The sequence below is a fragment of the Engystomops pustulosus genome, chromosome 3 (genome assembly GCF_040894005.1).
Source record: "Engystomops pustulosus chromosome 3, aEngPut4.maternal, whole genome shotgun sequence".
NCBI lineage: Eukaryota > Metazoa > Chordata > Amphibia > Anura > Leptodactylidae > Engystomops > Engystomops pustulosus.
In genome coordinates, this window is record NC_092413.1 from 228,760,119 (window position 1) to 229,048,476 (window position 288,358).

The 288,358-nt window shown below is 46.3% G+C and overlaps 4 protein-coding genes and 1 long non-coding RNA gene across 7 annotated transcripts; 1 reads left to right on the top strand and 4 right to left on the bottom strand.

Moving 5' to 3' along the window:
- Positions 1-14,325: 14,325 nt before the first annotated feature.
- Positions 14,326-54,646, bottom strand: LOC140122766 (fucolectin-like). 2 transcript variants are annotated; one of them, XM_072143962.1, is made up of 5 exons: positions 54,506-54,646; positions 38,395-38,453; positions 36,037-36,096; positions 22,957-23,260; positions 14,326-14,573 (listed from the first exon to the last, which is right to left on the bottom strand). In XM_072143962.1, exons 2-5 carry the CDS (start codon positions 38,450-38,452, stop codon positions 14,402-14,404), a joined length of 594 nt encoding a protein of 197 aa, XP_072000063.1. In that variant the 5' UTR covers position 38,453; positions 54,506-54,646; the 3' UTR covers positions 14,326-14,401. The 2 variants fall into 2 exon arrangements, with proteins under 2 accessions (XP_072000063.1, XP_072000064.1); XM_072143963.1 differs by lacking the exon at positions 36,037-36,096 and having other exon boundaries at positions 14,328-14,573.
- A 25,174-nt stretch (positions 54,647-79,820) lies between these two features.
- LOC140122762 (fucolectin-like) lies at positions 79,821-227,589 on the bottom strand. Of its 2 annotated transcripts, none has more exons than XM_072143958.1 (4): positions 227,456-227,539; positions 88,538-88,596; positions 86,196-86,499; positions 79,821-80,073 (listed from the first exon to the last, which is right to left on the bottom strand). In XM_072143958.1, the coding sequence occupies exons 2-4, from the start codon at positions 88,593-88,595 to the stop codon at positions 79,902-79,904; spliced, it is 534 nt and encodes a 177-aa protein (XP_072000059.1). In that variant the 5' UTR covers position 88,596; positions 227,456-227,539; the 3' UTR covers positions 79,821-79,901. The 2 variants fall into 2 exon arrangements, with proteins under 2 accessions (XP_072000059.1, XP_072000058.1); XM_072143957.1 differs by lacking the exons at positions 79,821-80,073; positions 86,196-86,499; positions 88,538-88,596 and adding exons at positions 222,415-224,679; positions 225,497-225,779; positions 225,974-226,036 and having other exon boundaries at positions 227,456-227,589.
- Positions 161,796-218,456, top strand: LOC140122759 (NACHT, LRR and PYD domains-containing protein 3-like). The gene is made up of 11 exons (XM_072143953.1): positions 161,796-161,848; positions 163,527-163,690; positions 165,860-166,034; positions 170,728-170,793; positions 185,008-186,703; positions 192,014-192,184; positions 201,039-201,067; positions 211,247-211,388; positions 212,392-212,562; positions 214,458-214,628; positions 218,228-218,456. The coding sequence occupies exons 1-11, from the start codon at positions 161,824-161,826 to the stop codon at positions 218,313-218,315; spliced, it is 2,898 nt and encodes a 965-aa protein (XP_072000054.1). The 5' UTR covers positions 161,796-161,823; the 3' UTR covers positions 218,316-218,456.
- Positions 165,769-166,733, bottom strand: LOC140122786 (uncharacterized). The gene is made up of 3 exons (XR_011854377.1): positions 166,558-166,733; positions 166,140-166,238; positions 165,769-166,021 (listed from the first exon to the last, which is right to left on the bottom strand). It is a non-coding gene; the product is annotated as an uncharacterized lncRNA (long non-coding RNA).
- Positions 227,590-257,830: 30,241 nt separating the features above from the next.
- Positions 257,831-282,794, bottom strand: LOC140122774 (fucolectin-like). Its single transcript, XM_072143973.1, has 4 exons — positions 282,699-282,794; positions 278,921-278,979; positions 259,750-260,053; positions 257,831-258,072 (listed from the first exon to the last, which is right to left on the bottom strand). The coding sequence occupies exons 2-4, from the start codon at positions 278,976-278,978 to the stop codon at positions 257,901-257,903; spliced, it is 534 nt and encodes a 177-aa protein (XP_072000074.1). The 5' UTR covers position 278,979; positions 282,699-282,794; the 3' UTR covers positions 257,831-257,900.
- Between the last annotated feature and the right edge of the window lie 5,564 nt (positions 282,795-288,358).

A 288,358-nucleotide genomic window follows, 5' to 3' on the forward strand; every position in this document is an offset into this window, starting at 1 on the left:
CGTATTTTTACGATTTGCGACGTTTTTCCCTGAATTGCCCCGGGTTTTTGTCGCACTCGATCGGATTGTGGCGCATCAGCGCCGGCATGCACGCGATGGAAATCGGGGGTGTGGCCGTCGTAAAACCAGACAGATTGGAAAAAAAACGCCATATTTTTTTTAAAATGTGTCGCTTGACACACACTTACCTGCACCCAGGATAGGATGGTGAACTCCAGTGAACTCCGACGGACTTCGGCATCGGGCGCACTACCTTAGTGATTCGCCGGAAGACCCGAATCAGCGTCTGAGAACGCGCCGCTGGATCGCGAATGGACCGGGTAAGTAAATCTGCCCCATTATCTTAGTAATATGTAATAAAGTATGCGATGGAAAGGAACGCAGTGTACTGCAATCAGCACATGACAAGGGGAGTGAATAAGCAGAGTTGTTGTGTAGGTCACACAGAGTTTAGATGGGAGGGGGATTGTTTATGTTAGAGCAGGTGAGTACGTGCAGGTAGGTGGGACATAAGGTTTAAGAATAATAACCTTAATAAAGTACTCACCATTTGGCTGGAGAACGCTGACCAGAAAGTTTTTTCCCACCCGCCCGCCCTAATTGTAAGGTTGCTTGAGTTGATGTTTACATATAAAAAAAAAAAAAAAAAGAAAGAATTTTGTTGTATTTATGATGAATATGTTTTATTTGTCGCAGCGGCAGGGGAGGAGGGGGCTCTCGAAGGCGTTTTAAAGTAGAGAACTTGGAATTAGGATTCCAGTTCTTGGGAATGTAAGTTTACAGTTAAGCTTGGATAAGCACCCAGCAGGTTGGATATATTCCTGCGGGCAAGGACCCCAGGATGGGTTTTAGGTCTTCAACAAGGGGTGCCCGCAGATTTGGTGATCGACGACCGCGGGCAAGTTGAGACCTGGGGAACAATGTTCAGGGAAAGCGCCTTCGAGGACCCCTCCAATTTTTTCCTTTCCTGTAAAATAAATAAAGTTGGCCGCTGTGGCCTTTTTCTTCCACCTATGATGGAGTACTGGTGTTTATTCAATGGGGTGGAAATGGGGAATTTTAATTGGATATTATTACCGCAGCGGCAGTTTCACTGTCCCTAAGTCATGTACTGCATGATGATGTTTATCCTGTAGCAAAGTTTTCTCTGAATGTTTTCCATTCCTGCTGAAGACCCTTGGTTCGCTGATAGCGGTGTCTAGATTATATACTGGCCAAATTCTGTGCGAAAAGTTAGTCATATTACCAGACAGTAAAAAAGGGAGAGATGTTATGGTCAGCCCTACAAAGGGTTAAGTGAAAAATGTTGACATCCTACATGATGTAATGACCACTGGAAGTTGGGGCTTATTTTCACATACACTGTGTACGTGATGACTATTTTGGAGTAAAGGGGCTTATTCTCATGTACGCTGTGTATATTGTTACGTCCGGTGACTTTGTGCTTTTGAGTCTTTTTGCAGCAGATGCTGGTGGGAGTAGTCTTAGATATACGACCTACAGCGCCTGTGTCCTGATCTGCCCTTGTGATGACCATTTTTATGACATTGCTAAAGTCCAGCAGCTTCCAGCTTGATGACCACAGCAGAGACCACTGACCAGTCCTGTCCATGTGCATCTGATATGAGCCCAAGAAGCAGCGAGTAAGACACATTATCAGCCGCTGTTCAGATTACCACATGAACGACCACCAATCAGAAATGGACTAAAACTAAGCCTTTCTTCATCCTGTTGGTAACTTTTAAGAGCCTGACCTAGATGTAACCCAGTGAAAACAGGGGTATCATCATCTCTACATCCCTGCCTCACAAACACAGCTGAACTGTGCACATACACATGTGTATCACACTACTACACAGCAACTATAGAGTTAACTAACCAGAGCTGCTGTAGGACTGTAGGGATTAACAAACCCAAACCTTAAATTTGGTACTTGACCCTGTACCTTGATAAACCATCCAACCGTTTGGTACTTGACCTTGTATCTTGATCAACCATCCAACCGTTTGATACTTGACCTTGCACCTTGATCAACCATCCAACCGTTTGGTACTTGACCTTGTACCTTGATCAACCATCCAACCGTTTGGTACTTGACCCTGTACCTTGATCAACCATCCAACCGTCTGGTACTTGACCTTGTACCTTGATCAACCATCCAACCGTCTGGTACTTGACCTTGTACTTTGATAAACCTTCCATCCGTTTGGTACTTGACCTTGTACTTTGAGAAATCATCCAACCGTCTGGTACTTGACCGTGTACCTAGACTAACCACCGAACCGTCTGGTACCTGACCGTGTACCTAGACTAACCACCCAACCGTCTGGTACTTGACCGTGTACCTAGACTAACCACCCAACTGTCTGGTACTTGACCGTGTACCTAGACTAACCACCCAACCGCCTGGTACTTGACCGTGTACCTAGACTAACCACCCAACCGTCTGGTACTTGACCGTGTACCTAGACTAACCACCCAACTGTCTGGTACTTGACCGTGTACCTAGACTAACCACCCAACCGTCTGGTACTTGACCGTGTACCTAGACTAACCACCCAACCATCTGGTACTTGACCGTGTACCTAGACTAACCACCCATAAACAGACCGGGAAACTAAATGTTTGGGTAATGTGGGAAGGCCACAGCGTTTATTAACAACTAAGATAAATTATTAAATAACGTTATAAATTAAAACATTTCCCAACTTGCTAGGCCCGCTTGGCATCTTCAAAATCTTGAGAACCAACTTCGCCCGAAATGGCGGCTGCGGCCCTGCAGCCGGCATGTGGGCATCTTCCAGCGCCTTAGGGCCTGTGTAACTTCCGCCTTCGCTGTGACAACTGTAGGAAAACAGAAGGAAACAGCCAAAACTGAGGAAAGAAAAGCTGAAAAGAAATAACTCTGAGGGCAGGGTGGGAGGGTGACTTCTCGCCTCTTCGGTCCAGGGGGCAGAAGGAAAGAGGCCCCCCCACGTGCTCTCGGACTTTATAAAACCACCGGGCGGGTCCTTACCCGCCCCCAAACACCGCCTCCTGTGACCTCACACGGGAGGGGTAAAGGGACAAGCCCCACCAGCCTACCAGAAGGCTTGAAACCACCCCCTACAGTCCTCAGCCCCTTCGCTATTTGCTTTGGGGCTTGTTATGACATCACACAATATTGTTACATTTGCAGAGACCAGTGCAGAGCAGGTCCAGTGTCTGGGTGGTGGTAGTGCAGAGCAGGTCCAGTGTCTGGGTGGTGGTAGTGCAGAGTAGGTCCTGTGTCTGGGTTGTTGTAGTGCAGAGCAGGTCCTGTGTCTGGGTTGTAGTGCAGAGCAGGTCCTGTGTCTGGGTTGTGGTAGTGCAGAGTAGGTCCTGTGTCTGGGTTGTAGTGCAGAGCAGGTCCTGTGTCTGGGTTGTAGTGCAGAGCAGGTCCTGTGCCTGGGTTGTAGTGCAGAGCAGGTCCTGTGTCTGGGTTGTAGTGCAGAGCAGGTCCAGTGTCTGGGTGGTAGTGCAGAGCAGGTCCTGTGTCTGGGTTGTAGTGCAGAGCAGGTCCTGTGTCTGGGTTGTAGTGCAGAGCAGGTCCTGTGTCTGGGTTGTAGTGCAGAGCAGGTCCTGTGTCTGGGTTGTAGTGCAGAGCAGGCCCAGTGTCTGGGTTGTAGTGCAGAGCAGGTCCTGTGTCTGGGTGGTTGTAGTGCAGAGCAGGTCCTGTGCCTGGGTTGTAGTGCAGAGCAGGTCCTGTGTCTGGGTTGTAGTACAGAGCAGGTCCAGTGTCTGGGTAGTAGTGCAGAGCAGGTCCTGTGCCTGGGTTGTAGTGCAGAGCAGGTCCAGTGTCTGGGTTGTAGTGCAGAGCAGGTCCAGTGTCTGGGTTGTAGTGCAGAGCAGGTCCTGTGTCTGGGTGGTTGTAGTGCAGAGCAGGTCCTGTGTCTGGGTGGTTGTAGTGCAGAGCAGGTCCTGTGTCTGGGTGGTTGTAGTGCAGAGCAGGTCCTGTGTCTGGGTGGTTGTAGTGCAGAGCAGGTCCTGTGTCTGGGTGGTTGTAGTGCAGAGCAGGTCCTGTGTCTGGGTTGTTGTAGTGCAGAGCAGGTCCTGTGTCTGGGTGGTTGTAGTGCAGAGCAGGTCCTGTGCCTGGGTTGTAGTGCAGAGCAGGTCCTGTGTCTGGGTTGTAGTACAGAGCAGGCCCAGTGTCTGGGTAGTAGTGCAGAGCAGGTCCAGTGTCTGGGTGGTGGTAGTGCAGAGTAGGTCCTGTGTCTGGGTTGTTGTAGTGCAGAGCAGGTCCTGTGTCTGGGTTGTAGTGCAGAGCAGGTCCTGTGTCTGGGTTGTGGTAGTGCAGAGTAGGTCCTGTGTCTGGGTTGTAGTGCAGAGCAGGTCCTGTGTCTGGGTTGTAGTGCAGAGCAGGTCCTGTGCCTGGGTTGTAGTGCAGAGCAGGTCCTGTGTCTGGGTTGTAGTGCAGAGCAGGTCCAGTGTCTGGGTGGTAGTGCAGAGCAGGTCCTGTGTCTGGGTTGTAGTGCAGAGCAGGTCCTGTGTCTGGGTTGTAGTGCAGAGCAGGTCCTGTGTCTGGGTTGTAGTGCAGAGCAGGCCCAGTGTCTGGGTTGTAGTGCAGAGCAGGTCCTGTGTCTGGGTGGTTGTAGTGCAGAGCAGGTCCTGTGCCTGGGTTGTAGTGCAGAGCAGGTCCTGTGTCTGGGTTGTAGTACAGAGCAGGTCCAGTGTCTGGGTAGTAGTGCAGAGCAGGTCCTGTGCCTGGGTTGTAGTGCAGAGCAGGTCCAGTGTCTGGGTTGTAGTGCAGAGCAGGTCCTGTGTCTGGGTGGTTGTAGTGCAGAGCAGGTCCTGTGTCTGGGTGGTTGTAGTGCAGAGCAGGTCCTGTGTCTGGGTGGTTGTAGTGCAGAGCAGGTCCTGTGTCTGGGTGGTTGTAGTGCAGAGCAGGTCCTGTGTCTGGGTGGTTGTAGTGCAGAGCAGGTCCTGTGTCTGGGTTGTTGTAGTGCAGAGCAGGTCCTGTGTCTGGGTGGTTGTAGTGCAGAGCAGGTCCTGTGTCTGGGTTGTGGTAGTGCAGAGCAGGTCCTGTGTCTGGGTTGTAGTGCAGAACAGGTCCTGTGTCTGGGTTGTGGTAGTGCAGAGCAGGTCCTCTGTCTGGGTTGTTGTTGAGCAGAGCAGGTCCAGTGTCTGAGTTGTGGTAGTGCAGAGCAGGTCCAGTGTCTGGGTTGTGGTAGTGCAGAGCAGGTCCTGTGTCTGGGTTGTGGTAGTGCAGAGCAGGTCCTGTGTCTGGGTTGTTGTAGTGCAGAGCAGGTCCTGTGTCTGGGTTGTTGTAGTGCAGAGCAGGTCCTGTGTCTGGGTTGTTGTAGTGCAGAGCAGGTCCTGTGTCTGAGTTGTTGTAGTGCAGAGCAGGTCCTGTGTCTGGGTTGTGGTAGTGCAGAGCAGGTCCAGTGTCTGGGTTGTTGTAGTGCAGAGCAGGTCCTGTGTCTGGGTTGTTGTAGTGCAGAGCAGGTCCTGTGTCTGGGTTGTTATAGTGCAGAGCAGGTCCTGTGTCTGGGTTGTTGTAGTGCAGAGCAGGTCCTGTGTCTGGGTTGTTGTAGTGCAGAGCAGGTCCTGTGTCTGGGTGGTTGAAGTGCAGAGCAGGTCCTGTGTCTGGGTTGTTGTAGTAAACACCAGGTCCTGTGTCTGGGTTGTAGTGCAGAGCAGGTCCTGTGTCTGGGTGGTTGTAGTGCAGAGCAGGTCCTGTGTCTGAGTTGTGGTAGTGCAGAGCAGGTCCTGTGTCTGGGTTGTTGTAGTGCAGAGCAGGTCCTGTGTCTGGGTGGTTGTAGTGCAGAGCAGGTCCTGTGTCTGGGTTGTGGTAGTGCAGAGCAGGTCCTGTGTCTGGGTTGTAGTGCAGAACAGGTCCTGTGTCTGGGTTGTGGTAGTGCAGAGCAGGTCCTCTGTCTGGGTTGTTGTTGAGCAGAGCAGGTCCAGTGTCTGAGTTGTGGTAGTGCAGAGCAGGTCCAGTGTCTGGGTTGTGGTAGTGCAGAGCAGGTCCTGTGTCTGGGTTGTGGTAGTGCAGAGCAGGTCCTGTGTCTGGGTTGTTGTAGTGCAGAGCAGGTCCTGTGTCTGGGTTGTTGTAGTGCAGAGCAGGTCCTGTGTCTGGGTTGTTGTAGTGCAGAGCAGGTCCTGTGTCTGGGTTGTTGTTGTTGTAGTGCAGAGCAGGTCCTGTGTCTGGGTTGTTGTAGTGCAGAGCAGGTCCTGTGTCTGGGTGGTTGAAGTGCAGAGCAGGTCCTGTGTCTGGGTTGTTGTAGTAAACACCAGGTCCTGTGTCTGGGTTGTAGTGCAGAGCAGGTCCTGTGTCTGGGTGGTTGTAGTGCAGAGCAGGTCCTGTGTCTGAGTTGTGGTAGTGCAGAGCAGGTCCTGTGTCTGGGTTGTTGTAGTGCAGAGCAGGTCCTGTGTCTGGGTTGTTGTAGTGAAGAGCAGGTCCTGTGTCTGGGTGGTTGTAGTGCAGAGCAGGTCCAGTGTCTGGGTGGTTGTAATGCAGAGCAGGTCCTGTGTCTGGGTGGTTGTAGTGCAGAGCAGGTCCAGTGTCTGGGTGGTAGTGCAGAGCAGGTCCTGTGTCTGGGTTGTAGTGCAGAGCAGGTCCAGTGTCTGGGTTGTAGTGCAGAGCAGGTCCTGTGTCTGGGTTGTTGTAGTGCAGAGCAGGTCCTGTGTTTGGGTTGTAGTGCAGAGTAGGTCCTGTGTCTGGGTTGTAGTGCAGAGTAGGTCCTGTGTCTGGGTTGTAGTGCAGAGTAGGTCCTGTGTCTGGGTTGTAGTGCAGAGTAGGTCCTGTGTCTGGGTTGTAGTGAAGAGAAGGTCCTGTGTCTGGGTTGTAGTGCAGAGCAGGTCCTGTGTCTGGGTTGTTGTAGTGCAGAGCAGGTGCTGTGTCTGGGTTGTAGTGCAGAGCAGGTCCAGTGTCTGGGTTGTAGTGCAGAGCAGGTCCTGTGTCTGGGTTGTAGTGCAGAGCAGGTCCTGTGTCTGGGTTGTAGTGCAGAGTAGGTCCTGTATCTGGGTTGTAGTGCAGAGCAGGTCCTGTGTCTGGGTTGTAGTGCAGAGCAGGTCCTGTGTTTGGGTTGTAGTGCAGAGTAGGTCCTGTGTCTGGGTTGTAGTGCAGAGTAGGTCCTGTGTCTGGGTTGTAGTGCAGAGCAGGTCCTGTGTTTGGGTTGTAGTGCAGAGTAGGTCCTGTGTCTGGGTTGTAGTGCAGAGTAGGTCCTGTGTCTGGGTTGTAGTGCAGAGTAGGTCCTGTGTCTGGGTTGTAGTGCAGAGCAGGTCCTGTGTCTGGGTTGTAGTGCAGAGTAGGTCCTGTGTCTGGGTTGTAGTGCAGAGCAGGTCCTGTGTCTGGGTTGTAGTGCAGAGTAGGTCCTGTGTCTGGGTTGTAGTGCAGAGCAGGTCCTGTGTCTGGGTTGTAGTGCAGAGTAGGTCCTGTATCTGGGTTGTGGTAGTGCAGAGCAGGTCCTGTGTCTGAGTTGTTGTAGTGCAGAGTAGGTCCTGTGTCTGGGTTGTAGTGCAGAGCAGGTCCTGTGTCTGGGTTGTAGTGCAGAGTAGGTCCTGTGTCTGGGTTGTAGTGCAGAGCAGGTCCTGTGTCTGGGTTGTAGTGCAGAGTAGGTCCTGTATCTGGGTTGTGGTAGTGCAGAGCAGGTCCTGTGTCTGAGTTGTTGTAGTGCAGAGCAGGTCCTGTGTCTGGGTTGTAGTGCAGAGCAGGTCCTGTGTCTGGGTTGTAGTGCAGAGCAGGTCCTGTGTCTGGGTTGTAGTGCAGAGCAGGTCCTGTGTCTGGGTTGTAGTGCAGAGCAGGTCCTGTGTCTGGGTTGTAGTGCAGAGCAGGTCCTGTGTCTGGGTTGTAGTGCAGAGCAGGTCCTGTGTCTGGGTTGTAGTGCAAGAACCTGTAGCAGCAGAAACACCTCAGCAAAGCTGGGAAGAGATTGCACATTAGTTGCACATTACAAAAAGCTGGAAGCACAAGATATTTCTGTACAGGACAGAGAGAGAATATATGTAACTGCAGAAGCTACAGAGGATCCAGAGACATGTGCAGAGGGAGGACACTGGAGCACAGACACCTCAGCCTCATACATCAGGTACTGAAGTCACTGCCCCTAGAACTTGTCTTGGATATTATTACTGTGGTTGGTGACTGAAGTGCTCAGACTGCTGAGAATAAACTGTTCAAAGAGACTGTGGAACATGTGCTTATCTATCTGGTCCTAATATCCCCTGAACTACACACCCTCAGAATCCTAAAAGAACTCACCCCCGTCGTGGTCTGGCGTGTGTGGCTGTTACATTGGTGGCCCGTACGCGGATTTTGAGTGGATTTGGGATGCCCCAGAGTCTCTTAAAGATACAGTACACCGCTAGTGAATCTCAGAACTGTGTATAAAGAGTCTTGCTGTCTAACAATAGCCATGGATATACAGCAACAGTTAGAGGCCATAAGTGGGTCTCTCCTGCCATTAACCCATGCAAAATTGGTGTCAGTATGTAAACAAGCCAAGGTGCCAGAGGACAGAATTAATCAAGCCCGCACCCGCAGACATCTTATCACAGCCATTAATAGGACCCTAGCTGAAGTTGAGGAGAGTGAAGAATCAGAGACTGTGATTGTGTTCTTGCAGAGGACTAGCCCAATTTATTGCAAGCCTGGGAACCAGTAACTCAGATGATTGTTTGGTGCCTGAAGAGAACCTGTCATCCCCACAAAAGGTGCTGCAAGGATTAAAAGATCAGGTTCAAGCCCTACAACAGACTGGGGCAGATTCAGCTACTACACTGGAAGGGGTATTTAGCACTTGCCCATCTCCAAGTAAGTCTAAGCCAGTAAAGAGAACCAGTCCTACTCCTGAGATCACCATCAGGAAAGAGTTTAAAATAAATGGCAAGATTGGGGAGCGAGAGGAAAGAGAAAGACTGTCCTATTCTAATCTCATCCATCAGATAGATTTGGGAGTCCAGAAAGGATACCGTGATGAAGAAATTATTGAGGCAGTAGTGAAAGCCATCAGTCCAGGACTGCACCTCAGAAATATGCTGGAAATGAAAAATAATCTGACTTTACCCCAACTCAGAATTATCTTAAAGGGACATTACAAAGAAGAAAGCACATCTGACCTTTACCATAAACTGATCAATATCTCTCAAGACATCAGAGAATCCCCTCAAAACTTCTTGTTCAGAGCTATTGTGCTTAAAGAGAGGCTTTTGTTTGCATCCAAAGAAGATGAAGCAGAAGAAAGATTTAATCCAGAAGAAGTTTCTCAGATCTGTTTGGACAGGTTTATTCAGTGAAAACATCAAGTTCCAGTTGAAGCGGTATCTGGAAGTGCCCCACATAGCAGATGAGGAATTAATTGAGAAACTGAATGATGCTGTCAGCCTTGAATCAGAAAGAGAACAAAAGTTAGAGAAGCACTCTGCAAGCAAAATCACCAAGGTGACTCCTCCTAAAACAGAAATGGTGGGTGTGCCACAAGGAGAAGTCAGAGAAACTGATCTTGTGCCTAACCAAGCCCCAATCACCTCCAAAACACTACTTAAAGCGACAGTAACACCAACTGATTGGGAGTAGTTAGTGATCTTCGAGCAGAATTGGCTTAAGTGAAAAGAGCCTTAAGAGCAGAACCAGAACAGAGATTCAGGAGAACACGTCGAGTCTTTCAACACAGACCACCCCCCGGTGGACAGACCACCTCCAGCTTGTGAAGATTGCATAAACTCCAATCAAGCTAGAGCATGTTGCCATTGCCTTAAATGTGGTGAAGAAGGACATTTTTCTAAAGACTGCAGAGTACCTTGTTTCAAGCAGTTAAAAGGCAAAGGGTTGCTGGTGAGAGACAACCAGTAACCTCAACCCCAAAGAGGTCCCAAACTAATCACACAAACCATGCTATGTCTTTTGCAAAAATAGTTTTTATTAGCATTTTTCCATACAAACATAATTTGTACAAACATTAAACATTAGATAGGTTGGGACTTGAGGAAACCAAAAGTCAGTGCCTTCTCATATCCATGAGTCGTTTCTATTTTTGTCATTAACTGCGTTATTGGTGGACAAAAAAGCAGATTTCCAATGGCTGGCTACCACTATTCTAGCTAGGGTCAAGATCTAACAGATCAATGCCCTCTGTAACGGTGGGAAAGTATGTAGGCCCACTCCAAGTAGTGTCAAGGCAGTTTTATTGTATATTCGTCCCGTCAATTGCTCTAGAATATCATATACCGCTTTCCAATATGGCTGTATGGTGGGGCAGTCCCGTAGAGTGTGCAATAGAGTGCCTATTCCACCACAACCTCTCCAATATAGTGGGGGTGTGTTAGGGTAAATTTTGTGCTATGTCTTTTGAAGCTACTCAGAATAGAGAGAGGTTGCTCCACAAGCGTCTAACTGTCTTCAACAACTCCAAGGAAGGAGAAACTACTCAGTCACCAGTATTGATAGTGACACTTCTTCAGGCTATGCTGCATCCGAAGAAAGCATGTCCGAAGATCAGCCTAAACTAATTGACCTGGTTGGAGAAAAATGCATGATCCAGTGCACACTAGATGGATTTCCTTTTAAAGCTTGGTGGGACACAGGAGCTCAAGTCAGTATCCTGAATGAAGAGTGGAGGCGACAAAACCTACCTCACACCAGACTCAGGTCAGTACAAGAACTGGTAGGGTCTGGCCAATTTAGTGGAAGAGCTGCAAATCAGACTGTAATACCTTTCTTAGGATGGGTTCAAGTTACCTTTCAATTGTGTGCCAAGCAGAACAATTCTTGTGAACTGTCAGTACCTTCTGCGAGACACAGAAGAACCTATTATTGGTTACAATGTGATTGCTGAAGTGGTTCACCAAACCAAGAGTCACACTCCTCTACTGGACTCAGTATCTACATTCTTTGCATTACCTAACAAGGCAGCAGAGAGAGAGTGGTGCAAGATCTCAAGAAGGCCAAAACAACCATGTCAGTCCGAGGGATAAGGATAGGCCTACGCTCAACTACCATTCCTGCTCATACAGCGGTGGGAGTGAAGTATGGTGTCAGAGTGGGACCAAGACCAAAGCCACAGAAGATGCTGTTTGTTCCTCAAGATCCTGCTCAGCTGCCTGAAGGAGTCATCACAAGTGAGACTGTGGTAAGTGTTCCTTATAGTGGTTTTGCCAAAGTGACTGTGCTAGTTATGAATTCCACCAAGCATGAAGTGAAATTGGATCCTAGAACTTCATTGGGACATCGTGAAACTATCAAGACTGTTTACCCAGCCAATGTGAGACGGATCTATTCACCACCTGAGAGTGCATCATCATCTCCTAGAGTGAACACCTGTCAACAAGAGAAACAGACACCTTCCTCGAGAGAACATTGGGATCCACCGCTTTCCCTAGAGAATTTGGGAGCAGAAGAACAACAGATGGTGAGACGGATGTTGAGAGAAGAATGTCATGCCTTTGCTAAAGAAGACTTTGATGTTGGTTGTATTCCTTCACTGAAAATGAGGATCAACCTTTAAGATAATACTCCAGTGACTAAGGGGTATACAGGAGTACCAAAACCCCTACACAAAGAAGTTAAAGAATACCTACAAGACCTTGTCAACAGAGGATGAGTCCAGAAGTCAAAATCATCTTATTCCTCTCCCATTGTGTGTGTTAGGAAGAAGGATGGAACTCTTAGACTTTGCTGTGACTACAGAGAGTTAAATTCAAAGACTATACCAGATAGTCATCCTCTACCCAGAATACAAGATAGGCTAGACAGCTTGTCCGGGAGCACTTGGTTCTCTGTCCTAGACCAAGGCAAGGCCTATCATCAAGGTTTTATTGAAGAAGCCAGTAGACCATTGACCGCCTTCATTACTCCTTGGGGTCTCTATGAGTGGATCCGCATTCCCTTTGGGCTCAGCAATGCACTCGAGTTTCAAAGAAGTATGGAAGGATTGAGAGATGATATCTGTCAGCCCTATTTGGATGATAACCTCGTCCACAGTAAGACCTTCGCTGATCATGTAGAACACATAAGAACTGTTCTACAACGTTATCAACAACATGGAATAAAGTTGACACCCAAAAAATGTGAACTCTTCAAGAGAAAGGTCAGATATCTTGGAGAGATTGTATCCGTAGAAGGTTATACAATAAATCCAAAAGAAATTGCTAATTGAAAGACAAACCTCCATCTACAGTAGGAGAACTAAGAAAGGTTCTAGGTTTCCTTTCTTACTACCGAACTTACATTCAGAACTTTTCCAAGATTGCATCTCTTTCATATGCTCTGTTGTCAGGAAACTCCACCTCTAGTGCTGTGACACCAGAGGACAAAAAGAATAAACAAAGCAGACCTAAAAGCAAAGGAAGAGTATCTGCTTCTGCCCAACAACAGGACTTCTCATCACCAATAATTGCTAGAGGAACTAGTTGACTGTTTGATCCAACCACCAGTTATGGGATACCCTGACTTTAACATTTCATTCATTCTCCATTATGATGCTTCTCAAGTAGGACTTGGAGCCGTCCTGTACCAAAGACAAGATGGAAAACTAAGAGTTATTGGTTATGGATCAAGAACCTTAACACCGGCTGAGAAACTACCATTTACATTCTGGGAAGTTAGAATTCCTAGCTATGAAGTGGGCCATCTGTGAAAGATTCAGAGACTACTTATACTACAGTCCAAAATTTGTGGTCTACACAGACAATAATCCTTTGACTTATGTCCTAACCACAGCAAAACTAAATGCAACTGGTCAAAGATGGGTCGCGGAACTAGCAGACTTTAATTTCAGTATTAAATATCATCCAGGCAAGTCTAACACAGATGCAGACCTCTTGTCAAGAATGCTACTTGAACCAGATGACTACATGCAACAATGTTCATAAGAAGTGGGAATGGAAGACATTGTGAGTACTGTTCAAGCCATTCAAATCCAACAAGAGGAATACATGCCCACCTGGTGCCCTCTTGCCGTGGAAATAACTGTAAAGGATCAGGAATTGGACTCTACTGTTTCTATTCGCCAGTTGTTCAAAGAGATAAGAGAAAGGCTCTGGAAGAAGACAGATTTATTGGAAGAGTACTTCACTATCTAAGTCAAGATAGACTTCCAAGCAAAAGAGAGAGAGAAGCTGAGTCACCTGCTATCAATACTTTATTGAAGGGGTGGCCTAAGCTCTATTTGACTTCAGATGAGATTCTACATCGAAAGAGAGGACCCAATTCACAACTTGTGTTACCAAGAGTCTACCACCATACAGTGTTTAGATAACTCCATGGAGACATGGGTCATTTAGGAGTTGAAAGAACAACTAACCTAATTCGAGAAAGATTCTTTTGGCCTTATATGCAGAAAGACATTGAAAGATATGTGACCAAGGATTGTGGTTGTTTAAAAGACAAACGCCCTCATAAACCTATCAGAGCACCCATGGGAAACATCACAACAACCTACCCGTTTGAGATGGTGTCCATTGACTTCTTACATCTAGAACAATGTAAAGGAGGTTATGAATACATCCTTGTTGTCATGGATCATTTCACTAAGTTCGCACAGGCTTATGCAACTACTAATAAGTCTGGGAGAACTGCTGCCGAGAAAATCTTCAATGACTTTGCCCTCAAGTTTGGCTTTCCAACCAAGCTCCACCATGATCAAGGTAGAGAGTTTGAAAATCAGCTCTTTCATCACCTTGGAAGATACTGTAGAATTCAGAAATCACATACCACCCCATATCATCCAGAAGGAAATGGCCAAGTGGAAAGATTCAACAGAACTCTACTATCCATGTTGAGAACTCTTACCTTTAGAAGAGAAATCCCCCCCTCCCCATTATTGGGAAACCAAATACTAGTTGCCCCCTGAAGGGGTCAGTGAAGGTCTTTATGGTTGTGTTTAGGACTCTATAGTCCTTTGCTATTCTCTCTCTAGATGTAAATGCTCCCTGCAATAAAATGATTGTGTAATTCCTTTATTTAGCAGGAAAATATTATATTTAGCCATTCAGCAAGTTTCAGGCCTGGTAAAGGCTCGGACATTGATTAGTTTGAAGCCGGAAGAAGCGTAGAGGAGTGAAGCGGCCATGGCTCCCACACATGTGAGGTGTTGTCCTTCCTCCACCATGTCTATTGCATGTGTGTGAGTATCGTCTAATAAACTGAAGGAAGAAAATACTAAGGAGTAAGAACAATTCTCTTTGTCTACTATTGCAAGTTTTATTGATTCCAATAATGACAACAATAGAAGCCTCATTTCTCCTATCAGTGAGTTACACATTCTCCCCTGGGGCTTTTGTCTAGACTCTAAGTCTCCTACATGTCCTCTGGTCCTCACCACAGAAAGGAATTGTCCTGCTCAACCTTAGATCTGACGAAAAATTTCACACCAATCGTTGTATCAGTGGACGCCTTTATTTCATGATATCTTGTAGTTACAAGAATAGTGATCATCCATCGTTACTATTCTGCGCAGGGGATATCTTGCGTAAGGTTTTCTCCAAAGATCTGAACCTCACACAGGTGAAGATATTCAGTTTTTCCAGTTAACACGATATTGACGTATCTCCCGACCATATTGTTACACTGACACGTCCGAGTCTCTCCATCTGCGATAGAAGTCACCACCGCACACCTGTGGGAAGAAAGGGGACAGGTAAGTGTCCTCCCTACATTTATATAGGAACAGTAAAGAATGGGCTGAGCCTGGCTCATAGGAACCCTTCTAAAAATCTATGGTCGATACCTTACCATGGGGTGGACCTTACCATAACATTAGACTTTGAAGTCAGCAGAAGACTGGGAGCTGGACAAGTGAAGTATTAGTTAGGAGATATCAGGAGGAGTAAGCAGGAGGGGTCAGGAGGAGTTAGTTGGTTTTGATAGGTGTAGGAGCACGTGTTTAACTGGGGGATGGACATTGAGACAGTGAAGTCCTATAAACTGGAGTGGGAGAAAACATAAATGCACTTCCCAGGAGGGGTCAGAGCAGGCTACACCTGCTGAGGAGGTGAGGACATTCGGAGTGCGGGGGGCACTTCTTAAGACCATCCTCAAGTCTGTAGTGGCATCAGCCATCTTCTTTGGTGTAGTCTGCTGGGGAAGCAGCATCTCATCTAGGGAGAGGAGCAGACTGGACAAACTGATTAGGAAAGCCGGCTCTGTCCTGGGGGGTCCTCTGGACACAGTGCAGGTGGTGGCTGAGAGGAGGACACTGTATAAGGTGCCATATATTATGGAAAATAGCTGGGGAGCACCTTCAGTGACCGACTGCTTCACCCCAAGTGTGAGAGGGAGCGATATCGGAGGTCATTCCTCCCCTCTGCAATCAGGCTGATCAACAACAGAATTAACCTGCGCCCCCCACCTGCCTAACCATTCCCTGCAGGTCCCATCCACAGATTGAGTATCAAATTGGTTGTTTTCTTATTCTGTCTTATCTTTTTGTTCATTTATCCCTAATATTATTGTGGCATTGTTTGTCCTGTCCTCTCTGTACACTCTCTGCTATTGTAATGCTGTGAAAGGGTCTGTAGTATGTGTCCCTGGTAGATGGATGGGGCGCCCTTGATGGTGATACAGCCGTAGCAGGGACCAGACGGAGGCAACGTTGTGCATAAGAGTAACTTACAGTTCTTTATTCTACCAACGGTGACAACACGCCAAACGATTCTGTACAAATTTAGTACTGGAGTGATCTTGGAGAGGAACCTCAGGAGTTGGGTCACCAGCCTGGATACAGGGGCAGGCTGGGATGTAGCTGTGTCCAATGCTGGAAGCTGCAGCTTTAATCCTGACTATATCCAGTATCAGCCCTGAAGGTGGACTGACACTCTGTAGCTCTGTAGTGAGAGCTGGAGCATTTATCTAACAATTCACCCAAACAGAGAAACTTACATGTGAGGGGATCTAATAGAGCTGTAACCTGGAAAGTGCCAGCCTGCACCCAGGTCTATAGATGGTGGTGAGGCTGTCAGGGGGTAAGCAGAGATTGCATGGGGCTCAATTGAAAACACATTCTGGATTTATGCCAGATTTAACAATGAAACTGCTTAGTGCCTCAGTTTTATGATTATTAATTTTATATCCAGAGAAGTAACTATACATGTCCAGAAACTTTGGGAGGGCTGTTACAAGGTTGGTGGGTGTAAGCAGGACATCTGCGAACAACAAGATCTTAAATAGTTTGTCCCAAACCTGTATTACCGTGACATCTGTGGAGGATCGTACATATGCTACCAAAGCCATAGAGAAAGTGGGTAACCCTGCCGAGTACCGTTGCGGATAGGGAATTAGGTGGAATTAGCGTGGGGGAGGTTTATTGCCGCACTAGAAGTTCAGGAGAGATTTAGGGCAATAACTTGTACAATCCTGTGGATCCTTTCCTGGTTCAGGATCACCGTTATAAAGGAGCGTAACATAGCCTCAGGTATTGGAGAACCCAACATAAAGGCATTGAACAGCCTAGTCATATACGGAGTCAGGGCCTGGGGATTTCCCATTTGGGAGTTCTTTGGGGATTTCTCTTATGTCCTGATTCAGTGCGGCCAGTGAATTCGATGACAATTTAGGAAGATTATATCCGAAGAGGTATTGCTCTAAGGCTACTGTTCCGCCTGGGAATTCGAGGGATGGCAGGCAAGGAGGTTGTAAAGGTCATGGTAGTATTTCTCAAATATTTGCGCCATCTTCTCAGTTATGGCTAAGAGCGTATGGGTTCTGTTTCCATACTCGTAGAAACGTTGGCGGGTCTATTTCCCGTAGTTGGGCATTGAGGGCAAGGAACTTTTGTAAGAGACGGGTAGGCCACCAATTTGCTTTCTAAAGCTTTCAGCTCTCAAGCACTTTGTTGCCTCACTGTTCTCACAGCCCTTTTTTATACGCAGCTTGAGAGATAGCTTGACCACAGGAGACCACCTTATGTGCTTCCCACAGATTAGTGATTGGATTGGATTTGTGAACCAATTTATTCATCATCCCCGATGCTTCTTTTATTGCTGTGTGCAGACTCTCTGTGCACTCTGAATGAGAAACAGGATGTTGTGTGGATATGCAAAGTGCAGCATGTGAATAACAAGGAAAGGCTGAGGCTCTCACAGGAGGCGAAGACACCGGTAAATGTACATTCAGAGACGTGTCTAAAGGAACAGATTTATTGAAAAGTGGCCAACCCCTTTAAGTTCAGCCTGTGATTCTCCTCAGCCCATGGTCAACATTCCCTCTGAGCTTCCTGATACTACCGAGAGCGATTGGACTGTGGCACCTGAAGTTTCTAATTCCCCAGTATCTTCTCTCTCCTGGAGACCCATGAATCCTCAAATTCCTGAATTTGTGCCTAAATTTGTATCTGCGGATGATCCATGTTCTAGCTCTCCAACACCAACAGCACCATCACTCCCTATGACAGACAATCCTAGTTTAGGGCAAGGACATACTAGTTTACCTCAGAGAGAGGTACGGAGAGGAGAGAGAATTAGACACCCACTACCTATTCTGACATACGATAGTCCGGGGACCCCAGTTTGACTACTATGTGGGTGGGTGCAGTGTCCACTTTGGTCAATATGTTAACCATTTTCGTTCCTGTTGGCCTGTATACGTTATAACCTGTTGTGTTTCTGTAAATAATAAAAATACTGTATTGTTAATTCTTATTGGTAATGTTGATGCTATACCATGATTTTATGTTTTCTTTCACATGACTTTCGTCGGACTGTTCATGGTTTTTCGGGATTCGCTTCGCTGGGACAGAGATTTAGCAGGGGATTGTGTCGCACGAGATCGGATTTTGGCGCAGTGGCGCCGGCTTTCATGCGAAAGAAGTCAGGGATTGTGCCGCCGGACGATTCGACTGATTCCGACTGAGCGTGGGATTTAAGATTAAAATTGGATCGCAACCAATGCACTTACATGTACCGGGGAAAAAGAAGGTGAACTCTGGCGGACCTGAGCGGGGAAGCGACACATGCAGGATATCGGGTATCAGGATATTAGTGACTCCCCGCACAGCACATTATACACGGACAATGCACTTACATGCACCAGGAAGAAGAAGGTGAACTCTGGGGACCTGAGTGGGGAAGCGACACATGCAGGATATCGGGCGCAGGATATTAGTGACTCCCCGCACAACGCATTATACACGGACAATGCACTTACATGCACCAGGAAGTAGAAGGTGAACTCCAGGGACCTGAGCGGGGAAGCGACACATGCAGGATATCGGGTGCAGGATCTTAGTGACTCCCTGCACAGCGCATTACACACGGACAATGCACTTACATGCACCAGGAAGAAGGTGAACTCCAGGGACCTGAGTGGGGAAGCAACACATGCAGGATATCGGGCGCAGGATCTTAGTGACTCCCTGCACAGCGCATTACACACGGACAATGCACTTACATGCACCAGGAAGAAGGTGAACTCCAGGGACCTGAGTGGGGAAGCGACACATGCAGGATATCGGGCGCAGGATATTAGTGACTCCCCGCACAACGCATTATACACGGACAATGCACTTTCGAGAACTCTGAGGGACCGGGTAAATGAATGTGCCCCACTGTCTGCAAAGGCAAAAACTGCACCATATTGAGGAAACGATGGAAGGGGCCATGTACTGCAAGATTTTGGCCAACAAAATCCTGAGTAAGAGCATAGATGATGGGTCGGGTCTGGGTCTTCCAACATAACAATGGCACACAGGTCAAGGAAACTAAAGAGCGGCTCCGTAAGACGCATTTCTAGTGGAGTGGCCTTAACATTATCCAGACTAGAACCTAATCCAAAGTCATGGAGGAAGCTAAAAATCGATGTTGCCAAACCACAGAGCCAAGACCTGAAATATTTTGGGGAGATCTGTGTGGAGGAGGGGGCCAGAGTTCCTGTTGGAGTGGAAAGTACAAGGACTACTTTCTGGACCTAATATTAAGTTTTGTTTTTGTTTCAAATACTTAGTTCAAACAATAAAAAAAGAATTATTTAAAATTCATACAATGAGATTTTCTTGATTTATTTTTCGGTTCTGTCTCTCACAGTTGTAGTGCACCTGCGGTAAGAACTATTGAGTGGGAACAACTTCCTAATTGATAAGTCTGTCAAATTTATATTTGTACAGTCAGTAAACGCAGATAATAGAGATATACACTCACCGGCCACTTTATTAGGTACACCATGCTAGTAACGGGTTGGACCCCCTTTTGCCTTCAGAACTGCCTCAATTCTTCATGGCATAGATTCACCAAGGTGCTGGAAGCATTCCTCAGAGATTTTGGTCCATTTTGATATGATGGCATCACACAGTTGCCGCAGATTTGTCGGCTGTACATCCATGATGCGAATCTCCCGTTCCACCACATCCCAAAGATGCTCTATTGGATTGAGATCTGGTGACTGTGGAGGCCATTTGTGTCCAGTGACCTCATTGTCATGTTCAAGAAACCAGTCTGAGATGATTCCAGCTTTATGACATGGCGCATTATCCTGCTGAAAGTAGCCATCAGATGTTACAGGGTACATTGTGCTCATAAAGGGATGGACATGGTCAGCAACAATACTCAGGTAGGCTGTGGCGTTGTACCAAGGGGCCCAAAGAGTGCCAAGAAAATATTCCCCACACCATGACACCACCACCACCAGCCTGAGCCGCTGATACAAGGCAGGATGGATCCATGCTTTCATGTTGTTGACGCCAAATTCTGACCCTACCATCCGAATGTCGCAGCCGAAATCGTGACTCATCAGACCAGGCAACGTTTTTCCAATCTTCTACTGTCCAATTTCGATGAGCTTGTGCAAATTGTAGCCTCAGTTTCCTGTTCTTAGCTGAAAGGAGTGGCATCCGGTGTGGTCTTCTGCTGCTGTAGCCCATCTGCCTCAAAGTTTGACGTACTGTGCGTTCAGAGATGCTCTTCTGCCTACCTTGGTTGTAATGGGTGGCGATTGGAGTCACTGTTGCCTTTCTATCAGCTCGAACCAGTCTGCCCATTCTCCTCTGACCTCTGGCATCAACAAGGCATTTCCGCCCACAGAACTGCCGCTCACTGGATGTTTTTCCTTTTTCGGACCATTCTCTGTAAACCCTAGAGATGGTTGTGCGTGAAAATCCCAGTAGATCAGCAGTTTCTGAAATACTCAGACCAGCCCTTCTGCCACCAACAACCATGCCACGTTCACGTTACATGCCTAAATGCACTGAGTTGCCGCCATGTGATTGGCTGATTAGAAATTAAGTGTTAACGAGCAGTTGGACAGGTGTACCTAATAAAGTGGCCGGTGAGTGTATATAGGAGAAATAAGTAGCATACTGTCAGAAGGTGCACTTTCAAGTTGAGGAAAAATTCAGGTCATTGGGTGCAAGTGCGAATAGTGTAAAGATCATTACAGTAGTACAAAAAAACCCAAAAGGTAGTGTCATGCACTAGGGGTAGTGGACCCACTGCACCACCGCAGACGATGACGTAAGGCAACATCTGGGAGTGGAGTTTAAGTGGTGTCCGGTTTTCACCAGAGCCTGCCGCAAAGCAGGTTGGACTTGTTTGTGGTGGCAGCCAAGGCGAAGTACAGAATCGTAAGGCAAGCTTAAGGTCTGGGACAGGCAGGAGGTTGAGACAGGCAGCACAGGATCAGAGTCGGGGACGTAGTGCTAGGTCAGGGCAGACAGGAAGGGATCAAAAACCGGGGTCACAACAAGAAATCGCAGAGGAAACACAGGGCATCAGGGATAAGCTTTCCCAATGGCTATACGGCACAAAGATCCAGCGGGGTGTGAATGGAGAGGCTGGATTATAAGGGATTTTGGGAATGGCCAATCAATGGGGCGCTGGCCCTTTAAATCTTTGGGAGCCAGCGCGCAAAGGCCCTAGGAGAATGGGACATGCGCGCATGAGCGCCGGGACAGGTAAGTGAGATTGCAGCTGCACTAGCGCACGGAGAGGAGCACAGGGGAGCCCGCGACCCGAGACATGGGTCACGGGAGCACCTGTGACAGGTAACAGCAAAAGATCTGTAAAAAGATGTGTGTTTCGTTACGTAATGTATCTTGGGTCTGGTGCGTCCAGTGAGCAAAACTACGCTAAAACTAAGTGCCCACCCCTTCCACCAACCCCTTCATGCCCAAATTATCGATTATTTCACTGATGTTATGTCAGAAAACATTTAGAGGGGTATTTATCATTGGTTTTCCTGGGCTTTTTGGCATAAAATATATCAAAGTAGTCACATTGAGGTTTTTTGAGCTTTTCACTGCAAAAAAGTCTCACAGGGCTATATACACCTCTGGTGTAAACAGATGGAACATCCCTGCCAATGTGCATGGCAGAAGAGTTGCGAATAAGCCTTATTTTACTACCCAGGATATATAGAGGTAATTGAGCACGGTAGATTCTGCCTGGATAGGCAAGGGCTAAGAATGTTAATGTTATCATCCAATGATGTTCCACTATTGTAACTGGAGTGTGATTGGAGAAGGAGACCACGTGACTAGGGTGTAACTAAACCCTTAGTCAAGGGAGGAGTTAGCTCTTGGATCCAGCTTCTGACAGAGAAGCATCTCACCGAGCACATGCTCTGCTCACAGGCCTCCTAGGCCTCAGCTCCCACTATAGTGCTACAGAGGGTTAGCCAACCTTCAGGGCTAACACTGAACCGTCACAGGACAAAGCTGCAGCTTCCATCATTGGACACAGCTACATCCCAGCCTGCCCCTGAATCCAGGCTGGTGAGACAACTCCTGTGGTTCCTCTCCACAATCACTCCAGTACTGCACTTGTACAGAATCGTTTGGCGTGTTGTCACCGTTGGTTGAATAAAGAACTGTAAGTTACCTTTATGCACAACATTGCCTCCGTCTGGTCCCTGCTACAGCTGTATCACCACCAAGGACGCCCCATCCATATACCAGGTACACATACTACAGACTCTAAGGGCTGCCCCAGGGAGAACCAGTACCACAGCCTCTCCCTCATCATTCCTTGCACACACCACCTGCTCTAGACCTGCCAGGCTACAGGACAGCCCTCCGGTCCCCATACCAAACACCGTGATACTAGCGTGCCTAGGCCGGTATTCCGGGGCACCAGCTGTCTCCAGGCCCCAAGAAAAGTATAGGCCCCCGTGGGGGATGTTGCACATAGAACTTCTGCTAGTGCAACAACATTCAAAGCCAGAGGCATGACTTGAGACTTTTGAGAAAAGTTTCATAAAAAGTCTCATAGCTACGCCTGTCTCCTGCTGGTCTATGTGTAGAGATTTGTATGCATTTTGAGACTTTTGGGTAAATTTTTGAAATAAAAATCCTACACAGAAAATAGACCATAGGAACATTTTTTAAAGGACCAAAGCCATTTTAATGACTCTCATTGGCAGCGGAGCTCCAAAAATAGACATATAACTGTCCAAGGAGCTGCCTAATGATACATAACCCTCATAGAGCATATTCTCATCACATATACAAAAACATATATTTAGAGTATAGGTCAGGCCCCCTTACACTCGGGGTCCCGTAAAAGCTGTATGGCTCATACCACTGTACTTACACCACCGACAGCACTGTACTGAGCTACACTTTATTCAAGGACCACGGGAGCAGCATTGGTTTGTACCAAGTGATTCCAAAATAAGTTGATTCGAGTTTGGTGCTGGAAATTGGCGGATTCCTACCAAAACTACAAACTGACAAATAGATTCCTTCATCTCTAGTCAACATTCGGCAAAAGTAATATTCAGAAATTTGGTGTAAAATAAAGGGGATCTAAAGATTATTAAGTACAAAGTTTCACTTATTTCTTACCTCCAGCACAATGGATATTACTCAGTGGGGGACATTTATTATGCCTTGGATGCTGGGTTTTGGGCAAAAAAAGTGTGGAAAAAGCTAAAGGTCCTGGTACAAAGCCGTGAATTGAAACTTTTTGTTGATTTCTCAACCCACTTTCTCTGAAGGATGATGAGCCGACCTTAATAAATCCCCCCCCCCCCAATGTGCTCAGTGTAAATCTGTGTATTTTAGGGCTGAGACTCACCTTGGGTTATTGTTCCCATTGTTGGCCAATGAGTCTCCGATCCGGATTTCTGCGCCGTTAGTCCTGTTCCCGTAGTCTCCTCTATTAGTGATGCTTATGCTGACAATTCTGGAAGTCCTCAGCAGGTCCACCCTATACCAGGCCGGAGAATCCAGGCCAGTGTGGAAGCATGATCCATGAAAATAGACGGAGTCCGTGTTTCCATCTATTCCATTCATTGCCATTCCTAAAAAGCTCTGATGATTATCAGGATCCATCCAAATAGATGACATAGTAGCTCGACCTTCCAGTGCGAGATTATTGTCTGTCAATAAAACAAAAAGGAAAAGTGGTGACATCATCAGTTATACACAACGATGGATGCACAGACCGGAACATTATCAGGTTTGTCGTATGGATGACTGTATCTTAGCTATATTGTCAGGCTTCAAGGTTGTGGATCCTCTGGACCACTGCGGATGATGACACAAGCCACTACCTGGGACCGGAGTCTAAGTGGTACCCGGTTTTCACCAGAGCCCGCCGCAAATCAGGATGGTCTTGCTGCGGCTTGGTACCACCAGGTCATTCCACAGGCGTGACTTGTCCGCAGTGGCAGCCAAGGTCGAGTTACAGAAACGGCAGGCAATCTCGTAGTCGGGGACAGGCAGGCGGTCAGGATGGGCAGCACAGGATCGGAGTCAGAGACGTAGCAATAGGTCAAGGCACAGGATCACAGGAAGAGGAAGGATTAAATAGATTACCTGGAATGGCCAGCGCCAATTAATGGCGCACTGGCCCTTTAAATCTGCAGAAGCCGGAGGGTGCGCGCCCTAGGAGTCAGGGACACGCGTGCATGGCCAAAGATGGAGCAGCAGCGGAGCGCAGGAGCCGGGTCTGTGAGTCGCGCCTGCGACACGTTGGTGGGGGGGGGCACGGGTGAGCCCACGACCCGCGATATGGGTCGCGGGACCACCCATGACAGTACCCCCCCCCCCCCTTGGCCTCCCCCTCTTACTGGGCTGAAGGAATTTCTGCAAGAGGTTCTGGTCCAGGATATTGTCCTCGGGTTCCCAAGATCTCTCCTCCGGCCCGAACCCCTTCCAGTCAACCAAGAAGAACCGCTTACCCCTCACTGTCTTTATATCCAGGATTTCCTTAACCTCATAGATGTCAGAGGAGTCGGCCACAGGAGCAGGAGGGGAAAGTTGTCGGGAGAAGAGGTTCAAGATGACAGGCTTGAGAAGAGAGACATGGAAGGAGTTCGGGATGCGCATGGTGGGAGGAAGGCGCAGCTTGTAGGAGAGTGGATTGATGTGATTCAGCACCTCGAAGGGACCCAGGAAACGAGGACCAAGCTTGTAGCCTGGAATCTTAAGTCGGACATACTTGGAGGACAACCAGACTTTGTCACCAGGATTGAAGACAGGGGGAGAGCTGCGTCTTTTATCGGCCTGAGACTTGGTTCGAGCCGAAGCCTGTAGTAATGAAAGACGAGTCTGTTTCCAAATGGTCTTAAAGTCTCGTACCAATTCCTCAACAGCAGGGACTTCCAATGGCACGGGCATGGGTAGAGGAGGGCGGGGATGCAATCGATAATTAACAAAAAATGGGGCGGAACCCGCAGATGTAGAGTCCAAGGAGTTATAAGAGAACTCTGCCCATGGTAACAGAGTGGACTAATCGTCTTGACGGGCAGAAACAAAACGGCGTAGATAGCAGCCCAGGGTCTGATTAACTCTTTCCACTTGTCCATTAGACTGGGGGTGATAAGCGGAAGAGAAGTCCAATTTCACCAGAAGTCGGTTGCAGAGAGAACGCCAGAATTTAGAAACGAACGGAACCCCACGGTCCGAGACGATGTGCTGGGGAAGTCCATGGAGTCTGAAGATGTGATGGAAGAACTGGCTGGCAAGACGTGGAGCAGATGGTAAACCTGGCAGAGGGACAAAATGGGACATCTTCGAAAAACGGTCAGTCACCACCCAGATGACGGTATTGCCTGATGAAGGGGGTAGGTCTGTAATAAAGTCCATGGCAATATGAGTCCAAGGACAGCTGGGTATTGGCAACGGCAGGAGAAGACCAGCAGGCTTGAGATGTGACGGCTTATTCCGGGCACAGGAAGCACAGGACCCCACAAAGTCCCGAACATCCTTGGCCAGATCTGGCCACCAGTGGAACCGGGAAATGAGGGCGATAGAACGCTGCATATCAGGATGCCCAGCCACACGTGAGCAATGTACCCAAGACAGGATCCTCCTCCGTAGAGCAGGTTGTACGTATGTCTTACCAGGAGGTAGTTGACGAAGATTCACAGGCACAGCCAGTATCAGGAGGGATGACATACTGAGGAGCCGGTTCCTCCCCAATGACATCCGAGGCACGAGAAAGGGCGTCAGCCTTGATGTTCTTCTCGGCTGGGCGGAAATGAATAAGGAAATGGAACCGGGCAAAGAAGAGTGACCAGCGAGCTTGACGTGGATTGAGTCGCTGAGCAGTTTGGAGGTAGAGGAGGTTCTTGTGGTCCGTATAGATGCTGACCGGAAACCGAGCTCCCTCCAGGAGGTAATGCCACTCTTCTAAGGTGAGCTTAATTGCCAACAGTTCTCTGTCTCCTATAGAATAATTCCTCTACGCAGAGGAGAAAGTCTTGGATAAAAATCCACAGGTGACAGTCGACCTTTGGAACCCTTCTGCGTGAGCATTGCATCGGCCCCCACCGAGGATGTATCTACTTCCAGATAGAAAGGCCTCTCTGTGTCGGGATGTACCAGTACTGGGGCTGAGGCGAACTTGGACTTTAAGGTCATGAAGGCCTCCTCAGCTGACTAAGGCCAGAGTCGGGGGTTAGCACCCTTCTTGGGAGACACTGGAGACACCAGTGAGGAGAAGTGTGGGATGAACTGCCTGTAGTAATTTGCGGAGCTCAGAAACCTCTGTATAGCGCGTAGTCCTACTGCACGGGGCCACTGAAGAACCGCAGACAGCTTTACAGGATCCATCTGGAGGCCTCTGTCAGAGATGATATAACCAAGAAATGGAATACCCCGCTGATGGAATTGACACTTTTCAAGTTTGGTGTAGAGGCGATTGGCCTTTAAACGACTGAGGACTTGCCGTACGTGGACTTGGTGGGTCTCAAGGTCCGGAAAGAATACCAGGATATCGTCCAAATAGACCACAACACAGACATAAAGCAAGTCTCTAAAAATGTTGTTAACGAATTCCTGGAAGACGGCCGGTGCATTACAAAGTCCAAACGGCATTACCAGGTACTCAAAGTGTCCATCACGGGTATTAAAAGTAGTCTTCCACTCATCCCCCTGGCGAATGCGAATGAGATTGTAGGCCCTTGAAGGTCCAATTTGGAGAAGATCTTGGCTCCATGAAGACGGTCAAACAACTCCGTGATCAGCGGATAGCGGTTCTTAACTGTGACCTTGTTAAGACCGCGATAGTCTATGCAAGGACGGAGTGACCCGTCTTTCTTGGTCACGAAGAAAAAACCTGCACCAGAGAAGAGGACTTGCGTATGAATCCCTTCCGCAGGTTTTCCTTGATATAGTCAGACATGGCTGCAGTTTCAGGTACTGAGAGCGGGTACACACGACCCTGCGGCGGAGACGTACCTGGCAGCAGAGCCACAGGAAAGTCGTAGGGATGGTAAGGCGGTAACGTCTCGGCTTGCTTCTTTGAAAAGATGTCAGAAAAGTCCTGATAGCAAGCAGGCATAGCAATCAGGTCCCCACCGAAGGATCTCCCCCATCTTCCAGTCAAGAACGGGTACGTGGAGCTGCAACCATGGTAGACCCAACAGGATGGAGGACGTAGACCACGGAAGTACATAAAAAGACAAACGTTCCCTGTGCAGCACACCGACTTGTATGGACAGAGGCTTGGTGCAGTACTGGACTGGGTCAGAGAGGATTTGGCCAATGACAGACGAGATGACCATAGGCTTTTCAAGACGAACCACGGGGATGTAATGCTGGAAGACCAGGGCGGCATCCACAAAGTTCCCTGCAGAACCGGAGTCCAAGAAAGCTGAAACCTAGACCTGGGTGCGGGTACCAACACTGAGAAGAACGGGAATCATCAGATGTGGAGAAGCTTTGCTTACACCTAGGGACGCTTCTTCCAAGTAGCCTAGGTGCTGGCATTTCCCAGATGCTGGGGACGGATGGGACAAGCCCCAAGGAAGTGCTCAGGGCTGGCACAATACAGGCAAAGGTTACCATGACGTCTTCTAATACGTTCCTGAGAGGAGAGTCTGGCCCTGTCCACCTCCATAGGCTCCTCTGCAGAAGGTACTACTGGAGGCTGGAGCGGCCTGTGGAAAGTAGGTGCCAGGCGGGGAAGACGTTGTGGGCGGATTTGTGGGGTTGTTCTAGATGTAACTCTTCGGCACGCTCCCTAAATCGCACATCAATTCGGGTGGCCAAAGTGATGAGACCACTCAAGGTAGGCGGCAGGTCCCGAGCAGCCAGAGCGTCCTTAACGTGAGCAGAGAGTCCCTTTTTAAAAGCTGTGGACAGGGCCGCATCGTTCCAGGAGAGTTCCGAAGCCAGGGTACTGGATAGTGTATTCTCCCATGGAAGAGTTCCCCTAGCGTAGATTCAACAGTGCTGTCTCAGCTGAAGAGGCCCGTGCTGGTTCTTCAAAGACGGACCAGAACTCAGCCAGAAATGCCGTCAGATCAGCCGTGACAGGGTTGTCTCTGTCCCAAAGAGGGGTATCCCAGGCCAGGGCTTTCCCGGAGAGGAGGCTGATGTAGAATGCCACCTTGGATCGCTCCGTGATTAATTGAGACGACATGAATTCTATGTGCAGAGAGCACTGGGTTATAAAGCTCCTGCACATCTTAGGATTGCCATCATACTTGCCGGGCATAGACAACCGTAGCCTGGGTTCAACAGCGGGAAGGCTAGCCGGAGTAGCGGGAGCCACAGGAGCAGCCACAGGAACCTGTTGTTGTTGTTGGTTGGCTAGCAGCTGCTGCAGCATGGCAGTAACCTGTTCCAGTTGTTCGCGTTGGGCGGCAATCTCCCAGGATTGCTGGACCACAATGGAAGCCAGAGTCTGCCGGGTAGGAAGCGGAACCTCGGCGGGATCCATGGCCGGATCTTACTGTCAGGCTTCAAGGTTGTGGGTCCTCTGCACCACTGCGGACGATGACACAAGCCACTACCTGGGACCGGAGTCTAAGTGGTACCCAGTTTTCACCAGAGCCCACTGCAAAGCAGGATGGTCTTGCTGCGGCGTGGTACCACCAGGTCGTTCCACAGGCGTGACTTGTCCGCAGTGGCAGCCAAGGTCGAGGTACAGAAACGGCAGGCAATCTCGTAGTCGGGGACAGGCAGGCGGTCAGGACGGGCAGCACAGGATCGGAGTCGGAGACGTAGAAATAGGTCAAGGCAGGCGGCAAAGGAGAGAAGTCAAAGGCAGAACCAGGGTCACAACGGGAATACACAGAAACAGCACACGGCATAAACAAGCTTTCTCTAGAGCACTAAGCACAAAGATCCGGCAGGGATCACAGGAAGAGGCAGGATTAAATAGATTACCTGGAAAGGCCAGCGACTAGGAGTCGGGGACGCGCGCATGGCCGAAGATGATGGAGCAGCCGCGGCGGGGAGCGCAGAAGCCGGAGCAGGAGCCGGGGTCCGTGAGTCACGCCTGCGGCGCGCTGGCGGGGGGTGAGAGGCACGGGTGAGCCCGCGACCTGCGATATGGGTTGCGGGACCACCCTTGACATATATGAATGGGTATTATATATGAATTGATAATCGTGGCGATCCATTATTACCTTTGGAATTTTGGTATAATGCAACACCTGGGTGGGTAATGTGAAAAATTGATTACTTAGACTTTTGCTTACTTGTCTTCTGCAAAAATGTTTGGGTATGCATTTGAATACCGGAGACCATCCCCACATCTCTGTTGCTGTGGATTTTAGTTTATGTTTTTAATAGAGATGAGCGAACATACTCGTCCGAGCTTGATGCTCGTTCGAGCATTAGCGTACTCGAAACTGCTCGTTGCTCGGACGAATACTTCGCCCGCTCGAGAAAATGGCAGCTCCCGCCGTTTTGCTTTTTGGTGGCCAGAAACAGAGCCTATCACAAGCCAGGAGACTCTGCACTCCACCCAGCATGACGTGGTACCCTTACACGTAGATAGCAGTGGTTGGCTGGCCAGATCAGGTGACCCTGGGATAGACTAGCCGCTGCCCGCGCTGCTCGGATCATTCTGTGTCTGGATGCCGCTAGGGAGAGAGCTGCTGCTGGTCAGGGAAAGCATTAGGGTGTTCTATTAGCTTACTGTTAGGCAGGAGTGATTCTACAAGAACCCAACAGCCCTTCTTAGGGCTACAATAACGTTATACTTTTTTTCTTTTTTTATTTGCAGCTAGTACCATATTGTGAGGAATTTGCAGGGGGACTTGCTACCGTTGTGTTTAGCTCTTAGTGACACACATATCCACCTCAAACACCAAAGTGGGAAAATTTATTAGGGGTTTGATTTCAATTAGGCACAGTCTGCCATTTACTTTTTATTTTACGTTTATTTTTTTCATAACTCAGCGTCATCTCATCAGTGTGCTTTCATACTTGGCTAGAAAATAGCCATAGGAGAATCTAAACGGCTTACTTACGCCTACAATAGCGTTATATATATTTTATTTCTGGTTGATCTGCTGGTGGCTGTCCTTGCTGCAGTGCATCTACTAGCAAATTGTGAGGAATTTGTAGTGAGACTTGCGACCGCTGTGTTTAGCGCTTAGTGACGCACATATCCATCGCAAAGACCAAAGTGGGAAAATTTATTAGGGGTTTGATTTCAATTAGGCACAGTCTGCCAGTTTCTTTTTATTTTACGTTTATTTTTTTAATAACTCAGTGTCATCTCATCTGGCATAGCAGTGTGCTTTCATACTTGGCTAGAAAATAGCCATAGCAATAGGATAGCATCGTTTGGTTTTAAAAACTAAAAAACACAAAAAAAAAAAAAAAAAAAAAAAAAAAAAGTTTAAAAAAAATTAAAGTTATAACTTTCATTTTCAAAATGTTTAACCCGAGGGCTAGGGGTAGAGGACGAGGGCGGGGACGTGGGCGTCCAACTACTGCAGGGGTCATAGGCCGTGGTCCTGGGCGGGGTGAGACACCACCTGCTGATGAGGGAGCAGGGGAACGCCGCAGAGCTACACTCCCTAGGTTCATGTCTGAAGTTACTGGGACTCGTGGTAGAGCACTGTTGAGGCCAGAACAGTGCGAACAGGTGATGTCGTGGATTGCCGACAATGCTTCGAGCAATTTGTCCACCAGTCAGTCTTCCACGCAGTCCACCCATGTCACCGAAATCGGCACTCCTCCAGCTCCTGCACCTCAGACTCCTCCCCCCCAGTATGCCCCCTCCCAGGAAAATTTGGCATTTGAACCGGCATACTCTGAGGAACTGTTTTCTGGACCCTTCCCACAGTCACAAACCACTTGTCCGGTTGCTGCTGAGCAATTTTCCGATGCCCAGGTTTTCCACCAGTCGCAGTCTGTGGGTGATGATGACCTTCTTGACGTAGTGGAAGAAGTGTGTAAAGAGGTGTCCGACGATGAGGAGACACGGTTGTCAGACAGTGGTGAAGTTGTTGTCAGGGCAGGAAGTCCGAGGGGGGAGCAGACTGAGGGATCGGAGGATGATGAGGTGACAGACCCAAGCTGGGTTGAGAGGCCGGGTGAACACAGTGCTTCTGAGACGGAGGAGAGTCCTCGACCAGAACAGGTTGGAAGAGGCAGTGGTGGGGCCAGACGGAGAGGCAGGGCCAGAGCAGGTGCATCAGCGCCAAATGTGTCACGTAGTGAAGCTCCCGTGGCGAGGGCTCCCGCAGCGAGGGCTAGATTTTCAGAAGTCTAGAGGTTCTTTAAGGAAACACCGGATGACCGACGGACTGTGGTGTGCAACCTTTGCCAAACCAGGATCAGCAGGGGTTCCACCACTACTAGCTTAACTACCACCAGTATGCGCAGGCATATGAATGCTAAACACCCCACTCAGTGGCACCAAGCCCGTTCACCTCCGGCCGTGCACACCACTGCTCCTTCCCCTGTGTCAGCTGATAGTCAGCCCCCTGCCCAGGACCCTGGCACAAAAACCCCATCGTCGCCTCCACGATCCTCCACAGCATCCACCAGCGTTCAGCTCTCCATACCCCAGACGCTGGAGCAGAAACGTAAATATAGTGCAACCCACCCGCACGCCCAAGCCCTTAATGTCCACATCTCCAGATTGCTTAGCCTGGAGATGCTGCCCTATAGGCTAGTAGAGACCGAGGCCTTTCGCAACCTCATGGCGGCGGCCGCCCCTCGGTATTCGGTCCCCAGCCGCCACTACTTTTCCCGATGTGCCGTCCCAGCCCTGCACCAGCACGTGTCAGACAACATCATCCGTGCCCTGACCAACGCCGTTTCTGACAAGGTCCACCTGACCACGGACACGTGGACGAGTGCTGCCGGGCAGGGCCACTATATGTCGCTGACGGCACATTGGGTTAACTTGGTGGAGGCTGGGACCGATTCTGACCCTGCGGCTGGTCATATACTGCCGACGCCGAGGATTGCGGGGCCTACCTCGGTCCAGGTGTTTCAGGCCTACTATGCCTCCTCCTCCTCCCACCCCTCCTCCACCTCCTCCTCCGAACTACCATCCGTGGGCATGGCGCCATCAGTCGCTAGCTCTAGGCACAGCAGCAGTGCCGTCGCTAAGCGACAGCAGGCGGTGCTCAAACTGCTGAGCCTAGGCGATAAAAGGCACACCGCCCAAGAACTATTACAGGGCATCACGGCGCAGACTGATCTGTGGCTGGCACCGCTGAACCTGAAGCCAGGCATGGTTGTGTGTGACAACGGCCGTAACCTGGTGGCGGCTCTGCAACTCGGCAGACTGACACATGTGCCATGCCTGGCCCATGTGTTAAATCTGATAGTTCAGCGTTTCCTCAAGACATACCCCAATCTGTCTGATTTGCTCACGAAGGTGCGCCGCATCTGTGCGCATTTCAGGAAGTCCAGCACAGATGCTGCCACTCTCAGGGCAGCGCAGCGCCGCCTCCAACTGCCCGCTCACCGACTGTTGTGCGACGTGCCCACGAGGTGGAATTCAACATTAACCATGTTATCCAGAGTTTACCAGCAGCGCAGAGCGATTGTAGACTGCCAGATGTCAACTTCCACCAGAACTGGTAGTCATGTCAGTCAGCTTCCTCAAGTCTACAATGAGGAGTGGACGTGGATGTCTGATATCTGTCAGGTGCTGAGTAACTTTGAGGAGTCAACACAGATGGTCAGTGGCGATGCCGCCATCATCAGCCTCACCATCCCGCTGCTTGGCCTGTTGAAAAACTCTCTGATCAGCATGAAGTCGGAAGCTTTGCGCTCGTCACAAGAGACGGGGGAAGAAGATTCCCTTGTTGATAGCCAAAGCACCCTTAGGTCTGTTTCTCAGCGCATATCGGAGGAGGTGGAGGAGGATGAGGAGGAAGAGGAGGAGAATGTTGGCGAGACACAAGAGGGGACCATTGTTGAGTCCTTCACTGTTCAGTGTGTATGGGCAGAAGAAGAGGAGTTGGAGGAGTTGGAGAAGGAGGAAATGGACAGTCAGGCCAGTGAGGGGAGTGAATTCTTACGCGTTGGTACTCTGGCGCATATGGCAGATTTCATGCTAGGCTGCCTATCCCGTGACCCTCGCGTTCAAAGAATTTATTCCAGCACCGATTACTGGGTATTCACTCTCCTGGACCCACGGTACAAGCAAAATCTTTCCACTCTCATCCCTGGAGAGGAAAGGAGTGTGAGAATGCATGAATACCAGCAGGCCCTGGTGCACAAGCTGAAACACTATTTCCCTTCTGACAGCGCTAGCGGCAGAGTGCGTAGTTCTGCGGGACAAGTAGCGAGGGAGAGTAGGCGAACAGGAAGTTTGTCCAGCACTGGCAAGGGTACGCTTTACAAGGCTTTTGCCAGCTTTATGTCACCCCAGCAAGACACTGTCACCTGTCCCCAGTCTCGGCAGAGTAGGGCTGATCTTTACAGAAAGATGGTGAGGGAGTACGTAGCTGACCATACCATCGTCCTAAATGATCACACAGCTCCCTACAACTACTGGGTTTCAAAGCTGGACATGTGGCACGAACTGGCGCTGTACGCCTTGGAGGATCTTGCCTGCCCTGCCGCTAGCGTGTTGTCCGAGTGGGTTTTCAGTGCAGCTGGTGGCATCATCACCGATAAGCGTACACGCCTGTCGACTGACAGCGCTGACAGGCTGACGCTTATTAAGATGAATAAAGCCTGGATTTCTCATAATTTCCAATCTCCACCAGGTGAAGGAAGCTCAACCTGAATAATTTATCCACTCCTCCTCCTCCTCATTTTCCTCCTTCTCCTCCTCTTTGTACACTAAAGCAGAGGAAACTGGCTATTTTTTGACAGGGCCCACTGGCTCTAGCTATAGTACTTTATGCATTTAATTTTTCTGGAGGGCCACCTACCCGGTCCTCTGTTTTAAACAATTTTTGGGAGTGCCACATACAGGCACTCAATCTATTCAATTTTTCTGGAGGGCCACCTACCTGCTCCTCTGGTTTGAAAACTTTTTTGGACTGCCACATACAGGCACTCAATCTATTCCATTTTTCTGGAGGGCCACCTACCTGCTCCTCTGGTTTGAAAACTTTTTTGGACTGCCACACGTTGTCTCCATTGCTACCTCCAAAAGTCGTCCATATAGCTGCCTCCATACATCGTCCCCTTATCAAACGAGGTGTGTCAGGCAGAAATTTGGGTTGTTTTCATGGATTCCACATCAAAGTTGTTAACTTTGTCGCCACCCTGCTGTGTTATCCACAAAATATACTGGCAAACTTTTACCATTTAGGGATATTATTTCAGCGCTTCTTGCGCATCTGTTTACATTCCCCTCACCCGCCATATCCCAAACTTATAAGAACGCTACTACACTTAACTTGGTGCAGGCTGGGTCTGACCCTGGGACTGGTCATATACTGCCGACGCAGAGGATTGCGGGGCCTACCTCGGTCCAGGTCTCAAAGGCCTACTATGCCTCCTCCTCCTCCGAATTACCATCCGTGGCCATGGCGCCATCAGTCGGTAGTTTTAGGCACAGCAGCAGTGCCGTCGCTAAGCGACAGCAGGCGGTGCTCAAACTGCTGAGCCTAGGCGATAAAAGGCACACCGCCCAAGAGCTATTACAGGGCATTCCACATCAAACTTGTTAACTTTGTCGCCACCCTGCTGTGTAATCCACAAAATATACTGGCAAACTTTTATCATGTACCGATATTATTTGAGCGCTTCTTGCTCACCTCCTTTGGTTCCTCTCTGCCACCCATTGGTTTGAAGCCTGAGTCCATTTAGGGTATGTCGCCATGCCACTCTCTAGCCTGCCGCTGCTGCCGCTGCCTCTGCATGCCGTCCTCTATAGTGTCAGGGTCAATTATTGGATGTTTTACATGCTATCTAGCTTCATTCTGTCACTCTGTCATGGCCATGCTGTTGCCCATAATTTTGGCATCATGGTACGATTAAGCAGCCTCAGAGGCATCCATGCATGCTGCCCCTGCTGTTTCCTGTCCATTTCCGTGGTGTTTCCATCCTTTTCTGAGGTTTCGAGGTGTTTGGCCAAGCTTCCCTGTGCAGAGCCTTGCTCGAGTCTCCCATTGACTTCAATGGGGCTCGTTATTCGAGACGAGCACTCGAGCATCGGGAAAAGTTCGTCTCGAATAACGAGTACCCGAGCATTTTAGTGCTCGCTCATCTCTAGTTTTTAACTTGTTTTTTTCAATGGCCATATTTTGTGTTACAGTAATACAGTTTATACCATTGTCTTACTGATGCTAGTGTTACTGTGTGTGATTTACTGTTCACGAGTATTTTTGGTCCTACATATTTATATTGGTACTAATACCTATATATACTGCGGTCATGTGCTGTGAATACATATATACAGGGGGCATGTGCTGGGATTACCTATACACAGAGGTTATGTGCTGGGGTTACCTACATACTGGGGTCATGTGCTTGGAGCACTCATATACTAGGGTGATGTGTTAGACTACCTATATATTGGGAACACATTATGGACTACCTATATACTGGGGTCATGTGCTGGGACTACCTATAACGTGGGGGCATGGGTTGGGACTACCTATACTAAGGGGCATGTGGTGGGCCTACCTATATACTGGGGGCATGTGCTGGATTACCTATATATTGTGGGCATGTTCTGGACCAACTATATATTGGGGGCATGTGCTTTAGTACCTATATACTGTGACTACCTGCTGGGACTACCTATATAATGGATGCATGTGCTGGGGCTAACTATATACTTGGGTATTTGGTGGGACTACCTACATACAGGGGGAATTTGCTGGTACTACCTATATACTGGGTGCATGTGCTGGGTTTACCTACATACAGGGGGCATGTGCTGGGACTACCTATATACTGGGACATGTGCTGGGGTTACCTTTATCCTGTGGTCATATACTGGGACTGCCTACATACAGGGGGAATTTGCTGGGACAACCTATGTACTATGGTTAATTGCTTGACTACCTATATACTGGGGGCATCTGCTTGGACTACCTCTATACCGGGGGCAAGTGCTGGTACTACCTATATACTGGCGGCATGTGCTGGCTTTACCTATATACAGGGGGCTTGTGCTGGGACTACCTATATACAGGGCGAATTTGCTGGGACTACCTATATTCTAGGGTTATTTGCTGGACTACCTATATACAGGGGGCTTGTGCTGGGACTACCTATATACAGGGCGAATTTGCTGGGACTACCTATATTCTAGGGTTATTTGCTGGACTACCTATATACTGAGGGCATGTGCTGGGACTGAGGGGCAGGGGCTTTGGTAGGGTCGTAAAAGATTTGGGGCACAAGCCCCAGTGATACGTACCAAATTACATGTAGTTGCATCCCCTCCTTTACATACCTCCCCCTATGCGCTTGCACCTTACACTGTACTTAAAATCCACTGCAAAGCTACAGAAAACATAGTTGAAGTACCTACCTGATATATCCGGTAACAGCAATGTATATTCCACATATTCTCCAAGACTTTGCGGTGACCCTATGGAGATTAGCACACAGACCTCTTATGTTCTGAACTATTTCTATTGTCCCTAAATCTGTTTCCTCTAAACATCATTCTTCTACCCCTAATGAGATGGTGGAGGTCATGAGATGGTGGTGGTCATGAGATGGTGGTGGTCATGTGATGGTGGAGGTCATGTGATGGTGGTGGTCATGTGATGGTGGTGGTCATGTGATGGTGGAGGTCATGTGATGGTGGTGGTCATGTGATGGTTGTAGTCCTGTGATGGTGGTGGTCCTGTGATGGTGGAGGTCATGTGATGGTCTGGGGGTAAAGGGGGAGATTTGTACAAAGGTATTTGGAATTAGGAAGACTATCACTCCATTATACAGCGCCATACCCTGTGTACAGCGCTCGATTGGAGCCAATTTCATCCTACAATGAACCAAAGCCGACGAAAAAATAAAACAGTAACATGAACTATTTAGAGAAGAAGGAGCTGGCATCTATCTGTAATGGAGGGGCCCTGCCACCAGATCTCAGCCCCACTGAGTTGTTGTGGGAACAACTTGACTGTATGGTCCACTAAAAGTGTACCCATCAAGTCAATCCAACTTGTGGTAGGGGCCTCTGGAAGCTTTCTCCAGATTACCTCAGCATATTAAAGGACATCTACCACCAGGATGAAGGATTGTAAACCGAGCACTGACAAACTGGTGTGTCCCCTCTGGCAGGATCTGCTCTTTAAGCTTCTTATGACCTGTTTTTTACAATAAAAGGCTTGTAAAATGATCCATAGATGTTAATGGAGCCTGGAGCCCTTGAGGACTATTTGCATCATTTTTAAAGACTTTAAAAAAAAAAACAGGGAATAAGAAGCTGTAAGAAGAACAGATCCTGCCAGAGGGGGCACACAGCTAGCTGAGTGAAGTTGAGCCCCCAACCATGTTTACTTCTTACAATTGAATTGAGTGGACCATTGATTGACATATTATTGGTGCCTACTTCTTCCCCATAATTACGTGTTAACTGCCATTGTTCTGACAGGCTATTAAATTGTCAATGTATTTACGCATATAAGCTGTTTGTGTCCTTCTAAAAAAATGTAAAAAAAATTGAGTCCTTCTATGCAAAATTTTCATATGAATGTACTTCTTTTCATGAAGTGGGCGTGGCTTCCTGGTTGTGACATCAGCTAAGGGCAGAGCACTGAGGGCATTCACGTGAACGTGCACAAACAGCCCAGCCAATCAGAACACAGAATTCTCTTCTGCTTGTACAGATATCTAGTGCAGGGCAAGGAAGCTGACAGCGCAGATCACTGTACCCCTGCATCTTATGCAAATATGTTTTCAAATCATAGGAATGGGAAAACAATACCAGCTTTTGCTACCTTGGAAGGCAGCCCCCTTAACACCAAGCATGGCTGATGAAAAGCCTAAGAAGATGCTTCAGTGTCGATGTCAGTGGTCAGATCATCAGTAACACAATTCAATATAAAAAACTAAAAAAAAACTATCCCAAACAAATAGATAACAGACCAGATACCCTCATTACTCCTGAGCCCAGAATAGTTTCTGTTAGTTCTATGTAGCACAGTCTGCTGTGAGAGGAAAGAAAAGAGGAGTCTGTCTTAGTCTAGGAAGCAGAGGTGTCTCTGACAAGCTGCCTGACACCTTGGCCAGTCAGGAGACTAGGCCCAGAGCAGAGCTCCACATCCCTACAAGCCCATCCTGAAGCTACTTCATCAGGCTCTCTGCACGCCTTCCTCAGGATCTCAACTCCAACTAGCTACCCCCAACCAGGTGGTGTTTTGCTGCTATTAAGTCTGTTGACTGTTTCAATAAAGATCTTTATGTGATTCTTCCCCAAAGTTCCTCTGAGTGATCTCTAGATCCAACTGTACACCATCACAGGCTCCACAATCCTTCATCCCCAGGGATCCCTATATACACATACCGAGGTTGCCCAGGGAAAAACCTACTCTCCCTCCATTTTCTTGCACACACTACCTACTGGAGACGTACCAGGCCATGGAGGAGGCCTCCATTCCCGGATACCGAGCACCGTGAACATCACTGCCGACAAGGCCGCATTGCCGGCCACTCTGGTATTCAGGAACCCACCTTCCTTCAGCCACTGAAAAAGGACCAGCCCGGTGGGGGTTGTTGCACTTCTACTCCCATAATACTTACTCCTTACTTCTGGACGCTGCTACTATTGTAGTGGAGGGAGGACGTCATAGTAAGACACATGGAGATCTGCTGCCTCCAGGAGATTATATTATATATCATCTTCCTCTATAATAAGGTATAAGGAGAGAAGAGACTGAACCTGCAGACGCCTCATCAGACGCCGTCCACACCAAGACCACGAGGAGCAGAAGCTTCATCCTGCAAATGAGGAAACATCACATTTATATCAACTTCCCAGCGTATACCTGGGGCCATATATACAGTACAGGGTTATACTAGGGGCAAATATACATATCTCCCAACCACGACAGTCCTGGTTTTTCACCTCTGTCCCGCTGTCACAGGCAGCTGGGAGATAGTCCCGGATTTTCTCTCCAGGTCCCGCACTGGCTGGGTTAAATACATTTTTGCCTAGCCCGGGATTCAAAAACAGACAGTCTGCAGTCCATATGCCATAGAGACACAGATCCTCTATCCACTAAGCTATGAGCTCAGTGGTTGTCTATCTGAGGATTTTTGGTAACTAAGAGCTGTTATCTGCTACAGTTTTACTGTGACACAGACTTAATGCACTGATATATAGAGGGGGATCTTCTCAGAGATTATTATTGTAATGATAGAGACAATTATTATTAAATCTATAAAATTATCAAATTTTCTTATTTATAAAAATATTATAATATATATTTTTAAATAATTATATATTTATTTAATTATTAATAATAATAAAAATAATAACTGTCTCAATAAGTACAATAATAATTGATGAGAAGATCCCTCTCTATATACCAGTGCATTAAGTCTGTGTCACACTGTAACAGTAGCAGGTAACACTGTCCAGGTTCTGGGTTAAATTCCCAACCTGGGTAAAAGTTTTTTTATATTATTATTGAGAAGATGATTTTTATTATTAAAATACGGTAAAAATGTGGGGCGTGGCCAAGGAGTGCTTGGGGGGCCATATATACAGCACAGGGTAATACTAGGGGCACATATAGCAGGATATAGCAGTGTAATATATCTTCTGGGCACAGTATATACAGGGCACAGTGTATCTCTATATACTGGGGTCATATATACAGCACAGGGTAATACTAGGGGCACATATAGCAGGATATAGCAGTGTAATATATCTTCTGGGCACAGTATATACAGGCAGGGGTGAACCTAGCCTTTCTGCTGCCTGAGGCGAGCTATAAAAAGACGCCCCCCCCCCCCACTCCAAATATGTATTATATCAAGGAGTGTCAGGACCAGACCCAAATCATATTGGTTTAATTTGAAAATAAAGCAATGCAAAATACATAATAGCGTGCCACCATGTACTATATAATGCACACAGCGAGCTACCATAAAGAACAAAATACATACAACAATCTGCCATATAATTTAAAATCAATACATCATGCCACCATATATTATAAAATACATCCGGCGTCCTCCGTGTAATATATAATAGATACCATATAATACATACAGCGTGCCGCCATATACCATATAATACATACAGCGTGCCCCCATATACCATATAATACATACAGCGTGCCGCCATATACCATATAATACATACAGCGTGCCCCCATATACCATATAATACATACAGCGTGCCCCCATATACCATATAATACATACGGCGTGCTGCCATATACCAGATAATACATACAGTGTGCCCCCATATACCATATAATACATATAGCGTGCCCCCATATACCATATAATACATATAGCGTGCCCCCATATATCATATAATACATACAGCGTGCTGCCATATACCATATAATACATACAGCGTGCTGCCATATACCATATAATACATACAGCGTGCCCCCATATACCATATAATACATACAGCGTGCTGCCATATACCATATAATACATACAGCGTGCCGCCATATACCATATAATACATACAGCGTGCCCCCATATACCATATAATACATACAGCGTGCCGCCATATACCATATAATACATACAGCGTGCTGCCATATACCATATAATACATACAGCGTGCTGCCATATAATACATACAGCGTGCTGCCATATACCATATAATACATACAGCGTGCCCCTATATACCATATAATACATACAGCGTGCCGCCATATACCATATAATACATACAGCGTGCCCCCATATACCATATAATACATACAGCGTGCTGCCATATACCATATAATACATACAGCGTGCCGCCATATACCATATAATACATACAGCGTGCCCCCATATACCATATAATACATACAGCGTGCCGCCATATACCATATAATACATACAGCGTGCTGCCATATACCATATAATACATACAGCGTGCTGCCATATAATACATACAGCGTGCTGCCATATACCATATAATACATACAGCGTGCTGCCATATACCATATAATACATACAGCGTGCCCCCATATACCATATAATACATACAGCGTGCTGCCATATACCATATAATACATACAGTGTGCCTCCATATACCATATAATACATACAGCGTGCCTCCGTATACCATATAATACATACAGCCTGCCCCCATATACCATATAATACATACAGCCTGCCCCCATATACCATATAATACATACAGCCTGCCCCCATATACCATATAATACATACAGCGTGCTGCCATATACCATATAATACATACAGCGTGCCCCCATATACCATATAATACATACAGCGTGCTGCCATATACCATATAATACATACAGCGTGCTGCCATATACCATATAATACATACAGCGGTATGCTGTATGTATTATATACTATATGGCGGTATGCTGTATGTATTATATACTATATGGCGGTATGCTGTATGTATTATATACTATATGGCGGTATGCTGTATGTATTATATGTATATTGTATGTATTGGCGTGCCGCCATGTTATATAAAATACACACATTGTGCCGCCATATACCATACAATACATACAGCGAGCCGCTATATATATATATATATTATATATATATATATATATATATATATGACACAGTATACACACACACACACTCATACAGCATGTACACATATATACAGCATATATACTCATATAGCATGCATATACACACACTCACCAAACACATACAGTATAAACACACTTATATACAGTCATACAGTATACAAACACACACTAACCGTGCAGTGTATGCATGTATACAGAGATGCATATAAATATACATGTGTGTATATATATGTGTATATACATGTATACACATGTAAATTTATATGCATCTTAGGATATAATAAATACATACTTACCAAGACGGCGGCCGCAGACGGGTGAAGCAGACGGCCGGGAGAGTCGGGCGGGCCGCGGAGGCATGAGGCGGACGGCCGGGAGATGCGGGCTGAGGAGGCTTGAAGCGGGCGCCTGGGAGAGGCGGGCGGGCCGCGGAGGCGGGTGGCGGGCCGCGGACGAATGAAGCGTGCGCCCGGGAGACACTGGCGGGCCGCGCAGGTGTGAAGAAGGCGGCCGGTCCGTGGAGGCGGGCGGCCAGGAGTGGCGGGCCCTGGATGGGTGAAGCGGGCGGCTGGGAGATGTGAGCAGGCCGCGGAGGTGTGAGGCGGGCGGCCGGAAGTGGCGGGAGAGGTGGGCGGGCCGCGGATGCATGAGGCGGGCGGGCGGTCGCGTCGCGGACAGGGGAGGCGGGCCACGGATGGGAGACGTCGGCCGGCCAGAGGCAGAGGGGGGCGGACCACGGACTGGAGAGGCGAGCCGGGGGTCCGGGAGAGGAGGGTCAGAAGGCGGCCGCAGACAGAAGGGGCCGAGCTGCGGTGAGTGACCTGCCTGATGCCGCCCTACCGTCCACCAGGAGGCGCCGCCTGAGGCGAGTTTCTCAACTCGCCTCATGGTAGGTGCGCCCCTGTATACAGGGCACAGTGTATCTCTATATACCGGGGTCATATATACAGCACAGGGTAATACTAGGGGCACATATAGCAGGGTATAGCAGTGTAATTTATCTTCTGGGCACAGTATATACAGGGCACAGCGTATCTCTATATACCGGGGCCATATATACAGCACAGGGTAATACTAGGGGCACATATAGCAGGATATAGCAGTGTAATATATCTTCTGGGCACAGTGTATCTCTATATACTGGGGTCATATATACAGCACAGGGTAATACTAGGGGCACATATAGCAGTGTAATATATCTTCTGGGCACAGTATATACAGGGCACAGTGCATAGCTCCCAACTGTCCCGATTTTGACGGGACTTTCCCGTTTTTCGTACCTCTGCCCCGCGTCACGGGCAGCTATGAGATTGTCACGGATTCTCCCCCCAGGTCCCGCTGCTGTGTCCGCATAGTAAATACTTTGAAAGTCTGAACTCACAGTACAGAATGGCTTCTACAGACATCGGGAGGGAATCCTTTTCAGAGAAGTGTCGGCTTAGCTGAGAGAGCAGGGACCACGTCATCAGCTTCAGATCAGTATCTGTCCATATATGGTCTCCAGGGCTTCCCCAGACACAAGCTCTTTATATAATTAAATTACATAAAGTTTTGGCCAGGCTGAGATTCGAACCTAGGACCTTGTGCACCATAGACAGGAGCTTAACTAACTGAGCTATAAGCCCAGGGATACAGAGCTGAGGATTTCTGGTAACTAAGACATGTTATCTGCCATTTACACTGTGACACAGACTAATGCACTGATATATAGAGAGGGATCTTCTCAGAGATTATTGTAATTATTGAGACTATTATTATTATTATTATTATTATAAATTTTATTATTTTTATTATTATGGAGATGATTATTAATAATGGTAAAAATAATAATAATCATCTCCATAATAATAATAATAATCATCTCCATAATAATAATAATAGTCTCAATAATTACAATAATCTGAGAAGATCCCTCCCTATATACCAAGGCAGTATATAGTCATAGTTCTTAGTTACCAAAATTCTCCACTTGTTAATCACTGAGGCTATAGCTCAGTGGGTTGAGGCGCTGTGTTATTATTGTACATGGACACTGCAGGTTCTGGGTTCAAATCCCAATGAGGATAATTTTTTTTTTTTTTTTTATTGAGATGATTTTTGTTATTATAATATGGCTAAAATTTGGGGCGTGGCCAGGGAGTGATTGGGGGTGTGGCTTAGGGGGATCGCTACGCGTGCCGCCATTTTATCCCTCTTTCCTTTTCACAAATGTTGGGAGGTATGCACAGTGTATCTCTATATACCGGGGCCATATATACAGCACAGGGTAATACTAGGGCACATATAGCAGGATATAGCAGTGTAATATATCTTCTGGGCACAGTATATACAGGGCACAGTGTATCTCTATATACCACGCCATATATACAGCACAGGGTAATACTAGGGCACATATAGCAGGATATAGCAGTGTAATATATCTTCTGGGCACAGTATATACAGGGCACAGTGTATCTCTATATACCGGGGCCATATATACAGCACAGGGTAATACTAGGGGCACATATAGCAGGATATAGCAGTGTAATATATCTTCTGGGCACAGTATATACAGGGCACAGCGTATCTCTATATACCGGGCCATATATACAGCACAGGGTAATACTAGGGCACATATAGCAGGATATAGCAGTGTAATATATCTTCTGGGCACAGTATATACAGGGCACAGCGTATCTCTATATACCGGGGGCCATATATACAGCACAGGGTAATACTAGGGGCACATATAGCAGGATATAGCAGTGTAATATATCTTCTGGGCACAGTATATACAGGGCACAGCGTATCTCTATATACCGGGGCCATATATACAGCACAGGGTGATACTAGGGGCACATATAGCAGGATATAGCAGTGTAATATATCTTCTGGGTACAGTATATACAGGGCACAGCGTATCTCTATATACCCGGGGCCATATATACAGCACAGGGTAATACTAGGGGCACATATAGCAGGATATAGCAGTGTAATATATCTTCTGGGCACAGTATATACAGGGCACAGCGTATCTCTATATACCGGGGGCCATATATACAGCACAGGGTAATACTAGGGCACATATAGGAGGATATAGCAGTGTAATATATCTTCTGGGCACAGTATATACAAGCCACAGCGTATCTCTATATACCCGGGGCCATATATACAGCACAGGGTAATACTAGGGGCACATATAGCAGGATATAGCAGTGTAATATATCTTCTGGGCACAGTATATACAAGCCACAGCGTATCTCTATATACCCGGGGCCATATATACAGCACAGGGTAATACTAGGGCACATATAGCAGGATATAGCAGTGTAATATATCTTCTGGGCACAGTATATACAGGGCACAGCGTATCTCTATATACCAGGGCCATATATACAGCACAGGGTAATACTAGGGGCACATATAGCAGGATATAGAAGTGTAATATATCTTCTGGGCACAGTATATACAGGGCACAGCGTATCTCTATATACCGGGGCCATATATACAGCACAGGGTAATACTAGGGCACATATAGCAGGATATAGCAGTGTAATATATCTTCTGGGCACAGTATATACAGGGCACAGCGTATCTCTATATACTGGGGCCATATATACAGCACGGGGTAATACTAGGGGCACATATAGCAGGATATAGCAGTGTAATATATCTTCTGGGCACAGTATATACAGGGCACAGTGTATCTCTATATACCGGGGGCATATATACAGCACAGGGTAATACTAGGGCACATATAGCAGGATATAGCAGTGTAATATATCTTCTGGGCACAGTATATACAGGGCACAGTGTATCTCTATATACCACGCCATATATACAGCACAGGGTAATACTAGGGCACATATAGCAGGATATAGCAGTGTAATATATCTTCTGGGCACAGTATATACAGGGCACAGTGTATCTCTATATACCGGGGCCATATATACAGCACAGGGTAATACTAGGGGCACATATAGCAGGATATAGCAGTGTAATATATCTTCTGGGCACAGTATATACAGGGCACAGCGTATCTCTATATACCGGGCCATATATACAGCACAGGGTAATACTAGGGCACATATAGCAGGATATAGCAGTGTAATATATCTTCTGGGCACAGTATATACAGGGCACAGCGTATCTCTATATACCGGGGGCCATATATACAGCACAGGGTAATACTAGGGGCACATATAGCAGGATATAGCAGTGTAATATATCTTCTGGGCACAGTATATACAGGGCACAGCGTATCTCTATATACCGGGGCCATATATACAGCACAGGGTGATACTAGGGGCACATATAGCAGGATATAGCAGTGTAATATATCTTCTGGGTACAGTATATACAGGGCACAGCGTATCTCTATATACCCGGGGCCATATATACAGCACAGGGTAATACTAGGGGCACATATAGCAGGATATAGCAGTGTAATATATCTTCTGGGCACAGTATATACAGGGCACAGCGTATCTCTATATACCGGGGGCCATATATACAGCACAGGGTAATACTAGGGCACATATAGGAGGATATAGCAGTGTAATATATCTTCTGGGCACAGTATATACAAGCCACAGCGTATCTCTATATACCCGGGGCCATATATACAGCACAGGGTAATACTAGGGGCACATATAGCAGGATATAGCAGTGTAATATATCTTCTGGGCACAGTATATACAAGCCACAGCGTATCTCTATATACCCGGGGCCATATATACAGCACAGGGTAATACTAGGGCACATATAGCAGGATATAGCAGTGTAATATATCTTCTGGGCACAGTATATACAGGGCACAGCGTATCTCTATATACCAGGGCCATATATACAGCACAGGGTAATACTAGGGGCACATATAGCAGGATATAGAAGTGTAATATATCTTCTGGGCACAGTATATACAGGGCACAGCGTATCTCTATATACCGGGGCCATATATACAGCACAGGGTAATACTAGGGCACATATAGCAGGATATAGCAGTGTAATATATCTTCTGGGCACAGTATATACAGGGCACAGCGTATCTCTATATACTGGGGCCATATATACAGCACGGGGTAATACTAGGGGCACATATAGCAGGATATAGCAGTGTAATATATCTTCTGGGCACAGTATATACAGGGCACAGTGTATCTCTATATACCGGGGGCATATATACAGCACAGGGTAATACTAGGGGCACATATAGCAGGATATAGCAGTGTAATATATCTTCTGGGCACAGTATATACAGGGCACAGTGTATCTCTATATACCGGGGCCTTATATACAGCACAGGGTAATACTAGGGGCACATATAGCAGGATATAGCAGTGTAATATATCTTCTGGGCACAGTATATACAGGGCACAGCGTATCTCTATATACCGGGGCCATATATACAGCACAGGGTAATACTAGGGGCACATATAGCAGGATATAGCAGTGTAATATATCTTCTGGGCACAGTATATACAGGGCACAGCGTATCTCTATATACCGGGGCCATATATACAGCACAGGGTAATACTAGGGGCACATATAGCAGGATATAGCAGTGTAATATATCTTCTGGGCACAGTATATACAGGGCACAGTGTATCTCTATATACCCGGGGCATATATACAGCACAGGGTAATACTAGGGGCACATATAGCAGGATATAGCAGTGTAATATATCTTCTGGGCACAGTATATACAGGGCACAGTATATCTCTATATACCGGGGCATATATACAGCACAGGGTAATACTAGGGGCACATATAGCAGGATATAGCAGTGTAATATATCTTCTGGGCACAGTATATACAGGGCACAGCGTATCTCTATATACCGGGGCCATATATACAGCACAGGGTAATACTAGGGGCACATATAGCAGGATATAGCAGTGTAATATATCTTCTGGGCACAGTATATACAGGGCACAGCGTATCTCTATATACCGGGGCCATATATACAGCACAGGGTGATACTAGGGGCACATATAGCAGGATATAGCAGTGTAATATATCTTCTGGGCACAGTATATACAGGGCACAGCGTATCTCTATATACCGGGGCCATATATACAGCACAGGGTGATACTAGGGGCACATATAGCAGGATATAGCAGTGTAATATATCTTCTGGGTACAGTATATACAGGGCACAGCGTATCTCTATATACCCGGGGCCATATATACAGCACAGGGTAATACTAGGGGCACATATAGCAGGATATAGCAGTGTAATATATCTTCTGGGCACAGTATATACAGGGCACAGCGTATCTCTATATACCAGGGGCCATATATACAGCACAGGGTAATACTAGGGCACATATAGCAGGATATAGCAGTGTAATATATCTTCTGGGCACAGTATATACAAGCCACAGCGTATCTCTATATACCCGGGGCCATATATACAGCACAGGGTAATACTAGGGCACATATAGCAGGATATAGCAGTGTAATATATCTTCTGGGCACAGTATATACAAGCCACAGCGTATCTCTATATACCCGGGGCCATATATACAGCACAGGGTAATACTAGGGCACATATAGCAGGATATAGCAGTGTAATATATCTTCTGGGCACAGTATATACAGGGCACAGCGTATCTCTATATACCAGGGCCATATATACAGCACAGGGTAATACTAGGGGCACATATAGCAGGATATAGAAGTGTAATATATCTTCTGGGCACAGTATATACAGGGCACAGCGTATCTCTATATACCCCGAGCCATATATACAGCACAGGGTAATACTAGGGGCACATATAGCAGGATATAGCAGTGTAATATATCTTCTGGGCACAGTATATACAGGGCACAGTGTATCTCTATATACCGGGGCCATATATACATCACAGGGTAATACTAGGGGCACATATAGCAGGATATAGCAGTGTAATATATCTTCTGGGCACAGTATATACAGGGCACAGCGTATCTCTATATACCGGGGCCATAAATACAGCACAGGGTAATACTAGGGGCATATATAGCAGGATATAGCAGTGTAATATATCTTCTGGGCACAGTATATACAGGGCACAGCGTATCTCTATATACCGGGGCCATATATACTGCACAGGGCAATACTAGGGGCACATATAGCAGGATATAGCAGTGTAATATATCTTCTGGGCACAGTATATACAGGGCACAGCGTATCTCTATATACTGGGGCCATATATACAGCACAGGGTAATACTAGGGGCACATATAGCAGGATATAGCAATGTAATATATCTTCTGGGCACAGTATATACAGGGCACAGTGTATCTCTATATACCGGGCCATATATACAGCACAGGGTAATACTAGGGGCACATATAGCAGGATATAGCAGTGTAATATATCTTCTGGGCACAGTATATACTGGGCACAGCATATCTCTATATACCGGGGCCATATATACAGCACAGGGTAATACTAGGGCACATATAGCAGGATATAGCAGTGTAATATATCTTCTGGGCACAGTATATACAGGGCACAGCGTATCTCTATATACTGGGGCCATATATACAGCACAGGGCAATACTAGGGGCACATATAGCAGGATATAGCAGTGTAATATATCTTCTGGGCACAGTATATACAGGGCACAGTGTATCTCTATATACCGGGGCCATATATACATCACAGGGTAATACTAGGGGCACATATAGCAGGATATAGCAGTGTAATATATCTTCTGGGCACAGTATATACAGGGCACAGCGTATCTCTATATACCGGGGCCATATATACAGCACAGGGTAATACTAGGGGCACATATAGTAGGATATAGCAGTGTAATATATCTTCTGGGCACAGTATATACAGGGCACAGCGTATCTCTATATACCCCGAGCCATATATACAGCACAGGGTAATACTAGGGCACATATAGCAGGATATAGCAGTGTAATATATCTTCTGGGCACAGTATATACTCGGCACAGCGTATCTCTATATACCGGGGTCATATATACAGCACAGGGTGATACTAGGGGCACATATGGCAGGATATAGCAGTGTAATATATCTTCTGGGCACAGTATATACTGGGCACAGCATATCTCTATATACCGGGGTCATATATACAGCCCAGGGTAATACTAGGGCACATATAGCAGGATATAGCAGTGTAATGTATCTTCTGGGCACCGTATATACAGGGCACAGCGTATCTCTATATACCGGGGCCATATATACAGCACAGGGTAATACTAGGGGCACATATAGCAGGATATAGCAGTGTAATATATCTTCTGGGCACAGTATATACTGGGCACAGCGTATCTCTATATACCGGGGTCATATATACAGCACAGGGTGATACTAGGGGCACATATAGCAGGATATAGCAGTGTAATATATCTTCTGGGCACAGTATATACAGGGCACAGCGTATCTCTATATACCGGGGCCATATATGCAGCACAGGGTAATACTAGGGGCACATATAGCAGGATATAGCAGTGTAATATATCTTCTGGGCACAGTATATACAGGGCACAGCGTATCTCTATATACCGGGGCCATATATACAGCACAGGGTAATACTAGGGCACATATAGCAGGATATAGCAGTGTAATATATCTTCTAGGCACAGTATATACAGGGCACAGCGTATCTCTATATACCGGGGCCATATATACAGCACAGGGTAATACTAGGGCACATATAGCAGGATATAGCAGTGTAATATATCTTCTGGGCACAGTATATACAGGGCACAGCGTATCGCTATATACACAGGCCATATATACAGCACAGGGTAATACTAGGGGCACATATAGCAGGATATAGCAGTGTAATATATCTTCTGGGCACAGTATATACAGGGCACAGTGTATCTCTATATACCGGGGCCATATATACAGCACAGGGTAATACTAGGGGCACATATAGCAGGATATAGCAGTGTAATATATCTTCTGGGCACAGTATATACAGGGCACAGCGTATCGCTATATTCACAGGCCATATATACAGCACAGGGTAATACAAGGGGCACAGATTCTCTCCCTCTGAACTCTCCCCCCTTTGGTCACTCAGCACAACTTCTCCTCTGGTTTTCAAGGTTCTTCTCATCTCCTCCATGTTCCTTCTGCATTCCCTCCTTTGCTCCATCTGCTCTCTCCCCCCTCTGCTCCCTCTGCACTCTCCCCCCTCTGGTCCATCTGCACTCTCCCACCTCTCGTCCCTCTGCACTCTCCCCCCCTCTGGTCCCTCTGCACTCTCCCCCCCTCTGGTCCCTCTGCTCTCTTCCCCCTCTGGTCCCTCTGCTCTCTTCCCCCTCTGGTCCCTCTGCACTCTCCCCCCCTTTGGTTCTTTTGCACTCTTCTGCCTCTGGTTTCTGGGGTTCTTCTTACCTTCCTCCCTGCTCCCCTTGCTCTCTCCCCCCTCTGGTCCCTTCAAAACTCTCCCCTCTCTGGTCCCTGTACACTCTCCCCTTTCTGGTCCCTCTGCACTCTCCCCCCTATAGTCCATCTGCACTCTCCCCCCTCTGGTCCCTCTGCTCTCTCCCCATCTGCTCCCTTCGCTCTCTGCCCCCTCTGCTCTCTCCCCCCTCTGGTCTTTCTACTCTCTCCCCCCTCTGGTCCCTCTGCTCTCTCACCATCTGCTCCCTTCGCTTTCTGCCCCCTCTGCACTCTCCCCCCTCTGGTCCGTCTGCACTCTCCCCCCTCTGTTCCTTCTGCACTCCCCCCCATCTGGTCCTTCTGCACTCCCCCCCATCTGGTCCATCTGCACTCTCTCCCCCCTCTGGTCCCTCTGCACTCTCTCCCCCCTCTGGTCCGCCTGCACTCTCCCCCCTCTGGTCCGTCTGCACTCTCCCCCCTCTGGTCCCTCTGCTCTCTCCCCCCTCTGCTCCCTCTGCACTCTCCCCCCTCTGGTCTGTCTGCACTCTCCCCCCTCTGGTCTGTCTGCTCTCTCCCCACTCTGCTCTCTCCCCCCTCTGCTCCCTCTGCACTCTCCCCCCTCTGGTCCGTCTGCACTCTCCCCCCTCTGGTCCCTCTGCTCTCTCCCCCCTCTGCTCCCTCTGCACTCTCCCCCCTCTGGTCTGTCTGCACTCTCCCCCCTCTGGTCTGTCTGCTCTCTCCCCACTCTGCTCTCTCCCCCCTCTGCTCCCTCTGCACTCTCCCCCCTCTGGTCCGTCTGCACTCTCCCCCCTCTGGTCCCTCTGCTCTCTCCCCCCTCTGGTCTGTCTGCACTCTCCCCCCTCTGGTCCATCTGCACTCTCCCCCCTCTGGTCTGTCTGCTCTCTCCCCACTCTGGTCCCTATGCTCCCCCCCCCCTCTGCTCCCTCTGCACTCTCCCCCCTCTGGTCCCTCTGTACTCTCCCACCTCTGGTCTGTCTGCTCTCTTCCCACTCTGGTCCATCTGCATTCTCCCCCTCTGGTCCGCCTGCACTCTCCCCGCTCTGCTCCCTCTGCACTCTCCCACCTCTGGTCCCTCTGCACTCTCCCTCCTCTGGTCCCTCTGCTCTCTCCCCCCTCTGCTCCATCTGCACTCTCCCTCCTCTGGTGCCTCTGCACTCTCCCCCCTCTGGTCTCTCTGCACTCTCCCACCTTTTTGGTCCCTCTGCACTCTCTCCCCACTCAGGTCCCCCTGCTCTCTCCCCCTTCTGGTCCCTCTGCACCCTCTCCCCTTTTTGGTCCTTCTGCACTCTCCCCACTCTGGTCCCTCTGCTCTCTCCCCCCTCTGGTCCCTCTGCACTCTCCCACCTCTGGTCCCTCTGCACTCCCCCCCATCTGGTCCCTCTGCACTCTCTCCCCTCTGGTCCTTCTGCACTCTCCCCCTTCTGGTCCCTCTGCACTCTCCCCCCTCGGGTCCCACTGCACTCTCTCCCCTCTGGTCCCTCTGTACTCTCCCCCCTCTGGTCCCTCTGCACTCTCCCACCTCTGGTCCCTCTGCACTCCCACCCCCTTCGTCCCTCTGCACTCTCCCCCCTCTGGTCCGTCTGCTCTCTCCCCCCTCTGATCCCTCTACTCTCTCCCCCCTCTGGTCCCTCTGCACCCTCTCCCCTTTTTGGTCCCTCTGCACTCTCCCCCCTTCGATCCCTCTGTACTCTCCCCCCTCTGGTCCCTCTGCTCTCTCCCCCCTCTGGTCCCTTCGACACTTTCCCCCCTCTGGTCCCTCTACACTCTCCCCTCTCTGGTCCCTCTGCACTCTCCCCCCCTATGGTTCCTTTGCACTCTTCGGCCTCTGGTTTCTGGGGCTTTTCTTACCTTCCTCCCTGCTCCTCTTGCTCTCTTCCCCCTCCTGTCTCTTCGAAACTCTCCCCCCTCTGGTCCCTCTGCACTCTCCCCCCTATAGTCCATCTGCACTCTCCCCCCTCTGGTCCCTCTGCACTCTCTCCCCTCTGGTTCCCCTGCACTCTCCCACCCTCTGCACTCTCCCCCCTCTGGTCCCTCTGCACTCTCCCCCCTATAGTCCATCTGCACTCTCCCCCCTCTGGTTCCTCTGCACTCTCCCCCCTCTGGTTCCTCTGCACTCTCCCCCCTCTGGCCCCTCTACTCTCTCCCACATCTGGTCCCTCTGCACTGTCCCCCCTCTGGTCCGTCTGCTCTCTCCCTCCTCTTGTCCCTCTACTCTCTCCCCCCTCTGCTCCCTCTGCACTCTCTCCCCTCTGGTCCCTCTGCACTCTCCCACCCTCTGCACTCTCTCCCCCCTCTGGTCCCTCTGCACTCTCTCCCCCCTCTGGTCCCTCTGCACTCTCTCCCCTCTGGTCCCTCTGCACTCTCTCCCCCCTCTGGTCCCTCTGCACTCTCTCCCCTCTGGTCCCTCTGCAATCTCTCCCCCCTCTGGTCCCTCTGCACTCTCTCCCCCCTCTGGTTCCTCTGTACTCTCCCCCCTCTGGTCCCTCTGCACTCTCTCCCCTCTGGTCCCTCTGCGCTCTCCCACCCTCTGGTCACTCTGCACTCTCTCCCCCCTCTGGTCCCTCTGCTCTCTCCCCCCTCTGGTCCCTCTGCTCTCTCCCCCCTCTGGTCCCTCTGCTCCCTCCCCCCTCTGGTCCCTCTGCACTCTCCCCCTCTGGTCCCTCTGCTCTCTCCCCCCTCTGGTCCCTCTGCTCTCTCCCCCCTCTGGTCCCTCCCCCCTCTGGTCCCTCTGCACTCTCTCCCCTCTGGTCCCTCTGCTCTCTCCCCCCTCTGGTCCCTCTGCTCCCTCCCCCCTCTGGTCCCTCTGCTCCCGCCCCCCTCTGGTCCCTCTGCACTCTCTCTCCCCTCTGGTCCCTCTGCACTCTCCCCCCTCTGGTCCCTCTGCTCTCTCCCCCCTCTGGTCCCTCTGCACTCTCTCCCCCCTCTGCACTCTCCCCCCTCTGGTCCCTCTGCACTCTCCCCCCTCTGGTCCCTCTGCTCTCTCCCCCCTCTGGTCCTTCTGCTCTCTCCCCCCTCTGGTCCCTCTGCTCGCTCCCCCATCTGGTCCCTCTGCTCTCTCCTCCCTCTGGTCCTTCTGCTCTCTCCCCCCTCTGGTCCCTCTGCACTCTCCCCCCTCTGGTCCCTCTGCTCTCTCCCCCCTCTGGTCCCTCTGCTCTCTCCACCCTCTGGTCCCTCTGCTCTCTCTCCCCTCTGCACTCTCCCCCCTCAAGTCCCTCTACACTCCCCCCTCCGATCTCTCTGCTCTCTCCCCCCTCTGTACTTTCTCCCTCTAATCCCTCTGTATCCCCCCCCCCCTCTTGTGTCTGGGGCTCTTCTCCCTTCCTCCCTGTTTCCTCTGCGCTCTTCCCCTCTGGTCCCTCTCCCCCTATGGTCCCCCTGGTCCCCCTACTCTCTCCGCCCTCTTGTTTCCAGGGCTCTTCTCCCCTCCTCCCTGTTTCCTCTGTGCTCTTCCCCTCTGGTCCCTCTCCCCCTCTGGTCCCTCTGCATTCTTCCATCTATGGTCCCCCTGGTCCCCCTACTCTCTCCGCCCTCTTGTTTCCAGGGCTCTTCTCCCCTCCTCCCTGTTTCCTCTGCGCTCTTCCCCTCTGGTCCCTCTCCCCCTATGGTCCCTCTGGTCCCCCTGCTCTCTCCGCCCTCTGGTTTCTGTGGCTCTTCTTGTTTCCGGGGCTCTGTTTCTTCCTACCTCCTCCCTGCTCCCTCTGCACTATAAACTCTCTGGTGTCCACTGTTTGGGTTCTTCCCCCCCCCCCCCCCCCTTACCCTCTGCTCTGGTCTAAGGGTGAAAACTATAAATCAGCAGTAGATTTATTATTCATGGTAATAATGAGAGATGCACACATGACATATAGATCTCCCGGCTCTGCTACATCCCGGCATCATCCTATGGTACTATGCACGTCTTGTGATAGTTACTATATGAAGGAGATCTTACCTTGCTGTAGGAATATTCACCAGCCGTATCTCCACAGGTGATGGGAGCCTCTTATATAGTCCTGGGTGTCCTCACCCCATACATTCCGGGGCAGGGATTGTCATTGGGCCGCTCCAGTCTTATGTACATAGAGATGAATCATTGTGCAACGACAATTGTGCTGCAGCCTCACAATCCACAGCGAATACACAAATGTAAGGGAAGACGCGTGAGTGATGAGAGCTACAAGAAACCTGGAATCATTTATATCTATGAAATCTATGAGTATTGTGTCCCAATTTAAAACCCAATATTTTTTAAGATATTTTGAATGAAAAATTATTTGTGCTTGTTCAAACAGAAAATCCTCTAGATTCAACTATAGGTACATTCAGCAAGGAAATAACCCACATCAGATGGCACATAACTACATGAGCCCAAAGACCATGGGACCTCAAGTGCCTAAAACCAGGAAGATCTAGTGGAAGACGAAGGACTAAGGGATATGAGGTAAAGAATCTGGGTATATTAAAATAGAAAAACTCATTATGGAAATATTAGATTCAATTAAAGATTCAGGTATGTCATTCTCTGACATTAGAATCTATCACTACATTTCCCTCTTAACATATGTAGAACTTTCCCTAATAATACCCTACGGCCGTTTCGCCGCCATATTGCGGCTTCATCTGGGGGTTGTTAAAATTTGTTCATAATTATTATCTATTTTAATTATAATCAATAAAAGCTATATTTTACTGCCACTTTCTCCTACACTTCCCCCTTACCCTAAGATTAAAACATAAGAATGGCAGTTGTATCTTACCTTCCTTAATTAGACGGAGCCCAACCGGAGAAAAGAGGCGCAACCAGGTTAGGCGCTGGAGCAGTACAATGGTATTGCAATTGCACACCGGGCTACAGGCGCCCAGACTGAGAGTGTCAGTGGAAGTAACTCACGTGTTGTCGATGTGGACGTTGCATTAAAATTGCATCATATAAGGCTGCCCATGGACGAGTGGAGTGGCTCCAACAAAATAGCGTCCTTAGAGTGCATGCGCATAACGCCCAAATGGTCGGGAGCGAGCCGGAGCGGGGAGTGGACGATGACATCAGAGAAGCACCATTTCAAAAACCCCCTCCCCCCGAGTGCTTCGGAGGCATCCCGCCCGCGGGCGCTCACACGCGGGAGGAGTGTGGTCGTATCCCAGAGTACAACTCACCTCCAGCCTGAAGCCACCTATACCAGGCTGTAAGCAACCTCTGCCGAACACCATCCAACCAGCAACCTCGAAGCAGTTGATTGTTCCTGCTGTTGTGGCCGTTGCCGTGTTCAACACAACCCTTGTCTCCGTGTAACCCCTGCCTAAATCTGCATAACATCAGGGGCCCCATTTACCACCTGACCACAGATCCCTACACCAACATCTGGAAAGCCATAGGAAGGGATATTGAACACCTACCTGCAGATACCAGCCCGGCTGTGGACGAGGCCTGATCCTCCGCTACCCAGAGACCATGACCCAGACGTGTGCTAGGTCGCACTCAGCCAGACACTCAGGTACCAAAGGGAATTCATCTGTCCCCAAGGCCAAAACGTGTAGGCGCGGGGGGTGTTACATTTAGAAAATATGAGGGATGGAAGAGGAGACTTCTGGACCATGAGAATGTGCAACAGCCCCAAGGACTTAGGAGCTTCTTTGGCAAGGAACCAGCTACATTTTCCAACTTTATTTGTGGCTGAATTTCTCTGAGGACTTTTATGGGAAAATAGTCTAAAGCTGCAGGAACCTTTCATTACATTACGGAAAATTCCCTGTGTCACGTCATATAAGAATAGTGTGCACACGGCCAATAGAATCCTCCATGATACGAATAATAGGAGGACGCTTATCATATCACACGACCAAATGGTTAAAATATTGTTGATCTCCCACCGACCAAGAGAAGCGACAAGACAAATAACTGAAAGAAGCAGATAATGTGCAGCTCAGTAACTGTGTAACGGCACCGCTCATACATTCACCCTGCGCCGTATGCGTATAACTGCTGCGCCAAAGCCAAACAGAAACTTCTTACTGCCCTAAATATTACAATGTGCAACCACAGAGCAGATCATTTACTAATATCCCCAATATTAGGAGACGTGAGGGATTGGTATGAATATTAGGCAGGACAATAGGGGGTTACTGTATCCCTAGTACATACAGTGACTGCTATAACAGCCAGAACCGGGTCAGTATGACATGCCGGAGCACAGCTCAGGACCGGACTGCTATCTGGGAATCTATAAGAACAATAGGTAATAAATTTACAGATTTCCATTGGGGAAGACTTTGCTATGAATAGTGTTACAGATGTATCATCCATTGTTCTTACAGATGAGGAGATACAAGTCCTGGTGTTGGGCTCCATCTTTGCACCTTCATGTCGTACTGACCTGGCTCAGGTTGTATTAGATGGAAGTATATTAGTAGATGGATGTTCTCTCTCCTGTACTGGGGTCGGCCATTAGAGTCTTAATGCAGCGGAAATATCCGGATGAAAACTTGGGTTTGAGCTTTAGAGAAGAACGGGGCAGATTTATAGAACTACACAACTTAATTTATCCCGTAGGAAATCACTTTGTACAGAACATTCCAGGAAATATAAATCCCAATGGGAGAGGGAGAAGGGAAAACAACTTCCAGTAACAATGAGACATAAAGTGTCACCGCTGTTTGTTCCTGAACAGGTCACTTGTCTTTGGGATGAGGGAATTGTGAAAGCTTTCTGGGTGACATCTGGGGAGTAGGGACCACTGATGGAGCTCGGCTGCCGGTGTATTAGGGTGTGCAGTGGATGGCCTAACCAACTAATAAAAGGAGACTAGATCCGCTACATAAGTTGTATGGGAATTATACCACAAAGGAAATATCCCCTAAAGTCTAGGAGGTCACTTATGTGTAGACCTGTCATACACATACACATCACTTACAAAAGAGAGGGTTACTCCAAAGATGATAGATATTAAATTTAAATATTTATTTCTGGGAAGAATCCCTTGCCTCCGGCACAAGGTTTGTCTGCTCCCCGCAGAAGAAGCGACCAGCATGGGTCCCTGCCTGATGCTCTTCCTGGGGGTAAGCAGCACGGTCACATCCTTATGTCCCCTACTCTCTCGTTTGCCCCATCCCACGATCCTTCAGCTAAACTCCCACCATCCTCTCCCAGGCCCCAAACCCCCCAGAGGCACAATAAAAGTCTCTCTCATCTTCCCCACACCAAATCCACTTCCCCTGCCCTGTTCCCCAAGGTGCATCAACACATGTCACCAGGCTATGGTGCACCCTCTACCTTAGGAAGCAGCTCCCTTAATGCCTCTTTCCAGATCATGGATGCAGTGCCCCTTTCCCACACTCCCCACCCCAGGCATGAAAAGCGTGATATCAGGTCCGCTACTTATTATAGGCACCGTTGCAGCGGCCTTGACCCTTAGAGGTCACACCGGGGTTTCAAGGCTGATTCCGGATTTAAGTATTCCCCTGCATGGTGCGTCCATCATGTGCCACACGGAAGCCGCCACACCCCGCAATGCGCCACACTTTCACAGAAGCAGCTCCAGCCACGACGATTATTGACGCCATCAGGAACCTGTTTGTCAGAATTCAAAACAATCCAGAACATCTCTGAGCTATCCATCTCAGCACCATTACCCGCCACTCAGCAGACCATCCTGCACCAGTTCAATGAGAAGATCTCCGCCATGGCAGTCTCCTGCTTCCCAGCAGTCAGATCTGCCACGCCAGTCTCCTGCTTCTCAGCAGTCGGCTTCTACGGATCAGCCTGCAGCCCAGGAACAGCCTACACACCCAATTCTGGTAGTTCAACCTACAGCGGCTTATGGTGAGTTAAGTGGCCTTCCCTCGTGGTCGCCCATTACCTCTGTACCCCCTAACACTAACAACACTAAAATCAGTTATACCACAGTTAGAAACAAACCAACAGGGTATAGTGGAGAACATGCAAACCCAGGGCAGTAGTAACAAAGGGGCTGGTATTACATTTAGGGATTCAATGTTTTGCGCTGCCCCCCTAGGCACCTATGTTTCTAAAGAAGTCAGAAACAACATTACAAAAGAAGAGTATGTAGACATATGGTCCCCGCTTAATGTCGAGCATATCTCAATCGACAAAGAAAGGAGTGCTCCTTTGAGAAAGGATCGGAAACGAAGCTCAAGGTTTCAAAGACGCTTCACAACTGGCTGCAGGCTTTTGCGATGCTAGGCTCCTTCTAGAGATGAGCAAGCATACTCGTCCGAGCTTGATGCTCGTTCGGGCATTAGCATACTCACAACTGCTCGGTGCACGGATGCGCCCGATCGAGAAAATGGCGGCGTTTAGATTTTTGGCGGCCAGAAACAGAGCCAATCACAAGCCAGGAGACTCTGCACTACACCCAGCATCACGTGGTACACTTACATGTCGATAGCAGTGGTTGGCTGGCCTGATCAGGTGACCCTGGAATATACTAGCCCCTGCCGGCACTGCTCGGATCATTCTCTGTCTGGATGCCATTAGAGCTGCTGCTTGTGAGGGATAGCGTTAGGTTGTTCTATTAGATTACGGTTAGGCAAAAAAAACACACAAAAAATGTACAGTTTATATTTCTGTTTTGTCTATAAAATAGACTTTCATTTTCAAAATGTTGAGGACGAGGGCGTGGGCATCCAATTACTGCAGGGGTCAAAGGCCGTGGTCCTGGATGGGATAAGACACCACCTGCTGAACGCCGCAGAACTACACTCCCTAGCTTCATGTCTCAACTTACTGGGACTTGTGGTAGAGCACTGTTGAGGCCAGAACAGTGCAAACAGGTGATGTCGTGGATTGCGGACAATGCTTCAAGTGATTTGTCCACCAGTCAGTCTTCCACACAGTCCACCCATGTTACCCAAGTGTGCACTCCTCCAGCTCCTCCACCTCAACCTCCTTTCCCCCAGTCTGCCCCCTCAAAGGAAAATTTGGCATTTGAGTCGGCATACTCTGAGGAACTGTTTTCTGGACCCTTCCCAGAGTCACAAACCACTTGTCCGGTTGCTGCTGAACTCTTTCCCGATGCCCAGGTTTTTCAACGGTTGCAGTCTGTGGGTCACGATGACATTGTTGAAATAGTGGCAGAAGTCCAAAGAGGTTTGGACGATGAGGAGACACGGTTGTCAGACGGTGGTGAAGTTGTTGTCAGGGCAGGAAGTCTGGGGGGGAGCAGACTGAGGGATCGGAGGATGATGAGGTGACACACCCAAGCTGGGTCGATAGGCCGGGTGAAGACAATGATGGGGCAATGGTGGGGCCAGACGGAGAGGCAGGGCCAGAGCTCGTGCATCAGCGCCTAATGTTTCACGTAGTGAAGCTCCCGTGACGAGGGCTAGATTTTCGGAAGTATGGAGGTTCTTTAAAGAAACAGCAGATGACCGACGGACTGTGGTGTGCAACCTGTGCCACACCAGGATCAGCAGGGGTTCCACCACTACTAGCTTAACCATCACCAGTATGCACAGGCATATGAATGCTAAACACCCCACACCACCACTGCTCCTTCCCCTGGACCCCGGCACAAACACCTCCCGCTCGAAAACTACACCTTCGCCTCCACAATCCTCTATAGCGTCCACCAATGTCTCCATGCACAGCGTTCAGCTGTCTATACCCCAGACACTGGAGCGCAAGAGAAAATACAGTTCCACCCACCCGCTCAAGCCCTCAACGTCCACATCTCCATATTACCGAGCCTGGAGATGCTGCCCTATAGGCTGGTAGAGACCGAGGCCTCATGGCGGCGGACGCCCCTTGGTATTCGGTCCCCAGCCGCCACTACTTTTCCCGATGTGCCGTCCCAGCCCTGCACCAGCACATGTCAGACAACATAATCCGTGCCCTGACCAATGCCGTTTCTGACAAGGTCCACCTAACCACGGACAAGTGGACGAGTGCTGCCGGGCAGGGCCACTGTATATTGTTGACGGCACATAGGGTTAACTTGGTGGAGGCTGGACCAAGTCTCAACCTGGGGCCGCTCATATACTGCCGACGCCAATGATTGCGGGGCCTACCTCTGTCTCGGTCTCTCAGGCCTACCATGCCTCCTCCTCCTCCCACCCCTCCTCCTCCTCCGAATTACCATCCGTGGGCATAGCGCCATCAGGTGGTAGCTCTAGACGCAGCAGCAGTGCCGTCGCTAAGCCACAGCAGGCGGTGCTCAAACTGTTGAGCCAAGGGATAAAAGGCACACCGCCCAAGAGCTATTAAAGGGCATCACGACGCAGACCGATCTGTGGCTGGCACCGCTGAACCTGAAGCCAGGCATGGTTGTGTGTGACAATGGCCATAACCTTGTGGCGGCTCTGCAACTCGGCAGACTGACACATGTGCCATGCCTGGCCCATGTGTTAAATCTCATAGTTCATCAGTTCCTCAAGACATACCCCAATCTGTCTGATTTATTCATGAAGGTGCGCCGCATCTGTGCGCATTTCAGAAAGTCGAACACAGATGCTGCCACTCTCAGGGCAGCGCAGCACCGCCTCCAACTGCCGGCTCACCGACTGTTGTGCGACGTGCCCATGAGGTGGAATTCCATATTAACCATGTTATCCAGAGTTTACCAGCAGCGCAGAGCGATTGTAGACTGCCAGATGTCAACTTCCACCAGAACTGGTAGTCAGGTCAGTCAGCTTCCTCAAGTCTACAATGAGGAGTGGACGTGGATGTCTGATATCTGTCAGGTGCTGAGTAACTTTGAGGAGTCAACACAGATGGTCTGTGGCGATGCCGCCATCATCAGCCTCACCATCCCGCTGCTTGGCCTGTTGAAAAACTCTCTGGTCGGAAGGCATGAAGTCGGAAGCTTTGCGCTCGTCACAAGAGACGGGGGAAGAAGATTCCCTTGTTGATAGCCAGAGCACCCCCCGGTCTGTTTCTCAGCGCATATCGGAGGAGGTGGAGAAGGATGAGGAGGAAAAGGAGGAGAATGTCGGTGAGACAGAAGAGGGGACCATTGCTCAGTCCTTAACTGTTCAGCGTGTATGGGCAGAAGAAGAGGAGTTGGAGAAGGGGGAGGAAATGGAGAGTCAGGCCAGTGAGGGGAGTGATTATGGCAGATTTCATGCTAGGCTGCCTATCCCGTGACCCTTGCATTCAAAGAATTTTTCCCAGCACCGATTACTGGGTATTCACTCTCCTGGACCCACGGTACAAGCAAAATCTTTCCACTCTCATCCCTGTAGCGGAAAGGAGTGTGAGAATGCATGAATACCAGTCGGCCCTGGTGCACAAGCTGAAACAGTCTTTCCCATGTGACACCGCTAGCGGCAGAGATGGTACTTCTGCGGGACAGGTAGCGAGGGAGAGTAGGCGAGCAGGCAGCTTGTCCAGCACTGGCAGGGGTGTGCTTTACAAGGCCTTTGCCAGTTTTATGTCACCCCAGCAAGACACTGTCACCTGTCCCCAGTCTCGGCAGAGTAGGGCTGATCTTTACAGAAAGATGGTGAGGGAGTACGTAGCTGACCATACCATCGTCCTAAATGATCACATAGCTCCCTACAACTACTGGGTTTCAAAGCTGGACATGTGGCCTGAACTGGCGCTGTACGCCTTGGAGGTTCTTGCCTGCCCTGCCGCTAGCATGTTGTCAAAGCGGTTTTTCAGTGCAGCTGGTGGCATCATCACGATAAGCGTACACGCCTGTCGACTGACAGCGCTGACAGGCTGACGCTTATCAAGATAAATCAAGCCTGGATTCTCATGTATGCACTCCTCCTCCTCATTCTCTTCCTTCTCCTCCTTCTCCTCCTTTTTGTACACTAAAGCAGAGGCAACTGGCTACTTTTTGCCAGGGCCAACTGGCTCTAGCTATAGTACTCTATCGATTTAATTTTTCTGGAGGGCCACCTACCCGCTCCTCTGTTTCGAAAACTTTTCAGACTGCCACATACAGGCGCTATCCAAATTTAATTGTCTCCATAGCAGCCTCCACACGTCATCTTTATAGCAGCCTCCACACGTTGTCTTTATAGCAGCCTCCACACGTTGTCTTTATAGCAGCCTCCACACGTTGTCTTTATAGCTGCCTCCACACGTTGTCTCCATTGCTGCCTCCACACGTTGTCTCCATTGCTGCCTCCACACGTCGTCTCCTCAGCTGCCTCCAAAAGTCGTCCACATAGCTACCTCCATACATCGTACCGTTAGCAAACGAGCTGTGTCCGGCAAAATTTGGGGTTGTTTTAACGGCTTCCACATCAAACTTGTTAACTTTGTCGCCACCCTGCTGTGTTATCCACAAAATATACTGGCAAACTTTTATCATTGACCGATATTATCTCAGCGCTACTTGCGCATCTCTTTACGTTCCCCTCCCCCGCCATAACCATGCCAAATACTTATAAGAACAGCACTACATTTGTTCTAAAACAAAAGGTTTTTAGAAATGGTGCCTGCTTTGAAAATAATAAGGGGCTTGGACAGGCGAAAGCTCGTCTGGCAGCAGACCGCCAGCTCCATCCCATAGGTCCAACTAACATAATTTTAATTGCAGCAACCTTCAGCCTGCAACCTATAACCTTTTACCTCTAAAATCTATCTTTTCACTCCTCTTTTCTCACCTCCTTACGTTCACCTCGGGTGCCATAACCGTCTCCATTGCCTCCACACGTCGTCTACATAGCAGCCTCCACACGCCGTCTCCATAGCTGCCTCCACATGTCGTCTCCATAGCTGCCTCCAAAAATCGTCTCCATAGCTGCCTCCACATGCCTTACCAAATGACCTGTGACAGGCTCATTTTTCGGGTGTTTTACCAGATACGTTATGGAACGTGGTCACTCTGTTGCTGCCATGCTGTGTTATCTACTAAATATCCTGTCAACCTTTTTTTCACATAGGAAATCATTTCAGCAGCTCTTGCTCACATCCTTTGGTTCCTCTCTGCCCCCTTAACCAGGCCAAATACAGATACATACAGTGCTACACGTTATCCTCGCCAAAAGGAATTTTTAAATTGGTTTGAAGCCTGAGTCCATTTGGGGTATGTCGCCATGCCACTCTCTAGCCTGCCGCTGCTGCCGCTGCCTCTGCATGCCGTCCCCTATAGTGTCAGGGTCAATTATTGGATGTTTTAGATGCTATCTAGCCTCATTCGGTCACTCTGTCATGGCCATGCTGTTGCCCATAATTTTGGCATAATGGTACGATTATGCAGCCTCAGAGGCATCCATGCATGCTGCCCCTGCTGTTTCCTGTCCATTTCCGTGGTGTTTCCATCCTTTTCTGAGGTTCCCAGGTGTTTGGCCAAGCTTCCCTGTGCAGACCCTTGGTCCCCTTGAAAAATGCTCGAGTCTCCCATTGACCTCAATGGGGCTCGTTATTCGAGACGAGCACTCAAGCATCGGGAAAAGTTCGTCTCGAATAACGAGTACCCGAGCATTTTATTGCTTGCTCATCTTTAGCTCCTTCATCACCCAAAAGTCTCCAGCCTCTGCCCGGATCTATTTGTATACATGGACGCAATCTTAATCCCTTAAGGACACAGGGTTTTTTCGCTCATTTCTCGCTCTCCACCTTCAAAAATCCATAAAGTTTTTTACGTACACATTTTTAGGTGTACAGAGCTGAGTGAGGGCTTATTTTGTGTGTAACAAATTTTAATTTCCCGTAATGTTATTTATTTTAACATGCCGTGTACTGCGAAGCTGAAAAAAATTTCCAAATGTGGAAGAATTTTTAAAAAAACCCACATGCGTTACGTTCTTGTGGGCTCAGTTTTTATGACTTTGACTGTGCGCTCAAAATAACACCTCAGCTTTATTCTTTGGTTCGGTGCGATCGCGGTGATACCAAATTTATATAGGTTTTATTGTGTTTTAATACATTTTCAAAAATTTAACGAATGTGTACAAAAAAGAAAAAAAAAATTTTGCCATCTTCTGAAGCTAATAACTTTTTCATACTTTTTACTGTGCGACATTTTGATCATTTTTTATTCCATTTTTTATGTGATGTAAAAAGGTGTGAAAGTCGCATTTCGGACATTTGGGCGCCATTTCCCGCCTCGGAGGTCACCGCCGGCCGTAACGTTTTTTTATATTTTGATAGATCGGGCATTTTGGGACGCGGCGATACCTAATGTGTCTGTGATTTTTACTGTTTGTTATGTTTTATATCAGTTCTAGGGAAACTGATATAAAACATAACAAACAGTATATTTTATTAATTTTTTTTATTTTTTAAACTTTTTTTTTCTTTTTTTTTTTCACTAATTCTTAGACCATCTAGGGTACATTAACCCTAGGGCAGTCAAAAACTGACGTTTTTGGAAGAGGAACCTGGTTAACTATACTCCCTATGGCTTCTAATCCATGCCCAGTCACCATGGTTCGTAATTATGCCCACATACGGCCGGAGGGTGATCATTTTTTACTACACCATTCAGGTTCACCGCTTTCCCGCTATCAGTTTAGCGCAGTTCTTTTCCTAGGTTTAAACCGCAAAGAGTTTGGCACTCCCTCGTTTCGCATTGGTGCAGCGACCACGGCGCACTCTTGTGGTATGATAGAGGAAGCTATTAAATCCCTGGGCTTAACGAGGCTAGGGTGCACTGGTGTGGCGTCCGCGGCATGCAGTGGACTCAAGTGCTCCCCAAGGTAGTTAAGATCAGCAGGGGCTTCCAAGAGAACTTGGTCATCCTGGTACATGCAGGTGGCGACGCCCGGGCTCGCATTAAATTGGGTGAGCTACTTGCCCTCATGAAGGAGGACTGTCACGTATGCGCCTGCTGTCTCCTCTAACCGTGCTGGTAGGATCAGGAGACACTGAGTTTATCATCATTCTGCAGTGTGAACTAGGTCCTATGCTGTCTGACCTGATGTCTGCCACTCCCCTCACTGAGTCTGTCTTGCAAGAGTTAACACTGTGATCTGTAATTGCTGCTCCTTCCACCTGTGGCAGGGCTGAGTTCCCTATAAGGGTGAAGACACACATGGCGTTTTTGGGCCGTTTTTACTAAGTGCGTTTTCAGATCGTTAAAAACGCATGCGTTTTTGTCCGTTTTGCCGAAATTGTGCAATGGAAAATGGACAAAAACGCATGCGTTTTCAGAAACGCATGCATTTTTAAAAAACGGATGCGTTTTTTAGCGATCTGAAAACGCACTTAGTAAAAACGGCCCAAAAATGCCATGTGTGTCTTCACCCTAAGTCTCCAGTGTTGCTTTGACTCCTTGCTGGTCGCTGCTATCTTGCTGTGTGTCTAGCTCTCTTGTATTTCTGATTTCTGACTTCTGGTTTCTGAATTCTTGCCTGTTTATTGACTGTTCTATTTGGATTGTGATTTGGTTGTTGTTATTCTCTGCTGTTGCCGACTCGGATTGTTTACCTCGCCTTATTGTGTTTGTTTGTCTGTATTGTTACGTGTTCACACCTTTCCCAGGGAGGGAACGCCGCCCAGTTATTGGCCTCCGTTTAGGGGGGACCCAATAAGTAGGTAGGGACAGATTGGGGGTCTCAGTGTCAGGGCTCACTCTCCTTGTTTGTGTCCTGCCATTACATTTTGATCAGCCATAATATTATATCACTGGGCCAGTATTATGGAGGCCATTAGCAGCCAGATACATGGCTTAGTTCAGATGGTAGCAGGAACAGCGCCCCCCTGCTACCTCAGGTTTGTCAGTGTGTGAACCTAAAGTCAAGCTTCCTTATCTCTTTAGTGGTGATAGGAAACTTTATTTCTCCTTCAGGGAGAGTTGTTATTTGTATTTTCGTCTTAGGCCCCAGTCTTCAGGAAATGAAGTACAAAAGGTGGGCATTATCATTTCACTCCGGCGAGGTAGTCCCCAAGAGTGGGCATTTTCATTAGCCTCTGATGCACCTGAATTGACCTCTGTGGATCTTTTCTTTTCAGCCTGAGGCTGGTGCCACACGTGGCGCTTTTGTCTGCGTTTGCAAACGCAGACAAAGTCGCGCCCACCGGGGCGGGCCTCGGCCCGATCGCATCGGCGTTTCCATGGAAATGCCTGCGATCGGGAACGAGACGCCGGTGTTTCGCGTTAAATTAACACGAAACACCGGCGGCTCGTTCCCGATCGCAGGCGTTTCCATAGAAACGCCGATGCGATCGGGCCGAGGCCCTCCCCGGTGGGCGCGACTTTGTCTGCGTTTGCGTTCGCAAACGCAGACAAAAGCGCCACGTGTGGCGCCAGCCTTAGGCCGCGGTCACACGATCCGCTAGGCGTCCGTTCATACGCTAGCGCACAGGGGGCGGTCCTTGGCCCGACCGCACATGCGTTAACAGGGAAACGCGTGCGATTGATAAGCCGATCGCATGCGTTTCCCTGTTAACGCATGTCCGTTCGGGCCGAGGACCGCCCCCTGTGCGCTAGCGTCGCGTTATGAACGGACGCTTAGCGGATCGTGTGACCGCGGCCTTAGGGTGAAGACACACATGGCGTTTTTGGGACGTTTTTAGTTAGTGTGTTTTCACATCGTTAAAAACGCATGCGTTTTTGACCAGTTTGAATTAAGATAATTGCTCAAACCTGTCAAAAACGCATGCGTTTTTAACGATGTGAAAACGCACTACCTAAAAACGGCCCAAAAATGGCCTAAAAACGCCATGTGTGTCGTCACCCTTAGGATCTCTGTATGAAGAACCAGACAAATCCAGTTATGCTGAGGAACAGTTGACTGCTTTACGTCAGGGTAAACGTGCAGTTGAGGACTATTGTTCTGAATTCAGAAGGTGGGCCATTCCAACGGGTTGGGGTGATTGTGCCCTTAGGTACCAATTCAGATTAGGCCTGTCTGATGCCCTTAAAGATCTGCTAGTGGTACATCCCAATCCTAACACTCTAGAACAGGCAGTCAGAGTAGCTTTAGGGAACGTAAACGTGAGCGTGTGTCTGCTTTCCGTGTTCCTACTTCTCTGCCTTCTTTCTCCGTCAATCCTTCTAAAGAATCATGGGGAATGCAGAAGAACCCATGCAAGTGGGCACCTTTTCTCCCCGTGACCGCAAGGAACACCGTAAAAGGAATTCGCTCTGTTTCTACTGTGGGAACTCCGGTCACCTGATAAGGACGTGCCCTGTAAGACCAGTGCCGGAAAACTCCAGCGCCTAGGCGGCCTTCGGGAAGGTTAGGTGCACAGGTATTTCCCGAATCAGTCTCTAAAATTTTGTTACCTATAACCCTCTCGGTCAATGAGAGATCTGTTTCTGGCAAAGCCTTTTTGGATTCAGGGGCTGCAGCAAATTTTGTTAATTTGAATTTTGTTATGGCCCTCGGCGTTGATTTGATAAAACTGGATGTTCCATTCCAGGTTACTGGTGCTGATTCCTCTCCGTTAAAGGAAACCTACCACCACAAATCTACCTATAAAGGTAGATTGGGTGGTAGGTGAATCAATGGGACATGAGGATAGCCCTTTTAAGGGCTAATCCTCACGTCCCCGCACTGTTTTGTAAACTTTTATTACCCTAATATGTTAATTTACTTATGCGGCTACTGGGGCGTGGAGTAGCCGCATCTGAGGTTACACGAGGCGGCTACTCCACGCCCCGGTAGCCACTTTTCCCCTCCTACTCACCATGTTCGGCAGGCGCGGGCCTGCTGTTCTGCGCATGCGCAGACGGCAGGATCGGCGGACGAGGGCGCGCAGCTACGAGCAGCTGCGCGCCGAACATGGTGTCTAGAAATGTACTGTCTAGTCTTCGCCAGAATCAGTTGTTCGCTAAACTGTCTAAGTGTTTGTTTGGAGTCCAAAAAATATCCTTTCTGGGTTATATTATCACTCCTGAGTCTTTTTGTATGGATCCAGCCAAAGTCACGGCTATTGAAAATTGGGAACAGCCCACAAGCTTGAAATCCATACAACGATTTTTGGGTTTTGCTAATTACTATCGAAAATTTATTAAAATTTTTTCTGTTTTGGCCAAGCCGTTGACAGATCTCACTAGGAAATGTGCTGATGTAACCCATTGGACTCCAGATGCTGAGTTAGCATTCATGCAATTAAAAAAAAGTTTCATGAATGTTCCTGTTTTGATTCTGCCTGATTTGAATCAACCTTTTATTGTAGAGGTTGACGCATCTGAGTTTGGGGTTGGGGCTGTTTTGTCTCCGGGTCCTGAATCCCTTACTAATCTTGTCCTGTAGCATTTTTCTCAAGGAAGTTCTCCCCTACTGAGCGCAACTACGATGTTGGTAATCGTGAACTCCTGGCCATAAAGTGGGCGTTTGAGGAGTGGAGGCACTTCCTTGAGGGGGCTAGACATCAAATTACAGTTATAACAGACCACAAAAATTTGCTGTATCTAGATAGTGCTAAAAGGCTTAATCCTAGACAGGCTCGTTGGGCTTTGTTTTTCACTCGTTTTGACTTTATTATAACATATCGTCCGGGGTCTAAGAACACTAAGGCTGATGCTCTATCTCGTAGCTTCTCCAGTAATGCCCCTGAGACGGTTCCAGAAAAGATCCTGTCACCCGGTGTTGTCATTTCTGTCATTGACCAGGATTTAACCGCTGCCATTGCTAATGCCCAGGATTCTGCTCCTGATAATGTACCTGTAGGGAGACTTTTTGTCCCCCCTAACTTACGACTCTGCGTTCTGGAAGAGATACATTGCTCTGTCCTGGCCGGTCACCCAGGTATTGCTGGAACTAAGTATATGCTGTCCAGGTCCTACTGGTGACCGTCATGGTCCCGTGATGTCCAGGGTTTTGTGGCTGCTTGCGAGGTCTGTGATAGATCTAAAGTACCTCATCATTGTCTGGAAGGACTTCTACATCCTCTCCCTCTTCCTAGAAGACCCTGGACTTGCATATCTATGGATTTTATAAATGATTTGCCTGATTCCCAGGGGAAAACTGTTATCTGGGTGGTATGTGATAGGTTCTCTAACATGTGTCACTTGATTCCTTTGAAGAAGCTTCCCAGTGCCAAGATATTAGCCTCCCTGTTTATCAATCATATACTTTGTCTTCATGGGATTCCAGAGAATATTGTGTCTGATCGAGGTGTTCAGTTTGTATCCAAATTTTGGAGGGCGTTCTGTGGTCGTCTGGGTGTCTCTCTGTCCTTCTCTTCCGCCTTTTATCCGGAGACCAATGGCCAAACTGAGAGATTAAATCCGACTCTGGAGCAATTTCTAAGGTGTTATGTCTCTGACTCTCAGGAAAAATGGGGTTTGCCCTAAACAATAGGGTAAATTCCTCCACCACAGTTTCACCATTCTATTGTAATTATGGGTTTAATCCTAGGTACTCGTCATGTAGAGAGATTGAATCTGTTAATCCGTCCGCTGAAAGTACCTTCCAATGACTAAGCTTAGTCTGGGCTCGGGCTCTTTCGAACCTGGTTAAAGCCCAAGATTCCCAACAACGTCAGGCTAACAAAAAACGGTCACCTGGTCCCGAGTACGTTGTGGAAGAACGTGTGTGGTTGTCAACCAAAAACCTCCGTCTTAGAGTGCCATCATGGAAATTTGCTCCCCGCTATGTGGGTCCATACACTATTACCGAAGTGATAAATCCAGTGGCATTCAGACTTCAGTTACCCCGTACCCTCCGTATCCATAATGTCTTTCATAAATCTCTACTAAAGAAGTACGTCCTCCCTGTCCTGCCTAGGTCTGAGCCACCGGCTCCCATTGTCATTCAGGGAGAACTGGAGTTTGAAGTTGAGAAAATTCTTGACTCTCGCAGATTTCAGAACTCTATCCAGTATCTAGTACATTGGAAGGGGTTCGGCCCTGAGGATCGTACGTGGGTCGCTAGCAGAGATCTTCATGCCTCGCGCCTCCTCAGGCAATATCATCAGCGAAACCCCTCCAAACCTGGTGGTCCTAATGAAGGTCCAGTGGCCCCTCGTAAAAGGGGGGGTACTGTCACGTATGCGCCTCCTGTCTCCTCTAACCGTGCTGGTAGGATCAGGAGACACTGGGGGACATTTACTTAGAGTGTCGGTGTCTGCATTGGCTTTGTTACCGACCTGCTCTCGGAAAGAAGATACACATTTAATATTGTAGAGCTGTGCAGAGACATTTCTGTCCCCGAGCCCATTTTCTGTCCCCGAGCCCATTTTCTGTCCCTGGGACCAAAATCTGTCCCAAGCACCAGAAATGTGTCCAACAGTCCCTGCTAGACCAGTTTTCTTTTGGTCTACTTTCCGCCAGTTTACAGCGCCCAAAAATGGCTGTGACACATATTAATTCTGTCTGAGTTTCCACTCCGCCAAAGCCACGCCCCTTTTCGGAGAAGAGTCGGAGCAGACGGAAAAAGGCATTTTTTCTGTCCCCGACAGCTAATAAATAGGTCTGAGAGCAGAACATGTGGTGAGAGCCCCACAAAACTGGTGGAAACGCCATAGTAAATGTCCCCCACTGAGTTTATCATCATTCTGCAGTGTGAACTAGGTCCTATGCTGTATGACCTGATGTCTGCCACTCCCCTCACTGAGTCTGTCTTGCAAGAGTTAACACTGTGATCTGTAATTGCTGCTCCTTCCACCTGTGGCAGCGCTGAGTTCCCTATAAGTCTCCAGTGTTGCTTTGACTCCTTGCTGGTCAAACTGTTATCTTGCTGTATTTCTAGCTCTCTTGTATTTCTGATTTCTGACTTCTGGTTTCTGATCTCTTGCCTGTTTATTGACTATTCTATTAGGATTGCGATTTGGTTATTGATATTCCCGCTGTTGCCGACTCAGATTGTTTATATCGCCTTATTGTGTTTGTTTGTCTGTTTTGTTACGTGTTCACACCTTACCCAGGGAGGGAACGCCACCCAGTTATTGGCCTCTGTTTAGGGGGGCCCCAATAAGTAGGTAAGGACAGATTGGGGGTCTCAGTCTCAGGGCTCACTGTCCTTGTTTGTGTCCTGCCATTACAAGGACCTTGCCCTTTTCCCATCCTTTTTTAACTCCGTAATGATGGCGTGGTCGGAAATCATCCCACGTTGCCACTGGAAGGGTGCCCGTGTCCATAAAGCAATTGACAGGGCTAGAATGATCTTGAACATTAGGATCTCAAAGCATGTGGCAGATATGGGTGGTGTGTCTTTTTGCCACTTAGAAATGGAAAGGGACAACAGGCATCTGCTAAGTAGTACTAAATCACCAGGCAAACTCGTAGTCAGGGACGTAGCTGTAGGTCAGGACAGGCATCACGGGATCGGATTCAGGAAAAGAATCAAGGTCACAACTGGAAATCAGGATAATCGCAAAGGGCATGTAAGAAAGCTTTCACTCGGGCATAGAAGCACAAAGATCCGGCAGGGGTCACAGGAAGGGACTAGGACTTTATCAGGGAAGGTGGCAGGCCAGCACCAATTATCGGCGTGCTAGCCCTTTAAATCTTTGCGAGCTGGCGCACACACCCTAGGAGACAGGGACACGCACTGAACCGTGGGAGCCACGGAGACAACTACTGGAGCCAGGAGAGGTGAGTTCTCCTGCAGGCAGGCTCTGGGGGCCCCAGGAGGCACACGGGTGCACCTGTGAGCTGGGATATGGGTTGCAGGGATCCCCATGTCAGACCCCATCATGTTAGACTTTTTTCTCTCAGGCCTGCAGGAGTTGGCAAAAAAGGCAATCCCCTTGGGCAGTGGGGGCGGTCGCAGCCAGTGCTACTGTGCCTTGGTGGCTCCTTAAGGGGTGGAGGACATACATGCCCTAGGACGAGGTGAAGGCACCCACATGATGGCTGTCCTGCGGCGGACGCCATTTCGGGAGAAGACTTCTCTACAAAACAAGCCTGGCGGGCGTGTCACTTATGTTAAAAAGACTTTATTGCACTTTAACATTTAAAACATTCAGTTACAAAAAGTTATTTTTATTGTTAAATAAAATTGCTGTGGCCTTGACACATTCCCAACCAAAAACAAATCTCTTCTGATTAATGATCGTGTCTGTGTCTAATTCTTGGGTCAAGAGCCATACTATTTGGCTTAGATTACAAATCGCCACAGTCTCTTCGGCCCCAAATCTAATAGAGAAGGGGCCGAAGACTGTGGGGGATTTTGGGTGCCAGATTTGAAAGATGCCGACTGGCAATTGGCCCCCCTCCCTCCTGGATGGCCATCAAGGGGTGGGCTCGGCTATGTGAGGTGGTCTGCCCCCCGGTTAGAAAATTTTGAGGACACGTGGGGGGGGCTTCTTTCCTTCTACACTCAGGACCAAGAGGTGTGAAGTCTATCAGGTGTTAATATTTTTATTTCAGGTTATTCTGATATTCTTTTCGGTTTCTGTTTTCCTTCTGCTTTTTCCTAGATGTCACAGCAGCGGTGGAGGGGATACATGTCAGGGCGAGGTGACCTAGGGCTGCTTCTCACTGGAAAGTACAATTAGTCACACAGAAAACAAGCCCTCATGCATCTCTATACATGGAACAATTTAAAAAGTTTGGATTTTTGAAGGTGCAGTGCAAAAACGGAAACACGAAAATGGCCAAGTCGTTAAGGGCTTAACCCCTTAAGGACGCAGGGTTTTTCGGCTCATTTCTCGCTCTCCAACTTCAAAAATCCATAACTTTTTCATTTTTACGTGTACAGACCTGTGTGAGGGCTTATTTTGTGCGTAACAAATTTTACTTTCCCGTAATGTTATTTATTTTAACATGCCGTGTACTGCGAAGCTGAAAAAAAATTCCAAATGTGGAAAAATTGAAAAAGAAACGCACGTGCGTCACTTTCTTGTGGGCTCAGTTTTTACGACTTTCACTCTTGGCTCCAAATAACCCCTCTACTTTATTCTTTGGTTCGGTGCGATCGCGGTGATACCAGATTTATATAGGTTTTATTGTGTTTTAATACATTTTCAAAAATTAAACGAATGTGTACAAAAAAGAAAAAAAATTTTTGCCATCTTCTGCCGCTAATAACTTTTTCATACTTTGGCGCACGGAGATGTGTGAGGGGTAATTTTTTGCGAAATGAGCCGACGTTTTCATTGCTACCATTTTGAGGTCTGTGCGACATTTTGATCATTTTTTTATTTCATTTTTTTATGTTATGTAAAAAGGTGTAAAAGTCGCATTTCGGACATTTGGGCGCCATTTCCCGCCTCGGAGGTCACCGCCGCCCGTAACCGTTTTTATATTTTGATAGATCGGGCATTTTGGGACGCGGCGATACCTAATATGTTTGATTTTTACTGTTTATTATGTTTTATATCAGTTCTAGGGAAAGGGGGGTGATTTGAACTTTTAATATTTTATTAATTTTTTATTAATTTTATTTTATATATCAGGGCCCCTGTCCTACGTCAGTGGAGTAGAAGCCCTGAAATAATCTCAAACGCTGACTTATTACTTATATCTAGCACTTGTGATTATTTCCCCCAATCTGACCACCTTCACACCAGTGTAGCGTGAAGGGGGGGGGCACGGCCGGAGTATGATAAATATCCCCCAATGTCTTTATTATTGTGACTTGTTTTGATCCAGTACTGGGGTCTTCTTCAGGCCTATGTAACATGTAACGTTCTAATATAAACAAACTTCTATACATTCTAACAAGGGAGATGACATCAGTTTGATTGACATAAAATCGGATGTATGACACTCGTTTGACCCTATGATGCAGGAAAGATTTACCAATATTTTCGGTATTTAAAAAAATCTATTAAAAGATTTTTCTAAAAGATACTCGGGTATGTGACTAAGCCAAAGAAGGGAGGGACGGCAAAAGGAATTATTCTAAATGTAGATCAACTGGGATGAATTGTGATCTTGTATATCGAAAGGGAATGGATATAGAAGTGGAGCCTATGATATTCGGATGTAGGACGCTTATTAGTTTTATATCTTTTTTTTTTATACAGAATCCACTATCATTTAAAGGGAAGCTGTCGTCATGGACCTCATTTTCACTATAGACAGGTTGCAGAAGCCCATGAAACCTGCAGTGCATAAACGCCTCTCTGCCTTTCCTAAGCATTTGTATTACAATATAATTGTGTTATAAATTACCTTGCAGAGTAGTAGAAAAATAGTCGGCACTCACCGTTTTTTTTCTTTAAAATATACTTTTTCTTTTATTTCATATTGTTTAAAAATTGTTCAGTTTCACAGGGAGAGACATCTGACAGCAGGAAAAAATAGGGGTTAGAGGGACGAGTCGTTTCGCGCTGTCCTAGCGCTTCATCTTGCCTACTGCTGCATGGCGTTCCAAACAATTTAAGCTAGCCGCCAAGCAAAACCCCCTGACGTCACACAAGACACACCCACGACCTTTACCTGTTGCTATTGGTTAAAAACAAGGATAGGGGAGGGGTCAAGATTTGACCACCCCCTAGAAAAGGGCTAGATGCGGCGTCGGACCAGAAAGAGAACCACTCCGTTATTATCCTCCAATCATTGATTCGGTAGGCGGAGCTAAAACCTTTGACAGCGAAACGGACCTAAATGGAGACTGAATCTGATGCAAGATCACATATCTCTCCCACCGAAGGTGGGGGCGTGGTACGTTGACTTAGGGGAAGGACTTAGTGAAATGCAACATCCAATACATTTTAAGAAAGGGCAGAACTGGACCTACGGAAAAGTTGTAGTTTGGTCTAACCAAGTTATGTATTATTCTCTAGGCACATTTAAGACAGTTTAAAGGTATAGTTACACCAACATGATTATAATAAACAATTTTTCGATTTTTCATAGAAAGACTCCCATATCGTTTTTATCATTTAGGCCTAAGGCTCCAAGAGCCTCCGTTTTTATTATCCACCATGCCTCTCTTCTAAGAAGTTGTTTATGTCTGTCACCCCCGTGTACCAGGACGGGCACTGCTTCTAATCCTGCAAAAGACAAAATCTCGGGGTTACCATCATGTGTGGTCCTGACATGCTCTATTAAGCGTGGAGCACCTTTGCCATTGATAATAGAATTTTTGTGTTCCCTAAACCGCGTGAATAAATTTCTTATAGTTTTGCCTATATAGAAATGTCCACATGGGCAAAAAATGACATAGACAATAAAGCAGGATCTACACGTGATAAAGGAATTTACTCTGTGGTCTATACCTCCTATTCGTAGGGTTTTCCCTTGAATCATCTGGGAACAGTGGTTACAGTTGCCACATCTATAATTCCCTGGGGGGGTCATTTTTTTTAGCCAGTTTTTTTCATTATTCCTCTCTGGTAATCTGCTTCGTACTACGAAGTCTTTGATGGTTTTGCTTCTTCTGAAGGTCACCGTGGGGCCATTTTCAGCTATCTCTTTCAATTGTGGGTCTGATTTAATTATATGCCAATTTTTATGGATCGCATTTTTTATTTTATCAGCCATTGGGCTGAAATCGAAGGCGAAATTAAATTTTATTAAATGGTTCTCTCTTTTCTTTTTTTGAAATGGTGTGAGTTCAGGAAGTGATTTTTCTGCTCTTATTCTCGCTTTTTTCAGTAAATAAGGAGGATAGCCTCTTTTTAGGAGTCTGTTAGTCAACTCGTCTGCCTGTTTATGAAATAGTTCTGTATCACTGTTTATCCGTCGTAGGCGGAGGTACTGGCCATATGGTATAGCTCGTTTTACATGATGAGGGTGGTAACTGGTGTAATGCAAATATGTATTGGTGGCTGTAGATTTTCTAAACATGGTAGTGACCAGTTCATTATTTTTAACCAATATTTCCACATCTAAAAATTCTATTTTCTCCCCTCCAAAATTATATGTGAAGTACATGTTCATGACATTTCGATTTAGATACGACACGAAATCTTCAAATTCTTGTTTTGTGCCTGACCAAACAATGAAAATATCGTCTACATAACGATGGTAATACTGAATCATTTTTAGATATATATTTTCTGTCGTGTAGACATATTTATCCTCAAAAAAGGCTAGGAAAATGTTTGCATAAGTGCATGCCATGGGTGTCCCCATGGCCGTCCCGTCCAACTGCCTAAACCATTTCTCTTGGAACTTGAAGGTATTATTTGATAGGACGAATTGTGTAGCCTCGCTAATGAATGCAATTAGATTAGAATCTTTTCCTGCCTCGGTAAGTATTTTCTCAATGGCCTCAATTCCAATTTTTTGTGGGATTCTTGTGTAGAGGCTCTCTACATCAATGGAAGTTAAGTGAAAGTTGTTCTGCCAGACACAATTCTTAGATATTTTTAGGAAGTCGTTTGTGTCCTTTATATATGAGGGAATTTTAGTCAATAAGGGTCTCAGAAGCCAATCAATATATTTTGATAGGGGTTCAGTCACTGACCCTATCCCGGCGACTGAACAATTTTTAAACGATATGAAATAAAAGAAAAAGTATATTTTAAAGAAAAAAAACGGTGAGTGCCGACTATTTTTCTACTACTCTGATGTGTTTTAGATGAAAGACTGTCCTTTCTTTTGACTAAGTCAGAGCACCTTCCGTATCTTTTTCCTCCCCAGAAAAAATGAACTCTCATTATAAATACTATTGTTAAAACCCATATGTCAGAGGGTAATACAAGAGATTGAGGATACGAGCAGTGCCCCTATAATTTCTCTACCGCCTTCTAGCGATTTTTTGCATAAATTACCTTGCATCCTGACAGAATCCTCTGTGTAGTCCCAGGGGTTGGGCTTCGGTTTGGATGCATTTCAAAAAACAACAGGGGACTTGACTTGTCTGTGCTGCAGAGCTCTCAGCCCCCACCTTTTTGCTCCTGTACAGCTCCTCCCTCCTGCACCTTCACAGAGGTCACAGCCTGATGAGCTGACATCAGTGGGGGGAGGAGCTTTACAGGAGCACAAAGATGGAGGCAGCCTGCAGCACAGACAAGTCACATGCTGTTTTTTGAAATGCAGCTACACCAAAGCCTAACCCCTGGGGCTACACAGAGGATTCTGTCAGGGTGAAAATTAAGTTATAACACATAATTATATTGTAATGCAATTGCTTATAAAAGGCAGAGAGGCATTTTTGCACTGCGGGTGCGATGGGCTTCTACAACCTGTCTTTAGTGAAAATGAGGTCCCTGGTGACAGGTTCCCTTTAATCCGTCTGAATGCAAAATTTTTAAATTGATAAATCCAAAAGGATTCTATTCTATTCAGTACTTCATTTCTATTATGTGGCTTTTCAGGAAATTTTGAAATTTGTTCTATACTTTCACTTTTAAATGGTTAAACGTCTTTTTATGTTCCATCGTGGGGTGTCGTGACAAACTTTGTTTGAAAAAGTAATTTTTGGCTTTAAATCTATGTCCATGGAAACACATAGGGTCACAATTACTATGGGTCCGCAGACCTCATTCCCGCTGGGTTTCTTGACAATTTCCATTTTGCGCCGCATTTAACAGGGTTTTTTGTCGCACGCTATCGGATTGTGCCGCAGTCGCACCGACTTTCATTCGACAGAATTCAGGGGGCAGCCGACCCGGATGGATTTGGACAAACCGCGGGACTTAACATTAAAATTGTGTCGCATATAATGCACTTACATGCACCAAGAAGAAGAAGGTGAACTCCTGTGGACCTGATCGGGGAAGCGACACATGCAGGATTCAGGGTAGCTGTACTTTCTCCTCCGGGATCGCACCTCGGGGATCGCGTAGGGACAGGTAAGTAAATGTGCCCCATTGAGTAGTCCCCCCTTATGTATTACAGCCCACAGCTGTTTGTTACTAGGGAGACTAATGATAAATTACATGTAATTTTTTGGTTACATTATAAAGTTTCTCCAGAGCCAGAAATGTGAATACGTCTGTTTCATTATTGTTTGTTATTGTTTATTTAAACAGGAACATTTTTTATCATTACATCTAAATGTTCCCGACATTTCTACAACGATAGCCCCGCCCTTCTCCGCCGATCTGATTACAATATTTGTATCATTCTTCGGAATCCTAAGGGCTTTTTTTTTTTTTCATTTGTTTGTTTAATTGTTCCCAGAAGTTTGTTTTGAATTGATTGTTCTAAAATCTTGTACTATAAAAAGGATCCAAGTGGAGACCTATAACATGTACAGGGTTACATTTAGATTTCTTTGTCACTTCTTGATGTTTATATGGATCTGCCGTCATTTTTTATTGGTTAACTCTTTCCTTTCTTTCCTTTTCGTAAAAAAAGGTTTTTAATTTTCTGTAAAAATTAGTATAAAGAGAGTGAATGTGTCTGTTTCTTTTGAGAAGGACAGAAATTTAGTCTCTTTGAAAGAACGGATTTTTTTGTCTTCCAACAAAATTTTTGCTTTACTTGATTGTTTTCATTCTCATTTACCGCTTTTGTTTTCGGGTCTTTAGATTTTTTTCTAGAAACTTTTCTGGTTATCTATTTTTTTTTTTTATTTAGTTCTAATTCCTCCTCTTCATCCTCTGTTCTTTTTTTTTTTCTTGGTGTTGGGGTATGTAGACACATAAAAAACTTCATGAGTTGACTTTGTGATTTTTTCCTTCATATTGCTCATTTTTATTAGAACTGTTTGTGCTTGGATCTGCGACTTGTTGTAAGGGAGTTTGTGGACGGGTAGGTCCTATTTCTAAAAAAGACTTGTTGTGTGACATATTTATAGATAGAGCGGATGGGTTAGATTCTAGTAACATTGCATCAATATCAGAGCTGAACGATGGAAATCTCTGAGCTTTTTGTGTATCAATGAATGTGTCCTGTACAGTGCATAAGGTTTCATTAGATCAGTGAGATTTTCTGTGTTTTTGTGTCTTGGGACTGGCTGGCTATGTACTACTGGGGGCTGGCTGGCTATATATTACTGGGGCTGGCTGGCTGTATACTACTGTCGGCTAGCTGGCTATATACTACTGACAGCTGGCTGGCTGTATACTACATGGGGCTAGCTGGCTGTATACTACATGGGGCTGGCTGGCTGTATACTACATGGGGGCTGGCTGGCTGTATACTAATGGGGGAAGGCTGGCTGTATACTAATGGGGACAGGCTGGCTATGTACTACAGGGGCTGGCTATATACTACAGGGGGCTGGCTATATACTACAGGGGGCTGGCTATATACTACAGGGGGCTGGCTATATACTACTGGGGGCTGGCTATATACTACAGGGGGCTGGCTATATACTACTGGGGGCACCCTTGGCTTATACTCGCATCAGTAGGTTTTCCCAGTTTATGGTGGTAAAATTAGGGGTTTCGGCTTATACTTGGGTCGGCTTATTCTCAAGTGTTTACGGTACTTAGTTTTTTGCCAAATCACCACATTTGGAATTCTTTCCAACCTCCCAGCACAGAATATTAGATTCAAAACAGGTTAACTAAAATAATAAACTAAAATAATAAATAATAGCCAAGATTTGGTGGTTATTTATATTCCTCACCACAGAAAGGAATTGTCCTGCTCAACCTTAGATCTGAAGAAAAATTTCACACCAATTGTTGTATCAGTGGACGCCTTTATTTCATGATATCTTGTAGATACAAGTAAAGTGATCGTCCATCGTTACTATACTGTGCAAGAGAAAGGCCGCGGAAGGTTTTCTCCAAAGATCTGAACCTCACACAGGTGGAGATATTCAGTTTTTCCAGTTAACACGATATTGACGTATCTCCCGACCATATTGTTACACTGATACGTCTGAGTCCCTCCATCTGCGATAGAAGTCACCACCGCACACCTGTGGGAAGAAAGGGGACAGGTAAGTGTCCTCCCTACATTTATATAGGAATAGTAAAGAATGGGCTGAACCAATGGGCTGAACCTGACTCCTGGAACCCATTCTACAAATCCATGGAAGTTACCTTACCACGGGGTGGACCTTAGCACAAAGACGCATGTAGAACATAGACATTAGATGATTGGACACTAAAGGTCAGCAGATGGCTAAGAGTTGGACAGGTGAAATAGAAATAGAATAAACAGGAGTTAGGAGATGTGAGCAGTAGGTGCGAGTAGGAGGGGTCCGTAGTGTCTAAAGGTGTGGAAAAACTGAGGAGACACTGGGTTAGAGGTAAAGAAAGCACAAAGTATATTATATACCCAGGTGAATGGTTGGCCTGTTTAACACCTTAATGACATGTGACATTGCGATATATCAAGGTGCCATTAAGGATGGATGAAGAGAGGATCGTGGGCTGAGAACGCAGCATATACACCGGGTGTTTGCTGCACATTGCAACACCCACCACTAACATCTGCAGTCAGTTTTAAAACAATTGCAGGTGTTAACCATTTATATGCGATCATCTGCACCGGTATCTTGACTTGGATCCATTACCATGACAGCCTAAAGTCTCTGTGAGGCTACAGGGCCTTTCTATTAACCAGATCTGTGACAGTGTGCCAATAGCAGACAGTTATGGAGCATTAGAGAAATCATCATATACCACATCATATACCACAGTTGTAACCAAAGGGACTCTGAGCCCTGATACTGAACCCACCAAACAAGCCCCAACTACCTTTTTGTTACACCATAAACTATGGCCTGTAACTGGGCATTGTAACCTCCCTATGCGAAAGTGTGAATACGTAACAGGACAAACTACACAAACACAGAATAGTCAACAAGCCGGGTCACAACATAGATAGCAAAGCAGTACAAAAATCAGAATGTGAGTGGTCTGAACAGGAGTCAAATCAAAAATACAATCTCCAAAGATAAGGAACAGGTCAAGATAAACTTAAACTGAACTAAAAGTGAGCAGAACACGTATGGGAAAGCAGATCCCCTGCTCCAGACTGATTAGAGCAAAGCTCTGTCAATCACCAGCAGACTGCAGGGGGGCCAAACACCTGGAAACCTCAGAAAATGATAAAAACACCATGGAAATGGACAGGAAACAGCAGGGGCAGCATGCATGGATGCCTCTGAGGCTGCTTAATCGCACCATTATGCCAAAATTATGGGCAACAGTATGGCCATGACAGAGTGACCGAATGAGGCTAGATAGCATCTAAAATATCCAATAATTGACCCCGACACTATAGAAGATGGCATGCAGAGGCAGCGGCAGCAGCGGCAGGCTAGAGAGTGTCATGGCGACATACCCTAAATGGACTCATTGGGTGGCAGAGAGGAACCAAAGGAGTTGAGCAAGAAGCGCTGAAAGGATTTCCTATGTCAACAAAAGGTTGTCGGTATATTTAGTCGATAACACAGCATGGTGGCAACAAAGTGACCAAGTTCCATAACATATCTGGTGAAACACCCGAAAAATGAGCCTGACACAGCTCGTTTGATAAGGGGACGACATGTGGAGGCAGCCATGGAGACGACTTCCATGATTAAGAGTGACAGTATGGGGCATCCATATTGCGCTTCTATGATTGAAACTTCAGGTCTCCAGCATGGCGGCGACAGATGGGCCGAGTTCCACTATGTATCTGGTGAAACACCTGAAAATTCTACCTGACACAGCTCGTTTGATAAGGGGATGATGTGTTTTATATCTTCTCGCGCTCCAGCGTCTGGGGTATAGACAGTTGAAAGTTGCGCATGGAGACATTGGTGGACGCTGTGGAGGATCGTGGAGGCGAAATGGACAGGAAACAGCAGGGGCAATATGCATGGATGCCTCTGAGGCTGCCTAATCTGGCGAGCTTTCGTCTGTCCAAGCCCCTGTCTCTCGGCTCCTCCCCACCCAAAATGGGCCTGGGGGCCAGAAGCGTTTACTTTGAAAAAATATCATTTTCAAAGCAGGCGGGGGCTTCAAACAGCACTTCTAAGAACCTTTTGTATAAGATCAAGTGTAGTACTGTTCTTATAAGTAATTGGCTTGGTTATGGTGGGTGAAGGGAATGTAAACAGATGCGCAAGAAGCGCTGAAATAATATCGGTAAATGATAAAAGTTTGCCAGTATATTTTGTGGATAACACAGCAGGGTGGCGACAAAGTTAACAAGTTTGATGTGGAAGCCATGAAAACAACCCAAAATTCTGCCTGACACAGCTTGTTTGCTAAGGGGACGATGTATCGAGGCAGCTATATGGACGAATTTGGGAGGCAGCTATGGAGATGATGTGTGGAGGTAGCAATGGAGACAACGTGTGGAGGCAGCTATAAAGACGACGTGTGGAGGTTGCTATGGAGACAATTATATTTGGATAGTGCCTGTATGTGGCAGTCCAAAAAAGTTTTCAAACCAGAGAAGCAGGTAGGTGGTCCTCAAAAAAAATTAAATAGATTGAGTGCCTGTATGTGGCAGTCCAAAAATTTGTTTAAAACAGAGGACCAGGTAGGTGGCCCTCCAGAAAAATTAAATACATAGAGTACTATACCTATAGCCAGTTGGCCCTGACTACCAGTTCTGGTGGAAGTTGACATCTGGCAGTCTACAATCGCTCTGCGCTGCTGGTAAACTCTGGATAACATGGTTAATGTTGAATTCCACCTCGTGGGCATGTCACGCAACAGTCAGTGAGCGGGCAGTTGGAAGAGGCGCAGCGCTGCCCTGAGAGTGGCATCATCTGTGCTGGACTTCCTGAAATGCGCACAGATGCGGCGCACCTTCGTGAGCAAATCAGACAGATTGGGGTATGTCTTGAGGAACCGCTGAACTATGAGATTTAACACATGGGGCAGGCATAGCACATGTGTCAGTCTGCCGAGTTGCAGAGCCGCCACCAGGTTACGGCCGTTGTCACACACAACCATGCCTGGCTTCAGGTTCAGCGGTGCCAGCCACAGATCGGTCTGCGCCGTGATGCCCTGTAATAGCTCTTGGGTGGTGTGCCTTTTATTGCCTAGGCTCAGCAGTTTGAGCACCGCCTGCTGTCGCTTAGCAACGGCACTGTTGCTGTGCCTAGAGCTACCGACTGATGGCGCCATGCCCACGGATGGTAATTCGGAGGAGGAGGGGTGGGAGGAGGCATAGTAGGCCTGAGAGACCTGGACCGAGGTAGGCCCCGCAATCCTCGGCGTCGGCAGTATATGACCGGCCCCAGGATCAGACTCGGTCCCAGCCTCCACCAAGTTAACCCAATGTGCCGTCAGCTATATATAGTGGCCCTGCCCGGCAGCACTCGTCCATATGTCCGTGGTCAGGTGGACCTTGTCAGAAATGGCGTTGGTCAGGGCACGGATGATGTTGTCTGACACGTGCTGGTGCAGGGCTGGAACGGCACATCGGGAAAAGTAGTGGTGGCTGGGGACCGAATACCGAGGGGCGGCTGCCGCCATGAGGTTGCGAAAGTCCTCGGTCTCTACCAGCCTATAGGGCAGCATCTCCAGGCTAAGTAGTTTGGAGATGTGGACGTTGAGGGCTTGGGCGTGTGGGTGGGTTGCACTGTACTTCCTCTTGCGCTCCAGCATCTGGGGTATGGAGAGCTGAACGCTGCACATGGAGACATTGGTGGATGCTGTGGAGGATCGTGGAGACAAAGGTGTGGTTTTCGCACGGGAGGTGTTTGGGCCGGGGTCCTGGGCAGGGGGTTGACTAGCAGAGGCAGCAGGTGACACAGGGGAAGGAGCAGTGGTGTGCCCGGACGGAGGTGAATGGCCTTGGTTCCATTGAGTGGGGTGTTTAGCATTCATATGCCTGCGCATACTGGTGGTGGTTAAGCTGGTAGTGGTGGAACCCCTGCTGATCCTGGTGTGGCACAGGTTGCACACCACAGTCCGTCGGTCATCCGGTGTTTCTTTAAAGAACCTCCAGACTTCCGAAAATCTAGCCCTCGCCAGGGGAGCTTCACTAAGTGAAACATTTGGCGCTGATGCACCAGCTCTGGCCCTGCCTCTCCATCTGGCCCCACCACTGCCTCTTCCAACCTGTTCTCGTCGAGGACTCGCCTCCATCTCAGAAGCACTGTGTTCACCCGGCATATCAACCCAGCTTGGGTCTGTCACCTCATCATCCTCTGATCCCTCAGTCTGCTCCCCCCTCGGACTTCCTGCCATGACAACAACTTCACCACTGTCTGACAACCGTGTCTCCTCATGGTCCGACACCTCTTTACACACTTCTTCTACTACGTCAAGAAGGTCATCATCACCCACAGACTGCGACCGGTGGAAAGCCTGGGCATCGGAAAAGAGCTCAGCAGCAACCGGACAAGTGGTTTGTGACTCTGGGAAGGGACCAGAAAACAGTTCCTCAGAGTATGCCGGTTAAATTGCCAAATTTTCCTGGGAGGGGGCAGACTGGGGGGAAGGAGGCTGAGGTGGAGGAGCTGGAGGAGTGCTGATTTCGGTGACTGCGTGGAAGACTGACTGGTGGACAAATGGCTAGAAGAATTGTCCACAATCTACAACATCACCTGTTCGCACTGTTCTGGCCTCAACAGTGCTCTGCCACGGGCCCTAGTAACTTGAGACATGAACCTAGGGAGTGTAGCTCTGCGGCGTCCCCCTGCTCCCTCATCAGCAGGTGGTGTCTCAACCCACCCAGGACCACGGCCTCTGACCCCTGCAGTAATTGGACGCCCACGCCCTCGTCCTCTACCCCTAGCCCTCGGGTTCAACATTTTCAAAATTAAAGTGTAAACTGTAAAATTTTTTTGTGTTTTTTCTATGTTTTTTTGTGATTTTGTTTTTTTTTTAACAAAACGATGCTATCCTATTGCTATGGCTTGTTTCTAACCTACACTGACAGCACACAACAGGATTTTGTGCTGTGCCTGATGACTTTTAGTTTTGAAAAAAAAAAAAGAAAAGAAAAAGCAGACTCTGCCTAATTCAATCAAACCCCTAATAAATTGTCCCACTTAGGTGTTTGAGATGGATATGTGTGTCACTACTAATGCCAGCAAGGCCAGCCACAAGCAAATCAACCAAAATAAAATATATAATGCTATTGTAGCGCTAAGAAGGCCTGTTGGGTTCTCGTGTGGCTAGTTTCTAGCCTACACTGACAGCACACAACTGGAGTTTGTGCTGTGCCTGATGACTTTGAGTTATAAAAAAAAAGAAAAAGCAGACTGTGCCTAATTCAATCAAACCCCTAATAAATTGTCCCACTTAGGTGTTTGAGATGGATATGTGTGTCACTAAGAGCTAAATATAACGTTCGCAAGACTCCCTGCAAATTCGGCACAATATGGTACTAGCTGCACTACTAGTGCCAGCAAGCCCAGCCACAAGCAAACAAAAAAAAAAAATATATAACGCTATTGGTGCTGGCACTTCCGGGTTTCCTTAAAGGCCGGCTGTTCCCAGGATTCCCTGCCTGATCTTTGAGCTACCTAGCCTAAGAGCTTCCTGTGTGTTCCTGTACCTGTTCCCGTACTCTGCTGTATTCCTGTTATGACCTCTGACCTGACCACTGCATCTCTACCTGTGACTTTATACCTGTTCCTGACCTCATTCCTGGACTCCGTTTCTGTACCTCGACCTTGGCTGCCCCCGTGGGCTGGTCGCACCTGTGGAACGACTTGGTGGCACCCTGCCACAGCAAGACCATCCCGCTTTGTGGCGGGCTCTGGTGAACACCAGATGCCATTTAGATTCCAGTCCCAGGTGTCGGCTAGTACTACCTCCCCCAACTCTGATCCTGTGTCGCCTGTCCTGACCATCTGCCTGACCATGACTCCATCTCTGCCTTAAGATTCCGTACCTCGCTTTGGCCGCCACCGCATGAAAAGTCGTGCCTGTGGAGCAACCTGGTGTGATCCCACCGCAGCAAGTCCAACCCGCTTTGCAGCGGGCTCAGGTGAAAACCGGGTGCCACTTAGACTCCGCTCCCAGATGTCGGCTTACGTCATCACTCGCGGTGGTTCGGTGGGTCCACTACCCCTGACCATGACACTCAGTGTATCATCTGTTCCTGAGACTCTGATAAATCTGTGTATTTGGGTCTCACCTTGGGTTATTGTTCCCATTGTTGGCCAATGAGTCTCCGATCCGGATCTCTGCACCGTTAGTTCTGCTCCCAAAGTCTCCTCTATTAGTGATGGTTATGCTGCTAATTTTGGAAGTCCTCAGCAGGTCCACCCTATACCAGGCCGGAGAATCCAGGCCAGTGTGGAAACACGATCCATGATAATACACGGAGTCCGTGTTTCCATCTATTCCGTTTATTGCCATTCCCAAAAAGCTCTCTTTAATTAAAGTATCCATCCAAATAGATGACATAGTAGCTCGACCCTCCAGTGCGAGATTCCTGTCTGTCAATAGAAAATAAAACGTGGTGACATCATCAGTTATACACAGCGATGGCTGCACCGACCGGAAGCTACAACATCATCCATAGCTGTATACTGCAAGATATCACTACAGAGGCTGTACTGTGACATCACTGTGTGTATTATCCCTGTACTGTGACATCACTGTGTGTATTATCTCTATACTGTGACATCACTGTGTGTATTATCCCTGTACTGTGACATCACTGTGTGTATTATCCCTGTACTGTGACATCACTGTGTGTAGTATCCCTGTACTGTGACATCACTGTGTGTAGTATCCCTGTACTGTGACATCACTGTGTGTATTATCCCTGTACTGTGACATCACTGTGTGTATTATCCCTGTACTGTGACATCACTGTGTGTATTATCCCTGTACTGTGACATCACTGTGTGTAGTATCCCTGTACTGTGACATCACTGTGTGTATTATCCCTGTACTGTGACATCACTGTGTGTATTACCCCCTGTACTGTGACATCACTGTGTGTATTATCCCCTGTACTGTGACATCACTGTGTGTAGTATCCCTGTACTGTGACATCACTGTGTGTATTATCCCTGTACTGTGACATCACTGTGTGTATTATCCCCTGTACTGTGACATCACTGTGTGTATTACCCCTGTACTGTGACATCACTGTGTGTATTATCCCTGTACTGTGACATCACTGTGTGTAGTATCCCCTGTACTGTGACATCACTGTGTGTATTATCCCCTGTACTGTGACATCACTGTGTGTAGTATCCCTGTATTGTGACATCACTGTGTGTATTATCCCTGTACTGTGACATCACTGTGTGTATTATCCCCTGTACTGTGACATTACTGTGTGTATTATCCCCTGTACTGTGACATCACTGTGTGTATTATCCCCTGTACTGTGACATCACTGTGTGTATTATCCCCTGTACTGTGACATCACTGTGTGTATTACCCCTGTACTGTGACATCACTGTGTGTATTATCCCTGTACTGTGACATCACTGTGTGTAGTATCCCCTGTACTGTGACATCACTGTGTGTATTATCCCCTGTACTGTGACATCACTGTGTGTAGTATCCCTGTATTGTGACATCACTGTGTGTATTATCCCTGTACTGTGACATCACTGTGTGTATTATCCCCTGTACTGTGACATTACTGTGTGTATTATCCCCTGTACTGTGACATCACTGTGTGTATTATCCCCTGTACTGTGACATCACTGTGTGTATTATCCCTGTACTGTGACATCACTGTGTGTATTATCCCCGTACTGTGACATCACTGTGTGTATTATCCCTGTACTGTGACATCACTGTGTGTATTATCCCCTGTACTGTGACATCACTGTGTGTATTATCCCTGTACTGTGACATCACTGTGTGTATTATCCCTGTACTGTGACATCACTGTGTGTATTACCCCTGTACTGTGACATCGCTGTGTGTATTATCCTGTACTGTGACATCACTGCGTGTATTTTCCCTGTACTGTGACATCACTGCGTGTATTTTCCCTGTACTGTGACATCACTGCGTGTATTATCCCCTGTGCTGTGACATCACTGTGTGTATTATCCCTGTACTGTGACATCACTGTGTGTATTATCCCTGTACTGTGACATCACTGTGTGTATTATCCCTGTACTGTGACATCACTGTGTGTATTATCCCTGTACTGTGACATCACTGTGTGTATTATCCCTGTACTGTGACATCACTGTGTGTATTATCCCTGTACTGTGACAACACCGAGCACCTAAAGGGACTTCCAGTGCACCTTCACACCGGCCACCACATTTATATCTTCCAGTCCAACTTAATCTAACATATAATATTGTGCGCCAGAAAAAAACTGCTGCACTCAGTTTATTCACGTTTTTGCGACTGCAGGATCCACGCGCATGCGCTGGTCTCTATTTATCTGCACATAGTACATTTACTAACAGTCTACACTGATACACACACGGCTACTGACATTGTAGTGGTATATAATATATATATATGGTATAAGGAGAGACGTTACTGAACCTGCAGACGCCTCATCAGACGCCGTCCACACCAGGACCACGAGGAGCAGAAGCTTCATCCTGCAGATAAGGAAACATCACATTTATATCAACGTCACTATATAACAGCGTATATACAGGGCACAGCGTATCTCTATATACCGGGGCCATATATACAGCACAGGGTAATACTAGGGGCACATATAGCAGGATATTGCAGTGTAATATATCTTCTGAGCACAGTATATACAGGGCACAGCGTATCTCTATATACCGGGGCCATATATACAGCACAGGGTAATACTAGGGCACATATAGCAGGATATAGCAGTGTAATATATCTTCTGGGCACAGTATATACAGGGCACAGCGTATCTCTATATACCGGGGCCATATATACAGCACAGGGTAATACTAGGGGCACATATAGCAGGTTATAGCAGTGTAATATATCTTCTGGGCACAGTATATACAGGGCACAGCGTATCTCTATATACCGGGGCCATATATACTGCACAGGGTAATACAAGGGCACATATAGCAGGATATAGCAGTGTAATATATCTTCTGGGCACAGTATATACAGGGCACAGTGTATCTCTATATACCGGGGCCATATATACAGCACAGGGTAATACTAGGGGCACATATAGCAGGATATAGCAGTGTAATATATCTTCTGGGCACAGTATATACAGGGCACAGCGTATCTCTATATACCGGGGCCATATATACAGCACAGGGTAATACTAGGGGCACATATAGCAGGATATAGCAGTGTAATATATCTTCTGGGTACAGTATATACAGGGCACAGCGTATCTCTATATACCGGGGCCATATATACAGCACAGGGTAATACTAGGGCACATATAGCAGGATATAGCAGTGTAATATATCTTCTGGGCACAGTATATACAGGGCACAGTGTATCTCTATATACCGGGGCCATATATACAGCACAGGGTAATACTAGGGGCACATATAGCAGGATATAGCAGTGTAATATATCTTCTGGGCACAGTATATACAGGGCACAGCGTATCTCTATATACCGGGGCCATATATACAGCACAGGGTAATACTAGGGCACATATAGCAGGATATAGCAGTGTAATATATCTTCTGGGCACAGTATATACAGGGCACAGCGTATCTCTATATACCGGGGCCATATATACTGCACAGGGTAATACTAGGGCACATATAGCAGGATATAGCAGTGTAATATATCTTCTGGGCACAGTATATACAGGGCACAGCGTATCTCTATATACCGGGGCCATATATACAGCACAGGGTAATACTAGGGGCACATATAGCAGGATATAGCAGTGTAATATATCTTCTGGGCACAGTATATACAGGGCACAGCGTATCTCTATATACCGGGGCCATATATACAGCACAGGGTAATACTAGGGCACATATAGCAGGATATAGCAGTGTAATATATCTTCTGGGCACAGTATATACAGGGCACAGCGTATCTCTATATACCGGGGCCATATATACAGCACAGGGTAATACTAGGGGCACATATAGCAGGATATAGCAGTGTAATATATCTTCTGGGCACAGTATATACAGGGCACAGCATATCTATATACCCGGGGCCATATATACAGCACAGGGTAATACTAGGGCACATATAGCAGGATATAGCAGTGTAATGTATCTTCTGGGCACAGTATATACAGGGCACAGCGTATCTCTATATACCAGGGCCATATATACAGCACAGGGTAATACTAGGGCACATATAGCAGGATATAGCAGTGTAATGTATCTTCTGGGCACAGTATATACAGGACACAGCGTATCTCTATATACCGGGGCCATATATACAGCACAGGGTAATACTAGGGGCACATATAGCAGGATATAGCAGTGTAATATATCTTCTGGGCACAGTATATACAGGGCACAGCGTATCTCTATATACCGGGGCCATATATACAGCACAGGGTAATACTAGGGGCACATATAGCAGGATATAGCCCCAAAGCAAATAGCGAAGGGGCTGAGGACTGTAGGGGGTGGTTTCAAGCCTTCTGGTAGGCTGGTGGGGCTTGCCCCTTTACCCCTCCCGTGTGAGGTCACAGGAGGTGGTGTTTGGGGGCGGGTAAGGACCCGCCCGGTGGTTTTATAAAGTCCGAGAGCACGTGGGGGGGCCTCTTTCCTTCTGCCCCCTGGACCGAAGAGGCGAGAAGTCAGAGACCCCTCTGCAAATACCCAGCATGGCTTCCCTAGAAGAACAAGTAATCCAGCAAGCGGCCATGCAGGGTTCAGCCTGGCTGGATACCCTCCTGCAGCGCCTTGCTGCGGGGTCGGTTCAAGAAGCGGACGTCCCTGAAGAGGACACCCATCTCCTAGGACCGAATCCTCCTGCAGTGGCTTCCACCCTGGAGGGTACAGCCACCACCCCCTGCCCGGCGGCCTGCCACCCTGTCACCACCACCCACCCAGTGCTCCTCACCTCCTCCACGGGAGCAGCTGGCAGAAGATAGAGGAAGGCCCATCTGGAAGATCAGGCTTCTTGTCCGTTTGAGCCTGCACCAACCAGGTAGCGCGGCCCGGGCCAGAAAAAGATGGTGTCGCCCAGACCACGTGGGACCCATGCTGCAGCCTGTGCAGCGGATCGTCGGGGGACTGATCGGTAGGAGGTCTCAAAGGGTAAGTGTTGCCTCCTGCGCGCTCCCCCACCCGGCATCCAAGCGCTGCGCCCCACACCCCCCTGTGTTCACCCAGGAGGCCGCGTCCCCCTGCCTGTCACCGCCTCCATTCTCCACCCAGCCGGTGCCAGCGCTGCGGCCTGTGCCTCCCCAAGCAGGCCGCGATCCCCTGCCAGCCAGCCCTCTCCTCCCCCGATCACCCGCTCACCTCCGCTCCGGCGTGTCCCCCAGCGGGTGTCGGCTACCAGCGCGGCGGCCTGTGCCTCCCTGCGCTCATTTAGCAGGCCGCGATCCCCCGCCAGCCAGCCCGCACCTCCCCCCGATCACCGCTGCCCCCCCCCCCCCGCGCTCACCTCCGCGCTCCCCTCCGCACCGGCGTGTCCCCCAGCTGGTGCCCGCTTCCAGCCCTGCGGCCGTGCTTCCCAGCGCCAAGCAAGCAGGCCGCGATCCCCTGCCAGACAGCCCGCGCCCCCTCCCGCTCCCCCCCCCCCGCGTTCACCTCAACTCCGGCGTGGTTGTCAGCCGGGAGCAGCATCCAGCGCTGCGGCCCGGCCCACCCGGCAGCCAACAGGGGACACAAGGCCTTCCACTCCGCGGCGTTCTCCTCAAGGCTCCCCCTAATCACGCCGTGCGGTGCCTCCGCATCCCACCGGCAGCCCCAGGCTCTCCTCCTCTCTACGCCACCCCCTCCCCCAGCACTCTCCTCGGCGCGGCAGGCTTCAGGCCTATGCCGCTTTCAGCCCTGGGCCTTACTCTAGGCCTCAGGCCTATTCCCCCAAATGTCAGGCAGCCCTAAGTCCAACACTAGGCCTCTGGCCCACCCCCCATGCAGCCCCAGGCCCCATACAAGGCCTCAGGCCTGCACCTCACCCAGACCCCATACCAGGCCTGCTCCTCACCCAGCCCCTACACCAGGCCTCGGGCCTACTTCCCAGCCAGCCCCGGGCTCTCCCTGTCACCCCCCCACCCACCAACACAGCCGCCAGCAGCGCTATACCAGCCTGCGTCCCGGCCCTCTCCTCCCCCCTACCATGCCCCCCGGCCCAGCCAACACCACAGCCCTGGGTTCCTGCTCAGCTCCCTTTCCCTCCTCCCCTCCTATTGCCCTGAGTCCTCTCTGCATGCTCTTGATGCGGTAGAGACCTCTATGCCCACGGTGCACCACAGAGACAGGAGCCACAGATCCCCGCCCTACAAGCAGCAACATCACAGCAGAATGGAGGTCGCATCATCACGGAGGACACTACAGCAGCCCATCGTCACAGGGTTACAGTGGCCGCGAGGTGGCGCACTCACACGCCCGCATCCGTCACCGAGACTCCCCGCACCGCCTGACCAAGCGCTCCAGACGGACATCAGAACATCCAACAACTCGCCAGGAATCCGAAAACCGTTCCTCAGCTCATCTACAGCCACTGCAGTCCCAGAGGTCATCCCGTCATGGCAGCCAAGGCTCTCAAGCTCCACCTCGCAGTTCTGACATCAAGCAACCACCTCAACGCATCACTTCAGCTTCCGAACATCACCAACCATCTGAACAGGACGAAGCACAGTCTTCTCATCAGGACACGTCAGCTCCACCAGCGAAGACTTCATCCGGTGAGTTCAGTGGCCTCCCCTCGTGGTCAGCCATTACCTCATCACAGAAGAACACAGAGGTCATCACGTCCATTACCTCATCACACAAGAACACAGAGGTCATCACGTCCATTACCTCATCACACAAGAACACAGAGGTCATCACGTCCATTATCTCATCACACAAGAACACAGAGGTCATCACGTCCATTACCTCATCACACAAGAACACAGAGGTCATCACGTCCATTACCTCATCACACAAGAACACAGAGGTCATCACGCCTATTATCTCATCACACAAGAACAGAGGTCATCACATCCATTAGATCACTACTCACACAATTACAAGGCAGTCAGGATACACCTGTGGGCTAAGGGAATTTAGCTAACGCAGGACAGGGCAACCCATTTAAGGATCGCAGCCCTGGGACTGCCAGTGCCCGGGGCTGCGCGATCCTCCTTCCGGGAGCTGGGTCCGTGCCTTCTGGCAGGACCCGGCTGTAACACACTAAGCATGGTAACAGATTGAGCATTACACAGTGTAATACAGATGCGAAAACAAATGGAGATGCGAAAACAAATGAGATTTCCTTTATATTAGTTTTTCCAGTAAAATTGTAAATATAAATGAAGAACTATATAAATGAGGTATCAACGTAATCGTAGTGACCTATAGAATAAAGATAATATAGTATTGTTAGTCTACAAAAAAAAAAAAATATACACAAAGAAAGGAACCAAAATTGACAATTTTCTTTTCACCCATACATTTAAGAGTTAATAAAAGCCCATCAATAAGCTAATGACCCACTAAAATGAATGATTAAAGATATAAATAAATAAAAATAAAGATTGTATAACCAATAAAAATTGACAATGCATAATCTGCTGTGAATGGCGCAGCTTCCCTTCGATGCCCTGGCGTGTGCCCGTACAGCAGTCACCACCACATATGGGGGATTGTTATACGCGGGAGGGATTGGGGATCAAATTTTGTGGAGCGTTTTATATTTTTTCCACTGAGAATTTGTTCATTTTTTGAAAGACACATTAATTTAACCACAAATATGTACTTTCACAATTGTATCCGATTTTGTTTTAATCCCTGTAAAACAAATAAAGGGTTAACAAACTTCATAAAAGTTGTTTCACATACACTGAGGGGTGTAGTTTCTATAATGGGCTAATTTATGGGATTTTACTTTTATTTAGGCCGCTCAAAGTGATTTGAAACCTGAGCGGGTCCCTCAGGTTTTTGTGGTTTCTATGAAAATGTGAAAAATCGCACGTTCTAAGGCCCAGAACATCCTACTAAATTAAGAGGATGCATAATAACCACGGAGACATAAAGTAGATATTCTTTTAATGTTAGTTACTAAGTTTGTTTTGCGGTTATGACTATGTATGGAAAAAGTAAAACATTTTGAAGTTCGAAGATCGAGAATTTTTACAAATTTTCACCAAATATCTGATTTTCTCCTAAACAAATGCAAAGCATACCACCAAAATTTTGTAACTAACATGAAGTACAAGGGGTCACGAGAAAACTGTTTTAAAATCACTTGGATAGGTTAAAGCGTTCCAAAGTTATAACCACTTATAGTGACACAGGGCAGATTTGAAAAACTGGCCCGTGTCAGGAAGGGGAAAAGTGGCTTCGGCGTTAAGGGGTTAATGTCAGTGAAGGATAATCCTGGGCAGCACAAAAGGCACTTCTCCCCCCATCCACTGCATCAGGTTAGCCACCAGCCCACCGCAATGCTGGTTAAATGCGGCAGTTTAATTTCGTTCAATCCAGTATTAGCACTGGAGAAGGTCGGGAATGAGGTTTCCCCGGGTAGGACGGCCGGTCCCTTATAGAACCGCCAGGCTTAGTTCCCAATAGGAGCCCGGAAAGTTCAGATTAATCGACCACCTGTCTTTTCCCAAGGGTCCATCGGTCAATGTTGCTATATAGGAGGTTGTGGCGGTTACGTACGTCTCCTTTGATAGGGCGGGTGTGTTAGTGCGGAAAAAGATGGAAGTGTCCATATCTCTCCATAACTAGCTGCGAGCTTTTGCGGTTTCGGTCCCTGGTTTTGGTAAATGCAGTAACTTAAAGTCGGTAAAGGATAATCCTGGGTAGCACAAAAGGCACATCCCACCCCGGATAACTAGTCCCTTGAAGGAAGTCTTGTGGGTTTTGCAGGTATGTCTTCGAGCAGTTAATGGGTCAGGCATCCTATTCACAGCTGCTTTACAGAGAGCAAGGAAAGTCCTGATTATCACAATAATCCCTGGGAGGAGTGACGCATAGGCATGAGAATCTGCGGGGGATAACCGCCATCTCTTATTATGAGAATCTGCGGGGGATAACCGCAATCTCTTATTATGCGACGGGGTCCATCTCAATTCCATTGAGGTGAATATTTTCCCTCTCGGCCTGCGGGAGCAGGCTGAGAAGGCCATGGCCTTGGTCCGTGTGGGGGGTCGCAGCCGGTGGTAGGAGGGAGGAGGCTGCTCCGTGGCGGAAGTTACACAGGCCCTAAGGCGCAGGAAGATGCCCACATGCCGGCTGCAGGGCCGCAGCCGCCATTTCGGGCGAAGTTGGTTCTCAAGATTTTGAAGATGCCAAGCGGGCCTAGCAAGTTGGGAAATGTTTTAATTTATAACATTATTTAATAATTTATCTTAGTTGTTAATAAACGCTGTGGCCTTCCCACATTACCCAAACATTTAGTTTCCCGGTCTGTTGTTGGGTGGTTAGTCTAGGTACACGGTCAAGTACCAGACGGTTGGGTGGTTAGTCTAGGTACACGGTCAAGTACCAGACGGTTGGGTGGTTAGTCTAGGTACACGGTCAAGTACCAGACGGATGGAAGGTTTATCAAAGTACAAGGTCAAGTTCCAAACGGTTGGATGGTTTATTAAGGTACAGGGGCAAGTACCAAATTTAAGGTTTGGGTTTGTTAATCCCTGCAGTCATAGCAGTGTAATATATCTTCTGGGTACAGTATATACAGGGCACAGCGTATCTCTATATACCGGGGCCATATATACAGCACAGGGTAATACTAGGGCACATATAGCAGGATATAGCAGTGTAATATATCTTCTGGGCACAGTATATACAGGGCACAGCGTATCTCTATATACCGGGGCATATATACAGCACAGGGTAATACTAGGGCACATATAGCAGGATATAGCAGTGTAATATATCTTCTGGGCACAGTATATACAGGGCACAGTGTATCTCTATATACCGGGGCATATATACAGCACAGGGTAATACTAGGGGCACATATAGCAGGATATAGCAGTGTAATATATCTTCTGGGCACAGTATATACAGGGCACAGCGTATCTCTATATACCGGAGCATATATACAGCACAGGGTAATACTAGGGGCACATATAGCAGGATATAGCAGTGTAATATATCTTCTGGCACAGTATATACAGGGCACAGCGTATCTCTATATACTGGGGCCATATATACAGCACAGGGTAATACTAGGGGCACATATAGCAGGATATAGCAGTGTAATATATCTTCTGGGCACAGTATATACAGGGCACAGCGTATCTCTATATACCGGAGCATATATACAGCACAGGGTAATACTAGGGGCACATATAGCAGGATATAGCAGTGTAATATATCTTCTGGGCACAGTATATACAGGGCACAGCATATCTCTATATACCGGAGCCATATATACAGCACAGGGTAATACTAGGGGCACATATAGCAGGATATAGCAGTGTAATATATCTTCTGGCACAGTATATACAGGGCACAGTGTATCTCTATATACCCGGGGCCATATATACAGCACAGGGTAATACTAGGGCACATATAGCAGGATATAGCAGTGTAATATATCTTCTGGGCACAGTATATACAGGGCACAGTGTACCTCTATATACCGGGGCATATATACAGCACAGGGTAATACTAGGGGCACATATAGCAGGACATAGCAGTGTAATATATCTTCTGGGCACAGTATATACAGGGCACAGCGCATCTCTATATACCGGGGCCATATATAGAGCACAGGGTAATACTAGGGGCACATATAGCAGGATATAGCAGTGTAATATATCTTCTGGGCACAGTATATACAGGGCACAGCGTATCTCTATATACCGGGGCCATATATACAGCACAGGGTAATACTAGGGCACATATAGCAGGATATAGCAGTGTAATATATCTTCTGGGCACAGTATATACAGGGCACAGCGTATCTCTATATACCAGGGCCATATATACAGCACAGGGTAATACTAGGGGCACATATAGCAGGATATAGCAGTGTAATATATCTTCTGGGCACAGTATATACAGGGCACAGCGTATCTCTATATACCGGGGCCATATATACAGCACAGGGTAATACTAGGGCACATATAGCAGGATATAGCAGTGTAATATATCTTCTGGGCACAGTATATACAGGGCACAGCGTATCTCTATATACCGGGGCCCAGAGGTCGCACTAACATTTTTCCAGAAGGGTAATAATACTCCTCTCACCATTTTTGAGGAGTATTTTTAGCCGAGGAAGAGTATGGAATTTTCAGTTAATACAAATATATAACTCCAAGTTGTATAAATTGTTAATAGCCAGCCCCAAACCCCCTACCTCCCCACACTGAGCAGGCTGGGGCTGCCGCCTCTGAATTTATTTCATTTATTTTTGGGGGGTTGAGGGCATAACACTTTTTTTTACACGGTTTATTTTTTACTAGATAGTCCTTCCCAAAAACATAAGCCTTCTGACCAATGCACTTGCGTTCACTAACTAGCAACATGTGTTTGGCCGCGATAAAGTTGTTACTTAGTGAGCACAAGTGTTTTGGTTCAGGGAGGATTTTTTTCAATACAATGTGAAAACATTGGGGTCTTTGGGGTATTTATTTATTTTATCTCTTACTTGAAATGCCTGGATCATTGTACAAGCACTGTCATCTCCTGTGTCCCCTCCTCCTCATAGATTGTAAGCTCTTGTGACCATTGTACAAGCACTGCCATCTCCTGTGTCCCCTCCTCCTCATAGATTGTAAGCTCTTGTGACCATTGTACAAGCACTGCCATCTCCTGTGTCGTCCTCCTCATAGATTGTAAGCTCTTGTGACCATTGTACAAGTGCTGCCATCTCCTGTGTCCCCTCCTCCTCATAGATTGTAAGCTCTTGTGACCATTGTACAAGCACTGCCATCTCCTGTGTCCCCTCCTCCTCATAGATTGTAAGCTCTTGTGACCATTGTACAAGCACTGCCATCTCCTGTGTCGTCCTCCTCATAGATTGTAAGCTCTTGTGACCATTGTACAAGCACTGTCATCTCCTGTGTCCCCTCCTCCTCATAGATTGTAAGCTCTTGTGACCATTGTACAAGCACTGCCATCTCCTGTGTCCCCTCCTCCTCATAGATTGTAAGCTCTTGTGACCATTGTACAAGCACTGCCATCTCCTGTGTCGTCCTCCTCATAGATTTTAAGCTCTTGTGACCATTGTACAAGCACTTTCACCTCCTGCCGCTCCCCCCTCAGATTGTAAGCTCTTGTGACCATTGTACAAGCACTGCCATCTCCTGTGCCCCCCTCCTCATAGATTGTAAGCTCTTGTGACCATTGTACAAGCACTGCCATCTCCTGTGCCCACCCTCCTCATAGATTGTAAGCTCTTGTGACCATTGTACAAGCACTGCCATCTCCTGTGCCCACCCTCCTCATAGATTGTAAGCTCTTGTGAGCATTGTACAAGCACTGTCACCTCCTGTGCCCCCCTCCTCATAGATTGTAAGCTCTTGTGACCATTGTACAAGCACTGTCACCTCCTGTGTCCCACCCTCCTCATAGATTTTAAGCTCTTGTGACCATTGAACAAGCACTGCCATCTCCTGTGCCCACCCTCCTCATAGATTGTAAGCTCTTGTGACCATTGTACAAGCACTTTCACCTCCTGCCGCTCCCCCCTCAGATTGTAAGCTCTTGTGACCATTGTACAAGCACTGTCACCTCCTGTGTCCCCTCCTCGTTCTCATAGATTGTAAGCTCTTGTGACCATTGGACAAGCACTTTCACCTCCTGCCGCTCCCCCCTCAGATTGTAAGCTCTTGTGACCATTGTACAAGCACTGTCACCTCCTGTGTCCCCTCCTCCTCATAGATTGTAAGCTCTTGTGACCATTGTACAAGCCCTGTCATCTCCTGTGTCCCCTCCTCCTCATAGATTGTAAGCTCCTGTGACCATTGTACAAGTGCTGCCATCTCCTGTGTCCCCTCCTTCTCATAGATTGTAAGCTCTTGTGACCATTGTACAAGCACTGTCATCTCCTGTGCCCACCCTCATCATAGATTGTAAGCTCCTGTGACCATTGGACAAGCACTTTCACCTTCTGTGTCCCCTCCTCCTCAGATTGTAAGTTCTTGTGACCATTGTAAAAGCACTGTCATCTCCTGTTCCTCCTCATAGATTGTAAGCTCTTGTGACCATTGTAAAAGCACTGTCACCTCCTGTGTCCTCCTCCTCCTCATAGATTGTAAGCTCTTGTGACCATTGTAAAAGCACTGTCATCTCCTGTTCCTCCTCATAGATTGTAAGCTCTTGTGACCATTGGACACGCACTGTCACCTCCTGTGTCCCCTCCTCGTTCTCATAGATTGTAAGCTCTTGTGACCATTGGACAAGCACTTTCACCTCCTGCCCCCCACACCTCAGATTGGAAGCTCTTGTGACCATTGTAAGATGGCGTCCCATGCAGTCCACCCATGCATAGAATTTTCAATCATAACTATTTTGTACTTTATTGAATACATGTTATGTCAGGCTCAGGTAACCACTATTTATCAATTGAACTCCCTGGGAATAGGTCAGCCACACAAACCTGTGAGAACACCACAGCAGACACAGGACCCCCACCACAGCAGACACAGGACCCCCACAGCAGGCACAGGACCCCCACCACAGCAGACACAGGACCCCCACCACAGCAGACACAGGACCCCCACCACAGCAGACACAGGACCCCCACCACAGCTTCTCCACTCTCCTTCTTTCTCAGACTTTGCCAAGTCTGCTAGTGCGCATGTGCAGCTGTATATATTGGAACTAGAGAGACGGGTCAGGAGGGGAGGAGGAGCTGAGACCCCTGTAAAGGTCACATGTCCTGTCCTCCTGCTTGTGCTTGCCCCGCCCCTTTTTAGTGTAATGTGATTCCCCTGCTGCTCCCTATATGAGATATGACAGGGACACAGAGCAGCTTGGAGGAGACAGTGACTGCTCCGTGCTAAGGGGGGCGTGGCCTGAGCTCCTCTTCTGCCGGCAGAAGCAGAGACCTCGCTGCAGTGTAGTGGGTCCGTGTGCACGTGACTGCTCTGTGCGCTCTGCTGTCCGCTCTGCTCCTTACACACTAGCAGGCGGCAGCTGCACAAAGTTACTGCGGAGAGCCAGCGCTTTTACAAGAAAATCACCAAGCGTATTTATACGCTTGGTGTTTTTTTTGAAGAGTAAATCAGCCTCTGCATGCGTCATAGACGCTTGTAGAGGCGTTATTGCGATCTCTGCCGGGGCCATATATACAGCACAGGGTAATACTAGGGGCACATATAGCAGGATATAGCAGTGTAATATATCTTCTGGTCACAGTATATACAGGGCACAGCGTATCTCTATATACCGGGGCCATATATACAGCACAGGGTAATACTAGGGCACATATAGCAGGATATAGCAGTGTAATATATCTTCTGGGCACAGTATATACAGGGCACAGTGTATCTCTATATACCGGGGCCATATATACAGCACAGGGTAATACTAGGGGCATATATAGCAGGATATAGCAGTGTAATATATCTTCTGGGCACAGTATATACAGGGCACAGCGTATCTCTATATACCCGGGGCCATATATACAGCACAGGGTAATACTAGGGGCACATATAGCAGGATATAGCAGTGTAATATATCTTCTGGGCACAGTATATACAGGGCACAGTGTATCTCTATATACTGGGGCCATATATACAGCACAGGGTAATACTAGGGACACATATAGCAGGATATAGCAGTGTAATATATCTTCTGGGCACAATATATACAGGGCACAGCGTATCTCTATATACCCGGGGCCATATATACAGCACAGGGTAATACTAGGGCACATATAGCAGGATATAGCAGTGTAATATATCTTCTGGGCACAGTATATACAGGGCACAGTGTATCTCTATATACTGGGCCATATATACAGCACAGGGTAATACTAGGGGCACATATAGCAGGATATAGCACTGTAATATATCTTCTGGGCACAGTATATACAGGGCACAGCGTATCTCTATATACCCGCGGCCATATATACAGCACAGGGTAATACTAGGGCACATATAGCAGGATATAGCAGTGTAATATATCTTCTGGGCACAGTATATACAGGGCACAGCGTATCTCTATATACCGGGGCCATATATACAGCACAGGGTAATACTAGGGGCACATATAGCAGGATATAGCAGTGTAATATATCTTCTGGGTACAGTATATACAGGGCACAGTGTATCTCTATATACAGGGGCCATATATACAGCACAGGGTAATACTAGGGGCACATATAGCAGGATATAACAGTGTAATATATCTTCTGGGCACAGTATATACAGGGCACAGCGTATCTCTATATACCGGGGCCATATATACAGCACAGGGTAATACTAGGGGCACATATAGCAGGATATAGCAGTGTAATATATCTTCTGGGCACAGTATATACAGGGCACAGTGTATCTCTATATACCGGGGCATATATACAGCACAGGGTAATACTAGGGCACACATAGCAGGATATAGCAGTGTAATATATCTTCTGGGCACAGTATATACAGGGCACAGTGTATCTCTATATACCGGGGCCATATATACAGCACAGGGTAATACTAGGGCACATATAGCAGGATATAGCAGTGTATTATATCTTCTGGGCACAGTATATACAGGGCACAGCGTATCTCTATATACCGGGGCCATATATACAGCACAGGGTAATACTAGGGCACATATAGCAGGATATAGCAGTGTAATATATCTTCTGGGCACAGTATATACAGGGCACAGCGTATCTCTATATACCGGGGCCATATATACAGCACAGGGTAATACTAGGGCACATATAGCAGGATATAGCAGTGTAATATATCTTCTGGGCACAGTATATACAGGGCACAGTGTATCTCTATATACCGGGGCCATATATACAGCACAGGGTAATACTATGGGCACATATAGCAGGATATAGCAGTGTAATATATCTTCTGGGCACAGTATATACAGGGCACAGCGTATCTCTATATACCGGGGCCATATATACAGCACAGGGTAATACTAGGGGCACATATAGCAGGATATAGCAGTGTAATATATCTTCTGGGCACAGTATATACAGGGCACAGTGTATCTCTATATACCGGGGCCATATATACAGCACAGGGTAATACTAGGGCACATATAGCAGGATATAGCAGTGTAATATATCTTCTGGGCACAGTATATACAGGGCACAGTGTATCTCTATATACCGGGGCCATATATACAGCACAGGGTAATACTAGGGGCACATATAGCAGGATATAGCAGTGTAATATATCTTCTGGGCACAGTATATACAGGGCACAGCGTATCTCTATATACTGGGGTCATATATACAGCACAGGGTAATACTAGGGGCACATATAGCAGGATATAGCAGTGTAATATATCTTCTGGGCACAGTATATACAGGGCACAGTGTATCTCTATATACCGGGGCCATATATACAGCACAGGGTAATACTAAGGGCACATATAGCAGGATATAGCAGTGTAATATATCTTCTGGGCACAGTATATACAGGGCACAGCGTATCTCTATATACCGGGGCCATATATACAGCACAGGGTAATACTAGGGCACATATAGCAGGATATAGCAGTGTAATATATCTTCTGGGCACAGTATATACAGGGCACAGTGTATCTCTATATACTGGGGCCATATATACAGCACAGGGTAATACTAGGGGCACATATAGCAGGATATAGCAGTGTAATATATCTTCTGGGCACAGTATATACAGGACACAGCGTATCTCTATATACCGGGGGCATATATACAGCACAGGGTAATACTAGGGGCACATATAGCAGGATATAGCAGTGTAATATATCTTCTGGGCACAGTATATACAGGGCACAGTGTATCTCTATATACCGGGGCCATATATACAGCACAGGGTAATACTAAGGGCACATATAGCAGGATATAGCAGTGTAATATATCTTCTGGGCACAGTATATACAGGGCACAGAGTATATCTATATACCGGGGCCATATATACAGCACAGGGTAATACTAGGGGCACATATAGCAGTCATAGCAGTGTAATATATCTTCTGGGCACAGTATATACAGGGCACAGCGTATCTCTATATACCAGGGCCATATATACAGCACAGGGTAATACTAGGGGCACATATAGCAGGATATAGCAGTGTAATATATCTTCTGGGCACAGTATATACAGGGCACAGCGTATCTCTATATACCAGGGCCATATATACAGCACAGGGTAATACTAGGGCACATATAGCAGGATATAGCAGTGTAATATATCTTCTGGGCACAGTATATACAGGGCACAGTGTATCTCTATATACCGGGGCATATATACAGCACAGGGTAATACTAGGGGCACATATAGCAGGATATAGCAGTGTAATATATCTTCTGGGCACAGTATATACAGGGCACAGCGTATCTCTATATACCGGGGCCATATATACAGCACAGGGTAATACTAGGGCACATATAGCAGGATATAGCAGTGTAATATATCTTCTGGGCACAGTATATACAGGGCACAGCGTATCTCTATATACCGGGGCCATATATACAGCACAGGGTAATACTAGGGCACATATAGCAGGATATAGCAGTGTAATATATCTTCTGGGCACAGTATATACAGGACACAGCGTATCTCTATATACCGGGGCCATATATACAGCACAGGGTAATACTAGGGGCACATATAGCAGGATATAGCAGTGTAATATATCTTCTGGGCACAGTATATACAGGGCACAGCATATCTCTATATACCCGGGCCATATATACAGCACAGGGTAATACTAGGGGCACATATAGCAGGATATAGCAGTGTAATATATCTTCTGGGCACAGTATATACAGGGCACAGTGTATCTCTATATACCCGGGGCCATATATACAGCACAGGGTAATACTAGGGGCACATATAGCAGGATATAGCAGTGTAATATATCTTCTGGGCACAGTATATACAGGGCACAGTGTATCTCTATATACCGGGGCCATATATACAGCACAGGGTAATACTAGGGCACATATAGCAGGATATAGCAGTGTAATATATCTTCTGGGCACAGTATATACAGGGCACAGCGTATCTCTATATACCGGGGCCATATATACAGCACAGGGTAATACTAGGGGCACATATAGCAGGATATAGCAGTGTAATATATCTTCTGGGCACAGTATATACAGGGCACAGCGTATCTCTATATACCGGGGCCATATATACAGCACAGGGTAATACTAGGGCACATATAGCAGGATATAGCAGTGTGATATATGTTCTGGGCACAGTATATACAGGGCACAGCGTATCTCTATATACCGGGGCCATATATACAGCACAGGGTAATACTAGGGGCACATATAGCAGGATATAGCAGTGTAATATATCTTCTGGGCACAGTATATACAGGGCACAGTGTATCTCTATATACCGGGGCATATATACAGCACAGGGTAATACTAGGGCACATATAGCAGGATATAGCAGTGTAATATATCTTCTGGGCACAGTATATACAGGGCACAGCGTATCTCTATATACCGGGGCCATATATACAGCACAGGGTAATACTAGGGGCACATATAGCAGGATATAGCAGTGTAATATATCTTCTGGGCACAGTATATACAGGGCACAGCGTATCTCTATATACCGGGGCCATATATACAGCACAGGGTAATACTAGGGGCACATATAGCAGGATATAGCAGTGTAATATATCTTCTGGGCACAGTATATACAGGGCACAGTGTATCTCTATATACCGGGGCCATATATACAGCACAGGGTAATACTAGGGCACATATAGCAGGATATAGCAGTGTAATATATCTTCTGGGCACAGTATATACAGGGCACAGCGTATCTCTATATACCGGGGCCATATATACAGCACAGGGTAATACTAGGGGCACATATATCACGATATAGCAGTGTAATATATCTTCTGGGCACAGTATATACAGGGCACAGTGTATCTCTATATACCGGGGCCATATATACAGCACAGGGTAATACTAGGGGCACATATATCACGATATAGCAGTGTAATATATCTTCTGGGCACAGTATATACAGGGCACAGCGTATCTCTATATACCGGGGCCATATATACAGCACAGGGTAATACTAGGGGCACATATAGCAGGATATAGCAGTGTAATATATCTTCTGGGCACAGTATATACAGGGCACAGCGTATCTCTATATACCGGGGCCATATATACAGCACAGGGTAATACTAGGGGCACATATAGCAGGATATAGCAGTGTAATATATCTTCTGGGCACAGTATATACAGGGCACAGCGTATCTCTATATACCGGGGCCATATATACAGCACAGGGTAATACTAGGGCACATATAGCAGGATATAGCAGTGTAATTTATCTTCTGGGCACAGTATATACAGGGCACAGCGTATCTCTATATACCGGGGCCATATATACAGCACAGGGTAATACTAGGGGCACATATAGCAGGATATAGCAGTGTAATATATCTTCTGGGCACAGTATATACAGGACACAGTGTATCTCTATATACCAGGGCCATATATACAGCACAGGGTAATACTAGGGCACATATAGCAGGATATAGCAGTGTAATATATCTTCTGGGCACAGTATATACAGGGCACAGTGTATCTCTATATACCGGGGCCATATATACAGCACAGGGTAATACTAGGGGCACATATAGCAGGATATAGCAGTGTAATATATCTTCTGGGCACAGTATATACAGGGCACAGCGTATCTCTATATACCAGGCCATATATACAGCACAGGGTAATACTATGGGCACATATAGCAGGATATAGCAGTGTAATATATCTTCTGGGCACAGTATATACAGGGCACAGCGTATCTCTATATACCCGGGGCCATATATACAGCACAGGGTAATACTAGGGGCACATATAGCAGGATATAGCAGTGTAATATATCTTCTGGGCACAGTATATACAGGGCACAGCGTATCTCTATATACCGGGGCCATATATACAGCACAGGGTAATACTAGGGCACATATAGCAGGATATAGCAGTGTAATATATCTTCTGGGTACAGTATATACAGGGCACAGTGTATCTCTATATACCGGGCCATATATACAGCACAGGGTAATACTAGGGGCACATATAGCAGGATATAGCAGTGTAATATATCTTCTGGGCACAGTATATACAGGGCACAGCGTATCTCTATATACCGGGGCCATATATACAGCACAGGGTAATACTAGGGGCACATATAGCAGGATATAGCAGTGTAATATATCTTCTGGGCACAGTATATACAGGGCACAGTGTATCTCTATATACCGGGGCCATATATACAGCACAGGGTAATACTAGGGCACATATAGCAGGATATAGCAGTGTAATATATCTTCTGGGCACAGTATATACAGGGCACAGTGTATCTCTATATACCGGGGCCATATATACAGCACAGGGTAATACTAGGGGCACATATAGCAGGATATAGCAGTGTAATATATCTTCTGGGCACAGTATATACAGGGCACAGTGTATCTCTATATACTGGGGCCATATATACAGCACAGGGTAATACTAGGGGCACATATAGCAGGATATAGCAGTGTAATATATCTTCTGGGCACAGTATATACAGGGCACAGTGTATCTCTATATACCGGGGCCATATATACAGCACAGGGTAATACTAGGGGCACATATAGCAGGACATAGCAGTGTAATATATCTTCTGGGCACAGTATATACAGGGCACAGCGTATCTCTATATTCCGGGGCCATATATACAGCACAGGGTAATACTAGGGGCACATATAGCAGGATATAGCAGTGTAATATATCTTCTGGGCACAGTATATACAGGGCACAGCGTATCTCTATATACTGGGGCCATATATACAGCACAGGGTAATACTAGGGGCACATATAGCAGGATATAGCAGTGTAATATATCTTCTGGGCACAGTATATACAGGGCACAGCGTATCTCTATATACTGGGGCCATATATACAGCACAGGGTAATACTAGGGCACATATAGCAGGATATAGCAGTGTAATATATCTTCTGGGCACAGTATATACAGGGCACAGTGTATCTCTATATACCGGGGCCATATATACAGCACAGGGTAATACTAGGGGCACATATAGCAGGATATAGCAGTGTAATATATCTTCTGGGCACAGTATATACAGGGCACAGTGTATCTCTATATACCGGGGCCATATATACAGCACAGGGTAATACTAGGGGCACATATAGCAGGATATAGCAGTGTAATATATCTTCTGGGCACCGTATATACAGGGCACAGCGTATCTCTATATACTGGGGGCCATATATACAGCACAGGGTAATACTAGGGCACATATAGCAGGATATAGCAGTGTAATATATCTTCTGGGCACAGTATATAGCTATATATATGGAGCTCAGTATTACAGCACTATAGGTTACCTGTATACAGTATATATCTATGTGCACAGTACTGGGGTCACTATCAGTCTCTGGGGTGACATGTATATTCCTGTGTTGTTGTAGGTTCCCTGTACACAGTATTTATGCTGATACATCATGTATAGAATAATTATACATCATATTGTCCAGCGCTTTGCAGATCATGGGACGTATCTGCGGCTCCAGTACAGAATGATATCAGGTGGATCCTCTATTCTGCTCTGAATGGCAGAGGCTTCCATGATTGTAAAGCTATCAGGGTGGTCACAGCTATAAGTATATTAGGAATGTGCCCCTATAGAATCACTCTACACTCTCCCTCCTCAGGTCTAAGGGCTCTGGCTCTTCTCCTCTCCTCCCTTCTCCCTTTGCACTCTCCCTCTTCCGGTCTAAGGGCTCTTGCTCCTCTCCTCTCCTCCCTTCTCCCTCTGCACTCTCCCTCCTCCGGTCTAACGGCTCTTGCTCCTCTCCTCCCTTCTCACTCTGCACTCTCCCTCCTCCGGTCTTAAGGGCTCTTGCTCCTCTCCTCCCTTCTCCCTCTGCACTCTCCGTCCTCCGGTCTTAAGGGCTCTTGCTCCTCTCCTCTCCTCCCTTCTCACTCTGCACTCTACCTCCTCAGGTCTAAGGGCTCTGTCTCTCTTCTTCTCCTCCCTGCTCCCTCTGCACTCTCCCTCCTCCGGTCTAAGGGCTCTTGCTCCTCTCCTCCCTTCTCCCTCTGCACTCTCCGTCCTCCGGTCTTAAGGGCTCTTGCTCCTCTCCTCTCCTCCCTTCTCACTCTGCACTCTCCCTCCTCAGGTCTAAGGGCTCTGTCTCTCTTCTTCTCCTCCCTGCTCCCTCTGCACTCTCCCTCCTCCGGTCTAAGGGCTCTGGCTCTCTTCCCCTCCTCCCTGCTCCCTCTGCATTCTCCCTCCTCCGGTCTAAGGGCTCTTGCTCCTCTCCTCTCCTCCCTTCTCACTCTGCACTCTCCCTCCTCAGGTCTAAAGGGCTCTGTCTCTCTTCTTCTCCTCCCTGCTCCCTCTGCACTCTCCCTCCTCCGGTCTAAGGGCTCTGGCTCTCTTCCCCTCCTCCCTGCTCCCTCTGCATTCTCCCTCCTCCGGTCTAAGGGCTCTGGATCTCCTTCCTTGCCTCCTCTACATCTTCCTCCTCCCTGCTCCCTCTTCCCATTTACATTACATTTTTAATTAATTTTTAGACTTCTATCTGTAGTCACACTGCAGCAATAATGGTGAATACAGATATAAACCAGTGGAAGAGCCATTATAGTAATTTCATGGCAATAATGAGAGATAAACACATGACATATAGATCTCCCGGCTCTGCTACATCCCGGCATCATCCTATAGTACTATGCACGTCTTGTGATAGTTACTATATGAGGGAGATCTTACCTTGCTGTAGGGATATTCACCAGCCGTATCCCCAGAGGTGATGGGAACCTCTTATATAGTCCTGGGTGTCCTCAGCCCATACATTCCGGGGCAGGGATTGGGCAGTGATTGTCATTGGGCCGCTCCAGTCTTATGTACATAGAGATGAATCATTGTGTAACGACAATTGTCCTGCAGCTTCACAATCCACAGCGAATACACAAATGTAAGGGAAGACGTGTGAGTGATGAGAGCAGCCAAAATTATCCTGACCAACAAGGAATCTGGAATCACCTGAAAGAGAGAAATCTATGACGAGTGTCGTGTCCCGGCCTGAGGGTGGTATCAGGCCCAATATTTCTGGATATTTCCCTCAATGAAAGATATCTGTGTTCTGTTCTGAAGATGCCACACAACTACATGGGCCCCAAAAGACCATGAGACCCTGAAAGCCTCCCGTAGTGGTGGGATGCAGGTCCTATGGACCATGTGAGAATAACAGCAGGTTCCTATAACCGGTGAAGAGGAAGGTAGACATAGGACTGGGGGATATGAGGTATAGGATCTCATTACCCTTAAAACATTAAATCCATTATTATAATTACTATTATTATTATTCTAGATCCAACTTAAGATTTGAGTTTGTAGGAAATCTGATTTTTAAAGGACTTCTCCCACCACATTACTGCTGATTGTCCTAATTAGGCTGCTCCTTCCATCTAGTAGATGGGGGAACTGTTTTTAACAAGGTTTCTGGCATTTTTAATAAGAAAATAACTGTACGGCTGTGAAAAAATCTAACCAATGTAAACTTTAGCTAACACACTAAAAGACCACAGGGCCGGATCATAGGGGGGGCTCCCGGTTCGCAAGCCCCGGGGCCCCCACCACTTTGCCTTTAAAGGGGCCCCCACCAAATTGGGGCGATTCGCCAACAATGTATTTGGCGCCGGGCTCCCCGGGCAGCGGGCCAAATACCCGTGATGTTTCTGCCTTTAGTCTATGGAAAGCGAGGGAACAATAAGTCCCCTGCTCTGCCATAGACGATCTAATGTAAATAAAGATGGCGGTGCCCTGTGCTGGGTTACATCGCATAGTGTGATGTCACAGCGTTTGACGTCACCGCACCACGACACACGGTGCAGCCTGTAGCAGGGCGCCGCCATCTTTGTTTACATCCACCCTGACACTGCAAAGGAGGATGAGGACAGCGAGCATCAGGGAAACGATGGAGGGTGAGTACAGTTTTAGTATTTTATCTAGGACTGTATATAGTTATAATTGGGGGATTATATATATATTATGGGCGTGTTTATAGCAATAATAGGAATCTGTATATAGTTGTTATAGAGGGGTGTATATAGTTATTGTAGAGGGTGCATACAGTTAAAGGGGGACTATGTAGTTATTATAGGGGTGTATATAGTTATTATAGGTGGACTGTATATAGTTATTATAGGGGGACTGTATCTAGTTATAATAGGGGACTGTATCTAGTTATTATAGGGGTTTATATAGTTAGTATAGGTGGACTGTATATAGTTATTTTAGGGGGGGTTTATATAGTTATTATAGGGATGTATGAAGTTATTATAGGGAGAATGTATATTTTAGGGGAGTGTATATAGTTATTATAGGGGGGTGTATATAGTTATTATAGGGGGGTGTATATAGTTATTATAGGGGGACTATGTAGTTTTTATAGGGGTTGTATATAGTTATTATACCTAGTATACCTAGTTATTTTTGGGGGACTGTATCTAGTTATAATAGGGGGATTGTATAAAGGTATTATAGGGGGACTGTATCTAGTTATTATAGGGGGTGTATATAGTTATTATAAGGGGACTGTATATAGTTATTTTAGGGGGTGTATATAGTTATTATAGGGGGACTATGTAGTTATTATAGGGGGTGTATATAGATATTATAGGGGGACTATGTAGTTATTATAGGGGGTGTATATAGTTATTATAAGGGGACTGTATATAGTTATTTTAGGGGGTGTATATAGTTATTATAGGGGTTTATATAGTTATTATAGGGGGTGTATATAGATATTATAGGAGGACTATGTAGTTATTATAGGGGGTGTATATAGTTATTATAAGGGGACTGTATATAGTTATTTTAGGGGGTGTATATATATATTGTAGGGGTGTATATAGTAATTATAGGGGGTGCATATAGTTATTATATGGGGACTATGTAGTTATTATAGGGGGACTATGTAGTTAATACAGGGGGTGTATATAGTTATTTTCGGGGGACTGTATATAGCTATTTTCGGGGGACTGTATCTAGTTATTATAGGGGAATTATATATAGTTATAGGAGGTTTGTATAGAACTGTTATAGGGGGACTTTATCTAGTTATTATAGGGGGACTGTATATAGTTATTTTAGGGGGTGTATATAGTTATTATAGGGGTGTATATAGTAATTATAGGGGGTGCATATAGTTATTATAGGGGGACTATGTAGTTAATACAGGGGGTGTATATAGTTATTTTCGGGGGACTGTATCTAGTTATTATAGGGGTGTATGTAGTTATTTTCGGGGGACTGTATATAGTTAATAAGGGGGACTGTATATAGTTATTATAGTGGGACTATATCTAGTTATAGGAGGATTGTATAAAGTTATTATAGGGGTGTATATAGTTATTATAGGGGGTCTATGTAGTTATTATAGGGGGTCTATGTAGTTATTATAGGGTGGTTATATAGTTATTTAAGGGGTGTATTTAGTTATTATATGGGGACTGTGTATAATTATTACAGGGAGGTCTATGAAGTTATTATATGGGTGTATATAGTTATTATAGGGGTGTATATAGTTATTATAGGGGGTGTATATAATTATTATAGGGGTGTATATAGTTATTATAGGGGGTGTATATAATTATTATAGGGGTGTATATAATTATTATAGGGGGTGTATATAGTTATTATAGGGGGTGTATATAGTTATTATAGGGGGACTGTATACAGTTATTATAGGGGGCATATATAATTATTATAGGGGTGTATATAGTTATTATAAGGGGTGTATATAGTGATTACAGGGGGGTGTATAGTTATAGGGGGACTATATGTAGTTATTATAGGGTGGTTATATAGTTATTTAAGGGGTGTATTTAGTTATTATATGGGGACTGTGTATAATTATTACAGGGAGGTCTATGAAGTTATTATATGGGTGTATATAGTTATTATAGGGGTGTATATAGTTATTATAGGGGTGTATATAGTTATTATAGGGGGTGTATATAATTATTATAGGGGTGTATATAGTTATTATAGGGGGTGTATATAATTATTATAGGGGGACTGTATATAGTTATTTTAGGGGGTGTATATAGTTATTATAGGGGTGTATATAGTAATTATAGGGGGTGCATATAGTTATTATAGGGGGACTATGTAGTTAATACAGGGGGTGTATATAGTTATTTTCGGGGGACTGTATCTAGTTATTATAGGGGTGTATGTAGTTATTATAGGGGGACTGTATATAGTTAATAAGGGGGACTGTATATAGTTATTATAGTGGGACTATATCTAGTTATAGGAGGATTGTATAAAGTTATTATAGGGGTGTATATAGTTATTATAGGGGGTCTATGTAGTTATTATAGGGGGTCTATGTAGTTATTATAGGGTGGTTATATAGTTATTTAAGGGGTGTATTTAGTTATTATATGGGGACTGTGTATAATTATTACAGGGAGGTCTATGAAGTTATTATATGGGTGTATATAGTTATTATAGGGGTGTATATAGTTATTATAGGGGTGTATATAGTTATTATAGGGGGTGTATATAATTATTATAGGGGTGTATATAGTTATTATAGGGGGTGTATATAATTATTATAGGGGTGTATATAATTATTATAGGGGGTGTATATAGTTATTATAGGGGGTGTATATAGTTATTATAGGGGGACTGTATATAGTTATTATAGTGGGACTGTATACAGTTATTATAGGGGGCATATATAATTATTATAGGGGTGTATATAGTTATTATAAGGGGTGTATATAGTGATTACAGGGGGGTGTATAGTTATAGGGGGACTATATGTAGTTATTTTAGGGTGGTTATATAGTTATTTAAGGGGTGTATTTAGTTATTATATGGGGACTGTGTATAATTATTACAGGGAGGTCTATGAAGTTATTATATGGGTGTATATAGTTATTATAGGGGTGTATATAGTTATTATAGGGGTGTATATAGTTATTATAGGGGGTGTATATAATTATTATAGGGGTGTATATAGTTATTATAGGGGGTGTATATAATTATTATAGGGGTGTATATAATTATTATAGGGGTGTATATAATTATTATAGGGGGTGTATATAGTTATTATAGGGGGTGTATATAGTTATTATAGGGGGACTGTATACAGTTATTATAGGGGGCATATATAATTATTATAGGGGTGTATATAGTTATTATAAGGGGTGTATATAGTGATTACAGGGGGGTGTATAGTTATAGGGGGACTATATATAGTTATTATAGGGGTGTATATAGTTATTATAAGGGGACTGTATATAGTTATTATAGGGGTGTATATAGTTATTATAGGAAACTGTATATAGTTATTATAAGGGGACTGTATATAGTTATTATAAGGGGTGTATATAGTGATTACAGGGGGGGTGTATAGTTATAGGGGGACTATATATAGTTATTATAGGGGTGTATATAGTTATTATAAGGGGACTGTATATAGTATTATAGGGGACTGTATATAGTTATTATAGGGGTGTATATAGTTATTATAGGGGGACTGTATATAGTTATTATAGGAAACTGTATATAGTTATTATAAGGGGACTGTATATAGTTATTATAAGGGGACTGTATATAGTTAATATAGGGGGACTGTATAAAATTATTATAAAGGGTGTATATAGTTATTATAGGGGGACTATGTAGTTATTATAGGGGTTATATATAGTTATTATAGGGGGACTATGTAGTTATTATAGGGGTTATATATAGTTATTATAGGGGGACTATGTAGTTATTATAAAGGGTGTATATAGTTATTATAGGGGGACTATGTAGTTATTATAGGGGTTATATATAGTTATTATAGGGGGACTATGTAGTTATTATAGGAAACTGTATATAGTTATTATAAGGGGACTGTATATAGTTAATATAGGGGGACTGTATAAAATTATTATAAAGGGTGTATATAGTTATTATAGGGGGACTATGTAGTTATTATAGGGGTTATATATAGTTATTATAGGGGGACTATGTAGTTATTATAGGGGTTATATATAGTTATTATAGGGGGACTATGTAGTTATTATAAAGGGTGTATATAGTTATTATAGGGGGACTATGTAGTTATTATAGGGGTTATATATAGTTATTATAGGGGGACTATGTAGTTATTATAGGGGTTATATATAGTTATTATAGGGGGACTATGTAGTTATTATAAAGGGTGTATATAGTTATTATAGGGAGACTGTATCTAGTTATTATAAGGGGATTGTATATAGTTATTATAGTGGGGCTATATATCGTTAAAGGAGGATTGCATATTGTTATTATAGGGGTGTATATAGTTATAGGTGGACTGCGTATAGTTATTATAGGGGGATATATATAATTATTATAGGGGGACTGTATATAGTTATTATAGGTGGACTGTGAATAGTTATTATATGGGGACTGTATATAGTTATTATAGGGGGGTTGTATATGAGTTAGTATAGGGGTGTATATAGTTATAATAGGTGGACTGTATGTAGTTTTAGGGGACTGTATGTAGTTATAGGGGGTGTATATAGTTAATATAGGGGGACTGTATATAGTTTTTATAGGGGGTTGTATATAGTTATTATAGGGGACTGTGTATAGTTATTATTGGGGGTGTATAAAGTTATTATAGGAAGACTGTATATAATTATTATAGGGGGACTATATCTAGTTATAGGGGGATTGTTTATAGTAATTATAACGGAGTATATAGTTATTATAGGGGGACTTTATATACTTATTATAGGAGGACTTTATATAATTATTATATGGGGATTGTATCTAGTTATTTAAGGGGGGTGTATATAGTTATTATAAAGGGACTGTATATAGTTATTATAAAGGGACTGTACATAGTTATTATAGGGGGTGTATATAGTTATTAGAGTGGAAAAATGTAGATATAGGGGGGCTGAATGTAGTTATTATAGGAAGACTGTATATAGTTATTATAGGGGGGCTATATCTAGTTATAGGGGGATTGTATATAGTTATTATAGTATTGTATATAGTTATTATAGGGGGGCTTTATCTAGTTATTATAGGGGAAATGTATATAGTTATTATAGGGGGACTTTATATACTTATTATAGGGCAACTGTGTATAGTTATTATAGGTTGACTGTGTATAGTTGTTATATGGGGACTGTATCTAATTATTATAGGGGACTGTATATAGTTATTATCGGGGGATTGTATATAGGTCTTATAGGGGGATTGTATATAGTTATTAGAGTGGGACTATGTAGTTATAGGGGGACTGTATGTAATTATAGGGGACTGAATGTAGGTATTATAGGGGGGTGTATAAAGTTATTATATGGGGACTGTATATAGTAATTATAGGGGGACTATGTAGTTTATATATGGGGACTATATCCAGTTATAGGGGGATTGTATATAGTTATTATAGGTGGACTGTGTATATTTACTATAGGGGGACTGTATCTAGTATTTATAGGGGTATATATAGTTATTATAGGGGGACTGTATGTAGTTATTTTAGGGGGACTGTATATAGTTATAAGGGGACTGTATATACGGTAGTTAAATGGGTCTGTATATATTTTTATAGGGGGACTGTATATAGTGATTACTGAGAGCTGTATATAGTGATTGCTGGGGGAGCTGTATATATTGATTGCTGGGGGAGCTGTATATAGTTATGTCTGGGGGCTGTATATAGTGATTTCTGGTTGAGCTGTATACAGTGATTGCTGGGGGAGCTGTATATAGTGGTTGCTGGGGGAGATGTATATAATGATTGCTGGGGGAGCTGTATATAGTGATTGCTGGGGGAGCTGTATACAGTGATTGCTGGGGGAGCTGTATATAGTGATTGCTGGGGGGAGATGTATATAATGATTGCTGGGGGAGCTGTATATAGTGATTGCTGGGGGGAGATGTATATAGTGATTGCTGGGGGAGCTGTATATAGTGATTCCTAGGGAGCTGTATATAGAGGTTGCTGGGGGAGCTGTATATAGTGGTTGCTGGGGGAGCTGTATACAGTGATTGCTGGGGGAGCTGTATATAGTGATTGCTGGGGGAGCTGTATATAGTGATTGCTGGAGGAGCTGTATATAGTGATTGCTGGGGAGCTGTATATAGTGATTGCTGGGGGGAGCTGTATACAGTGATTGCTTGGGGAGCTGTATATAGTGATTGCTGGGGGAGCTGTATATATTGATTGCTGGTGGAGCTGTATATAGTGATTGCTGGGGGAGCGATATACAGGGATTGCTGGGGGAGCTGTATACAGTGATTGCTGATGGAGCTGTATATAGTGATTGCAGGGGGAGATGTATATAGTGATTGCTGGGGGAGCTGTATATAGTGATTGCTGGGGTAGCTGTATATAGTGATTGCTGGGGGAGCTGTATATAGTGATTGCTGGGAAAGCTGTATATAGTGATTACTGGGGAGCTGTATATAGTGATTGCTGGGGGAGCTGTATATAGTGATTGCTGGGGAAGCTGTATATAGTGATTGCTGGGGGAGCTGTATATAGTGATTGCTGGAGGAGCTATATATAGTGATTGCTGGGGGAGCTGTATATAGTGGTTGCTGGGGGAGCTGTATATAGTGATTGCTGGGGGAGCTATATATAGTGATTGCTGGAGGAGCTGTATATAGTGATTGCTGGGGAAGCTGTATATAGTGATTGCTGGGGGAGCTGCATATAGTGATTGCTGGGGGAGCTATATATAGTGATTGCTGGGGGAGCTGTATATAGTGATTGTTGGGGGAGCTGTATACAGTGATTGCTGGAGGAGCTGTATATAGTGATTGCTGGTGGAGCTGTATATTTTGATTGCTGGGGGAACTGTATGTAGTGATGCCTGGGGGAGCTGTATATAGTGATTGCTGGGGGAGCTGTATATAGTGATTGCTGGGGGAGCTGTATATAGTGATTACTGGGGGAGACTGTATATAGTGATTGCTGGGGGATCAGTATATAGTGATTGCTGGGGAGCTGCATATAGTGATTGCTGGGGGAGCTGTATATAATGATTGCTGGGGGAGCCGTATACAGTGATTGCTGGGGGAGCTGTATATAGTAATTGCTGGGGGAGCCGTATATAGTGATTGCTGGGGGAGTTGTATATAGTGATGTGGGGGCACTGTACATAGTGATTGCTGGGGGAGCTGTATATAGTTATTGCTGGGGAAGCTGTATATAATGATTGCTGGGGGGCTGTATACAGTGATTTCTGGGGGAGCTGTATACAGTGATTGCTGGGGGAGCTGTATATAGTGATTGCTGGGGGAGCTGTATACAGTGATTGCTGGGGGAGCTGTATATAATGATTGCTGGGGGAGCTGTATATAGTGATTGCTGGGGGAGCTATATATAGTGATTGCTGGGGGAGCTGTATATAGTGATTGCTGTGAGAGCTGTATATAGTGATTGCTGGGGGAGCTGTATACAGTGATTGCTGGGGGAGCTGTATACAGTGATTGCTAGGGGAGCTGTATATAGTGATTGCTGGGGGGAGATGTATATTATGATTGCTGGGGGAGCTGTATATAGTGATTGCTGGGGGAGCTGTATATAGTGATTGCTGGGGGAGCTGTATATTGTGATTGCTGGGGGAGCTATATATAGTGATTGCTGGGGGAGCTGTATATAGTGATTGCTGGGGGAGCTGTATATATTGATTGCTGGGGGAGCTGTATATAGTGATTGCTGGGGGAGCTGTATATAGTGATTGCTGGGGGAGACTGTATATAGTGATTGCTGGGGTATCAGTATATAGTGATTGCTGGGGAGCTGTATACAGTGATTGCTGGGGGAGTTTTATATAGTGATGTCTGGGCAATGTATATAGTGATTGCTGGGGGAGCTGTATAAAGTGATGTCTGGGCAATGTATATAGTGATTGCTGGGGGAGCTGTATATAGTGATTGCTGGGCGAGCTGTATATAGTGATTGCTGGGGGAGCTGTATATAGTGATTGCTGGGGAAGCTGTATATAGTGGTTGCTGGGGGAGCTGTATACAGTGATTGCTGGGGGAGACTGTATACAGTGATTACTGGGGGAGCTGTATACAGTGATTGCTGGGGGAGCTGTATATAGTGGTTGCTGGGGGAGCTGTATATAGTGATTGCTGGGGGAGCTGTATATAGTGATTGATGGGGGAGCTGTATATAGTGATTGCTGGGGGAGCTGTATACAGTGATTGCTGGGGGAGCTGTATACAGTGTTTGCTGGGGGAGCTATATACAGTGATTGCTGGGGGAGCTGTATATAGTGAATGCTGGAGGAGCTGTATATAGTGGTTGCTGGGGGAGCTGTATACAGTGATTGCTGGGGGAGCTGTATACAGTGATTGCTGGGGGAGCTGTATATAGTGATTGCTGGGGGAGCTGTATATATTGATTGCTGGAGGATCTGTATATAGTGATTGCTGGGGGAGCTGTATATAGTGGTTGCTTTGGGAGTTGTATATAGTGATTGCTGGGGGAGCTGTATATAGTGATTGCTGGGGGAGCTGTATATAGTGATTGCTGGGGGAGCTGTATATAGTGATTGCTGGGGGAGCTGTATATAGTGATTGCTGGAGGAGCTGTATATAGTGATTACTGGGGGAGCAGTATACATTGATTGCTGGGGGAGCTGTATATAGTGATTGCTGGGGGAGCTGTATATAGTGATTGCTGGGGGAGCTATATACAGTGATTGCTGGGGGAGCTGTATATAGTGGTTGCTGGGGGAGCTGTATATAGTGATTGCTGGGGGAGCTATATATAGTGATTGCTGGAGGAGCTGTATATAGTGATTGCTGGGGAAGCTGTATATAGTGATTGCTGGGGGAGCTGCATATAGTGATTGCTGGGGGAGCTATATATAGTGATTGCTGGGGGAGCTGTATATAGTGATTGTTGGGGGAGCTGTATACAGTGATTGCTGGAGGAGCTGTATATAGTGATTGCTGGTGGAGCTGTATATTTTGATTGCTGGGGGAACTGTATGTAGTGATGCCTGGGGGAGCTGTATATAGTGATTGCTGGGGGAGCTGTATATAGTGATTGCTGGGGGAGCTGTATATAGTGATTACTGGGGGAGACTGTATATAGTGATTGCTGGGGGATCAGTATATAGTGATTGCTGGGGAGCTGCATATAGTGATTGCTGGGGGAGCTGTATATAATGATTGCTGGGGGAGCCGTATATAGTGATTGCTGGGGGAGCTGTATACAGTGATTGCTGGGGGAGCTGTATATAGTAATTGCTGGGGGAGCCGTATATAGTGATTGCTGGGGGAGTTGTATATAGTGATGTGGGGGCACTGTACATAGTGATTGCTGGGGGAGCTGTATATAGTTATTGCTGGGGAAGCTGTATATAATGATTGCTGGGGGGCTGTATACAGTGATTTCTGGGGGAGCTGTATATAGTGTTTGCTGGGGGAGCTGTATACAGTGATTGCTGGGGGATCTGTATATAATGATTGCTGGGGGAGCTGTATATAGTGATTGCTGGGGGAGCTATATATAGTGATTGCTGGGGGAGCTGTATATAGTGATTGCTGTGAGAGCTGTATATAGTGATTGCTGGGGGAGCTGTATACAGTGATTGCTGGGGGAGCTGTATACAGTGATTGCTAGGGGAGCTGTATATAGTGATTGCTGGGGGGAGATGTATATTATGATTGCTGGGGGAGCTGTATATAGTGATTGCTGGGGGAGCTGTATATAGTGATTGCTGGGGGAGCTGTATATTGTGATTGCTGGGGGAGCTATATATAGTGATTGCTGGGGGAGCTGTATATAGTGATTGCTGGGGGAGCTGTATATAGTGATTGCTGGGGGAGCTGTATATATTGATTGCTGGGGGAGCTGTATATAGTGATTGCTGGGGGAGCTGTATATAGTGATTGCTGGGGGAGACTGTATATAGTGATTGCTGGGGTATCAGTATATAGTGATTGCTGGGGAGCTGTATACAGTGATTGCTGGGGGAGTTTTATATAGTGATGTCTGGGCAATGTATATAGTGATTGCTGGGGGAGCTGTATAAAGTGATGTCTGGGCAATGTATATAGTGATTGCTGGGGGAGCTGTATATAGTGATTGCTGGGCGAGCTGTATATAGTGATTGCTGGGGGAGCTGTATATAGTGATTGCTGGGGAAGCTGTATATAGTGGTTGCTGGGGGAGCTGTATACAGTGATTGCTGGGGGAGACTGTATACAGTGATTACTGGGGGAGCTGTATACAGTGATTGCTGGGGGAGCTGTATATAGTGGTTGCTGGGGGAGCTGTATATAGTGATTGCTGGGGGAGCTGTATATAGTGATTGATGGGGGAGCTGTATATAGTGATTGCTGGGGGAGCTGTATACAGTGATTGCTGGGGGAGCTGTATACAGTGTTTGCTGGGGGAGCTATATACAGTGATTGCTGGGGGAGCTGTATATAGTGAATGCTGGAGGAGCTGTATATAGTGGTTGCTGGGGGAGCTGTATACAGTGATTGCTGGGGGAGCTGTATACAGTGATTGCTGGGGGAGCTGTATATAGTGATTGCTGGGGGAGCTGTATATATTGATTGCTGGAGGATCTGTATATAGTGATTGCTGGGGGAGCTGTATATAGTGGTTGCTTTGGGAGTTGTATATAGTGATTGCTGGGGGAGCTGTATATAGTGATTGCTGGGGGAGCTGTATATAGTGATTGCTGGGGGAGCTGTATATAGTGATTGCTGGAGGAGCTGTATATAGTGATTACTGGGGGAGCAGTATACATTGATTGCTGGGGGAGCTGTATATAGTGATTGCTGGGGGAGCTGTATATAGTGATTGCTGGGGGAGCTATATACAGTGATTGCTGGGGGAGCTGTATATAGTGATTGCTGGGGGAGCTGTATATAGTGATTGCTGGAGGAGCTGTATATAGTGATTACTGGGGGAGCAGTATACATTGATTGCTGGGGGAGCTGTATATAGTGATTGCTGGGGGAGCTGTATATAGTGATTGCTGGGGGAGCTGTATATAGTGATTGCTGGGGGAGCTGTATATAGTGATTGCTGGGGGAGCTGTATATAGTGATTGCTGGAGGAGCTGTATACAGTGATTGCTGCGGGAGCTGTATACAGTGGTTGCTGGGGGAGCTGTATATAGTGATTGCTGGGGGAGCTGTATATAGTGATTGCCGGGGGAGCTATATACAGTGATTGCTGGGGGAGCTGTATACAGTGATTGCTGGGGGAGCTGTATATAGTGATTGCTGGGGGAGCTGTATATAGTGATTGCTGGGGGAGCTGTATACAGTGATTGCTGGGGGAGCTGTATATAGTGATTGCTGGGGGAGCTGTATATAGTGATTGCTGGGGGAGCTATATACAGTGATTGCTGGGGGAGCTGTATATAGTGATTGCTGAAGGAGCTATATATAGTGATTGCTGGGGGAGCTGTATATAGTGATTGCTGGGGGAGCTATATATAGTGATTGCTGGGGGAGCTATATATAGTGATTACTGGGGGAGCAGTATACAGTGATTGCTGGGGGAGCTGTATATAGTGATTGCTGGGGGGGCTGTAAATAGTGATTGCCGGGGGAGATGTATATAATGATTGCTGGGGGAAACTCTATATAGTGATTGCTGGGGGAGCTGTATATAGTGGTTGCTGGGGGAGCTGTATATAGTGATTGCTGGGGGAGCTGTATATATTGATTGCTGGGGGAGCTGTATATAGTGGATGCTGGTGGAGCTGTATATAGTGATTGCTGGAGGAGCTGTATATAGTGATTGCTGGGGGAGCTGTATATAGTGGTTGCTGGGGGAGCTGTATATATTGATTGCTGGGGGAGCTGTATATAGTGGACGCTGGGGGAGCTGTATACAGTGATTGCTGGGGGAGCTGTATATAGTGATTGCTGGGGGAGCTGTATATAGTGATTGCTGGGGGGGCTGTAAATAGTGATTGCTGTGGGAGCTGTATATAGTGATGTCTGCGGGCTGTATATAGTGATTGCTGGGGGAGACTGTATATAGAGATTGCTGTGGGATCAGTATATAGTGATTGCTGGGGGGCTGTATATAGTGATTGCTGGGGGGCTGTATATATTGATTACTGGGGAGCTGTATATAGTGATTGCTGGGGGAGCTGTATATAATTATTCCTGTGGGAGCTGTATATATTAATTGCTGGGGGAGCAGTATATAGTGATTGCTGTGGGAGCTGTATATAGTGATTGCTGGGGGAGCTGTATATAGTGATTGCTGGGGGAGCTGTATATAGTGGGTGCTGGAGGAGCTGTATATAATGATTGCTGGGGGAGCTGTATACAGTGATCGCTGGGGGGCTGTATATAGTTATTGCTGGGGGAGCTGTACATAGTGATTGCTGGGGGGTCTGTATATAGTGATTGCTGGGGGAGCTGTATATAGTGATTGCTGGGGTATCAGTATATAGTGATTGCTGGGGAGCTGTATACAGTGATTGCTGGGGGAGTTTTATATAGTGATGTCTGGGCAATGTATATAGTGATTGCTGGGGGAGCTGTATAAAGTGATGTCTGGGCAATGTATATAGTGATTGCTGGGGGAGCTGTATATAGTGATTGCTGGGCGAGCTGTATATAGTGATTGCTGGGGGAGCTGTATATAGTGATTGCTGGGGAAGCTGTATATAGTGGTTGCTGGGGGAGCTGTATACAGTGATTGCTGGGGGAGACTGTATACAGTGATTACTGGGGGAGCTGTATACAGTGATTGCTGGGGGAGCTGTATATAGTGGTTGCTGGGGGAGCTGTATATAGTGATTGCTGGGGGAGCTGTATATAGTGATTGATGGGGGAGCTGTATATAGTGATTGCTGGGGGAGCTGTATACAGTGATTGCTGGGGGAGCTGTATACAGTGTTTGCTGGGGGAGCTATATACAGTGATTGCTGGGGGAGCTGTATATAGTGAATGCTGGAGGAGCTGTATATAGTGGTTGCTGGGGGAGCTGTATACAGTGATTGCTGGGGGAGCTGTATACAGTGATTGCTGGGGGAGCTGTATATAGTGATTGCTGGGGGAGCTGTATATATTGATTGCTGGAGGATCTGTATATAGTGATTGCTGGGGGAGCTGTATATAGTGGTTGCTTTGGGAGTTGTATATAGTGATTGCTGGGGGAGCTGTATATAGTGATTGCTGGGGGAGCTGTATATAGTGATTGCTGGGGGAGCTGTATATAGTGATTGCTGGGGGAGCTGTATATAGTGATTGCTGGAGGAGCTGTATATAGTGATTACTGGGGGAGCAGTATACATTGATTGCTGGGGGAGCTGTATATAGTGATTGCTGGGGGAGCTGTATATAGTGATTGCTGGGGGAGCTATATACAGTGATTGCTGGGGGAGCTGTATATAGTGGTTGCTGGGGGAGCTGTATATAGTGATTGCTGGGGGAGCTATATATAGTGATTGCTGGAGGAGCTGTATATAGTGATTGCTGGGGAAGCTGTATATAGTGATTGCTGGGGGAGCTGCATATAGTGATTGCTGGGGGAGCTATATATAGTGATTGCTGGGGGAGCTGTATATAGTGATTGTTGGGGGAGCTGTATACAGTGATTGCTGGAGGAGCTGTATATAGTGATTGCTGGTGGAGCTGTATATTTTGATTGCTGGGGGAACTGTATGTAGTGATGCCTGGGGGAGCTGTATATAGTGATTGCTGGGGGAGCTGTATATAGTGATTGCTGGGGGAGCTGTATATAGTGATTACTGGGGGAGACTGTATATAGTGATTGCTGGGGGATCAGTATATAGTGATTGCTGGGGAGCTGCATATAGTGATTGCTGGGGGAGCTGTATATAATGATTGCTGGGGGAGCCGTATATAGTGATTGCTGGGGGAGCTGTATACAGTGATTGCTGGGGGAGCTGTATATAGTAATTGCTGGGGGAGCCGTATATAGTGATTGCTGGGGGAGTTGTATATAGTGATGTGGGGGCACTGTACATAGTGATTGCTGGGGGAGCTGTATATAGTTATTGCTGGGGAAGCTGTATATAATGATTGCTGGGGGGCTGTATACAGTGATTTCTGGGGGAGCTGTATATAGTGTTTGCTGGGGGAGCTGTATACAGTGATTGCTGGGGGATCTGTATATAATGATTGCTGGGGGAGCTGTATATAGTGATTGCTGGGGGAGCTATATATAGTGATTGCTGGGGGAGCTGTATATAGTGATTGCTGTGAGAGCTGTATATAGTGATTGCTGGGGGAGCTGTATACAGTGATTGCTGGGGGAGCTGTATACAGTGATTGCTAGGGGAGCTGTATATAGTGATTGCTGGGGGGAGATGTATATTATGATTGCTGGGGGAGCTGTATATAGTGATTGCTGGGGGAGCTGTATATAGTGATTGCTGGGGGAGCTGTATATTGTGATTGCTGGGGGAGCTATATATAGTGATTGCTGGGGGAGCTGTATATAGTGATTGCTGGGGGAGCTGTATATAGTGATTGCTGGGGGAGCTGTATATATTGATTGCTGGGGGAGCTGTATATAGTGATTGCTGGGGGAGCTGTATATAGTGATTGCTGGGGGAGACTGTATATAGTGATTGCTGGGGTATCAGTATATAGTGATTGCTGGGGAGCTGTATACAGTGATTGCTGGGGGAGTTTTATATAGTGATGTCTGGGCAATGTATATAGTGATTGCTGGGGGAGCTGTATAAAGTGATGTCTGGGCAATGTATATAGTGATTGCTGGGGGAGCTGTATATAGTGATTGCTGGGCGAGCTGTATATAGTGATTGCTGGGGGAGCTGTATATAGTGATTGCTGGGGAAGCTGTATATAGTGGTTGCTGGGGGAGCTGTATACAGTGATTGCTGGGGGAGACTGTATACAGTGATTACTGGGGGAGCTGTATACAGTGATTGCTGGGGGAGCTGTATATAGTGGTTGCTGGGGGAGCTGTATATAGTGATTGCTGGGGGAGCTGTATATAGTGATTGATGGGGGAGCTGTATATAGTGATTGCTGGGGGAGCTGTATACAGTGATTGCTGGGGGAGCTGTATACAGTGTTTGCTGGGGGAGCTATATACAGTGATTGCTGGGGGAGCTGTATATAGTGAATGCTGGAGGAGCTGTATATAGTGGTTGCTGGGGGAGCTGTATACAGTGATTGCTGGGGGAGCTGTATACAGTGATTGCTGGGGGAGCTGTATATAGTGATTGCTGGGGGAGCTGTATATATTGATTGCTGGAGGATCTGTATATAGTGATTGCTGGGGGAGCTGTATATAGTGGTTGCTTTGGGAGTTGTATATAGTGATTGCTGGGGGAGCTGTATATAGTGATTGCTGGGGGAGCTGTATATAGTGATTGCTGGGGGAGCTGTATATAGTGATTGCTGGAGGAGCTGTATATAGTGATTACTGGGGGAGCAGTATACATTGATTGCTGGGGGAGCTGTATATAGTGATTGCTGGGGGAGCTGTATATAGTGATTGCTGGGGGAGCTATATACAGTGATTGCTGGGGGAGCTGTATATAGTGATTGCTGGGGGAGCTGTATATAGTGATTGCTGGAGGAGCTGTATATAGTGATTACTGGGGGAGCAGTATACATTGATTGCTGGGGGAGCTGTATATAGTGATTGCTGGGGGAGCTGTATATAGTGATTGCTGGGGGAGCTGTATATAGTGATTGCTGGGGGAGCTGTATATAGTGATTGCTGGGGGAGCTGTATATAGTGATTGCTGGAGGAGCTGTATACAGTGATTGCTGCGGGAGCTGTATACAGTGGTTGCTGGGGGAGCTGTATATAGTGATTGCTGGGGGAGCTGTATATAGTGATTGCCGGGGGAGCTATATACAGTGATTGCTGGGGGAGCTGTATACAGTGATTGCTGGGGGAGCTGTATATAGTGATTGCTGGGGGAGCTGTATATAGTGATTGCTGGGGGAGCTGTATACAGTGATTGCTGGGGGAGCTGTATATAGTGATTGCTGGGGGAGCTGTATATAGTGATTGCTGGGGGAGCTATATACAGTGATTGCTGGGGGAGCTGTATATAGTGATTGCTGAAGGAGCTATATATAGTGATTGCTGGGGGAGCTGTATATAGTGATTGCTGGGGGAGCTATATATAGTGATTGCTGGGGGAGCTATATATAGTGATTACTGGGGGAGCAGTATACAGTGATTGCTGGGGGAGCTGTATATAGTGATTGCTGGGGGGGCTGTAAATAGTGATTGCCGGGGGAGATGTATATAATGATTGCTGGGGGAAACTCTATATAGTGATTGCTGGGGGAGCTGTATATAGTGGTTGCTGGGGGAGCTGTATATAGTGATTGCTGGGGGAGCTGTATATATTGATTGCTGGGGGAGCTGTATATAGTGGATGCTGGTGGAGCTGTATATAGTGATTGCTGGAGGAGCTGTATATAGTGATTGCTGGGGGAGCTGTATATAGTGGTTGCTGGGGGAGCTGTATATATTGATTGCTGGGGGAGCTGTATATAGTGGACGCTGGGGGAGCTGTATACAGTGATTGCTGGGGGAGCTGTATATAGTGATTGCTGGGGGAGCTGTATATAGTGATTGCTGGGGGGGCTGTAAATAGTGATTGCTGTGGGAGCTGTATATAGTGATGTCTGCGGGCTGTATATAGTGATTGCTGGGGGAGACTGTATATAGAGATTGCTGTGGGATCAGTATATAGTGATTGCTGGGGGGCTGTATATAGTGATTGCTGGGGGGCTGTATATATTGATTACTGGGGAGCTGTATATAGTGATTGCTGGGGGAGCTGTATATAATTATTCCTGTGGGAGCTGTATATATTGATTGCTGGGGGAGCAGTATATAGTGATTGCTGTGGGAGCTGTATATAGTGATTGCTGGGGGAGCTGTATATAGTGATTGCTGGGGGAGCTGTATATAGTGGGTGCTGGAGGAGCTGTATATAATGATTGCTGGGGGAGCTGTATACAGTGATCGCTGGGGGGCTGTATATAGTTATTGCTGGGGGAGCTGTACATAGTGATTGCTGGGGGGTCTGTATATAGTGATTGCTGGGGGAGCTGTATATAGTGATTGCTGGGGGAGCTGTATACAGTGATTGCTGGGGGAGCTGTATATAGTGATTGCTGGGGGAGCTGTATATATTGATTGCTGGGGGAGCTGTATATAGTGATTGCTGGAGGAGCTATATATAGTGATTGCTGGGGGAGCTATATATAGTGATTGCTGGGGGAGCTGTATACAGTGATTGCTGGGGGAGCTGTATATAGTGATTGCTGGGGGAGCTGTATATAGTGATTGCTGGGGGGACTGTGTATAGTGATTGCTGGGGGAGCTGTATATAGTGATTGCTGGGGGAACTGTATATAGTGATTGCTGGGGGAGCTGTATATAGTGATTGCTGGGGAAGCTGTATATATTGATTACTGGGGGAGCTGTATATAGTGATTGCTGGGGGAGCTGTATATAGTGATTGCAGGTAAAGCTGTATACAGTGATTGCTGGGGGAGCTGTATATAGTGATTGCTGGGGGAGCTGTATACAGTGATTGCTGGGGGAGCTGTATATAGTGATTGCTGGGGGAGCTGTATACAGTGATTGCTGGGGGAGCTGTATATAGTGATTGCTGGAGGAGCTGTATATAGTGATTGCTGGGGGAGCTGTATATAGTGATTGCTGGGGGAGCTGTAAATGCTGATTGCTGGGGGAGCTGTATATAGTGATTGCTGGAAGAGCTGTATATAGTGATTGCTGGAGGAGCTGTATATAGTGATTGCTGGGGGAGTTGTATATAGTGATTGCTGGGGGAGCTGTATACAGTGATTGCTGGGGGAGCTGTATATAGTGATTGCTGGGGGAGCTGTATATATTGATTGCTGGGGGAGCTGTACATAGTGATTGCTGGGGGAGCTGTATATAGTGATTGCTGGGGGAGCTGTATATAGTGATTACTGGGGGAGCTGAACATAGTGATTGCTGGGGGAGCTGTATATAGTGATTGCTGGGGGAGCTGTATACAGTGATTGCTGGGGGGCTGTATATAGTTATTTCTGGGGGAGCTGTATACAGTGATTGCTGGAGGAGCTATATATAGTGATTGCTGGGAGAGCTGTATATAGTGATTGCTGGAGGAGCTGTATATAGTGATTGCTGGGGGAGCTGTATATAGTGATTGCTGGGGGAGCTGTATATAGTGATTGCTGGGGGAGCTATATATAGTGACTGCTGGGGGAGCTGTACATAGTGATTGCTGGGGGAGCTGTATATAGTGATTGCTGGGGGAGCTGTATACAGTGATTGCTGGAGGAGCTATATATAGTGGTTGCTGGGGGAGCTGTATATAGTGATTGCTGGGGGAGCTGTATATAGTGATTGCTGGGGGAGCTGTATATAGTGATTGCTGGGGGAGCTATATATAGTGATTGCTGGGGGAGCTGTACATAGTGATTGCTGGGGGAGCTGTATATAGTGATTGCTGGGGGAGCTGTATATAGTGATTGTTGGGGGAGCTGTATATAGTGATTGCTGGAGGAGCTATATATAGTGATTGCTGGGGGAGCGGTATATAGTGATTGCTGGGAGTAGCTGTATATATTGATTGCTGGGGGAGCTGTATATAGTGATTGCTGGGGGAGCTGTATATAGTGATTGCTGGGGGAGCTGTATACAGTGAATGCTGGGGGAGCTGTATATAGTGATTGCTAGGGGAACTGTATATAGTGATTGCTGGGGGAGCTGTATATAGTGATTGCTGGGGGAGCTGTATATAGTGATTGCTGGAGGAGCTATATATAGTGATTGCTGGGGGAGCTATATATAGTGATTGCTGGGGGAGCTGTATACAGTGATTGCTGGGAAAGCTGTATATAGTGATTACTGGGGAGCTGTATATAGTGATTGCTGGGGGAGCTGTATATAGTGATTGCTGGGGGAGCTGTATATAGTGATTGCTGGGGGAGCTGTATATAGTGATTACTGGGGAGCTGTATATAGTGATTGCTGGGGGAGCTGTATATAGTGATTACTGGGGAGCTGTATATAGTGATTGCTGGGGGAGCTGTATCTAGGGATTGCTGGGGGAGCTGTATATAGTGATTGCTGGGGGAGCTGTATACAGTGATTACTGGGGGAGCTGTATAAAGTGATTGCTGGGAAAGCTGTATATAGTGATTGCTGGGGGAACTGTATATAGTGATTGCTGGGGGAGCTGCATACAGTGATTGCTGGGGGAGCTGTATATAGTGATTGCTGGGGGAGCTGTATATAATTATTGCTGGGGGAGCTGTATATAGTGATTGCTGGGGGAGCTGTATATAATTATTGCTGGGGGAGCTGTATATAGTGATTGCTGGGGGAGCTGTATATAGTGATTGCTGGGGGAGCTGTATATAATTATTGCTGGGGGAGCTGTATATAGTGATTGCTGGGGGAGCTGTACATAGTGATTGCTTGGGGGATCTGTATATAGTGATTGCTGGGGGATCTGTATATAGTGATTGCTGGAGGAGCTATATATAGTCATTGCTGGGGTAGCTGTATATAGTGGTTGCTAGGGGAGCTTTATATAGTGATTGCTGGGGGAGCTGCATACAGTGATTGCTGGGGGGCTGTATATAGTTATTGCTGGAGGAGCTGTATATATTGATTGTTGGGGGAGCTGTATGCAGTGATTGCTGGGGGAGCTGTATATAGTGATCACTGGGGAGGCTGTATATGGTTATTGCTGAGGAGTGGTATATAGCGATTGCTGGGGGAGCTGTATATAGTGATTGCTGGGGGAGCTGTATATAGTGATTGCTGTGGGAGCTGTATATAGTGATTACTGTAGGAGCTGTATATAGTGATTACTGGGGGAGCTGTATATAGTGATTGCTGGGGGAGCTGTATATAGTGATTGCTGGGGGAGCTGTATACAGTGATTGCTGGAGGTGCTGTATATAGTGATTGCTGGAGGAGCTATATATAGTCATTGCTGGGGGAGCTGTATATAGTGATTGCTGGGGGAGCTGTATATAGTGATTGCTGGGGTAGGTGTATATAGTGATTGCTGGAGGTGCTGTATATAGTGATTGCTGGAGGAGCTATATATAATCATTGCTGGGGGAGCTGTATATAGTGATTGCTGGGGGAGCTGTATACAGTGATTGCTGGGGGAGGTGTATATAGTGATTGCTGGAGGTGCTGTATATAGTGATTGCTGGAGGAGCTATATATAGTCATTGCTGGGGTAGTTGTACATAGTGATTGCTGTGGGAGCTGCATACAGTGATTGCCTAGGGGGCTGTATATAGTGATTGCTGGGGGGCTTTGTATAGTTATTGCTTGAGGAGCTGTATATAGTGATTGCTGGGGGAGCAGTATATAGTGATTGTTGGGGGAGCTGTATACAGTGATTGCTGGAGGAGTTATATATAGTGATTGCTGGGGGAGCTGTATATAGTGATTGCTGGGGGAGCTGCACATAGTGATTGCTGGAGCAGCTGTATATATAGTGATTGCTGGGGGAGCTGTATATAGTGATTGCTGGGGGAGCTGTATATAGTGATTGCTGGGGGAGCTGTATATAGTGATTGCTGGGGGAGCTGTATATAGTGATTGCTGGGGGAGCTGTATATAGTGATTGCTGGAGGAGCTATATATAGTGATTGCTGGGGGAGCTATATATAGTGATTGCTGGGGGAGCTGTATACAGTGATTGCTGGGAAAGCTGTATATAGTGATTACTGGGGAGCTGTATATAGTGATTGCTGGGGGAGCTGTATATAGTGATTTCTGGGGGAGCTGTATATAGTGATTGCTGGGGGAGGTGTATATAGTGATTGCTGGAGGTGCTGTATATAGTGATTGCTGGAGGAGCTATATATAGTCATTGCTGGGGGAGCTGTATATAGTGATTGCTGGGGGAGCTGTATATAGTGATTGCTGGGGGAGGTGTATATAGTGATTGCTGGAGGTGCTGTATATAGTGATTGCTGGAGGAGCTATATATAGTCATTGCTGGGGTAGTTGTACATAGTGATTGCTGGGGGAGCTGCATACAGTGATTGCCTAGGGGGCTGTATATAGTGATTGCTGGAGGAGCTGTATATAGTGATTGCTGGGGGAGCTGTATATAGTGATTGTTGGGGGAGCTGTATACAGTGATTGCTGGAGGAGTTATATATAGTGATTGCTGGGGGAGCTGTATATATTGTGATTGCTGGGGGAGCTGTATATAGTGATTGCTGGGGGAGCTGTATATAGTGATTGCTGGGGGAGCTGTATATAGTGATTGCTGGGGGAGCTGTATATATAGTGATTGCTGGGGGAGCTGTATATATAGTGATTGCTGGGGGAGCTGTATATAGTGATTGCTGGGGGAGCTGTATATAGTGATTGCTGGGGGAGCTGTATATAGTGGTTGCTGGGGCAGCTGTATATAGTGATTGCTGGGGGAGCTGTATATAATGATTGCTGGGGGAGCCGTATATAGTGATTGCTGGGGGAGCTGTATATAGTGATTACTGGGGGGAGATGTATATAGTGATTGCTGAGGGAGCTGTATATAGTGATTGCTGGGGGAGATGTATATAGTGATTGCTGGGGGAGCCGTATATAGTGATTGCAGGGGGAGTTCTATATAGTGATTGCTGGGGGAGCTGTATATAGTGATTGCTGGGGGAGCTGTATATAGTGATTACTGGGGGAGCTGTATATAGTGATTACTGTAGGAGCTGTATATATTGATTACTGGGGGAGCTGTATATAGTGATTGCTGGGGGAGCTGTATATATAGTGATTGCTGGGGGAGCTGTATATAGTGATTGCTGGGGGAGCTCTATATAGTGATTGCTGGGGGAGCTGTATATAATGATTGCTGGGGGAGCCGTATATAGTGATTGCTGGGGGAGCTGTATATAGTGATTGCTGGGGGGAGATGTATATAATGATTGCTGGGGGAGCTGTATATAGTGATTGCTGGGGGGAGATGTATATAGTGATTGCTGGGGGAGCTGTATATAGTGATTGCTGGGGGAGCTGTATATAGTGATTGCTGGGGGAGCTGTATATAGTGATTACTGCGGGAGCTGTATATAGTGATTTTTGGGGAGCCGTATATAGTGATTGCTGGGGGAGCTGTATATAGTGATTACTAGGGGAGCTGTATATAGTGATTGCTGGGGGAGCCGTATATAGTGATTGCTGGGGGAGCTGTATATAGTGATTGCTGGGGGAGCTATATATAGTGATTGCTGGGGGAGGCTGTATATAGTGGTTGCTGGGGGAGGCTGTATATAGTGGTTGCTGGGGGGGCTGTATATAGTGATTGCTGGAGGAGCTGTATATAGTGATTGCTGTGAGCTGTATTCAGTGATTGCTGGGGGGGCTGTATATAGTGATTGCTGGAGGAGCTGTATATAGTGGTTGCTGGGGGAGCTGTATATTGTGGTTGCTGGGGGAGCTGTATATAGTGGTTGCTGGGGGAGCTGTATATAGTGATTGCTGGGGAGCTTTATACAGTGATTCCTGGGGGAGCTGTATACAGTGATTCCTGGGGGAGCTATATATAGTGATTTCTGGGGGAGCTGTATATAGTGATTGCTGGGGGAGCTGTATATAGTGATTGCCGGAGGAGCTGTATATAGTGATTGCTGGAGGAGCTGTATACAGTGATTGCTGGGGGAGCTGTATATAGTGATTTCTGGGGGAGCTGTATATAGTGATTACTAGGGGAGCTGTATATAGTGATTGCTGGGGGAGCCGTATATAGTGATTGCTGGGGGAGCTGTATATAGTGATTGCTGGGGGAGCTGTATATAGTGATTGCTGGGGGAGGCTGTATATAGTGGTTGCTGGGGGAGGCTGTATATAGTGGTTGCTGGGGGGGCTGTATATAGTGATTGCTGGAGGAGCTGTATATAGTGATTGCTGGGGGATCTGTATTCAGTGATTGCTGGGGGGGCTGTATATAGTGATTGCTGGAGGAGCTGTATATAGTGGTTGCTGGGGGAGCTGTATATTGTGGTTGCTGGGGGAGCTTTATACAGTGATTCCTGGGGGAGCTGTATACAGTGATTCCTGGGGGAGCTATATATAGTGATTTCTGGGGGAGCTGTATATAGTGATTGCTGGGGGAGCTGTATATAGTGATTGCCGGAGGAGCTGTATATAGTGATTGCTGGAGGAGCTGTATACAGTGATTGCTGGGGGAGCTGTATATAGTGATTTCTGGGGGAGCTGTATATAGTGATTGCTGAGGGAGGTGTATATAGTGATTGCTGGGGGAGCTGTATATAGTGATTTCTGGGGGAGCTGTATATAGTGATTGCTGAGGGAGGTGTATATAGTGATTGCTGGAGGTGCTGTATATAGTGATTGCTGGAGGAGCTATATATAGTCATTGCTGGGGGAGCTGTATATAGTGATTGCTGGGGGAGCTGTATATAGTGATTGCTGGGGGAGGTGTATATAGTGATTGCTGGAGGTGCTGTATACAGTGATTGCTGGAGGAGCTATATATAGTCATTGCTGGGGTAGTTGTACATAGTGATTGCTGTGGGAACTGCATACAGTGATTGCCTAGGGGGCTGTATATAGTGATTGCTGGGGGGCTTTGTATAGTTATTGCTTGAGGAGCTGTATATAGTGATTGCTGGGGGAGCAGTATATAGTGATTGTTGGGGGAGCTGTATACAGTGATTGCTGGAGGAGTTATATATAGTGATTGCTGGGGGAGCTGTATATAGTGATTGCTGGGGGAGCTGCACGTCGTGATTGCTGGAGCAGCTGTATATATAGTGATTGCTGGGGGAGCTGTATATAGTGATTACTGGGGGAGCTGTATATAGTGATTGCTGGGGGAGCTGTATTTAATGGTTGCTGGGGCAGCTGTATATAGTGATTGCTGGGGGAGCTATATATAGTGATTGCTGGGGGAGCTGTATATAGTGATTGCTGGGGGAGCTGTATATAGTGATTGCTGGGGGAGCTGTATATAGTGATTGCTGGAGGAGCTGTATATAGTGGTTGCTGGGGGAGCTGTATATAGTGATTGCTGGGGGAGCTGTATATAGTGATTGCTGGGGGAGCTGTATATAGTGATTGCTGGAGGAGCTATATATAGTGATTGCTGGGGGAGCTATATATAGTGATTGCTGGGGGAGCTGTATACAGTGATTGCTGGGAAAGCTGTATATAGTGATTACTGGGGAGCTGTATATAGTGATTGCTGGGGGAGCTGTATATAGTGATTTCTGGGGGAGCTGTATATAGTGATTGCTGGGGGAGGTGTATATAGTGATTGCTGGAGGAGCTGTATATAGTGATTGCTGGAGGAGCTATATATAGTCATTGCTGGGGGAGCTGTATATAGTGATTGCTGGGGGAGCTGTATATAGTGATTGCTGGGAGAGGTGTATATAGTGATTACTGGAGGTGCTGTATATAGTGATTGCTGGGGGAGCTGCATACAGTGATTGCCTAGGGGGCTGTATATAGTGATTGCTGGGGGGCTTTGTATAGTTATTGCTGGAGGAGCTGTATATAGTGATTGCTGGGGGAGCTGTATATAGTGATTGTTGGGGGAGCTGTATACAGTGATTGCTGGAGGAGTTATATATAGTGATTGCTGGGGGAGCTGTATTTAGTGATTGCTGGGGGAGCTGCACATAGTGATTGCTGGAGCAGCTGTATATATAGTGATTGCTGGGGGAGCTGTATATAGTGATTGCTGGGGGAGCTGTATATAGTGATTGCTGGGGGAGCTGTATATAGTGATTGCTGGGGGAGCTGTATATATAGTGATTGCTGGGGGAGCTGTATATATAGTGATTGCTGGGGGAGCTGTATATATAGTGATTGCTGGGGGAGCTGTATATAGTGATTGCTGGGGGAGCTGTATATAGTGATTGCTGGGGGAGCTGTATATAGTGATTGCTGGGGGAGCTGTATATAATGATTGCTGGGGGAGCCGTATATAGTGATTGCTGGGGGAGCTGTATATAGTGATTGCTGGGGGGAGATGTATATAGTGATTGCTGGGGGCTGTATATAGTGATTGCAGGGGGAGTTCTATATAGTGATTGCTGGGGGAGCTGTATATAGTGATTGCTGGGGGAGCTGTATATAGTGATTGCTGGGGGAGGCTGTATATAGTGGTTGCTGGGGGAGCTGTATATAGTGATTGCTGGGGGAGCTGTATATAGTGATTGCTGGGGGAGCCTTATATAGTGATTGCTGGGGGAGCTGTATACAGTGATTGCTGGGGGAGCTGTATATAGTGATTGCTGGGGGAGCTGTATATAGTGATTGCTGGGGGAGCTGTATATAGTGATTGCTGGGGGAGCTGTATATAGTGATTGCTGGGGGAGCCGTATATAGTGATTGCTGGGGGAGCTGTATATAGTGATTGCTGGGGGAGCTGTATATAGTGATTGCTGGGGGGAGTTGTATATAGTGATTGCTGGGGGAGCCGTATATAGTGATTGCAGGGGGAGTTGTATATAGTGATTGCTTGGGGAGTTGTATATAGTGATTGCTGGGGGAGCTGTATATAGTGGTTGCTGGGGGAGCTGTATATTGTGGTTGCTGGGGGAGCTGTATACAGTGATTCCTGGGGGAGCTGTATATAGTGATTTCTGGGGGAGCTGTATATAGTGATTGCTGGGGGAGCTGTATATAGTGATTGCTGGAGGAGCTGTATATAGTGATTGCTGGAGGAGCTGTATACAGTGATTGCTGGAGGAGCTGTATATAGTGATTGCTGGAGGAGTTGTATATAGTGATTGCTGGGGGAGCTGTATATAGTGATTGCTGGGGGAGCTGTATATAGTGATTGCTGGGGGAGCTGTATATAGTGATTGCAGGGGGAGCTGTATATAGTGATTGCTGGGGGAGCTGTATATAGTGATTGCTGGAGGAGCTGTATATAATGGTTGCTGGGGGAGCTGTATACAGTGATCGCTGGGGGGCTGTATATAGTTATTGCTGGGGGAGCTGTATATAGTGATTGCTGGTGGAGCTGTATATAGTGATTGCTGGAGGAGCTGTATATAGTGATTGCTGGGAGAGCTGTATATAGTGATTGCTGGGGGAGCTGTATATAGTGATTGCTGGGGGAGCTGTATATAGTGATTGCTGGGGGAGCTGTATACATATTGATTGCTGGGGGAGCTGTATATATAGTGATTGCTGGGGGAGCTGTATATAGTGATTGCTGGGGGAGCTGTATATAGTGATTGCTGGGGGAGCTGTATATAGTGATTGCTGGGGGAGCTGTATATAATGATTGCTGGGGGAGCCGTATATAGTGATTGCTGGGGGAGCTGTATATAGTGATTGCTGGGGAGCTGTATATAGTGATTGCAGGGGGAGTTCTATATAGTGATTGCTGGGGGAGCTGTATATAGTGATTGCTGGGGGAGCTGTATATAGTGATTACTGGGGGAGCTGTATATAGTGATTGCTGGGGGAGGCTGTATATAGTGGTTGCTGGGGGAGCTGTATATAGTGATTGCTGGGGGAGCTGTATATAGTGATTGCTGGGGGAGCCTTATATAGTGATTGCTGGGGGAGCTGTATATAGTGATTGCTGGGGGAGCTGTATATAGTGATTGCTGGGGGAGCCGTATATAGTGATTGCTGGGGGAGCTGTATATAGTGATTGCTGGGGGAGCTGTATATAGTGATTGCTGGGGGGAGTTGTATATAGTGATTGCTGGGGGAGCCGTATATAGTGATTGCAGGGGGAGTTGTATATAGTGATTGCTTGGGGAGTTGTATATAGTGATTGCTGGGGGAGGCTGTATATAGTGATTGCTGGAGGAGCTGTATATAGTGGTTGCTGGGGGAGCTGTATATTGTGGTTGCTGGGGGAGCTGTATACAGTGATTCCTGGGGGAGCTGTATATAGTGATTTCTGGGGGAGCTGTATATAGTGATTGCTGGGGGAGCTGTATATAGTGATTGCTGGAGGAGCTGTATATAGTGATTGCTGGAGGAGCTGTATACAGTGATTGCTGGAGGAGCTGTATATAGTGATTGCTGGAGGAGTTGTATATAGTGATTGCTGGGGGAGCTGTATATAGTGATTGCTGGGGGAGCTGTATATAGTGATTGCTGGGGGAGCTGTATATAGTAATTGCAGGGGGAGCTGTATATAGTGATTGCTGGGGGAGCTGTATATAATGATTGCTGGGGGAGCTGTATACAGTGATTGCTGGGGGGGCTGTATTCAGTGATTGCTGGGGGGAGATGTATATTATGATTGCTGGGGGAGCTGTATATAGTGATTGCTGGAGGAGCTGTATATAATGGTTGCTGGGGGAGCTGTATACAGTGATCGCTGGGGGGCTGTATATAGTTATTGCTGGGGGAGCTGTATATAGTGATTGCTGGTGGAGCTGTATATAGTGATTGCTGGAGTAGCTGTATATAGTGATTGGTGGAGGAGCTGTATATAGTGATTGCTGGGAGAGCTGTATATAGTGATTGCTGGGGGAGCTGTATATAGTGATTGCTGGGGGAGCTGTATATAGTGATTTCTGGGGGAGCTGTATATAGTGATTGCTGGATGAGCTGTATATAGTGATTGCTGGGGGGCTGTATATAGTGATTGCTGGGGGAGCTGTATATAGTGATTTCTGGGGGAGCTGTATATAGTGATTGCTGGGGGAGCTGTATATAGTGATTGCTGGTGGAGCTGTATATAGTGATTGCTGGAGGAGCTGTATATAGTGATTGCTGGAGGAGCTGTATATAGTGATTGCTGGGGGGCTGTATATAGTTATTGCTGGGGGAGCTGTATATAGTGTTTGCTGGAGGAGCTGTATACAGTGATTGCTGGAGGAGCTGTATATAGTGATTGCTCTGGGAGCTGTATATAGTGATTGCTAGGGGAGCTGTATATAGTGATTGCTGGGGGAGCTGTATATAGTGATTGCTGGGGGAGCTGTATATAGTGATTGCTGGGGGAGCTGTATATAGTGATTGCTGGGGGAGCTGTATATAGTGATTGCTGGAGGAGCTGTATATAGTGATTGCTCTGGGAGCTGTATATAGTGATTGCTAGGGGAGCTGTATATAGTGATTGCTGGGGGAGCTGTATATAGTGATTGCTGGGGGAGCTGTATATAGTGATTGCTGGGGGAGCTGTATATAGTGATTGCTGGGGGAGCTGTATATAGTGATTGCTGGGGGAGCTGTATATAGTGATTGCTGTGAGAGCTGTATATAGTGATTGCTGGGGGAGCTGTATATAGTGATTGCTGGGGGGCTGTATATAGTGATTGCTGGGGGAGCTGTATATAGTGATTGCTGTGAGAGCTGTATATAGTGATTGCTGGGGGAGCTGTATATAGTGATTGCTGGGGGAGCTGTATATATTGATTGCTGGGGGAGCTGTATATAGTGGACGCTGGGGGAGCTGTATACAGTGATTGCTGGGGGAGCTGTATATAGTGATTGCTGGAGGAGCTGTATACAGTGATTGCTGGGGGAGCTGTATATAGTGATTGCTGGGGGAGCTGTATATAGTGATTGCTGGGGGTTGAGGGGCAGTGTATAGTGATTGCTGGGGGAGCAGTATATAGTGATTGCTGGGGGAGCTGTATATAGTGATTGCTGGGGGTTGAGGGGCAGTATATAGTGATTGCTGGGGGAGCTGTATACAGTGATTGCTGGGGGAGCTGTATACAGTGATTGCTGTGGAGGCTATATATGGTTATTGCTGAGGAGTGGTATATAGCAATTGCTGTTCCCTGTCTGGACTATATTCAGTGGGGGCCTCCACTGTATTTTGCGCCAAGGGGCCCCCACCAACCTTAATCCGGCCCTGAAAGACCTTATACATATACAAGAAAGTCCAAAGACAGTGTGTACAGGCAGTTCTGCACAAAACTTTATTATATTAGTAAATACATCACACAATTAATTCATTCAGTACATGTTACCAAAGACCCATATATGGAGCCCTGATAAGCCCATACGTTCTGGGGGAAGAAGAGAGGGAGCTTTTCTGTTGTGACCTCAGGAACCCTCTGCAGCCCAAAGTACACGGGAGAAGAGGGATTATATCTATATAACTGGATGGTGAGGCCCCAGCAGCAGCTACATCACCCCTATCGATGTCAGTCCATTGTGGATCCACCTGAAATATGAAGTACAAGAACTTTCTATAATATCATAGAATCAGTGGGTCAATGAGCCCCACAGTACACAAGATCCGACGTCTACTTATCATTACACAATGGTATATCACATCATTTATATCCCCCCCTTCCTGTAATTTACTATTAATACTTCTACTATTCAGGTCCATGGATCTTATATCACAGTCCAGCTACACAAAGGAACATAACTACATCAATCAATTCATCCATCTCTCCATCTACATTCTAGGAAGAAAGAATCTTTTTGAATCCGGTGTTTCGCGAAAGGGTCGTTGTCCGTGTGTTGACTTTGCCGCACGTACAAACCCGGGGAGAGCGTCATATTTCGAATCTGTAGGTGCAGTTTTTTTTCATTTATATAACATATAAGATCTATGGACTTGAATAATGGATGTGTTAATGGTAGATTACAGGGGGGATATGAATGACATAATATAACATTGTGTAATGATAAGTAGACTTAAAGGACATCTACCACCAGGATGAAGGATTGTAAACCAAGCACTGACATACTGGTGTATGTGCCCTCACGCAGGATCGGGACTGAGCTGAGAATGTCATGTGTAATAGGCATCTCATGGATCTCCTCATCTCTGATCTGTCTCATCTCTCTTTCTATGTGTCAGATACTAGTACAATGTGCAGAAGCTAAATGAAAGTGTATATAACCCTGGACCCTGATAATGTAAGCACATTGTCAGCACACAGCATCTCACAGCGTAGAGGAATCATGAAGTGTCTGCTCATGCTGTGGGATCTTACACTGACCATCACAGAGTGATAAGAGCTAAAACAGCAATAACACTGAGTAACATTGTACAGTAAGGGGTTACAAATTATCTTATCAAGTAAACATCACTGGGGGGGGGGGTGAGATTTGAGAATTTACTTTCATGGGCAAATCCCTTTAATGTTGCTATGGACTAACAGAAGCAATGAGAATATAGACTCTAAGAGGAGCAGATAATCATGAACAAATAAACCGGACATGAAATGATGTGTAAGTAACTGTGTAACGGCACCGCTCATACATTCACCCTGCACCGTATGCGTATAACTGCTGCTCCAAAGCCAAGCGCTTCTCAGAAACTTCTTACTGCCCTAAATGTTACAATGTGCAACCACAGAGCAGATCATTTACTAATATCCCCAATATTAGGAGACGTGAGGGATTAGTATGAATATTAGGCAGGACAATAGGGGGTTACTGTATCCCTAGTACATACAGTGACTGCTATAACAGCCAGAACCGGGTCAGTATGACATGCCGGAGCACAGCTCAGGACCGGACTGCTATCTGGGAATCTATAAGAACAATAGGTAATAAATTTACAGATTTCCATTGGGGAAGACTTTGCTATGAATAGTGTTACAGATGTATCATCCATTGTTCTTACAGATGAGGAGATACAAGTCCTGGTGTTGGGCTCCATCTTTGCACCTTCATGTCGTACTGACCTGGCTCAGGTTGTATTAGATGGAAGTATATTAGTAGATGGATGTTCTCTCTCCTGTACTGGGGTCGGCCATTAGAGCCTTAATGCAGCGGAAATATCCGGATGAAAACTTGGTTTTGAGCTTTAGAGAAGAACGGGGCAGATTTATAGAACTACACAACTTTATTCCTAAGGAAATTATAAGTCCCAATGGGAGAGGGAAAACAATATTCATTAAAAAAAAAAAAATCCAATGATGTTGTACTTTCTTTTGTTCTTTTGGGTGCACACTGCATGCACATTTTTGTTGCACATGAACCTTTTGTGGCGCGGCTGCACTAGTCATCATGCGATCTCCACATTTATCAAATAAAGTCCAACAAAATTGTGTTGAACGTCTTATGTTGAAGTGGCACCCAAAAAAAGTGGTGCACTCTGTCGGGGCAATGCAGGGGGCACCAGATTTATGCAAAATGTGCACCAGAAATCTGACAACCCCTTCACACCACACAGGCAAACTGCGGGAAGTACAGACTTTCCCTGCAAGTCACAATATGATGAGAGGCCACAAAAGGAGGGGAGTGGGGTAGAGGGGCCCACAATATGAGGGGTAGATGAGAGGCACACTATGAGGGGGGAGATGAAAGGGGCCACAATATGAGGGGAAGATGAGAGGCCACAATATAAGGGGGATATGACAAGCCATAATGTGAGGTGGAGATGAGGGGCCACAATATGAGAGGGGAGATGAAAGGGGCCACAATATGAGGGTGGAGATGAAAGGGACCACAATATGAGGGGGAGATGAGAGGGGGCATAATATGTGGGTGAAATGAGAGGTAAAAATGTGAGGGTGAGACGAGGAGCCACAATAAGAGGGATAGAAGGGATGCCACAAAATGAGGAAAAGATGAGAAGGGCCCCAATAAGAGGTGAGATTTCAGTTGCTACAATATGAGGTGGAGATGAGGGGCCACAATTTGAGGGGGAGATGAGAGACCACAATATGAGGCAGTAGATGAGGTGCCACATTATGTGGAGATAAGAGGTCACAATAAGAGCAAGAGAAGAGAGGGGGCAAAATATAGAGGTGATAGTAGAGGCCACAATATAAGGGGCCGCAATATGAGGGGGAAGATGAGGGGCCGCCATATAGGGGTGAAATGAGGGACTAGAATAAGAGGCAAAGAAGAGATGCCAAGATATGAGGAGAGATGAGAGGCCACAATATGAGGAGGGATGAGAGGAGGCATAATGTGAGGGTGAAATGAGGGGCAAGAATATGAGGGTGAGATGAGGGGCCACAATAAGAGGAGAAGAAGAGATGCCACAATATGAGGAAAAGATGAGAGGGGCCACAATATGAGGTGAGATTTGAGTAGCTACAATATGAGGGGAGATGAGGGTTCACAAATGAGGCAGTAGATGAGGGGCCAGAATTAGAGGGAGAGATGAGAGAGGCCAAAATATAGAGGTCAGAGTAATGGCCACAAAATAAGGGGACACAATATGAGGGGGAGATGAGGGGCCACCATATATGGGGTCAAAAGAGGGGCCAGAATTAGAGGGAAAGGAAATTGCCACAATATGAAGGGATATGAGAGTTGCCACAATACGGGGGGGGGGGGGGGAATGAGGAGTCATAATATGAAGTGGAAATTAGAGACCACACAATGAGGAGGAAATGACATGCCACAAAATGGGGGGTCACAATATAAGAGGGGCCACAATATGAGAGGGAGATAAGAGTTGCCACAATATAAGGTAAGATGAGAAGGCCCACAATATTAAGGAGTGTGAGAGGCCACAATATACAGGTGTATGAGATACCACAATATTAGGGAAAGATGCGTGGCCACAATATAAAGGGGTTTAATGGGACAGCGCGTGGTGAGTCCTGGGGGAGCGACAGCTGCAGCCTGTGTGTGCCTGTCTCTTGTCATTCATTTTACCTCTACTCCATCTTATCCCCTGTCTGCTCAATGCACATGAGAGGAAGAGAGGAGGGGGGAGGGAGCTGTGTCACGGGTCGTGATGGACGGACGAACCATCTGAGAGTCTCTTTGGGAAGAGTCTGTGGACCCTCTGGGCCACCGCGGGGGATGGTATGAGACCCGTGTTGGCAGCCAAGGTAACAAATGCAGGAAACAGTCACAACCTGAGAAGAAAGCAGGAACGCAGAGGAACACTGGTAATGCTGGTACTGACTGAAGACACCGCTGGGCAGGAACCCTGGAAGGCACAGCAGGAGTACGGGATTGCTGGAGGACAGGAGCACCGGGATGAACCACAGGACACGGCACACAGGACACGGCCCACAGGACACGGCCCACAGGACTCGTGCCACAGGATTCGGGCCACAGGATACAGACCACAGGATACGGACCACAGGATACAGACCATAGGATAAGGGACCACCGGACAGGGACCACAGGATATGGACCACAGGACACGAACCACCGGACACGGACCACTGGACACGGACCACAGGCCACAGGATACGGACCACTAGACACAGACCACAGGATAAACTCAGTAACGAGACCTCGGGATACACACAGGAACGGGACCTCGGGCTACACACAGGAGGCTTTCATTTGAGTGGGAAGACTTGGAGATCGGTGGGGAGTGAAGGAAGCCGCCAGGTTATATAGGAAACCCGGAAGTGACCAGCGCCAATGGGAAGGACGCTGGCCCTTTAAGTTCTGAGAAGTCAGCCCGCATGCTCCTTAGCAGAGGGATTGTGCGCTCTGGAAGGTAGGAAGCGTGCGTCCTGCATGCAGGGAACTGGAGCACAGCCAGGGGTCAGGATAGGTAAGTCTGGCAGGGGGATGGGGACAGACACACAGCAAGGCACGGGTGAACCCGCGATCTATGACATGGATCAGGGGAGCACCCGTGACAGTACCTCCCCCCCCGCCTTTAGGGCCTCTCTTCTCTTCTTCCTTAGCCTCTTGTTTCACCTCCTCCAATTCATCCCGGTGATGGAACACCTGAGGAGGAAAGCAGAAACAGGACAAACCCCAATGAGGTGCTTAGACCTGGCAGGGAACAAGCTGAGGATACCCTGGAGATTTCTGTAGAGTCCTTTGGCCGACAGATGGATGACTCTTGCAATGACTCTTCAACAAGCAGTACGGCCAGAGGCTGAAATGGCTCTTGGTAGGCTAGAGCAGCACTGGGAAGCTGTGGAGGCAGGGATAGCTCTTGGGAAGTTGGAACAGCACTGGGCAGCTGTGGAGGCAGGAGTAGTTCTCAGAAAGCTTGGACAGCTTTTGGAACCTGCGGAGGCTGGAGCGGCTCTTGGACAGCCGAAGGCTCAGGAATAGCTTCTGAGAAAGCCGAAGACTCAGGAGTGGCATCTGAGAAAGCCGGAGACTGGAGCGCCTCTAGGACGGCTGGAGCAGCATTGGGATGCTGCAGAGGCTGAAATGGCTCTTGGAAAGCCGGAGGTTGGAGTGGCTCTTGGCACATCGAAGACTGGAGCGGCTCTTAGCACACTGGAGACTGGAGCAGCTCTTGGCACATCGGAGAGTGGAGCGGCTCTTGGCACACCGCTTGGAGCATTTGGTGGTGGTCTGGGAGCACTTCAGTTTAATGTGCAGCGAGCACTGGGAAACAAAGCTCCAGCAAAAATTGGGGTTGCCATCAAATTTGTTAGGCATCAAAAATTCAGGTCCAGAGTCTACTGCCAGAAAACATGATGGGGTGACTGGAGCAGCAGGAGGAGGAGTCGCGGAAGCCTGTTGCTGGAAAGCAATCATACATCGAAGGGTGGTAGCGAGTTTGTCTAGGAGTTCTATTTGAGCTGCAATCTCTTGAGACTGCTGGGAGATGCACTTGGAAGGTCAGCCAGCAGCCAATGTGGATCCTCAGCACAGTCCATGGCTTTAACAGTATTCACGACCTTGGCGGAGTCCATGGATCTTGCTGTCATGGGTCGTGAGGGACGAACCGCCTGAGAGTCTCTTTGGGAAGAGTCTGTGGACCCTCTGGGCCACCGCGGGGGATGGTATGAGACCTGCGGTAACAAATGCAGGAAACAGTCACAACCTGAGATGACAGCAGGAACGCAGAGGAACACTGGTAACGCTGGTACGGACTGAAGACACCGGTGGGCAGGAACCCTGGAAGGCACAGCAGGAGCACGGGATGGCTGGAGGACAGAAGCATGGGGATGAACCACAGGACACAAACCACAGGATTCGCACCACAGGATTCGGGCCACAGCATACAGGCCACAGGATATGGACCACAGGACAAGGATCCACAGGATACGGACTACCGAGCACAGACCACCGGACACGGACCACAGGACACGGACCAGTGGACACGGACCACAGGATACGGACCACAGGATACGGACCACAGGATACGGACCACAGGATACGGACCACCGGACATGGACCACAGGATACAGACCACCGGACACGGACCACAGGATATGGACCACCGGTCACAGACCACAGGATACACACAGGAACTGGACCTTGGGATACACACATGAACGGAACCTCGGGATAAATACAGGAGGCTTTCACTTCAGTGAGAAGACTTGGAAATCCAGCGGGGAGTGAAGGGAGCCGCCGGGTTATATAGGAAACCAGCCAATAAAACCAGCCAATGGGAAGGACGCTGGCCCTTTAAGTTCTGTGAAGTCAGAACGCGTGCGCCCTAGCAGCGGAAGCATGCGTACTGGAAGGCAGGAAGCATGCGGCCTGCACGCTGGGACCCGGAGCAGAGCCAGGAACACAGCGAGGCACGGGTGAACCCGCGATCCGTGACATCTATCACGGGAGCACCCGTGACAAGCTGGAAGACTATGGAGGAGAAGATAATGACACAGGCACACACAGGCTGCAGCTGCCCCCTTGGGACTTACCAAATGCTTCTGGCAGGGAGCCGGGTACAGCACAATACACTGTAATATGCCTATTGCTGAAGGGTTCTAAACAGATGGTTTTGTTATGTTACAATATTTGTTATCTTTCCTGTAGAATCCCCAGCTAATGATTGGTTGTTTCTCTGTAAATCCCCAGGAGAGAGAGTCTATAAATTCTCTGTCTATAAAGTCTATGACTAGGTGTGTGCTCGTCAGTCTTTCTCTGAGCTTCGGTGTAGGTACAGGACCAAATCTTTCGGTCTTTCTGCTGACAATTCTTTGTTATGTCAGTGTTTCTGTGTGCTAATACCACAGAAACTGCCACTTTTCTGCCCATTCAGCAAAGCCAATCCAGGATACTACTAACCAGCTCCTAACCACTGGTTTTGGGCTATGGTACTTTCCAAGTTCCAGATTCACAGACACCCAATCCACCACTTTGGGTGTTCCTGTAGGAGGGATCGTTCTACAACCCACTACCTGCTGCTGTTTTGGACCATGTGTGTGACGTTTAAGAGACTGTAAATTATTTTTCGTGATTTCTGTCACCAACTGTGACCAACTGTCAGACTAATCTGATTGGTTTCTACGAGGAGGTAAGTTCAAGACTGGATCTGGGGGACGCTGTGGATGTTGTATATCTGGACTTCTCAAAGGCATTTGACACCGTGCCACATAAAAGGTTGGTATATAAAATGAGACTGCTGGGAATAGGAGAAAATCTGTGTATCTGGGTAAGTAATTGGCTTAGTGATAGAAAACAGAGGGTGGTCATTAATGGCACATTCTCAGATTGGGTTGATGTTACCAGTGGAGTGCCACAGGGGTCAGTATTGGGGCCACTTCTTTTTAATATTTTTATTAATGACCTTGTAGTGGGTTTACACAGTCAAGTTTCAATATTTGCAGATGATACTAAGCTGTGTAAAGTAATAAATACTGAGGTTGATAGTTTAGCATTACAGAGGGATTTGTGGAAGCTTGAGGGATGGGCAGAGAAATGGTTGATGAGGTTTAATGTAGATAAATGTAAAGTTATGCACTTGGGCCATGGAAACAAAAAGTATAATTATGTTCTAAACGGTCAATTACTTAGTAAAACTGGAGCTGAAAAGGACTTGGGGGTATTGGTGGATGGTAAACTTAATTTTAGTGACCAGAGCCAGGCGGCTGCTGCTAAAGCAAATAAAATAATGGGATGTATCAAGAGAGGAATAGATTCTCATGATAAAGACATAGTTCTGCCCTTATACAAATCCCTGGTCAGACCACACATGGAATATTGTGGACAGTTTGGGGCACCAGTGTATAAAAAGGATATAATAGAGCTGGAACGGGTGCAGAGGAGAGCAACCAGGATTATTAGGGGAATGGGGGGATTAGAATACACTGACAGATTACAAAATTTGGGATTATTCAGTTTAGAAAAAAGACGACTGAGGGGAGACCTCATTACAATGTACCTGAACGGACAGTACAAGGATCTCTCCAAAGATCTTTTTATACCTAGGCCTGTGACCAGGACAAGGGGGCATCCTCTGCGCCTAGAGGAGAGGCGATTCTACCATCACCATAGACAAAGGTTCTTTACTGTAAGAGCAGTGAGACTGTGGAACTCTCTGCCGCAGGAGGTTGTTATGGTGGACTCTATGTACATGTTCAGGAGAGGCCTGGATGACTTTCTGGAGAGAAAAAATATCACGGGTTATGGAGATAAAACATTTATTTAAATTTTGAAGGTTGGACTTGATGGACTTGCGTCTCCTTCCAGCCTTATATATACTATGAAGGGCCTGCCACTGATACATGGGCGTACGCTACACCACCTGCCGGAGGATCTATTACAACACACACCGGGAGTGTCCAGAATCCCTTCACTATACTGTGACCTCCCCCTCTTCTGGGCCTGACGGGCGTGGTTGAGACCTGTTCTCCGGGACTAAGACATTGTGACATAATTCTGGTGCTGGGCCGCAACTGCAGCCAGCCACTCCAATCCCTGGGAATCCAGCTGCCCCAGTGGGGTCATATAGTCCTGAGGGGGTTGAAGATTTGAATGATCTTTTTAATTTTAAAACAAAATAAATACAAACATCTCACACGTTATATCAGATACATTTTTATTAAAGGGGACAGTTCAGGTTTGGTTTCGGGTTTGATATTAAAGCAGTCCTTAATGACAGGTGAAGTAGCTATATGTCATGGTGCTGATGAGGATGTATAAAGAAGGCTCATGGGCGAGGATGCCACTATTTTCACTGGGATTGTGGCTCCATTGACAACATCAGAGAGTGACAATCCATTCCCATGACAGCTCGGGGCACATTGTCAGCTATCAAGAGCAAATTCACCATTGACTGTACTATTAGAGGAAATGGTATGAACGATCATCCCTCAATGGGAGGGGTAAAAATATGGTAAAAAAGACTAAAATTTTAAATCCTTTGCCTTAGAACTGAAATAAAAATTAACCAAAAAATGTAGAAATATGTTGGGTTTTGCCACGGCACAATAATACTGATAAAAAATATAAAACCGGTTTTACTTGGCGGTGAACCCCATCTCAAAAAATAGCGTCAAATTTCCAAATCGCCTTCTCTGTAGCTGTTTGGATAAAACACATTTGGATAAAAAGTGTTCCAAAGGTCAGTAATCTTCACAATACTAGCAATAAAAATCTTCCCACAAAGAGTCACAGCTAAAGTACTAAAGTATTAAAAAGTTATTAGCGAAAAGTTTCACATTTTTGGAAAATCTATTAAAATCTGATAAAACCTGTATAAAGAAGAGGAGCTTTGTGGGCTACTGATTCTTTTATACTAGAAAGAGGGAGAGTCAGCTCACCTGGAAGCCATGTACCGATGCCTGGAGTATTGGAGCGCGGACAACTCGGTTCCAAGTCCACAACATAGAGATACATGTTAAGTCCAGCTTCAGACAACAGACCAGGTTGGGTTATAAAACGTAGACATTTATTTCATTTTTTTTTAAAAATTCATGGATGAAGCCATGGATATGTTCAGAGTGGATATGCTAAGAATCCGCAGGCTCTGAACATATCCATGGCTTCCAAACACTTTCAATTAAAACCCCTTAAGGACTCAGGGTTTTTTTTTGCTCATTTCTCGCTCTCCATCTTCAAAAATCCATAACTTTTTCATTTTTCCGTGTACAGAGCTGTGTGAGGCTTATTTTGTGCGTAACAAATTTTACTTTTCCGTGATGTTATTTATTATAACATGCCGTGCACAAATGTGGAAAAACTGAAAAAAAAAAAACGTGTGTGCGTCTCGTTCTTGTGGGCTCGGTTTTTACGACTTTCACTTCGCACTCCAAAATCTACTCTATTCTTTGGTTCGGTACGATCACGGTAATACCAAATTTATATAGGTTTTCGCCATCTTCTGACGCTAATAACTTTTTCATACTTTGGCGCACGGAGCTTTATGAGGGGTCATTTTTTGCGGAATGAGACGACGTTTTCATTGCTACCATTTTGAGGAATGTTCGACATTTTGATCATTTTTTATTACATTTTTTATGTCATGTAAAAAGTTGTAAAAGTCACATTTCGGACATTTGGGCGCCATTTCCCGTCTCGGAGGTCACCGCCAGCCGTCACCGTTTTTATATTTTGATAGATCAGGCATTTTGGGACGCGGCAATAACTAATGTGTCTGTGATTTTTACTGTTTATTATGTTTTATATCAGTTCTAGGGATAGGGGGGTGATTTGAACTTTTAATTTATTAATTTTTTACATTTTTTAAACTTTTTTTTTCACTATTTCTTAGACCATCAAGGGTACATTAACCCTAGATGATCCGATCGATCCTACCATATTCTGCAACACAACTGTATCGCAGTATATGGCATGTTTGCACATGATTCATTGCAATATGCAGCAAAGCCCATCTCTGTATGAAGAGGGCTCAGCCCGTCAGCCCTCTTCATACACCCTTCATAGGTCCGTAGCGGATATATCTGTCACGGAGCGTGAAAGGGTTAACACACAAAGGAGATTGTTCACACTTTGCAGTCACAGCAATAGAAGACGTTAAAAGACCTATAAGTGGTGGCGACCATAAGCAGAAGCTTATGAACAGGGAAAGTTTTTGGATTTTCTCATTAGAAACGTGATTTCCCCAAGATCTTAACAAAAGACATGACATGATCTACCAGATATAACATAATTGCATATTTCCTTGTTACATGTATTGCTCGCATAGTCCTCTAATGAGGGCATCACTCTGATATTTTATTATATATGTATATTACACACAATGTAAGTTTTTAATAATGCAATGTTTCTTTAATGTGATTACATGATCACAATGGCGGGCTATTTAAAAATCACCTGTCTATGTTATGCCATGATAAAGGAATTCTCTGAAACGCGTAGGCAATAACTCTGTGTAAGTCTGTGTTCTCCACGTGTTCATGCATTTTCATGAATTTTTAAAAAAAAAGATGAAATAAATTTCTACGTTTTTTAACCCATCCTGGACTACTGATTCTTTTAACACAGCAAAAAGAGCTACAGTCCATTCACTCCCTCACAACATGTACATTGTATTACAGTATGACCAGATCTGTCCTGCTTCTTTCTAGCCAGATATGTGCGATTATTAAGAGTCAAATCTGCTTTCAATTAGGGAAGATTTGGTGGTTTCTAGTTCAGCAGAAGAACTTTTCAAGTTTAGATCCGAAGTGCAACACCCCTGCCAATGCATAGGCTAGGTGGTAGTTGCGAATAGCGCCCTCTCCTTGCATGTACAACTCACTCAGAAGCTAATGCCCTGGTAAACTTTGTAATTCCAGCTTTAAGTCACTGCCTGGAAAGGCAGGAGTTAAAATGTGAAATGTTAGCAACCAATGATATTTTTGTACCATTGTAAAGCAAGCTGAAAGCTGGTTGGAGGGTGCTGCCATCTGACCAGGGGGGGGATAAAAACCCCTGGTGGATGGTAGGACATGGTCCTGCAGTTCAGCTAGTAAAGTAAGCACAGGAGTTTGCAGCACCTGCCAGTGTCATAATATCAGGAAGCAGAGGTGTCTCAGGCCACTGCCTGACACCTACAGCCAGTCAGGGGACTAAGCCCCAGAGCAGAGGTCCACTGGACTTGGCTCCATCTAACAGCCCATCCTGATGCTATTACCAGGCTGTGAGCAACCCTTCCTGTGGACCAGCTATCTCCTGCCAGCTTCCCAGCTCTGCTGAATCTGAATTTTGAGGCCATTGCCTGCCATTTGAAGTTGAGTAAAGAACTGTAAGTTGATTTGCACAACGAGCCTCCGTGGGCTCACCATTATGGGCTACCCCATCCTTCATCCAAGGATCTCTATATACACCAAAGGGAGAAATTCATTTCATAAGCCTTTTCCTCCACTTATTTTGCACACACCACCTGCTGGAGACCTTCCAGGCAGTAGGCCCATCCTCCAATACCAATACCAAGCACCATGACCATGGAGTGCCCAAGTCCGAACTAGCCAGCCACCCTGCTATTCTGGGCCCTGGCTGTTTACAACCACCCAAGTAAAGGTAAGGCCCTGGTGGGGGATGTTGCAGATCTCTCAATAGGAATTCTTGTGAGGAATATTTCTGCAATGGCAAGACTTAAGAGGTTTCCCCCTGGAGAACAGACAGCAGAAAGCATCATTCTAGTGATATATAAGTGAATTTCCAGCCAGAAGTTTTTTTGGTTTCGCCATAATGCGATGTAAGATGTACAGTCATGGCCAAAAGTTTTGAGAATGATACAAATGTTAATTTTTACTGCATCAGGTTTTATAATGGCAATTTGCATCTACTCCAGAATGTTATAAAGAGTGATCAGCTTAACAGCAATTAATTGCAAAGTCAATATTTGCCTATAAAATGAACTTTTTCCCCCAAAACACATTTCAACTTCATTGCAGGCGCCTTTAAAGGAGCAGCTGCCATGGTGTCAGTGATGTCTCCAGTAACACAGGTGCGGGTGCTGATGAGGACAGGGCTGGAGATCAATCTGTCAGGATTAAGTAAGAATCCCACCACTGGACACTTTACAAGGAGGCTGGTGCTTGGCATCATTGTTTCTCTTCTGTTAACCATGGTTATCTCTAAAGAAACATGTGCAGTCATCATTGCACTGCACAAAACTGGCCGAACAGGGAAGAGTATCGCAGCTAGAAAGATTGCACCTCAGTCACCAATCTATCGCATCATCAAGGAATTCAAGGAGAGAGGTTCCATTGTTACCAAAAAGGCTCCAGGAGCCCAAGAAGGACCAGCAAGCGCCAGGAGCGTCTCTTACAAGTCTTTCAGCTTGGGGATGGGGCTCCCAGCATCGCAGAGCTCAGGAATGGCAGCAGCAGGTGTGAGGCATCTGCACGCACTGTGAGACTGCGGAGACTCCTGGAGCAAGGCCTGGTGTCCAGGAGGGCAGCAAAGAAGCCGCTTCTTTCCAGAAACATCAGGGACAGACTGATATTCTGCAAAAGGTACAGGGAGTGGACGCTGAGGACTGGGGGAAAGTCATTTCTCTGATGAATCCTCGATTCATGTTTGGAACATCTGGAAAACATCTTGTTGGGAGAAGACAAGGTGAGCGATGCCCCCAGTCTTGTCTCATGCCAACTGTAAAGCCTCCTGCAACCATTCAAGTGTGGGGCGGCTTCTCAGCCAAGGGAATCGGCTCTCTCACAGTCTTGCCTAAAAACACCTCCATGAATAAAGAATGGGAGCAGAATGTCCTCCAGGAGCTACTTCTCCCAACCCTCCAGGAGCAGTTTGGTGATGAGCAATGCCTTCTGCAGCATGATGGATCACCTGCCATAAAGCAAAGGGGAGAACTAAATGGCTCAGGGAACAAAACATAGAGATTCTGGGTCCATGGCCTGGAAACTCCCCAGATCTTAATCCCATTGAGAACTTGTGGTCAATCATCAAGAGACGGGGGACAAACAAAAACCAACAAACTGTGACACAATGCAGCAGTGATTGTGCAGGAATGGAGGCGATCAGTCAGGATTTGGTGCAGGAGGTGAGTGAGAGCTGCCAGAGAGAATTGCAGAGGTCCTGAAGAAGGAGAGGTCCTGCAGATACTGACTCACTGCAGTAACTCCTCCTACCTGACAATAAAAGCTTCTGTTCCCCATAATATGATTGCACTTGTATCTCTGTATGTGACAAACATCTGACAAACCAGAGGGACACATCATGTGAAAATATAATATTTCTGTCATTCTCAAAACTTTTGGCCATGACTGTAAACAACAGTCATGTGATTCTAACGACTGCCCCAGCCAAAGTAGATGTTTAATGAATTGTTTCTCTCCTATATATATTTAATTCTGCTAATGCTCCATTTAAGCCCAGAGGAGCAGCTTCTAAAACTACAGCTGGATTATTTGCGTCAGTGGTTCACCACCATATAGCAAATATTATTTGAATGCAATGTAATATAAAGGATAGGTTGGTTACTGGTAGCCCACCCTGTCTAGTAGGGGCCATCAGTGTATTCCACGATATTCTGGGATGTCAATTTGTCCAAATAAAAGAGCTTATATGTCTATTTTAATGAGATGGGATTTGGGGGATGAACAAAGCCTCCGTTCTATAGTGATATACCAGTTTTGGAAGGAGCAACATTTTCAAATTATGAATTTTCCCCATTAGTGACAGAAGGTGCGTCTCCCAGGCAGTTCTGGGAGGAGTGGAGAAAAAAACGGAAAAGGGAAAGGGAACCATCAACATCATGTAACCGCATTTATCAAGCTGTCTGGGCCACTCTAATAAATCTGTGGGCAAAATATAACAAAAGATCTGAAGACATTGTAAAATATTAGAATAGGATGCCCTAATGATAAATCTGTCCCCTTGTTATCCAATACTCAAATCCAAGTGTTCATCTTAATATTTCTGCTGAATCAAGGGTCTAATGGGCAACCCCAGTACAGGAGAGAAAATTTCTACCAGCCACGAGATAACTAAGAAGATATTATGTTGCATCTAGTAATACCCAACACAGGTCAATATGACCCCAGGCTGCAAAGATGGAGCCCAAGCCCCGGACTGCTCTTCATCTGTGAGAACAATCCATGATAAATTCTTGTTCTCAATTGTGTTCTGAATTTATTATCCATTGTTCTTCCAGATAAACGAATACAAGTCCTGGCCAGGTCCTCACCTATGCAGCCACATGTCATACTGACCTGTTAGTAGGACAAATTTACCCTCCACTCTCCATGGGCTACCGAAAATGTATGTAAAAAAACCACCCTCGTGCCTCATTATCTGCCCCTCACAATTTATTTTCTCTTTGCTTTAATTATATGGTCATGTGATATGAGGACTTTGTGAATGACCCATTTGTGGATTATACTAATGAAACAGTTTGAACTTGAGATTCACCTTCATGGAGAGCCCAGTCACCATTTCTTTCCTTTATTCCCACATGTTCCTTGAACTGTATCTGTTTCCTTAGGGTGCCTATACAGTGTAAACCTATGCAGCACTAAAGCTATGCAGAACTGTGCCTTATAGAGGCTCTCAAACAAAAGTTTGCAAATATGGAATTTTAGGAACCTCAGGCAAAGTTTTATCATTGGGTCCTCAAACACTAGACTTGGCTCTTTGTTGTGGTGAGGATCAACCAGGCCCAGCTCCTTCCTTCTCTTCTACATCTTGTTTCTTCCCCAACCCTAAAACTGTTTTCAGGGCTAGCAGAAGGTGGAAGGAGAAAACCATGAGTAGGAGAATGGGGACACAGTGCACCCCAAACACCAAGAAGTAGGTCGGAGGGAGTGGATCTTGGCTTAATTAAACTGCTGTTATTTTAACATCTGGCCTGGTGAACCTTCATGCCCCCACAAAAGAAAACTTTTATCAAGGCTCCCGAATATACAAGACACTGCATTTAGAGATTTTGAGGATATTAAGATTAATACCTCGATCAGGCTGCAACACAATAATTATAGATGCCATTAATATAATTTTCTCACTTTTAGTTGATTTCAGGTTTCTTAGGAAGCATGGGCCTAAATTGTGGATCTCCATCAGGGTGATATAGGTAGGCATTTGGGGTTTGACGCTCCTCAGGTGCCCATGGCCACCCAAAAAGCCTATACAAACAGAAACTGTATTCAACACTCCCCCCTTCCCCCCACAACATCAACAGGTGCAGCAATTTGTTGCCTTGACAGCCAGGAGTCTATGGGAGACTCCCAGGCATTTCACAGAGCATGATCTATAACAGTGTGCCAGAGGCACACTGTTATAGATCATCAGGAAAATCCCCATATACTGCAATACAGTAGTATTATGGTATATGCCAGAGATCTGATATATCCAGATATCCTGGTTAAGGTACCCTAGAGATCTAAAATCAAAGTAGAAAATAAATTAAAAAAATTAATAGAAACCTAAAAGTTCAATCACCCACCATTTATAGAAATAAACAGATAAAATCATGAACATTTTTTCCAAGTTCTTTCATCTTCTGGATGAAAGAATTTTCTAATAGTGGGTGTTGAGCAGCAGTAGCCAGCCCCGTGTATGGTTTGTGTATGTTGCATTCCAAATTGCCCAATCTATCAAAATATAAAAATGGTTATTCCTGGCTGTGAACTCCATAACGGAAAATAACTTCAACAGAGAGAGGGTAGACACGACCTCTAGGAGGCGAGGTTCCAGGCAGCAGGTCCAGTGGGCAATCATTAGGACAATACGGTGGCAAAGTCTCTGCCTGTTTTTCGGAAAAAAACATCGGCAAAGTCCCGGTAGCATGCTAGCAGACCCTCCAAAGACTTGGGAGACACCGAAGAAGTCAGGACAGGTAGAGGTGTCACCATGCAGCGTAAATGGCATTCTGATCCCCAGTCTTCCAGTTGAGGACCGGAGTGTGAAGTTGCAGCCATGGAAGACCCAGGAGAAGAGATGAGGTGAAGCATGGCAGAACATAGAAGAACAGTCTTTCTTTGTGAAGAGCTCCAACTTGAAGAGAGACTGGTTAAGTGCGGTACTGGACCGGATCGGAAAAGATTCGTCCACTGACTAATACTATGGCTAGGGGCTTCTCGAGAGGAACCACTGGGATGCGATGCCGGGAGACCAGAGCGGCATCCACAAAGTTCCCTGCAGAGTCCAAGAAAGCAGAAACTTGCAGTAATGCCCCAGTAGCCAGCAGCCATTCTCCCAGTAGCCAGAAGTAATGCCCCAGTAGCCAGCAGCCATTCTCCCAGTAGCCAGCAGTAATGCCCCAGTAGCCAGCAGCCATTCTCCCAGGAGCCAGCAGTAATGCCCCAGTAGCCAGCAGCCATTCTCCCAGTAGCCAGCAGTAATGCCCCAGGAGCCAGCAGCCATTCTCCCAGTAACCAGCAGTAGTACCCCAGTAGCCAACAGCCATTCTCCCAGTAGCCAGCAGTAATGCCCCAGTAGCCAGCAGCCATTCTCCCAGTAGCCAGCAGTAATGCCCCAGTAGCCAGCAGCCATTCTCCCAGTAGCCAGCAGTAATGCCCCAGTAGCCAGCAGCCATTCTCCCAGTAACCAGCAGTAGTACCCCAGTAGCCAACAGCCATTCTCCCAGTAGCCAGCAGTAATGCCCCAGTAGCCAGCAGCCATTCTCCCAGTAGCCAGCAGTAGTACCCCAGTAGCCAACAGCCATTCTCCCAGTAACCAGCAGTAGTACCCCAGTAGCCAACAGCCATTCTCCCAGTAGCCAGCAGTAATGCCCCAGTAGCCAACAGCCATTCTCCCAGTAGCCAGCAGTAATGCCCCAGTAGCCAGTAGCCATTCTCCCAGTAGCCAGCAGTAATGCCCCAGTAGCCAGTAGCCATTCTCCCAGTAGCCAGCAGTAATGCCCCAGTAGCCAGTAGCCATTCTCCCAGTAGCCAGCAGTAATGCCCCAGTAGCCAGCTGCCATTCCCCCAGTAGCCAGCAGCAATGTCCCCAGTAGCCAGAACTAATAATGCCCCAGTAGCCAGCAGTAACAAGGCCAGTAGCATAAAAAAATGCCTTCAGTAGCCAGTAGAAATGCCCCCAGAAGCAGTCATGACCCCCGTAATACTAGAGCCGCCACTGTAGACAGATTTAAGTTTATATTCATCTCTTTTATTGCTGTCAACACCTTCAGTCTTTCCTCTGCAGCTCAGTGATGGCTTCAGTGTATGTTCCTTGCCTGGTCAAAGGCCTATACAAGTGTATGGTCTACGAAGCAAGGACCCGCCACAGGTGGACAGGATCAGACAGTTTCGCCTACACCAGAGGGAGGCCGGCAGCTTCCTATCTCAGGCCTGCTGTGTCCTCTGAGATGGGAAGCGCAGACCAGGGAGACACTTGCTATATGGTCCATCGGGAGTCTGAGGTGTTCTGCTACTCCCAGCCTCTCCACCAGCTATTATTTTAACAACTGGTGTGTGTGAACTGAAGAGATTCGTGGATCACACCCTGTATATAGGGGAAAGTCACAAAGGAACTTCAAGAATGTCACTTGTTTGGTTTCTCTCCTTTCCTCCTCTTGGTAGACCTTGTATCTCCCACACTTTGTGCAGCTTTCAGGTAAGATGTTCATTTCTCTTATCTACTCTGTATATGACAAGGACGCTTGTTTTATGGGGATTGCACTGATTACTCATTTTAGGGGAAGCTAAAGAGAAGCTGCAGCTACATTACTAGATTCTACGGCAACTTTGTCAATAGTTACAGAAAAATGATGATTATGATTTAAAGGAAATTAACCATCAACTATTTCCATCTACTCATAGATCCAGGCACAGGGACTGTGGTACACTCTTTGCTTTATTGCAGCCAAATGTGCCCTGTGGACCCCCCCCCACGTAATGTGCCCTCTGCACCCCCCCCCCCCATAATGTGCCCTCTGCCCACCCAGTAATGTGCCCTCTGCCCCCCAGTAATGTGCTCTCTACCCCCCAGTAATGTGCACTCTGCCAACCCTTTTAGTAATGTGCACTCTGCCCACCCCCCCAGTAATGTGCACTCTTCCCCCCTCCAGTAATGTGCTCTTTGCCCCCCAGTAATGTGCACTCTGCCCTCCCCACTCTGCCCTCTGCCCGCCCCCGTAATGTCCCCTCTGCCCACCCAGTAATGTGCCCTCTGCCCCCGAGTAATGTGCAATCTGCCCCCCAGTAATGTGCACTCTGCCCCCCTGCAATGTCCCCTCTGACCCCCCAGTAATGTGCCCCCTGCCCTCCAGTAATGTGCACTCTGCCCCCTCAGTAATGTCCCCTCTGCCCCCCTGTAATGTGCCCTCTGCCCCCCCAGTAATGTGCCATCTGCCCCCCCCAGTAATGTGCCCACTGGCCTCCCCCCCAGTAATGTGCCCTCTGCCCACCCCAGTAATGTGCCCTCTGCCCACCCCAGTAATGTGCCCTCTGCTCCTCCTAGTAATGTGCACTCTGCCCCCCCCCAAGTAATGTGCACTCTGCTCCTCCTAGTAATGTGCCCTCTGCCCTCCCCCTAGTAATGTGCAATCTGCCCTCCCCCTCCAGTAATGTGCCCTCTGCCCCCCCAGTAATGTGCCCTCTGCCCCCCCCCCCAGTAATGTGCCCTCTGCCCCCCCAGTGTTCATTTATTAAACAAAAATCTCTCTGGTGATAAGTATTCAGCACCCGGTGATAAGTATTCAGCCCCCGGTGTTAAGTATTCAGCCCCCGGTGATACGTATTCGGCCCCCGGTGATAAGTATTCAGCCCCGGTGATAAGTATTCGGCCCCCGGTGATAAGTATTCGGCCCCCGGTGATAAGTATTCAGCCCCTAGTGATAAGTATTCAGCCCCCGGTGATAAGTATTCAGCCCCCGGTGATAAGTATTCAGCTCCCGGTGATTAGTATTCAGCCCCGGTGATTAGTATTCAGCCCCCGGTGATAAGTATTCAGCCACTGGTGATAAGTATTCTGCCCCTGGTGATAAGTATTCAGCCCCTGGTGATAAGTATTCAGCCCCCGGTGATAAGTATTCAGCCCCCGGTGATAAGTATTCAGCCCCTGGTGATAAGTATTCTGCCCCCGGTGATAAGTATTCAGCCCCTGGTGATAAGTATTCAGCCCCCGGTGATAAGTATTCAGCCCCCGGTGATAAGTATTCAGCCCCGGTGATTAGTATTCAGCCCCCGGTGATAAGTATTCAGCCCCTGGTGATAAGTATTCTGCCCCCGGTGATAAGTATTGAGCCCCCGGTGATAAGTATCAGACCCTGGTGATAAGTATTCAGCCCCCGGTGATAAGTATTCAGCCCCTGGTGATAAGTATTCAGCCCCCGGTGATAAGTATTCAGCCCCTGGTGATAAGTATTCAGCCCCCGGTGATAAGTATTCAGCCCCCGGTGATAAGTATTCAGCACCCGGTGATAAGTATTTAGCCCCCGGTGATAAGTATTCAGCTCCCGGTGATGAGTATTCAGCCCCTGGTGATGAGTATTCAGCCCCTGGGGATAAGTATTCAGCCCCTTTCCACTTTTGTGGAAAGTAAACCTATGGCCCAGTCTGAGGTCCAGAGCATCTGGAAGAGGTTTTCATCCAGGATATCTCTGGCCTCATTCATCTTTCCTTCAATTGCAACCAGTGGTCCTGTCCCCCCATAGCCTGATGCTCCCCCCACCATGTGTCACTGTTGGGATTGTATTTGGAAGGTGATGAGTGGTGCCTGGTTTTCTTCACCGCTTAGAATTAACACCAAAAAGTTCAATCTTTGTCTCATCAAACCAGAGAATCTTATTTCTCATAGCCTGGGGTCCTTCATATGTTTTGTGCACTGTATGCGGCATTCATGTGTCTCACACTGAGGAGAGGCTTCCGTCAGCTGACTCTGACATAAAGCCCCAGCCTGTTCAGGGTTGCAGTTCAGGGCTCCCATCTCCCTACTGCATCTCTGGAGCTCAGCTAAAGGGATCTTGGGATTCTTCTTTACCTCTCTTACCAAGGCTCTTCTCCCACGATTGCTTAGTTTGGCTGGACTGCCATGTCCAGAAAGAGTTGTGGTCATCCAAAACTTTTGCCATTTAAGGATTATGGAGACCAGTGTGCTCTTGGGAATCTTGAGTGCTACATAAATTTTTTTGTAACCTTGGCCAGTTCTGTGTCATGCTACAATTTTGTCTCTGTGCTCCTTGGGCAGTCCCTTAGACCTCATGATTCTTATGTGCTCTGTGAGCTGTTATTTCTTGTATAGACAGGTGTGCGCCTTTCCTAATCAAGTCCATTCAGTTTAATTAAACACAGCTGGACTCCAAGAAAGGAGTAGAAACATCTTGAGGAGGAACAGAAGGAAATTGACAGCATGTTAAATATGAGTGTCACAGCATAGAGTTTTAATATTGACCATGTGATATTTATGTTTTTCTTGTTTAATAAATCAGCAAAAATATCTAAATTTCAGTTTTTTTTCTGTTAAGATTCTGGGTGCAGAGGGCACATTAATGAGCAAAAGAAAGAACTTTGAAGTGGGACAATTTATTGGGGGTTTGATTGAATTAGGCAGAGTCTGCTGATTTTTTATTTTTTTTTCAAAAGTGAAAGTGAAAGTCACAGCACAAAATCCTTTTGTGTGCTGTCAGTGGTGCAAATGCAATTTCATCTAGCTTAGTCTGCCTGCTACTGTTTAGCAAGCTAGTCTCCAGAAATCCCAATCCACATTCTCTCTGCCGGTGAAGCGTACTCTACTTACTCTGTGGCGTAATCTAATACGGTTTTTTCTTCACATTAGTACCGGGACATTCAGCAATCCGCATTTCAGTTTGCTTTCTGATTTCTTTTGCGTGTTTCGTTCATAAAGAAATTTAAAAAGACAAAAAAAAAGTTATAAAAACGAAAAAAAAACAAAAATAAATAATAAATTTTCACTTTCAATTTTTTTTGGGGGGGTGGGAAATTTCAGTTATAGTAATCAAATTTTGTTCTTCTATAAACCCCAAAAAAAAAAAACATAAAGAAAAAAATTACCAAAAAAAATGTAGTTTATATTTCTCTTTTGTCTATAAAATACTTTTATTTGGAAAATGTTGAACCCGAGGGCTAGGGGTAGAGGACGAGGACGTGGGCGTGGGCATCCAATTACTGCAGGGGTCAGAGGCCGTGGTCCTGGGCGGGATGAGACACCACCTGCTAATGAGGGAGCAGGGGAACGCTGTAGAGCTACACTCCCTAGCTTCATGTCTCAACTTACTGGGACTCGTGGTAGAGCACTGTTGAGGCCACAACAGTGTGAACAGGTGATGTCGTGGATTGCGGACAATGCTTCAAGTCCACCAGTCAGTCTTCCACGCAGTCCAGGACTCGTGTGACCTCTCTCCAGGGGCGGATTTGGCCACCGGCGTGCCAATAGAAATACCTGTGGGCCCCAGATGCCATTTGGCTCTGCCCCCTGCTGGCTGATCCATTTCCTGTCGTTGCTAGCTCCACCCCCTACCACTGGTAGCAAGAATTCAACTCTCTATGTGTTGGAGTCCCTCAGACACAGAAAGATCTGAATATCATGATGATGGAGAGGGTAATCAGCTCTCCATCCTCATTTTCCCCTGTAGCTGTGATGCCAACAGGCGTGGAGTGATGATGTCATCATTTCTTTCAGGATAAAGAGAGATGCTAGGGAATGGGGACAGGTAAGTATGTGGTATTTATTATTTTTAAAAATGTATTTAAAACAAGGAAAGGAGGAACAGTGGGGGCCACAAAATGAGAGGAAGATGAGAGGGGCCATTACAATTGACTTTTCTAACATACACACATAATAGACTTTTTTATGATATTGTCTGCATTATGAGAAGTTTTACAGATACTCATATGGACTACATTATTTATGTAATATACATTATGTAGGAGCTAATTCTAGATACTCTTGTACATACACCATCAATCGCCACTTTACCTTGTATCACCTTATTTTACTGACGTTACCGAAACGTTACTGGAACACTTTTCGTCATTAATAAAAATGCATGCTTTGATTCTAAAGAAGTTGTGCACTGCCTCTAATTTTGGATACGATGAACAAATTGTTCAGTTCTCCCAGCTACTGAAAAAAAAATGTAATTTTTTTTTGGTTATAATGTATAATGCAGATTTTTTTCATATTGCAGGGATTTTCATCTCTCCACCAGCTCAGAAATGAGTATTATAACCCCCAGCGATGGTAAGGATTCCTCCTCTTCCTTCTTATCTAACAATTTTAGGCTGGGATCACATTTTGTTTTTGCTATATATTGTAAGGACAGATTCCCAACAGGGCCTTACAATGGATGGCACACACGTATCCCAATGTATGCTTATACTTGGCCTGGCGACCTCCCCCCGTAATGTGTGGGGAGGAGTGAACAATGGCAGCAGCTGGTCATTGGCTGCCATCAAAGTATGGGGTGTCCTATGGACAATGACATCACCGGGGTCCTCCCTCCTGCTGAGCAACGTAAGCGCTCGGTGAGGCCGGGGGAGGGATGCAATACGCTGCATCCGCTCCATATAGCCTTCTATTGCCTCTGCTGAGAGGGAGCAGGAGGCTACGTCTTTCCATCCTGACTTTTTCAGGTGATGTCTTATACTGGTCAGATGGAAGAAACCATTATGCCTCCCTCTGGTAGCAGATATCTCGGGAGTGTATACCAAAAAGGAAATGTGAACCCCCTGCACTTAGTACACGCCTCACTATGGCGCTGATATGGGAGATCTAAAGGGGAACATGTGTCCTTATTATGTGGTACCAACCCTTTCATCAGGTACAAGAAGCAAGAGGGGCACACAAGATATGGAAAGGGAAGAAGATCCACAGCAGCAAACGTGTTATTATTATGTGTAAATTGTAATTAATGAAAGTTAATTCAAAAGGAGATTGAGAGGAGCGAGGCAGGTGCGGGGTTACAGGTCACAAAGGCCGCTATTTCCACGATGGGGGTACGTGAGCTAAAAGAATAATTAGGTGGTACAAGTCAAAGTGCTACAAAAGAAAGGAATCCAGCGCTCCAAGGGTCAGCTGCAAAAAGAACTCTGTCCTTTATTGTTAAAAGCTTTATTTTTATGGTTTCAAAAACATATATTGAAAATTCCTTTGTTTTTTTTATAATGTCTTATAGTGTGTAACTTTTGGACCTAATGAAGAGGACGGTGCATCCTCAAAACGCGTAGTCCACAGTACATAAAGTATAAAAATTAATCTGCAGCTTCCATATTCCTTATTGTCTATGGGGCAGCGCGTCCTTCTACACTCCCCTCCTCTCCTATATCCCACCGTCACTTATCCTCTGATGAAGAACCTGGGATAGGGGGCTGTGGCAAATACCAAAGCACCCCAAGATAGCAGAAGTGCAAGGGAGAAAGGAACAAAGCACAATCCTCGTGTGATACCGTACATACAAAGTGTGAAATCATTGTTATAAACCAGGACTCTCACCAGAGTCCAGCTGACAAACCTCATTAGCCATGTTCGACTGGGGACCAGGATCTCAGAACAATTTGGATCAACTGTGCAGAGCCCGAAGATAGTGTGGGGACGGGGCTGTTGGCATGATGCCTGATGAAGGCTCTGATCCGGAGCTGAAACGCGTTGCAATTTTTAAAATAAAATGATCAGATTTTATGCTGATGTCCGAGTGAGTCCCAACAGCGTCGTCCCCACACTACCGTCGGGCTCTGCACACTTATCCTCTGACGATAACAGAGGACGCAGAAGCCCCTTCTAGACTGAATCACCACTTAGAATAATACCTCCTACTACTCTCCACCCTGAGGCCCCTACTGTGCCATACACTGCTGTAAACTGCTGTTAGTCTTTTGCATCTTCTGGAAGACATCATTCTTTTGTCTTCTTCATTTCCTAGATGAAAAGAGCCGCCAGTTTTACCGGAAGCTTTGTCAGTATGAAGATCATGTCCTACGGAAGATACATGAATATTTCCAGGATGATCTGCTCTACATTGTGGAGAACTGGAGATCTCAATCACTTCTAAGTGAACTCCATTCCCGAAATATCCGCAATCTGGAGGTGAGAGGACATGATCTGCCGGTGTTATATAAAAGTGTACAGTTCATGTCCCTATTCTATGTCTACGTGTGGCTACATTGTATTTATTCTTCTGTAATAGATTTTTCTGAAATTTAGAAAACAACAGCAACAGCCTGTGTCAGCGTAGGCAAACTTATTACACGTGTGCCAGAGAGGGAATTTAGAGCCCACCGGGTTCATTATAACATTGGATCTCCGACCCGGCAGGAGATGCTGATCTTTATATATATTCAAATATATTTACTGTAGATAAAGAAAGGATTCAGATGTCTTTACATTTTCCACTCTTTGTTTCAATGCAGCCAATTGGTAGGATCAAAAAAGTTATTTTTTGCTCATTAATGTGCCCCCCAGTAATATGCCCTCTGCCCCCCAGTAATGTGTAGCCTGCCTCTAGCATACCTCCCAACTTTTGGGTGTGAGAAAGAGGGACCAAAAGCCCCTTCCCTTTTTTTAAACTACACCCATTGTCCCACCCACAAATATAGTATAATATCGACCTTGATGGTCTCCACATAGTACAATGCCCCTTACTTTGGCCAACCCCCCCATGGAACCGTATGATACCCTCTAATGAAACTCTACAACATGTAAGACCCCTCCAGCCTCCTCTTGTAGCCCCCTGTCCTCCAGCCTCCTCTTGTAGCCCCCTGTCCTCTAGCCTCCTCCTGTAGCCCCCTGTCCTCCAGCCTCCTCCTGTAGCCCCCTGTCCTCCAGCCTCCTCATATAGTCTCCTGTTCTCAAGACCCTCTTGTAGCCTTCTGTCCTCCAGCCAACTCCAGTAGCCTCCTGCTCTACAGCTTCCTCCTGTCCATCCTTCTTCTGTCCCCTAGCCTCCTCAAATATCCTCCTGTCCTCCAGCCTCCTCCGTCTCCAGCATCCTCCTCATCTTCCCAGTCTTCTCCTGTACTCCAGCCTCCTCCCCTTCTGTCCCACAGACTCCTACTGTCCCCCAGACTCCTCCTGTCCCCCAGACTCCTCCTCCTGTGGCCTCCAGTCCTCCAGCATCCTCCTGTCCCCCAGCCTCATCCTGTCCTCTAGCAGCCTCCAACCTTCTCCTGTCCTCCATTCCCCCTGTCCTCTATCCTCCTCCTGGCCTCCAGCCTCCCACTGTGCCCTCATGCCCTCCAGCCTCCTCCTCCTGTCCTCTATCCTCCTCCTGTGCCTCAGCCTCCTCATGACCTGTAGCAGCACCCTGTCCTCCAGCCTCCTCTTCCTGTGGCCCTCTGTCCCCTGTTAAACATAAAACCCTGTTTCTTACCTTACTTCGTTCACCCGCAGTCACTCTCTCTCAGGTTCAGACTGACTAGCAGAGGGAGCGGGGCCAGCTGGGGCAGAGCTACCTCCTCACATGACTCGTGCATCATCACATCATGTGAGGAGGCAGCATGGGCTGATCCTGCCTCCTCCTGAAATCGGGACAAAATGGGGGAGGTGGGCGGAACCCAGAACAATCTCACAGCCGCCCGTGACTGCGGGACAGAGCCCAAAACCTGGGACTGACCGCCGAAGCCGGGGCGGTTGAGAGGTATGCCCCAGTAATGTGCATACACATACAATACCATATACAGACATGTAGCAAATATACATAATGTATACACACACATAGACCATATACACATCACACATATAAACACATACAGCACCATATACAGTCATACAGCATATATATATATATATATATATATATATATATATATATATATATATATATACATATATAGTGGACTGCAGGAAGTATAGATAAGAGATTCCAGTAATATTGTCCTGCTGTCTCCTCCCTCAACATTTCTTATCTGCCGACTCATGCGTTAAGTGTGGATGATGTGCCCTGTTATATACATATTATGCTGTACAATATGAAGCATAAAATGTATATAATGAGCTACATCCTACATTATTTAGTGTGTCTGGTTGGATGCCGGGGCCCCCTGAAACTGCAGGCCCCATAGCAACTGCTATGGCTGCTACCCCTGTAGTTACACCCCTGAAACTGCACTCCATAGGCCTGTAAAGGTGGCCTACAGAGGCAACTTCAGAAGGAGCGTTATAGCCTCCATTACCCATGATACACCTGGTTATATTAATGCTCTGACTGATATATACTATGTGTAATGACTCTGATGTGTCACTCTTTTTGTTTTTTAGAAATACTTGACTCTGATAGAAAATGATAGAAAAACATTGGCTCAGACTTTCCTACCAGAGATTGTCCAGAGAGGACGCGAAGCTGTGATAGCATTATGGGTTAGTCTTCATGTCTTACGGAAGGATTATAGGTCCCCCAACCTGGACGCTGCACTGGAGGAACTGCAACAGAAAGGTAAAATTGTGTGTCAGTCCCAGTAGTGGATTATAATATAGACGGTTTGGGCAGTGGCTCATGGCACAAGCCTTCTGGGGGGCCCATGGCCACCAAACCACCTACCACATTGTATACTTCACCCTTCACCCATGAAATCCTTGTACAACTGTTCCTCCTCTCAATACACATGTACACAAGAGCCATTTCCAAGGCTTTTCCCACCTACAAAGAACAGAGAGGTCGTTATTTTTGTTGTAGGCTGCGCTACACAATGTATCATTTACAAGGAATTAATTTGCTTTTAATTGCATGAACCTCTTAATGACCCAAGGTTATTGGTGTCTGGATGTAGAGGTTGTTCCAATTCTTTGGTACATATTATAACAACTTCTACTTTGTTTCTTTATGTTTTTTTAACTTGAAATGTATTAATAACATTTTTCATACTATTAGCAGACAAATTACTAAAACTTGGAAAATATATGCATTTTTTCCCATTATTTAAACAAAAAAAATGCTGTAAATTTATATAAACCTTCACCAAAATACGTTATAAATTTGTACAGTGTCAGTCCATCACCATTTTCCAGCTTCTGAGACAGAGGCAGAGGCTGCATGTCCTTTGTAAAGTGTCTTCAGCAGATCCTTACGCTTTCTGACTTCAGCTGAATGGCCGGAGGGGGCCGCACTTCAAACGGTCATATCTCCAAATCCGTGGCACCTAGAAACATAAGACACCTGGTGTCTTATTAATGATAGCACCAATCGTGGGTGTTACTGGTAACAAATATGCAGCAAAGATTTACCCGCTATTAAGAGGGCTCAGCCCATGAGCCCTCATCATGCATCCGCAGTCTAGCGTCGGGCAGGACAGATTCTTCTCCTGTCTCACACTGCAGAGTCTCTCTGCATTGGGCTCTCCCTCTGTATTCCAAGACGAGCTCACACACACACAGACACTTCCTTCTATGGGTCAGATGCTATTAAATGTTCAGAAGCTAAATGAAAGTGTTTATAAACCTGCACCCTGATAATCAAAGCACATTGTCAGCACACATCATCCCATAGCACAGAGCGATCATGAAGTGTCTTAGAGAGTCCCCGCTCACAATCTGGAATCTTACACCGATTATCACTAAGTCCACTAGGGCCAAACCCCTTTAAGTGGTATCTTGCAGCTACATCATATTCAGTTTCACAGTCTGTGTCTGGATGATAACAAGGTGGTGATAAAAGGAAGTTGTAAAATCTGTGCCAGCATCTTTCTCAGTCCATACTGTGAGAGTGAGACACTGATTTTCTCTGTGTCTTGCTTTTTTTCTGTAGTGTGAACATGGGTTTACTTGCTGTGCTGTTGGGCTTCATTAAGCTCCTCACTGTTTCTGTACTGCAGCATAGCTTGCTCCAGCGCTAATTAACCTTTGACCGTTCCACACTTGTCTGTGCTCTCTGGGTTTCTGACTTCGATCACCATAAAGCTGTGAAATCAGGTATCATTCCTGAGTGTCATCTTATGCTGGTTAATGTTACTTTTTTGGGGGACAACCCTAATCTTCCAGGAGGAACCTTCCTTTTTCAAGACAAAAGAGACATGAACAAGGCTGGGATCTGTTGCAGAACAATAGGCTACAGCTTAGTACAAAGGCAACAACACAATTATTAGAAAATGGAAAAGTCAGGATTCAGCACAGAACTACACAGGAGGACAACGTCAATCACCGGAAGTTACTGGGGCCACAGTCTCAAAGGCTACCTTAAGTAACAACCTAATGCTTCATGGAATAAAATCCTGCAGGACACACAAGGTCCCACTGCTCATGCCAGAACATGTCCAGGCCAGTCTGAATTTCACCAATAACCATCTGGATGATCCAGAGGAGGCACAATAGAAGGACATGTGGTCAGATGAAAGCAAAATAGAACTTTTTGGTATCAACTCCGATTGTTGGGTTTGGAAGAAGAGTCCAAACTCAAGAAAAGTTTTTCAACCATGAAGCAAGGGGGTCATATTTTGGGGGTACTTTTTTGCAAAGATGACATGGCAAATACAAGGTATTGAAGAGAGGATGGATGCAGCCATGTGTCGTGAGATTTTGTCCGACAGCCTCCTAGCCTCAGTAAGAGCATTGAAGATGTTTCTGCAAGACAATAACTGGAAACACATAGTCGGGATAACTAAGGAACGGCTCTATATATAATATTTTAAGGTCCTGGAATGGCCTAATCAGTCTCCAGACCTGAACCTAATTGAAAATCTTTGGATGGAGCTGAAACTCAATGTTCCCAGTGACAGACTCGAAACCTGAAAGATCTGGATTGGCCGTCTGTGCAAACTTGCAAACCTACAGATGTCTGAACAAAGGTTTTTCTATCAAATATGAAGTTCTCTTTTTCTATTGTATAAAATAATTAAAGAATAAAGTATTATTGAAGGTTTTTTTTCCCCACAAATTAATAGCCCTATTATCTTTGTTACCTATGTCCAGCAGTTTCCCTGCTATCCACCTCAGATTACCTCAGAGCTGCTTCCTCTCCCTCTGCTGGTAAGCCCTGGAGCCCATACTTTGTTTATTCTTTGTTTCTCTGTCATTTTCATGGGAAGGGGTGGGCTTCTGCTCCCTGCTCACTGAAGAGGAGGTCATGTGACAGTGTATGTAGCAGAGCTGAATGTGTCCAAGACAGCAAATGCAGATGTCTCCTACACCAAATAGTGAGGTACAAGATCTCCCCTGTTCCCTATCAGTCCCTCCATCCCAGTCTATGATTTTACAGAACTTTCTATGTCTGTCTCCCCTCCACCTTGTCATGGGCATTTCAGCTCTTTGAAGATAAGCTACAAACCCTTAGTGCTCACACAGTAAAGGCTATAAACTTCATGTACTTATAATTTCTCAAATATTCCCTGCTCCTCCATGTGATGGGAGCTGCCACGATGTCACCATATGCATCCTGTATGTACACTGTATATGTCCCCCTACTCCTCCATGTGATGGAAACTGCCAGGATGTCACCATATACAACCTGTATGTACACTGTACATGTCCCTGCTCCTCCATGTGATGGAAGCTGCCGGGCTGTCACCATATACATCCTGTATGTACTGTACATGTCCCCTGCTCCTCCATGTGATGGAAGCTGCCAGGCTGTCACCATATACATCCTGTATGTACTGTACGTGTCCCCTGCTCCTCCATGTGATGGAAGCTGCCAGGCTGTCACCTTATACATCCTGTATGTACTGTACATGTCCCCTGCTCCTCCATGTGATGGAAGTTGCCAGGCTATCACCATATACAACCTGCATGTTCTGTACATGTCCCCTGCACCTCCATGTGATGGAAGCTGCCAGGCTGTCACCATATACATCCTGTATGTACTGTACATGTCCCCTGCTCCTCCATGTGATGGAAGCTGTTAGGCTGTCACCAGATGCATTCTGTATGTACAGTACATGTCCCCTTTGTACTTTGTGAGAGAACAAAAGGCATCATGGGATCTGTGGGCAAGCTAACTGGACTTAGCTTGAGGGCAGATACAGGAAGACTTTGTCTCCACCCACTTCACCACTAGTGAAAAAGATTTTTGTCAAACACTTTCAGAACAGAAAATACCATAACTTTGGAAAGAAAACGGAAGCACAAAGTAGGTATCATTCTGTTTGTTTGCAAAGGGGAAATCACATACAATAATGTCAGCACCTGTCCAGCAACCGCGCAACCACAACCAGGCTTGGCGCTCGCTGTCAGACTAGGTAAGTGGTGGAGAGTTCACCCTGCGACGTCCCTGCGGGCTAAGGCCCTGCCTAAAGCAGATAAACCTATCTGATGGTCCCTGAGTGCCCCTACAAGATGACAGGGAAAGCTTACTTCATCTGGCAGCTGCTCGATGGTGGAGCGGACAGGTAAACGGAAAACAGGAATAGACTTGTGTTCACACTGGCGCACAGAATACAAACACAGGACTGAGACAGGGAAAGCAGGAGAACACTAGAAGGTAAACGACACGGAGGGACAACATTATATACAGGCCTTCAGGCAGGATATACACAGGTCAGGTCAGGATCAAGCTGGTTATATACAGGTCAGGATCAAGCAGGTTATATACAGGTCAGGTCAGGATCAAGCTGGTTATATACAGGTCAGGTCCAGATACAGGCAGACAAGCGGAGACAAACCGGGTCAATACCAAGATGGCTGCAAAGGTGCACAATTGGGTACAAAACACAGTACACCAAACAAGACAGCGGGAGCACTAGATACACAGGTAAAACTAAAAATAACCACCACGGTAAGATGGGAATGGGCAGGTATATAGGGCAGTTCCCGGACGCCTCCAGCAGCCACTGAGGGAACTGTCCATTAGGCTAGTAACCTTTTCTGGGCAGGGCTGAAATACAAGGAGCAGAGTGTGGTTACGTTAATCCAAACACAAGCAGTAAGCCGCAGTTCACACACAAATAAACACCATCTATTCTGACAACTGCGGATAGTGCGACGTTTAGGCACGGACGTTACAAACAATTTGGTAAAATTATTATAATTTTACAGTTACACTTTAATACTGTCATGTAATAAAGTGCAAATTATTTACAAACTATACAACGTGATCTTATAGAAATATTTTTTTAGATTCTGTTTCTTACAGATACATTATTTTGCATAGATTCATAAATGAAGAGGAGATAAATCTGACAAATCTGTTTTCTCATCAGGTGACGCTCTAGTGGAGCAAATCCTACTGGATGAGTTTGGACACAACCTTCCCCCAGAACTGAATGGTAAGTGTACATCATATTGATATTGTAGTAACAATGCTAAAAGTTTCCATGAAACTAAACCAATACAACGAAACCCAGAAGCAAGAGCACTCTAAGCGGACAGACTGCTTTGTAGGGTTTCTTACACACAATCTTTCATGGCAAGCTAAATTTGGCAGAACTTGGCATCGCAGAACAAAAACAAAACTAAAATTGTCACAAGGACACATAAAAAGTATGAAGCGAGCCATTTACTTTACTTTTGAGCCCCCAGAGTGGCTAACCACGCTGTCTACTGTCAGAGAGGAGGTGCTGGGGCAGAAGGAAGAGGAGGCGTGTCTTATGCTAATCTTCTCTGATACGGTACAATCCACCGCATACAATTTCCGAAAAGCTACTGTGATCAGACTGATCTCTCACATATTGCGTTTATCATACCGCGCAACCTTTATATGTAAGAAAGAGGGACGATTAGAGTGGCACATGAAGCAAACAATATTTTTTTGCATAATAAACCACACCCTTTCTTCATCCCTTACCGCACCCCCTAGTATGCCCACACAGTATAAAACCAAGAATAATACCCCCTACACTGTACAATGCCCCCTTTTCTATGGTTCACAAACATTTTAAAAAACGCCCCCCCCCCCTGTGATTTCTCTCATATTATGGCCCATATTATGACTACAGCGAAAGACTCCAGGTTGGAACTGCCGGAGTTTTCTCCCGTATTCGGGAGGCCGGAGCTTCTTAGTAACTATATCGACACAGGACCACTGGCGGGGAATTTTTAAGACTGGCGATGTAAATGCCATTTTTAATAAATTCAACCCATTATGGTACATTCCCACCACATGGTGTTTATTAAACTCCAATGCTGCCAAAGCTCATTTCCCCAGTACACTTGTACACTGCTATTTAGCTCTAAAACATCTTTAAGACTGTGTGGTCGAAACATTGGCCAGGAATAATAAATGTTTAATTTCCCAAATTATCAGCCTGTACACAGAACTAGGAACTAAGCGGCTGGCTTGAAGGAGGCTTTACCGCAGGTATCACTGTAGCCCTGTCCCAGCATAGGGCTCATTCACACCCGTCAAGGCCGACAGAGTGAAGCAAGAAGAGGCGGTGGATGCGTGACAGTAATGTTTCCCCTGGAGCACTCGATGTAGGTGATTAGTAATGGTAGGAGGGAGGCCAACGATGGTAGCGGCAAGTAAGGGATACACAGAGCAAATGTAAACTCATTACTATTTTATTATGAGAACTCCAACAGTAGCAGGTAACACGAGTTTATATTTTCATGCAAATTTTAAATATCTGGAGGTGAAGAAGAGAACGGTACGATCCCGAAATGCGTAGTCCGTTTTATGTGCCCTATTAAACAAGTCATTTTGATTCACAACTGAACATTGCGTTCGTCTTCCTGGTCCTTAACCATTTATCCTTTATTTAACCTGAAGAGAAGCAACTGAGACAATTCTAGAATAATTGATGATAATTACTGGATAAGCAGATCCCTCAAACAGATGTCTCCACTCTGCCAGGTACAACTTCATGGCCAAAAGCTCCAATAGAATAGTTTCTTTTTGCAGGGGAGAAGTGCTTAGAGAAGAAGGGCTCTGGCAAAGATGGAAGAGGCGTCAACCTCCAGGAAGAATTGTTGTGTGAGCTGAGGCTACTAGGCGTGGCTACTCCACGCCCCAGTGGCCTCTTGCATTTCGCCTACCAATCTAGCTTGAGCACGCAGCTAGGAGGAGCCTGGTTCTGCGCATGCGCAGTAGCTCTGGCTTCGGAGCAAAGACTGCGCAGTCGCCCGCATGTATAGAACCTGACATTGTGGACGAGTTTCTACGCAGCTCCTCATGGCTGGGTGCTAAAGAAGGGTTGGTAGGTGGATCGCAAGAAGCTACTGGGGTGTGGAGTAGCCGCGCTGTGTATCCTCAGCTTAGGAAAATCCACGCCCCAGTAGCCTCTTTAGTAAATTTGCATAATAGAGCGATTGAAAATTATAAAAGATTTGGGCGACTAAAGGATTAGCCCTAAAAAGGCCTTTATTATTATAGATTAAAGGGAACCTGTAATCGGATCTACCTTAATAAGTAGAACTGTGGTGGTAGGTTTCCTTTAAATAGCATGGAGTTTTAGAGGACAAGGTCAATCCAGGACAGCTTTTAGCTTTTCTGGGTCCATTTGAAGATGCTTCTCAGACACAATCAGGAGGCGGGCAACACAATTGTGTTGGACTTTTCATGTTAAATCTGGCACATGGTGCTATTGAGCACCGGAACACCCCCTTCAGTGCAGAAGTTTGTGTCGTGTGGAACACAGTACAGCCGAGCCACAAAACGGTCATGTGAGACATGACAACCTACCATTTGATTTGATGTATTATAAACCAAACACTTATAGAATGCTATAACTACACTGATGCAGAAACATATCTTGTTTAATCCCTGAACTGAGTGTTTTTGCTGAAAAAACTATTATAAAATTCAGAATAATGAGTCTCTGTTGCTCCCGTGACTGTCTCAGTGCTTCTCCTCTTACACTTCTCAGGAGAATGATGTACACACTAACAGGCAGAAGTAATCCATCACTGCACTATCCCCCAGCTGCTGTGTATGAGTCATCCTGCTCAAGTTAAGTAGTCCCATCCGAAACTGTGCAGACAGCTTGTATAATGTGTTTATGTACAGCAAGAAGCATGCGATCCAGCTTTCCTGAATGTCATAATTTTTTTTCAGCAAAACCACTCAACTCAGGGATTAAACAAGATATGTTTCTGCATCAGTGTAGCTATAGCAGTCTCAAAGTATATTTGGATCATAATGCATGCAATCAAATGGTAGATTTTCTTTAAATACAACAATACTTATTTAAACCATGATATTCTATGCAAGGCCGAAGAGATCCTTCCTTCTTCTGTACAAAGAAAAACACAGCTGTGGCTGCAGAAGACTTAGAAACCCCCTCTCTAGGTTATCCTTCATGTAAGGAGACATGGCCTCAGGCAGCTAGGAACAGAGGATGAACCCGTCCAAGAGGAGGTGAAGATCCAGGCATGAGATCTATCGGACAGTCATATGGACGATGCCGCGGGAGAGTCTCAGCCTCTCAGCCTTTTCTGAAAATGTCTGCAAAGGCACAATACTGCGGAGGCAGGTCAGGTAGTGGCTCAGGACTCACTACATGTACAGGAAGGACCCACAACTGAAAGTTTGTCTCTCCTTCCAAACTTAGGAGCTGGAGTTTCTTGGCTTCAGTGGGCAGTGGCAAACATAGTGAGCACCCTTGCCACAGTACCAGCATAAGTTCCTGATATGTCTGCGTAAATGTTCTGGCTCACTAAGTTTAGTCCTCTCAACTTGCATGGGCTTGTCTAGTGGTGAAGTAAGCAGAGGCCGCTGATACTTGGGCGCTCGTCTTGAAATCCTCTTCTCTCAAGTCACCTCCTTAGCACATTCACAAAAGCGCATTTCAATACGTGTGGCCAAGGAGGTTGGCACATGTCTTCCTGCCAGTTCATTTTTGATATGAGAAGACCTTCCCAAAAGGCAGCAACAAGGGCACAATTATTCCAGGTTAATTCAGGGTGCAGGATACCTGACAGAGGAGCGAGTACACAGCAGGGATTTGTTGGTACGTGGCTGGAAAAGGTGGCTGTAAGTAAGCTTGGGAGGGGAACACGACCAGGGGTGGAACCCGTTGCCTGCGTTACATTACTGATGAAAGGGGCCCCTCACTTTTAAATAGTCCAGGGTTTAGGGTACCTATAATCTGCTCCTGCTGATATGCGTGCCACAATTGATGAACAGAGACCTATTAGTACAGAGCAGGGGCGTTGCTAGGGTGGTAAAAGATCCGGGGCACGGGCCCCAATGCATGTGTATTGCACTTTCAGTAATGCCCCCTCCTGTACAGAACCCCCTCACATGTGGTTGTGCCAATAACAAGGTTACTCCTGGTATATACAGCTACAGAGAACACAGGAGAAATCCCCATCACCACATCTTATGTTCCTCATTGTCCCTACATCTTTGTTCCCTGGCAGTGTTATCCTGCTGCCGCCCCTAACAATCTCCCCAAATACTGTAAGGCGGAGCTCACACCTTTGTCTTGCATTTAAACAAAACCAGGAGCGTGTCACCCATCACTTGTGTATTACTGGAAAATATATGTGATCAAACCAAGGCCCGTCCTAGTGCCATGTGTGAACACACCCCAAGAAATGTCCCCCACACAGTCCCCCCAGTAAGTAATGTGCCCCACACAGCCCCACAGTAATGTCCCCCACACAGCTCCCCAGTAAGTAATGTCCTCACACAGCCCCACAGTAAGTAATGTGCCCACACAGCCCCCCAGTAAGTAATGTGCCTCACACAGCCCCCCAGTAAATAATGTGCCTCACACAGCCCCCAGTAAATAATGTGCCTCACACAGTCCCCCCAGTAAGTAATGTGCCCACACAGCCCCCCAGTAAATAATGTGCCTCACACAGCCCCCAGTAAATAATGTGCCTCACACAGTCCCCCCAGTAAGTAATGTGCCTCACACAGCCCCCCAGTAAGTAATGTGCCCACACAGTCCCCCCAGTAAGTAATGTGCCTCACACAGCCCCCCAGTAAGTAATGTGCCTCACACAGCCCCCCAGTAAGTAATGTGACCACACAGCCCCCCAGTAAGTAATGTCCTCACACAGCCCCCAGTAAATAATGTGCCTCACACAGCCCCCCAGTAAGTAATGTGCCTCACACAGCCCCCCAGTAAGTAATGTGCCTCACACAGCCCCCCAGTAAGTAATGTGCCTCACACAGCCCCCCAGTAAATAATGTGCCTCACACAGCCCCCAGTAAATAATGTGCCTCACACAGTCCCCCCAGTAAGTAATGTGCCCACACAGCCCCCCAGTAAATAATGTGCCTCACACAGCCCCCAGTAAATAATGTGCCTCACACAGTCCCCCCAGTAAGTAATGTGCCTCACACAGCCCCCCAGTAAGTAATGTGCCCACACAGTCCCCCCAGTAAGTAATGTGCCTCACACAGCCCCCCAGTAAGTAATGTGCCTCACACAGCCCCCCAGTAAGTAATGTGACCACACAGCCCCCCAGTAAGTAATGTCCTCACACAGCCCCCAGTAAATAATGTGCCTCACACAGCCCCCCAGTAAGTAATGTGCCTCACACAGCCCCCCAGTAAGTAATGTGCCTCACACAGCCCCCCAGTAAGTAATGTGCCTCACACAGCCCCCCAGTAAGTAATGTGACCACACAGTCCCCCCAGTAAATAATGTGCCTCACACACAGCCCCCCAGTAAGTAATGTCCCCACACAGCCCCCAGTAAATAATGTGCCTCACACAGCCCCCAGTAAATAATGTGCCTCACACAGCCCCCAGTAAGTAATGTCCCCACACAGCCCCCAGTAAATAATGTGCCTCACACAGCCCCCCAGTAAATAATGTGCCTCACACAGCCCCCCAGTAAATAATGTGCCTCACAGCCCCCCAGTAAGTAATGTGCCTCACACAGCCCCCCAGTAAGTAATGTGCCTCATACACAGCCCCCCAGTAAGTAATGTGCCTCATACAGCCCCCCAGTAAGTAATGTGCCTCACACAGTCCCCCCAGTAATGTGCCCACACAGCCCCCCCAGTAAATAATGTGCCTCACACAGCCCCCCAGTAAGTAATGTGCCTCACACAGCCCCCCAGTAAGTAATGTGCCTCACACACAGCCCCCCAGTAAATAATGTGCCTCACACAGCCCCCAGTAAGTAATGTGCCTCACACACAGTCCCCCAGTAAATAATGTGCCTCACACAGCCCCCAGTAAGTAATGTGCCTCACACAGTCCCCCCAGTAAATAATGTGCCTCACACAGCCCCCCAGTAAGTAATGTGCCCACACAGCCCCCCAGTAAGTAATGTGCCTCACACAGCCCCCCAGTAAGTAATGTGCCTCACACAGCCCCCCAGTAAGTAATGTGCCTCACACAGTCCCCCAGGAAATAATGTGCCTCACACAGTCCCCCCAGTAAGTAATGTGCCTCACACAGCCCCCCAGTAAGTAATGTGCCTCACACAGCCCCCCAGTAAGTAATGTGCCTCACACACAGCCCCCCAGTAAGTAATGTGCCCACACAGTCCCCCCAGTAAGTAATGTGCCTCACACAGCCCCCCAGTAAGTAATGTGCCTCACACAGCTCCCCAGTAATGTGCCTCACACAGCCCCCAGTAAGTAATGTGACCACACAGCCCCCCAGTAAGTAATGTGACCACACAGCCCCCCAGTAAGTAATGTCCTCACACAGCCCCCAGTAAATAATGTGCCTCACACAGCCCCCCAGTAAGTAATGTGCCTCACACAGCCCCCCAGTAAGTAATGTGCCTCACACAGCCCCCCAGTAAGTAATGTGCCTCACACAGCCCCCCAGTAAGTAATGTGACCACACAGTCCCCCCAGTAAATAATGTGCCTCACACACAGCCCCCCAGTAAGTAATGTCCCCACACAGCCCCCAGTAAATAATGTGCCTCACACAGCCCCCAGTAAATAATGTGCCTCACACAGCCCCCAGTAAGTAATGTCCCCACACAGCCCCCAGTAAATAATGTGCCTCACACAGCCCCCCAGTAAATAATGTGCCTCACACAGCCCCCCAGTAAATAATGTGCCTCACAGCCCCCCAGTAAGTAATGTGCCTCACACAGCCCCCCAGTAAGTAATGTGCCTCATACAGCCCCCCAGTAAGTAATGTGCCTCACACAGTCCCCCCAGTAATGTGCCCACACAGCCCCCCCAGTAAATAATGTGCCTCACACAGCCCCCCAGTAAGTAATGTGCCTCACACAGTCCCCCAGTAAATAATGTGCCTCACACAGCCCCCAGTAAGTAATGTGCCTCACACAGTCCCCCCAGTAAATAATGTGCCTCACACAGCCCCCCAGTAAGTAATGTGCCCACACAGCCCCCCAGTAAGTAATGTGCCTCACACAGCCCCCCAGTAAGTAATGTGCCTCACACAGCCCCCCAGTAAGTAATGTGCCTCACACAGTCCCCCAGGAAATAATGTGCCTCACACAGTCCCCCCAGTAAGTAATGTGCCTCACACAGCCCCCCAGTAAGTAATGTGCCTCACACAGCCCCCCAGGAAATAATGTGCCTCACACAGCCCCCCAGGAAATAATGTGCCTCACACACAGTCCCCCCAGTAAATAATGTGCCTCACACAGCCCCCCAGTAAGTAATGTGCCTCACACAGTCCCCCAGGAAATAATGTGCCTCACACAGCCCCCCAGTAAATAATGTGCCTCACACAGCCCCCCAGTAAATAATGTGCCTCACACAGTCCCCCCAGTAAATAATGTGCCTCACACAGCCCCCCAGGAAATAATGTGCCTCACACAGTCCCCCCAGGAAATAATGTGCCTCACACAGCCCCCCAGGAAATAATGTGCCTCACACAGCCCCCCAGTAAATAATGTGCCTCACACAGCCCCCCAGTAATGTGCCTCACACAGCCCCCCCAGGAAATAATGTGCCCCACACAGCCCCCCAGTAAATAATGTGCCCCACACAGCCCCCCAGTAAATAATGTGCCCCACACAGCCCCCCAGTAAATAATGTGCCTCACACAGTCCCTGCAGGAAATAATGTGCCTCACACAGTCCCCCCAGTAAATAATGTGCCTCACACAGCTCCCCAGTAAACAATGTGCCTCACACAGTCCCCCCAGTAAGTAATGTACCTCACACAGTCCCCCCAGTAAGTAATGTGCCTCACACAGCCCCCCAGTAAGTAATGTGCCCACACAGCCCCCAGTAAGTAATGTGCCTCACACAGTCCCCCCAGTAAATAATGTGCCTCACACAGCCCCCCAGTAAATAATGTGCCTCACACAGCCCCCCAGTAATGTGCCTCACACAGTCCCCCCAGTAAATAATGTGCCTCACACAGTCCCCCAGTAAGTAATGTGCCTCACACAGCCCCCCAGTAAGTAATGTGCCTCACACAGTCCCCCCAGGAAATAATGTGCCTCACACAGTCCCCCCAGGAAATAATGTGCCTCACACAGCCCCCCAGTAAATAATGTGCCTCACACAGTCCCCGCAGGAAATAATGTGCCTCACACAGTCCCCCCAGTAAATAATGTGCCTCACACAGCCCCCCAGTAAATAATGTGCCTCACACAGTCCCCCCAGTAAGTAATGTACCTCACACAGCCCCCCAGTAAGTAATGTGCCTCACACAGTCCCCCAGTAATGTGCCTCACACCCAGCCCCCCAGTAAGTAATGTGCCCCACACACAGCCCCCCAGTAATGTGCCTCACACAGTCCCCCCAGTAAATAATGTGCCTCACACAGTCCTCCTAGTAAATAATGTGCCTCACACAGCCCCCCAGTAAGTAATGTGCCTCACACAGCCCCCCAGTAAGTAATGTGCCTCACACAGTCCCCCCAGGAAATAATGTGCCTCACACAGTCCCCCCAGTAAATAATGTGCCTCACACAGCCCCCCAGTAAATAATGTGCCTCACACAGCCCCCCAGTAATGTGCCTCACACAGTCCCCCCAGTAAATAATGTGCCTCACACAGTCCTCCTAGTAAATAATGTGCCTCACACAGCCCCCCAGTAAGTAATGTGCCTCACACAGCCCCCCAGTAAATAATGTGCCTCACACAGTCCTCCTAGTAAATAATGTGCCTCACACAGTCCCCCCAGTAAGTAATGTGCCTCACACAGCCCCCCAGTAAATAATGTGCCTCACACAGCCCCCCAGTAAGTAATGTGCCTCACACAGCCCCCCAGTAAGTAATGTGCCTCACACAGTCCCCCCAGGAAATAATGTGCCTCACACACAGCCCCCCAGTAAGTAATGTGCCTCACACAGCCCCCCAGTAAATAATGTGCCTCACACAGCCCCCCAGGAAATAATGTGCCTCACACAGCCCCCCAGGAAATAATGTGCCTCACACAGTCCCCCAGTAAGTAATGTCCCCACACAGTCCCCCCAGGAAATAATGTGCCTCACACAGCCCCCCAGGAAATAATGTGCCTCACACAGTCCCCCCAGGAAATAATGTGCCTCACACAGTCCCCCCAGGAAATAATGTGCCTCACACAGTCCCCCCAGGAAATAATGTGCCTCACACAGCCCCCCAGGAAATAATGTGCCTCACACAGCCCCCCAGTAAATAATGTGCCTCACACAGCCCCCCAGGAAATAATGTGCCTCACACAGCCCTCCAGTAAATAATGTGCCTCACACAGCCCCCCAGTAAATAATGTGCCTCACACAGCCCCCCAGTAAGTAATGTGCCCACACAGTCCCCCCAGTAAATAATGTGCCTCACACAGCCCCACAGTAAATAATGTGCCTCACACAGTCCCCCCAGTAAGTAATGTGCCCACACAGTCCCCCCAGTAAATAATGTGCCTCACACAGCCCCACAGTAAATAATGTGCCTCACAATGTTCTCCCCCTTCCCTAGTCCCTGTCATGTTTCTCACCTCACAGATGCAGCTCTCTCTCTCTCTCTGTGCGCTGCTTTCCCCTGCAGGTCATGTGATCATTACATCATCACAGGTCCTTGAGCCTCTGGAACTCCCGGAGTAAGGTCCTTGCAGGGGAAAGCAGCGCCTGCACTCGTTCTCATCACGATCTGAGGACACAGATCGTGATGAGAACGAGAGGGAAGGAATCTCCCGGGCAGCGGGGCAGATGATCTGCTGACCCGAGGAGATTCGGGGCACTGGACAAAAGATCCGGGGCACGAGCCCCGGATCTTTTGACCTAGCGACGCCCCTGGTACAGAGGAATAGTGCAGTCACATTGTACAAATCATATAAACAGTAGTTGACATGATTGCTGATAAAGGGCGATATACAAGTTATTAAATCCTAGGATCCATTAACGTTTTCTTCTGGGAATATAACTGCATGTTCTTAATAAATTACATGAATTGTGTAGCTGCATTATTAGACAAGAAAGACTCCATTTGTCTTGTATAAGCAATGAATGCTGGTATTTCCAGAGGTCTTACTTCTATGCATCTGAAGTATATAGTGAGGTGTATGTTGAAATTTTTACCTGAAATGTTCACTTCCCTGAGTCTGTAGGCAGCATATACAAAGGGTTAATATCCACCACTGCTGGTTAGAAGAGACATAGTTAATCTGCAGAACATTAAGCTAATTAATCAATCAAGAGGTTATATGGGCATCCTTCACCCAAACAGACACTACAGAGTTACAAGCAGTGGGGACTATTGTATACCTCCCAACTTTTGGGCTAGGGAAAGAGGAAGAAAAAGTCCCTCCTTTTTTTCTAAACTGTGCCCATTGTCCCACCCATTGCCATCGCCCCCAGGCATATTATTGGCCTTAATGGCCCCCACATATTATAATGGCCTCTTCTTGCAGCCAAACCCACTATGGAGCCATATAATAACCTCTAATGGAACTCAACAACATAAAATACCCCCTTTTAGTTTTGTCCTCCTCTTTACTTTTGTACTTTCTTTACTCCTAGCCACTCCTACTCGCATTGTGGCCTTTCTTCCTCCTCATCCTCACAATGTGGCTGTTCTACTCTGCAATCAGGAGCCTCTCTTCCACCTCTTACCATTGTGGCCCTTGTCCTCCACCCCCCTCATATTGTGTTCCCTTCCATCTCTCTCATTATTGAGTCCTTTCCCCCACTCCTCTCATATGTCCTTCATCTCTCTTATATTGTGGCCCCTGCCCTCCATCCTTTTCATATCGAGGCCCCTGTTTTTCATCCTCCTCATATTGTGATCCCCTCTCACATAGTCACTGCCTGTCCTATATCCCCCTCATATGATGGCTGTCTGACCTATACCCCTCTCATAATATGGCCCCTGTCCTCCACCCCCATCATATTGTCTCCCCTACCATACATCCTCCTCATACTGTGGCCCCTGACCTCCTTCTCTTATATATTGTGGCCCCCTATACTATATCCCTCACATATTGTGACTACCTGTCCTATAACTCCCTCTTTTTCAGGCCGCTTTTCCTCCATCCCCATCATATTGAGACCCCTATCCTCTTTCTCCTCATATTGTGGCCTCCATTCCTCCATCCTCCTCATACTGTGTCCTCCATTCCCCTCATATTGTGGCTCCTGTCCTCCATCATATTGTGGCCCCTGTACTCTTATTGCTGGGTATTAAATAAAAAGAGACTATTGTTAGTTACCTTTCACCATTTCCCTACAGCAATCCTACATTCTCCTCTTCCATCTTCAAAGCTGACTCAGAGGAGGAGTGGGTCCAGCCTAGCTACATCCACACACGTCTCCTAAATCGCACAAGCAGATGCATGGAAGCAGCAGGAAGCGGATGCCTCCTCTTGGCCTTGATGCCTCTGCTGTATATTCCAGCCCTGCATATTCGGTCTATAAGTAGATAAACTTTTTCAGCCCAAGAAGCTGCTGTAGAAATGTTAGAATGGGCTTATAAAACAGTTAAAAATTGTTACATTTTCCAAGGATTAGCATTCTCTAATAAGGTGCCTTATCCAATGGGAAACATGGCTACATGGAAGAGAACAAATAACTGTTGTTTGTATCAATGTTTCTTAAGCTTCCATATATGCCAAGATTGATCACGTCACATACGAATTGAAGATTTGACAGAAGGTCTGGTCCTTAAAAGACAGGGTGGACAATGATTGATGTTAGAAATCCTGGCATTGTCCACAGAACCACAGGTTCTCGAAGGATTCTGAAATGCTTATTTGGTTGAGAAAACTTGGAATTCTCTAATTCTTCTCGCTGGAATTCACTATAAAAAAAAGGTTTTTTTTATAAAAAAAAGGTTTTCTGCCAAAAAATTCTCTTCCGACACAGGTTGATGCACATCCCAAGCCTTGTACTCAACTTTCTGGTGAAAAGCTTTCTGGCCAATTATGCAAACTTACCAGAACTGCCCATGCAGCTGGATAGAGCTCGGCTGACCTCCCAAGAGCAGACAAGGCGACGGGTTAACCTCTGTCTCTATTGTGCCAATCTGGAAAACTGGAGGAGGTGAGTACTCCAAACCTTCAGGGAAACTATAGTCGGTGTGCCAAAGCAAGCCGGCGCAATTCGGCGCAAAACGGAAATCGTTGGGAAACCCTACCAAAATGCGTCCGTCGGACCCTTAGTAAATGAGCCCCAATGTGCCCATTGTCCATTATTTTGTGTGCATTGACTAAAATTTTTAAAAGCAGTTCTAACTATAGTTAATACCATTTCAAAGAATTCTCAAATTGCATCAGAACTCTCTATGTATTGACTTCAGTCTTTCCAATTAAATAGTGAGTGGGGGGCCAATAATCCAAAGGCAAAATATGTCCTTGGGGGAGTAAATCTGGGAGAGTCCCTTGTTGAGAAGGACCTGGGGGTACTAGTAGATCATAAATTGAATAACAGCATGCAATGTCAATCAGCTGCCTCTAAAGCCAGTAGGATCTTGTCATGTATCAGATATGGACTCTGGAGATAGGGATGTAATATTACACTGTACAAGGCATTGGTTCGGCCTCACTTGGAATATGCTGTCCAGTTCTGGGCACCGGTCCATAAAAAGGATGCCCTGGAGCTGGAGAGGGTTCAACGCAGAGCCACAAAAATGATAAGGGGTATGGAGGGTCTCAGTTATGAGGAAAGATTAAAACAACTAGATTTATTTAGTCTGGAAAAGAGACGACTACGAGGGGACATGATTAATTTATATAAATATATGAATGGTCCATACAAAAAATATGGTGGTAAGTTGTTTCAGATTAGATCAAATCAAAAGACGAGGGGGCACTGTCTCCGTCTGGAGAAAACAAGGTTTAATCACCGGAGGCGACAGGGCTTTTTTACTATGAGAACGGTCAATCTGTGGAATAGCCGAGCTCAGGCGCTGGTCACAGCAGGGACAGCGGATGGCTTCAAGAAGGGTCTAGATGCCTTTTTACACCTAAATAACATTGATTGTTATGCTATATAGCAGTGATGGCAAACCTTTTAGCGCCTGAGTGCCCAAACTTCAAACAAAAGCCACCCTTTATTGCAAAGTGCCAGCACAGCAATTTAAGCAGTAATTATTTCTCCTTGTTCTTTGACAACTTTTAAGCGTTCATCCTCCTAAAGACACCAACGCAGTTGAAAGGAGGAGGGCAAATTCACCTATCATTGTAGGAAGATTCTGTAGGAAGATTCTTTGAGTTCTGTCTGGTGAACTTCATGCTGGGGTGATGACCTGGGTGCCCACAGAGAGGGCACCGAGTGCCGCCTCTGGCACCAGTGCCATAGGTTCGCCACCACTGCTATATAGGATTGTTTCCCCTAAATCCCTTCCTCATCCAATCCCTTCCCTTCCTTGGTTGAACTTGATGGACAAGTGTCTTTTTTCAACCGTATAAACTATGAAACTATGAGTGCAGCTACTCTAGTTAGATGCTTGACTGCAACATTAACTACCACAAGTGTCAAACAATGGCGGTAACCTCTGCCGCATCCTTCAGGTGCATTTTTGCCCAATGGCCTCAAATTTGATGTTGCTTATGGTGGTGCAGAGGTTATCACTACAGCCTTGGGGTCCTGGGTCCAAGTTCCATCCAGGTCAACATCTGAAAAGAGTTTGTATGTTCTCTCCGTGTTTGTATGGGTCTCCTCCGGGTCTTCTGGTTTCCTCCCACTCTCCAAAACATACTGGTAGGATGATTAGAATGTGAGCCCCACTGGGGAGAGAGATTGATTTGGCAAACTCTGTGCAGCGCTGCGTAATCTGTGTGCACTATATAAATAAAGGAATTATTATTATTATTATTAATATCAAGTTGGTGTATAATTTGAATCATCTGTGACCTGCAGATTACAAAGCGTTTGTACCACTAAAGCCTGAGTTTCACTCCTGACTAAAGTGCCTTGTTTTGTGTGTTTTATGTTTATATTTCTGCTTCCCTAAAATTTCTCTCACCACTTTGTTGTATTCTGGTTAATATTTTGTCATAATTCGGAAAACCCTTTACTCTATGCAGTGTAGTCCGTTTTCCGTTGTGCTTCCTAGAGCAAATCTTCCAATTATAACCTCATTTCTGTTGTTATTGTCCTGTATATCCAGCTGATCCCAGTTATGTGCTTTGATTTCTTTTTGTATTTCTACTGCATATTTTTTCTATATTATCTTATTTTTTTTTCAGTTTCTTATATTCACCTTTTATTTTCTTTTTCATATAGACATCCAAAACTGTCACAAGAAACATTTATATGAGAAAACTGAGAAACTTGTGGAGAATAAACCTCCAAGATGTAACCAAAAGGAGGAAAGTTTTCCATTCCACGCACGTTATGTGAACCTCATCGTCGTCTCCACTCATCACTTCAAGGAACGCTCTGAGAATGAGCTCATAGAGACCGGGGTGAAACATGAGAAATATTTAAAGGAAAAACAAAATGAATCACAGCGCATCTCTCCCAACAAGATGTTCCGCTGGTGCCACCGGTCCAGACTGGTACCACATATGGTGCTGGTGAGCGGAGTGCCCGGGGTAGGGAAGACCACGCTGATGCAGAAGATTGTCTATGACTGGGTGAAGGGGGATCTCTATCAAAGATTCTCTTTTGTCTTCTTCTTCAAATTTCGGGAACTGAACAGACTGGATGATGTTAGTCTGGAGACCCTGATCCTTCATCATTACCCATATCTGTGGCAGCAGCTCGGGAACATCCTACAAGATCCAGAGAAACTTCTCTTTATATTTGATGGATTAGATGAAAGCAATCAGACAATGGATTTCACATCCCGTCACTTGTGCTCCGACCCTAAACAGCCGGAACGTTGTGGTCACATTGTGGTCAGTTTGGTGAGAAAGTCTCTTCTTAATGGTTGTTCTGTTCTGATGACCAGTCGCCCGACCAGACTGGCATCAATGGATTGTAAGGTTTTCCAGCGAATGGTAGAAATCAGTGGGTTTCTTACTGAAGAACGAAAGATTTACTTTGAAATTTTTTTTTCCAACCCTGAACTGGCAGAAAAGGCTTTTACCTATGTGAGGCAGAATGACACATTGTACACGTTCTGTTACCTCCCGTCCTACTGCTGGATCATCTGTACAGTATTATCCAGGAGCTTCCAGACCACAAGTAGTGACCAGCAGGTCTCATTATTACCCAGAACCGTGACCCAGCTCTTTGCTATATTTGTCGCCAATATCCTGTCCAATCACAGCCTGGAGAAAAGTGGCGCCCAGAAGCTCCTGCAGTCCATCGGATGGATGGCAGAACATGGGGTCATGAATCACACGATTATATTTGATGATCGGGATCTGGAGTCTTTCCATGTGGACAATAAGTCTAAGCTTCTATCAAGTTTTTTTGTAGAATCAGAGGAACCTGTGTCCTATTCCTTCTTACATCTCACTCTACAGGAATTCTTCTCTGCCTTGGCACATTATGCCGATTATTCTCCTGAGAAGTTACAGGGATCACTAGAGAAAGCCAAATCCTATCCTGATGGACGAGGTGAGATGTTCCTCCGTTTTTTATGTGGTCTATCAGACAATACCACTAGGTCATTCCTAACTGGATACCTACACAAAGAAGCAGCTCAGGCCTCCAGAGAAGTTCTCACATGGCTAAAGAACTTCATTCCAGAAGCGGAGAAACTGGCAGAGATCAAAGACAAGCGACATCTTCTACAGACATTCTTTTATCTATTCGAAACCCGGAATAAGGCCTTAGTGCAGGAATCATTACAATCATACAGAAAACTGGACCTTTCAGAAGTTGCCATGTCGGCTCTGGACTGCACAGTGTTAGCATTCATCCTACAAGCCTTCACGAGTTTAGAAGAACTCATTCTATCTGGATGTTCCTTAAACTGTGAAGGATTAGAAAGACTTGAACCAGCATTACATAAACTCCAAAAGCTCAGGTAAAATACCATAATTATACTATAATACCCCCCACCCTAGTGGCCTCTTTGATCCTCCTACCCAGACATCTTCAGCCCGCAGCTACAAGAAGCCGCGCGCACTCGTCCATGAAGCCGGAGTTCTGTGCAAAACACAGGCCAGCGGCTGCACGATCTTGGCTCCAAAGCTGGAGCTACAGCGCATGCGCAGAACTCCGGCTTCGCGGACGAGTGAGAGCAACTCCTTGTAGCTGTGCGCTGAAGATGTCTGGGTAGGAGGATCAAAGAGACTACTGAGGCGTGGACAATTTGCATATTACCCTGATTAAAGATTAGCAAAGATATAGGGGGAAAAAAGGGCTATCCTTAAATATATTAGATGCACCTACCACCAGATCTACCTTAATAGGTAGATCTGTAGTGGTAGGCTTCCTCTGCAATTATTAAATAATCCTTTTCTGAGTTGGGTTGAAGCCCTCTTCCCCTTTATAGTTTTCTAAGCCAGGCACATTCCTGGACTTATTCTTGAATTGTTCATAAGCCAGACACATTCCTGGACCAGGGGCGTAACTTGGAGAGTTAATGAATGCCCCCCCTCCCCCGAATCTGCATATTTGTATAATCACACATGTGAGTTTCAATCACACATTTATATACTCTTGCACACACATACATATACAAAGGTACAGCATATACACATCATGGATACAGGATGTATACATCACATATATGTTGTATACATAATTGCTGTGCATTGTGCAGCATAATATGTGGCGGCACGTCCTCCGCTCAGGTCTGATGATGGGGCCCCCTGGCACCTGTTGATACCACTGTAATTACGCCCCTATAACAGTTGTTCTTGTTGCCAGGGCAGATTAAGCCTGTTCACTTAATACATATGATAATAGATTCAGTCTTCTTAGGTTATGGAAGATGTGTCCCTGCTGCCTGCTTTTAATGTGCGGTTTCAGGATTTTTAGAGGACCTTCAAAGGTCCTGAAATGGCTCTTGTGTACATGTGTATTGAGAGCAGAAACAGGTGTACAAGGATTTAATGGGTGAAGGTCCTTCTCAGTTTCAAATTTGTTTGGTGACTTGGGTGGCCATAGGCCCCCCAGATGGCTTTGTTTCCTGCGATACCTCCCAACCACCACTTTATAATCCACCTCCCTCTGCAGGCACACAGAGACTGCAGTTACAGCAGTGACAGCTGGATCGAGCGGGTTAACAGCCAGATCGGAAAGGAGTTCTGATCCAGACTGTTAGAGCAGGGTCTCAATTGTAATAAGACAGCCGAGTCACTGCTCTTCCCTGCATAGGGGGCCGGTGCAGACATTAGATGAGGCCAATGGAGAAACCCAATTCTCACATTTTCGTGCACCACTATCTATCATGACTGAGATCACTGTCCCTGGCTCGGCTGCATTGATCGACATCGATCTACATCACAGGACCAATCAAATTCGTCCTGTGATGTCAGCGGGTGGGTGTCAACTTGCAAACCCAACCCGCCCCATACACTTGTCACCCTGTTGCAAGGGGCTAATCCCCTTACTTTACAATGTTACTCAGGTTTGCTGCTGTTTTAGCTCCTATCACTCAGTGATGATAAGTATAAGATTCCAGAGTGTGAGTGGGGACTCTCTGAGCAGATACTTCATGATCGCTCCATGCTATGAGATGCTGTGTGCTGACAATGTGCTTAGATTATCAGGGTACAGATTTATATACACTTTCTTTAAGCTTTGGAAGATTCTACTAGTATCTGACACATAAACAAGTACAAAATAGGTGAATGACCGTGTTAAAACTTAACTTTTAATTTAACAATAACAAAAGATAAAAAAATATAGATATAGTTTGGTTCTAAAATTATAGTCCCCAAGGGAACAATTTTTAGTCAGCCGTCCGGGTCGTGACCACAGTTGTAACTCAACACTGATGCACTTAACCTTTTACTACGGTGCTGGGATATATGTTTCTGTTCTACGAAATGCAGAAGTTTTCCATACATGTAGAGGACATGAATATACGAACTCATCCACCTCTCCTCGTCCTTTTTAAGTGTAGGGTCTGAAGGCCAAGCAGAGGGCTAGGTTCCAGACGGGGTGGCAGCTGGTTAGGGCTGCGGTCCCGTGTTGAGGCATTAGGGCTTATTCAGGACCCTTCCCCATACGGTTAGGGACAATTAGGGTCAATGGTGTGCACCCAGGACTATTAAAGTGCACCCCTGCCCCAACTATCTAATGCATCTACATGACACTCATACTTACCTTTTACTGTCCTTTGGTGGCTACTCTTCATGATTTTCTTGCACATGGTCTTATCGATGGTCAATATCTGTAGTTCCGAAACTGAGGAAACACAACCTTGGAGACTTATCTATCAATCTTGTATTGAGACAGGTATGTGACCGACCATATTGATATGTATGCTGAGTAGCATTTAAACTAAACTAACAGCATCCTTCTTTGAATTATCACTTTCCGGACGGCTGACTAAGAATTGCTCCCTTGGGGACTATAATTTTAGAACCAAACTATATCTATATTTTTTATCTTTTGTTATTGTTAAATTAAAAGTTACGTTTTAATACGGTCATTCACCTATTTTGTACTTGTCTAGTTGACTCACTTAGGTGAAGTGGGTAGGAGTTCCAAACCATCCACCCTTTTGTAAATTATTTTTTAGTATCTGACACATAGAAAGAGAGATAAGACAGATCAGAGTCATGAGATGGCTATAATACACAATGACACATTCAGCTCTGCTACTTGAATGACATAAAATACAGTTAGAATTTTATGTTCCTTTCAGATAACAATAATATTAATCACAGCTTATCTTGTCTGCTGAACTGCCAATGTCTCCTCTGTAGCTGGTGCTGGATAGGAAGTGCCTCTCTCTGTAGTGCTCTTTGGCTCCTGCAACCCCCCCCCCCCCCCACACACACACACACACACAATAGGAGAGAAGCTATTCATAGCCAGCAGTTTGTGGTTAATCCAGGGACAACCAAAATGTGATCACTAGGAATCACTGTATACACACCTCAACCCCCATCACGACGGCAGCCCTTTCCATTATGATGGACAGTAGGGATGGTGTGGTCAGGGGGGGGGGTGTTCATTCTTTCCTGCACAGATAAGTGTGCCCACTAAAAAGGACAGTGTGTCTTATGCCTTTCAGTAATGGCTTCTTCTTGCTTTTCTTCAATAAAGGGCAGATTTGTGGAGTACACGATACTTGTCTTGTGGACAGATCATGCCCCTGAGCTGTTAGTGGATGGTTATGTCCGGGTAGGTTAGCAGTTGTATCTTACTCCTTCTCGTTATAGATGATGGACTGTGCTCATGGTGATGTTCAGAGCTACCTATCCCTGCTGTGCACTGTGCCACAGCTTTATCCCTGAGCTGTTCTCTTTGATTTTTCATTATGTTTTACTTTCATTAACGTTCTATAACAAACCTTTAAGGCATTCACAGAACATAACAGACAGATGTTCTGTATTTCCTAATGAGAAGACTTCTAAAGGCAATTGGACAAACTGGATTTTATGTTGGGGTGAATGGGGTGACAATTTGTAAACGCGAACGCAGTTTTCTTTACACTTGAATAATTGATACCTTCTGTTTATGGCTATAACAAAAAAAAAAATTAGGTGAAGTTCAAGGAGTCTATCTGTCTATTCTATCTATCTAGTCTATCTATTTTTTTATTTACTCATCTCATTTTTAGCTTTAAAAATTGGAATACAAAACTCAATAGAAACATGATCCAATAAATTCAAGATCAATATTATGTATTGGAGGGTTCCATTTTCTCACTATCAATAATCCTAAGGATATTTTAATCGTTAATAAATATTTATTATTTGGAGAACCCGGTAAGTAAAATAAACCAAAAATACCAGTCAGTGATCTAAATTCTTTAAAAAAACTTAAAGTATCTTCAATAACTTTAAATATTTATTTCCAATAAATCTGAATCTTACAACAATCCACCAATACATGAAAAACATCTGCATGAGATGTACCGCACCTGAGATACATGAGATGATGGGATCTTCAGACCCATTTACAGACCCATTATATTTAACACCTCTGGTGAATAATAAACCATGTGAATAATATTCAACTATGTACAGTAATGATTCAAATGCAAAGCACTTACCAAAACATTTTGTAATGTAATATCCCAATTCCGTTCCGAGATAAACCCTAGTTTTGTCTCCCATCTCTGTTTACATCTAAATGATTTAGTTTATCTCTAATACTTTTATAAATTTGTGACAATTTTTTTTAACTTTTTCCTCCATGCTGAATAGACTTAACTAATGAGATTCAACCATCACCTTACATAAGCCCCTATTACTTTCTTTCAAAAAAGCCTGAAGTATAAGCATATGTCTATAATGATCTCCTTGTGTAAATATACCCCTAAATTTCAATGTATCAAAAGTCAACATTTTCTGTCCTTACGTAATCGTTCTACAAAAAATACCTTCCCCCCAAAAAAACTGTGCATCTCTAAAGTTACCCAATTCCCCAAAGTTTTCATTTTCCCATAACGGAGTGTATTTATAATCTCCCCTTATCCATAGAATATATTTATACTTCAGCCAACTCTTCTGCATCAATTTGGCTAAAGTTAAGGAATTGACCGACTTTAAATTAAACTTGTCCGATTCTAATATAGCAAAAATCGAATCCCATTTACTTCCTATATTTAATGACAATGGCAAAGGAGAGACTACCCTCAGACTTATTTCTACATATAGTTTCCAATTTAATTAGGACTCTCCTCCGCCCTACAATAATTTATTAATCATAATCCTGATAAGGCCGAACCATTTTTTATCCATGCAACACACGGACAGTTGTTTAGTACAAATAATATTTATAATCATTTTCAATAATGCCTTTGATAGAGGTAATTTAATCCAAATATTTATATTTAATTAATAAAGGGATAATATTTACTTTAGCATAATCCACTTTAGTGTTAATAGTTATCCCCAAATATTAAAATGTTTTGCCCTTCCCTAAGATATTCAAATCTTGCACCCTCAATACATCACATCCATCAATAAGACAGAGAATTGACTTACGCCAATTAATTTCCATGTACACAGCCACACTGGACTTTATCTAGTTGACTGTGTTAAACTATCAACTGACCTTCAGTATCCAAATCCACCAGGTTTGAGTCAGTTGGCATATCTAAGTATTTTATGTATGGTTTCATCCATGGGTCCAGTGTATATAAGCTGATCATGTGGGTTAGTGTCTGCCGATAAATCACTCAAATCTCTTCCTGTTATTTTTACAGTTTGGCTGATAATTATCTACCAGACATTTCATGTATCCAGTTGGCATCTGTAATAAAGAATAATCCCTCCTTGAAGAGACTCGATCTATCTACAAACCGTCTTTCTGGCCCTCACCTCAATGTTTTGATGGAAGCTCTATCCAGTCCTTCCTGCAGGGTAGAGGAATTAATGTGAGTATAAACAAAACATTCATTGATTTTATTCATCCATGTCACAAGTGCTTTAAACTCCTGTTCCTGCTCCGGTGGGATTCTTGATACCCATCATACTGCTTGTTTTTTTAAAGCATAATAGACCTGTACAGAAGGAGACATTTCTGTCAGTATGAGATCTGTACACCAAGAGACATTACAGTAAGTATAAAAGATGTGTACAGAAGATGGCAATACAGTCAGTATAAGGAATGTGTACAGAAAGAGACATTATAGTGAGTATAACAGATGTGAACAGGAGGAGACATTACAGTGAGCATAAGAGATGGGCACTGGAGGAGACATTACAGTGAGTATGTATACAGGAGGAGACATTACAATGAGTATAACAGATGTGAACAGGAGGAGACAATACAGTGAGTATAAGAGATGTGTTCAGGATGAGACATTATAGTGAGTATAACAGATGTGTACAGGAGGAGACATTACAATGAGCATAAGAGATGGGCACTAGAGGAGACATTACAGTGAGTATGTGTACAGGAGGAGACATTACAATGAGTATAACAGATGGGAACAGGAGGAGACAATACAGTGAGTATAAGAGATGTGTACAGGATGAGACATTACAGTGAGTATAACAGATGTGTACAGGAGGAGACATTACAATGAATGTAACAGATGGGAACAGGAGGAGACATTACAGTGAGCATAAGAGATGGGCACTGGAGGGGACATTACAGTGAGTATGTATACAGGAGGAGACATTACAGTGAGTATAAGAGATGTGTACAGGAGGAGACATTACAATGAGTATGAGGGATGGGTACTAGAGGAGACATTACAGTGAGTATAAGAGATGTGTACAGGAGGTGACATTACAATGAGTATAACAGATGTGAACAAGAGGAGACAATGCAGTGAGTATAAGAGATGTGTACAGGATGAGACATTACAGTGAGTATGAGGGATGGGTACTGGATGAGACATTACAGTGAGTATAAGAGATGGGTACTGGAGGAGACATTACAATGAGTATAACAGATGTGAACAGGAGGAGACATTAATTTGAGTATAAAAGATGTGTACAGGAGGAGACATTACAATTAGTATAACAGATGTGAACAAGAGGAGACAATAAAGTGAGTATAAGAGATGTGTACCGGATGAGAGATTACAGTGAGTATAAGAAATGGGTACTGGATGAGACACTACAGTGAGTATAAGAGATGGGTACTGGAGGAAACATTACAGTGAGTATAAGAGATGGGTACTGGATGAGACATTACAGTGAGTATAAGAGAAGTGTACAGGAGGAGACATTACAGTTAGTATAAGAGACGGGTACTGGAGGAGACATTACAGTGAGTATAAGAGATGTGTACAGGAGGGGTCATTTCAGTGAGTATGAGAAATGTGTACTGGAAGAGACATTACAAGGAGTATAAGAGATATGTTCTTGATGAGACATTATATTGAGTATAACAGATGTGTACAAGAGGAGGCATTAAAGTTAGTATAAGAGATGTGTACATGAGGAGACTATACAGTGAGTATAAGAGATGTGTACAGGAGGAGACATTACAGTGAGTATAAGAGATGTGTACTGTAGGAGACATTACAAGGAGTATAAGAGATGTGTACAGGAGGAGACATTACAGTGAGTATAAGAAATGTGTACAGCAGGAGACATTACAAGGAGTATAAGCAATGTGTACAGGAGAAGATATTACAGTGCTGCCATAATGTGAAGGAATATCTCTACAGCTATCACTTGTGATATTGCCTGTTAATGTTTCATGTACATGATAAGTTTTCCTTCTTACAGATTGGCTGGTAATAAACTACAAGTTGAGGCTTGCACCCAATTGGCATCTGTAATAATGAATAATCCTTCCCTGAAGAGTCTAGTCCTTTCTAATAACAGTCTGTCTGGTCCTCAACTCATTGAGTTAATGGAAGCTCTGTCCAGTCCAGGCTGCAGAGTAGAGGAATTATGGTGAGTACAAGTGATAGGCCTAGACTGTCTCTCTGATCAAGCAGGAAGATTCAGATTACCAATGGACTGTGCTACACTTACTGAACATTTCTGAAGGACCCATAGATGGACGTACATTGTAGCAAACTTTATTTTTTATACGTTTCCTCTTCCTCCATTAGGAGGGACACAGATAGAGTTTATGCTGGGACTAGCGCAGCCCTGCTCTGCTCTCTATGATAATACATTTGTGCCACCTCTTGGCGCACATTAATTACTAGGGACATTTACGGATCTGTGAGATGAGTCATTCACAGGTCCTGGTTGTGCAGCACTGTGGAGGGAAGACGGAACACATTTATGAGGTAAGTGGTATGTGTTTTCTCTGTGTGTGTAAATGTCACACAATACTGCACTACTATACCTATGATATCACAGCCCAGACCCGGCACTAACACCCGGGATCGGAAAAACTCAGATCCCGTGTGTTTAACCCCTTACACACTGCGGTCAAGCATGACCGCGGCGTGCAAGTGTGTCCCACGTGGATCGGACTGGGGTGGATCCGACAGGGGGATCTGATCCCTCCTGCCACTGCCCCTGGGTCCGGCGAGTGACCCAAGGCTTCCGGCTCCTCTTCTTGCCGGGTTCTGCCTTCCTGGCAGGACCCAGCTGTACGTAACTGAGCATGCTCACCATGCTCAGTTACTTACACTATACACTGCAAAATAAGTCTATTGCAGTGTAAAGGCTTGAACAAGCGATCGGATGATAGCTTGTTCAAGCCAAAGGATAGAAATTGTAAAAAAAAAAAGATTAAATCATTTTATAATATAGTTAAATAAATAAAATAAAAGTCCCATAACCTCCTCAGTTACACATACACTCACCGGCCACTTTATTAGGTACACCTCTCCAACTGCTTGTCAACACTTAATTTCTAATCAGCCAATCACATGGCGGCAAGACAATCTCCTGCAGTTCAATCCGAGCATCAGTATGGGGAAGAAAGGTGATTTGAGGCCTTTGAACGTGGCATGGTTGTTGGTGCCAGAAGAGCTGGTCTGAGTATTTCAGAAACTGCTGATCTACTGGGATTTTCATGCACAACCATCTCTAGGGTTTACAGAGAATGGTCCGAAAAAGAAAAAAACATCCAGTGAGCGGCAGTCCTGTGGGCGGAAATGCCTTGTTGATGCCAGAGGTCAGAGGAGAATGGGCAGACTGGTTCGAGCTGATAGAAAGGCAACAGTGACTCAAATCGCCACCCGTTACAACCAAGGTAGGCAGAAGAGCATCTCTGAACGCACAGTACGTTGAACTTTGAGGCAGATGGGCTACAGCAGCAGAAGACCACACTGGGTGCCACTCCTTTCAGCTAAGAACCTGAAACTGAAACTACAATTTGCACAAGCTCATCGAAATTGGACAGTAGAAGATTGGAAAAACGTTGCCTGGTCTGATGAGTCTCGATTTCTGCTGCGACATTCGGATGGTAGGGTCAGAATTTGGCGTCAACAACATGAAAGCATGGATCCATCCTGCCTTGTATTAACGGTTCAGGCTGGTGGTGGTGGTGTCATGGTGTGGGGAATATTTTCTTGGCACTCTTTAGGCCCCTTGGTACCAATTGAGCATGGTTGCAACGCCACAGCCTACCTGAGTATTGTTGCTGACCATGTCCATCCCTTTATGAGCACAATGTACCCTATAACATCTGATGCTACTTTCAGCAGGATAATGCGCCATGTCATAAAGCTGGAATCATCTCAGACTGGTTTCTTGAACATGACAATGAGGTCACTGGACTCAAATGGCCTCCACAGTCACCAGATCTCAATCCAATAGAGCATCTTTGGGATGTGGTGGAACGGGAGATTCACATCATGGATGTGCAGCCGACAAATCTGCGGCAACTGTGTGATGCCATCATGTCAATATGGACCAACATCTCTGAGGAATGCTTCCAGCACTTTGTTGAATCTATGCCACGAAGAATTGAGGCAGTTCTGAAGGCAAAAGGGGGTCCAACCCGTTACTAGCATGGTGTACCTAATAAAGTGGCCGGTGAGTGTATAATGCAAATAAAGTATATAAAACACAAAAAAGTACATATTTGGTATCACCACGTCCGTATTAATCTGTACAAAATATCTAAATCAATATTGAACCCGCTCGGTGAACGACAAAAAAAAAAACACAAAAAACTTCCCGTAATATACAATTTTTCATCAAACACCATCACAAAAAATGTTCTAAAAAGTGATCAAAAAAAGCTACGTTCCCTAATATGATACAACTGAATAGAACAACTCTTTATGCAAAAAATAAGCCCTCAACCAGAACTGACAACAGAAAAATACAGAAGTTATGGCCCTGAAAATTAGTCAATAGTAAAAAACAATGCGATTTTCTCCAATATTGGTTTGGCTCAGTAAAATTGAGCAAAGATAACAAAAACTATATAAATGAGGAATCACCATAATTATAGTGACCAGAGAATAAAGATAAAATTTTATTTTTACATTACGGTGAGCGGGGGAAAAAAAGTGCTAAAAATACAAAATAAAAGTTGATGATTTTGTTTGTGTCCCCCTTGAAATAGTTAATAAAATCTCATGAATAAGCTGTAGACCCCCAAAATGAATTATTTATACATTGTATCTCATCCTGTAAATAATGAGCCCTCATATGTTTACATTAACAAAAAAAATAAAAATGTATAGCTTGTACAATGTGACAATACAAATCTGCTGTGACTGGCGCTGCTTTGATTCTATGCCCGGCCGTGCGCCCATACAGCAGTTTACCACCAAGTATGGGATATCGCTACACTCGGGAGAAATTGGGCATCAAATGTTGCAGAGCGTTTCATCATTTAATTTATTATAAAACTGTCAGTTTTGGCCTAAATTAATGTATTTTCCAAAAAAATGTAAAAGTTTGTAAATCGCAGGTCCATATTGTTTTAACCCATGTGAAACACTTAAAGGGTTAATAGACTCAATAGAAGTTGTTTTATATACGTTGATGGGTGAAGTTTCTATAATGGGGTCATTTATGGGGTTTTACTATCATTTAGGCCTTTCAAAGTCACTTGGAAGCTGAGTTGTCCCTCAAAATGTGAGTTTTGGCAGTTTTTATGAAAATTACAAAAATCGCACCAAAAGTTCTGCACCTCATAACATCCTAGAAAAATGACAGGACGCAAAAATTATCATCCCAACATAAAGAAGACATTCCGTAAATGTTAATTATCAAGCTTTTTGGGTAGTTTTACTTCTTGTCTAGAAAGTAGAACATTACAAACTTGGAAAATGAAGAATTTTTATAAACTTTTGCCAAATTTTCACTTTTTTTCAGAACGAAACGCAAAACTTATCACTTAAATTTTTCAACTAACATGAAGTACAATATGTCAATATGTAAAAGCGTTCCGAAGTTATAACCAATTATCGTGAGACATGTCAGATTTGAAAAATCTAGTCTGGTCATTGAGCTTAAAACTAGTGTCTGTGATAAGAGGTTAAAGTAATTCAGCATGTGAACGTAACCACCGGGAACCTAAATTACACTTACAGTGCCATCAATAATTTAAGGGGTTGTCTTAGCTGAGGGCAGGGGTGTCAAAACAAGAAAGCGGTTGTACTTACATTGCCTCTGGTGCTCCAATCCAGTGCTGTGCCTCCCATCACCCATGGTCTGTATGTATACAGAGATATAGAAGTGACACCACAATCAGAGAAGGCAGCAACTGTAGGTCTTAGCTGTGGTCTGCTGAACGCTTATACAGGCCACAGGCAGAGGCTGCAGATGGAGTGATATGTATACAAACAGAGACAGGGGTGACAGGGGACACAGTACTTGAGAACCTTAGGGGGATAAGTACACCTGCTTTCTTGTTTTTACAGCATGACAGATGACATCTTTGTTTAGAGGAATTCTATTTTAAAAGATTTAAGAATCTCTAAAATTGATCTTTATTATGTAATCATCACTAGGGGGTTATAATTTGAGAACTTTCCTTCATAAGCAAACCCCTTTAATTGTCCACTTTGGATAGGGAATATCTCAGTTCCCCTGAAACATTCAAATACAATCATGAATTAAAGGGAAAATTCTCCTGTTTAATATGACACCAGTGCATTTCTAGGTGTCTGTCATCTGAAGGGTAAAGTTAGTCTCACATGTCATGAAGAAAAGTAAAAATTGTTATGATATTCTAGTTTATTGGTGCATCCTTATAAACTAACATCTCTTACATATAAACATTTTATAAAACAAGAGATGTGTGTGCCAGAATTCTGGAATAACTGCACCAAAAGAATGTACAGTATATAAACATTTTATACCATTTTTAGACACTTTTACATGTCATAAAATGGCCATGGCCTTGTGAAAACGAAGCATGGTTTTTACTGTCTGCTGATGTAACATCCACATCTCATCTTTTTTTTGCAGTTTGGATAGGAATAATCTTCCAGACAGATACTGCATCCCCTTGGCATCTATAATAAGGAATAACCCCACCATGAAGAGACTTGTCTTGTCTCATAACTATCTGGCTGGTCCTCATCTAAGTGATTTGATGGAAGCTCTATCCAGTCCGGGCTGTGGGATAAAGGAATTAGTGTGAGTATAAGAGATGTGTACAGGAGGAGATATTACAGTGAGTATAAGAGATGTGCACAGGAGGAGACATTACAGCGAGTATAAGAGATGTGCACAGTAGGAGACATTACAGCGAGTATAAGAGATGTGTACAGCAGGAGACATTACATTGAGTATAAGAGATGAGTACAGGAGGAAACATTACCGTGAGTATAAGAGATGTGTATAGGAGGAGACATTACAGGGAGTATAAGAGATGTGTACAGTAGGAGACATTACAGTGAGTATAAGAGATGTGTATAGGCGGAGACATTATAGTGAGTATACGAGATGTGTACAGTAGGAGACATTACAGTGAGTATAAGAGATGTGGACAGGAGGAGACATTAGAGTGAGTATTAGGGATGCGTACAGGAGGATACATTACAGTGAGCATAAGAGATGTGTAAAGGAGGAGACATTACAGAGAATATAAGAGATGTGTGCAAGAGGAGACATTACAGAGAGTATAAGAGATGTGTACAGGAGGAGACATTACAGTGAGTATTAGGGATGTGTGCAGGAGACATTACAGAGAGTATAAGAGATGTGTACAGGAGGAGACACTACAATGAATGTAACAGATGTGAACAAGAGGAGACATTACAGTGAGCATAAGAGATGGGCACTGGAGGAGACATTACAGTGAGTATGTATACAGAATGAGACATTACAGTGAGTATTAGGGATGTGTACAGGATGAAACATTACAGTGAGTATAAGAGATGTACAGGAGGAGACATTACAGTGAGTATAAGAGATGTGTACAGGATGAGACATTACAGTGAGTATAAGAGATGTACAGGAGGAGACATTACAGTGAGTATAAAAGATGTGTACAGGATGAGACATTACAGTGAGTATAAGAGATGTACAGGAGGAGACATTACAGTGAGTATAAGAGATGTGTATAGGAGGAGACATTACAGGGAGTATAAGAGATGTGTATAGGAGGAGACATTACAGGGAGTATAAGAGATCTGTACAGTAGGAGACATTACAGTGAGTATAAGAGATGTGTACAGTAGGAGACATTACAGTGAGTATAAGAGATGTGTAAAGGAGGAGACATTACAGCGAGTATAAGAGATGTGTACAGCAGGAGACATTACATTGAGTATAAGAAATGTGTACAGGAGGAAACATTACAGTGAGTATAAGAGATGTGTATAGGAGGAGACATTACAGGGAGTTTAAGAGATGTGTACAGTAGGAGACATTACAGTGAGTTTAAGAGATGTGTATAGGCGGAGACATTATAGCGAGTATAAGAGATGTGTACAGTAGGAGACATTACAGTGAGTATAAGAGATGTGTAAAGGAGGAGACATTACAGAGAGTATAAGAGATGTGTGCAAGAGGAGACATTACAGAGAGTATAAGAGATGTGTACAGGAGGAGACATTACAGTGAGTATTAGGGATGTGTACAGGAGACATTACAGAGAGTATAACAGATGTGTACAGGAGGAGACACTACAATGAGTGTAACAAATGTGAACAAGAGGAGACTTTACAGTGAGCATAAGAGATGGGCACTGGAGGAGACATTACAGTGAGTATGTATACAGGAGGAGATATTACAGTGAGTATTAGGGATGTGTACAGGATGAGACATTACAGTGAGTATAAGATGTACAGGAGGAGACATTACAGTGAGTATAAGAGATGTACATGAGGAGACATTACAGTGAGTATAAGAGATGTGTATAGGATGAGACATTACAGGGAGTATAAGAGATATGTACAGTAGGAGACATTACAGTGAGTATAAGAGATGTGTACAGTAGGAGACATTACAGTGAGTATAAGAGATGTGTAAAGGAGGATACATTACAGTGAATATAAGAGATGTGTACAGGAGGAGACATTAAATAGAGTATAAGAGATGTGTACAGGAGGAGATATTACAGTGATTATTAGTGATGTGTATAGGAGACATTGCAGAGAGTATAAGAGATGTACAGGATGAGATAATGCTGTGCGTATATGAGATGAGTACTGGAGGAGACATTACAGTGAGTATAAGAGATGTGTATAGGAGGAGACATTACAGGGAGTATAAGAGATATGTACAGTAGGAGACATTACAGTGAGTATAAGAGATGTGTATAGGAGGAGACATTACAGGGAGTATAAGAGATATGTACAGTAGGAGACATTACAGTGAGTATAAGAGATGTGTACAGTAGGAGACATTACAGTGAGTATAAAAGATGTGTACAGGAGGAAACATTACAGTGAGTATAAGAGATGTATTTTTGGAGGATAAATGTGGTGACAAGTTATGCATTTATTATTCTTTCATTTATGCTCCACAGGATTGTTCTGTCTATTTGTGTTGCAAATAATTTTATGCGACTTCACATTGTGTCAAATGAACAAAGGATATGCTTGCACCAAATTAATCCTAAATAGCCAAGTGTGCACAAAAGGGCTGCATTTATGTATTATGACTTTCTGTTTAGGCACAAATTGTCTCCAGTCCCTAGGAGGAGACATTACAGAGAGTATAAGAGATGTGTGCAAGAGGAGACATTACAGAGAGTATAAGAGATGTGTACAGGAGGAGACATTACAGTGAGTATTAGGGATGTGTACAGGAGACATTACAGAGAGTATAAGAGATGTGTACAGGAGGAGACACTACAATGGAGGTTGGAGAGGAGGAGAAGTCCATAGAGGCTGCAGTACCTTCATGTGGTCAGATACATGCGTGGTGTACAGTTTGCTATTATTAAGAAGCTAAAGGACCTGAGATGATGTTACTCTGGTCAGATGACATGAACTGCTGAATAGTAAGGAAGCATAAGGCATGGGGAGGAGCGTATGGGAGGGGCCGGCTAAGCAGGGCACGCCCCGGTCTGATACCAGGTAATATAAGATAAAAGGTGATTTAAGTGGATGAAAGCGAAAATATTTTTAGCTAAAAGAAGGGGTCATTCAGTTATTAGAGCTCTGTAGGAACCTGTCACTGGCTGTATATGTGCAAAGGTGGTAACAAGTTCCCTTGGCATAGAACTATTTTTCTTTGTTATGATAAATTTTCTCAAGTATTTGTATCAATAGCACCTGTTCGGACTTATTACCTGTAAAAATGAAACCTGTACAAACATTCAATCAATCACACTATTACCACTCCACCATGGCCAAGAACAAAGAGCTGTCTAAGGACATCAGGGTTAAAATTGTACACCTTCACAAGGCTGGGATGGGCTACAGGACAATATGTAAGCAGCTTTGTGAGGAGGCAAGAATTGTTGTAAGCTCTTGTGTCCCCTCTCATCCTCATAGACTGTAAGCTCTTGTGTCACCCCCTCATCCTCATAGACTGTAAGCTCTTGTGTCACCCCCTCATCCTCATAGACTGTAAGCTCTTGTGCCCCCCCCTCATCCTCATAGACTGTAAGCTCTTGTGTCCCCTCTCATCCTCATGGACTGTAAGCTCTTGTGTCCCCCTCATCCTCATGGACTTTAAGCTCTTGTGTCATCCCCTCATCCTCATAGACTGTAAGCTCTTGTGTCACCTCCTCATCCTCAGACTGTAAGATCTTGTGTCACTCCCTCATCCTCATAGACTGTAAGCTCTTGTGTCACTCCCTCAGCTCTTTGAAGCAGGACCATCACTTGTAATGTCCCATATGACAATGTTATTGCTCTGTAATTTTATTTGTATATGTTCCCCTTAATCTACAAAATGCTACGAAATTTGATGTCGCTATAACTCTTCCTTCAAAGGAGCTCAAAACTAGGTCTACCTAATGCGGACATGGCAACCGATCAGAGATAAGCTTTCATTTTATAAACTGCTGTAGGAAAATGTAAGGTTGTCCTTATTGGTTGTGCTCACAGACACCTTTGATAAATCTCCATCATTAGGTCTATTATACTGTGGGATAAGAGAACCAGCTGTAAGCTCAAATTGTCATCATAATTATTGTCTTATCTGGAATACTATATATATATACGTATCATTTTTTCTATTTTTACTGGCCTCTCCAGCCGATTATGCCAAAAATATTATTGGGATGGATGTATTATTGTATTTCCAATGGTAGAAATGAGAAGACACAAACTGCCCTCACCTCTGCTGTAATAATGCAATTAGTAGCAATTAGAGATGAGCGAGCACTAAAATGCTCGGGTACTCGTTATTCGAGACAAACTTTTCCCGATGCTCGAGTGCTTGTCTCGAATAACGAGCCCCATTGAAGTCAATGGGAGACTCGAGCATTTTTCAAGGGGACCAAGGCTCTGCACAGGGAAGACTGGCCAAACACCTGGGAACCTCAGAAAAGGATGGAAACACCACGGAAATGGACAGGAAACAGCAGGGGCAGCATGAATGGATGCCTCTGAGGCTGCTTAATCGCACCATTATGCCAAAATTATGGGCAACAGCATGGCCATGACAGAGTGACCGAATGAGGCTAGATAGCATCTAAAACATGCAATAATTGACCCTGACACTATAGGGGATGGCATGCAGAGGCAGCGGCAGCAGCGGCAGGCTAGAGAGTGTCATGGCGACATACCCTAAATGGACTCAGGATTCACCAAAGGAGGTGAGCAAGAAGCGCTGAAATGATTTCCTATGTGAACAAAAGGTTGACGGTATATTTAGTCGATAACACAGCATGGTGGCGACATAGTGACCAAGTTCCATAACGTATCTGGTGAAACACTCGAAAAATGAGCCTGACACAGCTCTTTTGATAAGGGGACGACATGTGGAGGCAGCCATGGAGACGACTTCCATGATTAAGAGTGACAGTATGGGGCATCCATATTGCGCTGCTATGATTGCAACTTCAGGTCTCCAGCATGGCGGCGACAGAAGGGCCAAGTTCCACTATGTATCTGGTGAAACACCTGAAAATTCTGCCTGACACAGCTCATTTGATAAGGGGATGATGTGCTGCATATGCTCTCGTGCTCCAGCGTCTGGGGAATAGAGAGTTGAAATGAGACATTGGTGGACGCTGTGGAGGATCGTGGAGGCAAAATGGACAGGAAACAGCAGGGGCAGCATGCATGGATGCCTCTGAGGCTGCCTAATCTTGGGATGGAGCTGGCGGTCCACTGCCAGGCAAGCTTTCGCCTGTCCAAGCCCCTGTCTCTCGGCTCCTCCCCTCCCAAAATGGGCCTGGGGGCCAGAAGCGTTTACTTTGAAAAAATTATAATTTTCAAAGCAGGCCGGGTCGTTTGAATATTTCACCTAGGAATAATGGAATAGCATAGTGGTTCTATTTTTAATTGTTTTTACGGAAATGGTTCCATGATTAAGAGCGACAGTATGGGGCATCCATATTGCGCTGCTATGATTGCAACTTCAGGTCTCCAGCATGGCGGCGACAGATGGGCCCCGTTCCACTATGTATCTGGTGAAACACCTGAAAATTCTGCCTGACACAGCTCGTTTGATAAGGGGACGATGTATGGAGGCAGTGAACTAGTAGTAGATTAAAGGTGCTGCAGTTAAAACTATATTAGTTGGATCTTGAGATGGAGCTGGCGCTCCGCAGAAAGGCGAGCTTTCCCCAAACCAAGCCCCTGTCTCTAGGCTACTCCCCAAACAGCACTTCTAAGAACCTTTTGTATAAGATCAAGTGTAGTAGCGTTCTTATAAGTTTAGGATATGGCGGGTGAGGGGAATGTAAACAGATGCGCAAGAAGCGCTGAAATAAAATTGGTAAATGATAAAAGTTTGCCAGTATATTTTGTGGATTACACAGCAGGGTAGCGACAAAGTTAACAAGTTTGATGTGGAAGCCATGAAAACAACCCAAAATTCTGCCTGACACAGCTCGTTTGATAAGGGGACGATGTATGGAGGCAGTGAACTAGTAGTAGATTAAAGGTGCTGCAGTTAAAAATATATTAGTTGGATCTTGAGATGGAGCTGGCGCTCCGCAGAAAGGCGAGCTTTCCCCAAACCAAGCCCCTGTCTCTAGGCTACTCCCAAAACAGCACTTCTAAGAACCTTTTGTATAAGATCAAGTGTAGTAGCGTTCTTATAAGTTTAGGATATGGCGGGTGAGGGGAATGTAAACAGATGCGCAAGAAGCGCTGAAATAATATTGGTAAATGATAAAAGTTTGCCAGTATATTTTGTGGATTACACAGCAGGGTGGCGACAAAGTTAACAAGTTTGATGTGGAAGCCATGAAAACAACCCAAAATTCTGCCTGACACAGTTCGTTTGATAAGGAGACCATGTATGGAGGCAGCTATATGGACGACTTTTGGAGGCAGCTATGGCGATGACGTGTGGAGGTAGCAATGGAGACAACGTGTGGAGCCAGCTAAAAAGACGACATGTGGAGGCTGCTATGGAGACAATTTAATTTGGATAGTGCCTGTATGTGGCAGTCCAAAAAAGTTTTCAAACCAGAGGAGCAGGTAGGTGGTCCTCCAGAAAAATTAAATAAATTGAGTGCCTGTATGTGGCACTCCCAAAAATTGCTTAAAACAGAGGACCGGGTAGGTGGCCATCCAGAAAAATTAAATACATAGAGTACTATAGCTAGAGCCAGTTGGCCCTGGCAAAAAATAGCCAGTTTCCTATGCTTTAGTGTACAAAGAGGAGGAGAAGGAGGACAATGAGGAGGAGGAGTGCATACATTATTCAGGTTGAGCTTCTTTCACCTGGTGGAGAATCAAAATTCGGATAAATCCAGGCTTTATTCATCTTGATAAGCGTTGGCATGTCAGCGCTGTCAGTCGACAGGCGTGTACGCTTATCGGTGATGATGCCACCAGCTGCACTGAAAACCCGCTCGGACAACACGCTAGCGGCATGGCAGGCAAGAACCTCCAAGGCGTACAGCGCCAGTTCGTGCCACATGTCCAGCTTTGAAACCCAGTAGTTGTAGGGAGCTGTGTGATCATTTAGGACGATGGTATGGTCAGCTATGTACTCCCTCACCATCTTTCTGTAAAGATCAGCCCTACTCTGCCGAGACTGGGGACAGGTGACAGTGTCTTGCTGGGGTGACATAAAACTGGCAAAGGCTTTGTAAAGCGTACCCCTGCCAGTGCTGGAAAAGCTGCCTGCTCGCCTACTCTCCCTCGCTACTTGTCCCGCAGAAGTACGCCCTCTACCGCTAGCGCTGTCAGAAGGGAAATACTGTTTCAGCTTGTGCACCAGGGCCTGCTGGTATTCATGCATTCTCACACTCCTTTCCTCTCCAGGGATGAGAGTGGAAAGATTTTGCTTGTACCGTGGGTCCAGGAGAGTGAATACCCAGTAATCGGTGCTGGAATAAATTCTTTGAACGCGAGGGTCACGGGATAGGCAGCCTAGCATGAAATCTGCCATATGCGCCAGAGTCCCAACGCGCAAAAATTCACTCCCCTCACTGGCCTGACTGCCCAATTCCTCCTCCTCCAACTCCTCCAACTCCTCTTCTTCTGCCCATACACGCTGAACAGTGAGGGACTGAACAATGGTCCCCTCTTCTGTCTCGCCAACATTCTCCTCCTCTTCCTCCTCATCCTCCTCCACCTCCTCCGATATGCGCTGAGAAACAGACCTAAGGGTGCTTTGGCTATCAACAAGGGAATCTTCTTCCCCCGTCTCTTGAGACGAGCGCAAAGCTTCCGACTTCATGCTGACCAGAGAGTTTTTCAACAGGCCAAGCAGCGGGATGGTGAGGCTGATGATGGCGGCATCGCCACTGACCATCTGTGTTGACTCCTCAAAGTTACTCAGCACCTGACAGATATCAGACATCCACGTCCATTCCTCATTGTAGACTTGAGGAAGCTGACTGACCTGACTACCAGTTCTGGTGGAAGTTGACATCTGGCAGTCTACAATCGCTCTGCGCTGCTGGTAAACTCTGGATAACATGGTTAATGTTGAATTCCACCTTGTGGGCACGTCGCACAACAGTCGGTGAGCGGGCAGTTGGAGGCGGCGCTGCGCTGCCCTGAGAGTGGCAGCATCTGTGCTGGACTTCCTGAAATGCGCACAGATGCGGCGCACCTTCGTGAGCAAATCAGACAGATTGGGGTATGTCTTGAGGAAAAGCTGAACTATGAGATTTAACACATGGGCCAGGCATGGCACATGTGTCAGTCTGCCGAGTTGCAGAGCCGCCACCAGGTTACGGCCGTTGTCACACACAACCATGCCTGGCTTCAGGTTCAGCGGTGCCAGCCACAGATCAGTCTGCGCCGTGATGCCCTTTAATAGCTCTTGGGCGGTGTGCCTTTTATCGCCTAGGCTCAGCAGTTTGAGCACCGCCTGCTGTCGCTTAGCGACGGCACTGCTGCTGTGCCTAGAGCTACCGACTGATGGCGCCATGCCCACGGATGGTAATTTGGAGGAGGAGGTGGAGGAGGGGTGGGAGGAGGAGGAGGCATAGTAGGCCTTTGAGACCTGGACCGAGGTAGGCCCCGCAATCCTCGGCGTCGGCAGTATATGACCAGCCCCAGGGTCAGACTCGGTCCCAGCCTCCACCAAGTTAACCCAATGTGCCGTCAGCGATATATAGTGGCCCTGCCCGGCAGCACTCGTCCACATGTCTGTGGTCAGGTGGACCTTGTCAGAAACGGCGTTGGTCAGGGCACGGATGATGTTCTCTGACACGTGCTTGTGCAGGGCTGGGACGGCACATCGGGAAAAGTAGTGGCGGCTGGGGACCGAATACCGAGGGGCGGCCGCCGCCATGAGGTTTCGAAAGGCCTCGGTCTCTACCAGCCTATAGGGCAGCATCTCCAGGCTAAGCAACTTGGAGATGTGGACGTTGAGGGCTTGGGCGTGTGGGTCGGTTGCAGTATACTTCCTTTTGCGCTCCAGTGTCTGGGTTATGGAGAGCTGAACGCTGGTGGATGCTGTGGAGGATCGTGGAGGCGAAGATGGGGTTTTCGCACAGGAGGTGTTTGGGCCGTGGTCCTGGGCAGGGAGCTGACTAGCAGATGACACAGGGGAAGGAGCAGTGGTGTGCCCGGCCGGAGGTGAACGGGCTTGGTGCCACTGAGTGGGGTGTTTAGCATTCATATGCCTGCGCATACTGGTGGTAGTTAAGCTAGTAGTGGTGGAACCCCTGCTGATCCTGGTTTGGCAAAGGTTGCACACCACAGTCCGTCGGTCATCCGGTGTTTCTTTAAAGAACCTCCAGACTTCTGAAAATCTAGCCCTCACCACGGGAGCTTGACTACGGGCAACATTTGGCGCTGATGCACCAGCTCTGGCCCTGCCTCTCCGTCTGGCCCCACCACTGCCTCTTCCAACCTGTTCTGCTATAGGACTCGCCTCCGTCTCAGAAGCACTGTGTTCACCCGGCCTATCAACCCAGCTTGGGTCTGTCACCTCATCATCCTCCGATCCCTCAGTCTGCTCCCCCCTCGGACTTCCTGCCCTGACAACAACTTCACCACTGTCTGACAACCGTGTCTCCTCATCATCCGACACCTCTTTACACACTTCTTCCACTACTTCAATAATGTCATCATCACCCACAGACTGCGACTGGTGGAAAACCTGGGCATCGGAAAATTGCTCAGCAGCAACCGGACAAGTGGTTTGTGACTGTGGGAAGGGTCCAGAAAACAGTTCCTCAGAGTATGCCGGTTCAAATGCCAAATTTTGCTGGGAGGGGGCAGACTGGGAGGAAGGAGGCTGAGGTGGAGGAGCCGAAGGAGTGCTGATTTCGGTGACATGGGTGGACTGCGTGGAAGACTGACTGGTGGACAAATGGCTAGAAGCATTGTCCGCAATCCACGACATCACCTCTTCGCACTGTTCTGGCCTCAACAGTGCTCTACCATGAGTCCCAGTAACTTCAGACATGATGAACCTAGGGAGTGTAGCTCTGCGGCGTTCCCCTGCTCCCTCATCAGCAGGTGGTGTCTCACCCCGCCCAGGACCACGGCCTCTGACCCCTGCAGTAGTTGGACGCCCACTCTGCCTAATTCTAATCAAACCCCTAATAAATTGTCCCACTTCGGTGTTGAAGGTGGATATGCGTGTCACTAAGAGCTAAACACAACGGTCGCAGGTCTCCCAGCAAATTCCTCACAATATGGTACTAGCTGCACTACTAATGCCAGCAAGCCCAGCCACAAGCAAACAAAAAAAAGGAAAATATAACGCTATTGTAGGCCTAAGTAAGCCGTTGGGGTTCTCCTATGGCTATTTTGTAGCCGACACTGAAAGCACACTGCTTTGCAAGATGAGTTTGAGCTATAAAATGAAATAAAGGTAAAAAAAAAAAAAAATCAGCAGACTCTGCCTAATTCTAATCAAACCCCTAATAAATTGTCCCACTTCGGTGTTTGAGGTGGATATGCATGTCACTAAGAGCTAAACACAACGGTAGCAAGTCCCCCTGCAAATTCCTCACAATATGGTACTAGCTGCACTACTAGTGCCAGCAAGCCCAGCCACAAGCAAACAAAAAAAAAAAGTATAACGTTATTGTAGCCCTAAGAAGGGCTGTTGGGTTCTTGTAGAATCACTCCTGCCTAACAGTAAGCTAATAGAACACCCTAACGCTTTCCCTGACCAGCAGCAGCTCTCTCCCTAGCGGCATCCAGACACAGAATGATCCGAGCAGCGCGGGCAGGGGCTAGTCTATTCCAGTGTCACCTGATCTGGCCAGCCAACCACTGCTATCGACGTGTAAGGGTACCACGTCATGCTGGGTGGAGTGCAGAGTCTCCTGGCTTGTGATTGGCTCTGTTTCTGGCCGCCAAAAAGCAAAACGGCGGGAGATGCCATTTTCTCGAGCGGGCGAAGTATTCGTCCAAGCAACGAGCAGTTTCGAGTACGCTAATGCTCGAACGAGCATCAAGCTCGGACGAGTATGTACGCTCATCTCTAGTAGCAATCTGTGCCGTCTAAGAGTCTTTGGTTTCAGTCTGTAGTTGTTAAAAGGTGGAATCCATCACACTGGGGCTTCTTTACCAAGGGTCGTGGATCGCACTTTCGTCGGACTGTTTGGCGGTTTCGGGAGTTGCGCAGCTTGGACAGGTATTGAACAGGGGTTTGCAGAGGGATTGTGCCTCACACGATCGGATTTTGGCGCTGTCACGCCAGCTTTCATGCAACAGAATTTGGGGGCGGATCGTCAAATGATCTGACTGATTCGGACTGAGCGCAGAATTCTACTTTCAAATTGTGTCGCAACCAATGCCCTTACATGCACCAGGAAGAAGAAGGTGAACTCCGGGGACCTGAGCGGGGAAGCGACACATGCAGGATATCGGGGCAGGATCTTAGTGACTCCCCGCACAGCACATTATACACGGACAATGCACTCACATGCACCAGGAAGAAGAAGGTGAACTCCGGGTACCTAAGCGTCCTGAGCGGACGAAACACGTGTCGGGGAGGTGCTGAGCAGCGGCCCTTGTGTGTACTCTACTGCCCCTGGATTTAAGGTACTTACCTTTGTGTTAAATGGTGGTCTGTGTACTACCAGTACTTGAGATATATCATTGTTTTTTTACCATATGTTCAGTTTTATGCACTTTAGCACTTTGCACATTATGTCCTTATTAATTGTACAGTTCACTGAACTTCTTCTGCTGCTCAGCACCTTATGCTTGCTGCATAATCACTCTGTTTTGTTATATGCTACCCCCATTTTTAATTGTATTTAATAAAATTGTGATTTTATTGATACCATCGGTGCTCATTTTTCTTTGTTCGGTATTGTACCTAAGCGGGGAAGCTACACATGCAGGATATCACATGTGTGATACTGGCTGTGGAGCTGTGTATCTAATTCTATCATGTGTGATAGTGTCTGCTGAGCTGTGTATTTAATCCTATCCTGTGTGATACTGTCTGCTGAACCGTGTATCTTATTCTGTCATGTGTGATACTCACTGTGGAGCTGTGTATCTAATTCTATCATGTGTGATACCGTCTACTGAGCTGTGTTTCTAGTCCTATCTGGTGTGATATTGTCTGCTGAGCTGTGTAACTAATCCTATCCTGTGTGATACTGACTGCTGAGCTGTGTATCTAACCCTATCTAGTGTGATACTGGCTGCTGAGCTGTGTATCTAACCCTATCCTGTGTGATACTGTCTGCTGAGCTGTGTTTCTAATCCTATCGTGTGGGATACTGACTGCTGAGCTATGTATCTAATCCTATACTGTGTGATACTGACTGCTGAACTGTGTATCTAATCCTATCCTGTGTGATACTGACTGCTGAGCTGAGTATATAATCCTCTCATGTGTGATACTGACTGCTGAGCTGTGTAACTTATCCTATCCTGTGTGATACTGCCTGCTGAGCCATGTATCTAATCCTATCCTGTGTGATACTGTCTGCAGAGCTGTTTATTTAATTTTATCATGTATCTGCTGAGTCTGCTGAGCTTTTTTGTAATCCTACTATGTATGTGTATTTTTTTCTTATAATCAAATGTACCTAAACATCTCTTCTTCTTATTGTTACAGTTTGCATGGTAATGGTATACCAAACACAGCCTGCACCCAGTTGGCTTCTGGAATAAGGAATAATCCCTCCCTGAAGAGTCTTGTCCTGTCTGGTAACAGTCTTTCTGGTCCTCACCTCAGTGATTTGATGGAAGCTCTGTCCAGTCCAGGCTGCAGGGTAGAGGAATTACAGTGAGTGCAAGAGATGTATACAGTAGAAGACATTAAAGAGAGTATAACAGATGTGTACAGTAGTAGACATTAAAGAGAGTATAACAGATATGTACAGTAGAAGACATTACAGCGAGTGTGTGAGTGCAAGAGATGTGTAAAGGAGGAGACACTGAAGTGAGTATAACATATGTGTACAGGAGGAGACATTGCAGTGAGTATAAGAGATGTGTACAGGAGGAGACACTAAAGTGAGTATAACATATGTGTACAGGAGGAGACATTGCAGTGAGTATAACATATGTGTACAGGAGGAGGCATTACAGTGAGTATAATATATGTGTACAGGAGGAGACATTACAGTGAGTATAACATATGTGTACAGGAGGAGGCAATACAGTGAGTATAAGAGATCTGTACAGGAGGAGACACTACAATGAGTATAACAGAAATGTACAGGAGGATACAATACAGTGAGTATAAGAGATGTGTATAAGAGAAGACATTACAGTGAGTATGAGAAATGTGTGCAGGAGGAGACATTACAGTGAGTATAGGAGATATGTACAGGAGGAAACATTACACTGAGAATTAGAGATGTGTACATGAGGAGACATTACACTGAGAATAACAGATGTGTACAGTAGGAGACATTATAGTGAGTAAAAGATTTAAACAGGAGGAGACATTAGTGTATAAGAGATGTGTAAAGAAGGAAACTTTACAGTAAGTAAAAGAGATGTGTACAGGAGGAGATAAGATGATGACTGCTTCTTGTGACTGTGTCATATATAGTTGTATTTCTTATTATATCATATGTAATACTGTATGCTGATCTGTGTGTATAATCCTACTATGTGTGATAGAGTGTGCAGAGCTGTATATACAATCCCTTTCAGTATTAGACTTCCTTCTAAATTGTTTAATCCCATCATTTGTGATATCATCTGCTGAGCTGTGTATCTAATATTCTTTGTGATATTGTGTTATGCATCACCCACATCTCATCTTCTTATTCTGATAGTTTGAGTAGGAATAATCTATCAGACATTTCCTGCACCCAGTTGGCATCTGTAATAAGAGATAATACCTCACTGAAGATATTGCATCTGTCTATGAACCGTCTGTCTGGTCCTCACCTCAGTGACCTGATGGAGGCGCTGTCTAGTTCGGGCTGCATGATAGAGGAAATACAGTGAGTACAAGAGATGTGTACAGAAGGTGGCATTGCAGTGAGTATTAGGGATGTGAACAGGAGGAGACATTGCAGTGAGTATTAGGGATGTGAACAGGAGGAGACATTACAGGGAGTATAAGAGATGTGTACAGGAGGAGACATTACAGTGAGTATATCAGATGTGAACAGGAGGAGACATTGCAGTGAGTATTAGGGATGTGAACAGGAGGAGACATTACAGGGAGTATAAGAGATGTGTATAAGAGGAGACATTACAGGGAGTATAAGAGATGTGTACAGGAGATATCACAGTGAGTATAAGATGTGTACAGGAGACATTACAGTGAGTATAAGATGTGTACAGGAGACATCACAGTGAGTATTAGGGATGTGTACAGGAGACATTACTGGGAGTATAAGAGATGTGTACAGGAGGAGACATTACAGGGAGTATAAGAGATGTGTACAGGAGGAGACATTGCAGTTAGTATTAGGTATGTGTACAGGAGGAGACATTGCAGTGAGTATTAGGGATGTGTACAGGAGGAGACATTACAGGGAGTATAAGAGATGTACAGGAGGAGAAATTACAGGGAGTATAAGAGATGTGTACATGAGGAGACATTACAGGGAGTATAAGAGATGTGTACAGAAGGAGACATTACAGTGAGTATAAGAGATGTGTACAGAAGGAGACATTACAGTGAGTATAAGAGATGTGTACAGGAGACATTACAGGGAGTACAAGAGATGTGTACATGAGGAGACATTGCAGTGAGTATTAGGGATGTGTACAGGAGGAGACATTACAGTGAGTATTAGGGATGTGTACAGGAGGAGACATTACAAGGAGTATAAGAGATGTGTACAGGAGGAGACATTACAGGGAGTATAAGAGATGTGTACAGGAGGAGACATTACAGGGAGTATAAGAGATGTGTACAGAAGGAGACATTACAGGGAGTATAAGAGATGTGTACATGAGGAGACATTACAGTGAGTATTAGGGATGTGTACAGGAGGAGACATTACAAGGAGTATAAGAGATGTGTACAGGAGGAGACATTACTGTGAGTATAAGCGATGTGTATAGGAGGAGACATTACAGCGAGTATAAGAGATGTGTACAGGAGCAGACATTACAGGGAGTATAAGAGATGTTTACAGAAGGAGACATTACAGTGAGTATTAGGGATGTGTACAGGAGGAGACATTACAGGGAGTATTAGGGATGTGTACAGGAGGAGACATTACAAGGAGTATAAGAGATGTGTACAGGAGGAGACATTACAGTGAGTATAAGAGATGTTTACAGAAGGAGACATTACAGTGAGTATTAGGGATGTGTACAGGAGGAGACATTACAGGGAGTATTAGGGATGTGTACACGAGGAGACATTACAAGGAGTATAAGAGATGTGTACATGAGGAGACATTACAGGGAGTATAAGAGATGTGTACAGAAGGAGACATTACAGGGAGTATAAGAGATGTGTACATGAGGAGACATTGCAGGGAGTATAAGAGATGTGTACAGGAGGAGACATTACAGTGAGTATAAGAGATGTGTACAGGAGGAGACATTACTGTGAGTATAAGAGATGTGTACAGAAGGAGACATTACAGTGAGTATAAGAGATGTGTACAGGAGGAGACATTACAGTGAGTATAAGAGATGTGTACAGGAGGAGACATATGGAGACAAGTTATACATGCCTTTTATTCTATTTTATGTTCCATTTTGATTTCTACTATAAAAACGTATGACTGCTCCTTGTTATGAGACATAGTCCTATCCTTTGTAACTGCTGATTTGTGTATCTAATCCTTTTTATATTGTGTGTGCATCTAATCTTATCATGTATGATACTGACTGCTGGTTCATTATTCACATCTCATTTTTTAATTGACAGTTTAAGTAGAAATAATCTTCCAGACACATCCTGCATCCAATTGGTTTCTGGAATAAGGAATAATCCTTCCCTGAAAATACTTGACCTGTCTGGTAACCATCTGTCTGGTCCTCACCTCAGTGACTTGATGGAAGCTCTCTTTAGTCCAGGCTGCAACATTAAAGAACTTGAGTGAGTATAAGAGATGCAATAGTGGTTGAGAATTAAGGTGGTATGGGTGGCCACTCATCTACCACTCATCTATATTCACATAGAACCTGCTTGTATTCGGAGCAGTAAGCCCAAATTTCTCAGATTTTTTTTTTCCAAAGCTGAGTCCCTATCTACCCTTTTTACTCTCCCCAAAATTGTGTGAATGAACTTGTTGTACTGCATTCGTGGTAATCTCGACTATGCTGGCAGTGTGTACCCTTCACATAAGGTACTGGGCCGACCCCAATGACTTGAAGTGGGGTCTGTCTGGCCTCTCTGGTTTTGACTTTTTGATGGAAAGAATAGTGCCACACATAGTACACAATTATTTATATATAATTTATGATTCAATGATATTCATTGATGAAAATTGTACCAACATAAACTGGCATAACAATGCACATGTAACAAGCATTAAGAAAACAATAGAACACAACTAACAAAGTATGCAACAGACAACATAAACCTGACAGGACAAATAGACATGGACAGACTCCCACATGGCTAATGTGGCTAGGGGGGGGAGAACAGTGTCCTAAAATAAACTTATAAGCTATTAAGCAGAGAACTCAGTGGAGAATCCCTAGAGGATGTCCACGCCAGCCACTTCAAGTGGAATGTAAATACAGCATAATCCAAACCACCAATTCCTCCATTTTTACTATATAAGTCATTTCAGCCATCCACATCGCTATGGTTGCTGCAGATTCCAATTTACACAGTCGAAGCCATAACAATGTGTTTTAAAAATTCCTGTTTGACTTTCTTGTAAGCACCAGGAAGCATAGTGCGGATGGAATGGCAAGGGGTTCGAGGACAATGTGAGCTTGAAATCGGAGCCAGCATCATACAACACTAGGTGTCAGTGTAACACCTGAGGTCGGAGTGAGATCCGATCGCGAGTGTTTAACCTGTTAAATGCTGTGGTCAATGCAACTACGGAATTTAAGCAGCCTGCCAGAGGTCTCTCCCCCAGGATCACCCCACGCTGCCTTTTGGGGGCATCGGTCGCTGTAATAGCAGCCCTACAGTCCGATCAGGACCCCAGGGCTGTCTGCAGTCAGTGCCTGTAAGATCCTGTAAGATCCTAAAGGCAGTGAGTAAATTTACACATTTAGTTTTTGTGATGCAATTTCTGATGTTCAAACCAGAAGTGACAAGAAAGAAGAGAAGCAGCTTCTTTCATTGATCCATTCTCACCCATTGCCATCCAACCCTGCTTCTGGCTTCAAAAACTGCATCTAAAAGCTGAACATGTGAACGCACCCAGATGAGTGCTACGTATTTTTGCTAAGATTGTTATTAGGCTCTTACCCCTTGACGTCCAGGATTTGTTTTGGAAGTGACAATTTCTGGGGTAAGTGCAATATTATAATTGTTAATCCGATTAACTAATTGGGGCACATTTACTTACCCGGTCCAGTCGCGATCCAGCGGTGCATTCTCCGACGTGGATTCGGGTCTGCCGGAATTCTGTGCGCCCGATATCCAGCAGGTGTCGCTGCTGCGCCGAAGTCCTTCGGGGTTCACCTGCTTCGTCCCGGTGCATGTAAGTGCTGATCTTGCGACACAAATTCTTTTTTAAACTCTGTGGTTTTTCCAAATCCATCATGTTGTCCGACGGTCACGCCCCCCCCCCGATTTCTGTCGCGTGCAAGCCGCCGCCGATGCGCCAAAATCCGATCGCCAAAATCATGGGGCAATTCGGCGCAAATCAGAAATCATCAGGAAACATGACGAAAGTACGCGATTCGGACCCTTAGTAAATGAGCCCCATTGTGTCACTTATGTCTAAAGTACTTGTACAACTGGACACTCTCAGAATATTTGTTTGGTCATCGCCAGCGACTATCACGAGGGCAAAGGCCCATTATTTTTAGTATAGATGGAGTTTTGTGCCACCTTAATAAAATTTTATATGAATTTTCCTGCGCAGTGAAAAACCACATGAGTTTGCAAGAATCTTTTTATTACCTCTTTACTAAATGAAGCTTGAAGGTTCCTTTCCCATCTATCAATACACAATGGCTTGGATTCTGTAGACCCTTAGGTACAGAGGGTCCTTTTAGCCAGGTCAGACAATCTCTGACACTCCTAGTAGCCAATTGTCTCCCATAAGTCGTGACCTGTAGCTTATGTAGAAAGTGTATAAAACTGGTAAAAACTCATTCAAGAATCTGTCGAGTCTCTCAGGAGAATCTTTTAGATTTAGGTCTTTAGCAGCGATAAATTCCAGTTTTGACAAAATTCTTGGGACTTACCTTCTAAGGCTACTTGAAAAGGCAACAATCTAACTGGCATTGGTGGAGAAGAGGTAGAAATAAAATCTGTGCAAGTTGAAATATCTCTGGCAACTAAAACTGTACATTTAGAAAGCAGATTTCTCGGGGTACCAGGGTTCGTATCCAGTAAGCTCTATCCCCAGGCCAATTGTCTAGGGGAAAGATGAAATGGATCTATTTCCCTGCCCAGAGACTTGCCATGGGCACTGTTTAGGTGGGACCCTCTTTTACATTGGATGACCTTATACTAGAGTAGGGGGTCAGATAGTCCAATGCCTCCTCCACTCTTAGGTTGACCTAAACTAGCGCATGCGTAGCGTATCTTGCCGTGTGACTCTGCTAAAGAAATCTCCTGTAAACCGACCTTATTGATAGGAAAACCTGCATAACATATAAAAGCCTTGAAATGAAACAACCAAGAAACAATGGGGACTGCTAATGTTTTACGTTTTAAGTCAATAGAGTGGAGCAGTGGTTGAAAATCACTTTAACCTAATAGGGAAGGGTCATTAGGGATAGAAATACCAAGATATTTACACTTATGGGTTTGCCATGTAAAAAGGAATTTAAGCTGTAAATCAGACACCAGCACAGACTTGCTGAAGTTGATATGAGAATTAGAGAGTCCATGAAGAACATCAAAAAGTGCAATGGCCCTGCCAATGCAGTAACATTCCAAAATGTTGCTCCTATTAAAGTGCAAATGTCCTTAGGGCCTGATCACCGCTGTGCACCCTCTACTGTCTTTAACTGGTAATGCAGCTGTTTAATGTCTGCCTGGAGAGAAAGCTTACATTGACCAATGATATGTAATATTTGATTAATGTGAATCTTATTTGTAACAAGGTTCCTGTTTGAAAACCTGAACTCTCCATCCCCAAGGGAAGTTCACAAAACTCCCTGTGGCTAGAAAGTTCAAGGTCTTTCTGTGTGTGCTGAGGAACAACACACATCTTTACATGGCATACAAACAGTAGCCCCTCCATGCTTTAGCTTCACAGGCTTTTACACTGTCCCAAAGAACTTCACCCTCCCACTGTATGAAATCCCAGCAGGCAGAGGGAGGGGGAAGTCCTAAAGGAGGAGGGGGAGAAGCTACAGCATGGAGTGACTCTCTGAACAGAGTCTCTGGAGTGACTCTGGATCCCATGCAGCTAGAAAAGGCACATGTTATGTTTTTTGTCATTTCCAGTGCATTTAGCATTTTTTTTCCATGATCTTAGGTCATTGCATAGAATATTAAGAAAATCCTCACAATATGAAGTCACTAATATGTCCTTATGATTTCTCTTCCAGCCTGGAGGATAATGGATTGTCTGAAGAGGAGAAGGAAGGAATAAGAAATCTGCAAAATATCAAACCAGACATGAAGATAAAATATTGAAGAGATTATGCAGGGAAATATGGACAATACTTCCCCAGAGCTCTGGCGTTATGAGTGTTTTATTTCTTTCTTGCAGACAGTGGGAACTCGTTGGGGGAGTGCCAGTATATAATGAACCCCCGTCCCCCCTCTACAACAGGAGGCTTAGACTTTGTGATGTATCTGCCGTCCGTGCCCCACCTTGGGGGGTCATTTACTAAGGGCCGATTCGCGTTTTCCTGACGTGTTACCCGAATATTTCCGATTTGCGCCGATTGCCCCAGGATTTTGGCGCACGCGATCGGATTGTGGTGCATCGCCACCGGCATGCACACGACGGAAATGGGGGGGGCGTGGCCGAACGAAAACCCGACGGATTCGGAAAAACCACCGCATTTAAAAAAGGAAATTGAGTCGCGGAGCTTGCACTCACCTTCATCCAGGATAGGATCGTGAACTTCAGTGCATTTCAGGGAACTTTAGCGCAGCAGCGCCACCTGGTGGACTTCGAAGGAACTGCCTTGATGAATCCCGGCCGGACCCGAATCCAGTGCAGAGAACACGCCGCTGGATCGCGAACGGACCGGGTAAGTAAATCTGCCCCACTCTCTTAGAGCCCGCACTCCACTATGACACACTCTTTTGGAGGCCGCGCCGCACCCCACCCCGGCACACTCTGTCGGAGGCCGTGCCCCACCCTGGCACACTCTGGTGAAAGCCACATCCCATTCACTTTTTTCAATTACGAAACGTGTCCCAGCTTCAACTGACAGTTTTAGAGGTAGAAGGAGTTAATCAGAGTAACATGGAAATTATTACAATGTGAAGTATATTGGATCTTCCGTCTTGTAACACTGTCCCCAAAAGGAATGAAAATTGCAATTTTGGTGTCTTTCTGTAAAATGCATGGAGTTTTTAGGAAGGAGTTTTGTGCTATATTCTACTAAGGGTTAAACATTTACCTAGAGATCATAAGAAATTCCTGATGTAGAGTCGATATCACGTGTATCTTACTGCTCATTGATTTGTACTCGTGTATTTTTAGAATGGTGTTCACATTGATCTCTGTATATAAATATTGGTGGTGGGAGAGTCACTGAGCATGTCTGAAAAAAGGGCCACGGCCGAAACGTAACATAAAAAGCTTAATATATGGGGGGTCATTTATCTTATCCCTGTTTGTTTTTGCCGGTCTTTTTTCCACTTCTTTGGTAATTTATCAATCTCACTTTTTCCTTGTGTTAAAGGTTTTTTTTTTTCAGATCTCTTTTTGAGTCATTTGTTACAAATGTCTCAAAAATGTCGCTCAAATGTCTAAAGTCACTTCTTTCCATTTTCTAAGTTTTCCTAAAAGGGCATCTACCACCAGGATGAAGGACTGTATCCAAATGACCCTGAGGGGCTCCAGGCTCCGTTAACACCTTTGGAGCCTGGAGTCCCTCATGCTCATTTGCATACAACCCTTCATCCTGGTGCTAGATGCCCTTTAAGTATGGTTTAGTCTGAAGTTTTTTGCGCCAAAAAAAGTCGCAAATTTGAGACAATTTGAAATGATAAATGTCGTTTGCAAGATTTGGCACATTTGGAATAGAAGATAAATGTGTCTAACTGAAGAAAAACAAATGTCCAGAGGACATTTCAAAATGTCTCCAAAAAAAATTGCAATCCGCCAAAAAATGTCTCAAAAAAGACAGAAAGAGAAGGAAGAAAAATAAAGATAAGTCATCCTATGGAGTTGCATTTAGGGTGTTGTGACCCTTAGTGACGGGGATGGGGCTGCCAAGTTTACGTTTTATTGTTACACTGCTGCTGATAAGTTAGGCCCTGTCCACAGGATCAGTGGGGGTCTTGGTGATGAGCCCCCGCAGATCCCGAGAACGGCAACCTCCGTCAGCTTCATAGAGATGAATGGAGCAGAACGGACATGCGCTGCCGTGTGTTCCACTCATCTCAGGGACCAACGAGGGGTCCAACGAAGGTACCTCGGACACCATCGGACCCCCATCCACATGATCTGTGGGGTTCTCATCACTGAACAGCCTATCAGCAAGTAAGGCCCAATCCACACCCCTTTCACAAAAAACATTCTTATATCTCAGAAATTACCAGAGAAAGAACCCCAGAAGTAATATTAAGTACTTTAAAGATTATTATTCACAGCTACACAAAACAAGGATGATTATTCTCAAGTCAGAACTTGAGATATAAACTTCCCAAATTATCTAATACACAGAACAATTGGCCAGTTTTCTAAGGCTCCTTACTTCCAGGGCAACATCTGCAAAGAGTTTGTATGTTCTCTGCGTGTTTCCTACGGGTCCTCCGGTTTCTTCCCACACTCCATACTGGTAGGTTGATTAGATTGTGAGCCCCATTGGGACTGATTTGGAAAGCTCTGCACAATTTGTGTAATCTGTGTGCACTATATAAATAAGGAATTATTCTTACACATGAAAGAATGCCACTGGGCCGGGACATGGGCATATCATACATGGAGAGGTGGAGGGGTGAGCGCTCCTCCACCATCTCCTCTCCATAGGGAGACTTTCTTCTGGACCATATGTACCACACAAGTTCTTTTCCGGTGATGTCACCATACAACGTGACACGCGCACTGCTATGGCGGCTGTATGCTAAATGCCATTCCTACAGCAGACATCCGGCCGCCATATACGGTCGCGTGGATAAGATGTATACACCAAATATGATGGGCAATTGGCATATTTTGGCAGCTTTTACTAGACCTTGGAGTTTTTACAACATCATAAACTCTGACCTGATGACTGTGCAAACTTCAAAATACACATAGACATGGACATCTCTACAAAGAAATGATGTTCCAGATCACGAGCCTCAATAGACGCATTCTCCTCGAGCACGGTTCACCCCGCTGCAAAGGGTATGGGAACATGTAGAGAAACAGATCCAGCTCATGGAGATCTTGTGAAGTTTTGTCTTTTATTTACGCTTGTGTGACATCCAGGTATACAGCAACATGAGAAGTCAACGCGTTCCGAGCGGTTCACCCGTTCTTATTCATGACTTATTCACGATGGGTGAATCGCTCGAAACGCGTTGACTTCTCATGTTGCTGTATACCTGGATGTCACACAAGCGTAAATAAAAGAAAAAACTTCACAAGATCTCCATGAGCTGGATCTGGATCTTTTTCTCTACTTACCCTTCCTCCACAAAGGACCTAAATACTCCCTGACACTTTGTCCAATCATGAGGAACACTTTTTACTTATTTATTAATAGGAGGAAACATGAACCAAACAGTAAATATATAAAATATATACCTCCAGGGAATCAGGATTTACTTTCATTTTTAAAGGGCACCTACCACCACAAATTTACCTATAAAGGTAGATTGGGTGGTAGGTGGATCAATGGGACGTGAGGAGAGACCTTTTAAGGGCTAATCCTCACGTCCCCACACTTTTTTGATAACTTTTATTAGATATATATTCAAATTTACTTATGCGGCTACTGGGGCGTGGAGTAGCCGCATCTGAGGTTACACGAGGCGGCTACTCCACGCCCCGGTAGCCACTTTACCCCTCCTACTCACCCATCTAATAAAAGTTATCAAAAAAGTGCAGGGACGTGAGGATTAGCCCTTAAAAGGGCTATCCTCACGTCCCACTGATCCACCTACCACCCAATCTACCTTTATAGGTAGATTTGTGGTGGTAGGTGCCCTTTAAGTTTTTGTTATTTTTCTCCCTTTTTATTTTGTAACAGTTTTCTTGTGTTGTGTCATTTTATCTTGTAATTTTTTCTCCTCGGAAGCACTGAACTCCTTTTTGTAGTAAAGCTTTCTACTTTAATCCCTTAAGAACGCAGCGTTTTTTCGTTCATTTTTCGCTCTCCACCTTCGAAAATCCATAACTTATTAATTTTTCCATGACTTCTATTTGGGAGCTGGAAATTTTTTTTAAATATGACACATTTGCGTCAGGTTGTTATGGGCTTAGTTTTTACGACTTTCACTGTGCGCTCAAAATAACACCAGTGCAATAAAGCACAGGTTGGGTGCGATCGCGGCGACACCAAAGTTATAGAAGTTTTTTGTGTTTTAATACATTTTCAAAAATTAAACAAATCTGTACAAAAAAATGTTGCCATCTTCTGACACTAATAACTTTTTCATACTTCAGTGTACGGAGCTGGGGGAAGTGTCATTTTTTGCGATATGACCTGATGTTTTCATTGCTACCATTTGGAGAACTGTGCAACCTTTTAGTCACTTTTTATTACATTTTTTTATGTGATGTAAAATTATGTAACTGGAGCGTTTAGATATTTGGGCGCTATTTTCTGGTATGTGGTTCACCGCTGGCAATATCATTTTTTATATTTTGATAAATCATGCATTATGAGAGAATACCTAATGCATTTGTGATTTATACTGTTTATGTTTTATATCAGTTCTGGGGGGGGGTGATTTGAATTTTTGTTTCTTTTTTTTAAATTTTTTTATCATTTTTTAAACTTTTTTTTTACAATTTTTTTTAGACCCTCTAGAGTACTTTCAACTTGGATGGTCTGATAGTTCCTGCCATATACTGCAATGTAACGAAACTGCAGATGCCATGCAGCCTTGGGTCTGACGAAGACCCGAGACTGTCGTGGCAACCGATCACCGCTCCCCAACAATCAGAATAAAGATGGTGGCGCCCACGCACCGCCATCTTTTGGATACCGGCGGTGCCATCAGAAGGGTTAATTACCGCAATAGGTTCTAACACCAATAGAGCGTATTAGCAGTGGGTGTTTGCTGCAATATGCAGCATCCTTCCCTACCTCTGTATGGAGAGGTCTCAGCCCGCACGCCCTCCTCATACAGCTCGAGACCTCTGTGTTGTACATGTACTATGCAGAGTGTGAACATGTTACTGTTGGCCCCTGAGGGTCTGTGAACTCATAGCAAAGTGTGGTGAGCTGTGTGACTGCTGGAGTGCTGAGCGTGCATGTCTAGTGGGGTAACAAGGTAAGAGGGGTAAGAGCGGATGTAGAGGGGGATGCTTATTGATTGGTAACTATTGTAAGCGCAGCGCTTTCGGTATGTGTGAGCGCTACCTATGGGGTGTAATTTAAGCTTAATTTGTATCCTGAGTGAAATGTGTGCAAAAGGTTGAGTTGGCTAAATAAATAAACCCCGTGGAGTTGCACCCCAAGTCATGTGACGAGGCAGCGCGTCTCTGTGACAAGGTAATTATAATGAAGAGTTATTTAAAAAATCTTGATCTTGGCTAAGGTGATAAATAAACTTCCAAAATCATTGTAGGAGGACACATTTTTGTGTAGTTCCAAATCATGATACGGAGGGTGTAGATTTGCCGTCGTACAGACCTAATACTGTGGGGGTCATTTACTAAGGGCCCGATTCGCGTTTTCCCGACGTGTTACCCGAATATTTCCGATTTGCGCCGATTGTACCTGAATTGCCCCGGGATTTTGGCGCACGCGATCGGATTGTGGCGCATCGGCGCTGGCATGCACACGACAGAAATCGGGGGACGTGGCCGAACGAAAACCCGACGTTTTCGGAAAAACCGCCGCATTTAAAAACCGAAAATGTGTCGCTTGGGAAGCGCTTACCTTCACTTGGTCCAGCTCGGTGTATTCCGGCACGTTGAGATGATTTTCAGCGCAGCAGCGCCACCTGGTGGACGGCGGAGGAACTACCTTCATAAATCCCGTCCAGACCCGAATCCTGTTCAGAGAACGCGCCGCTGGATCGCGAATGGGCCAGGTAAGTAAATCTGCCCCTGTATCTTTGACAAATGGTGGCATCAGGGTTATCACAAAAATGTTGGCAAACCTTCTAAAAGACGTAAAAGGTTTCATCATGGAAGAAAACTATTGTGAAAGATGTAATTTTCCAAGAGGAGAGAGGACAAAATACGGATTTGTGCAGAAGATTACCTTGAATGGACTTTTCTGGTCAGAGTTCTGGGCTTGTCCGGGAACCATTTGTGCAATTAGTGCTGCTTTATTGATTTGCTAATTTATATATATATGTTTTGTGTTGCTTGTGTTTTACAACGAAGACACTGGCAGTGAGTTATCGCGGCCTGTCCACCTGGATACTGGAGCACAATCAGTGATTTGGACTTCTCTGCCCTCTTCGGCGGTTGGGCACGGATCGCTGTTGCTGGGCCGTGGATTGGGAATTTGCATTAGCACTTGCAGAAACTATCACCTGCACCGCGTTATTCTTTGTTTTGATAGTCTCACTCTCCTCCTGAGATACGAAGACCTGGACCTCACAGAAGGTCAGATACCCCCATCTTCCCGGTAAGCCGACGTTCACATATCGACCCTTCATGCCATTGCATTGGTAGGTTTCAGCGCCACCAGTGGATGAAACAGCACATCTGCAAAGAGATACAATTTATTACAACGATGTCCATGGGTGTGTCCTAGGACAATGCTATGGACAGGGGGAACCTAAGGAAATAAATAATAGATTTTAGATAATTATACTGCCCCGATCCCACTGCTAGGTCCTTCCACATAGTTGGCATTTCCAGAAGTCCCGGGAACTAGACAGCAGCGGGGGCCTGGGCAGATATAAAACCACAGAGTAGATTCACTGTTTTTTATTTATTTTTTTACTTTTCCGAAAAATGGCCTTAAATTGATTTCAAGGACTGTAATGAGGGCTGTGGATCTGGTAAAGGTCCTATTATTGGCAGAAAGCTCTCTCTAAATTTAGGGAACAGTCTATTATAATCCAGGATTCTCCAAGCTCTGGGAGGTGGATGCCTTACAAGGAGGCACTGCAAAGTGGGTGGGCCCAACTAAGTAATGGGCGGGTCTGAGTCCAAGGGGAAGGACTAAAAGTTGGTAATTCATGAAGCGGAAGTGGACTGTCTTATAAGAGTACCAGAGGACCCTTCAGTGGACCCAAGATCTAATGCAATAATATTTAGGGGAAATTACATCAACATTGGGCATTTGTGGTCTGTATCTCCATGAACAGAAACCTGGGAGCAGAAGCAAAGTATCGTGTATGTAACAATTGGGTGGTTACATGATAACACAAGATGGGAGGGGATGGGGGGCAGGACCTAAATGCACCTCTTGGAGCCAGAATCCACCATCACCGGTTGTAATTGGTCTAATATTAGATGATTATTCTCTGATACAACATAACTGCCCCGGCTGGAGGTTGGGCATCCATTGCTTTACCTTGGATTGTTATTGCCATTATTGGCCAGCGAGTCTCCGATGAGAATTTCAGCTCCATCAATGAAATGTGCACAGCAGTTTCGTTTGGTGATTGTTATATGTGATATTTTATAGGATTTCAATAGATCCAACCTCCACCAGGGCGAAAGCGCAAAAGTTGTAGAAAAACATGATCCATGAAGGTATTCAGAATCCGTGTTCCCATCTATGGCATTTTGCCCAGTACTAAGCCAGCCGTCATTTGTAGATTGTGTTGCCCGACCTTGAAGAGCAACATTTTGGACTGGAAGAAGAGAGATGAGTTATTGTCATGTCCTAATATCATAAATAATCTGATACATTATAGATGCCCTCAGTGTTTATCGAAACCCAAGTTCTGGTCCTGCCGGTGCTGATGGGTTTGTATTGTGATTGTTGGCCTTCGGTATTAACTAGCAATGAATGTCATGTTATTATCTCCACTTCTATGGAACTTACACTGAGCGTTACTTGTCCCAATAATCAGGAACAGCAGGAAAGTGATGGAGATCATGATTCCTCCTGTGAAGGAAAGAGCGAGGAGGTCACATCACTATCACACTCACTGGGGGTCATTTACTAAGGGCCCGATTCACGTTTTCCCGACGTGTTACCCGAATATTTCCGGTTTGCGCCGATTTCCCCTGAATTGCCCCGGGATTTTGGTGCACGCGATTGGATTGTGGCGCATCGGCGCCGGCATGCACGTGATGGAAATGGGGGGGGCGTGGTCGAACGAAAACCCGACGGATTTGGAAAAACCGCCGCATTTAAAACAATAAAAGTGTCGCTTGGGACGCGCTTACCTTCACTTGGTCCGGCTCGGTGAACTCCATAGCGTTCAGATGCTTTTCAGCGCAGCAGCGCCACCTGGTGGACGGCGGAGGAACTACCTTGATGAATCCCGGCCGGACCCGAATCCAGCGCAGAGAACGGACCGGGTAAGTAAATCTGCCCCACTGTACTGGAGCGGTACCCACATGGAGGAAAATGGAGGAAAATGGAAGCCATTATTCACTAAACCCAAAACCTAAAACTGCATCCTGGCACACACCTGGATGTCAGTGCTTGGTTTACAATCCTTCATCCTGGTTGTAGATGTCTTTTAAAGGAAACCTAGCATCAGGAATACACTAATTGAGTTATCCCGGATGGCTGATACATTTCTATCTACTAAGCCCTACACCCCCTTTACCTAAACTATTAATCATAACTAACTAAAAGCCTTATCCATCATTTACGCGAATGATCCTTTGAGGCTTCTGCGCTTTATCTATGCCTTATGCTTCTGAACTTCAGAGGTTACTGGATTGTGGAGCTGCCAGGGCGAGCGCTGGGGGCTACGGCTACATAACACCCCTGTAGCCCCAGAAGTGTTACCTCCCGGTGCTGCCGCGCAGTGTTATTTGGATATTTAGCCTGTGCCCACGCATGCGCAGTAACTTGGATCGCTACCGAAAAGAGTAAGAAGTTACTACTGAAGGACACTGCTGGGCAGCACCCGGAGGTAAGACTTCTGGGGCTACCGGGGTGTGATGTAGCCTTAGCCCCCGGTGCTCGCCCTGGCAGCTCCACACTAATGGGACCTCTCAAGTCCATAAGCATTAGGCATAGATAAAGTTTTTAGTTAGTTATGGTTACAAATTTAAGTAAAGGCCGCATAGGGCTTAGTAGACAGGAAGGTACCTGCCATCAGGAGTAACTCCGTCAGTCTATTCCTAATAGTAGGTTTCTTTAACTAACCGTGTTGTACAATCCTGCAATCTTGTAAAAGTGCCCAAAAATGACCCTGTATATTCAGTGCATAGTTACTGCAGCTAATAATTACAGGCGGATACAATGCACACATGACATATAGATCTCCCGGCTCTGCTACATCCCGGCATCATCCTATGGTACTATGCACGTCTTGTGATAGTTACTATATGAGGGAGATCTTACCTTGCTGTAGGAATATTCACCAGCCGTATCTCCAGAGGTGATGGGAACCTCTTATATAGTCCTGGGTGTCCTCACCCCATACAGTCCGGGGCAGGGATTGTCATTGGGCTGCTCCAGTCTTATGTACATAGAGATTAATCATTGTTAATCATTCAGGATCAGAAATCCTGAAATTTCAAAAAAACAAACAAATAAAAGAAAATGTGGTGCAAGTGATGGGAGCAGCCAAAATGTTCACCTCTTATGACTCCCCTGAGTACAGATATTTTAGTAAATGATGGCTGAGCAGTCAATAATACCCCTGACTGCTATGTATATATTACTTAAGACCCTTATTTCTTTGCACTTCTCTGGTAGCGAGGCAGGTCCCGTGCTGTTTTGTGTAATTCTTCCTCTATATCAGTGATGGTGAACCTTTTGGAGACAGAGTGCCCAAACTACAACCAAAACTCACTTATATGTCGCAAAGTGCCAACATTACAATTTAAGCAGTAACCTATTGATCCTTGCTGTATCACAGGTTTTAATCGTATTGGCGTCCTGAGTTCACCAATACAATAGAACACAGGAGACATTTGGATTGTAGCTTCCTTCCAGGGTCCCCTGAAGAGGAAGAATCAGGGGACCCAGAGCAGGAGCTCCAATGAGACAGCCTTGAGTCATAGCTGGCAAACTCTGTGTGGGGGTGAAGGCCTGGGTGCCCACAGAAAGGGCTCCGAGTGCCACCTCTGGCACCCGTGCCATAGGTTTGCCACCACTGCTCTATATGGTAAAAATGGATTTTCACAATGACATCTCTGGGAGCAGCTTTGGTGGACATCGATGGATTGGTGGAATCTGTGCCTATTGTCCAACCTAAACCGGATGCCTCCGGCAGGACAGTGACCATTACTTTCAAAATTAATTTTGCAAGTTGATTGTCCTTTATGGCTTCTGAAATTCCTCTTTTACGCAAGTTGTTACACCTGCAACGGTCCTCCGTCCGGAGTAGCTGCTTCTGACAAGACTGAAGTTCCTTCTCTAGTATTTCAGTTTTTTTCTAGGAGAAGGTTGTAGTTTTTAGTCAACTTAGCTGTTTGTTTTTCTAAATCATCTGTTCTGCAACCGATTGCAACCAATTCTCCTATCGTGTCTTTTATAGAAGTCTTCAAATCTTCCAGTAGATCCTATACATTTGTTAAGCTTCTTCTTCACTATTTGTTCTATTGCCGACAAACTTATTTCTTGAGATGTTGTTCTTGAGATCTCTCCTTCATCCATTATTGGTAATTTCATAATGGCCCTCAACACCAGATTTTAAAAAAGACTCATGTACAGCATCCAGCAGTCGAGCGATCAGTTCAATATAATCCTAGACACCTAGAGATAAGCCTGGACATCCTGCACTACTGCCCAAAGAAAGCAAAAACACCTGTGCAGGTGTGAATTCAGCTCACCCCAGTACTTGTAGTTTGTTCTGGTATCAGCCTCGGTGCACGAGATGAAGGAGGCAACCGTGTAATCCCAAACGAGTAAAAGTGTAGAGCATTCAGCACTCGAAACGCGTCGATCCATTGCACGTTAAGTTTTGTAATGTTCCCGAGATGTGAATAAAGAAAAAGAACTGCTTTTACAAATAACCTGGTGGCTGCTTATGAGTGCTCAGTGCTCTACACTTCCCAAAGAAGTTACGAGTCACGAGTTAGTAATAAGTTTCCATTAAACTGACTCGTAAAGAATAGTAATAATTGAACATACGACTCTATATGCAATTGTTACTATTCTGATAGTAATTTGTTGACAGAGGTTATAAAACAGTTCCCAAAAGGTCTGATTCTTGGATGGGGCTGTTAGTTTTCTAGTAAAGTTGATAAACACTGAAATAAGCAAATAGTTAGAAGTCCTGGATTCAGATGTTAGTTTTGCATTAACCCAGGAGCTTGTTTTGCTCTTTGTAATCTTGCACAATCAGCAATACTTGGCCGTGGGAGAGAAACATTTTTGTGACAGAACCGGTGGATGGTGCAGAGAATGTCCTGTTATGGACAAGATTCATGTGCTATTCCTTTTGGATCATCTGAACAACTGGCGCACTCTATGGAAGAACGTAATAGTAACAACCTAATAGTAACAACATTAACATCAAATTGACCGACCAGTGCGGTAGAACTAATATGGAGTCCTTGGAGGTACTACTTAATGTGGATACAAAATAAATGGATCTGTGATTCCGAACGTTTTTAGGAAAAAGACTTCCACCAATCCGTGACTTCATGCATCATCTGCTCACCCAAGGAACTTGGTAAATAACATTCCAGTTGGTCTATTTCTCCGTATGCGGAGGACTCACTCGGGGGACTATTGGTTTGAACAACAAGCAACTGATTTAAAGGATTGTTTTCAACAACGTGGATATAGTTCAGAGTCTATTCGTCAAGATTACTATAGAGCAAAAAATACATCACTGTAGGATATACTAAGGGACAAAGCATCACAAATGGGGAGTAAAGAAGTAGCACGATTCATCAGACCATTCAATGCTCAAGCTCAAAATATTAGTGACATTCTAGTGAAGCGCGGGGACATCCTTACAGTAGATGCTACATAGAAGAAGTATTTACCCGTGCGACCATCTGTAACCTACCAACAATCCAAAGATTTGAAAGACATTTTGGTTAAGAGCTACTATCTAGGGCACTTATTTGGGTCTAAGAGCCCCTGCTGGGGGTGCAAATCTTGTGGGTCCTGTGGTAAGAGCAATGAGCTATTCTCTCCTCTTGCATGAATGAATGCAAGATTACTCTAAGGCCCCTTCCACACTTGCGTTTTTCACGTGCGTTTTCTGCGCGTGCTTTTGACGCGCAGAACTTGCATTGCACTCTGACCCATTGTAACCAATGGGTCTTTTCAGACTTGCATTTTTTTTCACGCACATACTCACGTTTTTTTTTAACGTGCATTTAAATCTGGACATGCTCTTCTTTTGCAAGTCACGCGCGTGAAAAACGCACCATACAATTCTATGGAGATGCATCAAAAACGCATCGCACTCTGAGACACTTGCAAGTGCAATGCATTTTTCACGCATCAATTGCCATAGAAAAGATAGAGCTCAGCCCTGAGTCCATTTCACGCGCATTTTCTGCGCGTGAAAAACGCATTGAAATTGCATCAAAAATGCGCGTGAAAAAGTGAGACACTGAACAAACTCTGACTGAAAACTGATTGTACTCTGATGCAAAATGTGCGTTTTTCACTGACCAAACCCTGATCGCACCCTGATCAGACTCTGACCTGATCTGCAACGCAAGTGTGGAAGGGGCCTAACAATATGCTGTACCACGGTTGGAGTGATTTATTGTGCTACTTGCCCTTGTGGTCTTATCTACGTAGACGCCGGGTTCATGAACATGTCTTAGGAATTGAGGCGGCCAAAGACTGGATTTTATCTTTTTGTATTTTCTTCTTCTGTTTTTCAGATGGGAATCCAGGGAGATGTTTAATATATTCCACTTACACCTTTCTATATATTGGAAACCTCTTATTACAATTGGTCATTTGCACCTTGTATAAGCTTACAGTCTCGCACTATTGCACTCTGCTTATGCTATTTCTACTATGTATTTCACTTTATTATGCATTCTCATCAAGTATTTATGTATTGTGTTTATATGTAGTGAATTCACTGTCTTGCCGTTTTTTACTTTTTGCATGTCACATGCACTTCTCACCTTAATTGCACTAGGTGGCACTAAGCCCGTTTTGCACTATTGGTTTTTATATGCTTTGTCCCTACATTGATAATGTGATACATAATATTTATTGACATGTTTCTTGCCTGTATTTTAATTTGTGGTATACTATTTTTTTTGTGCTCAGTGTGCCCCAGCGCCCCTCCGCTCTGTCTTGCCCCTCTCTGTTCCTGATTCCCCTCCGGCGGCCGTGAGCGCATGTTCCAGTTTCCTAGGGCGCCCGCTGGCTCCAGAAGATTTAAAGGGCCTAATTGGTGCTGGCCCTTTTCAGGAAATGTATAAAGCCCGGCATCTCCCAGCATTCCCTGCCAGATATTCGTGCTATATGCTATTGAGAAAGCTTTGTCCTGTTCCAAGTGCTTGTGATTGGATTCCCCATTGTGACTCCGGACCTGGTCCTGTTTCCGCTGCCTGCTCTGACCTCCTGCTCCACCCCAGACCCTGAAGTGTCGCTGCCTTGACCATCTGCCTGTCCCGACCACTAGATTGCCTGCTGACTCCGTACATTGACCTTGGCTGCCACTGCGGGCATTCTGGATGTTCCTTAGTGGGTGATGTCCCTTCCAGTTTTGGTTTGATTTAATACCTGGTGCCAGGTTAGCACATGTGAACACACAACAGGTTATTGTACTTTAGGGGGGAGTTACCAAGGGGTTCCTAGCAGTCTTTCTTGAGTAAACCCCTGACGAGGCAAGAAAAAACACGTGTGCGGTGGGGTCCACCCTTGGTCTGTATATACCTGTGTGTGTCCTCTGTTATTCCTCTGGGTAACGTGAATACTTGTTTGTAAGAAAACACCTTGCCTTGTTCTGAGGTCTGGACCTTCTCTACCTCTATACAGGTCACTGTCATCTATTTATCGGGTATATTTAGTTATATGACCATTGGGGGACTTTTTCTGTGTATGTTGTCTTTTTAAATTGATTTGTTTTAATTGATCTAATAAAGTGCCCCTATATATCCTATATTGCTACTGCATTAGTCAGATATTAGTTGGTCAGTAGTGATCAAATATATGTCTAGACAGATTGCAATGAGCACATGTGTACACTAGAGGGCGCACCATATGGGTTATACAGCACAATAATAGCACAAGCCCAAGAATAAAGTAACACAAAGTAACGTAATATACACCCAATGGCTAAAGATATACCCGATCATGTCCTCAATAACCTCCCAACCCCACGTGTATCTCCGGCTTCTTCTTCCTCTGAATTGTCAAACATGCAGCTTTTCATACACAGGAATAAAGCGTCAGGAGCGCAGTCACTACAACGCAGCAGGAACTGACTCTTCAAAACACTACTTCATTACACTTCATGTGAGGCCCTGCATGGGGAACCCGCTTACCAAACAAATAACCTGATATATAACAACTGGATGGGGGGCGCCATTCTATAGCTCCCCTTTATAGCTCCGATCTATAGCTCCCCTCTATAGCTCACCCCTATAGCTCCCCTCTATAGCTTGCCCCTATAGCTCTCCTCTATAGCTCGCCCCTATAGCTCCCCTCTATAGCTTGCCCCTATAGCTCTCCTCTATAGCTCGCCCCTATAGCTCCCCTCTATAACTCGCCTCTATAGCTTGTCTCTATAGCTCGTCTCCATAGCTCCCCTCTATAGCTCCCCTCTATAGTTCGCCCCTATAGCTCGCCTCTATAGCTCCCCTCTATAACTCGCCTCTATAGCTCCCCTCTATAGCTCCCCTCTATAGCTCGCCCCTATAGCTCCCCTCTATAACTCGCCTCTATAGCTTGTCTCTATAGCTCGTCTCCATAGCTCCCCTCTATAGCTCCCCTCTATAGTTCGCCCCTATAGCTCGCCTCTATAGCTCCCCTCTATAACTCGCCTCTATAGCTCCCCTCTATAGCTCCCCTCTATGGCTCGCCCCTATAGCTCCCCTCTATAACTCGCCTCTATAGCTTGTCTCTATAGCTCGTCTCCATAGCTCCCCTCTATAGCTCCCCTCTATAGTTCGCCCCTATAGCTCGCCCCTATAGCTCCCCTCTATAGTTCGCCCCTATAGCTCGCCTCTATAGCTCGCCCCTATAGCTCCCCTTTATAGCTCCGATCTATAGCTCCCCTCTATAGCTCCCCTCTATAGCTCGCCCCTATAGCTCCCCTCTATAGCTCCCCACTATAGCTCATCTCCATAGCTCCCCTCTATAGCTCCCCTCTATAGCTCCCCACTATAGCTTGTCTCTATAGCTCGTCTTCATAGCTCCCCTCTATAGCTCCCCACTATAGCTCATCTCCATAGCTCCCCTCTATAGCTCCCCTCTATAGCTCCCCACTATAGCTTGTCTCTATAGCTCGTCTTCATAGCTCCCCTCTATAGCTCCCCTTTATAGCTCCTCTCTATAGCTCCCCTCTATAGCTCGCCCCTATAGCTCCCCTCTATAGCTCCCCTCTATAGCTCGCCCCTATAGCTCCCCTCTATAGCTCCCCTCTATAGCTCGCCCCTATAGCTCCCCTCTATAGCTCCCCTCTATAGCTCCCCTCTATAGCTCGCCCCTATAGCTCCCCTCTATAGCTCCCCTCTATAGCTCGCCCCTATAGCTCCCCTCTATAGCTCCCCTCTATAGCTCGCCTCCATAGCTCGCCTCTATAGCTTGTCTCTATAGCTCGTCTCTATAGCTCGTCTCCATAGCTCGTCTCTATAGCTCCCCTCTATAGCTCCCCTCTATAGCTCGCCCCTATAACTCCCCTCTATAGCTCGCTACTATACCTCCCCTCTATAGCTCCCCTCTATAGCTCGCCCCTATAGCTCCCCTCTATAGCTCGCCCCTATAACTCCCCTCTATACCCCGCCCCTATAGCTCCCCTCTATAGCTCGCCTCCATAGCTCGCCTCTATAGCTCCCCATTATAGCTTGTCTCTATAGCTCGTCTCTATAGCTCCCCTCTAAAAAATAACTCAATACTTTATCGACATTAAGAAATATCACATAAACCATCCTGCAACATCGTGGAGAACGATGAGTTAAGAGCGGGAATGAATATTCCCAAACCGCTCTGTATTGTCAGGAAAAGTCTGCCCAAAGATATTAAAGTAACGGTCTACAAGGTACGGGGCTCGCTATAGGTAAGTGCAGTAATGTACAGCATATTGGATGAGTCAAATCAAAACACTCTCCAGTAAGACAAAACCGGGGGAATTAGATGTCTCAATTAGGGTTCCACAATGTATCGAAACTTTATGGTTCAATATCAGGATTCTATCATTGTACAGACTCCTGTACAGTCTGCAGGGGATTCCCCAGAGAAGACATTGGGCAGGGAATCCTTTGTATAGATTTGTCGGGTCTGGGAATCCTTTGTATAGATTTGTCGGGTCTGGGAATCCTTTGTATAGATTTGTCGGGTCTGGGAATCCTTTGTATAGATTTGTCAGGTCTGGGAATCCTTTGTATAGATTTGTCGGGTCTGGGAATCCTTTGTATAGATTTGTCGGGTCTGGGAATCCTTTGTATAGATTTGTCTGGTCTGGGAATCCTTTGTATAGATTTGTCGAGTCTGGGAATCCTTTGTATAGATTTGTCGGGTCTGGGAATCCTTTGTATAGATTTGTCGGGTCTGGGAATCCTTTGCATAGATTTGTCGGGTCTGGGAATCCTTTGTATAGATTTGTCGGGTCTGGGAATCCTTTGTATAGATTTGTCGGGTCGGGGAATCCTTTGTATAGATTTGTCGGGTCGGGGAATCCTTTGTATAGATTTGTCGGGTCAGGGAATCCTTTGTATAGATTTGTCCGGTCTGGGAATCCTTTGTATAGATTTGTCGGGTCGGGGAATCCTTTGCATAGATTTGTCGGGTCTGGGAATCCTTTGTATAGATTTGTCGGGTCGGGGAATCCTTTGTATAGATTTGTCCGGTCTGGGAATCCTTTGTATAGATTTGTCGGGTCGGGGAATCCTTTGTATAGATTTGTCCGGTCTGGGAATCCTTTGTATAGATTTGTCGGGTCGGGGAATCCTTTGTATAGATTTGTCGGATCTGGGAATCCTTTGTATAGATGTGTTAGGCAGCAGATCATCTGACCATATATGATGTTTCTACATCTCCCAGGGCTTCCCTTGCCACAAGGCTCTAAATAATTTCATGTTATTCAATTTAATAATTTTTGTCCCAGACAGGATTTGATCTCACACCCTCCACACTCTTCCTGCCATTGAGATACAGCCCCTCTACCCACTAGACTATGGGCTTACTGGTACATAGAGATGGATCTTCTCAGAGATCTCACTATATATCACTACATTATCTTTATTTAACATATAGATATACAGTTAAATTGAATTAATAAAAATATATAAAACACACAATAAATTATACATTTTATATTAACATTACCAGGACGATCTTCACCTTGATCGTTACTGATCGAATGCGTATTATTGGAAAGGCATATTCAATCGGGATGAGCACCACCGCCAGATGTTTGCCTTGCCTTTCTAAACACAATGGGGCAGATTTACTTACCCGGTCCATTCGCGATCCAGCGGCGCGTTCTCTGCGGTGGATTCGGGTCCAGCCGGGATTCACTAAGGTAGTTCCTCCGATGTCCACCGGGTGGCGCTGCTGTGCTGCAGTTCCCCGAGGCCCACCGAAATGCACTCAAGTTCACCGGCCTATTCCTGACTGGAAGGTAGTAAACTTGAACACATTAAATTTCCCCATAAGGCACTTTAAAACAGACCCGTAATATAAAACAGAGTTATAAACTCTAACAAACATCCCCACCAGAATAAAAGGCAATGAGGCTTCCTGTTGGGTGTAAAAAGGTCACAGCTATTTATTTTAACAATTTAACAAAACTCCAAAACTTAAACGGCAATGTTAAGATGTTCATTCTGGTGCCAAAACCACAGCTGCCCGAAGCGGTTTGCTCGGCCGGACTCCCGGCTAACACTGCGTCTTCCGGGCAAATCTCGTTCCATATCATGTTAAAATAAATAGCCACCAATCTCTTCCTTTTTTACCGCCAGCTGTGACTTCACAGTATGGAATACAAAAGAGAGACATCAAAAACACCAAACAGTAACTGTAGGGAGGGAGGGAGGGACAGCTTCACCGGTGGCGGGGGCAAGAGGAAGCAGCACGCCCAGGCGCCCAGCTTATAAACCCAAGGGGAGGGGAAACAACAGGGAGGGGGGAGGAGAACCCAACAACTGAGCACTACACCCAGTTTTTTTGTGCAAACGCCACAAAAATTCTTAAGTGCAACTCCTGGACACCCCCAGTCAGAGTGCACCCTCCATATTCAGTCGGGGGTACCCTGCAGGTGAAGGTAAGTGCAAGTTTCTAAACCCTTTTTTATTTTTAAATGCGGCGGTTTTTCCGAATCTGTCGGGTTTTCATTCGGCGCCAAAATCCTGGGGCTATTCAGGGGAAATCGGTGCAGATCGAAAATATTCGGGTAACACGTCTGGAAAACGCGAATCGGGCCCTTAGTAAATGACCCCCAATGTAAATGCCCCATGTGACTGCACCCTAAACATTGAATCCAGATAATACTTTTTCTTTTTATCAGTATCGCACATCGTGATACTTCTCCGAGCATCATATCGCACTCAAAATTTTGGTATCGGTGCAACCCTAGTCTCAATGCCCATAATAAGCATACAATGTGCCATAACATGCTCCTTCATAAGTGATCCTCCAACCAGGGGAGTAACTACAGGAACCCGATCTACCGCATCTTCCATAGTACACATCTAAACCAGCAGTTCAGGTCTGCAGCTACTGGGCTGCATAAAGTCAGATCTGTGGCCTCTGACACCCTACAGTGAGTATATAAATATGTGTGTATAAATGTATGGATGTGTACATGTGATGTGTGTACGCTGCATGTGTGCGTATTTGGTGTATAAATGCTGTATATGTTTGGTGGGTATATTCTATGTGTAATATGATGTGTATATACTGTATGTTTGTGTATTTGATGTGTATATACTGTATGTATTAGTGTATAAATGAATATATCTGTGCACAAATGTGTGTGGGCCCCGGCACCTGGCTCTATAGGAGGCCCCTGCCAGTTCTAATAAAACTACACGATGCGGCCGCAGAGGCCCTGATAAATATGCCCCAATGTTTCTATGTAGCATGAGGGTGGGCCCCCAGGATCAATTTTCTTTGGTGGGCCCCAGGCTCCCCAGTCCGACCCTGGATATGTATATTTTTTATATTAGTTACACCCCTGCCAGGCTAAGCTCTCTCATGGCACCGATCGTGGCAGTGCCGCGGTCATAAACATGTAAGGTATCGCTATGTCTCAAAATGTCCGTTCTATCAAAATATAAAAAAGATTATTCCCGGCCGTGAACACCGTATCGGAAAATAGCGCCCCAATCCCCGAATCACCATGTTTTCTCCATTTTCCCACGATCATATAGGTCCCAAACTGCTATACATTAAAATGCCAGTAAATACCCCAAAAATAAGACCTTACACAGATCTTTACACCAAAGTGTAGAAAAGTGTTTGGCAAAATAGCAAATATTTTTATTCGTACAAAAGATTTTCATTTTTTTTTTTAAATCTACTAAAACATAAAAAAAAAACCTACATAAATTTGGTATCTTTGTAATCGAAGCGACCCCAAAAATAAGGAGAAAGTGTCATTTGTAGCACAGAATGAAAACCGTAAAAACAACCCACAAGAAAACGCCACAAATGTGTTTTTTTGGGTCAATTGCACTGCACTTGTAATTTTTTTCCAGCTTTCCAGTACATTGCATACACTATTAAATGGCGCCACTAAAAAGCACCATCTGTCCTGCAGATAACAAGTCCTTACACATCTCTGTAAACGTAAAAATAAAAAAGTTATCGCTTTTGGAATGACCATGATGCTTGACAAAGACTCATATGAGTCAAAACATCAGTGTTTATGCCGAGTTATTAACCTCTTTGGGGCACATTTACTTACCCGGTCCTGTCGCGATCCCTGATCCGGACGGTGCGACGAAGATGAAGTCCGGCATGATTCACGTAGATCGTGCGAGTTCACCTTCTTCTTCCGGGTGCATGTAAGTGTGTGTCTTGCGACACAATTAGAATTTTAAATCCCGCACGTAGTCTGAATCTGTTGGGTTGTTCGACGGCCACGCCCCGCGATTTGCGTCGCAATTGGGCCAAAATCCGATCCTGTGTGCCAAAAACTCATGTTACATGTGGTGCAACATGGAAATCGTTGGGAAACCCGGTGAAAATGCGGTCCACGGACCCTTAGTAAATGTGCCCCTCTGTGTCCAAGCCATTTTAGACCTTTAGGACCAGGCCTGATTTTTAAAATTTGCCCTGTGTCATTATAGGACGTTGGACCTTTGTGATGTTGTAACATATCCGGGGGATGCTGAGGTTGTTTTCCCGTCACACATTGTACTTCAAAGTAATAGAAAAACTTTGATGAAATATTTTGTGTTTAGTTATGAAAAAAATGGAAATTTGGTAAAAATTTCTAAGAATGGTTCATGTTCAAAATGTTCTGCTTTTCAGGCAGATAGTGATAGCACCCGAGTAACTTTATAACTAATATTTCCCGAATGTCTGCGTTATATCGGCTCAGGGTTTTACACCTCCTCTCTCTTTTTTAGGTTGTTCGGAGGGTCAGAATTCTGGGAGCAATTTTTCTCATTTTTATGAAAATCTCCAAAACCCTTATTTAGATTTTAGTGAAAATCCCATAAATTGTACCATTTCAGAAACTACACCCCTCAATGTGTGAAAGATCAACTTTAAGAAGTGTGTTAACCCTTTAGATTTTCCACAGGGGTTAAAACAAAATGGAGGTGAAATTTACAAGCTGTCATTTTTTTTAGACAATGTATTAATTTTGGCAAAAATGAAACAGTCACAAAGTATTAAAGGACAAAAAACTGCACAAAGTTTGATACCCAATTTCTTCCCAGTCTGAGAATGCCCCATATGTGGTGGTGACTGCTGTATGGGGGGCGCAGGGCCGGGCATAGAAGGAGGCGCCATTCAGAGCAGATCTGCATTGTCACATCTTACAGGCTACAAAATGTTTATTTTTTTGTAATTTGGACATATGGGGCATATATTTTGTGGATGAGATCCACTTTTCAGGTGCATCAATTACAGGGGCTCAATAGCTAATAATCAGATTTTATTAACTCTTTCTTGGTGGTGGTTAAAAAATCATTAATTTTGGTTTATGGTTTTTAGCATACGGACATTCACCGTACCTTAAAAATAATGGAAAGGGAGGAGGGACTCCGGCTCAAAAGTAAACTTCAATCCAGGTCGGTAAAATCGAAGAGACTTTTATTGAAGATATACAAATAACATGATAAAACGGATTGGCATGGGTAGCGGGAAGGGTCCCTGGAATGCCTACGCGTTTCGGATAAACTCTGTATCCTTATTCATGGCATTAAAAATAATGCTGCTCATTTACTAAGGGTCCAAGCGCGCCCTTTCGTCGGATTTCCCAAATATTAACGTATTGCACTGTTAAATATCAATATAAATAGATATTTCTTGCAATTCCTAATATGAGAATTAGGAACCGCGATGATGAGCAATGTTTCAAAAAATCAGAAGCGATCCTTCGTTCCAGATGGAAAGTAAAAAGCATCTAATGGACTTCAACAAAAATAAAGTAACAATATACAATTGGGATGAAAAAATATAAATAAAAATAAAGTTACAAAAAGTAAAATAAAGATGAAATTAAAGAAACCTGGTGTGGAGCAAAGCTTGAGAGAGTAAAGAGTCTTTGTGTGGAGACATGGAGACAAAAGACTGATGGTGGTGTCCAATGATGTCTCTCTCCTACTCACTCTCTCACACACAGTCTCCCTCACACACAGTCTCCCTCACACACAGCCCCCCTCACACACAGTCTCCCTCACACACAGTCTCCCTCACACACAGTCTCCCTCACACACAGTCTCCCTCACACACAGTCTCCCTCACACACAGCCCCCCTCACACACAGTCTCCCTTACACACAGTCTCCGTTACACACAGCCCCCCTCACACACAGTCCTCCTCACACACAGTCTCCCTCACACACAGCCCCCCTCACACACAGTCTCCCTCACACACAGTCTCCCTCACACACAGTCTCCCTCACACACAGTCTCCCTCACACACAGTCTCCCTCACACACAGCCTCCCTCACACACAGCCCCCCTCACACACAGTCCTCCTCACACACAGTCTCCCTCACACACAGTCTCCCTCACACACAGTCTCCCTCACACACAGTCTCCCTCACACACAGTCCCCCTCACACACAGTCTCCCTCACACACAGTCTCCCTCACACACAGTCTCCCTCACACACAGTCTCCCTCACACACAGCCCCCCTCACACACAGTCTCCCTCACACACAGCCCCCCTCACACACAGTCCTCCTCACACACAGTCTCCCTCACACACAGTCCTCCTCACACACAGTCTCCCTCACACACAGTCTCCCTCACACACAGTCTCCCTCACACACAGTCTTCCTCACACACAGTCTCCCTCACACACAGTCTCCCTCACACACAGTCTCCCTCACACACAGTCTCCCTCACACACAGCCCCCCTCACACACAGCCCCCCTCACACACAGTCTCCCTCACACACAGTCTCCCTCACACACAGCCCCCCTCACACACAGCCTCCCTCACACACAGCCCCCCTCACACACAGCCCCCCTCACACACAGCCCCCCTCACACACAGCCCCCCTCACACACAGTCTCCCTCACACACAGTCTCCCTCACACACAGTCTCCCTCACACACAGTCTCCCTCACACACAGTCTCCCCTAGTCACTAGTAAGGTAACTCTTTATACACAAACTAACATTTCCCAAGTGAATATTCCCAATCTCCCATTGGTTCATGTTAGTCCGTATACCATCTGAGGACCATAGATGATCTCATTCTAGTTCATAAATATGTAAGCTTAACAAATTAACATATATACATATGCTATTAACATATAGATGTGCTAGTATAAAGGTTGTCTCGTCTGGCAGATACCAGTACTCCATGGGAACTGTGAGATCATAATGTACCATGACAAGTCAAGATAAATGACAATAGTTCAGTATAATAAAGGAATTTGCATTTTACCAAAGGCACTGACCATATACCATCTGCCTTTATGTACAATGGAATATCCCAAACTATCTCATTCATTATGTCTATGATTCCCAATATAAAGCATATCTATATATTATACATAAGACTACATTCTACTACTGATACAATAATAACATAATACTAACATGGATTTATATTTGTTCATCTTGAATTAATGTTTATCCTACATGAATATTTTTAAGAATAACACAATATCATAGACGTGTAATCATATGGTCTCACCCTATGCTAAAGTCATTTTAATGATATTAATATTTTACAGATGCAGGTGCAGGCTGGGGTGGAGCTGTGTCCAATGTAGGAAGCTTCAGCTTTACCCTGGAATGGTTCAGTGTTAGCCTTGAAGGTGGACTGACACTATATAAAGCCCCTGAGGCCTAGGAGGCCTGTGGTCAGAGCACGAGCTCTGAGGTGGTGCTTCTCAGTCAGAAGCTGGGTCTCAACTCTGCTCTCAACTGACCTCTGGAACTTTCCTGATCAGGGGTTTTGGTACACCTCCTGGTCAGGTGGTGGCTCTCTCTCCAATTACACTCCAGTTCACAATTAAGTGCATTGAGGCATATCATTATTAAGGATGATAACAATAAATATTTAACCCTTGCCTATCCATTCAGAATCTACCGCTACATAATGACCTAATTGTATGTGTAGCGTCCTGCAGAGGAGCTGATCAGACTCTCTATGAGGGGAACACACATATGTGTGTTCCCCTCATATTCACAACAACTCCTCTGCCTTGCATTGGCAGGGATATTGCCTACCCCAAGGGCAATTGAAAGAGCCGCTCACGGCTCGACTATTGGACCAGATATGGAAAAAGAGAACCAACGCTGGCCAGCAGCAGATGGCCTCCGGAGGGTCTAGGTGTGTAACAGCCAGTAGGAGTGTAGATGGTATAAGTCGCACTTGCTTAGAAGTGTTGGCTATGTGCAGTGTAGGGGACAAACCGCCCATAGTACTGGAGACAGGCACCGGGTTGGTGTTAGACTAGCTACAAAAATACAAACATATGTGACAGTTGGTAGCTAACGCCCTTAAAACAACTGTGTAGTATGGAAAGGTGTGGTGTCATGTCCTGTAATCCACTCCTTGCACCAAGGCCTGAATATTTGTTCGAAAACTCTTCTTCCTTGGCAACAAATAGTAATACATTTAGGTACATGCAATACATACAGTACACTTTTACCTGACGGTCTTACCCTGAGTTTATGACATCTAGGTGCTACTGGATGAACACCCGTGGTCCCCTAAGGACCCGCAGTTTACAGAAGCCACACAAGTATCAAGCTCAGGTTCAAAGACGGTCCAACACAGTCTCACTACAATCCAGCAAGCCTATAAAATGGTTAAATGCAAACTTACTGACAAAATGGCATTGACAGTTGTGCAAACATGTCAACACACATTGGCTTTAAACAGCCCAATGGGTAAATGGCTTGAACCTTTAACGTTACAAACATTACATGAAACTTTACTGGTATCACAGTAGCAATAGCAAGAGTGTCTCTTTTCCTGTAGAGAAAAAGGCATAGAAATTGCAAACAAAATGTCCATTCCTGCAAATGAAGACATTGGGAGATATTTATCATACGCTGGTGCTCGCCGCTGCAAATTCGCAGCCCAATTCGCCTCTTCATGTATCGGGCTGCCAGCAGCACAGTGTTTATCCTACGCCAGGCAGGGCCTGGCGTAGAAAAAAACGCAGCCGGCGACTTTTCACGTATGAAAAGTTGCCGGCAGCAGCGAGTGCGCAGGCTCGGGGACAGTAACGCACCGGCCCACTCCTGTCCGGCCGCGCCCTCCGCTCGGCCGGCTGCGCCCCCCTTCATGCCCATTCACGCCCCACTGGCGTGAAGGTGGCGGATTGGGGAAAATAATCGCAAAAGCTAGCAATAATTATTAAGTGCAAAATATCACATGAGCAAATTTTCCTTGTAGCGGATGGCTAAAAGTCTCTCAGAAGGCTTTTAAAACAAAGTCCATCTTCTGGGCACAGCCCTTGATGTGGGGAAAAGTGCAAATGAACAAAGGGTCTCCTCTTCCGTGGAGGGACAGAATCCTTTGTGGATGATCTCTGTGTCAGCAGAGGTTGATGTTAACTGATAAAGGGGAGTTTGGGATTGGGTTTCCTCAGTTCCTATGGGTTTCAGTGGTTCTGTCCAGCCCCTTAGTCTGTGCTATTTACCATAAGCACCTACTCCAGTCCTTCATATATCACAGGAATAACATACAACCCTCGCAGATACTTATATACAAAAAGACTTTACTAACAACATACATGTGACAAAGTAACTACATAAAATACAATACAAAATACATAGAGAACACAACTACACACAAACCTTCTTCTCCTGCCCCCTCCTGGACTCCCAGTAGTGTGTATGTATATACAATATATTCTAACACTACAGCCGCTTCTGGATATACCCTGAAGCAGGAGTCACATCCAGTACCTGACCATATACATGTACATATAGAGACTCATGCACAATAGCAAATGCAACACCCTCGCCGATGCAATGGCGAAGGAGTGCTTGCGAATAAGCCCCATAGCATGTCACCACATCACACAGGGGACATTGCAGTGGTTAATCCTGCCTGGCAAGGCAGAAGTTAATATGTGTATGATGTAAAAGTCTAGTGTCCAATGATCTGTGTTACATCTTGTCTCTGTGAGCTGAGAGGTAATTGGAGGAGCAGCCACCACCTGACTAAGGGGAGATAATAAAACCCCTGGCCAAGAATATTCTAGAGAGCAGTTAACTGAGCAGTAGCTCAGAAGCAGAGACTGGAGTCTCTCCAGTACAGACTCTTCGGAGTCTGTACAGCTAGCACACCAGACCAGAGCAGGAAGAGCCTAGCCCCTGCCCGAAGTGGAGCTAATAGCTAGGTAGTGAGGAAAGGGGTATCATCCTACCTTCAAGGGTGATATCTGAAGATATCCAGGATCAAGCTGAAGCATCCTATTAGGACACAGCTGCCTCCCAGCCTGCCATTGCATCCAGGCTGGTGATCTACATCCTGTGGCTCCCTCCAAATACCTCTCCAGTACTCCACCATCTTGTTAAAGGCACGTTGCTGATGTTCCTGTCGGTTCCAATAAAGAACTGTAAGTGTTTCTGTTCAACCTCTGCCTCCGTCTGGTCCCTGCTACTACAGCTGCCCACCACACAGAGACTCATCCTCTAGAGACCAAAGGGTTGCCCTAGGGAGATCCGCTATAGCAGCCTTTCCCTCATTATTTCTTGTCAACACCACCCCGCTGGAGACCTGCCAGGCTGTAGGACAGCCCTCCGGTTCCCCATACCAAGCACCGTGACACTAGCGTGCCTAGGCCGCAACCGCCAGCCACTCAGGTACTGCGGGCCCCGGCTGACTCCAGGCCCCCGAGAAAAGGCTAGGCCCCGGTGGGGGATGTTGCAAGTGGCGTCACGAACAGGATATATACTTTTGTGCCTTATTCTGGCACTAAGGACTGTACTTTATTAAGAAACGATTGTACTGCCTAACCCTGCTGCCATTCGGGTATAGGCCCAAGTGACTTTGTGTGTTTCACATTGAACTGTATTACTGCTGCCACGTGCTGTCGAGCTCCGCTCCAGCGCACAAAAGGTTAATCCCTGCAAAGAACTTTGTCAGCTCGGCTACATCCGGCGCTGCCGCGCCTGAAGCATTTTACCTCACGAAACTGTGGCGCAGCAAGTAATTCCAGCCCGCCAAAACCTTCACTGGGAAAACCCAGAGGCATCGCTAAGCTCCGCCCCCTGTGCGTATGACGCGAATCCTGCCTCACCGCGCTGTGGCGCAGCAGAAAATTCAGCCCGCCACAGCTCCTGGCGGGAAAGACTCAAGCTCCGCCCTCTGGCGCGAAACTCTCCCGCGCTGCAACGCCAGTGAGAGCCCACGAGGTACCTCAGAGTCAGCGCAGCCGCCATCCAGCATCAAAGAGGTTAATCGGCCATCTTGGATTTCTCCACGTGCTGTCTCCTGTCCTTCTGACATTCCGCACAGCCTCCGAGATGAAGAACCAAGTGTCGCATGGCTTGCCCACGAGCCTCGGGCCCCTTCCTCTGCTGCACCGCTTACTGCTGTCTCCCGTACGCAGTCTTCAATGGCGGATTCTCCACAGCGGCTGCCTCCTCTGATTCCGGACCTCCTGAGGACCACCGCGGATGTGAGTACCATGGCCCCCAGGGCCTATATCACAGTGACTGTGACTATATCTCCCTTAGCCCCGGCTGGGGTACAGTCCGGCCTCCCTGCAGAGGGTCAACATCTGCAGAAGTGCCTGTCTCCTTCCTTTGCTGAGATGCCTGCCGCCGCAGATGACCTCCCTGCTGTTCCAGCTCCAGCTTCTGGGTGTTCCATGTCAGCAGTTCCAGTGTCTACCACCAGATGTCTTCAGGTGACGGATCTCAACACTGCTTTCTTCACCCAGGCTGATGATGTCCCTGCTGCAGTTCCTGCTCCCATGCCTGCAGCCATTGCTCTTGAGCAGCAAGATTAACCCCTGAAGGGCTGAAAGCCTTCTTCAGGTAATGTGTACATATTGTATATTTATCTCCATTATCCCTACAGAGCCAGAAACTGTCCTGAGACTCTCACCCTTATTTATCTCAGTCAAGAGACTCTCCTTGAACTGCCTACTGTCATGTGCTATGATAGCACCCATTCCTCTGCCACAGCAGAAGATTCCTACAAAGGACTCTGTCCCTCTACACAAAGAGGAGACCCTTTGCATATTTTATGGCACTTTTCCCCACCTCAAGGGCTGTACCCAGAAGATGGACTTTGTCATTAAAGACCTTCTGTGAGACTTTTGGCCAATTCCAAGGAAAAGTTGCTATTGCTATTGACTATTATATTGCACTTAATGCCTTCCTTTTAGGTATGGACATTATGCATGCACTTTTATGCCTTTCCTTTTCAGGTAAAGAGACATTCTATTCTGCTACCCTGAGTAGCCTACCTCTGTAACGTTTGTAACGTTTTAAGATGTGTACCCATTGGGCTCCTAGGCCAATGTGAATTTGCCAAATGTTTGCACACTGTCATTTATGTCAGCAGTTTGCACTAACCCTTTCATAGGCTTTACAGGTTGTAGTGTGGCTGTGTCGGACCGTCTTTTTGTGTAAAACACTGACCGCTACCTTATCCCTCAAACCGAGGTTTGCACGTGGGGGTAGTCCGTAAACTGCGGGTCTTTAGGGGACCGGGGGTGTTACAAAGATAGCACCTGGATGCCGCTCATACTATGGGTAAGGATGCCAGTCAGGAGGTACTCGTGTCGCATATGCTAACGCAATGCAGATATACACACTATATAATTGCCGCCAGGGAAGAAGTGTTTACATAACAAATATACAGGCCTTGGTGCAAGGAGTGGATTACAGGACATGACACCACACCTTTCCTACTGTACAGTTCGGTTTAATGGCATCAGCGACCAACTGTCATACAGCTACATGTTTTTTGTCTTTAGTCCGACACCAACCCAGGTGCCTGTCTCCAGGACCATGGGCGGTTTGTCCCTACACCTCACATAGCCTGCACTTCCCTGAAGTGCCCTTATCCACCTCTGCCCCCTCAAGCCATCTGTAGTCGAGCCGAGGGCGGCTCTTTCAATTGCCCCCGGGGTATGCAACACCCTCGTCGATGCAATGGCGAAGGAGTGCTTGCGAATAAGCCCCATAGAATGTCACCACATCACACAGGGGACATTGCAGTGGTTAATCCTGCCTGCCAAGGCAGCAGTTAAATTTGTGTATGATTTAAAAGTCTAGTGTCCAATGATCTGTGTTACATCTTGTCTCTGTGAGCTGAGAGGTAATTGGAGGAGCAGCCACCACCTGACCGAGGGGAGATAATAAAACCCCTGGCCAAGAATATTCTAGAGAGCAGTTAGCTGAGCAGTAGCTCAGAAGCAGAGACTGGAGTCTCTCCAGTACAGACTCTTCGGAGTCTGTACAGCTAGCACACCAGACCAGAGCAGGAAGAGCCTAGCCCCTGCCTGAAGTGGAGCTAATAGCTAGGTAGTGAGGAAAGGGGTATTATCCTACCTTCAAGGGTGATATCTGAAGATATCCAGGATCAAGCTGAAGCATCCTATTAGGACACAGCTGCCTCCCAGCCTGCCATTGCATCCAGGCTGGTGATCTACATCCTGTGGCTCCCTCCAAATACCTCTCCAGTACTCCACCATCTTGTTAAAGGCACGTTGCTGATGTTCCTGTCGGTTCCAATAAAGAACTGTAAGTGTTTCTGTTCAACCTCTGCCTCCGTCTGGTCCCTGCTACTACAGCTGCCCTCCTCACAGGCACCCTGTCCACCACACAGAGACTCATCCTCTAGAGACCAAAGGGTTGCCCTAGGGAGATCCGCTATAGCAGCCTCTCCCTCATCATTTCTTGCCAACACCACCCCGCTGGAGACCTGCCAGGCTGTAGGAAAGCCCTCCGGTTCCCCATACCAAGCACCGTGACACTAGCGTGCCTAGGCCGCAACCGCCAGCCACTCAGGTACTGCGGGCCCAGGCTGACTCCAGGCCCCGAGAAAAGGCTAGGCCCCGGTGGGGGATGTTGCACATCTATATATCTACTCCTCCAGTACACGTGCAGGGCACAGATCCACGTGTGAATGGGATACAGGTTATACATGTAGTTACACTAATATATACACACTCACAGTAAAAACTTAGCTATGTATATATATGGTAAAACACATAACACCTGGAATATCTATAGGTACACATATAAAGTCTACTATATTATAATAAGTACTATGTTATAATTACTATTATAAAGTTATATACATACACAGACAGCACACACAATATATGACCTGGTTCGTTAGGTAAGTGCTGTTCATCCAGGTGGGGGGCCGGGAAGCAAGAGACAGAAGAGGGTGATTTCTGTTTTTACCATGCTTAAATATCCCTGTGTGTAGTCCCTGCCCACCCCCTTATAACTCCACCCTAAGACCCTCTCAGGATAGACCCCAGTAGTGTGCAGGGAATCTCACACCTGGTTCATGGTGGCTTCTTACTGTTCAAAGCCTTTTGATATGTTAATGACCCAATGGCTTCTGTACACACACATCTCACCCCAGAATATCAGTGACTGTGGTCAGTATATACTGTATCCATTTACATTATATGTAATATATATATAATAATATATTACAGAGGTTCCAGTTATGAATAATGTCCCCTGTAACACTAACATAGCATATAACAATAGTAAGCAGTGCAAGGAGAGTCTCTTGACTGTATAATAATTAGGGGAAAGAGTCCCAGGAAAGTCTCTGGCTCTATAAGGTATATGGGCGCTCAGCCCAACTGGGAATGGTACATATTTACAATATATTTACAGTACCGGGTAAGGCTACAGCCCATCAGGGGTTACTCAGTGGGGGTCATTTACTAAGGGCCCGATTCACGTTTTCCCGACGTGTTACCGGAATATTTCCGATTTCCCTTGAATTGCCCTGGGATTTTGGCGCACGCGAACGGATTGTGGCGCATCAGTGCTGGCATGCACGCGACGGAAATTGGGGGGCGTGGCCGAACAAAAACCGACAGATTCGGAAAAATCGCCGCATTTAAAAAAAAAATGAGTCGCGGAGCTTGCACTTACCTTCACTCAGCCCGGCTCAGTGTACTCCAGTGTGTTCCAGGGAACTTCAGCGCAGCAGCACCACCTGGTGGACGTCGGAGGAACTGCCTTAATGAATCCTGGGCGGACCCGAATCCACCGCGGAGAACGCGCCGCTGGATCACGAATGGACTGTGTAAGTAAATCTGCCCCAGTATCTTCGCTGGTTCCAGCAAGAACAGGATCCGGGATCAGAATGGAATCCTGTGCAGAGTCAGCAAGAATAGAAGCCGGCTGGGGACACCCGGTGGCAGTTGCAGGAACTGCAGGCTCCACAGCATCCTCTTGACATTCAGCGGGAGGTGCGCTGTCCTCCGGGGTGTCGGCTGCTCCAGCCGGTGGCTCAACAGAGCCAGGGACCATGGAAGGGTCCAGGAACAAATGAATAGGAACCTGCGGCATGGCACAGCTCCCTCCAGCTCCAACTCTTCTGGGGCCAGGTCATCACCCCACTGGTAGGTGGCAGGTTGAGGTGATGCTCTCGTTGGAGCCTCCGGATAAGGCTCATCGTCCGGGGCATCCTCCGCCACGGAGGATCCGCGGGATCCAGCAGTGCTCCTGGCAGTAGAGGCAGTGAAGGGTGTTCCCCTGGACCATACCCGGCCCGTGGATGGCAATGGGACCCCTTCTTACGATGACTGTGGACGGAGCATTGGGTCACAGCCTGGGGACTCACTGCAGGTGAAGAGGAAGAAGTCGGAGGCTCTGGCCACTCATCATCCTCGAAGAGATCCTCACAGGACTGGTAGCAGTCCTCCTCTGGATCCGGGATCTGGACGACACCAGCAGCCCAGGGTCCGCGGGGTCCTTCCTGTAGGGAGAATTCTATATACTCCCCTGGCTTCAAGTTGTGAAGCAGCTCCGGCAAATCAGGCCTCTTAACGGACCGGCGGGGAATAAAGACCTCCCATCCGGTGTAGTCCTGGGTGGCAAAGCCGTAACCTCGCTGGCGGTCGAAGTAATGGACCATCCCGGTGGTCCGGTTCTTCTTGACCCATGCGCCTTCTTTGGATCGGCCTGCCATGAACCGCTGGGCCTCCTTTTCGCAACGTCTCTGTTCCAAGACAGCGTCTTGAAGATGCCGGCGGAGGGCCTCACCTCGGCCCCCGGGCTGCGGGGGTGCCGGTGCTGCAGGCTGTCTCTCCGGGGCAGGCTCTGGCTTCGCAGGTGGTTGGGCAGGTGCCGGAACTGGAGCGGGAGCAGCCAGAGGATTGGGAACCACAGCAGGAACCATAGGATGGTCAGCAACTGTAGGAGGCACAGGCACTGGCTCGGCAGTCGTAATAGTCCCAGGAGCTGGCTTGGCAGGAGTCGGGCCTTCCCATGTGGTGCCTCCATGTGGGCCCGCGGTACCAGCATGGTAGCCGGGAGAGGCAGCAGGAACCACCCGGGTGGTGCTTGGCGCTCCGTCACCGACTGCAGATAGATCCTAATGACGGAGGCTCGGGTCAGTCCGCGATGCCCAGTGCCCAGTGAAGGGCCTCCGGACCGGCTGTGCGAAGACCACAATGACGGTCTCCAGTGCTTCCAGGAACTCTGGTGCCTCAGCTGAGGGTAGAGGCCTAGGACCAGACATGGTGCTGACCTTGTTGCACAAAGTCCACAGAAGTTCTGGCACTTTGATGAGGCGTGGCAGGAAGTCCGCTTCGCGCCAGAGGGTGGAGTCAGAGTCTTTCCCACCAGGAGCTGTGGCGGGCTCTATTTTCTCCTGCGCCACAGGAGGCGGGGTTCGCACCATCCGCGCATGGGTGGAGCTTGATGAGTCAATTGGATTTCCCGTTGGAAATTACTTGCGGGCTGGAATTACTTGCTGCGCCACAATCTCCTGAGGTAAATACTTCAGGCGCTGACAGAGTTGGTTGCTGGGGTTAACCTCCTGAGTGCTGGAGTGGAGCTCGACAGCATGTGGTAATGCAGTAACAAAGTCAATGTGGAAAAGCACAAAGTCACTGGGGCCTAAACCCGGATGGCAGCAGGATTCGGCAGCACAGTAGATTTTGTAATAAAGGACAGGCTATAGTGCCAGCATAAGGCACAGAAGTAAAAATACTGTTCGTGACGCCACTTGCAACATCCCCCACCGGGGCCTAGCCTTTTCTTGGGGCCTGGAGGCAGCTGTGGCCCAGAATACCGTAGTGGCTGGCGGTTGCGGCCTATGTACGCTAGTGTCACGGTGCTTGGTATGGGGACCGGAGGGCTGTTCTACAGCCTGGCAGGTCTCCAGCAGGTGGTGTATGCAAGAAATGATATAGAGGGAGAGGCTGTGGTACTGATTCTCCCTGGGGAAGCCCTTAGAGTCTGTAGTATGTGTCCCTGGTAGATGGATGGGGCGCCCTTGGTGTTACAGCCATAGCAGGGACCAGCCAGAGGCAACGTTGTGCAAAAATAACTTACAGTTCTTTATTTGAACCAACAGTGACAGCAGGCAACGTACCCAACGATTCATTACAGAGGTAGGATACTGAGAGTGCTCTTGGAGAGGGAACCACAGGACTCTGTTCACCAGCCTGGATGCAGGTGCAGGCTGGGTTGGAGCTGTGTCCAATGTAGGAAGCTTCAGCTTTACCCTGGAATGGTTCAGTGTCAGCCCTGAAGGTGGACTGACACTCTATAGAGCCCCTGAGGCCTAGGAGGCCTGTGGTCAGAGCACGAGCTCGCTCTGTGGGTGGTGCTTCTCAGTCAGAAGCTGGGTCTCAACTCTGCTCTCAACTGACCTCTGGAACTTACCTTTAGTTTTGTTACACCTCCTGGTCAGGTGGTGGATCACTCTCCATTTACACTCCAGTTCACAATTAAGTGCATTGAGGCATATCATTGGATGATAACAATAAACAATATTTAACCCTTGCCTATCCAGGCAGAATCTACCTCTGCATAATGACCTAATTGTATGTGTAGTGTCCTGCAGAGGAGCTGATCCAACTCTCTATGAGAGGAACACACATATTAGGGGCTTATTTGCAACAACTACTCTGCCTTGCATTGGCAGGGATGTTGCACATGCACCCAAAAGAGGAAGGTGAAATCCGGGGAACTGAGCGGGGAAGCGACACATGCAGGATATCGGGTGCAGGATCTTATTGACTCCCCGCACAGCGCATTATACATGGACAATGCATTTTCGGTGATTTCCAGCAGCCGGGTATCATAGTATCATAGTATATAAGGCTGGAAGGAGACGCAAGTCCATCAAGTCCAACCTTCAAGAATTAAATAAATGTTTTATCCCCATAACCCGTGATATTTTTTCTCTCCAGAAAGTCATCCAGGCCTCTCTTGAACATGTACATAGAGTCGGCCATAACAACCTCCTGCGGCAGAGAGTTCCATAGTCTCACTGCTCTTACAGTAAAGAACCTTTGTCTATGGTGATGGTAGAATCGCCTCTCCTCTAGGCGTAGAGGATGCCCCCTTGTCCTGATCACAGGCCTAGGTATAAAAAGATCTTTGGAGAGATCCTTGTACTGTCCGTTCAGGTATTTGTACATTGTAATGAGGTCTCCCCTCAGTCGTCTTTTTTCTAAACTGAATAATCCCAAATTTTGTAATCTGTCATTGTATTCTAGTCCCCCCATTCCCCTAATAATCCTGGTTGCTCTCCTCTGCACCCGTTCCAGCTCTACTATATCCTTTTTATACACTGGTGCCCAAAACTGTACACAATATTCCATGTGTGGTCTGACCAGGGATTTGTATAAGGGCAGAACTATGTCTTTATCATGAGAATCTATTCCTCTCTTGATACATCCCATTATTTTATTTGCTTTAGCAGCAGCCGCCTGGCTCTGGTCACTAAAATTAAGTTTACCATCCACCAATATGCCCAAGTCCTTTTCAGCTTCAGTTTTACTAAGTAATTGACCGTTTAGAACATAATTATACTTTTTGTTTCCATGGCCCAAGTGCATAACTTTACATTTATCTACATTAAACCTCATCAACCATTTCTCTGCCCATCCCTCAAGCTTCCACAAATCCTTCTGTAATGCTAAACTATCAACCTCAGTATTTATTACTTTACACAGCTTAGTATCATCTGCAAATATTGAAACTTGACTGTGTAAACCCACTACAAGGTCATTAATAAAAATATTAAAAAGAAGTGGCCCCAATACTGACCCCTGTGGCACTCCACTGGTAACATCAACCCAATCTGAGAATGTGCCATTAATGACCACCCTCTGTTTTCTATCACTAAGCCAATTACTTACCCAGATACACAGATTTTCTCCTATTCCCAGCAGTCTCATTTTATATACCAATCTTTTATGTGGCACGGTGTCAAATGCCTTTGAAAAGTCCAGATATACAACATCCACAGCGTCCCCCAGATCCAGTCTTGAACTTACCTCCTCGTAGAAACCAATCAGATTAGTCTGACAGGACCGATCTCTCATAAACCCATGCTGACACTGGGTTATAAGGTTGTGCACAGTGAGATACTCCAGGATAGCATCTCTAATAAACCCCTCAAATATTTTCCCCACCACAGCAGTTAGACTTACGGGTCTGTAGTTTCCAGGATCGCTATTTGATCCTTTTTTGTATATTGGTACCACATCTGCTATGCGCCAGTCCTGTGGAACATAACCAGTCCTCAGTGAATCTTCAAATATTAAAAATAACGGTCTATCTATCACGGTACATAATTCATGCAGAACCCGGGGGTGTATGCCATCTGGCCCCGGTGATTTATCTATCTTAGTGGTTGCGAGGCGGCGCCGTACCTCTTCCTGGGTTAAACTGTTGACATTATAAAAAGAATTTACATTATTCCTCATTGTGTCTTCCACCAGGGGATTTTCCTGGGTAAAGACAGTTGAGAAGGCGACATTCAGTAGATTGGCCCTTTCCTCATCTCCTTCCACCATGACACCCATGTTATTTCTAAGGGGACCCACACTCTCTGTCTTTAGTTTCTTATCATTTATATACTTGAAAAATAATTTGGGATTATTTTTGCTCTCCCTGGCAATATTTCTCTCAGTCTCTATTTTTGCGGCCTTTATCTGCTTTTTACAGGATTTATTTTTCTCTCGATAATCCTGTAATGCCTCATTGCTACCTTCACGTTTTAGCACCTTAAACGCTTTATCTTTCTCGCTTATTGCTTTCCTTACAAGACTAGTTAGCCACATAGGGTTTTTCTTGTTCCTTTTATGCTTTTTCCCATAAGGTATGTGTTTCTCACAGGACTTTTTCAGAATATATGAGAAAAAGTCCCATTTTTGGGGGGGGCTTTTGTCTTTGAGAGCATTATCCCAGTCTATGCCTTTAAGGTCTTCCCTTAGTTGATGAAAATTTGCCCTCCTGAAGTTTAGAGTGTTGGTTGCCCCTTCACTAACGTGCTTAGTAAAGCGTAATACAAAATCAATGATATTATGATCACTATTCCCCAGGTTCCCCCCAACCTGTAGTTTTGATACCCTATCAGGTCTGTTGGTAAGGATAAGGTCCAGCAGTGCCCCCCCTCTTGTTGGCTCCAGGACTAGTTGCGACAGGTAATTGTCTTTTGTTGTTGACAAGAACCTGCAGCCTTTGAAGGACCTGCAGGTTTCTGCCCCCCAGTCAATATCTGGGTAATTGAAGTCCCCCATGATAAGTACTTCACCATGCTTTGAAGCCGCATCCATTTCACTTATCAGCATTTCCTCTGTTGCCTCCATTATATTTGGAGCCTTATAACAAACCCCTAGTAATATTTTATTATTCTTTTTCCCTCCTCTTATCTCCACCCATAGGGACTCCACATTTGCGTTACTGATGTCATCTCGCAGGACGGGCTTGAGGCAAGAATTCACATATACACAAACCCCTTCACCTTTTTTATTTATACGATCCTTTCTAAAAAGACTATAACCATCTATAGTAACAGCCCAGTCATAGCTACTGTCCAGCCATGTCTCGCTGATACCCACTATATCAGATTTCCGTTCCAACATCAAGAGTTCCAGTTCCTCCATTTTGTTTGTGAGGCTTCTGGCATTTGTGTACATACACTTTATAAGGTTTTCCCTGTCCGTATTCCTTTTGTCCTTATTCCCCAATCTCATTCCAGCCCCCCTTCCTCCCCCATGGACTATGGCTCTTCCCAGCTCTCTATGTACACTGTCTATTTGCCCTGCACAAGTGTAGTTGCCCTCCCCCCAGGTTTCTAGTTTAAACATTCCTCCAACCTTCTAGCCATTTTTCCCCTAAAACAGCGGCCCCCTCCCCATTGAGGTGCAGCCCATCCCTACTGTAGAGCCTGTAGCCGACAGAAAAGTCAGTCCAGTTCTCCATGAACCCAAAACCCTCCTTCCTACACCAACTTTTGAGCCACTTATTTACCTCCTTGATCTCCCGCTGCCTTTCTGGTGTGGCACGTGGTACAGGCAGTATTTCGGAGAAAATTACCTTTGAGGTCCTTGCCCTGAGCTTATGGCCTAAATCTCTGAAATCATTTTTAAGGACCTTCCACCTACCTGTTACTTTGTCATTAGTGCCAATGTGGACCATGACCGCTGGTTCCTCACCAGCCCCTCCCAGTAATCCGTCAACCTGATCCGCAACATGCCGAACCCGAGCACCCGGCAAACAACACACTGTTCGGTATGCACGGTCTTTGTGACAGATTGCCCTGTGTGTTCCCCTAATAATGGAATCTCCCACTACCAGTACCTGTCTGACCTTCCTGTGCTCCCATTACCCTTCTTACCGGAGCAGACATTCCCCTGGTTACTAGAGGCCACGTCTTTCTGCAGCATTGCTACCCCAGAGCTGATATCCCCCTCATCCGCCAGCCTGGCAAACTTATTGGGGTGCACCAGATCAGGACTAGACTCTCTACAACTCTTCCCTCTACCCGCCTTCTACATGTTACCCAACTAGCTGCCCCCTCACTCTGCACCTCCATACTTCCCTCCCCACACCCATCTTCCCCAGAGAGTTTGTGCTCCAGGAGCAGCAAACTTCATTCCATATTATCAATTGCCCGCAGCCTTGAAACTTGCTCATTTAGATCCAGAATCTGGGCTTCCAGATGAGCAATTTTCACACATCCCACACAGCAGTATTCCCCCTCGAACGGCTGTTCAAGGAAAGCATACATGGCACAGGATGTACACCGTGTAGCAATGCCACTTATGGAGTCCATTATTCTAATGGGGATTACAATATAAATATGCACAGAAAGAAGAATTTACAGTCAAAGTAACACAAAACACAGAAGTTACCTGCTAAAGCCCCTCAAACTTAAGTCCCTTAAACCTAAGTCACACTTAAGACACTGCACACTCGCCACCAAGCTCATACACTCGCTTTTCTGATGCTTTTTTTAAAGTTATCTGCCACAAAAATCTGCAGAGCTCACTGCACAAGATCTGGCTGCAAACCACCAAACAAACTGACCACAGAAGTATATAAAGGCTGCTAATTAGATAGCCACACCCCACTATTAATTAGGCAGCACCTGTGACTATACTGTCTAGATAAGCAAGGTGAATGCCTCCCTATACCCCCCACACAATATACAGATTATGCAAGTAAAATACCTTCAGATCTACTTGGTTGCAATAAAAATCACACAATGAATATCAGAAATAAAAATGTAGATGCACTTATCTATTTGTTGCTGGATCCAAAAAGTACTCCTTCCCTTAAACCTAAGTCACACTTAAGACACTGCACACACTTCAGATCAATGCACACTCGCCACCAAGCTCACACACTCGCTTTGCTAATGCTTTTTTTTTAAAGTTATCTGCCACAAAAATCTGCAGAGCTCACTGCACAAGATCTGGCTGCAAAACCCATGGCTGGGTAAGTAAATGTGCTCCAATGTTTTCATTTACAACAGACCTAATGTTGACCAAACCCTTTGAAAGTGTAAGTTTTAAGCCTGAAGAAGATCCTAGTAGTGGATCAAAATGTGTTTGCAGCTCCTTTCTGCTCCAGATAACTCCAGATCCAAATGTGCCTTTTCTCATGAAAGAAAAAATCTACCTTACTTCTTTGCCAATTCCACCACATTTGGAATTCTTTCCAACTTCCCAGCACAGAATATTAGTTTAGATTTGTCCTGCAGATAACATCCCCTCATCCAGCTATGTAAATGGAAATATCTAAAAGATGCAGCTAGTAGAAGGAGCGCTGTGATCGCCATAACCTTGTCACCAAAAAAACATTAACATATAATAAGATTTCAAAACAAGTCAACTAAAATAATAAATAACAGCCAAGATTTGGTGGTTATTTATATTCTCCCCAAAACTTGTAGCAACTGGGAAACAGAAACCCCCAAACCAGGTCATTATAAAATACAATTTGTCTTCCAAAAAATAGCAAGCCCCAGAACGGTGACATCGCCAGGAAGATAAAACTATGGGGCACATTTACTAAGGATTTTGTGCCAGTTTTATGTTGGACTTTGCACCTTCTTTTATGTGCAAACTGCTCGCACACAACCATTTGGTGTCACGGCTGCACTACTCATCAGGGTTTACAAATTTTGTCATTGAAATGGGCGTTCCGGTGCACAGTTGGATTGTGCGCCACATTTATCATGCAAAGTCCGACAGATGTGTATTGCACGCCTCATGTATAAGGTGTTTATGTAAATGCTTTCTGCACTAAATGACTGTTTAATTCCTTTAAAAACTTCTTACATTCGGCCAATCAGCAGGTTGCAGGCCTGGTAAAGGCTCGGACATTGATTACAGGGTGATATTGACTTCATAGACGCCTTTATTTCTCCTATCAGTGAGTTACACATTCTCCCCTGGGGCTTTTGTCTAGATTCTAAGTTTCCTACATGTCCTCTGGTCCTCACCACAGAAAGGAATTGTCCTGCTCAACGTTAGATCTGACGAAAAATGTCACAGCAATCATTGTATCAGTGGACGCCTTTATTTCATGATATCTTGTAGATACAAGTAAAGTGATCGTCCATTGTTACTATACTGTGCAAGAGAAAGGCCGCGGAAGGTTTTCTCCAAAGATCTGAACCTCACACAGATGAAGAAATTCAGTTTTTCCAGTTAACACGATATTGACGTATCTCCCGACCATATTGTTACACTGATACGTCCGAGTCTCTCCATCTGCGATAGAAGTCACCACCGCACACCTGTGGGAAGAAAGGGGACAGGTAAGTGTCCTCCCTACATTTATATAGGAATAATAAAGAATGGGCTGAACCTGACACCTTAATGTCATGTGACCATGTGATAGGTCAAGGTGCCATTAAGGATGGATGAAGAGAGGGCGTGGGCTGAGAACGCTGCATATACACTGGGTGTTTGCTGGATATTGCAACACCCACCACTAACATTCACGGTCAGTTTTTACAACAATTGCAGGTGTTAACCATTTATATGCTATCATCTGCACCGCTATCTTGACTTGGATCCATTACCATGACAGCCTAAAGTCTCTGTGAGGCTACAGGTCCGGTCTATTAACCTGATCTGTAACCGTGTGCCAATAGCAGACAGTTACAGATCATTAGAGATATCATCATATACCACATCATATACCACAATTGTAACTAAAGGGACTCTGAGCCCTGATACTGAACCCACCAAACAAGCCCTAACTACTTTTTAGTTACACCGTAAACTATGGCCTGTAACTGGGCATTGTAACCTCCCTACGCCAAAGTGTGAACACGTAACAGGACAAACTACACAAACACAGAATAGTCAACAAGTTGGGTCACAACAGAGATAACAAAGCAGTATAAATATTAGAAGGTCAGTGGTCTGCACAGGAGCCAAATCAAAAATACAATAAGCAGAGTCTTTCTCCCAAGATAAGGAACAGGTCAAGTGAGCAGACCACTTATAGGAAAGCAGACCCCCTGCTCCAGACTGATTGGAGCAGAGCTTTGTCAATCACCAGTAAACTGCAGGGAGATACGGATGTGGTGCAATCAACTGTTAAAAAATCTAGCGAGTCCTTCTTTACACAAACAAACAAAATCAAATGCAGAGGCTAAATCAGTATTGTAGTATATGGTAAGAGTGATCACTACATAATTTGTGTACACTTTTCACAGCAGCACTTGTTCGGACTCCAGGTTTGTGATTGGGGCAGGTGCTCAGTGTCATGGGTGCTCCTGCGACCCATGTCCCGGGTCGCAGGTGCACCAGTGTGGCTCCCTGTGCCGCTGGAGCCTGGCTGCAGCCTCACACACCTTTCCTCGCTCCAGCGGTGGTCCTTGATCTCCAGCACGTGTTTCCCCACCTCCTAGACTGCGCGCATCGGCTCTGTAAGATTTAAAGGGCCAGCGCATCGATAATTGGTGCTGACCGACCGCCTGCCCTGATAAATTGCCGGCCCCTTCCTGTGTCCCTTGCCGGATCTTTGTGCCTCTGTGGAAGCATTTCTGTGTTGTTCCTGAAGTTATTCTGATTATCCGTTGTGACCTCGATTCCATTCCTGACTTTTATTCTCTGCCGCCTGTCCTGACCTTATACCTTGCCCCCAACTCCGATCCTGTGTCGCCTGTCCTGACCATCTGCCTGACCATTGACTCCACCTCTGCCTTCCAATTCTGTACCTTGCCTTGGCCACCACCAGGAGCAAAGTCATGCATGTGGAGCAACCTGGTGTTATGCCATTACAAGTCCAACCCGCTTTGCAGCAGGCTCAGGTGAAAACCGGGTGCCACTTAGACTCCGCTCCCAGGTGTCGGCTTACGTCATCACTCGCGGTGGTTCGGTGGGTCCACTACCCCTGACCATGACACTCAGTGTATCATCTGTTCCTGAGACTCTGATAAATCTGTGTATTTGGGTCTCACCTTGGGTTATTGTTCCCATTTTTGGCCAATGAGTCTCCGATCCGGATCTCTGCACCGTTAGTTCTGCTCCCGTAGTCTCCTCTATTAGTGATGGTTATGCTGCTAATTCTGGAAGTCCTCAGCAGGTCCACCCTATACCAGGCAGGAGAATCCAGGCCAGTGTGGAAACACGATCCATGAAAATAGACGGAGTCCGTGTTTCCATCTATTCCGTTTATTGCATCTCCCAAAAAGCTCTGATGAATATGAGGATCCATCCAAATAGATGACATAGTAGCTCGACCCTCCAGTGCGAGATTCCTGTCTGTCAATAGAAAAACAAAAATAAAAAGTGGTGACATCATCAGTTATACACAGCGATGGCTGCACTGACCGGAAGCTAAAACATGATCCATAGCTGTATACTGCAAGATATCACAACAGAGGCTGCACTGTGACATCACTGTGTGTATTATCCCTGTACTGTGACATCGCTGTGTGTATTATCCCTGTACTGTGACATCACTGTGTGTATTATCTCTGTACTGTGACATCACTATGTATATTATCCCTGTACTGTGACATCACTGTGTGTATTATCCCTGTACTGTGACATCACTGTGTGTATTATCTCCTGTACTGTGACATCGCTGTGTGTATTATCCCTGTACTGTGACATCACTGTGTATATTATCCCTGCATACCTCCCAACATTTGTGAAAACGAAAGAGGGACAAAATGGCGGCACGCGTAGCGGCGATCCCCTTAAGCCACACCCCCAATCACTCCCTGGCCACGCCCCAAATTTTAGCCATATTAAAATAATAAAAATCATCTCAATAAAAAAAAAAAAAAATATATCCTCATTGGGATTTGAACCCAGAACCTGCAGTGTCCATGTGCAATAATAACACAGCGCCTCAACCAACTGAGCTATAACCTCAGTGATTAACAAGTGGAGAATTTTGGTAACTAAGAACTATGACTATATACTGCTTTGGTATATAGGGAGGGATCTTCTCAGATTATTGTAATTATTGAGACTATTATTATTCTGGAGATTATTATTATTATTATGGAGATTATTATTATTATTATTATTATTATTGAGATGATTATTATTATTATTTTTACCATTATTAATAATCATCTCCATAATAATAAAAATAATAAAATTTATAATAATAATAATAATAATAATAATAGTATCAATAATTACAATAATAATCTCTGAGAAGATCCCTCTCTATATATCAGTGCATTAGTCTGTGTCACAGTGTAAATGGCAGATAACACTTCTTAGTTACCAGAAATCCCCAGCTCTGTATCACTGGGTTTATAGCTCAGTTAGTTAAGCTCCTGTCTATGGTGCAGAGGGTCCCAGGTTCGAATATCAGCCTGGGCAAAACTTTATTTAATTATTTAATGTGTCTGGGGAATCCCTGGAGACCAAATATGGACAGATACTGATCTGTCTGATGACGCCTGATGACGTGGTCCCTGCTCTCTCAGCTAAGCCGACACTTCTCTGAAAAGGATTCCCTCCCGATGTCTGTAGAAGCCATTCTGTACTGTGAGTTCAGACTTTCAAAGTATTTACTATGCGGACACAGCAGCGGGACACAGCGGGACCTTGGGGAAGAATCCGTGACAATATCATAGCTGCCCGTGACGCGGGGCAGAGGTACGAAAAACGGGAAAGTCCCGTCAAAATCGGGACGGTTGGGAGCTATGTCCCTGTACTGTGATATCACTGTGTATTATCCCTGTACTGTGACATCACTGTGTGTATTATCCCTGTACTGTGACATCACTGTGTGTATTATCCCTGTACTGTGACATCACTGTGTGTATTATCCATGTACTGTGACATCACTGTGTGTATTATCCCTGTACTGTGACATCACTGTGTGTATTATCCATGTACTGTGACATCACTGTGTGTATTATCCCTGTACTGTGACATCACTGTGTGTATTATCCATGTACTGTGACATCACTGTGTGTATTATTTCTGTACTGTGACATCACTGTGTGTATTATCCCTGTACTGTGACATCACTGTGTGTATTATCTCTGTATGTGACATCACTGTGTGTATTATCCCTGTACTTTGACATCACTGTGTGTATTATCCCTATACTGTGACATCACTGTGTATATTATCCCTGTACTGTGACATCACTGTGTGTATTATCCCTGTACTGTGACATCACTGTGTGTATTATCCATGTACTGTGACATCACTGTGTGTATTATCCCTGTACTGTGACATCACTGTGTGTATTATCCCTGTACTGTGACATCACTGTGTGTATTATCCCAGTACTGTGACATCACTGTGTGTATTATCCCTGTACTGTGACATCACTGTGTGTATTATCCTGTACTGTGACATCACTGTGTGTATTATCCCTGTACTGTGACATCACTGTGTGTATTATCCATGTACTGTGACATCACTGTGTGTATTATCCATGTACTGTGATATCACCACAGGACCAGGAGGAAGGGTAGGTTATCGCCTCTATCACCAGTGGGCGCAATCTCAGCCCTTAATAGCAATGAGCGATATGTGTGTTGGTAAGATGCACATACCAGATACCGGCCACACTCCCTCCCTACAGCTTCTCAGATGAAGTCTTGTACCTGCATCGTACAGTCGATGCAGATACTATTAATTACTCTATGCCTGGGGCAGGCTGGGGCATTATGCTATGTCTGGGGGAGGCTGGGGCATTATTCTATGTCTGGGGGAGGCTGGGGCATTATTCTATGTCTGGGGGAGGCTGGGGCATTATGCTATGTCTGGGGGAGGCTGTGGCATTATTCTATGTCTGGGGCAGGCTGGGGCATTATTCTATGTCTGGGGGAGGCTGGGGCATTATTCTATGTCTGGGGGAGGCTGGGGCATTATTCTATGTCAGGGGGAGGCTGGGGCATTATTCTATGTCTGGGGGAGGCTGGGGGCATTATTCTATGTCTGGGGGAGGCTGGGGCATTATTCTATGTCTGGGGCGGGCTGGGGCATTATTCTATGTCTGGGGCGGGCTGGGGCATTATTCTATGTCTGGGGGAGGCTGGGGCATTATGCTATGTCTGGGGGAGGCTGGGGCATTATTCTATGTCTGGGACGGGCTGGGGCATTATTTTATGTCTGGGGGAGGCTGGGGCATTATGCTATGTCTGGGGGAGGCTGGGGCATTATTCTATGTCTGGGACGGGCTGGGGCATTATGCTATGTCTGGGGGAGGCTGGGGCATTATTCTATGTCTGGGGGAGGCTGGGGCATTATTCTATGTCTGGGGCAGGCTGGGGCATTATTCTATGTCTGGGGCAGGCTGGGGCATTATTCTATGTCTGGGGGAGGCTGGGGCATTATTCTATGTCTGGGGCAGGCTGGGGCATTATTCTATGTCTGGGGCAGGCTGGGGCATTATTCTATGTCTGGGGCAGGCTGGGGCATTATGCTATGTCTGGGGGAGGCTGTGGCATTATTCTATGTCTGGGACGGGCTGGGGCATTATTCTATGTCTGGGGGAGGCTGGGGCATTAGTCTATGTCTGGGGGAGGCTGGGGCATTATTCTATGTCTGGGGCGGGCTGGGGCATTATTCTATGTCTGGGGGAGGCTGGGGCATTATGCTATGTCTGGGGGAGGCTGGGGCATTATTCTATGTCTGGGGCAGGCTGGGGCATTATTCTATGTCTGGGACGGGCTGGGGCATTATTCTATGTCTGGGGGAGGTTGGGGCATTATGCTATGTCTGGGGGAGGCTGGGGCATTATGCTATGTCTGGGGCAGGCTGGGGCATTATGCTATGTCTGGGGGAGGCTAGGGCATTATTCTATGTCTGGGGGAGGCTGGGGCATTATTCTATGTCTGGGGGAGGCTGGGGCATTATTCTATGTCTGGGACGGGCTGGGGCATTATTCTATGTCTGGGGGAGGCTGGGGCATTATTCTATGTCTGGGGCAGGCTGGGGCATTATTCTATGTCTGGGGCAGGCTGGGGCATTATTCTATGTCTGGGGGAGGCTGGGGCATTATTCTATGTCTGGGGCAGGCTGGGGCATTATTCTATGTCTGGGGGAGGCTGGGGCATTATGCTATGTCTGGGGGAGGCTGGGGCATTATTCTATGTCTGGGGGAGGCTGGGGCATTATTCTATGTCTGGGGCAGGCTGGGGCATTATTCTATGTCTGGGGCAGGCTGGGGCATTATTCTATGTCTGGGGCAGGCTGGGGCATTATTCTATGTCTGGGGTAGGCTGGGGCATTATTCTATGTCTGGGGCAGGCTGGGGCATTATTCTATGTCTGGGGCAGGCTGGGGGCATTATTCTATGTCTGGGGGAGGCTGGGGCATTATGCTATGTCTGGGGGAGGCTGTGGCATTATTCTATGTCTGGGACGGGCTGGGGCATTATTCTATGTCTGGGGGAGGCTGGGGCATTATTCTATGTCTGGGGCGGGCTGGGGCATTATTCTATGTCTGGGGGAGGCTGGGGCATTATTCTATGTCTGGGGGAGGCTGTGGCATTATTCTATGTCTGGGACGGGCTGGGGCATTATTCTATGTCTGGGGGAGGCTGGGGCATTATTCTATGTCTGGGACGGGCTGGGGCATTATGCTATGTCTGGGGGAGGCTGGGGGCATTATTCTATGTCTGGGACGGGCTGGGGCATTATTCTATGTCTGGGGCAGGCTGGGGCATTATTCTATGTCTGGGGGAGGCTGGGGCATTATTCTATGTCTGGAGGAGGCTGGGGGCATTATTCTATGTCTGGGGCGGGATGGGGCATTATTCTATGTCTGGGGAGGCTGGGGCATTATTCTATGTCTGGGGCAGGCTGGGGCATTATTCTATGTCTGGGGGAGGCTGGGGCATTATTCTATGTCTGGGGCAGGCTGGGGCATTATTCTATGTCTGGGGGAGGCTGGGGCAGTATGCTATGTCTGGGACGGGCTGGGGCATTATTCTATGTCTGGGGGAGGCTGGGGCATTATTCTATGTCTGGGGGAGGCTGGGGCATTATTCTATGTCTGGGGCAGGCTGGGGCATTATTCTATGTCTGGGACGGGCTGGGGCATTATTCTATGTCAGGGGGAGGCTGGGGCATTATTCTATGTCTGGGGGAGGCTGGGGCATTATTCTATGTCAGGGGGAGGCTGGGGCATTATTCTATGTCAGGGGGAGGCTGGGGCATTATTCTATGTCAGGTTAGGCTGGGGCATTATTCTATGTCAGGGGGAGGCTGGGGCATTATTCTATGTCTGGAGGAGGCTGGGGGCATTATTCTATGTCTGGGACGGGATGGGGCATTATTCTATGTCTGGGACGGGCTGGGGCATTATTCTATGTCTGGGGCGGGCTGGGGCATTATTCTATGTCTGGGGGAGGCTGGGGCATTATTTTATGTCTGGGGCAGGCTGGGGCATTATTCTATGTCTGGGGGAGGCTGGGGCATTATTCTATGTCTGGGGCAGGCTGGGGCATTATTCTATGTCTGGGGGAGGCTGGGGCATTATTCTATGTCTGGGGCAGGCTGGGGCATTATTCTATGTCTGGGGGAGGCTGGGGCATTATTCTATGTCTGGGACGGGCTGGGGCATTATTCTATGTCTGGGGGAGGCTGGGGCATTATGCTATGTCTGGGGGAGGCTGGGGCATTATTCTATGTCTGGGGGAGGCTGGGGCATTATTCTATGTCTGGGGGAGGCTGGGGCATTATTCTATGTCTGGGGGAGGCTGGGGCATTATTCTATGTCTGGGGCAGGCTGGGGCATTATTCTATGTCTGGGACGGGCTGGGGCATTATTCTATGTCAGGGGGAGGCTGGGGCATTATTCTATGTCAGGGGGAGGCTGGGGCATTATTCTATGTCAGGGGGAGGCTGGGGCATTATTCTATGTCAGGTTAGGCTGGGGCATTATTCTATGTCAGGGGGAGGCTGGGGCATTATTCTATGTCTGGGGCGGGCTGGGGCATTATTCTATGTCTGGGGGAGGCTGGGGCATTATTCTATGTCTGGAGGAGGCTGGGGCATTATTCTATGTCTGGGGCAGGCTGGGGCATTATTCTATGTCAGGGGGAGGCTGGGGCATTATTCTATGTCAGGGGGAGGCTGGGGCATTATTCTATGTCAGGTTAGGCTGGGGCATTATTCTATGTCAGGGGGAGGCTGGGGCATTATTCTATGTCTGGGGCGGGCTGGGGCGTTATTCTATGTCTGGGGGAGACTGCGGCATTATTCTATGTCTGGGGCGGGCTGGGGCTATTAATTCTATTACTGGGGCGGGATGGGGCTATAAATTCAATGTCTGGGGCAGGCTGGGGCTATAAATTCTATGTCTGGGGTGGGCTGGGGCTATTAATTCTATGTCTGGGGCAGGCTGGGGCTATAAATTCTATGTCTGGGGCGGGCTGGGGCTATTAATTCTATGTCTGGGGCGGGCTGGGGCTATTAATTCTATGACTGGGGTGGGCTGGGGCTATGAATTCTATGTGTGGGGTGGGCTGGGGCTTAAAATTCTATGTGTGGGGTGGGCTGGGGCTATTAATTCTATATCTGGGGCGGGCTGGGGCTATTAATTCTATGACTGGGGCGGGCTGGGGCTATAAATTCTATGCCTGGGGCGGGCTGGGGCTATATATACAGTCAGTCCGGCCGGCGGTGACAGCTCAGTGTGCACAGACTATGATGTCGGCAAGCGGCTGATGTCATAGTCTGTGCGTCGCCGGTGCACACAGACCTGTCACCACCGGCCGGACTGACTGCTTCAAGTAGTGGAGTTGCGGGGGAGCATCAGAAAGGGGAGAACATGTGTTATTACTTTTATGTGCTGGACAGGGGACTGTTGGGCTGTATACTAAGGGGAAAGGGACTAGCTGGCTATATATTGAGGGGCTGGTTGTATACTGGGGGGGCTGGCTGTATACTGGGGGGCTGGCTGTATACTGGGGGGGCTGGCTACATATTGGGGGGGGCTGGCTGGCTATATATTGGGGGGGGGGCTGGATGACTGTACACAGTGCCTTCTGGCTGGCTGTATACTGGTGTGGCTGGCTATATACTGGGGGGGGGGCTGGCTGGCTATATATTTGGGGGGATGGCTGTATACTGGGGGATGGCTGGATTTATATTGGGGGTCTGGCTGTATAATGGAGGGGCTGGCTGGCTATATATTGAGAGGCTGGCTGTATACTGGGGGGGCTGGCTGGCTATATATTGAGAGGCTGGCAGTATACTGGGGGGGCTGGCTGGCTATATATTGGGGGGGGGGGCTGGCTGTATACTGGGGGGCTAGCTGGGTATATATTTGGGGGGGCTGGCTATATACTGGGGGGATGGCTGGCTATATATTGGGGGGGCTGTCTGGCTATATACAGGGCATGCTGGCTAGCTGTATACTGGGGGGTGTATGTCTATATACTAAGGGGGCTATGTACAGGGCATGCTGGCTGGTTGTATACCTGCTGGTGGCTGTATACTGGGGGGTGGCTGTCTATATACAGGGGCTGGCAATATACTGGGGGGTTGACTGGCTATATACTGGGGGGGGGCTTGCTGTTTATGCATAGGGAGACTGACTGGCTATATACTGGGGGAGGCTGGCTGTCTATATACAGGGGCTGGCTGTCTATACACTGGGGACAGGGACATAGGGAGGGCAGTAACTATAATGATATATACATGGATAGGGTCAGACCCCGCTCATCTCACACTTATCATGTGTCCTAATGACAGATCAGCAGTAACACAATTAAAAAACCAAATCTTGCACTTGTATCTCGTACCTCCCAACTTTTGTGCGAGAGAAAGAGGGACAAAAGGACCCTCCCCCATTTTCTAAACCACGCCCATTGTCCCACCCACAAGCATAGTATAATATTGAACTTGATGGTCCCCACATTGTACAATGCCCCTTACTTTGGCCCCCCACCCCACCCCCATGGACCCGTATAATACCCTTTAATGCAACTCTACAACATATAGACCCCCTCTTTAATTTTATCCTCCCTTTACATTTGGTTTTCCACTTTTATTTATCTCCCCAAACTTACATATAATTCCATCTGTACCCCTACCCCCACCCCTCCTCACATGGTATGGTCCCTGTTCTCTATCCTCCTCATAATGTAGCCTCCTGTCCTCCAGCTTCCTCCTGTAGCTCCAGCCTCCTCCTGTAGCCTCCTGTCCTCCAGCCTCCTCCTGTGGCCTTCTCTCCTCCAGCCTCCTCCTGTAGCCTCCTGTCCTCCAGCCTCCTCCTGTGGCCTCCTGTCCTCCAGCCTCCTCCTATAGCCTCCTGTCCTCCAGCCTCCTCCTATAGCCTCCTGTCCTCCAGCCTCCTCCTATAGCCTCCTGTCCTCCAGCCTCATTCTGTGGTGTCCTGTCACACAGCCTCAGCCTCCTGTCCCCCTGCCCTTTATCCTCCTCCTGTCCTCCAGCATCCTGTGCCTCCTGTCCTCCAGCATCCTGTGGCCTCCTGTCCTCCAGCCTCCTCCTATAGCCTCCTGTCTTCCAGCCTCCTCCTATAGCCTCCTGTCCTCCAGCCTCATTCTGTGGTGTCCTGTCACCCAGCCTCCGCCTCCTGTCCCCCTGCCCTCTATGCTCCTCCTGTCCTCCAGCCTCATTCTGTGGCCTCCTGTCACCCAGCCTCCACCTCCTGTCCCCCTGCCCTCTATCCTCCTCCTGTCCTCCAGGCTCTTCTTGTAACCTCCTGTCCTCCATCCTCCTCCTCCTCCTGTCCTCCAGCCTCCTCCTGTAGCCCCCTGTCCTCCAGCCTCCTCCTGTAGCCCCCTGTCCTCCAGCCTCCTCCTGTAGCCCCCTGTCCTCCATCCTCCTCCTCCTGTCCTCCAGCCTCCTCCTCCTGTCCTGCAGCATCCTCTATCCTCCTCCTGTCCTCCAGCATCCACCTCCATTCCTCCTCTTCCTTTCCCTGACCCTCTTCAAGCCTCGTCCTCCTGTCCCCCAGCCTCCTCTAGCATCCTCCTGTCCTCCAGCCTCCTTCATCTGTCCCCATCCTACTCCAGCATCCTCCTGTCCTCCTCCTCCAGCCTCCTCCTCCTGTCTCCTAGCCTGATCCAGCCTCCTCCTGTCCTCTAGCCTCCTCCTGTCCTCCAGCCTCCTCTAGCATCCTCCTGTCCTCCTCCTCCAGCATCCTCCTTCTGCTCCCCAGCCTGATCAAGCCTCCGCCTGTCCTCTAGCCCCACCGTCCTCCAGTTCCCCAGCCTGCTGCAGCCTCCTCCTTTCCTGCTGTCCTCCATCTTCCTCCTGTCCTCCAGCCTCCTCCGGTCCTCCTGTTCCCCAGCCTCCTCCTCCTGTCCTCCAGCCTCCTCCTCCTGTCCCCCAGCCTCTTGTTCCCCAGCCTCCTCCTCCTGTCCTCCAGCCCCTTCCTCCTGTCCTCCAGCATCCTCCTGTCCTCCAGCCTCCTCCTCCTGTCCTCCAGCATCCTCCTGTCCTCCAGCCTCCTCCTCCTGTCCTCCAGCCTCCTGTTCCCCAGCCTCCTCCTCCTGTCCTCCAGCTTCCTCCTCCTGCCCTCCAGCCTCCAGTTCCCCAGCCTCCTCCTCCTGTCCTCCAGCCTCCTGTTCCCCAGCCTCCTCCTCCTGTCCTCCAGCTTCCTCCTCCTGCCCTCAAGCCTCCAGTTCCCCAGCCTCCTCCTCCTGCCCTCCAGCCTCCTCCTCCTGTCCTCCAGCCTCCTGTTCCCCAGCCTCCTCCTCCTGTCCTCCAGCCTCCTGTTCCCCAGCCTCTTCCTCCTGTCCTCCATCCTCTTCCTCCTGTCCTCCAGCATCCTCCTGTCCTCCAGCATCCTCCTGTCCTCCAGCCTCCTCCTCCTGTCCTCCAGCCTCCTCCTCCTGTCCTCCAGCCTCCTGTTCCCCAGCCTCCTCCTCCTGTCCTCCAGCCTCCTGTTCCCCAGCCTCTTCCTCCTGTCCTCCAGCCTCTTCCTCCTGTCTCCAGCATCCTCCTGTCCTCCAGCATCCTCCTGTCCTCCAGCCTCCTCCTCCTGTCCTCCAGCCTCCTCCTCCTGTCCTCCAGCCTCCTGTTCCCCAGCCTCCTCCTGTCCTCCATTCAATATGGGGAAAGGGGGAAGAGGGGACAAAGTGGCAGTAAAATATAACTTTTATTTCATAATTTAAAAAACTTTGTGTTGGTGTGGAAGTAATTAAAATGAATTCAAAGAAAATTCCAAAACTATTAGGGAAAGTTCTGGGGATATTCCTCCCCTACATGCAAAAATAGACCCCTGTTATTGATTTTGCACGTACTCCCAAAAATTAAGGGATTAGTAAGAGGGTTTAATGATGTTCTTTATTTTTAATTCTTACAGTCTATGTAACTCATATGCTATGTGACTCAAGGCTTTATTGTTGTGATCAGGCTATTGCACTCTCGTGATTTCTCCTTATTGTGTTTGGAGATTGGGTCTGTAACATGTCCTTAGTGAAACAATGTTGCATCACAGTAAGCCAAATGTATCCACTCGAAGTGAGACACAGCAGGATGTTTATCTAGTTGCCCTGGCGATGTTACTTCATTTATCGGGGATATATCAAACCTTGTACACAAGGTGCCTGTGAGATAAATGATAGTAGTCACTAATGATCATTGTACATGCCGCGGGATCGTATTTGTCCCGCTTATATGAGTCCATGCGATCTTTTTAGGTTGTATGCCGCGGGACTCTCATGCACAGTCCCCGAGTCGGCAGAACGCCGTACTCGGACTTTGTATAAGCAGGGAGACACTCACACACATTGGGGATCACTTACTAAGGGCCTGATTCGCATTTTCCCGACGTGTTACCTGAATATTACCAATTTGCGCCGATTTCCCCTGTATTGCCCCGGGTTTTTGGTGCACGCGATCGGATTGTGGCGCATCGGTGCTGGCATGCGCGCGGCGGAAATCGGGGGCCGTGGCCGCACGAACAGCCGACGTATTAGTAAAAACCGACCCATTTAAAAAAGGAAATTGTGACGCGGAGCTTGCACTTACCTTCACTCAGCCGGCCTTGGTGTATTGAAGTGCGTTCCGATGCTTTTCAGCGCAGCAGCACCACCCGGTGGACGGAGGAGGAACTGCCTTAATAAATCCCGGCCGGACCCGAATCCAGCGCAGAGAAGGCGCCGCTGGATCGCGAATGGACCAGGTAAGTAAATCTGCCCCATTATCTGTAGTGTGGAGCGCCGTGAGTTAGACCTCGCTTCTTCTTACTCTTTTAGCGGACTATTCCTATTTTCCTAATGTGCTGCCAGTGCCTTGCAGTTTCTGAGTTTTCTGACTGTCTGTCCCTCCGTTATATTATTCCCTACTGATACCCTACGGCCGTTTCGCCTCCATGACGCGGCTTCATTTAGGGGTGTCGGTGCTCGTTTCCGGGCGCTTTTTATTTGATTCAATTTGATTGACACTTCCTCTCGCCAATCAAAATTGGTCGTTTCTTTATTCATTATTCTCGAGTAGTTTGTGATTTTGGAAACCCTTATAACTAGCTGATCTAAAATCACTGGATTTGTATATTTCTTTGAAATTGAATATATTAGCTCTTGTTTATAAACGGTAAGCTATAACATATCAAATTTGTGATATTGGTGGAAGTTTTTGTATTGTCTTGCACCCATGGATTTTATATGTGTCTTTATTGGTGTGATATCTCCCTTGTGATAAGGTACTATTATTTTGTTCTTTATGAATTTTATAAGTTTCATTATTAGGTGTATATTTTTATTATTATTTTTTATTTAATATTTTTTATTTCTTTATTTATTTAATGGTATAGCTTATTGTTCATTTTATTATTCTAAGGAACATATTTCTGCTGTCCCAGCTAACTGGTCTTTGCGAGGAGTCCATCATGTTGGGCTTTCCTCTACAAGTGAAGAATTGCAGGTCAATGTGATGCATACCTGAATGAAGCATCCAAAATTAAAGGATTCGTTTAGTCCTTTTGGAGTGACACAGTCCATCCTAGAAATCCATTGACTTTCTTTTTGAAGTAACATTTTGTCCAGATCACCTCCTCTGATGTTCACCTCCTCTGATGTTCACCTCCTCTGATGATCACCTCCTCTGATGATCACCTCCTCTGATGATCACCTCCTCTGATGATCACCTCCTCTGATGATCACCTCCTCTGATGATCACCTCCTCTGATGATCACCTCCTCTGATGATCACCTCCTCTGATGATCACCTCCTCTGATGTTCACCTCCTCTGATGTTCAGTTTTTTTCTGACATATGGCCCACCCTCTTAGTCCACTTAGTCTGCCTCAACGCGCCGTATTCATGTGTCTGGCTATAGGTGTAGGTTGAAAGATGATTTTTTTTCTTTTTTACATTTATCTTCTTCCTTTTTATAGTTTTTTATCTTGTTCAGATGCTCTCTGATTCTTACCTTAAGTTCTCTCTTGGTTTTCCCAACATAGTATAAATTACATGTGCATTGTGAGATGTAAATTATTCCTTTTGACGCACAGGTAATATGTTCTTGGATTGGGACTCTCTCTCCTCTACCATCTATGAAATTATGCTTTTTCATTAGAATTCGGCATCCTGTGCATAGTCCACAGGGAAAAAAGCCTGGATATTTAATTTTTTCGATAGTTCTCTGATGTATATAATGGCTGCTTGTAATTTGCTCCCCTATTGTGATGCTTTTCCTGTATCCACAGGTTGCTTTTGCACTTATTGGGGCAGATTTACTTACCCGGTCCGTTCGCGATCCAGCGGCGCGTTCTCTGCGGTGGATTCAGGTCCGGCCGGGATTCACTAAGGTAGTTCCTCCGCCGTCCACCAGGTGGCGCTGCTGCGCTGAAGTTCCCCGGAGGCGCGCTGGAATGCCCTGAAATTCACCGGCCTATTCCTGGTGAAGGTAAGTGTAATTTTCGCGACACAATTTCCTTTTTTAAATGTGGCGGTTTTTCTGAATCCGTCGGGTTTTCGTTCGGCCACGCCCCCCGATTCCCGTCGCGTGCATGCCGGCACCGATGCGCCACAATCCGCTCGCGTGCGCCAAAATCCCGGGGCAATTCAGGGGAAATCAGGGCAAATCGGAAATATTCGGGTAACACGTCGGGAAAACGCGAATCGGGCCCTTAGTAAATGACCCCCATTGAGTTCTTGAGATCCGGATCGGACTGTAAAATACTCCAGTATCTGTCCAGGATACTTCTCATCTCTGTCCACTGGGTATGGTACAGTGTGATAAATCTTATTTCTTCATTTTTCTTCTTTTCTTTCACCTTTAATAAGGTTTTTCGTTCAGTCCTCGGTGCTGAATTGAATGCAATTTTGATGGACCTATTGCTGTAATGTCGATCGTGCTTTAAGGTCTTCTGCTCCTTCCTTAAAATTTTTCAAAAGTGGAGCAGTTTCTCCTCATTCTGAGAAATTCTCCTTTTGGGATGCCCTGAATGGTCCTTGGCAGATGGGCGCTATGTGCATCCAGAATGCTATTGGTTGCTGTCTTTTTTCTGTAAAGTTCTGTCTCCACCTTCCCCCTTTCTCCTTGGTATATACTCAGATCTAGAAAGGGTATTTGATTTCTGCTGTGTTCCACTGTGAGCTTGATGTTAAGCTCATTCATATTTAAGGCCCCAAAGTACTCTTTAAAGGGAACCTACCACCACAAATCTACCTATAAAGGTAGATCGGGTGGTAGGTGGATCAATGGGACGTGAGGATAGACCTTTTAAGGGCTAATCCTCACGTCCCTGTACTTTTTTTGATAACTTTAATTTGATATTTATTCAAATTTACTTATGCGGCTACCGGGGCGTGGAGTAGCCGCATATGAGATTACACGAGGCGGCTACTCCACGCCCCGGTAGCCACTTTACCCCTCCTACTCACCCATCTTCGGCGCGCAGCTCAGCGTAGCTGCGCGCCCTCGTCCGGCGATCCTGCCGTCTGCGCATGCACAGAAGAGCAGGCCCGCGCCTGTTTCGGAGTTGTGACTGCGCGGGCGCGGGCCTGCTCTTCTGCGCATGCGCAGACGGCAGGATCGCCGGACGAGGGCACGCAGCTACGCTGAGCTGCGCGCCGAAGATGGGTGAGTAGGAGGGGTAAAGTGGCTACCGGGGCGTGGAGTAGCCGCCTCGTGTAATCTCATATGCGGCTACTCCACGCCCCGGTAGCCGCATAAGTAAATTTGGATAAATATCAAATTAAAGTTATCAAAAAAGTGCAGGGACGTGAGGATTAGCCCTTAAAAGGGCTCTCCTCACGTCCCATTGATCCACCTACCACCCAATCTACCTTTATAGGTAGATTTGTGGTGGTAGGTGCCCTTTAAGTTCATTTTCATTGCCTCTCCAGATACATACCACGTCATCTATATAGCGGCGCCACAGTCTTATGTGATCTTTCCATCCCAAGTAGTTTTCTTTGAAAACTACTTCTTCCTCCCACCAACCTAAAAATAAATTGGCAAACGTTGGTGCGCATGCTGCGCCCATGGCCGCGCCATGTATCTGCAAATAAAAGCCACAAAAGGTAAAAAAGTATCGGGTGAGAACAAAGCGCAAGAGTTTAAGTACAAACTCTCTGCGGATTGGACTATATTCAGGGTCTTTTTGGAGAAAATAGTCCACCGCATTGCAGCCCAGATCATGTCCTATACTTGTGTATAGGCTTTCTACATCACATGTTATCAGAATTTCATCTGATCCTAGGTTGACATATTCCAGTTCTTGTAATATTTGCATTGTGTCCGTGGTGTAAGATGGTAGCTGATATACATATTGACGTAGTTCGTTATCCAGCCATTGGCTAGCCTTTTCTGTTAGGCAGCCAATGCCCGATACTTTCGGCCTGCCGGGCGGGCACTCTATATTCTTATGAACTTTAGGTAGCATGTAAAAAGTTGCCACTTTCGGATATTTATTCTCTAAAAAGTTCTTTTCTTGTTCAGTTATTGCCCGATTTTCCAGTCCTTCCTTAATCAATTTTTCATATTCTTTTTGGACGTCTGTGCTTGGGTCTGCCCACAGAGCTTTGAAACATTTTTTATTATGTAATTGTTTGTGGGCTTCAGTTACACATTGGGGCAGATTTACTTACCCGGTCCATTCGCGATCCAGCGGCGTGTTCTCTGCGCTGTATTCGGGTCCGGACGGGATTTAATAAGGCAGTTCCTCCGCCGTCCACCAGGTGGCGCTGCTGCACTGAAAAGCATCTGAACGCACCAGAGTTCACCGGCTCGGGCTGAGTGAAGGTAAGCGCGTCTCGAGCGACACATTTTCCGTTCTTAAATGCGGCGGTTTTTCCGAATACATCGGGTTTTCGTTCGGCCACGCCCCCCGATTTCCGTCGTGCGCATGCCGGTGCTGATGCGCCACAATCCGATCGCGTGCGCCAAAATCCCGGGGAAATTCAGGTACAATCGGCGCAAATCGGAAATATTCGGGTAACGCGTCGGGAAAACGCTAATCGGGCCCTTAGTAAATGACCCCCATTTTTCTTTTGGCCAAATGACCACGTTGCCCCCTTTATCCGATTTTTTGAAAACAACATCATCAAAATCTTTCAATTCTTTAAGTGCGGTTCTTTCATCTCTAGTTAGATTGTCATTGAAGGTGGTATCAGGTAGTGCCATTATTTCTGCTGTGACCAGGTCAAGAAAAACTTTTACCTGGGGATTCTTATCCAATGAGGGCATGTTTTGCGATTTAGGTTTCAATTTTTTCTTTTCATATAATATATTGTTTTGTGGGTTCTCTTGTTTTGAAATTAGATTTATTAACATGTCTAGATCTTTATCCTCATTCTGACTGTAGAGATTCTCTCGGGACAAATACAAATACGATCCCGCGGCATGTACAATGATCATTAGTGACTACTATCATTTATCTCACAGGCACCTTTTCTACAAGGTTTGATATATCCTCGATAAATGAAGTAACATCGCCAGGGCAACTAGATAAACATCCTGCTGTGTCTCACTTCGAGTGGATACATTTGGCTTACTGTGATGCAACATTGTTTCACTAAGGACATGTTACAGACCCAATCTCCAAACACAATAAGGAGAAATCACTGACACGAGAGTGCAATAGCCTGATCACAACAATAAAGCCTTGAGTCACATAGCATATGAGTTAAGACTGTAAGAGTTAAAAATAAAGAACATCATTAAACCCTCTTACTAATCCCTTAATTTTTGGGAGTACGTGCAAAATCAATAACAGGGGTCTATTTTTGCATGTAGGGGAGGAATATCCCCAGAACTTTCCCTAATAGTTTTGGAATTTTCTTTAAATTCATTTTAATGACTTCCACACCAACACAAAGTCTTTTAAATTATGAAATAAAAGTTATATTTTACTGCCACTTTGTCCCCTCTTCCCCCTTTCCCCATATTGAATATAGTTATCTTTTGGTGGTGTACACCTGGCAGGAGAATCAGCATAAAAAGTGATAAGCATCAACAAAAAACAATAATTCTTCTGATACATATAATTATTTCCTCCTGTCCTCCAGCCTCCTGTTCCCCATCCTCCTCCTCCTGTCCTCCAGCCTCCTGTTCCCCATCCTCCTCCTCCTGTCCTCCAGCATCCTGTTCCCCAGCCTCCTCCTCCTGTCCTCCAGCCTCCTGTTCCCCAGCCTCCTCCTCCTGTCCTCCAGCCTCCTCCTCCTGTCCTCCAGCCTCCTGTTCCCCAGCCTCCTCCTCCTGTCCTCCAGCCTCCTGTTCCCCAGCCTCCTCCTCCTGTCCTTCAGCCACTTCCTTCTGTCCTCCAGCCTCCTGTTCCCCAGCCTCTTCCTCCTGTCCTCCAGCCTCCTCCTCCTGTCCTCCAGCCTCCTGTTCCCCAGCCTCCTCCTCCTGTCCCCCAGCCTCCTGTTCCCCAGCCTCCTCCTCCTGTCCTTCAGCCTCTTCCTCCTGTCCTCCAGCCTCCTCCTCCTGTCCTCCAGCCTCCTCCTCCTGTCCTCCAGCCTCCTCCTCCTGTCCTCCAGCCTCCTGTTCCCCAGCCTCCTCCTCCTGTCCTTCAGCCACTTCCTTCTGTCCTCCAGCCTCCTGTTCCCCAGCCTCTTCCTCCTGTCCTCCAGCCTCCTCCTCCTGTCCTCCAGCCTCCTGTTCCCCAGCCTCCTCCTCCTGTCCCCCAGCCTCCTGTTCCCCAGCCTCCTCCTCCTGTCCTTCAGCCTCTTCCTCCTGTCCTCCAGCCTCCTCCTCCTGTCCTCCAGCCTCCTGTTCCCCAGCCTCCTCCTCCTGTCCTTCAGCCACTTCCTCCTGCCCTCCATTCTCCAGTTCCCCAGCCTCCTCCTCCTGTCCTCCAGCCTCCTGTTCCCCAGCCTCCTCCTCCTGTCCTCCAGCCTCCTCCAAATGTGTTTTGATTCCGTTACAAAACAGAATCAAATTGAGAATGTGTGACCGCACCCTAATCCCGGGTCACTAATGCCCCTTTTAATTTTTGTGTTATTTAATCCCAGGCTTTTTATATTCTTCCATGTACAGAGCTGTGTGAGGGCTTGTTTTCTGCGTAACAAATTGCACTTCTTAGGCCGACGGCACACGTGGCGTTTTGAACCCATTTTTTTGGGCTGCTTAAAAAAGGCCCAAAAACAGGTTCAAAACGCCACATGTGCCTTCGGCCTAAGTGACGGTATGTAATATTCCATGCCGTGTACTGGGAAGCAGGAAACAAATTCCAAATGCAGTGAAATTGTTGAAAAAACACTTTTGTGCCATTTTCTTGTGGGCTTTTACCGTGCGCCCCAAATGCCATGTCTCCTTTATTCTTTGGATTGGTGCGATTACAGGGATACGAGAGTAATAGGTTTTATAATGTTCTCATACTTTTACAAAAATTAAAACCTCCTCTTCGTTTTGCCATCTTCTGAGCCTAATACCTTTTTCATACTTTGGTGCAATTCTTATCCCACTTTTTATGTAAATAGTGTAAAAGTCGCGTTGGGCGCTAATTTCCGTTATGGGGGTCAACGCCAGGAATAACCGTTTTTTATATTTTGGTAGATCGGGAATTTTGGGACGTGGTGATACCTAGTGGGGGTCATTTACTAAGGGCCTGATTCGCGTTTTCCCGATGTGTTACCGAAATATTTCCGATTTGCGGCAATTTTCCCTGTATTGCCCCGGGATTTTGGCGCACGCGATCGGATTGTGGCGCATCGGCGCCGGCATGCGCGCAACGGATATCGGGGGGCGTGGACGAACAAAAACCCGGCGTATTCGGAAAAACCGCTGCATTTAAAAACGAAAAATGTGTTGTGGAGCTTGCACTTACCTTCACTCAGCCGGCCTCGGTGTATTCCAGCGCGTTCAGATGATCTCCAGCGCAGCAGCGCCACCTGGTGGACGGAGGAGGAACTGCCTTAGTGAATCCCAGCCGGACCCGAATCCACCACAGAGAATGCGCCGCTGGATCGCGAATGGGCCGGGTAAGTAAATCTGCCCCTTTGTGTTTGTGATTTTTAGTGTTTGTGTACTTTTATATCCGTTCTAGGGAAAGGGGGGTGATTTGAATTAATTTATTTTTTTTTAAGTGCCGGCACCAATCAAGGTGGTTAACATCTGCGATCGGTGCAACCAACAATCGCAGGTGTTAGTGATGGGTGACTGCTGCAATATGCAGCAAACCCCATGTCTGTATGAAGAGGGTTCAGCCCGTGAGCCCCATTCATACACCCTTAACAGCTCACTGATGGATAAATCATCAATTCCTGCAGGATACATACATAAAAACATATATGTACAATCTTCTTTACACACATGGGGGATACACCTGGGATACGTCATGCCCTGCGCAGCGGGGAACTACTCAGTAACCTGCAAACCTTCAGTCATAAAAGTTCACAGGAGCCGCTATCCGCTTCTCAGGAGAAGGAGCAGAAGAGTCTCCAGGGTCTATGGCCGGGTCACATAGCAGCTGCCCCTGTGTCTCTGCAGCCAGTGTGTCCCCGGACCAGGTGACGGGACTCTCGACCTGCTGGAGCGGCGGGACAGAGGTAAAAAACTGTCCCGCCCAATCCAGGAAAGTTGGGAGGTATGGTATCTATGTAGCGTCTCTGCCAATATTGTGTGGCAGCTGCACATGTGCACAACACCGAGCACCTAGAGGGGCTTCCAGTGCACATTCACAGACAACGTTGATACACACACAGCTACTGACATTGTAGTGGTATACATATATATATATATATATATATAGGGTATAAGGAGAGAAGTGAAAGAACCTGCAGAAGCCTCATCAGACGCCATCCACATCAGGACCACGAGGAGCAGAAGCTTCATCCTGCAGATAAGGAAACATCACATTTATATCAACTTCACTATATAACAACATATATACAGGGCACAGTTTATCTCTATATACCGGGGCCATATATACAGCACAGGGTAATACTAGGGCACATATAGCAGGGTATAGCAGTGTAATATATCTTCTGGGCACAGTATATACAGGGCACAGTTTATCTCTATATACCGGGGCCATATATACAGCACAGGGTAATACTAGGGGCACATATAGCAGGATATAGCAGTGTAATGTATCTTCTGGGCACAGTATATACAGGACACAGCGTATCTCTATATACCGGGGCCATATATACAGCACAGGGTAATACTAGGGCACATATAGCAGGATATAGCAGTGTAATATATCTTCTGGGCACAGTATATACAGGGCACAGTGTATCTCTATATACCACGCCATATATACAGCACAGGGTAATACTAGGGGCACATATAGCAGGATATAGCAGTGTAATATATCTTCTGGGCACAGTATATACAGGGCACAGTGTATCTCTATATACCGGGGCCATATATACAGCACAGGGTAATACTAGGGGCACATATAGCAGGATATAGCAGTGTAATATATCTTCTGGGCACAGTATATACAGGGCACAGTTTATCTCTATATACCGGGGCCATATATACAGCACAGGGTAATACTAGGGGCACATATAGCAGGATATAGCAGTGTAATGTATCTTCTGGGCACAGTATATACAGGGCACAGCGTATCTCTATATACCGGGGCCATATATACAGCACAGGGTAATACTAGGGGCACATATAGCAGGGTATAGCAGTGTAATATATCTTCTGGGCACAGTATATACAGGGCACAGCGTATCTCTATATACCGGGGCCATATATACAGCACAGGGTAATACTAGGGGCACATATAGCAGGATATAGCAGTGTAATATATCTTCTGGGCACAGTATATACATGGTACAGCGTATCTCTATATACCGGGGCCATATATACAGCACAGGTTAATACTAGGGGCACATATAGCAGGATATAGCAGTGTAATATATCTTCTGGGCACAGTATATACATGGTACAGCGTATCTCTATATACCGGGGCCATATATACAGCACAGGGTAATACTAGGGCACATATAGCAGGATATAGCAGTGTAATATATCTTCTGGGCACAGTATATACAGGGCACAGCGTATCTCTATATACCGGGGCCATATATACAGCACAGGGTAATACTAGGGGCACATATAGCAGGATATAGCAGTGTAATATATCTTCTGGGCACAGTATATACATGGTACAGCGTATCTCTATATACCGGGGCCATATATACAGCACAGGTTAATACTAGGGGCACATATAGCAGGATATAGCAGTGTAATATATCTTCTGGGCACAGTATATACATGGTACAGCGTATCTCTATATACCGGGGCCATATATACAGCACAGGGTAATACTAGGGCACATATAGCAGGATATAGCAGTGTAATATATCTTCTGGGCACAGTATATACAGGGCACAGCGTATCTCTATATACCGGGGCATATATACAGCACAGGGTAATACTAGGGGCACATATAGCAGGATATAGCAGTGTAATATATCTTCTGGGCACAGTATATACAGGGCACAGCGTATCTCTATATACCGGGGCCATATATACAGCACAGGGTAATACTAGGGGCACATATAGCAGGATATAGCAGTGTAATATATCTTCTGGGCACAGAATATACAGGGCACAGCGTATCTCTATATACCGGGGTCATATATACAGCACAGGGTAATACTAGGGGCACACATAGCAGGATATAGCAGTGTAATATATCTTCTGGGCACAGTATATACAGGACACAGCGTATCTCTATATACCGGGGCCATATATACAGCACAGGGTAATACTAGGGGCACATATAGCAGGATATAGCAGTGTAATATATCTTCTGGGCACAGTATATACAGGGCACAGCGTATCTCTATATACCAGGGCCATATATACATCACAGGGTAATACTAGGGCACATATAGCAGGATATAGCAGTGTAATATATCTTCTGGGCACAGTATATACAGGGCACAGTGTATCTCTATATACCGGGGCCATATATACAGCACAGGGTAATACTAGGGGCACATATAGCATGATATACCAGTGTAATATATCTTCTGGGCACAGTATATACAGGGCACAGCGTATCTCTATATACCGGGGCATATATACAGCACAGGGTAATACTAGGGCACATATAGCAGGATATAGCAGTGTAATATATCTTCTGGGCACAGTATATACAGGGCACAGTGTATCTCTATATACCGGGGCCATATATACAGCACAGGGTAATACTAGGGCACATATAGCAGGATATAGCAGAGTAATATATCTTCTGGGCACAGTATATACCTATATATATGGAGCTTATTATTACAGCACTATAGGTTACCTGTATACAGTATATATCCATGTGCATAGCACTGGGGTCACCATCAGTCTCTGGGGTGACACATATATCCCTGGGGGTGTTGTAGGTTCCCTGTACACAGTATTTATGCTGATATATCATGTATAGAATAATTATACATCATATTCTCCAGCGCTTTGCAGATCATGGGACGTATCTGCGGCTCCAGTACAGAATTATATCAGGTGGATCCTCTATTCTGCTCTGAATGGCAGAGGCTTCCATGATTGTAAAGCTATCAGGGTGGTCACAGCTATAAGTATATTAGGAATGTGCTCCTGTAGAATCACTCTGCACTCTCCCTCCTCCGGTCTTAAGGGCTCTTGCTCCTCTCCTCCCTTGTCCCTCTGCTCTCTCCCTCCTCTAGTGTCAAGGGCTCTGGATCTCCTCCCCTCCTCCCTTTGCACTCTCTCTCTCCCCTGGTCTCAAGGGCTCTGGCTCTCCTCCCCTCCTCCCTGCTTCCTCTGCACTCTCCCTCCTGCTTTCTCAAGGGCTCTGGCTCTCCTCCCTGCTTCCTCTGCACTCTCCCTTCTCCGTTCTCAAGGGCTCCTCTCCTCCCTGCTTCCTCTGCACTCTCCCTCCTCTGTTCTCAAGGGCTCTGGCTCCTCTCCTCTCCTCCCTGCTTCCTCTGCAGTCTCCCTCCTCCGTTCTCAAGGGATCTGGCTCCTCTCCTCCCCTCCCTGCTCCCTCTGCAATCTCCCTCCTCCGTTCTCAAGGGATCTGGTTTTTCTCCCCTCCCCCCTGCTCCATCTGCAATCTCCCTCCTCCGGTCTCAAGGGCTCTGGCTCTTCTCCCCTCCCCCCTGCTCCCTCTGCAATCTCCCTCCTTCGGTTTCAAGGGCTCTGGCTCTTCCCCTCTCCCCCCTGCTACCTCTGCACTCTCCCTCCTCCATTCTCAAGGGCTCTGGCTCTTCTCCTCTCCTCATTGCTCCCTGTGGACTCTACTTCCTCCGGTCTAAGGGCTCTGGATCTCCTTCCACATCTTCCTGCTCCCTGCTCACTCTTTACATTTACATAAAAAATAAAATTAATCTTTAAACAAACTACAGGATGACAGCTACTAATAGACTTCTATCTGTAGTCACACTGCAGCAATAATGGTGAATACAGATATAAACCAGTGGAAGAGCCATTATAGTAATTTCATGGCAATAATGAGAGATAAACACATGACATATAGATCTCCCGGCTCTGCTACATCCCGGCATCATCCTATGGTACTATGCACGTCTTGTGATAGTTACTATATGAGGGATATCTTACCTTGCTATAGGAATATTCACCAGCCGTATCCCCCGGGGTGATGGGAGCCTCTTATATAGTCCTGGGTGTCCTCACCCCATACATTCCGGGGCAGGGATTGGGCAATGATTGTCATTGGGCCGCTCCAGTTTTATGTACATAGAGATTAATTATTGTGCAACGACTATTGTCCTGAAGCTTCACAATCCACAGCGAATACACAAATGTAAGACGTGTGAGTGATGAGAGCAGCCAAAATTATCCTGACCAACAAGGAATCTGGAATATCCTGAAAGAGAGAACATAAGAAATCTATGACGAGTGTCGTGTCCCGGCCTGATGGTGGTATCAGGCCCAATATTTCTGGATATTTTCTCAATGAAAGATATCTGTGTTCTGTTCTGAAGATGCCACACAACTACATGGGCCCCAAAAGACCATGAGACCCTGAAAGCCTCACGTAGTGGTTGGATGCAGGTTCTATGTGTCAGGATCAGTGGATCCTCTGGACCACCGCGGGAGGTGGTACTAGCCAACACCTGGGAATGGAGTCGAAGTGGCACCTGGTTTTCACCAGAGCCCGCCGCAAAGCGGGATGGACTTGCTGTGGCAGGATATTACCAGGTCGTTCCACAGGTGTGACTAGCCCGCGGTGGCAGCCGAGGTCGAGGTACCTTAGTCAGGTCAGGTCCAGGCACAGGGTTAGGGCAGGCAGCAGAGATGCAAGGTCAAGTCCAAATCTGGGGTCAGCAACAGGGGGTCCAGCCAGGTGGGAATGGGAGGACAGGCACACGGGACACAGGAACACAGCAACATGGAGGGAGGTTACGCAGGAAACACAGGAACAGACAGGAACGCAGGAATATCGCAGGGGAGCTTTCACCATGGAGTACACACAAAGATCCGGCAGGGAATGGGATAGTGAAATATATAGAAATATAGAACAGGAAGTGGCCAGCGCCAATCACCTGTGTGCTGGCCCTTTAAACCTGGAGACACTGCCGCGCGCGCGCCCTAGGGAGCGGGGCCGCGCGGGACCTAGTCCGGACGGGAGCGGGGGCCAGGAGAGGTGAGTGCACGGGAGCGGAACCGGGGAAGCAGAGAGGGGCACGGGTGCACCCGCGATCCGTGGTATGGACAGTACCCCCCCCCTTCGGCCTCCCCCTCCCAAGAAACCTCTGGAGGAGAGTCCGATCAAAAATATTCTCTTCAGGCTCCCAGGATCTCTCTTCAGGCCCGAACCCCTTCCAGTCTACAAGGAAGAACTGCTTACCCCTCACGAACTTCATGTCCAGAACCTCCTTGACTTCATATACACTCGGAGAATATGCCTCAGGGGCCGGAGGAGGGGATTGCTGGGTGAAGCAGTTCAAGACGACTGGCTTCAGGATGGACACATGGAAGGAGTTCGGGATGCACATTGATGGAGGAAGGCGGAGCTTGCAGGCCACTTGATTGATGCGCTTGATTACCTTAAAGGGACCAAGGAACCGGGGCCCAAGTTTGTAGCTTGGTATCTTAAGCCAGACGTATCTGGAGGACAGCCACACCTTGTCACCACAAGAGAAGACAGGAGGAGCTTGACGTCTCTTATCAGCCTGGGTCTTGGTACAGTCCGTAGCTCGTAGAAGGGACTGGCGGGTCTGGTCCCAAATAGACTTGAGAGCCTGCACCAGATCCTCCACCGCAGGGACAACAGAGGGAGTAGACAACGGGAGAGGAGGGCGAGGAATGCGTCGATAGACCACAAAGAACGGAGCCGAACCAGTAGATCCCGAGTCCAGGGAATTGTAAGAGAACTCAGCTCAAGGTATAAGGTCAGCCCAGTTGTCTTGACGGGCTGAGACAAAGTGGCGCAGGTAGCAGCCCAAAGTCTGGTTCACCCTCTCTACTTGACCATTCGACTGAGGGTGGTAAGCAGAAGAAAAGTCAAGGATGACCTGCAGCTGGTTACATAAAGAACGCCAGATCTTTGACACAAACTGGACTCCTCGATCAGACACAATGGGGCAGATTTACTTACCCGGCCCATTTGCAATCCAGCGGCGCGTTCTCTGCACAGGATTCGGGTCCGGCCGGGATTTATGAAGGTAGTTCCTCCGCCGTCCACCAGGTGGCGCTGCTGCGCTGAAAATCATCTCAACGCGCCGGAATGCACCACCTCGGACCAGGTGAAGGTAAGCACTTCCCAAGCGACACTTTTTCGGTTCTTAAATGCGGCGGTTTTTCCGAATACGTCGGGTTTTTGTTTGGCCACGCCCCCCCGATTTCCGTCGCGCGCAAGCCGGCGCCGATGCGCCACAATCCGATCGCGTGCGCCACAATCCCGGGGCAATTCAGGTACAATCGGCGCAAATCGGAAATATTCGGGTAACACGTCGGGAAAACGCGAATCGGGCCCTTAGTAAATGACCCCCAATGTGTCTGAAAGTCAGAATATTGCTAGTTGCCCACTGCAACCAATCACAGCTCAGCTTTCATTTTACCAGTGCTCATGAATATTTTAAAGGGAAGCTGTGATTGGTTGCCATGGGCTAGTAGAAATATTCAGACTTTCAGACACTTGATAAATCTGTCCCAATGTGTAGCGGAAGACCATGCAGTCGGAAAATTTGTTTGAAGAACAAACTGGCAAGCTGTGGTGTAGACGGAAGACCTGGAAGGGGAACAAAATGGGACATTTTGGAAAACCGGTCCGCCACCACCCAGATGACAGTATTTCCGAGGAGACAGGCAGATCAGTGACAAAGTCCATTGCCACGTGAGACCACGTGCGACTGGGTATCGGCAACGGGAGTAACAGTCCATCCGGTTTGAGACGAGAGGCTTTATTGCAGGCACAGGAGGAGCAGGATCCCACAAACTCCAGAACATCCTTGACCAGGTCTGGCCACCAGTAGTAGCGGGAGATGAGGGCCATGGAGCATTGCACCCCAGGGTGCCTAGCCAGGCGAGAAGAATATCCCCAAGACAGATTCCTCTTCCGGAGGGCAGGTCTAACATACGTCTTGCCAGGAGGTAGCTGCCGAAGGTCCACCGGAGCTGCAACAACAAGCTGGTCAGGAGAAATTATGTGCCGAGGAGCTGGTTCATCTCCAATAACATCCGAAGAACGGGACAGAGCATCAGCCTTGACATTCTTGTCTGCCGGACGAAGATGAATAAGCAGGTCAAAGCGGGAGAAGAACAATGACCACCGGGCTTGCCTGGGATTCAGGCGCTGGGCTGATTGGAGGTACAGTAAATTATTGATGGCTTTTTAGCTCTCTTTCTCTTTTGTTGGTTATTTGATAGGCTGTTATTTGAGAGCTTTTGCATTTGCATTTCAGAGAAGGGCTAGTTTTCTTTGTTTTTCGGTTGTGTTATGATATGGTTTGGCCTGTTCTCCTCCTTATGTTTCACCGCCTATGCATATTACACTCTCCAATCTTATTATCTAAGGAAGTGTTACTTTTTTTTCCTTATGCCTGAACTTCCTCAATGGTTCTCATAAGAGTGAGAATTTATGGTGGGTCCTATTTTCCCAGCTGAACCATGTCCTCCATTCTGCATATAGTATCCACCCTCTCTAACCCACTCTTCCACTGTTGGGGGGTCCTTTGAAGCCATTTTGATGGTATTACCAATCTACCTGCTTGGATTCGTTGGGTAGTTAGATTTTTTTTACTAGATGAACAAGTTTTGTAGCCACAAGAGAACTGAGTCTGGTGTGAGGGTTATGTTAACTCCGGTGACTTGTTTGATGTTTTTCTCAATCTCCTGGATAAGCGGGCATCCCCACAGGATATGTCCTAGTGTCCCTCTCTCTATGCCACATCTCCAGCATGTCTCTGAGATATTTAGGCCCTTGTGTTTCAACACTGCCGGAGTGTTGTACCATCTCATTACTGTCTTATTAGAATTCTCTTGTATCCTCACACATCTTGAGAAGCCGCATGAGTTTTTTTTGTGCATCAGAAAACCCTGTGATATAAGCTGGTCTAGTGCCTGAGTGTTTGTTGATGATGAAGTCATAAAAGATTGAGATTGCGCCACTTCGACTTCTGGGAAAAATCCACATCAATTCTCTTTTCCGCCACTAGGAGCTCCGACCCCCACCCAACAGGAATAGGGCTCGCTCAATGCCATCCTACCACCCGACAGAAACATTCTAGCCCTATATCATTTGTGCGCACACCGTCCAAGCACATAAAGGGGTTATCTCCCAATTCACTATGACACACTACCATGCCAATGTCTGACCTATGAAAGCCTAGCATACACTTATGCGAAAGGAAAGTCTCATACTCAGACAGATCCACTCCCAACAGGATAAACACTTGATGAAAACACACCGAAATTGCAAACAAGTAAGAAGTGATCTGTTCAATTAACCAAAAACAACCTACAAGAAGGGACATAAGCCTCAGTAACAGTAACAAAGGGCAAACCAGCTCCGAGCCTGCACATAATCAGACCCAGGATCCCCTCCCATAAGACTTAGTCTTACAATGGGAGATTTCAATCTGCCACCCTACAGGACTAAAACCATCTCCAGCCATGAAAAACCCCAGGGGAAGTAGCCCCTGCAACAATATGGAGTAATGGAGGAGATCTGCCCCCTTCCGAAGAAGCTCCAATCTGGAGCGCGTAATTGTCACCATGTTAGCGCCGTTAGTAAAAGTCATACAGTAGCCGTGTGCACATGTGATTTGAAGGTACAAATAACCTGTGGCACATTACATATGCAACACCCCTGCCGATGCAAGGCAGAGGGGATGTTGTGAATACGCCCCACCATGTAGCTTGCAGCCTGTTTAGGGTCTGATCAACGCCACAGCAGGTCACTACATAACACAGGGGAAAACTGCAGCGGTAGGGTCTGCCTGGTAAGGCAGGAGTTAATTATTTATGTGATGTAATCTGTGTTGACCAATCACATGTGTTATATATTGTATCTGTGAGCTGGGATGCGATTGGAGGAGGAACCACCACCTGACCAGTGGGAGTAATAAAACCCCTGGTCAGGAAAGTTCTAGAGTTGGTGGATTAGAGACTCAGAAGAGTCAGAGTCAGTCAGTCAGTGCAGTAAGACAGACCAGATCAGGCCAGTTGGTCAGAGTAAATACAGAGCTCCCTGCCTGAACAGCTCTGAGGAGTTAGTGAGAGAAAGGGGTATCATCCTACCTTTAAGGGTGATATCTGAAGCAACCCAGGACAAGCTGAAGCATCCTACTAGGACACAGCTACCTCCCAGCCTGCCCTTGCATCCAGGCTAAAGATCCCTTCCTGTGGTTCCATCTCCAATTGCAGCCCCAGTATTCTACCTTTTGTCAAGGCACGTTACCTACTGTTCCTGTCGGTTCCAATAAAGAACTGTAAGTTACTTTTGTTCAACGTCTGCCTCCGTCTGGTCCCTGCTATCACGGCTGTCACCATCACGGGCGCCCTATCTACCACACAGGGACTCATACTCCAGACCCCAAAGGGTTGCCCCAAGGAGAACTACTCTAGCAGCCTCTCCCTCATCATTTCTTGCCAACACCACCTGCTGGAGACCTGCCAGGCCCCGGCTGTCTCTAGGCCCCAAGAAAAGGCTAGGCCCTGATGGAGGATGTTGCACATAGCATATATGAGGTAAGTACCCTTATGTAAAACAGCAACATATACAGTGTCTGCGGTCCAGTGTCTGAAGTGAATAC

What these genes read in the sequence shown, in the direction of transcription:
- LOC140122766 (XM_072143962.1), bottom strand. Translation starts at nt 38,452, where the DNA reads ATGAAGCTTCTGCTCCTCGTGGTCTTGGTGTGGACGGCGTCTGATGAG. An exon ending in GTCTGATGAGGCGTCTGCAG is followed by an intron (nt 36,097 to 38,394) that starts GTTCAGTCTCTT and finishes TAATCTCCATAG; the next exon opens with GGTCACCGCAAAGTCTTGGA. An exon ending in GCTGTTACCGGATATATCAG is followed by an intron (nt 23,261 to 36,036) that starts GTAGGTACTTCA and finishes TTTTATTGACAG; the next exon opens with ACAATAATCTCGCACTGGAA.
- LOC140122759 (XM_072143953.1), top strand. Translation starts at nt 161,824, where the DNA reads ATGAGTATTATAACCCCCAGCGATG. An exon ending in TGTATTTTTGGAGGATAAAT is followed by an intron (nt 201,068 to 211,246) that starts GTGGTGACAAGT and finishes TACCAAACACAG; the next exon opens with CCTGCACCCAGTTGGCTTCT. An exon ending in TGCAGGGTAGAGGAATTACA is followed by an intron (nt 211,389 to 212,391) that starts GTGAGTGCAAGA and finishes TTATTCTGATAG; the next exon opens with TTTGAGTAGGAATAATCTAT.
- LOC140122762 (XM_072143957.1), bottom strand. Translation starts at nt 226,028, where the DNA reads ATGATCTCCATCACTTTCCTGCTGTTCCTGATTATTGGGACAAGTAAC. An exon ending in TGGGACAAGTAACGCTCAGT is followed by an intron (nt 225,780 to 225,973) that starts GTAAGTTCCATA and finishes CTCTTCTTCCAG; the next exon opens with TCCAAAATGTTGCTCTTCAA. An exon ending in AATGGCAATAACAATCCAAG is followed by an intron (nt 224,680 to 225,496) that starts GTAAAGCAATGG and finishes ATCTCTTTGCAG; the next exon opens with ATGTGCTGTTTCATCCACTG.
- LOC140122774 (XM_072143973.1), bottom strand. Translation starts at nt 278,978, where the DNA reads ATGAAGCTTCTGCTCCTCGTGGTCCTGATGTGGATGGCGTCTGATGAG. An exon ending in GTCTGATGAGGCTTCTGCAG is followed by an intron (nt 260,054 to 278,920) that starts GTTCTTTCACTT and finishes TTCTATTGACAG; the next exon opens with ACAGGAATCTCGCACTGGAG. An exon ending in AATGGGAACAATAACCCAAG is followed by an intron (nt 258,073 to 259,749) that starts GTGAGACCCAAA and finishes TTCTTCCCACAG; the next exon opens with GTGTGCGGTGGTGACTTCTA.